At 44.0% G+C, this 288,358-nt stretch overlaps 5 protein-coding genes and 3 pseudogenes across 6 annotated transcripts; 5 read left to right on the top strand and 3 right to left on the bottom strand.

Annotated features, from left to right (window-relative positions):
- The first annotated feature begins 13,833 nt into the window (after nucleotides 1-13,833).
- Nucleotides 13,834-37,025, top strand: SIGLEC1 (sialic acid binding Ig like lectin 1). The gene is made up of 22 exons (XM_036245027.1): nucleotides 13,834-13,938; nucleotides 20,531-20,677; nucleotides 20,976-21,335; nucleotides 21,625-21,921; nucleotides 23,619-23,885; nucleotides 24,209-24,463; nucleotides 25,819-26,118; nucleotides 26,767-27,024; nucleotides 28,096-28,431; nucleotides 28,685-28,942; nucleotides 29,159-29,461; nucleotides 30,759-31,019; nucleotides 31,167-31,478; nucleotides 31,936-32,187; nucleotides 32,486-32,755; nucleotides 32,845-33,096; nucleotides 33,410-33,712; nucleotides 34,345-34,605; nucleotides 35,372-35,674; nucleotides 35,930-36,032; nucleotides 36,394-36,466; nucleotides 36,966-37,025. The coding sequence occupies exons 2-22, from the start codon at nucleotides 20,629-20,631 to the stop codon at nucleotides 37,023-37,025; spliced, it is 5,133 nt and encodes a 1,710-aa protein (XP_036100920.1). The 5' UTR covers nucleotides 13,834-13,938; nucleotides 20,531-20,628.
- Nucleotides 37,026-39,913: 2,888 nt separating this feature from the next.
- LOC118618963 lies at nucleotides 39,914-40,295 on the bottom strand (annotated as a pseudogene).
- A 5,971-nt stretch (nucleotides 40,296-46,266) lies between these two features.
- On the top strand, nucleotides 46,267-60,195 carry ADAM33 (ADAM metallopeptidase domain 33). Its single transcript, XM_036245190.1, has 22 exons — nucleotides 46,267-46,384; nucleotides 48,511-48,590; nucleotides 51,934-52,010; nucleotides 53,616-53,694; nucleotides 53,889-53,965; nucleotides 54,057-54,246; nucleotides 54,483-54,548; nucleotides 54,629-54,700; nucleotides 54,880-55,046; nucleotides 55,131-55,215; nucleotides 55,298-55,440; nucleotides 55,912-56,089; nucleotides 56,199-56,288; nucleotides 56,516-56,711; nucleotides 56,844-56,952; nucleotides 57,047-57,245; nucleotides 57,340-57,417; nucleotides 57,499-57,607; nucleotides 57,686-57,827; nucleotides 59,287-59,360; nucleotides 59,522-59,595; nucleotides 59,881-60,195. Exons 1-21 carry the CDS (start codon nucleotides 46,267-46,269, stop codon nucleotides 59,557-59,559), a joined length of 2,367 nt encoding a protein of 788 aa, XP_036101083.1. The 3' UTR covers nucleotides 59,560-59,595; nucleotides 59,881-60,195.
- Nucleotides 60,196-63,452: 3,257 nt separating this feature from the next.
- Nucleotides 63,453-67,347, top strand: GFRA4 (GDNF family receptor alpha 4). Its single transcript, XM_036244774.1, has 6 exons — nucleotides 63,453-63,507; nucleotides 65,575-65,920; nucleotides 66,002-66,111; nucleotides 66,203-66,337; nucleotides 67,035-67,117; nucleotides 67,267-67,347. Exons 1-6 carry the CDS (start codon nucleotides 63,453-63,455, stop codon nucleotides 67,345-67,347), a joined length of 810 nt encoding a protein of 269 aa, XP_036100667.1.
- An 8,339-nt stretch (nucleotides 67,348-75,686) lies between these two features.
- Nucleotides 75,687-260,694, bottom strand: ATRN (attractin). Of its 2 annotated transcripts, none has more exons than XM_036244251.1 (29): nucleotides 260,244-260,694; nucleotides 213,606-213,689; nucleotides 209,068-209,181; nucleotides 202,479-202,607; nucleotides 197,871-198,076; nucleotides 196,181-196,349; nucleotides 183,057-183,147; nucleotides 180,874-181,117; nucleotides 179,996-180,179; nucleotides 178,121-178,275; nucleotides 174,667-174,751; nucleotides 159,868-160,088; nucleotides 157,330-157,451; nucleotides 156,348-156,486; nucleotides 154,508-154,698; nucleotides 151,098-151,317; nucleotides 149,718-149,903; nucleotides 148,691-148,924; nucleotides 139,742-139,879; nucleotides 136,740-136,833; nucleotides 134,641-134,693; nucleotides 131,197-131,291; nucleotides 128,067-128,145; nucleotides 126,182-126,339; nucleotides 110,900-110,961; nucleotides 93,147-93,225; nucleotides 87,278-87,385; nucleotides 82,805-82,919; nucleotides 75,687-80,109 (listed from the first exon to the last, which is right to left on the bottom strand). In XM_036244251.1, the coding sequence occupies exons 1-29, from the start codon at nucleotides 260,612-260,614 to the stop codon at nucleotides 79,985-79,987; spliced, it is 4,251 nt and encodes a 1,416-aa protein (XP_036100144.1). In that variant the 5' UTR covers nucleotides 260,615-260,694; the 3' UTR covers nucleotides 75,687-79,984. The 2 variants fall into 2 exon arrangements, with proteins under 2 accessions (XP_036100144.1, XP_036100145.1); XM_036244252.1 differs by having other exon boundaries at nucleotides 79,956-80,109; nucleotides 82,801-82,919.
- Nucleotides 166,888-167,265, top strand: LOC118618195 (annotated as a pseudogene).
- LOC118618198 (DNA-directed RNA polymerases I, II, and III subunit RPABC4) lies at nucleotides 226,103-226,324 on the top strand. The gene has a single exon (XM_036244253.1). The coding sequence runs from the start codon at nucleotides 226,144-226,146 to the stop codon at nucleotides 226,318-226,320; it is 177 nt and encodes a 58-aa protein (XP_036100146.1). The 5' UTR covers nucleotides 226,103-226,143; the 3' UTR covers nucleotides 226,321-226,324.
- On the bottom strand, nucleotides 255,025-255,639 carry LOC118618197 (annotated as a pseudogene).
- Nucleotides 260,695-288,358: the final 27,664 nt, after the last annotated feature.

The raw sequence follows: 288,358 nt of genomic DNA, 5'->3' as shown, positions 1-288,358 counted from the left end.
GCTTGTTTTGCTTAGCATAATACTTTCCAGGTCCCTCCATGTCATCTCAAAGGGTAAGAGATCTTTCTTTCTTATAGCTGCATAGTACTCCATTGTGTATATGTACCACTGTTTTTTTATCCACTCACCTACTGATGGACACTTGGGCTGTTTCCAGATCTTAGCTATTGTAAATAGTGCTGCTATGAACATGGGGGTACATATATGCTTTCTGATTGGTGTTTCAGGTTTCTTAGGGTATATTCCTAGAAGTAGGATCACTGGGTCAAATGGCAGTTCAATTTTTAACTTTTTTTTTTTTGGTATGTGCCCCTAGTGGGAACTGAACCTGGGACTCTCTGGTCTGCAGGCCGACGCTCCAATCACTGAGCCAAACCAGCCAGGGCCAATTTTTAACATTTTGAGGTAACATCATAGTGTTTTCCACAGTGGCTCTACCAGTCTGCATTCCCACCAGCAGTGTATTAGAGTCCCCTTTTCTCCACACCCTCGCCAACACTTGTTGATTGATGATTTGTTGATGGCGGCCATTCTGACAGGTGTGAGGTGATACTTCATAGTTGTTTAATTAATTCATTTATTTATTAAAATATTTTTTCTTTACTGATTTATTTATTTATTTTTATTTTTTATTTTTTTTAGAGAGAGAGAGGAAAGGAGAGGGAGAGAGAAACAACGATGAGAGAGAACATCAATTGGCTGCCTCCTGTATGCTCCCCACTGGGGATTGGGCCCACAACCTGGTATATACCCAGACTGGGAACCAAACTGACGATCTCTTGGTGCATGGGTTGATGCTCAACCACTGAGCCACACCAGCTAGGGCTAGATTTTATTTTTAAAACAGTCTTAGATTTACAGAAATTTTGAGTAGATAGTACAGAGTGTTCCCATCTATCTTTTCCTTCACACATGGTTCCCCTATTATTGACATCTTGGGTTAGTGTGGTGTATTTGTTACCATTAAAGAACCAATACATAGCCCTGGCCAGTTTGGCTCAGTGGTTAGAGCGTCAGCCTGCGGTCCGCAGAGACCCGGGTTCGGTTCCCGCTAAGGGCGCGTACTTCGGTTGCAGTTTGTCCCCGGCCCTGGTTGGTCGTGCGGGTGGCAGCCACTCGATGTGTCCCTTCACATCGATGTTTCTCTCTCTCTCTCCCTTCCTCTCTCTCCCTCCCGCTCTATCTGTACAAAAAATGGAAAAATGTCCTCGGGTGAGGATAAAAAAAAAAAAAAAAAAAAAAGAACCAATACATTATTAGCTAAAGTTCACAGTTTACATTAAGGTTCACTCTTGGTGTTCCACGTCTATGGGTTTTGACAAGTGCGTATCATGTATTCATCACTACAGTATCATACAAAGTATTTTCACTGCCCTAAAAATCCTCTGTGCTCTGCCTCTCCTCAACAATTTCTGACAACCACTGATCTTTTTACTGTCTCTAAAGTTTTGCTTTTTCCAGAATATCATATAGTAGAAATCATACAGTATGTAGCCTTTTCAGTTTGGCTTCTTTCACTTAGTAATCTGCATTTAAGTTTCTTCCATGTCTCTAAAAAAAAACCGTTTTGCCCTAGCCGGTTTGGCTCAGCGGTTAGAGCGTTGGTCTGCGGTCCAGAGAGACCGGGGTTCGGTTCCCGCTAAGGGCATGTACTTCGGTTGCAGTTTGTCCCCGGTCCTGGTTGGGTCCTGCGGGAGACAGCCACTCGATGTGTCCCTTTCATGTCGATGTTTTTCTGTCTCTCTCTCCCTCCCACTCTATCTGAACAAAAAATGGAAAGATGTCCTCGGGTGAGGATAAAAAAAAACAAAACAAAAAAAACCATTTCATTGATTTTTTAGAGAGAGAGGGAGGGAGATAGAAACATTGATGTGAGAGAGAAACATTGATCAGCTGCTTCCTGTACGCCCCCTACTGGGGATTGAGCCCACAACCTGGGCATATGCCCTGACTAGGAATGGAACTGGGTTCTCTCAGTCTGTGGGACAACACTTAATCCACTGAGCCACACCAGCCAGGCCCTCCATGTCTTTTCATGGTTTGATAGCTTATTTCTTTTTTATTGCTGAATAACATTCCACTGTATGTTTGTAACACAATTTATTTATCCATTCACCTTCTGAAGGACATCTTGGTTGCTTCCAGTTTGGGGCAATTATATATAAAGCTGCTATAAATATCCGTATAAAGGGTTTTGTGTAGACATCCGTCTTGAACTCAACTGGGTAAATATCTAGAAGCGTGATTGCTGGATTGTATGGTAAGACTATGTTCAGCTTTGTTAGAAACTACCAAACTATCTTCCAAAGTGATTGTACCATTTTGCATTCCCAGCAGCAAAGAATGAGAGTCCACATCCTCACCAACATTTGCTATTGTCAGTGTTTGGATTTTGACCATTCTAATAGGTGTACAGTGATATCTCAGCGTTATGTTCATTTGCAGTTCCCTAATGATATATGATGTGAAGCGTCTTTTTATATGCTTATTGGCCCATATGTATTCTTTGGCGAGGTATCTGTTCAGATCTTTTGCCCACTTTTTACTGGGTTGTTTAATTTCTTATTGTTGAGTTTTTAATAGTTCTTTGTATATTTTGGATACAAGTCCTTTATCAGATATATGTTTTGCAAATTTTTTTTTATCCTCACCCTAGGACATTTTTCCATTTTTTGTTCAGATAGAGCGGGAGGAAGAGAGGAAAAGAGAGAGAGAGAGAGAGAGAGAGAATTTTTTGTTCAGATAGAGCGGGAGGGAGAGAGGAAAAGAGAGAGAGAGAAACATCAACGTGAAAAGGACACATTGAGTGGCTGCCACCTGCACGACACAACCAGGGCCAGGGACAAACTGCAACCCAGGTACATGCCCTTAACAGGAACTGAAACTGGGTCTCTGTGGACCGCAGGCCGATGCTCTAACTGCTGAGCCAAACCGGCCAGGGCCGTTTTGCAAATATTTTTTCCCCAGTCTATGGTGTTTTTCATTCTCTTAGAAGCTTGCCTTTATTTATTTATTCATTCATTCATTCATTCATTCATTCATTAATTCATTCATTCATTCATTCTCTATGCATGTAATCAATCCCACAGCTCCTGGATTTACTTGCCTTTTATTCCATCTACAAGCAGATGCCAAACAATGTCTCTCAGTTCCAGTTCCAGATTTTTGGGAGAGATTATTATTTGACCAGCGTGCTGAAGTGGGAAATTAGTTATATCTGCATGGGGTGGTGGCACGAAGGTAGCTGGAGGGAGGCTGGGAAATGTAAATTTTGTTTTCCAGCCTCTGCAGCACAAACAGGAAGACAAACTAGAAACAGGCGGGAAGGGAGTGTCAACTTTCCATCTGCACATAGGAGGCAGAGCCCGGTGGGTGGGTGGGTGGGGCACTTCTGACATGGTATAATATGTGTCGGTAAAGAAATTCAATCAGGCCTGGCGGTGTGGCTCACTGGTTGAGCATCAACCCATGCACCAAGAGGTCGCGGTTCAATTCCTGGTTCGGGTACATGCCCAGGTTGTGGGCCTGATACCCAGTGGGGGGCATGCAGGAGGTGACCAATCAATGTTCTCTCTCTCTAAAATCAATAAAGAAAAAATATTTTTTTAAAAAGAGAGAAATTTGCCCTGGCCGGTTTGGCTCAGCAGTCAGAGCATCAGCCCACAGACCAGAGAGTCCTGGGTTCGGTTCCTGCTAAGGGCAGGTACCTTGGTGGCAGTTTGTCCTCAGCCCTGGTTGGGGTCGTGTGGGTGGCAACCACTCGATGCGTCTCTCTCACATCGATGTTTCTCTCTCTCTCTTCCTCTCTCTATCCCTCCCACACTCTCTGAAGATAAATGTAAAAATGTCCTCTGGTGGGGATAAAAAAAAAGAGAGAGAAATTTGATCAGTACAGAATGGGACAAAACAAAAAAATAAAATTCCCTATGCCCAGTTCTATTCTTCAGAACTTTCTCCATTTTTAGCTATTCCAGAGTTTTAACAGCATAGCATTAAATAATATGCTTTATCTCATTTCTCAATTTAGTAATTCAAGAGAGCATCTAATGATAATTTATCATTAAAGCAAGAATTAACCTTGGCTGGTTTGGCTCAGCGATAGAGCATTGGCCCAAGGACCAATAAGTCCTGGATTTGATTCCAGCCAAGGGCACGTACCTCAGTCACAGTTCGTCCCTGGCCCTGGTCAGGGTCATGCGGTACACAACCAGTCGATGTGTCCCTCTCATGTTGATGTTTCTCTTTCTCTCCCTCTCTCTTTACTTGAAGATAAATAGAAAAATATCCTCGGGTGAGGATTAAAACAACAACCAAGAATTTAAACCACACTCTCTCTCAGCTCTCCCCATGCCTACTTGCATTTAAAACTCAGTCTCTTCCATCAACTTCAGACAGTATTTTTTGAGCCCACCACGATATAAAAGGCCAATTAGCCCCTCCGGCACCATCCTTCCCCACCTCCTGCTAATGTCTGTTGGTTTTACCTTTTTTTTTGCATTTATCTTCAGGTAGAGTGGGACGGAGAGAGGGGTGAAGAAAGAGAGAGAAACATCGATGTGAGAGAGACACATCGACTGGCTGCCACCCACATGACCCCAACCGCCACCGGGGACAAACTGCAACCGAGGTACGTGCCCTTAGTGGGAACCGAACTCAGGTCTCTCTGATCTGTGGGCTGATGCTCTAACCGCTGAGCCAAACCAGCCAGGGCTCTTGGTCTTATCTTTACATTCCCATGGTCAATGTTGATAACACTTACATTGTGTTCTGTAATTACAATTAAATTTTCCATTCTTTAGCTTTAGTTTGATACTGAAAAGTAACTAATCATGGTTATATAAACATTACCTACTGCAGAACCAAGTCATGCGGTAGTTCTATTATGAAGGAAGCATAATGTCATCTTCTCCACCCTCTGCTCCTTGAAGGGGAATATTTGTTGTCTGAAACATTAAGGTCAAGTACAGTCTCTTTCTTTCTTTCTGACAGTCTCTTTTCTTACATTCTACTAATTGCTCAAAATCATGCCTCACATGTGTTTGCTTCATATTTGGCCCCTGGAATAGATTTTGTTGTTTCTGGTTTTCTAATTGTCTTTCTTTTTCCTTTCTGAGAGAAGAAGCAGATGTCATTCCCATTATGAGACAAAGTCTACTTGCTATGTGCACTTCCCATGCCTGGGTCCTTTATATGTGTAGTGTTGTGTTTACCCAGCATTCTTTGGTGAATTGCTTCTCCCTTAGTCCAATTGTGTGACTTGGGGTTTTGTTTATCAGTTGCAATGCCATTGGGGTGGGTTTGTACCCAAGGTCTGGCAGTTTATCTTGATGGTGACTCATCTGAAGTATGGACACACAACTGAGGCATGGATTAATGGAGTCCTTCTATGGTATTTAATCAATGGATATTGAGAGAGAGAAGCATTCAACCCTTTAGCTTTAGGTTAGGGTTGGTCCAGGGACTCCAACGATGTCATCAAGCACCCAGGATCACTATATATCTTTCCTCTGCCCTCAGTGTTGTCTTTATCCCTCGGGTATTCATGGTGGCCTTCCGGCAGCAACAAATTCCTCATATGTAGCAAATAGGGGTGGTGGTGGTGCTTGTTAATCCCACCCAACCCAAAGGGTTTGAGAATACAACAGGGTATTCAGGGTTGTTGTTTTTTTAACCAAAAGAAGAGTAAATTCATTTTGAACACCCAACTCACAAATGTCCACACTCCTTTCTATTGACATTTTAAAGCATTTTAGTGATTCTATTTGAAATTTTCAAGGATTACTACTTGCTTAATTTTCATAGCTGCCTCTTTTTGTTTTATGAATGTAATAGTATTAAACTTTCTTTTGAATAGTTCTCTTCTATTCTTTCCATTTTCTGTTTCCTCTGGGATCAGTTTGTTCACCTTTTGTTTAACTTATTAAAAGGCAGTATAGCTTAGTTCAGTGTAATGCGGGACACAAACGGCCTGAGTTCAGATTCCATTGCTCTGCCCCTCACTAGCTTGCAGACCTCAGCCAAGTATGTTACCTTTCTGTGACACGGTTTCCTGAAGAGTGGAGATACCAATAGCACCCAGCTCAGAGGGTCATTACATGAGTTAAACACTGCCAGGCCCACAGTAAGAATTCAATAGCTATTTGTTACTCTGTCTCGATCTTTCTTATCTTTTCTTTTTTCTACCAGCTGTCTGGTAAGACCTGGTGACCAACTCATCTTTATGAATGAAGAGCAAAGCTGGTTGCTATTGGCACTGATGTAAGTATTTCCCATGCCCTGGATCATTAGCAGTGTGGGCGGAGAGGTCCGCATGCCTACTGCCGTCCCTGTGAGGTGTGTTGACCCCTTGGGGAGCTCACTCCTTTCTCCATACCTGCTCTGGCCTCTGGGTCAGCTATCTCTCAGGCGTGCTTTGGCTGTGGTTCCTCTGTCCCCATTTGTCCCTCATTGTAATCAGCCCATTTTCTGTTTTCTAGAAGTCAGTCAAATCCTTGGGCAGTTGATGTCCCCCACCCCCAGCCATCCTGTTCTCAGCCCTCCTCTGGGTTTATTTCCTTTTCCTTTCTGTACTTTGGTGGCATTTGAGGGGCTAGGAGTGGTAGAGCCATGTTCTCAGCCCACCATGTAGAACTGGAAGTCGGTGTGGTGGTTCAAATGTGTCTCCCTCCTCCCAGTTCTGCACAGATGAGGCCCCTCGAGGCTGCAAATGTTCACACTGGACACCCAGACCCCACACAGGAAGGAGAAAGGGAGGACCCATAACTTCTGCTTTTTTATTTTCTTGTGAGGCCTCTGTGGGCCTCAAAGCCAGACCCTCAGTAGGTTATCCCACAGACCTGGGGGTGGTTTGGGAAGGGTGGCCCCTCCATCTCCCTAAGAACCCCAGACCCTCAAACTCAGGGAGCAGGAGTGAGCGAGCACAGGAGCCCGAGCAGGGAGGAGAGCCAGAGAAAGGCCACAGGCTGTGTGGTGACTGAATGAGTGAAAACACGCGTAGCTTTGGGTTAGAGGGTACTTTGGGTGGGAGAGGGGGACACAGCCTCAGTCATTCTCACTGTGTACTCACGGAGCTCATCTTATATTCCAGCCCTGTGGGGAACACTTCACTCAAGCTATCTGGAAGACTGCAGGTTCAGAGTGGTTGAGTGACTTCACCATGATCACACAGGGGTAAATGTCTGCATTTGAACTCAGCTCTACGCAGGGTCCAGGTGCTAAACCACTGCGCTACAGAACTCCCACCCGCAGGGTCCAGAAGCTCTCCCTTAGGCTACTATGGACTGAGCTGTCCACTCCTCAGAAGTTGCAATTGGGTTTGAAGACAAAGGTGAGGAAACTGGGGACTCTGGTGCCCTCTGGGGGACACAGAAGGTTCTGCAGAGATGCTGTCAAGGAGGAGGGAAAAGGCCTGGGGCTGGGATCCCAGTAGGTCCCAAAAATGAATGATGGAATTATGGTCCTGATTGCACTATATAAGGAGAGGACTTTATCTCCCCCATCCCCACTCCTTAGTAATGAACCCCCAATATTTACCTGGGCACATCATCTATTGGAATAAGGACATGAGGCCATGTGACTAACATCTGGCTAGTGTGATACCAGCAAAAATAAAATGTATAAGTTCAGGAATTACCCTTAAAAGATAGGGGTTTGTTCTTTCCTCCATTCTGCTTTCTGGAATGCAGATATAATGGCTGGAAATCAAGCAACCACCATGGACCATAAGTGGAAGTAGCTCTTTGAAGATGGCAGAGCAAAATATTAAGAAGGGTTCTAGTTTCATGATTGAGCCATTGCCATATTAGAGACGCCAACACTTGAGGGAGAGAGAGGTACATTTCTATTTATTTTTATTTTTATTTTTAAAAATTTTTTATTGTTGAATGTAGAATGTATTACAGATGTTCCTCGTTTTTCCCCATTGACCCCCTCCGCCCCACTCCCGCCCCCACTCCCGCTTTTTCCCACACTATTGTCTGTGTCCATTGGTTATGCATATAAGTTCTTTGGTTTATTTCTTCCCACCCCCCAACCCCTTTCCCTTTGAGGTTTGTCAGTCTAGCAATGAATTTGTACTTCTTAATCCCTTCACCTTTTTCACCTATTCCCCCAACCCCCCTCCCATCTGGCAACCAACAAAATGTTCTCTGTATCTATGAGAACGTTTCTGTTCTGCCTGTTCATTTTGTTTGTAGATTCCATTGTTGATAGATATGTATTCATTGCCATTTTGTTTGTTCATATATTTTATCTTTTTCTTCAAAAAGACCCTTCATCATTTCATACAATAATGGTTTGGTGGTGATGAACTCCTTTAACTTTTTCTTGTCTGGGAAACTCTTTATATGGCCATCGATTCTTTTTTTTTTTTTATCCTCACCCGAGGATATTTTTTCATTTTTTGTACAGATAGAGTGGGAGGGAGAGAGAGGAAGGGAGAGGGATAGAGAGAGAGAAACATCGATGTGAAGGGATACATCGAGTGGCTGCCACCCGCACGACCAACCAGGGCCGGGGACAAACTGCAACCGAAGTACGTGCCCTTAGCGGGAACCGAACCCGGGTCTCTCCGGACCGCAGGCCGACGCTCTAACCGCTGAGCCAAACTGGCCAGGGCTGGCCATCGATTCTAAATGACAGCTTTGCAGGATAGAGTAATCTTGGTTGTAGGTTCTTGCTTTTCATCACTCTGAATATTTCTTGCCACTCCCTTCTGGCCTGCAAAGTTTCTTTTGAGAAATCAGCTGACAGCCTAATGGGAACTCCCTTATAGGTAACTAGCTGCCTTTCTCTTGCTGCTTTTAAGATTCTTTCTTTGTCTTGAACCTTTTGCATTTTGATGATGATGTGTCTTGGTGTGGGCCTCTTGGGGTTCATCTTGTTTGGGACTCTCTGTGCTTCCTGGACTTGTATGTCTGTTTCCTTCACCAAGTTAGGGAAGTTTTCTGCCATTATTGTTTCAAACAGGTTTTCAATTTCTTGTTCTTGCTCTTCTCCTTCTGGCACCCCCAGGATGCGAATGTTGGCACGTTAGAAGTTGTCCCAGAGGCTCCTTACACTATCCTCATTTTTTTTGGATTCTTTTTTCTTTTTGCTGTTCTGATTGGGTGTTTTTTGCTTCCTTATATTCCAAATCAATGGTTTGCTTCTTGGATTTACGTACTCTACTATTGAATCTGTGTAAATTATTCTTTATTTCAGTTAATGCCTCCTTCATTTCTGACTGTGCATCCATCATTTTTGACTGGTCCTTTTTTATGCTCTTGAGGCCCTCCCTAAGTTCACTGAGGTTCTCACTAAGTTCATTGAGCATCCTTATAAGCAGTATTTTGAACTCAGCATCTGTTAGGTTGCTTATCTCCATTTCGCTTAGTTCTTTTCCTGGGGCTTTGTTCTGTTCTTTCATTTGGAACCTGTTTCTTTGTCTCCTCATTTTGGCTGCCTCCCTGTGTTTGTTTCTGTGTATTACTTAACAAGAGGTATGGGGCTAGCTGAGACCAGATGCTGCTTGTTTGAAAGAATTTAGGAAAACCTGAAGCAGGATCCAAGACAGGCCAATCCTATGGTTAAGCAAGTGGCAACAGCTTGGGTGGGCCTGAAAGTTGGGTGGGGTGGGGCGGGGCCTCAGGGAATCACCAGGGCGGGGCAACCAGTGTGAGCCAGGTTGCTGGAGTCCCAGATATGGTGGCTGTCTGCCGCCCCAGGGAGGGGCTCACCAAAGGAACAAAGGCCTCTGACAGTTTGTCCCGGAGAAAGCCCCCTCTCCAGCCCTCGCTCCAGTGCCCAACAGCGCAGTTCTTTCCTGTATGTCTCTGGTGCCCCTCGAGCTGCCTCCCCTCCAAGCTTAGAGGGAGAGAGTCGATAAGTCCGTGCGCGGGCCCTTTAAGGAGCTGCCTGGGGCTCCAGCCTCCTCAGCCTCCCTGAGCCTCAGTTCCTGCTGGTTTTTCCAACCAGAAGTTATGGGGACTCTCTTCCTGGCACTGGAACCCTGAGCGGCGCACCTGGTGTGGGACGGGGACCCCTCAGTCTTCAGGGAGGACCTTCCCAGCCAAGGTGTCCTCCTGATATTTATCCGCCACACGTGGGGGTGGGACCAGCCCGCCGCCGCCTCTCCTACCTGACTGGATGTGGCTGCTGCTTTAATTCCGTAGTTGTAGGACTTCCATTCAGCTTGATTTTAGGCGGTTTTGAATGATGGTTGTTCTGTAGTTTAGTTGTAACTTTGATGTGGTTGTGGGAGGACGCGATACCGCGTTTACCTACGCCGCCATCTTGACCGGAAGTCCCATTTCTATTTAAATCACTGTTATTTTGAGTTTCCGGTACGTTAGCCAAACTTTTTTTTTTTCCCACTTGAAAAAATTATGCTGCTTTATTCCAGAACAAAAGTAAAAAATATTATCAAAATTTCACTCAAAGTGACACCATTAAGCCATAAAATAAATTCATTTGTTAGTCAGATTTAACTTCATACTCAAGATTTCACATGTCAAGCATTGCCACTAAAAAAAAACATTGTTTGAAATCTTTGCTCACACTCTTTCCCAATTCTGAAAAGTTCTATTGTTTTAGGATCTGCCATTCTTAGGACAGATTGTGATCTGACACTTTTAATTACAATGAGATGAAATTTCGGGATACAGAAGTCCAAGATTTGTTAAAGATCTTTCTCCCTGACCTTTATTCCTTCTATCTCACAACCTTCAAATAACATGGACATGAATGTAGTTGCGCACTCCACTTTGAGCCACCTGCCTCAAGGTGGAAAACGTCAGTTGTCTAGAGTCAAGGGCATTCATTTCATGTAATGGAAGATGTCAAAGTTGAGTGCCTACCATTTATGGCCAAAATTTTTGGGAGAGCAGAGTGAGTGGAACGACCTCTGTTTGTTTCTTTCTAAAGTTTTAAGTTCACAGCAAAATAAGGGGAAGTTACAGAGATTTCCCATACGCCCTCTGTCCCCACACGTGAGTAATCTCCCCCCTTATTGACATCTCCCACCAATTTGTTACAATTGCTGAACCTACACTTACACATCACAATCACCCAAAGTCCATGGCTTATGTTACAGTTTACTCAGTTCTGCACATTCTGTGGATTTGGACAAATGTATAATGATATGTATCCATCATTATAATATCATACAGAGTATTTTCACTGCCTTAAACTATCTTCTGTGCTTGACCTATTCATCCCTCTCTCCCTAACCCCTGGCAACCACTGATATTTTTACTGTCTCCATAGTTTCACCTTTTCTAGAATGTCATATGTTTGGAATCATACAGTCTGCAACACCTGTTCAGATTGCCTTTTTCACTCAGTCATATGCAGTTTAAGTTCCTCCGTGTCTTTTTATGGCTTGATATATAGCTCATTTCTTTGAATAACATTCCATTGTCAGGCATATAGTACAGTTTATTTATCCATTCATCTACTGAAGGACATCTTTGTTGCTTCTACGTTTTGGCAATTATGAATAAAACTACTATAAACACCTGTGTGCAGGTTTTGTGTGAACATAAGGTTCCAACTCGACTGAATAAATGCCAGGCAACATGATGGTTAGAGTGCATGGTAAGAGTGTGATTTATTTTGTAAGTAACTGCCAAACCGTCTTCCGAAGTGGCTGTACCATTTTACTTTCTCACCAGCAGTGAACGAGGGTTCCTGTTGCCCCACACCCTCGCTAGCGTTTGTTGTTGTCAGTCTCTTGGATGTTGGCCATTCAAATGGGTATGCAGTGGTATGTTATTGTTTTATTATAAAAATTTTTTTCCTTAATTGATTTTAGAGAGAGAAGAAGTGAGAGGGAGAGAGAGATAAAACATTGATGAGAAAGAACATCAATTGGCCGCCTCCTGCATGCCCCCCACTGGGGATCAGGCCTACAACCTGGGCATGTGTCCTGACCAGAAATCAAACCAGCGACCTCTTGGTGCATGGGTCGATGCCCAACCACTGAGCAACACCGGCAGACTGTTTTTGTTTTAATTTATGTTTCTCTGATGATAGATGATGTGGAGCATCTTTTTGTATGTTTATTTGCCATCTGTATATCTCTTTGGTGAGGTCTTATTTATTTGCTCTGTAGCCAGAAACATTTGCCTTGAGTAAACCTCCTGATGTCCCCAAGCCTTGACTCTCACATCTGGAATGAGAATAACAGTGTCCACCTCACGGAGTGTTTGTGAAAGTTGAAAGTATGTGCAGCAGCGCGACCGACTGAGAAAGAGCCTAGACATTTTTATTTTTTTTTATTTACTTTGGCAGCTGTAGACTCAAAGGAACAGCAAAAGGTAATGTTCCCTGGCTAGGCAAAGCAGACAAGCCTTTGCTCTCCTTACCCCAAGAAAAATGAAGCAGGTTCTGCACGTGCTGTTCTGGAACACAGGCCTTGTACCCATTTACTGCTGCAGCTAACAAGCAATCATAGACAATTCAGTGGCATCTGATAGTAAACGCATATCTGTAGGTGAACACAGGTCTGGCTGACTTTGGTTGGACTCAGCTGGGTTTCGTTCCCGGCTGTGGGGTTGGTCCCACACATCTGTCCTCTTTGGACCAGCGGGGCAGCTGGAGTATGTCTTTTGCGTGGCAATGGCAGAAATGCAAGAGAGCAAGGCCAGCTATGCATGTACATTTCAAGACTTTGTTTATATCCTGTCCACTCACATCCATTGGCCACAGAAGTTTTGGCTAAGACCACATCAATGGGTTAAGGCATATGCTACGCCTACTATGCAGCCATGTGGTGGGATGGATGAAGACTACAGCAGACTGAAGGATTGGGGCCAAAAGGTTGCATAGACCTAGAGCTGGGGGGTCTCTGGACCAGCAAGCCTTGTGTTAGCGTTGGAGGAGGAAGCCATGGGATGAACCCATTGTGTTTGGTTAAAAGAAGAAATGCCCCGAGGTTAGGAGTGACACGGGCTGCAAAGAGGACAGAGGGATAGAGACCTCAGTTCTCTGGGGCCAGGATTTCAGGATAGAATACCAGGAGACATTTGCTTTGGGCCACTGAGGCCTGGGAATCTGTCCGATTCAGGGTTTCACGTCCTTTTTAACCAGCGCATGTGGTTTGCCCACAGGATAGAGAGGTTGATTTGCCATGGCTGGGCTCCCCACCACTACAGATAGGCAGGGGCTGAGCTGAAGTATATTTGTGTTACAAAACAAAGAAATGTGCTGTCATTTGTATCCAGGATTGTTTGGAGCAATTAATATCTGTCCCATGTGTCAAGTGCTTGGCACATAGTAGGCCCTCAATAAAATGGGCTCCAGTATTATAACAGTACCTCGGCCATGCTGCAGTCTTTCCTTTTCTGCTTCTGAGGGTGTCCCAGATGTTAGGGCCCTGTGTTCCCTACAACTAAGGCCTGTTTCTGATGGGGGTTCATCTCAAAGTATCCAGGTGGCATTGGGGTACTGAGAAACTCCCAAAGGGCTTGGAGAATCAAAACCTTGGTCTGGGTGCCCTGGAAAGCTCCCCTACCTAGGCCGGGTTTGCCTCCTTCCCAGCTGTCAGGAGGAGCAGTGTGCAGAAAGCTCCCTTCCACTCTCAGGCTCCCTAAAAGGGTCAAGCAGCCCCAAAGAGAGGGGTGAACAGAACGCTCCACTTCCCACTTTGCCTGAGAGAAGGTTCTGGTGTGGCCCCAGATTCCACTTTCGCTTGCTCATGTCCCTCGGTGCCCAGCTTCCCCAGGAACCGTGCCTCGCCAAAGAGGTCTTTCCTGCGCTGGTGTTGCATAAGGCCCGCAGCTGCCTCCCTGAGCACCCTCCAGGCCAGGCAGTAGGGCTGAGGCTTCGGGAAAAGAGGAAGCTGCCCCGAGGCTGGATCTCCTCTTGGGCCGCAGAGCCCCGGGGAGTCGGCAGCACTTGAGCTCCTGGCCTTCCTTCCTGTTCTGCTTGTGCTTCACCAGCCCCTTTCCCGCGCAGCAGGTGCGTCCACCCCTGGGGGCGGGGGGCACAGCGGGGGGGGGGGTGTATTGGGAATGGGGCCCGGCTGAGGTTGGTTGGTGGTCATCTGGGTGTGGAACCTGGATGCCAAATCAATCCAAGTCCAAGACACTAATCAAAGCTGCACTCATGCCCTGGCCGGTTTGGCTCAGGGGTTAGATCATGGGCCCGTGGACCAAAGTGTCTTGGGTTTGATTCTGGTCAAGGGCACGTACCTCGGTTGCAGTTAGTCCCCAGCCCTTTTCAGGGTCGTGCAGGAAGCAACCAGTTGATGTGTCCCTCTCACCTCAATGTTTTTTCTCTCTCCCTGTCTCCCCCTTCCTCCCACTCTATTTGAAGATAAATAGATCTGGGGGTGAGGATTAAAAAAAGAAAAAGCTGGGCTACTAACCTAGACCCCTTCACAGTTCCAAATCTCCCCTAACCCACATCCCAATCCCAATCCCAATCCCCACCACCATCCTGCCCAGCCTGGTCCCTGCCCCAGCCTTACCTCGCCCTCAGTTGCATCCCAACCCAACCATTTACTAATCGTGCTCTCCCTCCAGCCACAACCTCAGCCCTTACCCGCACCCAACCCCATCACTCTCAGCTCCATGTCAATCCCAATCCCATTCCAAATCGCAGCCCAGCAGCACCTTCACCCCAGCCCAACTGCAGCTCTCCCCCCGTCTCCCCTCACTCTGAGCCCAGTCCCACTCCACGTCATTCATTCGTCTGAGTGCAGGGCCCCGGCACCCATGAGCAAAGCTGGGGTAATGGATGCTCAGGCTGTGGGCACATCTAGCCAGATTAAACTGTGAAATTTCTACTGCCCATTTCGAAGCCAGTAGGCCTCACTTATGGATTAGATGGCTTCCAGAGCCAAATGTTTGGGGCTTTCCACTATTATAAATTGTACTCTTAGAATTGCCCAGCTGTACCCTGACCTCCCATGAGTGGGCAGAGCACTCCAGCTGGCGGTGTCATCCCATTTCCCTCCTTCTCCAGCCTGATAGGGAAGTTGGGGGGAAGCCCTGGTGTTGGGAAACAGAAACTGAATCCTGAAAGCTGCCCACAGTGGAACTGCTCTGACCTTTCCTCCCCAGGCTGAACCTGGCTTCTGGGATCAGAGGTCAGGGACTCAGGCCCCAGGCCGCCCCCCCCAAGCTGTGCCGGGGCACGTGATCTCACACTGCCTGACCTACTCGCCAGCTCTCGCGCAGGCAGCGACATGGGTGCCCACCACGGGCCAGGCCACCCATCCCAAGCCTGATGCAACCTGCACCATTTCTGGGTAGGAATGAGGATTTAAAACTATCTCCAGAGCACCCGAGATTTGGGGATACAAGGATGAACCTCAGGAACTTCCTGAGATCTGGGGAGCAATGCTCTTTCTGGGGTCCTCCTTGCCCTTCCTTTTTCTAGGAAAGTTCTCTGGGCTGAAGCTGTTTTTTTTGTTTGTTTGTTTTTTTATCCTCATCCGAGGACATTTTTCCATTTTTTGTACAGACAGAGTGGGAGGGAGAGAGAGGGAAACATCGATATGAAAGGGACACATCGAGTGGCTGCCACCCGCACGACCAACCAGGGCCGGGGACAAACTGCAACGGGGGTACATGCCCTTAGCGGGAACCGAACCTGGGTCTCTCAGGACCATAGGCGGACGCTCTAACCGCTGAGCCAAACCGGCCAGGGCTGAAGCTGTTTTTTATTTCTCTTTATTGATGTTAGAGAGAGAGAGGGAGGGAGACGGAGAGAGAGAGAGAAACATCGATGAAAGAGAACATCAATCCGCCTCCTTCTGCACGCCCCCCACTGGGGATCAGGCCCACAACCCAGGCATTTGTCCTGACCGGGAATCGAACCAGCAACCTCTTGGCGTATGGGTCGATACTCAACCACTGAGCCACACCGGCTGGGCGTGAGGCTGGTTTTTAGACTGAGTGGTTAAGTTAGACTCCGGTGGGACCAACCCCTTGGGTACTGTGGCTAGGCTAATTGTAGGTGACATCTACGTGATATAATTTTGTAAGTTCTAAAAAGAATCCTCTCAAATGTTCTGAGAGTCCCTGTTCCATTCTGGGATCAGTATGTCTAAAATCCCACCATTCCTCCGCCATTAGGTTCAGCATTGCCCTTTCCAGGGCCCCAAATGGGAATAGCAGGGGGAGCTGGGGATATCAGCAAGACAACACACATGTTGTCTTGCTGATGTCCTAGCTCTAGAGGATCTGACCCTGATACCCAGTGTGGCTGTGGGCTCCAGGGCCATACCTGCCCCCAACCACGCACAGTGGGCTACCTTTTAGCCCAGCATCCAGGTCACGGGGCCAATCCGAACCAGCATGAACCTTTCCTATGGCCAAAGACCAGGTGTGGAGAGTGTGGGTATACTCTCCTGGAACAGGGGCCAGCCTAGGATTGTCCAAAGAACTGGCGATGAGCCTTTGGGTCTCAGAAAATGACCAGAACTGTCTGCTGGAGCAGCCCAAGCCAGGGTCTGGGTTTTCCGAAGAGTAGTGCTCTTCTGGGCCTTCCCTGCCTTTGCTTTGATGTGCTCCCTGCAAGGACATCCCTCCTCCTCTCACACTTGGCTAAGTTCTGTTTTGTCATCCTGACCGGCAGTTCCAGCTTCACCCAGGCCCTGGGTGTCAGCTCAGTCCTCCCCAGGTGTGCCCCCTGGTAGCCACCAGAATCAGCTGGGCTGAGCTCTGGAGGCTGGGAGTTGTCATGAGTTTCCTGTCCCTACTTCCAGCCTCCCCAGGCCTTTGCCCTCACTCTGCAGAGTCAGCATGCAGAACCAGAGAGGACTGCAGAGTTGGCAACATGAGCTTTTGTATGTGTGTGTGGTAAAATGTGCATAACATAAAATTTACTATTTTAACCATTTTAAGTATAAATTCAGTGGCATTCGTTTATTTACAGTATTGCTTAACCATCACCACTATCTATTTCCAGAAATTTTTCATCATCCAAAACATAAACTCTGTACCCACGACACATTAACTCCCCTCTCTCTCCTCCTTCTAGCCCCTGAAAGCCTCTATTCGACCTTCTGTCTCTATGACTTTGCCTATTTTAGGGTATCCCTTTCAGTGGAACCTTACAACATTTGCCATTTTGGTCTGGCTGACTTCACTTAGCACAATTCAGTAAAACCTCAATATAATGGACTAATCCAGGTAAGGGGGATCCGATAAAGCCGAAAATCCATAATATAATAAAGTAGACTTTCCGGATGCGTATGTTAAAAAATTGACAAATTAGTTTACCTGTGTAGACACATTTGTGTAATTAAAATTAAGTATGTATGAAAAGTTTAATTTCACAGAAAAGTTTTTCTAATATATATATTTTTATGGATTTTTTAGAGAGAGAGGAAGGGAATGAGAGACAAACATTGATCTGAGAGCGATACATCGATTGGCTGCCTCCTGCAAGCCCCCTACCAGGGATCCAGCCGTAAACCCAGGCATGTGCCCTGATCAGGAATCGAACTGGGACCTCTCAGTCCATAGGACGATGCTCAACCCACTGAGTCACACCAGCGTAGCCAGAGACATTTTCTATATGAATTACCGTAATATTAAATTTATACTGAATAAGTTTAGTAAATGCACGCATTCACCAGTCACGGAAGTAAACAAATGCACACGGCTGGGGCGTGACTTAGTACTCATGGGAAGATCGACCACAAGCATTCAAACTGCTGCAGAAAGTCGCGCCAAGTGACAACAGAACCAATTACTGAGAGCTCTGCTGTGTGATCACTTGCTAATCATTCGCGGAACATTGTTTCCCAGCTATGTGGACTATAGTTGTAGATATGTAATATGTATGTCAGCAAAATTACTACAGTGTTTTTTCCAACATATGACCCATTCGCTAAAATTTGTTAAAAATAACAGTGAGTTAATAACAAAAAATAACCTGTTAATTTCATTATAAGCAAATCGTGATTAAAAGCATTTTAAAATTAACAGGGTGTTCATTTGCACGTATGACATACAGACCAGAAATTTTGTCTATTAAATCCGAAGTCCGTAAATTGAGGTCCACAACATCCAGGGATTACTGTGTGTTCAAGGTTTGCCCTTGTAACATGTCAGAATTCCATTCTCTCTTACGGCTGAATAATGTTCTATTGTATGGCTATGCCTTTTAAAAAATCTACTTATCTGTTGATGGATACTTGGGTTGTTTTCGCTTTTTGGCTACTGTGAATAACACTGCTAGGAACCTGGGTGTACAAAGTGAGTTCTTGTTTTTATTCCACCCAGGAGTGGAGTTGCTGGATCATATGGTAATTCACGTCTGACTTTTTGAGGACCCAGCCAACAGTTTTCCACAGGGGCTGCACTATTTTACATTCCCACCAGCGTGCACTAAGCTTCTAATTTCTCCATATCCTCTCCAAGATTTGTTACTTTCTGACTTTGTTTGTTTGTTAATAGCCATTGTGATGGGTGTGAAGTGGTAGCTTATTGTCATTTTTAAAAAATCCTCACCTGAGGATATGTTCTTTTTATTTTATTTATTTATTTTTTAGAGAGAGAGCAGAAGGGAAAGAAAAAGAGAGAAAGAAACATTCACATGAGAGAGAAACATCGATCGGTTGCCTCTTTATGTGTTCTTACCAAGGCTTGAACCGGAAACTTAGGTGTGTGCTCTGACTGGGAATCAAACCCACAACCTTTTGGTGTATGGGACGAAACTCCAACCAACTGAGCCACCTGGCCAGGGTCATTGTGGTTTTGATCGGCATTTCCCTTATGGCTAATATAGTTGAGCATCTTCTCATGGGCTTATTGGCCATTTTACATCATCTTTGATGTAAAGACTATTCAAGTCTTTAGCTCATTTTTTGAATTTGGGTTGTTTGGAGTTTATTGTTGAGTTGTAGGATTTCTTCCATTTTTTAAAAATCCTCACCCGAGGATATTTTTTTTTATATTAATCTTCAGATAGAGCTGGAGGGAGAGAGGGAGGAAAATGGAAAAGAGAGAGAGAGAGAGAGAGAGAGAGAGAGAGAGAGAAACTCGATGTGAGAGACACATCGATTGATTGCCACCCGCACAACCCCAACCAGGGCAGAGGACAAACCACAACCAAGGTACACACCCTTGGCTGGAATCGAACCCCAACCAGGGCAGGGGACAAACCACAACCAAGGTACACACCCTTGGCTGAATCGAACCCAGAACTTTTGGTCCGTGGGCAATGCTCTTACCGCTGAGCCATACTGGCCAGGGATAGGATTTCTTTATATATGCCAGATATTAATCCCTTATGTATGATACCAATCCCATGATTTGTAAATATTTTCTCACATTCTGTGGGGTTTTTTACTCTCTTAATAGTGTCTTTTGATTCACGAAAGTTATTTTGATCAAGTTCAATTTATCTGTTTTTTCTTCTGTTGCTTGTACTTTTGGTGTCATATTTAACAAATCACTGTGTGATCCTAGGTCATGAATGGTTTCATCCATGTTTTCTTCTAACAGTTTTATACTTGTAGTTATATGTGTTTCTGCCCTCTTTCCCCTTCTGACTTATATCTGTGACACCTCTTAGATCCCCCATCCTCACCAGGGGCACCCCATGGCAGAGGGTCCATCCACTTTCTTACACATGATATACTGTAGGCCTCCGTGAACTCATGTTTGTGGGGTGTGTGTTGTGCGGGGCCCTCGTGCCCCCTGTTGCACCTAAACTTGCCCTGTTACCAACTCTAAATCTCCAAGGACTACATCTCTCTCTGCCTACCGCTGCCAAGTTGGGGGCCTCTGCAGTGCTGCAGGGCCCAGGTCCCCAGTGCCAGGCGCTCACAAGATGCCAAGGACAAGGCCAGCACAGAGATGGCTCTAGGTGGCTCCAGGAACCCTAAAGGGGAAGTTTCAGCTAAAAGCTGCCTTCAAGCTACACCTCGAAGACTGAATAAAGTTTCAACAAGCAAAGATCATTTGTGGTGGGGACACAGGGAGTCAGCTGGAGAGCCCGTGGGCAGATGGAATGGCTCTAGGGTGGGTATGTGGAGAGCAGGGGATGAGGCAGAGCTGGGAGTAAGAAATGAGGACCTTTTAGGGATGTGCTGGGCCTACATCTCACAGGCAATGGGGAGCCACCGAAGGTGTTTGAGCAAGGGAGTGGCCCCTAAAGATAGCACTTTGGTAAGTGCTCAGTCAAGGTCCATATGGCTTATAGCTTGTAAGACTAGAGGTAGGGAGCTGAGTCTTAAATAAGAAACCATTATTCTTGCTGAGTGCCTTGGAGCAGGTCACCGGGCCTCTCTGGGTTCCAGTTCCTGTTGGTTTGGGTGGAAGGGAGAGGCAGGGAGGGGTAGGAAAGTGGAGGGAAAGGGAGAAACAGCTGTTCATCTGCTCTGGGGTAGTGTCTTTGAGGGGCTGGGAAAGCAGAACTTGGGGTATTCTAGTGCATTCCACCAAGTGAGGGCATTCCTGGGTAAAGCTGAAGCCGTGAACGTGGGCTCCTGGTTCCTAGCTGGGGCTGCCCCAGAGGTCCTTGGCAGCTCCGCCTTCTCACTGGGCTGGCCAGCATGGCATGTGGGGACACAGGGCTGAACTCTCGGCAGGCTCTGAGCTGAGGTGCCCTGAGGTTCCTTAGGAGGCTCCTGCGTGCCCAATCAACACAGCCCGAGCCACTCTCTTCTGCACCGGAACTGGCACCGCTATGGGCTACCTGCTTCCGCTTCTCCACCTGGCCGCGTCCATCTCAACAGGTGAGTTTCGCTGGCTGTGCTCATCTCACAGGGCCTGGCCTCCGTGAGCCCAGCCCTGGCCGGCCTGGCAGACCGGACTGTGCCTGGTCACAAGTCTGGCTGCTGAGGTTGAAGGACAGGCACAGGGAGGCAGTGGCAGGGAACAATGACCTTCCCTGGGGCATGCTGAGGGGCTGTATTGCTGGGGGTAGGGCAGGGTTTGGGGGTCCATCTGGGGTACCTTTGATAGGGCAGGTGGCAGGGCTCTGTGGTAACCCTAGACCTGCAACGCTCTCCTGTCTGTCTGCCCCTCCCTCAGTCCTTGCCTCATGGGGTATCTCCAGTCCTGAGACTGTGCAGGGCGTGAAGGGGTCCTGCCTCATCATCCCCTGCATCTTCAGTTTCCCTGACAACGTGAAGGTGCCCCAAGGCATTACCACCATCTGGTACTATGTCTACTCGGGAAATCAGCAGGTGGTTCACCACTCGTCCGAGCCCCAGCTGGTGGACGCGCGCTTCCAAGGCCGTACCCAGCTGCTGGGGAACACTGAGCACAGGGTGTGCAACCTGATGCTGAAGGACCTGCGCCCCCAGGACTCGGGCAATTACAGATTTCGCTTCGAGATCAGTGATAGCAACCGCTGGGGGGATGTCAGAGGCACAACGGTCACTGTGACAGGTGAGGAGTGGAGTGGCCTGGCTACTGCCTGGAAGGGACTCCCAAGCTGCTTCTGGCCTCATGACTCACAGCCCCAACCCTTGCCCTAAACCCAACCCCAGCCCCAGCGCAGTCCCAGCTCTGTGTCCTCCATGCATTCACCCCAAGTGAGAGTGGGGTAGAAAGTAATCTCTCCTTCCCCTTGAAGTCCCCTGCCCTGCCCAGGGCTTGCCCCTCAGCTGGAGTTTGCAAGGCGGGGGGTCTCAAGTGTGGTGAAGAGGAGTCCTGAGCCTCCTGTCTTTGTCCCCAGAGAAGCCCAATGTGCCCACCATCGCCTCACCATTGGAGCTTCGCGAGGGCATGGAGGCGGACTTCAACTGCTCCACTCCCTACGCGTGCCTGCAGGAGCCCGTCCACCTGCAGTGGCAAGGCCAGGACCCCGCTCGCTCAGTCACCTCCCACCACGAGAAGCTCGATCTCACAGGCATCAGCAACCAGGAGACCCTCCATATGGCCCTGTCCTGGCAGGACCACGGTCGGACCCTGAGCTGCGAGCTCTCGGTGGCCAAACACAAGACAAAGGGCGAGATTTTCCTCCAAGTGCAGTGTGAGTGCCCGGGGGTGCACCTTCCTTACCGAGCACACATCTGTGGCTCCCAGTGGAAACCGGTTCCTTTCTTAGCCCATAGAAACAGGGCCCTCGCCCCTGAGGCAAAGCTGGGTGCACTCCGACCTCCTGGGAGAGGACTAAGCACTATGAGCCACACTGAATGGCTCCCTTTCACCTCTTGTCCCTGAGGCCAGGCTGGGCACAGAAGGGGGGACAAAGAGCCAGAGCCTTGGGGTTCAAGCTGCAAGGACCCTGAGATCTAGCCCAGCTCTGGAGGATGCTGGGGGTGGGCGTCAACCCTTTACTGCCTAAGCTGCTCACATTCGTGGTGATCAGGGTGTCCCCCGGACATGACAAAGAAGCTGTGGGAGAAAGCTGGAGTTTCCACTCGACTGAGCATCTTCTCATCACAGTAAAACAGGGCAGCCCCTTCTAGAACCTCTGCTGCTCACAGACATCAGATGCTGACGTCACCATCCACTAACCGAGCAGGCTTTGGGCAAGTTACTTGCCTCTCACTGCCTCTGTTTTCCATCTGTGTCGGGGAGGTAACAAGGTTCCTGTTTCAGAATTGTTATGAAACCCTGGCTGGTTTGGCTCAGTGGTTAGAGCATCAGCTCACAGACCGAAGGGTCATGGGTTCGATTCTAGTTCAGGGCATGTACCTAAATTGCAGGTTTGATCCCCGGCCCTGGTCAAGGTCGTGCGGTAGGCAACCAATTCATGTGTCTCTCTCACATTGATGTTTTTCTCTCTGTCTCTTTTTCTCTTGCTCTCTCTCTCCCTCCCGCCTTTCTACTCTGTCTAAAAAGTGAATAGAAAAATGTCCTCGGGCTAGGAATAACAAAAAAAAAAAAAAAAAGAATTGTTATGAAAATTAGAGCACATGCTAACCAGTCATAAATATTACCTTCTACTATTTTCATATCTCTGTAGATTAAGTACTTGAAAATGTGAGCTTTTATTTATTTATTTAAAAAAAATTTTTTTCTTTATTGATTTTTTTAGAGAGAGAAGAAATGAGAGGGAGAGAGAGATAGAAACATCAATGAGAGAGAACGTCGATTGGCCGCCTCCTGCATACCCCACACTGGGGATTTGGCTCACAGCCTGGGCACGTGCCCTGACCGTGAATCGAACCGGCGACCTCTTGGTGCATGGGTCAATGCTCAACCACTGAGCCACACCAATAGGAAGAAAATGTGAGTTTTTATTAGCACATTTACATAGCAAGAGCTTTGGAATAAGATTTAAAGAAATGCAGTTTCTTTGTATTGTTGATATCCTCCTTACAAATGGGTTAACCATTCTCAGAGCTAATTTAACTCTGCCTTTGGCCTCCCCGTCAGCAGCTTGGTCCCTTACCAACAGCTATCACAGGCCACCAAAGCAGTGTGGCACCCATGACCCCCACAGAGAACAGAGGACAAGGACAGTGTCATGAGGCAGAAGGCCCCCGGAGGCAGTGTGGGCTGCACGCTGGGCCGAGCACTCCAAGCACTGCACTGGCAGACTCCGGGTGGAGAGCAGGGGGCCGGGAGCCAGGTGGGGCGGTGCAGCCCTGGACAGGAGAACCAAGGGGACTGACGATTCATCTTGGTGGGCTTCCTTAGGGCAGTGTTGAGAGAGGAGACAAGTGTGCCACCCCTGCCCACCAAAAGCACCTTGCCTGACACCCTCATCGGGCCTTGCAGATGCCCCCAAAGGTGTGGAGATCCTCCTCAGCCCTTCGGAGGGGAACATCCGTCCAGGAGATCTGGTCACCCTCACCTGCCAGGTGAACAGCAGCTACCCCAAGGTCAGTTCTGTGCAGTGGGTCAAGGACGGGACGCCCCTCAAAGCCCAGAGCCGCATGCTGCAGTTGTCCCACGTAGCCTGGGACGATGCCGGAGTCTACACCTGCCGAGCTGAGAACAACGTGGGCTCCGTGGGCTCACCCCCCTTCAGCCTCCACGTCTTCAGTGAGTCCTGGGTGAACCCGGGTCTTGATCAGAGGGTGGGGAAGGGGTCTAGGCCACAGGGCTGAGGGGAGCCAGGTCAAGGTGCCTCCTGGGACAGGGGTGTGGAGTCCCAGCCCTGTCTCAGACAGATGACAAACCCCCCGGGCAGGGTGGGGTGTGGAGGAACCGGTGAACAACACAGAGGTGCAGCAGACTCCCCTGCAGAAGGGGTGTGATGTAGACTGTGCACAGATTAGGCTGAGTGGCTGCAACCCCAAGACTCTGAGGAGTTGGGCCTGCAAGTCGGCTGGGTACCTCCAGTGAGCCCGATGCTGCCCCCACAGTGGCTGAGGTGCAGGTGAGCCCAGCAGGCCCCATCCAGGAAAACCAGACAGTGACGCTGGCCTGCAACGTGCCTAAAGAAGCACCCAGCGAGCTGCAGTACAGCTGGTACAAGAACCATGCCCTGCTGGAGGATGCCCACAGCCGTACCCTCCAGCTGCACTCGGCTACCAGGGCCGACACTGGCTTCTACTTCTGTGAGGTGCAGAACGCCCAGGGCAAGGAGCGCTCTGGGCCTGTCAGCGTGGTGGTCATCCGTAAGTGACCAGTGTGGGATGGGCACTGCTGGAGTGGGGCCAGAGGGTGGAGCCCCTGCAAGAGGGTTAGGGTCCTGGGCCTGGGTGACCTTGAACTCTGCACACCCGGGCACGGCATTGACTTCCCCAGGCCTCAGTGTCCTCCAATTTTAAAAACTTTATTTTGGCCCAGCTGGAGTGGCTCACTAGTTGAGCGTCGACCCATGCACTAAGAGGTCACTGGATCGGTCAGGGCACATGCCCAGGTTGTGGGCCCAATCCCCAGTGGGAGCATGCAGGAGGTGGCCAGTCGATCTTCTCTCTCATTGATGTTTCTATCTCTACCCCCTCCTTCCTCTCTCTCTAAAATCAATAAAGAAAAAAGCTATTTTAAAAAACCTTTTTTGTTTTTTTATCCTCACCTGAGGACATTTTTGCATTTATCTTCAGATAGAGCAGGAGGGAGAGAGGGAGGAAGAGAGAGAAAGAGAGAGAGAAAAACATCGACGTGAGAGAGACACATCGAGTGGTTGCCACGCACATGACCCACCCAGGGCCGGGGACAAACTGCAACCGAGGTACATGCCCTTAGCGGGAACCAAACCCAGGTCTCTCTGGACCGCAGGCTGACGCTCTAACTGCTGAGCCAAACTAGCCAGGGCTTTATTTTTATTTTTATTTTTTTTATTTATTTTTTTTATCCTCACCCCAGGACACTTTTTCATTCTTTGTTCAGATAGAGCAGGAGGGAGAGAGAGAGAGAAACATCGATGTGAAAGGGACACATCGAGTGGCTGCCACCCGCACGACCAACCAGGGCCGGGGACAAACTGCAACCGAGGTACATGCCCTTAGCGGGAACCGAACCCGGGTCTCTCCGGACCGCAGGCCAACGCTCTAACCGCTGAGCCAAACCGGCCAGGGCGATTTTTAAAGTGTTTTTTCTTTATGCATTTTAGAGAGAGAGCAAGGGAGAGGGAGAGAGAGATAGAAACATCAATGAGACAGAAGATCGATTGGCCGCCTCCTGCAGGCCCCTCACTGGGGATGTGGCCCATAGCTTGGGCATGGAATTGAACTGGCGACCTCTTGGTGCATGGGTCAACGCTCAGCCACTGAGCCACACTGGAGCCGGGCCAGTTTCCTCATCTTTAAAGTAGGGTCCCTGATCCCACTCTCAGGGGTGCCCCCAGGATTGACTGAAGTTATTTGCCCAACCCAGGGACAAAGGTGTATTCAGCAGGCATTCAGGAACTGCTGGGGTCACCCTCCATCTCCCAGGGCATTATGGGACAAAGGGGGTGCAGGGGTCATCGACTACAAAGGGGCATCCAGGGAGTGCCCCGTCTGAGGGTGACAGGCCCTTCTCCACACAGACCCGCCCCTCGCCCCCGACCTAACTGCCTTCCTGGAGATGCAGGCAGGGCTGGTGGGCATCCTCTACTGCTCCGTGGTCAGCGAGCCCATGGCCACCCTGGTGCTGTCACATGGGGGACTTGTCTTGGCCTCCACCTCCGGCAAGGATCACCACAGCCCACGCTTCAGTGTCTCCTCTGCCCCCAACTTTCTGAGCCTGGTGATCCGAGACTTGGAGCTGGCGGACAGTGGGGAATACATATGCACAGCCACCAACTCCTACGGGAATGCGTCCTCCTCCCTGGACTTCCAAGCCAATGGTAAGATGGCCACGGGGGCTGGTGGAGGGAGACCAGGAGGAGGCCTGCTCTGGCCTCTTCCCCCTAGGAGTCCGGAGGGCTCAACCGAGGGGCTGAACTAGCTGGCTGGTAAAAATCATACCAAGACCCTGGGCTATACAGTCATATCCCAACGTGGGAGGTTCATGGAAGTCAAGGCAGAAAGGGGAACACGACAGGTTGTATAATTCCTTTAGTATACGTTCTGACTCGGAACTTGTAAGGTCCTGCATATGCATTCATTTGTCTCTTATTTATCAGACGTTTGGGGCAGCTTCGGTGCTAGGAAGGAGTCGGATGCAGTAGGCACTGCAGAGCAGGGTCTCCCAGCTCTTGGTATATGGCCTCATTCTGAGGCCATGACAACGCGGCTAATTGATCAAGCCAGGTTTTGACATCAGCCTGGGTTCCAGCTCAGAATCCTCAACCATGCTGCAGCCAGTTACTATCAGTAGATCAGAATGGGCCTTCAAGGCCAAACTCCTGATCGTCAAGAGATTCATAGAGCAGATGGCACGAAGTCCAGACCTACCTACAATTGTGTGTGGGATCCTGGAGGGCTTCCTGCGGTGGGTGGCACGGAGCCACAGATGTGCCAGGGCGCTGACCCTCCCTGTCTCCTTCTGCCAGCCGCCCGCCTCCTCATCAGCCCAGCAGCAGAGGTGGTGGAAGGGCAGGCGGTGACCCTGAGCTGCAGGAGCGGCCTGAGCCCAACGCCTGACCTGCGTTTCTCCTGGTACCTGAACGGAGCCCTGCTCCTCGAGGGGCCCAGCAGCAGCCTCCAGCTCCCTGCAGCCTCCAGCACCGACGCTGGCTCATACCACTGTCAGGTCCAGGACGGTCACAGCGCCAGCGGGCCCTCCTCGCCTGCCGTCCTCACGGTGCTCTGTGAGCAGCCTCCCCACTCACCCCTGCCTGTCTTGGGGAGGCTTGATCAATCCACTGGGGTCCAGCAGCCATCCCTACCTCCTCTGGGCCCTCCTGACCCTGTCCTGCCCAGGATCTAGATCAGGAGGGCAGCCTCGCCTGGACACCATGGACCTCTCCACTCAGGGCTGAAATTTGGTGAACAAGGCTGAGGATTTTTCTACCTCCCCAGGTCCCACCCTCCAATCCCACATATTTTAGGGCCCTCTGCCCCTAGCCTCACACCCACCATGGGCACCATGTCCAAGCTTCATCCTCCTGAGCTGGGCCCTGGGACACCATACTCCTACATATGTGCACACGCCCCATAGCTTGTGCCCTCACAGGCTCCCAGAGGCATGAAGGCAGAACCTCCCAGCCCAGGAAATGCGTCTTGTCAGCAGTGGATGCTCCATATTAGCCTGAGGGGCTGGCCAGTGTTCAGGGCACACTTAGCTTCCAGAAAACCTCCCTTGACACTAGCAGGAGCGATGTCCTGGGGCTTCCCAAAGAGCAGCCCCCTCTCAGGGGTTTTCCAGTGCCGGTGAGATTACAAGGAGGCCTTGACCGATGGCTGCCCTGGCCATTCATCTCCAGAAGCCCCTGGAAAGAGGGCATTTTAGGCCTTATCTGTGACCCTAAATAGAGCTGGCTTGACGATCAGAGATAAGTGGCAGGGAGGATCTTGGGGGAAGGGATGTGGTGCAGAGAGAGAGCAGAGAGCAAGACTCACAGGGATTGCTATGAGGTGCCCTGCTCAGGAGCACACGGCAGTGACTGCTAGCCCACACGGTGCATCTGTCTGGGCTCAAAATGGTGCTTCTTCTGGGAAGACTCAGTAAGTACTGGGGCGTGGCTCAGCGCGAGGCGCATGGGCTGAACTCCTCCTGCCCTGGTCTGGTTGTCCTAGCGCAGTGCACAGCTCTGTGTGACAGCTCTGGGCTCATGCCTCGTCCAGAGTCTTCTGGGATCCTAGCCAGCCTTGAGTAGACCTATGAGGCCCTGGCAGAGGCTTTGGTCCTCCATGGATGCCCATGTTCTACCTCCCTACAGACGCCCCACGCCAGCCCCGGCTCACTGCCCGGCTGGACTCCGACGCTGCAGGGCTTGGGGTTGGCCGTCGAGGTTTCCTGGAGTGCCGTGTGGACAGTGACCCCCCAGCCCAGCTGCGGCTGCTCCACAGGGACCGTGTAGTAGCCTCTTCCCCGCCATCAGGGGGCGGCTGCAGCTCCTGTGGGGGCTGTTCCCAGCGCACAAAGGTCAACAGAGCCCCTAACCTGCTGCGTGTGGAGATTCGTGACCCGGTGCTGGAGGACGAGGGTGTGTACCTGTGCGAGGCCAGCAACGCTCTGGGCAACGCCTCCTCCTCCGTGACCTTCGATGCCCAGGGTGAGTTGGGGCAGGGAATGGTGGCACAGGGTCAGGGGCCAGTGCTCGGGACCCTATTCCTTTGCAACCCCTGACTCCGAGGAGGGTCTATCCAGGGAAACCACCTCAGTCAGCAGTGGAAGTGTGCTTTCCTCCCCTGGGCGCTCCAGAGGGTCTTCCTGCCTGCTCCGGGATGGGAGGCTGTACCACCGGCCCTGGGCTGGAGGAAGCAGTGAGGCCTATCCCAAGTGGGCCTGTGTTTCCCGCTCTCCAGCCACTGTCCTGGTCATCGCACCATCACACACACTGCCAGAGGGCACCGAAGCCAACCTGACTTGCAATGTTAGCCGGGAAGCCAGTGGTGGCCCTGCCAACTACTCTTGGTTCCGGAATGGGGCACTGTGGGCCCAGGGCCCCCTGGAGACCATGACGCTGCTGCCTGTGGCCAGAACGGATGCTGCCCTCTATGCCTGCCGCATCGTCACCGAGGGTGGTGCCCAGCTCTCCACCCCCGTGGTCCTGAGTGTGCTCTGTGGGTGATGGGCAAGGGCAGCACTGGGCGCTGGAGGGTTGAGGGGGTGGTCTTGGAGGAACCAGGTGGGGGTTAGGGTTGGGGAGACAGGAATGTGGCTTGGCCATGGGAATGGGCGGGCCTGGACCGTGTGGAGGGGGGAGTGGGACACAGTGTGGTGACTGGAATATGGTGAGCTGGGCTGGGGGTGGCCTGAGCTTCTCTCTGTCCCTGCAGATCCTCCAGACCCTCCAAAACTGTCAGCCCTCCTGGATGTGGGCAAGGGCCACATGGCTGTGTTTGTCTGCACTGTGGACAGTAGCCCGATGGCCCAGCTGACCCTGTTCCACGAGGAACGCCTCTTGGCCACCACCCTGGGGCCCCAGCTCCCATCCCATGGCCGCTTCCATGCTAAGGCCACGGCCAACTCCCTGCGGCTAGAGGTCCGAGACCTGGGCCTTGGAGACTCTGGCAGTTACCTCTGTGAGGCCACAAATGACCTTGGATCAGCCAATACCTCCCTCTTCTTCCAGGTCCGAGGTGAGTGTCAGTCGTCTGAAGGTGTGGTAGAACCACATGCCCTGGGGGCCACTCTGGCTAGGCAGAAACGTGAGCTCTTTTCCAGCCACGGGGTCTGGACAGTATCCACCAGCCAAGAGGAGGCTTCCCTTGGCATCTGGCCAGATGTTTTCACCTGTAATAACTGTGGCAGCCACTAGGAGGCAGGGGCAACTGCACAAGGAAGCTTGCTTGGTGGGAGCAATTTCTTACAGATTACTTCTGAAATAATATAATTTTGTTAGATAATAAGTATCTCAAACAAAATCTAATATATATGTATATTATGCATATACATGTGTAATATATGTATACCAATGTGTGGGTATACACACATATACATCTATACACATATACATAAGAATATATTCACATATTCTTCCATAAAAATCCTCCCTATGCGAATGAACCAGGAAACAGGAAAGTTAATGCCCATAATGTTGCAAAGGCCAAAGAAAAACACACAATTTTTCTCCCACGATGACAAACATCAATTTTGAACATTTTCCTTCGGCCTTGGTTCCGTACATCTTTTCTCATGTGTTATACTCAGTTCACAGGGAGAGAAGGTGAGGGCCAGACCTTTAGGGGCTTTCCCAGATCACACGACAAGCACACTAGCTTGGGACTCATTTGGTTCTGTTTCCAGGCACAGCCTACATTCTCATTCACCACGCCAGGTGTCCCTCCATCCCACTCCCCAACCTTGGTCTCATCCTGCCTTAGACCAGGGGGCACTAGGGACTGCCCTTGCTCAGTCTCCAGTTCCTGGGTTCTCATGACCTCGAGCCTGGGTGCAGAGTTGAGCTGGAAAGAAGAGATCATGCAGCTGCTCACTTCTCCTGAGCCCTCAGTCTCCCATGCCGAGTTCAGCTCACGATCAGGACAATGGCCCTTGGCATTCCTCCTGTTTCATTGCTTTATGGGGTCAAACCAACACTGTCAAGAGCTAACATGCGCAGGCACTGTGCCCGGCACTGGGTTGCAGATCGTGCCAGTGGGTCAGGCCCTCGAGAAGCTCACCCTCTGGTAGGCAAGATGTGATTGACAGAGCAAAGCCGAACGTACCTCACGGTGGTGGGTGGTAAATGCCAGGACAGACCCATGCTGGTAGTCGGGGCAACTAAACATGGGGTTGAAGTCGGCAGTGGTCTGGTGGGGGAGCTGGGCTCAGGGACACAGGGTTGGGTCGGGCAGCCTTGACGTGGATGAACACCCCGTCCCAGACTGTGGGAGGATATGGCGGAAGGTCCTCACTTGCTTTGATTTCTTCTGGCAGGAGCCTGGATCCAGGTCTCACCCTCGCCCGAGCTCCAGGAGGGCCAGGCTGTGGTCCTGAGCTGCAAGGTACCCACAGAGGCCCTGGAAGGGACCTCGTACCGCTGGTATCGGGACGGCCAGCCCCTCCAGGAGTTGACCTCGGCCACACTCCACTTTGCAGCCATAACTTTGAGCCAAGCCGGGGCCTATCACTGCCAAGCCCAGGCCCCGGGCTCAGCCTCTGCTAGCCTGGCCGCTCCCGTCAGCCTCCACGTGTCCTGTAAGTGCTTTCGTCCCACATATGATTCCTGGGGTGCGAAGGACCCAAGGGTGTGGCTGGGGGAGGAGATGCTGATCCCCTGGTCTTGGGCTCTGCCTCCACGAGGGACCACCTGGCCAGACCCTGACCACTCCCCACTTTGTGTAGATGCCCCACGCCAGGCCACACTCACCACCCTGATGGACACTGGCCCTGGGCGACTGGGCCTTCTTCTGTGCCGGGTGAACAGCGACCCTTTGGCCCAGCTACGACTGCTCCATGGGGACCGCCTCGTGGCCTCCACCCTACAAGGTGTAGGGGAACTGGCAGGCGGCTCCCCCCGGCTAAAGGTGGCGGTGGCCCCCAACACACTGCGCCTGGAGGTCCACAATGCAGTGCTGGAGGACGAGGGCGTCTACACCTGCGAGGCCACCAATGCCCTGGGCCGGACCTCGGCCTCAGCCCGTTTCGATGCCCAGGGTCAGTGTGGGGGGGTGCGTATGTGCCTGGGCGGCTCCATGAAGAGGCGAGGAGCTTGGAGAAGGCTCTGGAAGCCTGGGCACAGGCAAGAGGGCTGAACAGAAGTACGGTCTCCATTCCCACCCTTCTAAGGGCAGTAGTCTCCAAACTTGGGTTTCATGGAAGAGCCTTTTTAAAAAACAGATATTTACATAGATGCCCAGTGGGTAAAACTAATCAGAAAGGGGGTGCTCAAGGAGAAACCACAGTAGGGCTGGGGTTAGGGAGGGCTCTGCAGACTGCTTGGGATCACCTGACAGCTGATGAGCTGCTCACCACACTCCACCTCTGAGCCCATTTACAGGTGGGCCACCTGTGCCTCCCAGAGGCTGAGGGGCTTCCCTCCCTCCTGGAGACAGGTGGCTTGTTTACACAGCCTCCTGCCCTCACTGGTGTCCCCACGCTCTCCTCTCCCCAGCTGTGAGTGTGCAGGTGTGGCCAAAGGCCACCGTGCAGGAGGGGCAGCCAGTGAACCTGACCTGCCTTGTGTGGACCACCCACCTGGCCCAGCTCACCTACACATGGTACCAGGACGGGCAGCAGCGCCCAGGTGCCCAATCCATCTATCTGCCCAATGTCACGGTCGCGGATGCTGCCTCCTACCACTGCGGTGTGGTGACCCCTGGCCAGGCACCCCGCTTCTCCAGACCTGTCATCCTTGATGTCCTCTGTGAGTGGTTGGCGGCAGGGAGGAATGACAGCAGCCTCCAGGGATCAGGGCATGGCCAGAGCCCCACAGGTGTCCATCCTGGGAACTCAGTACCAGAACTCAGCTGGCCGATGGAGCACTTCACAAGGAGCATTAGAGTGGGGGGCTGTGGAGATAGAACAGCAGTGCCCTAGACTGGGCAAGTGGAAGCCCTTGGGGTGGGGAGCCAGGGCCCCTCCTGCTTTGAATGGCACCTGCAAACTGGCGTCCTCATGGCTGCGGTCTCTGAGTTCCGTCTGTGCCTTTCGTGCTCCTGTAGACCCGCCCCGCAGCCTGCGCCTGACCTCCCTCCTGGAGAACCGTGGTGGGCGGCTGGCCCTGCTCCTGTGCACTGTGGACAGCCACCCACCCGCCCAGCTGGCCCTCAGCCATGCTGGTCGCCTCCTGGCCTCCTTGACCGAAGCCTCTGTGCCCAACACCCTGCGCCTGGAGCTGCGGGAGCCCCGGCCCAGAGATGAGGGTCTCTACAGCTGCTTGGCCCGCAGTCCTCTGGGCCAGGTCAACACGTCTCTGGAATTGCGACTAGAGGGTGAGGCAAGGCCCATGTCGAGGCCACCAAGGGTGGGATCAGCTGTGGTGTCTGGCTGGGCCCAGCTGACCCTGGCCTCCTTGGGACAGGCGTGCAGGTGACTCTGGCTCCGTCGGCCGCTGTCCCAGAGGGCGCCTCCGTCACAGTGACCTGTGAGGACCCTGCTGCCAGCCCACCCACCCTCTATACCTGGTATCACAACAGCCGTTGGCTGCAGGACGGGCCAGCCGCCTCCCTCTCATTCCCGATCGCTACGCGGGCTCACGCGGGTGCCTACTCCTGCCAAGTCCAGGATGCCCAGGGCACACGGAGTTCCCGGCCTGCAGCCCTGCAAGTCCTCTGTGAGCAGGGGTCCTCGGATGGGGCACCCAAGGTGGTGGAGGGCACTTTTGGGCCCCGGTGGGGTGGGCACAGGATTGCAGTGGGCTGGGAATGGGCACTTGGGGAAAGAAAGACATAGATGATGAGGAGAGAGGGCTAGGTCCCTGTGAACCCTGCCTGAAGAAATCCTCCCACAGGACTCCTGAGAAGGTGGTACTTTTAGGAAGTGACTATTTGTCCAGAGGCTTCAGCCTCTCCAGTGCTGGGAGGGTGGACAATGGACAGTATAGGATTTCTAAGCATGACCCCAACTGTGCCCTGCTCCACCCGCAGATGCCCCTCGGGATGCCATTCTGTCCTCCTTCCGGGACTCGAGGACCAGCCCCATGACCGTGGTGCAGTGCACTGTGGACAGCGAGCCACCTGCTGAGCTGGCCCTGTCCCATGATGGCAAGGTACTGGCCACCAGCCAAAGTGTCCATGGCTTGGTATCGGGGACAGGCCCTGTCCAGGTGGCTCGCAATGCCCTGAGGCTACAGGTACAAGGTATGCCCTCAGGTGATGAGAACACCTACATCTGCACGGCCCACAACCTGCTGGGCTCAGTCAGCACCACGGGGCAGCTACAAGCAGAAGGTGAGTGGGCAGTGGGGGAGGAGATGGGGCCCATGTGCTGTGGGGTGGGAGTCCATGTGGAGGGGGCTGGCTGGCCTGAAAGGGTAGACATAACTCTGCCTGATAGAAAAAGAATAGCTCCTACTGGAGGGGTTTGCCCAGCATGAGGTGGAGAAATAATCTCACCCTTGGAGAGCTCCCTATAAGGGCAGAAGTGTAGCAATGCCCAAGAGGAACTTGGGTGCAGGGGAGACATAACCCTACAGAGCCAAGTCCAGGGGTGGTGCACAGGGAAAGCTGGGGTGGGAAGAGGGACAGAGCCCTACCCTCAGAGAGCCCAGTCTGAGAGAAGAGGTACAGCCTCACACCTGGGGAGTCCAATCTGAGGATAGGGAACAGCCTTATCCGTCAGAACATCTGGTTTGATGAGAAAGGTAGGCACAGCCCTGCCCTGGAGGTGCCCAGTGAAAGGAGGAGAGACAGCCCTGTTCTCAGAGATCTCAGTCTGATGGGGGAAGACACAGTCTCACCTTTGGGGCCCAGATCCCAAGTCAGATCAGAACTACCCATAATGCACAGAGGCCTCTCAGATCCCCCTCAGATCCTATCCAGGCCTACAGATCCCCAACCACCTCTTGGTCGTTGGCCTGCAGGTGTGCGTGTGGTGGCTGAGCCAGGCCTGGATGTGCCTGAGGGTGCAGCGCTGAATCTGAGTTGTCACCTTCCTGGTGGCCCCAGTTCCCTGGTCAACTCCACTTTCACTTGGTTCTGGAATGGCCGGCAACTATACGCGGAGCCTGTGCCCATCCTTTCCTTCTCCCACGTGGCCCGTGCCCAAGCTGGAGTGTACCACTGCCGGGCTGAGCTCCCCACTGGGACCACTACCTCTGCTTCAGTCATGCTCCGTGTGCTCTGTGAGTGTGACACAAACGCCCTGCCTCAGTCTCCCCACACCTCACATGCCCACCTCAGGTCTTCTTCCTCTTCTGCCTGCAAAATCAAGGACGTCACAGGTATGGAGTCCTGGCTTGAAGGACTCCCATTGACTTGTTCTGTGATCTTGTGCCTTGGTTTCCTCATCTGTGAACATCAGTGATATCACCTTGTGAGGCGTATAGGAGATAAAGTATGCAGAGTGCCTGGCACACAATAAGCCCGCATCAGCCGTGGTCCTCTACTCCATTTTCCACCAGGGCCTCATGTTGTTTCAGTCAGTTATTGCTGCATAACAAGCCACCCCAAAACCTAGTCCTTAAAACAACAGCCATTTTATTTATTCACAATTCTGTGGGACAGAAATTTGGGCTGGGCTCAGCTGGGCAGTTCTTCTGCTGGTCTCATCGAATGTGGCTGCAGTTGTCTAGTGGCTGGACTGTGGCTACATGGTCTAGGATGGCTTCACCCTCGTGGCTGGTGGTTGGGGCTGGCTCTTGGCTGGGCCACATGTGTCCAACAGGCTGGCCTGGGCTTCCCACATGCTTGTGTTCCAAGGAGAGCAGAAGCTGTGAGGACTTTTAGATCTAGCCTTGAAGTCACAAAATGTCACTTCTGCTTTCTAGCAGTCAAAATGAGTCACAGAATCAAAGAGTGGGGAGCAGCAAAGTCACCTTGCAAGGGTACAGGGAGGGGAGGAAGTTGTGGTTGTTTCCTACAATTACCATACTCCCTGTCTTCCCACAGACCCTCCCAAGATACCCACCATGACAGCCTTTGTGGACCCTGAGGGTGGCATCCAGGGCATTCTGGACTGTCGAGTGGATAGCGAGCCCCTAGCCAGCCTGACCCTCCACCTTGGCAGTCGGTTGGTGGCCTCCAGCCAGCCTCTGGGTGCTCCAATGGAGCCGCACATCCGTGTCTCAGCTACACCCAATGCCTTGAGGATGGACATTGAGGAGCTGAGGCCCAGTGACCAGGGGGAATATGTGTGCTTTGCCTCCAATGCCCTGGGCTCTGCCTCCGCCTCCACCTACTTTGGAACCAGAGGTGAGGGAGGGCTCCATGTCCCGGGCCACTCTGCACCAGGCCTGGCTCTCAGGTCCAAAGGCTTCTTTCTGAGGTCTTCTCTGAATCGCTTCAGCTTGTCTGTCTAGTCTAGACTGGTTGCTTGAAGTTCTTTTGAATGGGGAAGCTCCTAAGATAAAGTGAAAGTCAGAAAAGGTTTCATTGTGGGGAGTCACTTGGGAAGGAGCAGCGGAGGCCTGGAGCCATAGCTGCCCCTGAACTGTCCCTGTGTTCCAGCCCTGCAGCGCCTGCATCTGTTCCAGCAGCTGCTCTGGGTCCTGGGGCTGCTGGCTGCCTTCCTCTTCCTCCTGTTGGGCCTGGGGGCCTGCTACGCCTGGAGGTGGGTCCAGAGCTGGAGGGTGGATGGGGCCAGCCCATCCTGCTCTGTTTTCTCCTAACATCCCCCAGTGTCCCTCCTACCAAATTCACAGACTCCTTATTTCCTAGCCTGTCCTCCTCCCTGCTCACATTCCAAATTTGGGAATCCTTTCTAGAATTATCTCTGAATCCACCTTGCTGTAGTTTTCTTCTTTCCTTATCTCTCTTGTCTGTGCTGAAGAAAGGGCTGGAGAGGAAGGAAGATAAGGTACCTCACTCCCCACTGCTCAGTGCAGTGAGCTGTTTGACAGGCCTGTGGGCGGGGGAGGGGATGGGGGCCGGCAGGGGGAGGAGAGGCTCTGAGTCCACTCTTGCCCTTGCAGAAGGAGATGTTTCCATAAGCTGAGAGTGGGTGAGAAATCCATGGAGATGGCTTATCAGAAGGACAGCATACAGGTATCTATGTACCATGTGGGCGCACACAGTGCTTCGCTACCCCATAGTGCCCCTAGAGACCTTGATAGGCTGGTGCCTGTGGCCAGGGGGAAATGGGGGAGAGAATAGAGAGAGAATATCAGGGCCCCTTGAATAGATAGGAGGAACCATATTCTGACTGGGGCAGAGGGAAGCCATGTGCAGCTGTCTGGATGACTGAGGCAGACATTCTGAACTTAGCAGCAACTTCTCCACTTCCAAGACATATAACCCCACCTGTGTTTTGGGGTCTCTCTGCCTATCACCTGGGTAAGTGTGAAAAACTTGTTGTTCTCCCCCTTGATGTGTCCCCTTCTGCAGATAATCCATTTGGGGCCAGGGCTCCTAGCTATGCAGTCTCACCAATCCCCTTGAGACCCCTACCCAAGGCTTGAGGGCCTGGGGGACTGCCCTCCAGAGTTAGAGATCAGGTGATGACATCTCCCAGAGTCCTCCTGTGACCAGGCTTCTCTATGGGAAGCTCATGGATCCTGATGCAGCTACATTTGGGGCTTCATCCTGTGCTCTGTCCCTGAGCTGACCCATGGCATTGCCTGTCCCCAGGATGAGGAGGAGGTCACTGGAATCTGTGATAACTTGGGCTTCGTAAACAAGGCTGCATTGGATCCTGACTGCCTTTGTGAAAACAACACTGTGACATCTGACTCTCTGTGACCTGCTTCCAAACCTCTTGCCCCCAAGAAAAATAGTGGTGAGAGGAGGGGATGAACCCCAATCTACCCAGGAGGGTGTTGACCTTGGGGGATGCTGAAGAAAAATGAGTTGATCATGTTGTCCACTTCTCCTCTTTTCTCTGGATCTCATCTCTCCATTTACTTTCCAATGCACTGCCTATTCACACCTTTCTCCTCCAAGCCCATCCTGGACTCTTTGGATGGATTTGAAGAGGAGCTTTCTACACCCTTACAGGCTGGCCAAGGCATTCTCTACTAGCTAGAATGTAAGTTAGGCTGCTCTAACAAGAGACCAAATACAGAACTTCAACATGAGATAATTTTATTTTTCTCTCCCATACTATTCTGGGTATGTTATGGTGGTTTAATTTTTTTTCAAAAAAATTCCATTTATTAATTTTAGAGAGAGAGGAAGGGAGAATGAGAAACATCATCTTGTTGTTCCGCCCATCCATGCATTCATTGGTTCATTCTTGTATGTGCTCTGACCGGGGATCAAACTCACAATCTTGGCATATTGGGGAGATGCTCCAACCAACTGAACTACCCGGCCAGGACCCTTCTATTTTATCTTGATTGTGAGGTTCACAATGACCCCACCGCATTCACATTCCCTGCTGCAAGAAGAGTGGAAGTTGAAGGTACAACCACTCCCATTGTGGACACAACTGAAACTTGCAAGTCATATCCACTCACTTCCCACTGGCCAGAGTTTAGTCACATGGCCACTCCAAGCTGAAAGGGATTCTGGGAAGTGCCGTTTTTATTATATTTCTAAAGGACTCCCAACTATGAACTCACCCCCGAAACTTTTGACATTGATGAGAATGCTGCCAGCAGGGCACATTCTGTCTCAGTGTCAATCTGCTGAAGGGCGTGCCCTGGTCATGGGCTTCCTGGAGGAGGTGGTCCCTCTCAAACATTAAGACTGAGGAAATCAAGAAGGTTTGGTGGTCCCTACAGAGAGAGTATGCTAAGCAGTGGGGTTGCCTGAGCAGATATATTGTGCCAGGTCTGGCCCCTGGAAGAAGAGGTGTCCCCATTCCCTCCTCCGCCCCCCAGGGAGCATGGGGAGCAGACACAGTGTCATCAGCATCATTCTTTCTGCTCCAGGTGCATTCCTCTCCATGATTCAGTTAGTTCACGTCCTCTTCCTGGAGGCTCGTGCCCAGGAGCTGTTAAAATGAATGAAGGTCACCAAGAAGAAATAATATGCTCCCAGGCAGTCAGTTCTTGGGTAGGCTAGTGATTCTAAGGGGAGCTAGTTCTTGGGTAGGCTAGTGATTCTCCTGGTAGCCTGGTGACAGATGGTGGGAGGAGCAAAGAGCGTGCTGCTCTGGGATTTGGGAAACATGGGGAGTAATGGGGCATTAGCATGGAGCTAACAGGTTGGGAATAAATTTGAGGCCTTCTGAGCTCCATGTAGCAGTGGTCGGGACCCTTCCTGGTCCAAGGTCCTATTCCTTTTAGTGCCTGATGGCCAGAACCTTCCTGGGAGCCTGTTTGGCATTTCATCCCAATAAATGTCCATCCTATGACATAACTGGAGTGAGTCTTTTTCTTGTAACCCAAACTGCTGGACTGGAACACAGAGGATTCAAATGTGAGTGGGGTTTATTCTGGAAGACTACCTGCCAAGGTATCCAGTGGGTGCAAATTACATGCATTTACTGCAAACAACCTTATGCTCAAGTGACTTGTGCCCCTTGCTGTTTCTTGAGGATGGGGGCTGCTCACCTGCGCTGCCTACATGACCAGCACCATGCTTGGCACACAGTGGATGAGTACTTAGAAAGTAAGTCCTGGTTTTTCTACATTGTTGTCAGGTGGCAGGATAGAAGACATGAGCTAAATCCAGAGGTGGGACTAGGAGAGAGCAAGCCAAGTACAGCCAATGTTTTTGGACTGTCTGGGGATAAGAGCCTGAGGGGAGGACCATGGGTGGCCACAGAAGAGGTGGCTACTGGGAGATCTGGGAACATTTTTTTGTTTTGTTTTGTTTAGGTAGAGTGGGAGGGAGAGAGGGGAACAGAGAGAGAGAGAGAGAGAGAGAGAGAAACATCGATGTGAAAGGGACACATCGAGTGGCTGCCACCCGCACAACCAACCAGGGCCGGGGACAAACTGCAACCGAGGTACGCGCCCTTAGCGGGAACTGAACCCGGGTCTCTCAGGACCACAGGCCGATGCTCTAACCGCTGAGCCAAACCGGCCAGGGCAGAAACTTTCTTTCTTTCTTTTTTTTTTTTATCCTCACCCGAGGACATTTTTCCAATTTTTGTACAGATAGAGTGGGAGGGAGAGAGAGGGAGAGAGAGAGAGAGAGAGAGAAACATCAACGTGAAAGGGACACATCGAGTGGCTGCCACCCGCACGACCAACCAGGGCCGGGGACAAACTGCAACCGAAGTACGTGCCCCTAGCCGGAACCGAACCCGGGTCTCTCCGGACCGCAGGCGGACGCTCTAACCGCTGAGCCAAACCTGCCAGGGCAGATCTGGGAACATTTGACTTGAGAGTCTTTATCTGCTTCTGTGTATCTCCATGGTCTACCTTGGATAGGAGAGTGCTCAGAGGGGTTCAATATGTCCACCCTCAGTGGTCTGAGGCTCCTCAAGACTTTTATTTTTTTCACAAAAAGTCTTTAGTTTATTAATCATCGTGTGAAAAATCTGCACAATCACCATATGTAGTCACAAAGAATCTGTACTTCTTTGGTTGGCCAATCTCCAGCTTATTTTTCGCCAGCACCAACACTGGCCTTTGCAGTCCCCTTGACCTTCTTCATTCTGTTCTTGCGTCCCTTCCTCTGTTTTCTTGAGGTCTTCTCATACAGGTCGTGTCTTACGAGTCTGTACTTGGGTTCATTTTCTTTCATAATGCAAGGAATCAAATTGTGCCAAAACCAGTAGTCTTGCCACCACCAGGATGGGTTCTGAATCCAAACGTAAAGATGGCATCTGGTGTGGTCTTGTACATTTTGGCTAGTTTTTCCCAAATTCTTTCTTGGGTACTGCTGCCTTCCCAGGGTGAAGGACGTCAACGACTATTTGTTTCTGCTTAAGTAGTCTGTTGGTCATGAACTTCCTGGGCTGGACAGTTACTGTGCTGTTCATGATGGTGGCCGATCTTCAAACAGTGAGGAAAAGAGCAAGACTTTTAAAATCAAGTTTGATTCAAGTGTAACACACATACAGAAAAGTGCACACGTTACAAGTGTACAGTTCAATGACTTTAAAAAGTCAGCACATCCATGTAACCAGTGCCCTCTGATCAAGAAACAGACCATTCATTATCGACACCCCAGAGCCTCCCTTGTGACCCCTCCAAGTCACAGTCTCCACAAAGGCAACCACTCTCTTGACTCCTCACACCACAGATTTGATTTGCCTGTTTTTGAACTTATACAAATGGAATTATAGAGAATGAATGACAACTTTGGAAAACTGTTTAACATTATCTAGTAAAGCTAAAATACTCCTGCCCTGAAATCCCCCCCTGGTTATTTACTCAAAAAGATTAGGGTTTATGCCCACCATGAGTGTGTACTAGAATGTTTAAGTCATGCTCTTTATAACAGTGCCAAACTGGAAACAACAAACGCATGTTGTCAATTGAATGGATGAATGAATTGTGTTATGTTCACACAATGGAATATTACACAGCAGTGAGGATCTACAACTACACATGGTGTGGACAATGCTCCCAAACATAATGTTGAGTGAAATGAGTCAGACACTAAACAGCATAGACTGCATGATTCTATTCTCCTGAAGTTCAAAGCTAACCAAGGTGATGAACGTCAAATAGTGGTTCTTTATGCGGGAAGGTCATGATTGGGAGGGACCAAAAAGGGACTCTCGGGGGGCGGACAGTATGCTGTTTCTTCATCTGGGTGCAGGTTTTATGGATGTGTTCACTTTGTGAAAAGTCATTGAGCTTGGCACATAGGACACACACACACTTTTCTGAAAATATACCGAACAGTATTTTCAATAAGATGGTTTTGAAAAACCTTCCACCTTTTTTGTTGGCTATCCAGGGAAGTCTACCTAAATTCTGGCTGAGTACATCTTCACTTTGCCAAGGGACATCATGTTGCCCAGCACCCAAGCATTGGCATGGCATCTGCATGGGCTGCAGCTGGCAGTGCCTTCGTTGGACACCTTGTAATGGGTTACTCTTCGGGATGAGTCCCGTTTATAGGTTGTGGGAATTGCTCATTATATGAGCACTTTAAAGATTTAACTCTCACTGGTCTGCCTTTTATCCAGGACACTTCCCAGTGCCCTAGACAGTGACACCAACGAGGCATCTGATAAACTGTCTCCCACGGTGTTATCAGGCATGAACACTGAGCTGATCAGTGGCACCTCTAGGATCCATCTTCCTCAACTTTGGTCCAGTGGCCCCATCCCCTCCTCTGCTACCCTCAAATGTAAAGAAACTGTTGCTCTGAGATTTCAGCAGAAAATTCCTCTGATGTGCTTGGATACAGCTCATCTGGGTTGGTGCATCCATCTGGCAAGGACGACGTCAATCCTCACACTGCTCTTAGGCTCCATGCTGCCCCGTTTTACCAGCACGGACTGCGCCAGGCCCTGTGTGAGGCAGTGAACAACAGAAAGCCCCGGATCTCATGGAGCTCAGGGTCTGGAGGAAAGAGACAGGAAACAGGCAACTATAACGCTGTGTAAAATGCGGTGCAGTGAGAAGTGTCGTGCAGGGGGTGGTAACCGGGCTCTGGGTCAGGGAGTCTCCAAAGCTGCAGCCTGCAGTGTGAGCAGATCACCGGTTGGCTGTATTCTTGCCAGAGGAGAGAGAGCCCTGCCTTCTTCTCTCCCTGATGCCCATGCTGAGGCCTCCCCATCCACGACTCTGGGGTTGCTCTGCTTTCCTGGTCCCCAGCTCATTTGGTGCTCAAGCCACCTCCAGTCCCCTGCCAGGCTCTGCCAGGGTACACATTTGGTATTGTCTTGTCCGTGTGATTTCTGGGGCTTTCGTAGCTGCCTCTCTCTTCTTCCTCCACAGGACTGTTTTCTTTACCATGGTTAGGACTTACAGTTCATAACTTCTCCTTTCTCAGGATCCACACTCTCTTCTGGATTCTCTAGTTGTACTCTTGGTTCAAGAAGGAAGCCCGGCCCTGGCCGGTTTGGCTCAGGGGTTAGAGCATCCACCTGCGGTCCGGAGAGACCCGGGTTCGGTTCCCGCTAAGGGCATGTACCTCGGTTGCAGTTTGTCCCTGGCCCTGGTTGGTCGTGCGGGTGGCAGCCACTTGATGTGTCCCTTTCACATCGATGTTTCCCTCTCTCTCTCTCTCTTCCTCTCTCTCCCTCCCACTCTATCTGTACAAAAAATGGAAAAATGTCCTCGGATGAGGATTAAAAAAAAAAAAAAAGAAGGAAGCCCGGATCTCTCTGTTCACTACTGTTCTACCCCAACAAGAGAAGATAGCAAAATGGACCTGGGTATGACAGAATGCCTTGCTCTGGAGGGGTGCCCTCTCTTGCTGTCAGGACCCATGGTGACCCCGTTTAGTCATCCAGAGGGGGAGGGGTTGATGGCCCTTGAGCCTGTCTACACTAGAGCTCCCAGATGACCAAAGCCATCTATGTCTGTATTAAGTCTGGTTCCCAAGATGAGATTTTATGTGCAGGTGATTTATTAGGGACATGCACCCAGGGGAGACCAGTACAAGGGTGAGGGGAGCAGGACAGGCAAAGGGAGGAAGCTAAGGACATATGCACTTGAATGTTCATAGCAGCAATTTTTGTAACAACTCAAAAGTAGGGAGCCACTCATATGTCCAGCAACAGTAGAATCGATGGGGGTGGGGGGCAGAAGGACAGATGGGAATGTGGTTATATTTACACAGTCGAATGCTACCCAGCAAAGAATATAAATGAGCTAAAGTCTGGATACATTTCATAAACTGGGGGAAATATTTGCAACTCATATTCTAGACAAAGGGTTAATCACCCTTTATATAAAGATCTCCTTCAAGTTAAGAGAGATCAACAATTTTTTGTGAGTGTGGTATGTGCCCCTAGTGGGAACCGAACCCGGGACTCTGGTCCGCAGGTCAACGCTCAACTGCTGAGCCAAACTGGCCAGGGCGAGAGATCAACAATTTAATGGAAAAATGGGCTGTGAGCCCTGGCCTGTGTGGCTTAGTTGGTTGGGTGTCATCCCATGCACCAAAGGGTTGTCGGTTTGATTCCAGGTCAGGGCACATGCCCGGGGTTGCAGAGTTACAGTCTCCATCACCGGTGAAGGGCTGAGGGATGCAGCCAATAAGAAAAAGAAAAGAGAAATGGGCTGTGATGTGAACAGGCAATTTGGGAAAAAGTAAATACAAATGGCTTTTAAATGTTTGAACACATATTAATCTTAATAATAAGAAAAATGCAAGTTAACACTGCAGTTTTGCCCTTTGATTAGCAAATACTATGAGAGTTTGGTAACTGTGTTGGTGAGGCTGTGGGGAAACAAGCACTCTAAATATTATAAGTTGGCACAGTTGGGAGGGCAACTTAACTGTATCTACACAAATCACAAACACACATATCCTTAGATCTAGTCATCCTGCTTGTAGAAAATCATCTCACAGATAAGCTTGTGCCTAGAATTATCCATCACAGCATTGTTTGTAATAACAGAGAATGTATTGGAAACCATTTATATGCCCAAGAGGGGACTACAAATAAATACATGGTAGCATTCATGTATAAAAAATGATGAGGATGTTATCCATGCCACTATACAACCCACTAGAATGGCTAAAATTAAAAGGCTGACAATACTTAATGTTGCTGAGGATGCAGAGAAACTGGAACTCTCGTACATTGCTGGTGGGAATGTAAAATGGTACGGCTGTTTTCGAAAAACAGTTTCTTAAAAAAATTAAATTATGCCCTTACTATATAACCCCACAATTCTACTTCTAGGCATTTACAGAAAAGATATAAAAACATATGTTTTTGCAAAGATTTACACAGCAATTTTGTAACAGCTGTATTTAAAAGAGCCCCAAAGTAGAAGAACCCAAATGCCTAACTGGAGAAGAACACACTTCCCTCTACCATAGAACTACTCAGCTCCACAAAAGAACAAATTACTGATACATGAAACAATGTAAATGAATCTCAAAAACATGAAGAAAGAAGGCAGTGGGACAGGTGAGTACATGCTTTATGCTTCCATTTCTATGAGGTTCTAAAATATGCAAAACTTAGCTGTAGACAGAGAGATCAGTGGTTGCTTGGAGTTGGGAGTGGGAGAGACTGGGAAGAGGGGCAAGAGAACATAAATTTATCAAAAAGCATCTAATTGTACAGTCATATAAGGTGCAGTTTATTGTATGTAAATTATACCTTAATAATTATGAGAAGAGTGATAATGAGACCACTCTAAATTCACTGATATGAAGACTATCCAAGGGGTATTAAGTGAACAAAAAAATTAAGGTGAAGAAAAATGTTATTTAGAGAAAAAGATATGTCTGTATTATCTTAGGAACGCATAAAATTATCTCAAAGCCTATACTAGTAATGAGTGGCTTTCTATTGGGGGATACTTTTTTGTTCGTTTGTTTTTTAATCCTCACCCAAGGATATTTCTCCATTGATTTTTTTTTTTTTTTTATCCTCACCGGAGGACATTTTTCCATTTTTTGTTCAGATAGAGTGGGAGGGAGAGAAAGAGAGAAACATCGACGTGAAAGGGACACATAGAGTGGCTGCCACCGGCACGACTCTACCAGGGCCAGGACAAACTGCAACCGAGGTACCTGCCCTTAGGGGGAACCGAAACTGCAGCCACGCTCTAACCGCTGAGTACACCGGCCAGGGCTCCATTGATTTTTTTTTTTTTTTTTTTTTAATGAGGGCGGGGGGTGGGTAATGTGAGAGAGGCACATGGATTGGTTGTCTCCCCCGGGACTCTGACCAGGGCCAGGGATCCAACCGGCCACCGAGGTACATGCCTCTGACTGAGAACCCACAACTCTTTATTCTGCGGGGCCACGTTGTCTCCGCTGAGTCAAACCAGCCAGGGCATCTTATACTTTTTGATGTTTTAATCAGGCAAACATAGATTTCCCTTGCTGCTAGAACTCTTACTAACTAAACTGCAACACTTTGATTTCTCAAAATCAAATAGTTTTGCCTAAAAGTTAATATCCCTCGCTATGGGAATACTTACTACTCGCTATTCGAATTTACTACTGAGTACACAAACAGACCTTTAAAACCAGAAGCAGATGTTACCGAGGCTGAAAAAATCCCTGATGTCCGGGAGTCTACGGTTTTGTACAATTTTCCCAGTGGCCACGGCCAGAGACAAAGGGCTGCCCCCGCCCCCTCCCGCGCGCCCGTCCGGTCGCCTCGCCTTCGCGCGGCGCGGAGCGGGCAGGACCGCGGCCTCCGCCCGCTCGCGTCCACCCGCGCGCCGCGGTGCAGGGGCTGGCGCCACCGGGGCGCAGAGACTAGCTCGGCACCTGTCGGGGTCTCCCCGGGCTCTTCTTTTAGGGGCACTTCTACTGGGTTCTCTCCAGGTCGCCTCTGGGCAGAACTGGTGACCAGCCGGGGACAGAGGTTCACCCCAGGAGATCACGGGGGTGGGGCGAGGGGGGAGGCGGGAGGCTCTTCGGGTAGCTCCGAGCAGCAACAGGTGGCCTCTGTCCCCTCCGCTATAGTCCTCAAAAACATTTCCCAAGGGTCCGCAACCCATTGCCACCCTCCACCCCCACAAGTAGGGGGCTCCCTGAGACCTTTGGCGGGATAGCGTGGGCCGGTGCCCAGAGGGGCCGCCCGGCCCACGCAGGTTCTACCCCTGGAGGGCCGCTCCGGCCGGGAGGGTCGTCCGGTCTCCCCAGCGTCGGCAGGAATCGGCTGAGTCACCGCGCGGGCGGTCGGGGCTGCTTGCGGGGTCGCGGGGGGAGGGGTGCGGGCGAAGACCCGGGAGCGGGAGGGTCCGGAGGCGGTGGGCCGGCCGCACTGGGCGTGGGGCGGTGGCGATCCAGCCGGGGCGGGGCAGGGAGCTGGGAGCCAGAGCCGCCCCTTAGAGGTCGAGGCGCTCATCGCTATGGGCCGGGGTTCTCGGAGAGCTGCAGGGTCGCCGGTCTTGCTGCTGCTGCTGCTGCTGCTGCTGCTGCTGCCGCTGCCGCCGCCGTGGCCGGTGTGGGGGGCCGAGGCCTTTGGCGGTGAGTGGGAGTGCGCCCGGAGGGGCAGGCTTGGTCACTGTTGGCGGACGGAGGTTTTGAACCGGGCCTCCCACGCCCGCCAGGGAACAGGGAGGGTTTGGGAAGGTGTCCCTGGGACCTGCCCAGAAATTCTCACCTGTACTTGGGCTGAGGGGTCAGGTTTGCACATTTGCCCAACTGCTAGGGTGCCCACAACAAAACAAAGTGGCAGCCGCCCAGCCCCTCAAACCCCTCTGCTTGGATTCTCAGCTGGAACTTGCACCCCCATGCCCCAGGCTCCATCCTCCAGTGGGAACATTCCTGCACCACCAACCCTTGGGGCTCAAAGGTCTTCCTCTGGAAAGTCTTCAGCCCACTGCCCCCTGGAGTCCCTGCTGTGATCTCAGACTCGGGGACTGACTGAGACTTCCACACACACACATCATCCAAGCTCATCCCCCACCTCTGCCCCGCCCCCCCATCCTAGGGCCTTGGGACAGCGTGTATCTTGTTTATATTGTTGCCTTGTTCGGTTAGATAGAGAAGGAGGGCTTCTCACAGAAGGTGCCCGTTAGCTCGGCAGGGGGCAGGGGACTGAGCTCAGTCTCCTCCCAGTGTAACCCCTCCAAACCCTCTGTGAGGTGGGGCTGGTAACAGCAGCTTCCCAGAATGGATGGGAGGACTGGTGGAGTCCTGTACATCCAGTGCCTGGGAGGGGTCAGGGAGGAGGCAGGACAGGCTGTGCTGGGAAGCCTGGGGCAGAGCAGGGAGGTTGTAGAGCCGCTGGAGGGGGTACCCAACAGGGACAGGGTCCTGATCTGTTCTGGACCCTCAGGAGGAGGGATGACAGCTCTCTTTCTCTTGGTGATGGTCCCCAGACATTCCACTGATTCCTCCTCCTCAGTCCGGAGCCAGGGGAGGATGACGCAACCCCTGCGAGGAGTGGAGAGGGGCTCTATGCTCCCCAACACCACACTGGCTCCCCTAGTTTCCGCCCCCATTCATTTAGTCACCACAGCTCCATCGCTGCCTCCCTCTCCCTCATCAAGGTGCCAGTGGCCTGGAAGTGTTCCAAAGGCCATGAGAAGAACCCCTAATCCATACCCTCCCCTCTCCACCCTGGGAGACCCCCAGTTAAGTCCTCTCTGCGCTACGAGAACCTCCCCTCTCCCCAGAAGCACTCAGACTCCTCCCCACGCTGCCCTCTCAGTCTAAAGGTAACTGCTTGATGGCAACTCACTCACCCAATCAGGGAGGGCTTCTTGGGAGAGGGGAACTCCTGGAGCCAGCTGCTATTCAGGTCTTTGATGAGGGGGTGAGGGAGGAGACAGAGGAGGAGAAAGAAGTTGGGGTGGCAGTTGCTCAGCCTCTTCCACAGGCAGCCATCTCAGCATAGGCAGTGCTAGTGAGGCTGGGGAGTTATCAGTTCTGGGAGCTGGGTTTCCCCAGGACTAATGCCAGAGGAGCTGGAGGGCTGCCTGGGGCCTGGCTCCTGCAGGGCATGTGTAATGAGTTGCTGAGGGCCTTGGGGTGGGGGGGCACTGGGAGCATTCCAGGGGAGCATTCCAGTCTCCTCTGAGTAATGCTTGGCTCTGGTATTCCTCCTGGAGCCCCCTAAGCACATCCCACCTGGGAGCACTCGGGCTCTGTGCCCTGCCTCCCCCACTGAAGACCCGAGGAGGGGCCTCGGGGCCAGGGTCCCTGGAAGCTCCAGTTCCAGCATGAAATCCCCAAGGGCAGCCCTGAGCAAGGTGGGCCTCCCAAGAAAACATCTAGCTCTTGTTTTGCTCAGTGTGGTGGAGACACAGGCATCCTCTTCACAAATCTCTCACCCTAAGCATCTGCTGCTCAGTCTAAAAATATCCAAGGCTGCCTCCTCCTCCTCTCCCCCCTGCACTGGTGGCCGTGGTCTCTTCCTTGTGACCTTTGACCCCAAGCCCTCCCCTGAGGTCAGTGGGGTTCGGGCATCCCCAGCTGAACTATCCTTTCTAGCCTCTTCTGCCACCTCCCTGGATGCTTCTCAGTTCCAAGGACACCCCAGGGATTGTTGAAGATGGATGTTCCTCCCTGCTGCTGTCCCTAACCCTGTTCCTCTGCTGTCCCCGCTCCCCTCCATTCCCCTCACCCTGTGCTCTGTCTTACACCAGGAAACACCCCTGGAGAGCCAGTCACCCCTCACTGGGTCCTGGATGGGCGACCCTGGCGCATGATCACCCTGGAGGAGCCGGTCAGTGCTGCATCACCCCTTCCTCTGCAGGTCTCCCAGCCCCTTGCCCCTCCCCAAACTTCAGTGTGACAGTTTTACTGGGTTCCTTAGATTCCCTCTCCCAGTCCTTCAGGCTCCTCCCTGAACGGTTAGCGGGCAGGGGTGGGGAGACATCTAGATTGCGTGAGCCTGCACACATGGAAGTCATTTTCAGCCCCCCCACACTACCTCCTTTCTTTCTCCCCCTTCCCAGAACTAGCCAGTCCACCCCCATCCCATCCGGCAGAGTTTGTGAGGCGTGAAATTTCAGGGACCTCTTTAAGAAAACACCAAGATATTTTCCTTTTGCAAAGTTTACCAGAACATGTGACCCTGTGGACACATTGCTGTCGCCTCCAGGACCCTGCCATTGAGGGGCCTGAACCTTTAGTCTCACTGGCTCATGCAGAATCCACTTCTGTCCGGGAGGCAGTGGTCACTCTCTTGGTGGCCCTCGGATGCAAGCCCACCCCGTTTTGCTTTTCCAGGATGCTCTGCCCCAGCCTCCTCCCAACATCCACCCCTCACACACGTCCAGAAGAGCCACAGCCCCGTCGCATGTGTCCCACAGCTGTGGTGCAAAGCGCGGGGCCCGTAGCCTCGGTGTGCCCATCTCACAGAGGGGCAAACTGAAACCCAGAGAGGTTAGAGAAGTTGCCCAAGTTCACACAGCTCTTTAGCCCAGAAGTCTGAGTCCCACATGGTCGGAAAGACTTTAAACCATTGGCCAATGTCCTCCAAACCCTCTTCACCCTGAATTTTTGGGTGAGAAAGAACAACCCACTGTCCACGCCAGCAAGGAGCACTGCCGTGGAGGCGGGGGCTCCCACAGGCCCACAGCTCCCAACCCTAGAGCCCTCACTGCGTCCCCAGACCCTCAGGGTCCCCATTCAAGTGGTCAAGCATGGCGCTGGTCCAAGCTTTGAGATTATTTTCCTGGACATCACCGGCAGAGGGAAGGGCTGGGCACACGCTCGGGTCACCCTGACTGAGCAGGAGGGGAATCCCAAAGGGGCCTTGCTTTTCTCGCTTGCAGGCCCTCGTCCCCAGGAAGCCTGTCACGTGAGGGCATGTTGAGGCAGGGCGTCCTATCCCAGAGGAAGGAAACACTCATGCCAGGTCAGGAACGGGGTGCATAGTGAGGGTTAAGTCACTAGGAGGGCCAGAAGTGAGGACAGCAGCAGGACAGAGATGGGATTCTGGGGTGCGGGGTGGCAGGAGGAGACTTTTCATTTGGGCAGCCGCCTTTCGTCAGTACAAACCTTTCTCTAACAAAGCAAGAGGCATTCCGGACCCATGAGCTCATGCTTGGGGCCTTACTGGGCTCTTGGCTGGGGCATAGAGCTGTCTGCTCCCCATCTGCAGAGGAAGAGCCCCCACTCCAAGACTGTGAGCCCCTTGGCCTCTGGCCCAGCCCAGTGCATTGTGGACTAAAAAGGAAGGGCCCGCGAGGACTGGGGCCAGCATTCCAAAGACACAGCCTCTCTCCAGGAGGCTCCTGGACCGGCTCTGACTCTGGGCCCCCAGCCAGGCTGAGTGGACAAGGGAGGCAGGTGGGGTCTTCCCACAGCATGGAAGCAGCAGAGCTGTAGGGAAAGAGAGGCTGGTCGGGGGCCCCCTCCTGACATCTGTCCAAGAAAGCCAGTGTTTTTCTCTTGGCCCTGGGTAGGGGTCTGCATTTATTTCATAGGACCAGTGAAACAGGTACGGGAGAGCCTACTGGAGACCAAGGAAAATTTCAGGGCCTGGCAGTTTGTCAGAACTGGAGGTGGAGGAGTAAAGTCTGAGTTCTACAGAGAATGGGGAGAAGCAAAACTCTGAAACAAGAGATTGTGAGGAGGCCCCAGCCACAGCTACCTGGTGTGCACCCATCCCTTGCCCTGTCTTCAGGACCCCACTGTCCTCCTGCCTAGAGGAAGCCTGGGCATGAAAGAGGGAGGGCCCGAGGAAAGGCCCAGTAGCCTTGAGCAAGACAGGGCATCTTTCTGGGACCCCTCATCTCTCTAGGGAGTAAGTGGTGTGTACCTAGCAGGCTATGTCAAATGGCTATTGTCAGAACAGCAAACATACTGAGTTTGGGATCATCTTTATTTGCATGTTCTCACCCCCACGCCCATCCACGCGCATCAGCGTGTTCTCACCCCCACGCCCGTCCACGCGCACCAGCGTGTTCTCAACCCCACGCCCGTCCACGCGCATCAGCGTGTTCTCAACCCCACGCCCGTCCACGCGCACCAGCGTGTTCTCACCCCCACGCCCGTCCACGCGCATCAGCGTGTTCTCAACCCCCACGCCCGTCCACGCGCACCAGCGGTGTTCTCACCACCCACGCCCGTCCACGCCCATCAGCGTGTTCTCACCCCCCACGCCCGTCCCCCCACGCCCATCAGCGTGTTCTCACCCCCACGCCCGTCCACGCGCTCAGCGTGTTCTCACACCCCACGCCCGCCCACGCGCATCAGCGTGTTCTCAACCCCACGCCCGTCCACGCGCACCAGCGTGTTCTCAACCCCACGCCCGTCCACGCGCACCAGCGTGTTCTCACCCCCACGCCCGTCCACGCGCATCAGCGTGTTCTCACCCCCACGCCCGTCCACGCGCATCAGCGTGTTCTCAACCCCACGCCCGTCCACGCGCATCAGCGTGTTCTCAACCCCACGCCCGTCCACGCGCACCAGCGTGTTCTCACCCCCACGCCCGTGTCCAGCGCCCACCAGCGGTGTTCTCACCCCCACGCGCCCGTCCACGCCCAGGTGTTCTCACCCCCCACGCCCGTCCACGCCCATCAGCGTGTTCTCACCCCCAGCCCGTCCACGCCCACCAGCGTGTTCTCACCCCCACGCCCGTCCACGCCCAACAGCGTGTTCTCACCCCCACGCCCATCCACGCTCACCAGCGTGTTCTCACCCCCACGCCCGTCCACGCCCATCAGCGTGTTCTCACCCCCACGCCCGTCCACGCGCACCAGCGTGTTCTCACCCCCACGCCCGTCCACGCGCACCAGCGTGTTCTCACCCCCACGCCCGTCCACGCGCACCAGCGTGTTCTCACCCCCACGCCCGTCCACGCCCATCAGCGTGTTCTCACCCCCACGCCCGTCCACACCCATCAGCGTGTTCTCACCCCCACGCCCGTCCATACCCATCAGCGTGTTCTCACCCCCACGCCCATCCATGTCCACCAGGGCAAGTGGGGACCCTTCTGTACCCCACTCCATGTTCTCCCCATGACCTCCCTTGCCAGCTGGCTCCACATCCCTCCTGCTCCCTGGCAGACAGGAGGCCAGGCTGCCTGCCTTCTCAGCCCTGCACTCCTTCTTGCCCAGGTCTTGAAGCTGGACACAGGACTGGTAGCCTTGGAGGCTGAAGGCCAGGAGCTCCTGCTGGAGCTGGAGAAGAACCAGTGAGTACAGGCCAGTGAGGGGGCAGGGAGCCAAGACAGCCCCTTTCTCCGGGGGTAAGGAGAACAATGCTGAGGGCAGGGACTGGCAGAAACCCAGGAGGGAGGCTGGAAGGGGTGAGGGCTCCCTTGAGGCTGAAGTGAACTGTTAGGCTGGGTCAGCCCTGCTCTGGGCCACATCCTTCATCCAGGCCCCAGGAGCATCTTGTCAGCTGCCAGAAATGAGTAAGCATCACCTAATGAGTTCTCAAAAGGAACCCCGAGTCAAAAGAGAATCCAAGATAGGTTCTAATGATGGGCAGGCACTCCAGGTTAATGAAGTGACAAGAACAAAGGTGCAGTGGTACAAAGATCAAGACACATTCAGGGTGTATCAATTTGTCTGGCTTGCCCAGAGGGTCTCCATCTTTAGGGAAGGGAGCAATGGGCAACATATTTGGGGAGTCCCAGTGGGGCTGGGTCACAGGGGCCATTTTTAGTGCTGAGTATCCTGGATGGTGCAGAGCCAAAGATTTTGAGTTGGTGAATGAGCAGGCAGAGCAGGGATGGATGGGGTGGATGTCCATGGGATCTTAAAACCATCCAGACTATATTATCAACAGCTATTTATTTCCAAGTGCGTGTTTCATTGCAGGCACTGCTCTGAGCACTCCATGCATTTAATTCTCCCAGTGGAATCAGATGGACTAGGAACAAACTAGTTCCACCATGCCCAGCCAGTTTCTCTGGGGCTTGGTGTCCCTCGCATTAAATGGGCTGATCATATCACCTACCTCCCAGGGTTGTGTGTGTGTGTGGAGGGGGGAGCAAAGCTTCAGAAGGTAAAGGAGAGCCTGGGAGGTGGGGACGCAGGCATCACCGGTCTTTGGGCAGTCTGGCAGTGCAGAGGTCAAGGCGAGGCGGGGGTCAAGGATTTTCTTTAAAGAGGAGAGACTGACTTAAGGTTGATCCATCTTAGTAGGAAGGGTCCTGGTGAGACAGAGCACACAGCTGGAATCATGAAGGGGACGAGCATCACTGAAGGACAGTTGGGAAGATATGTGGGGTCTGTGGGCCAGAGGAGAAGATTTGAAGGATCCTTGAGGCAGGGAGGTGGACTGGAGAGAAGGATGACTAGATGCCCAACAAGAGTAGGCAGCAGGAAGGGCCTCCTAGGGAGTTCAGCCACACTTTCTTGGCTCCAAGTCCCACCTCCTCAGCAGTGTCTCCTGAGTCCTCCCCTCCTGCCCAGCCTAAGACCTGGGCATCCAGCTGCCTGCCACAGGCTCCACAGGGACCACAAACTCTGCCCCTATTGCTGCTTCTCCCTAATGCTTCCCACACTCCCACTTCACATATCTACGCCATCACCAAGGCCCCTTCCTGCCCTTCCCTTTTCTCCCTCTAGCTCCAGGTTTTTCTGAGCTAAGCAACACAGTCATTCCTGTCCCTTTCCTAAGACACACTTTGGGTACTTCTTAAATGCTAAGCCCTGTGGCTAATAGAGCCATTCCTAATGATCAATAAGTCCTGTGCTTAATGATCAATTGGCATTCAGGGAGGAAGGCTGGAGGGCATCCTGGAGGAGGCAGAACTGAATTAAGTGATTCCTACAACACCCTCTCCCAGCAGGCTGCTGGCCCCAGGACACACAGAAACCCACTACAGCCCAGATGGGCAGCCAGTGCTGCTGGTCCCCAACCACACGGTGAGACACTTCCATGGGCACTGAGGACAGGGTGAGGGGTGCTGGGGGATGCGTTCCCTGAGGGCCTCCCCACCATTCCTTCCCCATTCTCCTGTTCCTGAGGAGAGGCTGGAGCCAGCCCCCACCATGCCTGCTCCCTTGCCCCTCCCACTCAGTCCTGGCTGAGAGTGGAGGCTGGATCCCTTGCTCTCCAGGATCATTGTTATTACCATGGGCGAGTGAGGGGCTTCCGGGACTCCTGGGTAGTCCTTAGCACCTGCTCTGGGATGAGGTGAGGAGATCTGGGGGAGGGGGCTGGGCCTGGGGCTGTGGCTGGGGCAAGAATTCTCTCACACCACTTTCTGCACCCCTCTGCATCCTAGGGGTCTGATCACGCTCAGCAGCAATGCCAGCTATTATGTGCATCCCTGGCCAGCTGGGGATGCCCAGGACATCTCAAGCCACAGGATCTTCCGGACAGAGCAGCTACTTAGCTGGAAAGGGGCCTGTGGCCACCGGGATCCTGGAGACAAAGGGAGCAAGACCAGCCTTTCTTGTGCCACCCAGATCAGGGTTAGAGGCACAGGCAGGGGTAGGAGTGGGAATGCAGTATACATAGCCCACCAAATCAGAAAGACAGGAATGTGTGGCCCCTTGCAGGGTCTCCTGTCCTATTTTTATTTGGAAGCTGAAGAAACAAGTTCTGGCAAATTTTTTAAGTTAATTTTGTGCTTTCTGGGGAATGGGGTTGGTGGTCAGGGTTCAAGCCCAGCAGTGGGCCATTCAGGTTCACTGTTGCCTCTCCCCAGGACCGGCGGGAGGCCCGCAGAAGCCCAAGGTACCTGGAGCTGTACATAGTGGCTGACCACACCCTGGTGAGAGGAGACTCAGGGGTTTGTTGGGGCTGAGTGGGACCAGCTCAGCCTGTCACATGGCTATATTGCTGCCTTTTCAGTTCTTGACCCAGAACCAGAACTTGAACCACACCAAACAGCGTCTTCTGGAGATCGCCAATTACGTGGACCAGGTTGGGGGCGGTGGGTGGGAAGATAGGCCTGATGGGAGTCACCACCACAGTGGTGGGCAGGTCCTAGCTGGACGTGGCAGTCTTGGGGATGAGGAGAGAGAATGTAGGGGGAAGAGCGGGACCACCAGGGTGGTGGTGCGCTTTGTCCCTGCTTCAGGCCCGTCCTGCCCTGACCACAGATTCTCAGGACTCTGGACATTCAGGTGGCACTGACCGGCCTGGAAGTATGGACTGAGCAGGACCAGAGCCTTGTCCTGCCTGATGCGAACGCCACGCTCTGGGCTTTCCTGCAGTGGCGACGGGGCCTGTGGGCGCGGCAGCCACACGACTCAACGCAGCTGCTCACGTGGGTGCCTCCCAACCCCACGCGGGTCCCCCGCTGAGCGGTCCCCCTCCCCGCATCTCGAGTCACGCCGCACTCCGCCCTCAGGGGCCGCTCTTTCAGGGACAACACCGTGGGCCTGGCACCGGTGGAAGGCATGTGCCTTGTAGAGAGCTCTGGAGGCGTGAGCACGGTGAGCTCCGCCCGGGACTGGACGAGAGGAGAGGTGCGGGCCGTGTCCTCAACCCGCAGTGACCATCCCCACGCCCTCCCAGGATCACTCGGAGCTCCCCATCGGCGCTGCAGCTACCATGGCCCATGAGATAGGCCACAGCCTCGGCCTCAGTCACGACCCAGACGGCTGTTGCGTAGGGGCTGCAGCTGAGCCGGGAGGCTGCGTCATGGCAGCAGCTACTGGGTAGGGGCGACCTGGTGGGGGAGGGGCCCTGGGGAGGCTCCACTAGACCCGGGACCTTCCTCCGCTGCATTCCTTTGGGTGAATGCTCACCTCTCAGTTTCCTCTTCTGTAAAATGGGGATATGATCATAGTACCCGTCCTGAGTTGTTTATGAGGCTTTAAATGGAGGAAACACAAGGAAAGTGGATTCTCAAGAATATGGATTCTTTTCGGGAACACCTGGCGAGGTTACTCCTACAGGACTGGCCGCGATGGGTTGGGATTTGACTTTAAGTCCTGGCGTCACACCCTTCCGCCTCGGTCTAGCTGTGTGACTTTGCTCGGGTTACTCACCCACTCTGGGCTCAGCCTCTAGAGGATTCGAGCCGCCCATCCGCGGCTGTGTGGCCAAGCACGGGTGGTCGTGGTGGGAGGAGAGCAGGACGTTCAGGGGGTGGTCCCCGCACCTCCGACGCCCTTCCCCGCCCGTAGGCACCCGTTCCCCCGCGTGTTCAGCGCTTGCAGCCGCCGCCAGCTGCGCGCCTTCTTCCGCAAGGGGGGCGGCGCGTGCCTCTCCAATGCGCCCGGCCCCGGGCTCCCGGTGCGGCGGGCGCGCTGCGGCAACGGCTTCGTGGAGGACGGCGAGGAGTGCGACTGCGGCGCCGCCCAGGTTAGGTCCGCGCGGCCCCTGCGGGCCAAGGCTGCCCCCACCCGCCCCTCCCCGGGGTCCGGGGCGCTGCTGCTCGCCACCTGGTCCCTTCTCGCCTTTTCGGCTCCAGGAGTGCCCCGACCCCTGCTGCTTCGCCCACAACTGCTCGCTGCGTGAGGGGGCCCAGTGTTCCCACGGAGACTGCTGCTCGAGCTGCCAGGTGAGGGCGCGGGAGGCGCGGAGCGGCGCTGTGGAGCTGCCCGTTTGTCCTGGCTGATTGGCGTCCCCCGGTCTCCTGCGGGTGCTGACTCTGCTCGGCGCTTGGGTGCACCTCGTCCTCCCGCCGGGCTGTCCTGCCGCTGCGCCTCGCTGTCGGCGCTGATCTCTCACTGTCCACTGTCTTCCCGTGTTTCGGCCACTCTCCCGCCACGCGGGTCACCTGTATAGCTGAAGCCGGCGGGCGCGCCGTGCCGTCAGGCTGCAGGCGACTGTGACCTCCCTGAGTTCTGCACGGGCGCCTCTCCCTACTGTCCCCCAGACGTTTACCTACTCGATGGCTCTCCCTGCGCCAGCGGCCGCGGCTACTGCCGGGACGGCGCGTGCCCCACGCTCCAGCAGCAGTGCCAGCAGCTCTGGGGACCTGGTGAGAGAACGCGCGTGGCCTTGCATCTCGTCCCTCTCCTTGGGTCCGAGGACATTTCTACTCTAGGAAAGATGGGCAGGGGGAACGAGGGCGGGGGAAGCATGGTCCCCAGCTCCGCCCATGCTTCCCCAGGCTCCCGCCCAGCCCCAGAGGCCTGTTTCCACTTGGTGAACTCTGCAGGAGACGCCCCTGGCAACTGCGACCAGGCCGAAGAGGGCAGCTACCAGCCGTGTGCGCAGAGGTGGGGAGAGGAGCAGAGGGAGTGGAAGCTGGGGAGTGGGTTGGGGGCAGGGGGACACTCCGTGCTGTTTGACCACCCTCCACTTGGTCCCTAGGGATGCGCAGTGTGGGAAGCTGCAGTGCCAGGGTGGGGAGCAGAGCCCACTGGCACCACACACGATGGCGGTGCACTCTACCCTCCGCCTAGGCAGCCTAGAAGTGACCTGCAAGGGAGCCTTTCTGCTACCTGGTGCCCAGCTGGACCTGCCTAACTTGGGCCTGGTAGAGCCAGGCACCCAGTGTGGACCTACAATGGTGAGTCCTGCCCACCTGACCCCTCCCTGCCACTCGGGTCCCTAGGGCCAAAGCGTCACTCCCCCCAGTGCTTAGTGCACATCACTGCCCATAGGTGTGCCAGGACAGGCGCTGTCAGAACACCACCTTTCAGGAGTTGGAGCACTGCCTGACCGCCTGCCATGGCCATGGGGTGAGTAGTCTTGAGTGTGTGTGGGGGGGTGACCTTGAGGTCCCTCATCCCATGGGACCCTCCTTTTCCCTTCCTCTGCAGGTTTGCAATAGTAACCATAACTGCCACTGCGATCCCGGCTGGGCTCCACCCTCCTGCGACAAGCCAGGGTTGGGTGGTAGCGTGGACAGCGGCCCTGTGCAGTCTGAAAGTGCGCACATGGGGGACGAGTGGGGGCAGCCCTTGTGGTGCACCTACTTCGGACTCAGCCCCGCCCTGTCCCTTGCAGACCACTATGCCTTCCTGCTGGCAGTGATCTTTAGCTTCCTGCTGCCTCTGCTTCCGGGGGCCGGCCTGGCCTGGTGCTGCTACCGGCTGCAGTGGAGATACCAGCTTCAGCAGTGCCTGTGTGGCTCACGGAGGGGCAGTGGGTAAGCTCCGAGGGCTTAGTTCCCTGCTCCGTGAGCCTACTCCTGTGGTTCTGGCTCCTCAGAGTTCTGCTGGGTCTGGGGAAGCTGGGGTGGGGTATTCAGGCTTTGTCTCCAGGTGCAGAGGGTCAACTGAGGTAGTGGAAAGAAGCCTTGAGCAGGAGGCACCAGGGGCCAATGGTGCGGATCCATGCAGGACCCTCTACCCCTCCCTATTGCTGTGGTTTACAGTCGGCCCTCATTTATCGTGGTTAATGAGTTCCAGACTCTACTGCGATAAATGAATTTCCGCAAAGTAGGATTCTTGCCCTGGCCGGTTTGGCTCAGCGGTTAGAGTGTCAACCTGTGGACCAGAGGATTCTTTATTCATACACAGTCGTCCCTCGCCACTTCGCGCTTCAACTTTTGCGGCTTCACCGTGGCGAGGGACGACTGTAGTCCCTTTTTGTCCACTCTCCTGTTTCTCCCACCAGAGGGCTGCCTCACCTTTGACTTCGCCCTATTTTCCACCAGCTCATAATGCAGTTCCTGCTCCACTGTGCCCTTCAAGGTCCCTCCAGGCTCCTTCTCAGGAGCTTTCGGCCCTGTCATTTCCTCTGCCTAAATCTCTGCCGTTACCTCTTTCGAGATCCCCAGTGCTGGGCCGACACATCTTTTCATTCCACACCACTGGTCAACTATAGCACCAGCTGCCTTTGTGGCAACGGTTTGCCCTCCATGTCTTGGGAGGAGGGTCCCATAATACCAAGCAGGGTTGACCTAGGGCTGCCCCTTCACTGGCTGCTGGGCAAGTAGGCACCTTATGGCCACATCTGACACAGCCTGGCCTAGCACAGCTGAGGGAAAGGGTAGGGTTTGGGCTGGAGATAGGGACAGAGGACATCCCTGACGGGTGGGTACCAGCCAGGTTCCTGGTGCCAGGTGAGAGGGTCTTGACACAATAAGCGGTGGTTGCAGGTGGGCAGAGGTGCAAGGTGCTCAGAGCTGGGTGTGTCAGCATCAGGGGCCCTTCAGGGGGGCGGTGACTGCATGTCATTGCCAGGGCAGAGTCTTGAGGGCAGTAGAGACTGTTTTGAAGAGACTGGAAGGAAGTGGCAGGCCCTGGGAGATGGGGCACGAGCAGCCACGCAGGGTTTGGAGTCATCAAGGACAGCAGGGCCACCCAATGGCAAGTGGTGCAGGCAGAGCTACCACTAGGGAGTAAGTCCACCCTCTTTGATACCTGAGTGATGCCAACATCTAGAAGATGCCAGGGCTGGAGGGAGAAAGTGCCTGTACCCCTCTTCGGAGGGAGCAGGAAGTGAGCTAGAGAGAGTGACCTGGAGCAGAAGGGTGGAGACTCAATGCAGAAGGCAGAACACAATGAAACACTTGGGCCGGCACATGCTGCCCAGGGAGGGGGAGGGGCCGTCCTGCTCAGCATCACTGTTCCAACCTCCTGGCCTCTTATCTCACTGTTCAGGCCCAGAGATGGCCCACTCAGGGACCACCCCCTGGAGTTGGGCCCGATGACCACTGGGGAGCCCGGACCCCTGGGTGAGTGAGGTGCAGGGGGAGATGGGGAAATGAAGGGATGGACTCTTGGGCCCCCTCCACCCCACGTAGCACTCAGCCACCTTGAGTCCTCAGTGCCCTACCCGCCCTAGGGACCATTGCCAGCGTGTTCACAGCACCCATTCTCTGCCCACTGCCTCCAGACGTGGAGATCTCTGCCAGGGCCCAACGGCCACCTTGAGAAACCTGTGCTTCGTGGGCCTACCTACACCCCAAGGTAGGGGGGACCCTGATGTGGGGACCTCTACTTCCTATTGCCCCTCAGCTTTCCCTCAGCTCACTGTTCCCTACTCTGGGGTTTCTGAGCTTGAGTTCTGAGGTATGGCTACATGGAGAAGCTGTGGTTATGCAGGTCAGATGCCGGAGGCCTCTGGATCAGGGGAGGAAGTTTTGGTTCTTCTTGGGTCATCTGGACTCACTGAGGGAGGACAGGGGCTCCCTGTCCCACGACTTGCAGGCCGAGGTCCTAGTTCTCAGGGGATGACCCTTCCTCCTTTTTCAGCAGATCAAGTCCCGAAGCCAAGATCCTGTCTCTGGTGAGAGGGGGATCCTGAGATGAGGTCACTTAAAGACAGGTGGCTACTGACAGCCACTCCAAGCACTTGGACCGCCAGGGACAGAGCCAGCAAGACAGCTGACCTTCTGCACCTTGCCTGAGTTACCTCCGCCCTACCTACTCCAGGACCCCAGAGCCTCATCCGAATTTGCCCAATGTTATCCGCGTTCATTAGGTCTGGGATTCATGCCAGCCCAAGAAGCCATTTGTTATGTAAAACTTCCCAGGTCTGAGAGATCAAAGACAGGCTGACAACTCCATTACCAGAGTTTATTAAAAGAACTTATATACAAGGCATATCTTGGGCAGCGGCAAGACCAAATGGATATCCACCACACCATGTGGCGGGCACTAAGGGGTTATATAGGATGGGCAGGGTGGATAGGGCACTGGGGTGTGACCCACCCCAGATAAATGCCTGCCCAGGGAAGGGCAAGGGTCTGTTCCAGGAACCAGCATGCCTGGACGTAGGGGAGGGGTGAGCAGACCTCTGAGGGGATTTATGGGAAGTAGTCTCTGTTCTGACCCAGAGGATCTGGCAGCGGTTATGTCATGGAACAGTCTTGACTTCACACCATCAGTCCAAGGAGCAAAGGTCACATAGTCACTGACCTCCTGTCACTGGAGGAGGCTGGGTCACACTGGGCGCCGGGAGAGGCCTCTGTCGGGGAGGGTGTGGTCACACACTTCACCCGACTCAGCTCCGCAGAGGCATGACTGCTAGGTCAGAGCCTGGACTCGGGGACCCTACATTTCAGACTGAGCCCACTTCCTTGGAGCCCGGCCTCTGCAAAGCAGACAGAATCCTTGGGACTTTCCTTCCTCCCCCTTCCTGCCCTGTCTTGTCCCCCAGATGCTTTCTCAGCCTCTTCCCATACCTAGTCCTGCACCTGAGATTCTGGAGGCGTGTCCTCACTTTGGACTTTACTGAGCCTCCATTCCCTGGGAGGGGATTGAGAAAGGGCAGCAGAGAGCCCCTATTAGTCTCTTCTGTCTATAAATTCAACCCTGTGGGGTTCCCTGAGGGGTGATGGCTGGTGGGTGGAGTCTTAGATGGTAACCAGAGCCCCAGATGGACCTGAGCATAGGATGGTGTTGCCTTGGTTGAATCTCTTTGCCCCACTTGGACATTAGAAGCCACGTATCCTCTCCCCTTGCTTCATGCAAGAGTTGCGCAGTGACCTTCTGTGTCAGCTTGCTGTTGCTGCGTAACAACACTCCCCAAAAATGGAGTAGCTTAAACAACGACCAATTCTGTGATTGGCAAATTAGGTTGAAGTGACCTAGTGGTTTAATTGGTCTCAGCTGAACTCACTTATATGTTTGCTGTCAACTGCTGGTCAGCTAGGCAGTTCTGGGTTTGGCTGGCTTTGGCTGGGATGATGGGGCTCGATGGGCTGTGTCCCATTTTCCAGCAGGCTAGCCCAGGCTTGTTCACATGACAGCTGGGGAGGGAGCTAAGAGAGCAGGACCAGGGTTAGGATGAGGTAAGTGTGCCCACTTACTTTGGTTACAAAAAATAATAATCAAGATAAGTAATATTTTTAAAAAAATCAAAATTAGTGCTAAAAATCTATGATGAACAAAATATCAAAATTTTAAGTAAAGAGAGGATCCGTAACAGTGTCACACCAAGCCATGTGGGAGCCAGAGGCAAAAGGAAACATCAGTCATTGTGATCCAGAGGCAAGTTCCTCCCTCACCTCATCCTGCAAGAGATTAATTGGAAGCTTGCAAGGCCTCTTGAGATTCCATGACTGGCACATGTTAATCACCATACACTCTACTGGCCCAAGCAAGTTACAGAGCCAGCCCAGGTCTCAGGGGTTGGCAAGGTGTTGGCTAGGGTGGGGAGGAGATGACAGGTTTGCAACAGTGACTTTTCTTCCCCAACCTCTTCCTGACATGACCCACCCCCCTGGACTCCTGATGAAGGCCTGCTCACTACTTGAGAGCCCGAAAGTGGGACCATCTTTGCCATTTCTTCTCTACCCTCGTTTAGAGGGTGTCCTTCTCTGGACTTCCAGAGCACCTGGCTTCGCCTTGGTTATAACAGCTGTCATTGGATTCTCCTCCGAAGGCCAGGTGCTAAACCTGGCTCTTAAAAACTACCCCCTCTTGCCCTGGCCGGTTTGGCTCAGTGGTTGGAGCATTGACCTGCAGTCCGGAGAGACCCGGGTTCGGTTCCTGCTAAGGGCATGTAGCTCGGTTGCAGTTTGTCCCCCGGCCCTGGTTGGTCGTGCGGGTGGCAGTCACTCAATGTGTCCCTTTCATGTTGATGTTTCTCTCTCTCTCTCTCTAAAACAAAACAAACCCCCTCTTCTATCCCCCGTTTTATAGGCTCAGTAAGGTGAAGTGACAGGTCTGCCAGCGTGACTCCCGAGGGCCTCGGCCGGGCTCTGAGCCTGGGCTGGCCTTTCCCTAATGAACTTCAGTTGAAGGTGACCCGTTGGAAAGGAGAATGGAACCTCTAGTCCCTAAAGCAGAGGTGGGGGCGGGGAGTGAGGAGCCAAGCAGCACTCTAAGAATACTTGGATTCACTCATGGACTCTTCATACAAGCCCTGTGTTGTTGTTATTCCCCATGTTACAAATGGGGAAACAGGCACAGGAGTGAAAAACCATTGCAGAGGGTGTGAAGAGCGGGGGAATTTTTGCAAGTACGGAGGAGGAAGTCGCCAGCGCGGGCTTGCTGTCATTCTCGCAGCCAAGAGGCTGAATTAGACTGTTTCCTGAAGCCCTGTCCTGTGTTCTTTGTATCTGTGAGATTTTGAGTTTTAGAGATGACTGCATGGAGAGGTTAATGCCACTGAAGTAAGTTTTTATCCCTTACAGTTCCCAAGGAAAGGGGGCAAGCAGGGCCACATGGGGAGTCACCAGGCTTGGGAGGAAAGACGGGGGAGCTACCAGATTGGAGGGAATTAAGGCAATATGACCACTGAGTGCCATGAGGTGTCCTGGATTAAATCTTGGGACAGAAAAAGGACATTAGTGGAAAAGCTGGTCTGTAGTTTATTGTATTGTATTGTACCAATGTCAAGTTCCTAATTTTAACAACTATACTATGATTATGTAAGATGTTAACACGAGGGGAAGCTGTGGAAAAGATATAAAGGAAACACATTTTTGCAACTTTTGTTCAAGTCTAAAATTAGTTAAGAAGAAAAAGTTAAAAATAAAATTATAAAAGAAGGAAAAAAACAATGTTGTTTCATAAAGTCAACAGTTCAGCCCGGGAGAGACAAGGTCTGCTGGGGCGGTGCAGGTGTTGCTGTGGGGAGGAGGGGGCGGTGGGGTCCATCTAGACACACTCAGGCTCTAGATTCAGTGGCTCCTGGATTTACCTGAAGGTGCAGCTTAGGGAGGGGCCTCAGTGGGGGCGGGAGTCATGCAAAGGCTCCTCCCAGCAGCCGGAGGGCTTCTGTCAGCACTCTGCTTCATCCGCTTGGTGGAGCTGGGAAGAAGGCACCTGTCCCATTGGGGTTCAGCCTGGCCCGGTCCTCTCCTCTACAGGCCGCCATGGCCCACTGCTTGCAGCCCTTGCTGCTGCTGCTGCTGCTACAGCTGCTTCTGAGTAAGTGGCTGCCTCTTCCCCAGGACCCCTGAATCCTGGTCTCTCTGTCCCAGATCCTCAGGGACAGGGCAGCAGGTAAGAGGGTAATTCCAGAAAAAGCTGGAAGGCAGGCGGTGGCGCCAGCGAGAGATCTGTGCCTGTGGTACAGGGCACCCAGCAGTCGGCTCTGCAGCGCTCTGCTTGTTCATCCTGCCTCCTGTCTTCGGAGCCATCCCCCTTCCCAAGTACCACCTTGGTACCCCTGCCCCTGGAACTCTGTTTTTCCTCTGTCTCCCCTCTCTCACCTCGCTTACCCTTCCTCCAGCTCTAGCCCTCCACCTTCAGTCTTGGACTGGTTTCTTGCCCTGCATCTTCAGTGTCTCCGTGCCACTCACCTGTTGTTCCATCTGCTCAAACTGTCCCTTCCCCACCTGAAGTATCGTGGAGGGAAGAGTCATTTTACTGGGTGGGATGGGGAGAAAGAAATCAGACAAAGGTTTAAGGCAGAGGAGATTTTGGAGCTGAGACGTACTTTGTTGTTGTTTGTTAATCCTCACCTGAGGATATTTTTCCCATTGATTTTTAGAGAGAGTGGAAGAGAAGGGGAGAGAAAGAGAAAAAGAATCATTGATTGGTTGCCTCCTGCACACACCCTGACGGGCTGGAGATGGAATCTGCAACCCAGGCACGCACCCTTAATTGGGAATCAAACCTGAGACCCTTCGGTGCTTGGGCCAATGTTCTAACCACTGCGCAACACCAGCCAGGGAGAGATGTACTGTTTTGAGGGTGATGATGAGGTAAGGGATGAGGTAAGGGTGCTCCTGGCAGAAGGAGACAGGTATGCAAATGCGCAAAGGTGGAACCAAGACCTTCGGAGACAGACACTATGTGCTGTTGTGTGTGGCTGAGGCCTGGAAACGAGGGGATTTACTGGGAGAGAAGGGCAAAGTTTGGCTGCTGCTCTGTGTCCTGGAGGAGAAGGGGAGGAGAGGAGAGAGGGAGGGCTCACCCCTCTCCTGTAGACCCTCTCCACATACATACCCATTCCAAGTCCTTTGTTTCTGTCCATCCTTCCTGCAGCACGAGGGCACCGAAGCCACTGCAAGAATCACCATGGTCGCCAAAAGAGGTGGCCAGTGCCAGACAGGGGCCCTGCTACAGGCCCCTCCACACATACACAGTAAGATGGGTACAGGGCCAGGCTAGGAACTGTCCTGCCAGAAGTGAGATGCTCCCAGGAGCTCTGAGGACATGGAGGGCAGGGGTAGCCATGTTGACCTAGGTCCTAGGAAGAGAGGCTGCCAAGTCTTAACCTCTGGAGACCCTGCCTTGGTTGGATTTAGATGTGGCCTCCAGAACATCTGCACAGAGTTCACTCTCTGCCCAACCAACCCCTGAAGTGTGACTCTGTTGTGCCAGGTGCACTCTGCCCCCAGCTCTGACCTGTGGCACAGGATAGAGCCCTGTGGCCTGCCATGAGGGACTTCTTTCGGATCCATACCCTAGCAGCCAGGCCCTCCAGTGCCGAGCACTTCTGAGACCCTTCCCCCCCTTTGCCTGGCTGGTGGAGGGTGGAGGAACCAGGAGGAAACGAGTCTGGATGAGACAGCATGGGTTAGACCGGCCAGAAGGGAGCACCAGAAGGGAATGGAGGGGGTAGAATCCAGTGGCAAGGGCAGGGGGAGGCGCAGGTCAGGAAGGTGGGAGAAGCGGAAACCTATGGACCCATTCAAAGGGTCTCCAAGAGGGAGGGGGAGGAGAAGAAAGGAAGAAAGCTCCGCGTGCCAAAGAGAGAGGGCACCCGCAGACCCCTCTTTGAATGGGTGTGGCAGTTCTGGGAGAGGGGTGGTGCCTGGGGAGATGGGTCTGAGCCTCTAGGGGAGCCTCGGTGAGCCCCCTTCATCCCTGATGTGTTGCAGGAATCACCAGGGTCCGCCGCCGCGGACGGAAGGCAGTTCACACCTTCAGGCCACACTCTGCCCGCCTCGGCTTTTGAGCATGCCCCGTCTTAGGGGTAAGAGTCGGGGGTGAAGTGTGCCTGTGGACCCACAGAGACTGACTGCAGTCTGCCCGCCCCTCCACCAGGGTCTCCGAGCTCCGCCGCACGGAACCGATGCGTGGACGCCGCCGAGGCGTGTACGGCGGACGCGCAGTGTCAGCGGCTACGCACAGAGTACGTGGGGCACTGCCTGGGCCGAACCGCGTCCGGGGATTGCCCCCGCGCCCGCTGCCGCCGCGCCCTGCGCCGCTTCTTCGCCCGCGGATCGCCCGCGCTCACCCACGCGTTGCTATTCTGCTCGTGCGTCGACCCCGTGTGCGCCGAGCGCCGGCGCCAGACCTTCGTGCCCGCCTGCGCCTTCTCCGGGCCCGGCCCGGCTCCGCCCTCCTGCCTCGGGCCCTTAGACGCCTGCGAGCACAGCGGGGTCTGCAGGTGCGGGCGGGGCGGGGCAAGGCGGGGCGGGGCGGGGCGAGGCCTCCGATTCGCCATGTGCTTTCCCACCGCCCCGCGCAGGCCCCGCCTTCTGGCCTTCCAGGCCTCCTGCGCGCCCGCCCCCAGCGCCCCCGACGGCTGCCCGCCCGACCAGGCCTCCCGCTGCCTGCGCGCCTACGCGGGCCTCGTGGGTACGCGATGCCGGGGTCCGGGCCGGGCTGGGCTCTGCCGGGCTTCCTCCACCTGGGTGGGTCGATGACTCCGCTCTCGGGGTCCCCGCAGGCACCACACTCACCCCCAACTACGTGGACAACGCGAGCGCGCGCGTGGCGCCCTGGTGCGACTGCGGAGCCAGCGGGAATCGACGGGAGGAGTGCGAAGCTTTCCGGGAGCTGTTTACGGGGAACCGCTGCTTGGGTGAGGGGCCGAGGCAGGGCGGCGGGACTACAGCTGGCCCGTACTGTCCCCTACCGAGCCGCCTGAGGCGCGGGAGCCTATTTAGAGTTGAGGAAACAGGCTTTTTGTGGCAGTCAAGTAGGCCCAGTTCTCCCTCTCCTGTCGTCCTGCCCCTTAGGGAATCTGCGCTCAGCTGTGTCTGGAGACCAGGTGACCGACCAGGTAGATTCCTAGGGGTGTGTGGGCTGGCGCCCCTGCGGGCGGCAGAGGACCTGGAATGGAACCAGCCGAAATTCAGCCACTTCCGAGGCAGTTCTGCCTTCGAGGCGCTGCCAACTCCTCCCAGCGACAGTCTGGCCTTCTGGGTCTGAATAGCTTGGTGGTTCCCTGCCCAACCTGAGAGTTAGGGGCCTGAGTTTGAAGCCCTCCTCTAAGCTATTTTGTGTCCATCTGTAAAATGAGGGTGATACTTGTCACTCTCCCCAGTGAGGATGGAAGACCCCAAGGTTTGTAAGGCACTCCTACCACAGTTGTCCTTTGTTATTCCTCACCCTGTACCTTCCATCCCGGAAGCCAGTCCTTGCAGACATTCTGTGTTCCCATCCTTTCCTAGACGAGGCCACGAAGGATGCCAGAGGTCTCTCAATTTGTCCCAGAGGAGCTGGCCCCTGTGCTAGGGTTTCCCAGCCAAGCTCACCCTGGATCCCTCCTTCTATAGATGGTGCCATACAGGCCTTTGACAGCGGGCAGTCCCCAGTTCTGCAGGACCATCCAGACTCCCATCAGCACAGCCTCCTGCAGGTAGGTACAGGTATGGGATGGTGAGCTGGCACCCCCTGAACTGCTTCTTCCATCCTTCCATGCCAGTTGGGCCTAGATGGATGGGGGTGGACGCACAGAGCAGAGCCAGGCTTCTGCCTCAATCTCACACTCTGCTCCCTCCCCGTAAGGTGTCCTCTGCAGATGGGCCCCTGAAGGGGTGCTCCCTGCTCTCCATGCTCCCTGTCCTGGCTCTCCAGCCTCTACTCTGACTAGGACAGCAGATCTTGAACAGCACAGCCAACTAGCCCACCCTGCCTGAGGTACACAGCTACCCCTGTGGCCTACTGCCCCACTGGAAAGGAACTGATGTACCTCCTATGCTGGCCCCAGTGCTCTTGCTCTGCTTCCCTTTGCGGGTCTGGACATTCTGTATGCCTGTCCCCTGGAGTGAGGCATAGAGGCTGCAGGCCTGATCGCAAAGCCCATGGTTTCCTTTTCAGTAGGTTTCTTGGTTGTAGGTCTCTTTCTCCACAGACCTTGGCACAGTTGGGGTTTCCCACATGGTAGGCATGGGAGGGGGTCACCTGTGCAGCTGAGGCCTTACCAGGGCCCCAGATAACCTAGAGAAGGTCAGAGACCATCTAAACTCCCAGAATTATAGATTTTATCAGCCCCATCCCCAAAGCAGATCATGCCTTAAGGAGTACATCTGAACATACTTGTTACACTGCAACTTTTCAAGGCACCCTCCCAGTTAGGCACCACCCATGATCATAATCACCTGTGCCCCCATGACAAACGCTGGCAGTGCTTCCTGTCCATGATCTGTTGCTTTGTGGGTACCAACTGGAGTAGGTGAGAATCCAGTCCCCTGCATTGCACTGGCCATAAGTCTACCTTCCCCATGGTTTAACCCAGCACTGGGAATAGCATCCGCAGCTCAATAAATCCATGTGCACTGAGACTGGCCTTGCTTTCATGTGATCTGTGTTCTGGGACCCATGGTTAGCTACGGGGTGTGTTTCTGTTGGCCTGTGTGACCTCGATGGTCTCAGAACCCCCTGAGCTCTGTCTCCTCACCTATAGATGCTGAACCGAATCAAATATCAGATCCTAGTGGCAGGGATTTGGGTTGCTTTCATCTATTTTTTTCCTTCTCTGCTAGTACTCAGATAAAGTAACTGCATCTCCCAGCCTCCCTTGCAGCTAGGGGTGGTCATGCGACATAGCTCTGACCAATGAGTGGAATTCACAGATGAGGCTTCCAGGAGAGCTCTAAACAGGAATAGACTTGCTGACTGGCCCCTTGAGACTCTGGCCTCACTCTCCCCTCTTCTTTTTTTTAATTATAAAAACATTTTTTTTCTTTATGGATTTTAGAGAGAGAGAGAGGAAGTGAGAGGGAGAGAGAGATAGAAACATCGATGAGAGAGAATATCGACTAGCCGCCTCCTGCATGCCCCCTCTGGGGATCAGGCCCACAACCTGGGCATGTGTCCTGACTGGGAATCGAACTGGCGACCTCTTGGTACATGGGTCGACACTCAACCACTGAGCCACACTGGCCGGACTCCCCTCTTCTTGCTTAGAGCACAGTGGCAATGCCTGGGGAACTGGGCACCATCTTGAAAATTGAGCCACTGCTCCAGTTCCAGTTCCAGTCCGCTTCCCTCTGGGCTCGTTAGTGCCTGAGAAAAATGACACCTCTAATTTGTTTAAGGCAGCAGGCATCTGTTATTTGCAGTCAAACACAGGTCTTGATTGATACATTCCCACCTCTGAGGTGCCTGGGAGCCCGGGATCACCTACCGTCCTCACTCAGGGGAGCTCCGCCTCAGTGCTCACAGAGTCAGCCCTGACAGACACTTGAAAGAAGGGTTGATGGGGGTTTCGTTTTTCATTCCTGCATATTCTACCTGCTTCTGTCCATGTGGAGAGTCAGATTCTTTCCTGGAGCTGAGGAAAATTTATCATAAAGGTTTTTGTGAACACTCATGTGTGTGGCCACTGTGCACCCAGCAAATGCTAAGGGTGTTGTGTTAAATTTCATTTCTGCAAAGGAGTTTGGGGAGGAGAGGGAAGAACAACAGGGACCAGGTACTAAGCCTCCTGCCCTCTTCCTTTGTCCTCAAAATCTCGGAGACTCCTGATCAGCCAAGGGATCCCTGGTCTCCAGGCTGCCCTTCTCACCCCTGGTTGAGGTTTGTCAGGGCCGTGAAGCCAGTGGAAGTGGAGGCTGTGGTCCTTGCTCAGAGACCACTCTCCCCAGTGCTACCCATCCCCACGCTGCTGGAAATGTTGGCTGTGAACGTAGCTCACAGCTGCCCCGTTCTCTAGAAGAAATGCCTGTAAAGTTATACTCTGCTGCCTGGCACTGACTGCAGCCAATGACTGGCTGAAGTTGGGGGGCACAGAGGCCTAGCCTGCCTGCCTCAGGGGGTACAGTTCTGTGTGCCAATCGTGCTCCAGAGCTTCATGCTTGATCCCAGCTGAGGCCACATCTTAGTTTAGCTCTATCCTCTGCCCACTCCTGCCTCCTTCCCTTAGGAGGTTCCCCTGAGGGTAATCCCTTCAATAAATCCGGGCCTGAGAATTCCTATCTTGGGCCCAGTTTCTGGAGAACATGACCTAAGATACAGGTTAGGTACAGACCACACCAAAGCCCAAGCTTGGCGCTGTCCTGACCAGAAAAAAAGCCACCAGGTCTGAGACTGTACATAGCAACTCATACTAAACCCACAGACACCCTGTGAGGCAGCTGTCAGCCAGCCTCCCAGCTTCAACCAGTATTCTTCTGATTGAAACCAATCACAAATCCAACTGGCCTGGGCATGCGACCCAGCTGTCCGAGCTTCGGGCTCAGCTGTCTCCAGGGGTGCAAATGATGCTGTCCCTGCTGGGCTGTGCGTGGCTTCCACCGCAGGGCAGGTAAGAATGCCATCAGCAGCCCCTAATCTCCCATCTCTCCTTGTAGCATTCTCAGCAGAGAAAGGCCCCTCTCTCTCCCAGCATCTGTGGGACCCTGGTGGTCCCAGCATGGGTTCTAAGCCCCTTCCAGGGGCCTGGGGAGTGACTCAGCACACTGAGATCCCATGGAATGGGAAGGCAGTTTTCCAGTGGATAAAAGGAGGGGTACTGGGCAAAGTGAGAGTCCAACCTTTCCTCACTTGATGAAGATGAAGGACTGTTCTCTGCCACCTACATCTGCATGGGAGGGGACACCTGTGAGTGGGCGGGGAGATGCGGTAGGCACGTGTGTGTGGAGCTGTTGGGAGCAGGGTGGGGCAGTGAGAGCATCACCAAGCTCTGCTCACCGTGATTGCATGGTGGCCCAAACACAGAATTAAATACCTGCTAAATGCCCTGGCCGGTTTGGCTCAGCGGTTGGAACATTGGCCTGCGGACCAGGTTCGGTTCCCGCTAGGGGCACGTACCAAAAAATAAATAAAAATAAACAAAATAAATATCTGCTAAAAAACTTGCCTTATATGAGAATGTGGTAAACTCTCTTTCTCCATGTTTCACTCAGATAATTGGAGTAAAACATAGGCATATACCTTTCAAAGGTTGGAAGAGAAAAGTGAGCAGAACCTAGCTGAAAACTACACAGGTGTCCCATGGTGGCAGGCTGTCTTCCTTCAGTACTTCTCTCCAAGCAAACTCAGGTTTAACCAAACGGCGCCTCTTGAACATCAATGTGCAACGGAAAAGGGCCTTCCTTACTGGGTGCAAGGGGAAAATGAAAGGTCCCAGGGCCCTGGCTCTGTTTTCCCCACAGTGAACATTTAGTGTGGGCGGACTGAGGCTGTCTGGGGCACGGAGGGCTGAGGTGTTTCAGTCTGCAGAAGCCACCGTCTTGCCTCTCCTGAGCCAGTCGACTTTCTGAGGGTTTTGTTGATGTAATGAGCTGAACGGTGGCTACAAAGATATGTCCACATCCTCAGCTGTGGAATGTGAATGTTACCTTGTATGTTGGCAAAAGAGTGAATGTTACCTTATATGGCAAAAGATTTGATTAAATCACGGACCTTGAGAGGAGGCACTTATCCTGGATTACCCGCCTAGGCCCTACGTGAGTCACAGGCATCCTTCCGAGAGGCAGAGGGAGCTGAGACAGGCAGAGATGGGGGTGATGCCGCCACAAGCCATGGAATGTTGGCAGCCACCAGAAGCTAGAAGAGGCCAGGATGAACCCTCCCCTAGAGCCTGTGGAGGGAGCACCGCCCTGCCACACCATGATCCCAGACTTCTGGGACTGTGAGAATGTCTGTCTGTTGTTTCAAGTCAGCAAGTTTGGGTATTTCATCATCGCAGCCCCAGAAAATTAATAGAGTTGTCTAAGGTTGTGAGAGTCTGGTTTCTGTCCCTTCTACCTTAAAAGGTCCTGGCTCATACATGGTGTTAAGTCTGGCCAAACACCTCAAGGCTGAGTCCAGCTGTGGCCCCCACAATCGGGAAGGGGTCCTGCCAAGCTTGTCTACATCTGGGTGTCAGCCTCTGTGTCCTATTGCAGTCACTCTGGTGCACGCTGGGAGACTGTGGTCCTGGCCCTGGCCTCATCCTGTGACTGGGTCTCTGTTAGCTGTTGTCAACATTGAGCCTCTGGCAGGCAGGTGGCTGGGGGCAGGGAGTGAGGCAGCAAGGCAGGTGCTGGAAGCTTCTGTTGATTTATTGGTGGAAACTTCATGGCTCATGAATGCCCATTCTGGCTTGGAGCCTGATGTCTAAGGCACAAGGTTGATGTGGAAACTGCTCACTGCCCACCACCCTACCCTTCCCCTCCCCACCTGAGAGAGGCTAGGCCAATCTCACAGAACCAGCTCATTTTTACAGAAGTGTGGACATTGGCAGTGAAATTTCCAGAGGAGGAGGAGGACAGGGGCTCTGCAGGGCTTCAGGAGACATCCCCCACCCAGACAGAAAGTCTGGCACGCTGTGAGAGGAGGCAGAGACATGGCCTACCCGGTGGGCTGCAGGTCCGGAAAGGCCCAAGCTGAAGGATGTCTTGGGAAACTCTTCGGCCAAGGACATGTCACCCCACAGTCCAAGATAGAAGATGCTGAGAGGAAAATTAAGATGAGTACACGCACAGCAGAACAAAATACACAAATACAAACTTACAAACTGAGTCCTCAAGGGACTGGGGTTGAGCAAATGAGGGAAGGCCCACAGGGTGTGAAGGGGCCTGGCTGCAGGGCCAGCCCTGCTCCTTGTGCAACATGCTTCATACACTGGGATCATCTGCCCCGAGTTGGGAACACAAGATGGAAGAGAATTCTTTCCAGGCATGTTATACAGCCAGTAATGCAGGCTGCAAGGTGTGTCTGCTCAGATGCAGCCCACACAGGAATGTGGGCTGGGGACTCAGTTACCAGGAATGACATTGCTGTTGGTGACAGAATTTTCCAAAAGGATGACCAGATCTCGGTAAAGTTATAAAGAAAATGAAATTTGTCTTCCCTTGATTTACATAATGGTTGCAGTCCTGGAAAACTGTCTGTGTATTAAACCAGCTCTCAAATACTCTGTGTTTATAAAAGGGTTGAATTATACACAGAAATAATTAGGAACCAGTTTTCTCACATATACAAATATCCAGCAAGATGTTTGAAAATCAAGTGGAATGTGCCCTGGCCGGTTTGGCTCAGCAGTTAGAGTGTCGGCCTGCGGTCCGGAGAGACCCGGGTTTGGTTCCTGCTAAGGGCATGTACCTCGGTTGCAGTTTGTCCCCGGCCCTGGTTGGTCGTGCGGGTGGCAGCCACTCGATGTGTCCCTTCACGTCAATGTTTCTCTCTCTCTCTCTCTCTCTCTCTCTCTCCCTCCCTCCCACTCTATCTGTACAAAAAATGGAAAAATATCCTCGAGTGAGGATAAAAAAAAAAAAAAAAATCAAGTGGAATGTGGGTCAACTCCTGGTTGGGGAGACAGTCATGCATGCGACAGGATGACCACCTTCTGGCCCATTCACTAAATCGCAGCAATAATGCAAATCACCTCCACCTGCACTGGTGGAGTCTCGTGCTGGTTGAAAACTACTGCCCCACAGGACCTGCCGACCCCAACTCCTACCTCTGCTGCTGCAGCCCTCTTCGCTTTTGCCCACCACTTTGTTTCTGCTGCCACCTCCTGGCCTCCGTGCCAGCCCCCTCCTCCCTTCAGTTCTCTGCTTAGCTGTCACATCAGAACAGCCCCCCTCAGCACCATGTAAGATAGCAGTACCCCCAGCACTTTCAACCAACCCTATCTTTACTTTTCTTCACAGAACTTACCACCTGACAGTGTACTCCACGAGGAAAGAGACTGGTGTGTGTTTTGTTCCCCGTGGAATCCCTGATCCCTACATAATGCTGTGCCAGGCAGGACACCCTCTGACCCACCTGTACAGAAAGGACGAGCATGGCAGACACACAGCAATCACTGGCCTGTGGGGATTTTTAAACTCTGCTAGGCCCTGCCGTGGGGTGGGGGGCCCCATCGGAGGTGGCCCAGGGTGCGCGCTCCTCAGACACAGCTTTCACTGCCGTCTCCTGCCTGCAACTGGTTCTAATTGTTTCCTCAATAGTCCCAGGGTTGTTTTCATTTCTAAAGGTTAGGCTAATGGTTTCTCTGGCAACACAATTCCCTCAAAAACATACACTTTTTATTTTCAGTGCAGGTCCAGTGTCAGTGATGACACCCCTGGTTCTCTCCTGGACACAGTTCTGGAGTTGACTTTATTGCTTTGCTTCCTTATCCACATGCCTCTCTGAGATGACGACCTTGGCCTTGAAGCTGTGAGGCTCCAGGGGGAGACCACATCCATCCTTGATTCTCACCTGGAAGCAGAGTCACTAAATGTCACCAGGTCTTTGTTGCTCACAGGTACCTCTTACTGTTTGGAGACTAGAAGCAAGACTAGTTGGCTTTTCCAATACTCCAAGACTCTGGATGATTTCAGGATTCTTCACCCCTTTCCCTTCTGCTTTGTAACTAATTCTGGAACTCAACTCTTTCTTGTGATGCCGAAAGCAGCCAGTAACAACCAACATATACTGTATTCTGTTTTTCCACCTTCGTCCCTTGAGCTAAAAATTCAAGATCACAAGTCCTTTGCTTTCCAAGTGATCAAACGTGACAGCCTTACCAGGTGGTTTGCCACTGTCTGGTGGTCCCCAGCCGTTCTGCCTGCTGCATCTGTGTGCCTGCCACCTGGCCTCTAAGCCAATGCCACGTTTTAAGTTTTGATTACAGCTGCCTTCCACTTTAGGGGACCAATTTCTGTATCAGTGACAGAAAAACTACCTGTTGCAATAAAGCCTCAAATCAGTGGGTCAGGGGAGTGAAAGTTTGCTTTTCAATGATGCAAAGACCAGCACACAGCTTGCCACCCAGGTGGCCTGCCCCTAAAGGGTGACTCAGTGACCCACTTCCCCCAACATCTTCAACACCTGACCCCTCACTTCTTCCAACACTTCTTTCAATTTATGGCACCAACCTAACTGCTAAGGAGTTGGGAGATGATGCTGTTGACCTGGGCATCCAAAGGCAAAATGTAACAGGTTTGAACACACAGCAGTCTGCCACAATACTACGCAAGCACAGGTTTTTATCCTGTCAGGAACACTTGACGGCTCCCAGAGCCCTCCCCAGAGAGTTTCAAGGTCTTCCCCAACCTTGTAGCAGCCACCAGTCCAATGGTTTTCCTCCCTGGCCCAGGCCCAAGTTTGGTTGGGCACCTCTAGCTCCCTTCCCCACAGCCGGCTTGGGCCTTGTGTCTTGCCAACCCTCCCCTGTATGAACCATCTTTCCTTGCGCTTCCTCCAATGTTCTCAACTGTCATGGTGCTCAATCTCATCCTTCTGGGCTTTTGCGCTCTGCACCATGGCACTGACATGCAGTCCTGACCTCATTCTGAGCACAGGAGCTGCATACAGTGTGGTGGGCATGCAGAAAGCCTGCAGACAAGTCTCTGTGAATGGACATATAAGTTCATCAAAAATTCAAGACCAGCCCTGCCGGTTTGGCTCAGCGGTTAGAGCGTCAGCCTGTGGTCCAGAGAAACCTGGGTTCAGTTCCCGCTAGGGGCATGTACCTTGGTTGCAGTTGTGTGGGTGGCAACCACTAGATGTGTCCCTTTCACATCAATGTTTCTCTCTCTTTCCCCCTTCCCCTCTATCTGAACAAAAAATGTCCTCGGGTAAGGATAAAAAAAAAAAATTCAAGACTAGTGACCATGCTGGGCCATGGGCACGAGCCCTATCAGCACACCTGAGAGTCAGGAAGTCCGGAAAACTTAGACATTCAGGAGCCCAGGAGAAGAAGTGCTGGGAGCCCAGGGGACTGGCAGGCACAGCGTCTGAGCGGACGGCTCCGCACACGTCTCGTCGCTTCAAGCACACGGTATAGTGGGGACATTAGGCAGTTTCCCCAGAGGTGTCTGAGGTGCCCACCCTGCTGGCTTTACACCTTTACCTTCGACTGCCAAGTGCCTCCTCTGAGGCAGTCTGGAATTTGGGAATCATTTTACATTTTTTCCCTTAAGGCTCTAATGACCAAATTGTTAAAATAAGTGAAAAAAACAAAATCAAAATTAAAGACTCAGAACAAAACCCCACATTTTTACCAGAGCTACTTTTATTTCAGAAGAAAGTTTGTAGTACAGTATTTACTTTTGTTTATATACAAGTTCTTCACATTTGTGTTTAAAATGCACAGACCTCCCTTAATTCTCTTGTTCCTGCTTAAATTAGCTGTTATTTTACAATACAAAAAATACCAAAAAATTGCAGTCCTAAATGTATGTATAATACCCACAATCCCCAGCAATGAAATAGTTTACAATACTTACTCCATATTTACATGAGTGCAATAGATGCTAAATTATACATATTAACAAACTAAGCTTGAATCCAAACAAACAAAACGTAAATAACTATAGAACAAAACATTTCCAGAGCCAGAATTAGTTCAATGAAACAGGCTTCACTAGTGTTTAGAATGTTTTGTGCACAAATTCAGTTACTGGAAATCGCTTCCATTATTGTCTTTAAAAGAGAAGGCCTTGGTTTCCGCCTCCTCTCCAGATCATTTCCCTGCAGGCAAGGGTGTTTATTAGTTTGAACCACTCAAGGGAAATGTCTCCTGGCAGGCCTATCTACAAACCATCACCATGATTTCTGAAGTGGAGTTTGGTAAGCTGGGTAAACATTTCAGACTGGGAGCTGGTACACAGCCAAAGGCAGACCCGGGGTCTGTTCTCAGGATGGCCAATTCTCACAGAAGCCACAAGGAAAGATCTCCTGGGACAATGTGTTTGGGAGCTGGATTCTGTTGTAATTCTGGAGCTGCTTTTTTTCATCTCGGTCACTGCCCTAGTGTTAGCTTAGGTTGTTTGTAAGTGTGTAGTGATTATTTGTGGAATGAATGAAACTGAAGGATTAAAGGTGTTCAGGACGAGGGCACCATCACTCAAGGAAGTGAATCACTCCCATCCCACCCAAATACATTCCATTAAGTTGAAGGAGTAAGATTTGCACTGAAGGTAAAATGTCCTTTTCTGACAGTGCCCTGGTCCTTCTGTTTGCCCCAGATCTTCCGGTGTGTCTCCACTCCCGCACCCCTGGCCTCACCCAGGTATTCCCAGGTTTCCCTTTTGCTGCCAGTCTTCTGTCCAGAGCTGCTTTTCTTCTGGGATAGCTCAGGGGAGTGAGTTGCCTTCTCTCCACACCTCCTCCCACCTTTTGGAGGTGATCCCCAGAGGGAAGCACAGACTTCTCCCTAAACTGTGCGCAGAGAGGTGGGTAGGAGAGGGCGGGAGGCCAGGGGGTGTGCAGTTCTCCATGGGAAACAGGAGCTATGAATCAACAAACTAGCCACCCCACCCCACATCCAGTTTCCAGTATAGTAAACTATGATCCTGGGAAATGATCATTAAAAATTTAGACAAAACTAGAACAAAATGCAGCCTGGAAACACCCTTTTTGGAAAATCTGATTTCTACAGGTATAATCTTTGAACTTAAAGACTTCGAGAAACATGTCTTAGGATGAGACTGGCTGTCCCTGGCCACCCACAACACCAAGAGGACGGCAGACAGGTTCACGATGCACTTGCAGAGCCCACACTAGCAACAGAAAGATCCCTGCTCCCTTCAAGCCTCCTGCTGTTTAAGTGAACGCGCTGCCAGTTTTCTCTTGTGTGCTGACAGATAATTCAGGTGTTAAGGGTTATCCAGTTGGTACCAGATGCATTTGAACACATTGGCATGATGGGGGGCCCTCCCTGGCTTTTGTTATCGATGCTTCAGGGCCTAACAAGAGGAATTCTCTGAACTTGGATATCCAGTATATGGCACAAAAACATATTAGGTGAAACTGAGATGCCGTTACATTTAATAAAAATACATTTAAATATTTTTCTGTTTTATGTACACTCCGAATGTCTGAACATTCCGGACACTACTGTATAGTTATGTACAAGTGCAATATCAATGTTGTCATGACTACTTTAGTTTATTTACAGGCTCTCACGTGACATGCAGGCATCTCTGAGGTTCCAGGTGACACCCTCTCGGTAACCGGCTCTAAGTCAAGTGCCCTCTCTCCTGCCATTCCCCTCTCCTGGCCCGAGCCTGGAGGAAGCCATCTGCTATGGGCTGCAAAGGAGAAGCAGGTGGATTCAGCTGTTTCTCCACTGTTGGAGCAGAATTAAACTTCATTTGCTCCTTTCTTCCTTTCTAAAACTAAATATTATCCTTTAGGAAAATAAAAAATAACCAGGTGGCTGTGGGACACGGTGCATGTTATTTCAAGGCATGGTCTACAGTGAGGAAGAGACTTCTTTGGCCAAGGGAAAATGAGTTCCTTAGAACAAACAAGGATTTCCTTTGTGGCAGGATCCTCTCCAGGGCCTCCCTCTTGGCCATGAGGCCTGTGGTAATCACAGAGGTGAAGGGCCAGTCTATGGCAAGCTCACTGGAGGTGTCGTGACCTGGAACAGGGATGTGGGGAGCTTGTGGAGATCTTTTCTAGAACCATCTGTTCTTTTACAGTGATGTGAAAACACAGCTTTTTGAGAGGTGAGTCTCAAAGTAGAGGTGTTTTGTGCACCAAACAGTATTTTATGGTTCAATTTCTCTGAAAACATCTTTCCAGACAATTCTTCATGGAAGTGGGGTCGGTCAGTACTGGGGAAAAGATAATACTCCTTCTCTAGGCACTGCATTTAAAGGTGAAATGCCGCAGTTTTTGCTTTTTCTGAGTATTTATTTCTCCAAATTCACAAACTTGAGCATTGTTGTCTAGAGGTCCATCCCCAGGTTTTGAAGCAAAAGAGAGGTCTTGGGAGGCTGCTGCATAATGCCAGAGTACAGAGCACCATAGACGGACAACACGATGTCCAGGCAGTGCCCTGGGAGGAAAGCTGGACTGCCCACCCCACTTGAATTTGGTCACTTCCCATTTGGCACAGTTTTCTCTTCTTGTCCATTTTTTTCCATGTGCTTTTCATCCTTTTAGTGTTGACTGCCCTCCCCACAGCCACTATCTGGGTCTGAGGAGGAGGAGTTCTAAGAGCCCAGCCCTCCTCCAGGCTTTGGGCAGGTTCTGCTCACAGTGGGAGACTGTCCCTGTCCTGTCCTGTGTGTGATTCCACCGCAGCCTGCGATGGCCCACAGCTTGGAGCAGGCGAAGGAACAGAGTCGCTCTTTGATCCAGGTGCTGTCATGCTCTTCTGCTCAAAGGAGACATGTAACAGGAGTGAGTCCTTTCTTCTGTGTCGCCCTGGCAGCAGGAGGCCAGAAAAGCTGAAGCAAACATCAGGCTTAGAGTGACTTGGAGGCAGGGTGACACATGGGGATCACACTTAGTGTCCTTTTTGACAACAATACAAGCAGGAGCTTTTACAGTTAGGTGATTTCCGCTTCCTTCTCAGTCCTTGCTGCTGGGATAAAGGTTGCTTGGGGTGAGAATTCTTTCCTGGCTGCAAAGTACATTTTAGAAAAAAAGCAGATTGCCAATGGTAGCTATTTAAATTTTATAAGAATGTAGGAATGCAATTATGTAAAAACTTAGGCTTACTAACTTTCCAATTGCTAGATCTATTTAAAGTCTAGGCACTTAGTGTGTGTGTGTGTGTGTGTGTGTGTGTGTGTGTGAGAGAGAGAGAGAGAGAGAGAGAGAGAGAGAGGGAGAGAGGAAGAGAGAGAGAGAGGAATTTCAAATGGATTAAGACTAAAGTAATCAAGTAGCTATAGAAAACTAATTATAATACTAGTTTACATTCTAAGTAACACTGCCGACCTTGACATTTAAAATAGCTCCTTTCTATTTCAGTTTAATATGATTCAAAAGAGATGGACCATTATTAGTTCTCAACTAGAAAAAAAGCTTCTCCCTGGAAGAGAGGTATCTGCCTAAAACGTGCAAAGATTAATTGCACATCTTTTTAAAAAGATAGCAGGCTTCAGATGAAAAGAAGTCCATTCACCTGACCAGTTTTGAAAAGACCTTGTTCCAGAACGACTGATGACACATGTTTACTTGTAAACACTACATCTTTGTTTTTTGCACAGTTGAGACAGTCCCAAGACCAGTTTTCCACAAGTAAACCTGAGTATCATTCCTAGGTCTCTCACTGGCTCCACATCAGCCTCCTCCAGCAACATGTGGATCACCCCAGGACCTGTAAGTAAATCAATTATTTCCTATGCAAAAATAAAAAGTTAGATGCTGGAGCACAGATGGGAGAAACTGTCAAAGAAAGCTTGTGAACATGCAGATGAGTCGATGTTTCCAGGTGGAGGGTTCCAGTTTTCTGCCCTGCTCCGCTCCGCACAGTGTCTCCTGCCTGCTCCCTCCCTGCAGACAGCTCTAGCACACCACACCTCGCCACACTTCGCTCACTCACGGAGAGTCCCTGGCCCCAGCATCAAATGCAGGTCCCAGGCTGCGCAGGGGGCTGCTGCTTCCGGTTTCTCACGACTCCTGACTTCTCTTTGTACACTATTGGCATCTGCTGAGAGATGTCCACCAGGGCGCTGGCTACTGCGAGACCTTGGGAGAACCCACAGAGGGAACACATGTTAATGAGCAGCTTGCTTTTATATTTTAAAATAATTTTAAAATTTCTGTTTACATTCCCATGGTGCAATAAATAAAGCACTCTGACCCTCCCTCCACCTCTCCCCTCTCCAGCTGAGACACTGCTTTCATTAGTTTGCATATATTGTTTCAGGGTTTAGTTGTGCAAATACAAATACATATTCTTTGCCCCTCCCAATTTACACAAAAGGTATAGCTTGCTTTTCAGATCAATACAGCCAAGTGTTCTGCCTGGTGGTGGGAGCATTTTTTTTTTTATCCTCATCCGAGGACATTTTTCCATTTTTTGTTCAGATAGAGTGGGAGGGAAAGAGAGGAAGAGAGAGAGAGAGAGAAACAACGTCATGAAAGGGACACATCGAGCAGCTGCCTCCCACACGACCCAACCAGGGCCGGGGGACAAACTGCAATCGAGGTACGTGCCCTTAGAGGGAACCGAACCCGGGTCTCTCTGGACCGCAGGCCAACACTCTAACTGCTGAGCTAAACCAGCCAGAGTGGGAGCATTTAAGTAGGATTGCAGGCATACTTGAAGCACTAAATTTCTGCTGCCTGCCTCCAAAGGGACACCAGGAAAAAGCAGCACTCTTCACAATGTAATTCAGATTCATTCCACATTGCCCAGCCAGCACTAGTGATTTTTTATATCTATACCATGATACGGGTTAGGACAGACTCTGGAATAAACAAGGTTCTTTAACCTCCCTGTGCCTCCGTTTCCCCATTTGTAACATGGGGAATAACAACAACACAGGGCTTGTATGAAGAGTCCATGAGTGAATCCAAGTATTCTTAGAGTGCTGCTTGGCTCCTCACTCCCCGCCCCCACCTCTGCTTTAGGGACTAGAGGTTCCATTCTCCTTTCCAACTGGTCACCTTCAACTGAAGTTCATTAGGGAAAGGCCAGCCCAGGCTCAGAGCCCGGCCGAGGCCCTCGGGAGTCACGCTGGCAGACCTGTCACTTCACCTTACTGAGCCTATAAAACGGGGGATAGAGGAGGGGTTAGTTTTTAAGAGCCAGGTTTAGCACCTGGCCTTCGGAGGAGAATCCAATGACAGCTGTTATAACCAAGGCGAAGCCAGGTGCTCTGGAAGTCCAGAGAAGGACACCCTCTAAACGAGGGTAGAGAAGAAATGGCAAAGATGGTCCCACTTTCGGGCTCTCAAGTAGTGAGCAGGCCTTCATCAGGAGTCCAGGGGGGTGGGTCATGTCAGGAAGAGGTTGGGGAAGAAAAGGTCACTGTTGCAAGCCTGTCATCTCCTCCCCACCCTAGCCAACACCTTGCCATCAGGGAGAACCGGCTAACGTGGTGGCAGAAGACTGCCCCAGAGTCTGCAGGTCAATAGGTCATCCTGCACTCAACACAGACAAGGGATGAAACTTACAGGAATCCCTAGGGGAGGGTGAATCAAGCTGTTTCCCTACAGAGTGAAGGCAGTGCATCCTGGCCGGCTGTACCCAAAAGCCTCCCCTTGTAAGACACCTTAGACACAGACCCCCTGAAAGCTGAGCTGGAGGCTCTTCGGGTCACCCTCGGGGCCATGGGGCTCAGAGCCTGGGCGAGGATTCTGGGTCACACTTTCCTCACAGACACAAGGCTTTTTTTTTGGAGAGGCAACCCTGATCCCAAGAATCGTCTCAATTGAAAGTTGTATTTATATTTTCAGAGGCATCTCTCCAAAGTAGTCGATGATTTATCAAGATATTTCAAAATTGTACTCCATCTTTCCTTCATGTTCAACAATAAGACAATGTTTATCTAAATTATGATTCATGTATCTGATGGAACAGTGTAAAAGAGATTGGTAAATTATTACGTAGTAAGCTGTAAAACTGTTTATGAAAAGTTATATAAAAAATAATAAAAATAAGAGTGATACAAACATTTCAACTAAATTATTGGCAAAGGTTGGAAAGGAAACAGAATAGTGAAAATTAATGGGTGTTAGATAGCAGAACTGAGTAAATTTTCAAAAATTTCCTTTAAGTTGTTATAATTGCTCTTTGTGCCTTACATTTTAAACAGAGTGAAAAAAAACCCTGGCCGGGCAGCTCAGGTGGTTACAACATCATCAGATATGCAAAGTTTGTGGGTTCAATCCCTGGTCAGGGCACACATAAGAAGCAACCAATGTGCATAAAAATAAGTAGAACAAATGGATGTTTCTCTCTCTAAAATCAGTCAATAAAAAATGTTTAAACACAGTGAAAAAGCAAGTGAAATACCAGCTTGAGACCCACCAGCTTGGAGGAGCTGGCTGGAAGCCACGCGAGCAGGTAGGGTGGCAGGAACTAGTGACGTGAGGAGGCAGAACGCCTACATTTAGGGGCAGCGCAAGGAGAGAGAGGAAGGAGCAGCAGAGCCAGAGAAGGCCAGACACCCTGCAGGCAGAGGAAGGTGTGCTGCGAAGCATCGATATCACGGGGAAGCTGAGGAAGCTGGTGCAGTGAGGGGAGCTCTGGACTTTCCCCAGGGAAGGAACGGTGCCCTCAGGAAAGACAGTGAAGGAAATCCAGTGACAATGGAGTTGCCACTGAATCCTCACAACGACATGAGGCAGGAACTATTAAATGTCACTTTTATACCCAAGGATCCTTCCCAGGTCTAAAATGTAAACTGTGTCACTGACCCTTTCCTTTACTCACCCGACTGCCCGGGAGGAGGGATTCCACCAAGGCCTCGAGGGAGCCTCACAAACACAGAGAGGACAGCAGCTTTGTTGCCAAAACATGGCTCCAGGGCAATGGGTTTAGGAACAGTCTGGTGGAAGAAAACAAATAATTAGCTAAAGTGGTGTTTCTCAGGCTTTAACCGTGTGGCCTTCAGAGGCAATTTTGTAAAGATGCCCTCTGTACTAGTTTCTATTGCTGTGTAACAAATTACACATTTATTTGCTTAAAACAACACATCTATCATTTCAGTCTTATAGTCAGAAGTCCAGATGAGCTCTGTAGGATTCTATGCTTAGGGATAGAGGACTATTCATGTTTTCCATCATTTTGAAAAATTCTTAGCTCTTCTCTCACAAGTCTCAGCTCTTATCTTCACAAGGGGCAAGTCAAGTATCCCAAGGCTCTGGGGAAGAATCTGCTTCAAAACTCATTCAGGCTGTTGGGAGAACCCACTTCCTTGCAGCTGTAGGCCTGAGGTCCTCACTTCCTTGCTAGAGGTCAGCCAGGGGCCACTCTCTTCTCTTAAGAGTCCACCTGCATCCCTGCTCATATGGTATCTTCAGCTTCAACCAGCGATGCCACATCAAGTCCCTACCACGCTTCCTCTTGTGCCACCAGCCAGAGAAAACTCTCCCCATATCTTAAGGTCAATCATCTTGGGGCTTTTATTACTTCTGCAAAATTCCTTCATAGCAATACTTAGAGTTTGACTAACCATGAGACAGGAATCTTGGGGGCCATCTTTAGAATCCTGTCCACCATACTCCCAAATATGTCAGCAATCTCTTCGGTTTGGTTTAAGAAAATAATTTCCAGAACCACCCTGGCTGTGGCACCGGGAAATAACTGAATGGGTGAATTGGCAGAAGTAATGAAACCAGTTATGAGCAACTACAATAATACAGGTGAGAGATGACAGTGGCCTAGACCAAGGTGGTATAACAGTGGTGGAAGGGTGCACAGAGGTCAGGAAATATTTTTGAAGATAAACCCAGAAAGATTTGCTGACAGACTGACTATCCAATAAGAATGAGAGTAAGAATGAGTCAAGGATGATTCCACAATTCTGGCCTGAGCAACGAGGAGATGGAGGTGATATATACTAAGTGCAGGAAGGTATGCCAGAGGAGCAGGTGTGGGAAACACTATACACAGCTCAGTTTCAGATGTGTTCAATCTGAGATACCTGTTAAGACATCCGAGTGTGAATACCGAGTGAGCAATCTGATATACGAGTTGGAGGTTCATGGGAGAGACGTGAGGGGAAAGCACCCGGTGTTTATCCACGATGGGTAAGATCACCGCTATGATCTGATGTCTGTGTACTCCCAACGTTCATATGTTAAATTGTAATGCCCAATGTGATGGTGTTTGGAGGTGGGGACTTGAGACCATAAGGGCAGAGCTATCATTAATAAAATTAGTACCCTTAGCAAGAGCTCCCGCATCCCTTCCACCATGTAAAGGTTTCAGCTAGAAGGCGCCATCTAGGACCCAGAAAACGGGCTCTCAGAAGTCAGTGAACCTTCCAACACCTTGATCTTGGACTTCCAGCCTCCAGAACTGTGAGAAATAAATTTCTGTTTTTTGTAACACCCAGTTTCTGGCATTTGGTAATAGCAGCCGAAACAGACTAAGACAATTACCAAAGGAATAGGTGTAAAAGATGCAAGAGGAGGCCCGGAGCCTGAGCCTGATGTGCACCGCTGTTAGAAGGTGCTGGGGAGATGAAGAGGTTGAGCAAAGAACACTGAGCAAGAATAGCCACAGGGCGAGTGTGTGGCGTCCTGAAAGGAAAGAGTGTTCTAAGGATTAACCACTAGGTTATATGCTGCTAACACATGACATGAGGTCTTGTTCAGTATTTTAGGTTTCATCTTGTAAAACTGAAACTCTGTACCCATTGAAAAATAATTCCCCATTTCCTTCTCCCACCCCAGCCCTGGACAACTACCATTCTACTTTCTGTCTCTATGAATTTGACTCCTTGAGGTACTTCATACAAATGAAATCATACAGTATTTGTCTTTATGTGATTGGCTTATTTCAATTAGCATAATGTCCTCAAGGTTCACCTATGCTGCAGCCTGTGTCAGAATTTCTTTTATTTTTAAGGCTGAGTAATACTCCACTGCATGTCTATAACCTGCTCTACTTATGTATTAATCTGTCAAAGGACATTTGGGTTACTTTTTTTTTTTATCCTCACCCAAGGACATTTTTGCATTTATCTTCAGACAGAGTGGGAAGGAGAGAGGGAGAAAGAGAGAGAAAAACATCGATGTGAGAGAGAGACATCGACTGGCTGCCATCCACACAACCCCATGGGGCCGGGGACAAACTGCAACTGAGGTATGTGTTCTTAGCGAGAACCGAACCCTGGACTCTCTGGTCCGTGGGCCGACACTCTAACCGCTGAGCCAAACCAGCCAGGGCTACTTTTATCTTTTAACTAACTGTGAATAATGCTTCTATGAACAGGGGTATGCAAATATCTCTCTGAGACCCTGCTTTCTATTCTTCTGGGTATATACTGAGAAGTAGAATTGCTGGATCATATGACAATTCTTTTTTTTTTTTTTTTTTTTTTATAAAAAGACCCAATACTGTTTTTGTTTTTCTTTTATACTCACCCAAAGATATATTTAAAAAAATTTTTTTTTTCTTTATTGATTTTTAGAGAGAGGAAGGGAGAGGGAGAGAAAGATAGAAATATCCATGAGAGAGAACATCCACTGGCCGCCTCTCACATGCCCTCCACTGTGGATCGGGCCCACAACCTGGGCATGTGCCCTGATTGGGAATCGAACCAGTGACCTCCTAGTGCATGGGTTGACATTCAACCACTGAGCCACACTGGCCGGGCCGGAGGATATTTTCCTATTTATCTTCAGAGAGAGAGAGAGGGAGGGAGGAGGAGAGAGAACCATCAACATGAGTGGGACAAATCGACTGGTTGCCTCCTGCACAACCCCAACCAGGGCCAGGGACAAACCACAACCAAGGTACATGCCCTTGACAGGAATCGAACCTGCGACTTCTGTTCATCTGCGGGCTGACACTCCAACTGCTGCGCCAAACCAGCCAGGGCGACCCAATATTGTTTTTACAGTGGTGGCATCATTTTTGCATTCCCTCTAACGGTGCACAAGGGTTCCCATTTCTCCACACTATAGTCATCTTTTTTTGCTCTGGCTGATTTTAAGATGTTCATCTTTGGAGTTCTACAGTTCCACTGATAAATCCAACTGTCTTTTTCTTTCTCTCCTGCCTCCCCTTTGTTTTCTTTCCTTAATCCTGCCTGTGATATGTTTTGCTTCTGAAATCAGTACATTCATGACTTCTATCAGTTCTGGAAAATGCTGTCATTATCTCTTTGAATACTGTCTCTCCTCCATTCATTTGTTCTGGGACTCTGATAACATACATGTTAGATCTCATTCTATCCTCCACATTCTTATTATCTGTCATATTTTCCACCTCGTCTCTATTCTGCATTCTGTATAATTTCTTCAGATTCATCTTCCAGTGGAAAAGCTTTCTCACTTGTGTTTGATATGCTGTTTAGCACGTAAACTGAATTATTTAAAAAATATCTACTACTACATTTTCCATGTCTAACAGTTCCCTTCGGTTGTTTTTCAGATCTGCTTGGCCATTCTTGACTCTCATGGCTTCTTTATCTTTATGATTCCATCTTTTATTTCTTTAAACATTTCATACTTAGCTATATTATATTCTTTAGATATCAAGTCTAACATCTGAAGTCCTGTCTAAATCCACCATCTGTTGTTTCTGCTGACTTGTATGCATGAAGGTGTGTCTCTCTTGTCTTTGTGAATCACTTTAGGTTCTGGTTTTGGTTTATGGCTTGTTCTTTCTTAGAGAAGGAGAAGGAGAGTGGTCCCTGAAAATATTACCTACTTCCTTTGAGATCAGTAAAGTTTTAATAAATATTTTCTATTCAGGATATATAGCTGTTTCCCCAAAGTATCTGAAATATCTCATCATTTTGTTAAAACAGAAAGTCTCATTACATTCCTCATCATTTGTGTGTGTGTGTGTGTGGGGGGGGGTTCCAGAAATATTTACTTTCCACAGAATTCATAGTGAATTATGATTCTGTCCCTTTAAAAAATATCACTAAATACTTATAAAGAACGATGGTTCAATTGAGCTTTTTTCAAGTTTTAAAGTATTATGCCATAGAATATCAAGCAAATCATTTATATTTTAGAATTCCCTGAACATGAGACTGCTTAGTGACGACTCAGACTGGAAAATGAAAGCAAACATGACAACTTTGGTCTGCTGGCTTATTGTGAAAAAGAAAGAGGAAAACATAAGAGGCAACAGAGTAAGTTTCTTTTTCTCTTAGGTTTCTCCGACTCAGAAGCATGAGTTTTAACAAATTAAGATATAGGCACTTTGTAGCCACATTCTCACCTTTATTGTTCCCCCAATAAGATCAGGAGGCTCTTCATCTGTTTCCAAGGCAACATTTACAGAGGCAAAGGGACGACTGGCCATCTGCTGCATCTCTCGAAGAAGTTGCTGATGAGTAAGTAATACAGCAAGCATTAATGCAACAAGTACTGAGGGGATTTTATAGAGAATACTACATTATTAAAAACATCTCACCCTTCCTGATTCAAACAAATCAAATCCAAAATATTTTAAAAACAGTTTGGGAAAGTTGGACAGGGACCAAGTACTAGATAACATTAGGAATTATTAAATCTTGTTGGATGTGGTAACAGTATCGTTATTATATAAAAGAAAAAATCCTTATCTGTTAGAGATATATACTTTAGTAAGGCTATAATGCCATGATGCTGGCTTGTTAAATACATAAAATTAATGATCTAGCCCTATGTCCTCATATTTTTATTACTAGATTAAAGCCAGGCTTTCTTTTTCCAGCTGAAACTTGAACCAAGTATTTACACAGCAACAAAAACCTGTCCCTCGTTGCATAGTAGATAGGAACTGAAAAAATTCTTTATTCAGAGAGGTGGTGTAAGCTAAAAACATAAACAAGCGTGAAGTTTTGCAGAATTAGAGCGGCAAGCAGGCACTCTGGATTTAGGGAGGCTTGGAGGTGAATCCCTGCTCCATTGCTCTCCAGTTATGTGACCCTAAAAAAGGTGTTTCAAGTCTCTGGGCTTCAGTTCCTTCCTCTCTGAAATGTGTTTTTAATCTCGTAAGTGTGCCATTTGCATCAAATGAGATACTTTACCTAGCACAGTGTCTAGCACATGGTGTATTATTAAGGATATTAGCAATCTGGCCATGTTGTTGAAGCTTTGAGGTCATGTCATGGAAGATAACCAGGCCTTACTTCAAACCAGCCATTGGAACTATTGTATGAGATTGAGAATCTTGGGCTGGATAGACTGAGATAGAATGGATAGGTTGAGATTCATGGCTTTGTTTGTTTGTTTGTTTATTTATTTTTATTCTCACCCGAGGACATTTTTCCATTTTTTGTTCAGGTAGAGTGGGAGGGAGAGAGAGGAAGAGAGATAGAGAGAAACATCAACGTGAAAAGGACACATCGAGGGGCTGCCACCCGCACGACCAACCTGGGCCAGGGACAAACTGCAACTGAGGTAGGTGCCCTTAGCGGGAACTGAACCCCGGTCTGGACCACAGGCCAATGCTCTAACCGCTGAGCCAAACCGGCCAGGGCTCATGGCTCTGTTTTAGAAGGGCATTTTTATGTTATTTTATTTAAAATATTAATAAGAACGTTCTTACATCTCATAAAGGTGCTAGTCTATTTAGTCAACTAATATATGTAGTAACCTACTCTGGGTCCTGTGCTAGTCTTAGTGCTAGAGTCACAGTAAGAGGCAGTGCCCACCCTCGACCAGTCCCCATTCTAGTTTCTTTATCAAGAGTGCAGGAGATAATGTGTGTAAAGCACTTAAAATGACCTGGTACGTAGCAAGGATTTATGCAGTGTTAGCTGCTATTGTTTTTATTGTTATAAATAACATCAAATCATTTCTTCTGCTGTTCTGCGAGGGATAATGACTGACAGTTTAGAAATGATGAAATATATTCTGAATGGTCAGATTCACAGTAATATAAACTTTAAATCACAAGGATAAAAACTTAGTTTATTGGTTGGTCAACTGCATAATAAGCACACTTTATTTATCCCTACCTGGGGACATCCTTCCATTTATCTTCAGATAGAGTGGGAGGGAGGGAGGGAGGGAGGGAGGGGGAGAGAGGGAGAGAGAGGGGGAGACAGACAGACAGACACATCGATTGGCTGCCTCCCACACAACCGCAACCGAGGCCGGGGACTGAAAGGCAACCCAGGTACATGCCCTCGACCAGAATCAAACCCGCAACACTTCTGTCCTTCGGGCTGACACTCTAACTGCTGAGCCAAACTGGCCAGAGCCATAACAAGCACACTTTAAAAAATATTTTTTTTCTACAAGGTGTTCATCTTTTCCTTATTTCCTTTCCTGTATGTTGTAATTATTTTCTAAGTAGTTGTCTTCTGTGTTATTTATTTGTTTGTTTTGTATATACTTAAGTATTATTATTATTCTTAACAGAAGTGGAAGTCCACCTTTCTTTTTTTAAGTTTTTTTTCTTTACTGATTTTAGAGAGAGAAGGAGGGAGAGGGAGAGAGAGATAGAAACAATGATGAGAGAACATGGATCGACCCTCTCCTGCACGTCCCCCACTGGGGATCAGGCCCACAACCTGGCCATGTGCCCTGATCGGGAATTGAACTGGCGACCTCTTGGTGCATGGGTCAATGCTCAACCGCTGATCCATAACGGCTGGGCTTAAGTATTATTTTTTTATGTAGGCAAATCTCTACTATACTGTATTGTATTTCAATAATCTCATCTGAAAATAATTCTGTCCCTTTCCAACGGTAACAGAACTTATTTCTCTTTCTCTCAGTGCAGTCTAGAATACCCAGAACAAAATTAAGTGACTACGAGGACTACTGATGATTAGACAGCCTGTGAAGACAGAAGTCCCAAGTTTAAAGCCCAGTTCAGCCTCTAGGTAACTCTATGATGATGCATAAGTTATGCCTCTCTGAGCCTTAGTTCCTTTATCTGTGAAATAGGGCTAGTGGAAGTAACTATTTCATAGGGTTAAATTAGTTAATGAGCATTAAATTAGTTAATCTATATAAAACTGCTTAGAATAGTGCCTGGAATTTAAAAATGCTCAAATGTCACCCTGGCCGGTTTGGCTCAGCGGTTAGAGCGCCCGCCTGCGGTCCGGAGAGACCCGGGTTCGGTTCCCGCTAAGGGCATGTACCTTGGTTGCAGTTTGTCCCCGGCCCTGGTTGGTCGTATGGGTGGCAGCCACTCGATGTGTCCCTTTCACATCGATGTTTCTCACTCTCTCTCTTCCTCTCTCTCCCTCCCACTCTGTCTGTACAAAAAATGGAAAAATGTCCTAGGGTGAGGATAAAAAAAAAAAAATTAAAAAAAAAGATGCTCAAATGTCAGCTTTTATTATGACTAATTTATCTGAATTTTATTGGTACAACCTTTAGTATTTTTTCATCATGAAGATGTTGGTTATCTTCAAAGTATAAAGGAGGTATTATTTTTGAGTTTACTAAGAATTCTACTTCATTTTATTATTTTTTTATCCTCACCCAAGGACATTTTTGCATTTATCTTCAGATAGAGCGGGAGGGAGAAAGGGAGGAAGAGAGAGAGAGAAACATCGATGTGAGAGAGATACATTGAGTGGTTGCCACCCAGATGATTCCAACCGGGGCCGGGGACAAACTGAAACCAAGCCATATGCCCTTAGTGGGAACCAAACTTAGGATTCTCTGGTCTGCGGGCCAACGCTCTAACCACTGAGCAAAAGCCAGAGCAAGAATTTTATTTTTAAAGTAGAAACTGGTGTTGAATTTCAAAATGACTAAATGATTACTTGGCCACTACTAAAAATTTATAGGTTTTATCTTTTAACTGACCTTTATTTATTTTTTTTGGTACTGGCTTTCTCAGGTTTTAGTTTCAAGGTTTTTTTATGTACAACATTATTTAGGACTCTTTAAACATTTAAAAAAATTTATTTTAGAGAGGAAGAGGGATGAAAGGAGGGAGGAAGGGGGAAGGGGGAGAGAGAGAAAAAGAAAAAGAGAGAGATAGAAACACCGATTTGTTGTTCCTCTTTATGCATTCATTGGTTGCTTCTTGTATGTGCCACCTTGGCGTATCAGGATGATGCTCTAACCAACTGAGCAACCTGGCCAGGGATGATGTAAGACTCTTTTCTTTCTTTTTTTTTAATTCTCACCTGAGGACATTTTTGCATTTATCTTCAGATAGAGCGGGAGAAAGAGAGAGAGAAAAACATCGATGTGAGAGACTCACATTGAGTGGCTGCCACCCACACGACCCCAACCAGGGCCGGGGATGAACCGCAACTGAGGTACGTGCTCTTAGCGGGAACTGAACCTGGGACTCTCTGGTCCACAGGCCGATGCTCAAACCGCTGAGCCAAACCAGCCAGGGTGATTTAGGACTCTTAAACTTCCAATCTTATCCTTTGCTCTGGAACAGTTTATATGTTTTGAAAATAATTCTCATAAGCACCCAAAGAGGAATAAACTATTATTATCTCCATGAGCTCATCTCAAATGGAAACTCCCTGGGTCTAATACCCTTTGTGGAGAGAGTAATATTTTGACAAGTTTTCAATTCCTTCTTCCCTGGTCACTAGTTTACTGTGACTCCCACTTTTTTCTTACTCCATTTGGATAACTTGTATTTTTTTTAATCTCACCCAAGGACATTTTTCCATCTATCTTCAGAGAGAGTGACAGGGAGGGAGGGAGAGAGAAACACAGATGCAAGAGAGACACAATGATTGGTTTGTTGCCTCCCACATGACCTTGACCAGGGCCAGGGGCAAACCACAACCAAGGTATGTGCCCCTTGACTGGAATAGAACCCTCAACTCACTGGTCTGCAGGCTAATGCTCTAACCAGCAAGCCAAACCAGCCAGGACAATAACTTGTATTTTTTGAAGACAATGAAAATATCTTAGTAACAGAGCTAGAAAGAAACCTCTGAATATGTTATCCACTGAATTCTTAAAATGGTAATAAAGAGGATGCAACATTAACTCTATGATAACATCACCTTTACATGGGTCAGAAATGGTGTCATGCCCCTATGAACAGGCCCATATCCTGAAACCTCTCCTAATTCCACTGCAGACATTAATGTTCTATGAATAGTGCTGAGTGCTGAGTGCTTGTGAGTTTTGATTTTAGGTATTCTCATTCTCTTTCAAATCTTGCCTACCGATTAATTTTTATATAGAAAAAGACATAAGTAGATACAGAAAACAAAGGAGCACATGCAAGTCTAGATCTCAGTGCATTTCCATTAGCAACAATGCAATAGACCTGATGACTAGAGGGCAGAGTATTAACAAGTGAAAGTTGCAATAAAGTTCTTATATTGTCATTTTTACCCAAATGTATTTATTTGATTTGTCTATTATAAATATTTGTTTGACTTCTTACTTTCGTAATGGAGCTCTGGAAATAAATCAAGACTCATTAAAAAATAAAACTCGTCCTGGCCAGTTTGGCTCAGCAGTTAGAGTGTCGGCCCGCGGACCAGAGAGTCCTGGGTTCAGTTCCCGCTAAGGGCACGTACCTCGGTTGCAGTTTGTCCCTGGCCCTGGTTGGGGTCATGTGGGTGGTGACCACTCGATGTGTCTCTCTCACGTCGATGTTTCTCTCTCCCCCATCCCCGCCTCCCTCCCGCTCTATCTGAAGATAAATGCAAAAATGTCCTCAGGTGAGGATAAAAAATAAATAAAATAAAACTCAAGCAAAAATTTAATTAGATACACATTTATCTTTTCTTGAAATACGAGACATTTTAGAGATGCTTAAATGGCTGATTCTACTCTCATTCTTATTAAAGGCTCTTGAGAAGTCTGTGCTACTGAGCCCTCAGATCTCCAGCCTAAGTCAAGGACCAGGGTTCTGGCAGGACGGGTAAAACTGGCACTTGTAAGTCAACACTAGAGTTTATTTTTATTTAAAAAAATTTTTTTTATTAGGGTTTCTTTTTAGAGCGTTGAGACCATGTAGGGTGGAATTAGTAACACTTTATATAGCACTAACTGAAGTCTTCTGACCATCGTTGAACGGGTTGCATCATTCTCACTGTAGACATGTCCATCAATGATCACTAAATAGCCAATGCTGACTTGTTTAAGAGAGATATGTAGAAAGGAAAAGCTCTCACAGGATTCATTTATCTTTATCCACTGAGGCTTACCTCTCTGCGCCTGGAGGCCCAACAACTTTGTTTGATCTTCCAAACCACAGCAGCCACCAGGAGCAAAGAGAGGAAACAACTGTGAGAAAGGAAAGTACCAAATTATTATCCCAGCCCCCAGAATCAGCACCACTGTCATCCACATTTCAGTCCAGGCAGGAAAACAATCCCCTAAATAGCACCCCAGCTCCTCTCTGATGAGTAATCACAGCCATGTCCAGTTCACAAGAAGCAAAGAGTGAGGAGTTGCATAAAGCTGAGCTTCCCAACCCAAACTTGTAGATCATATTGTCCCCACGAGGCACTTGTAAAGAGCCCTGACCTCCCATGGGACCCTCAATGGAAAAGCCCATCGTGGATCATCCCAAATAAGTAAAATAATTCTAACATAATTATGATAATAAACATTCTATTTAATCAAAATTAGCAAATGTTCACTGGTAAGATCTAAAACTATGAGAAAAGTTAATTTTTAAAGTAACTTTATAAGACAGAGGTAAATGTAGAAGAAAAAAACTTATGTGTCATAACATATTCAATTATATTTTTACAAAATACATATTTTTTTTATAAAGTAAAATGATCAATCTGAAGCCGACAACTTTCTTAAAAGTATCTCCCAGTGGTCACGTAACTGCAAGTAATTTCAATGCTCTCCCAAATGTAAACCAGGCACTTGATGGTCTGAAAAGCTACTGTGACAGCAGAGAAAAACTGACTTCTGGTTAAAAGGATTAATGGGCTGAACAAATACACTTCTTAGATAACTAACTGCTAAAGTAATTAAAAAACTGGCATTTTCACTCAATGACTTGTAAAAGGGGCTAGCTACTGAGTATTATTCCAGAGTGTTATACACAGACATGATGCCCTTGGCCCGTGCCAGCAGGTACCCTCTTGTTGAGCTCTGCATTTACAGGATGGGGCCGGCTTTGTGAAAGGCAGCCTCAGTGCACCCAAGCGCTGACCCCAAGGCAGGTCCCAGGCTGGCTGGAGAAAGGCACTCGAAGATGCTGAGATGACTGAACTTTGGCCCTTTCACAAATAGAAACTTCAAGGCTCTGACAACTCACCACTTCCCCAAGACGCACAAGCATGCAGACTCCTCCTGGGTACCCTGACAAAAGGTAAGGGGCCCCAGAGTCATCACTTAGCAGAGAGCCTTCAGTTCCTGTCTGCTGGTCCTCTCGGCTGTCCTGACACTGTCGGTCCTTCCTCCTTCCTGACAGTCTCTGTTTTCCTTTTTATCAATACTTTATTGAGCCAGGTCCTGTTGTAGGCTAATGGAATACATTGATGAATAGAACAAAAGCCCACCACCTTCCAGTAGGTGGAGACAAATAGTAAATAATATAAAAAACAAAATAAAAAAAAAAACACCCCAACATAAAAGAGCATGCCAGAAGGTAGTAAATGCTACAGAAAGAAAAGATGATAAAGGTAAGGGGTTCAGAGTGCCAGTGGAATTCTAAAGCAGAATGGTCACATTGGCCTTACTTCTTGAGAATGTGGATATGTGAGCAAAGACTTAGAGGAGGTGTGGGAGGGGGAGTCATCAGCATGTATATGGTATTTGAAGTAATCAATTTGGATGAGGTCACCAAGGGATTGAATACAAATACGTAAGAATGTCCTATGGGACACTACGACATTGGAAATTTGGGGAGAACAGAAAAAATAATAAAGGAACTTGAGAATAACCTCGGTTTTTTCTGGTTTCCATGCATAATTCCACTTTTTATTGTTTTTATTCTAACAGATAAACACAGGGAGGCAGTAAAGCCACATGGAAGACACAAAGCAAATGAGAACAGCTTCTAAATTGGTCAAGACACTGTTGATGCAGCTGACCACAGGGCTGGCCTCAGAGGCTTCTCTTGGGACTACCCTCTCAATGGCTGGGACTACCCCCTCAATACAGAGCCTCTGAGAGGGTAGGGTAGTCCCACTGAGGGTCAGGAGGCCCCTTTTTCCCCAAGACCTGGGTGGGGCTTCTGTCTTCCACGTGGACCAGTTCAAAACATCAACAACCCAGTTCCTTCCACCTGTTCCAGCTTTTAGAAGTGACACAAACAGCATACCAACATACAATGACTGTCCTTCAAAGCTGATACATGTATGATTTCTTAGGGTAATGCAACAATGAAAAATTTACTCATTATTTCAATAAAGGTGGTGCTTGCCAATACTCCTTCCCTCTTTTTTTCCTACCACAAACTTGGCTACAGGTGGGGCTATGACTCAGTGTTCATCCTACTATAGTCCCTCTTACCAATTGTTTTCTATATTTTAAAATACAAATGTAATTTAAAGAAATGCATCACAAAAAAATTCAAACATACACAGAAAGAGAACAATCTAGTGACCACCTATATGCCCATTACTTAACCTTGACAATGTTTTTTAAAGATATTTTTTATTTTTTTACATTTATCCTCAGATCGAGGAGGAGGGAGAGAGGGAGTAAGAGAGAGAGAGAAACGTTGACATGAGAGAGACACATCGACTGGTTGCCACCCATATGACCCCAACCAGGGCCAGGGACAAACTGCAACCGAGGTACATGTCCTTAGCAGAAACCAAACCCAGGTCTCTCTGGTCTGTGGGCCGATGCTCCAACCACTGATATATTTTTAGCCCTGGCCAGTTTGGCTCAGCAGTTAAGAGTGTCAGCCTGCAGACCAATGAGTCGCAGGTTTGATTCTAGTCAAGGGCACATACCTCGGTTGCAGTTCAACCCTGGGCCTGGTCGTTGTGCAGTAGGCAACCAGTCAATGTGTCTCTCTCACATCCATGTTTCTCTCTCTACCTCTCTCTCCCTTCCACTCTATCTGAATAAAAATGGAAAAATATCCTCAGGTGAGGATTAAAAATACATATATACATATGTGTGTGTGTGTGTGTGTGTGTGTGTGTGTGTGTATATATATATATATTTTTTTTTTATTGATTTTTTAAAGAGAGAGATAGAAACATTGATGTGAGAGAGAAACGACTGTCCCCTACTGAGGATCAAGCCTGTAACCTGGGCATGTGTCCTGACTGGGAATTCAACCAGGGCATCTCAATCCATGGGACACTCGATCCACTGAGCCACATCGGTTGAGCGTCAACCCATGCGCCAAGAGGTCGCCGGTTCGATTCCCGGTCAGGGCACATGCCCAGGGTTGTAGGCCCGATCTCCAGTGTGGGGCGTGCAGGAGGGGCCAATTGATGTTTCTTCTATCTCTCTCTCCCTCTCCCTTCCTTCTCTCTCTCCCTCTCCCTTCCTCTCTCTAAAAAACCAATAAAGAAAATAAAAATAAAATAATAATAAAGTTTTACTTTTATTTTTTAAATCCTCACTGGAGGATGCCCAAGTGGGAGGGAGGGGGGGAGAGAGAGAAAAACATCAATGTCAAAGAGACACACCAACTGGTTGCCTCCTGCACAACCCTGACCAGGGCCCAGGACTGAACCACAACTGAGGTACGTGCCCTTGACTGGAATCGAACCCAAGACTCCCTGGTCATCGAGCTGATGCTCTACCTGCTGAGCCAAACTGGCCAGGGCCAAAGATCAGTCTTAAAGGTGAAGTGTATTTCTTTCAATACTAGGACACTGACCTAGGCTAAGGGTCCCTTACTTCCTGACAGCTCTGTACCTAAGGAGAAACCAAGAGTTCTTCAGCCTTTTGTTCTGAACCTGTCCCTGCCTATCAGAGGCTTATACATTTCTGAGACTTCTCAAAAATCCATGTCTTGATTCTAGATCTTTCTTTCGATTTTTTTGTATGTGCCTTTTGAAAACTCAAACAATTTGTCTAAAAGCTCAGAGAAATAACATCTATTTCTCTTTTTTTCATCTGGCCGCCTCCTGCATGCCCTCCACCGGGAATTTGGCCCACAACCTGGGCACGTTCCCCAGAATGGGAATCAAACTGGTGACTTTTTGTTGCATAGGTTGATGCTCAACCACTGAGCCACACTGGCTAGCCATATCTGTCTATTTCTTACCAGCATAAGAATACTGTTTTTTGAGAGTCCTGAACTTTCCTTACAGATTAAAGAATGGTCTTAAAACATAGGCAGTACACTCTCTGACACATCTCTTAGCAATACTTTTTCTGATATACCTCCTTGGGCAAGAGAAACAAAAGAAAAAATAAACAAATGGGACCACATCAAACTGAAAAGTTTTTGCACAGCAAAGGTAAACATCAATAAAACGAAAAGACAACCTACTGAATGGGGGAAGAGATTCGCCAATGATACATCCAGTAAGGGGTTAATATCCAAAATTTATAAAGAATTTATACAGCTCAACACCAAAAATAACAAATAATCCAAATAAAAATGGGCAGAGGACCTAAATAGATAATTTTCCAAAGAGGACATACACATGGCCAATATAGATACATTAGAAGATGCTCAACGTCACTAATCATCAGAGAAATGCTAATTAAACCACAATACGACATCACCCCACACCTGTCAGAATGGCTATCATCTATAAATCAACAAATAACAAGTGTTGGTGAGGGTGTGGAGAAAAGGGAACCCTCGTGCACTGTTTGTGGGATTGGAAATTGGTGCAGCCAGTACGAAAAACAGCATGGAGGGACCTCAAAAAATAAAAAATGGATCTCCCTTATGACCCAGTGATTCTACTTTGGGTATATAGCTAAAGAAACCCAAAACAGTAATTCAAAAAGATATATGCACCCTACTGTTCATTGCAGTGTTATTTATAATAGCCAAGCTAATCCAAGTGTCATCAGTAGATAAATGGATAAAAACGTTGTAGTACACATATACAATGGAATATTACTTAGCCATAAAAAAGAATGAAGTCTTACCATTTGTGACAAGAGGGATGGACCCTGAAGATATTATGCTAAGTGAAATAAGTCAGACAGAGAAAGACAAATATCATGTGATTTCACTTACATGTGCAATCTAAAGAACAAAATAAACAAGATAGGCTCATAGATGCAGTGAACAAACTGATTGTTGCCCAGAGGGGAGAGGGGTTGGGGGGCTGGGTGAAAAGGGTAAATGGATTAAGGACAAATTAGTTACAAAATAGTCACAGGGATGTGAAGTATAGCATAGGGAATATAGTCAATAATACTGTAATAACCATGTATGGTGCCAAATGGGGCCTTGAATTACCAGGGGGATCACTTTGTAAATTATATAATTGTCTAACCACTATGCTATACACCTGAAACTAATATAAAATAATACTGAATGTCAACTGTAACTGGAAAAAAACACCACCTCCCAGCAAGCCTGAACAAGGAGACATTGCTGCTTCTTCCCAAGTTCCTGTCATTCACACTTCACCATTCTGGTCAGAATTAGGTCCAGAGCAGCAGGACCCCATATCACTCCTAACTTCCAGAAAATGAAATGGTCAACATGAATTTGTCAAACGTCTGTTGTCAATCTGGCAAGAGTCTCAGCTGAAATTCAGACAATTAAGTTTTAAGAAAACATATCTTATCTACATTAGGGATTACCATTACATTCTCTCCTTTTGGCTGGGTGGCATCACCTGTTTTTCCTTTTTATTCTACTCAAAAACTGCCCTCTAAGGCACCTCTAACCCCAGCCACACAGATTTTCAGAGTGTTTGTCTCTCCTCTTACTAACAGTCATCATCCTAACCACACTAGCACATCACTCTCAGATACAAAGCCTTTTCATATACATTGCTCATTTGATTCTCAGAGCAAGTGAGTGGGTCTTATTATTTCCTTCTTTATACACAAAGTTCCTAGTAGAGTCTGGAGAAGCATTCATTAAGATACAAACAGAGCTTAACAAATTTGTTAGGATCTAGACTTTACTCCACTGTGCTTGAATCTGGAAGTCCTTTTTCCAACTCCCCTCACACGGATTTTCTCATTTGAATCCCTGAGCCACTTCCTGCCCCATGCTCCAACTCTGTTCTTAAGAGTGCTGAGGATTATCTGGATTCCTTTCCTCCTCCCCTTACGTTTCATTTAAATCCTTTTGGACCTGGTTAACTTGCTCTGGGAAAATATTTTCTTCGTCATGCTCATTAAAAGGACTCTCTTTTTAGCAAAAAGCTCACCATTCTTAGTTCTCTCCCCTCCTCCCACTGATTTTTAGATAGAGTGGAAGGGAGGGAGGGAGAAAGAAAGAGAGAAACATCAGCCCTGACCAGTTTGGCTCAGCAGTTGAGCGTCAGCCTGAGAACCAGAGAGTCCCGGGTTTGGTTCCCACTAGAGGCACATACCACAAAAAATAAATAAATAAATAAAATATATTCTAACTTATTAAAAAAAAAAGAGAGAGAGAAACATCAATGTGAGAGAGACACATAGACTGGTTACCTCCCATGACTAGGGCTGGGGATCTAAACTATAACCCAGGTACATGCCCTTGACTGGGAATCAAATCTGCAACCCTTTGGTCTGCAGGCTGATGCTCTAACTGCTCAGCAAAACCAGCCAGGGCATCATCCCTAGTTCTTAAACAAAATCCAGAAAAAAACAAAGTCCTGGATTCTTTCCCAAAGGTTCCATCTTCAAAAGGGAGAAGTGATTAAAACACCATCTGTGGTCTCTAAAGAGGCTCCCTGATCAATGCTGATGGTGTCTTTCAGTCTTCCACTGACCAACAGAAGTGACTAATCCTCACTGGGTTGGTACTTGGCACCAGGGTCATCTCTATAGGGGAAGGACACATAGTAGGAATCGGACGACAGTTGTTTAATGATTATTCACCTAACTATAAAGAAGAAGTTTTCTTATAGACCCTGGGAAACTAGAAGATGTGTTGCAAGAAGTAAAACAGGGCTATAAAAAGATATGCCCTGGCTGGTTTGGCTCAGCAGTTACAGCGTCGGCCCCCAGACCTAAGAGTTGTGAGTTGAATTCCGGCCAAGGGCATTTACCTCGGTTGCGGTTCATTCCTGGCCCGGTCAGGGTCATGCAGGAGGCAGCCAGTCGATGTGTCTCTCTCACGTTGATGTTTCTCTCTCTCTCCCTTTCTCTCCCTCTCTCTCCCTCTCACTCTATCTGAAGATAGGTAGAAAAATATCCTCAGGTGAGGATTTAAAAAAAAAGATGGGGATGGCAGAGTTCAGAGAACACAGAGTGGGAAGATGGCCAGGATCAGGCTCTGGAAGAATATCAATAGTGAGAGGTTGAACAGAAAAGGCTGTTCAGAAGAGAGGCCAAGAAGGAGTGGCATCAGGCAGTATGGGATTCCAGAGGGCACGAAGTGTCAGAGATGGGTGGTCAATTGGATACCTTTAAATTTGCAAGAGAGATGTGCTAGTTGCCCTCAACAACAACAGCAATTTAGTTGGGATATGGAGATAGAGGGTAGATTGGAAAGAGCCAAAAAGTAAAAAAAAGGGCTCCAAGCCCAGAGCCAATGGGTATGGGAAGGCAGGGGGCTCTGAGAAGTATCAGAGTGTTGGGGGAGTAGCATTCAGAGAGGCCACATGAGAGAAATGGCTTCTTCCCCACTTGTTTACTGTGCTGATGAATGGAAGACAGCAGCTATGGTCCTAGGCTGGAGAGGCCACTCCGAAGACAAACTAACAGTATATCCCACCCAGCAGCACATTCTGTCCCTACTCCACACTCACTGGAGGCTATGAGAGACAGAAACAGTATTCACACACAGGCAAATGTAGAATCTTCAACACAACCAAAAATCAGACATTTGCAGGAAAACCAACTGTGTGAAAGAACAGTACCAAACAAGTAGAAGAAAAAAACCCCAAATCTGATGAGACAATTATTAATAGCACAAAGTAAGACTTCAAAATAAAATATTATTAATCTCACAAGTGTATCTGAAAGGAAACTGCGTTTACAAAATTAAAACAGGCTATAAGAAAAATGTATTAGAAATGAATGCACTGAAAACATTAAAAATGTATTGGAAGTAAAATGCACTAAAGACATTAAAAAAACTCATGAGCCCTCAGCGGTTAGAGTGTCAGCCCGCGGACCAGAGAGTCCTGGGTCTGGTTTCCGCTAAGGGCACGTACCTTGGTTGCAGTTTGGCCTGGGCCCGGGCCCCGTCCCCGGCCCCGGCCCCGGCCCCAGTTGGGGCTGTGTGGGTGGCAACCAGTTGATGTGTCTCTCTCTCATCAATGTTTCTTTCTCTCTCCCCCCTCTCTCCCTCGTGCTCTGTCAGAAGATAAAATGTCCTGGGGTGAGGACAAAAAAAAAAGTAAAAAAAAAAACAAAACTCATGAGATGGAGTCAACAAAAGAAATAAATTCAATTTTGGATTAAATTAACAAGCTGGAAAATATTGCTGAGGAGCTTACCTAGAATGCAGGGCAAAAGGAAAATGATAAAGAAAATCAGAGTTCAGTTAAGAAACACAGAGCACAAATCCAGAATCTCCCTATTCCTCTATAGAGAATTCCAGAATCCAAGCAAATAGAATTAGAGAGGAAATAATCAGATAAACAGAAGACAATGTTGCAAAACTCAACACTCTTCAGACTAAAAGGGTTCCCAACAAGTATCCAATTTTTTTCTCAGATCTTTTCTGAGAGAATTACTCTAGGATATAGTTTGGCATAACAACAACAAGATCCAGCAAAGAGGATAAGGGATACATAAAATGGTGTAAGAAAAAATGGCAAAAATGATAAAAACTGTTCTTATACAATGTAAAGTAATTACAATCTGTAATTTAAATCCCAGATAACAGCTCCCTAGGTTGTTCACTGGATGGCTGTGGGGAATAATTCTGGGTCTCTCTCAGAGACCGAAAGCAGCCAGCTCTTGTAGGAACTGGAATCATGAAGCTGCCAGGAGTTGAAACCATGGTCACAGCCCCTCAGGAGTTACCTAATCATTTTTCCCATCTGACCTCCTATGCTTAGTTGCATATGGATGAATGAACTACTGCCCATTCCCTGAATTTATACGACTTTCAGCTAATTCAGGGTTTCTTAATGTCACCTGAACATAAGAATCACTAGAGAGCCTTTAAATATCACAATGATCAGGTCCCATGCCAGACCAATTAAATTAACACCTCTGGGTAAGGGGCCCAGGCTGCTGCTGCTTTTTTCTCTTTTTTCTTTTTAAAGCTTCCCAGGTGGTTCTAAGGTATAGCCAGGGCTGAGATTCATGAGATAAGTGTTTCACACTCTCAGAATCCGCTTTAAAACTTGTAGGAGAGGCCTCTAACTGGCCATGTTCATCTCTGCATGTCAAATTGTAGGTTTGCCTGTTTATGGCCTGCCCTTAAGCTCTAGACTGTTAAATACCTGCATGAAGGGTGATGAAGTGCTACAACGAAAACATGAGTAGGTCACAGTCCAAGAAAGGCTGGCCTCTGGGGTGAATGTGCCTGGAGTAGACAATTAGGTTGTGTTTTGGAGTAAGAATATGACAGGTCAGTGTGCAATTAGGTACCTTTGAGACAAATGCAGAAAACTAGATTAAGTACACCACCCCTCCAGGCCCCGCTGCTCATATGCCAAAAAGGGAAGGACAGGAAAACAACCTTAGAGAAACTCATAATTTGGTGGAAGTAATAGGACAAAAATTCATGAAATACAGAATTTGCAAGAATACAGAATGATTCTTTGGCCCTGCTTTGGAGGAACTGTGGAAGATGGCTGGTGTCAGTGAGTCTTGGCTGTCTGGCACTAAGCAGAATTTAAAAAATGGTTGGAGGGCTATGAAGAGATGTTGGTATCTTATGTGCTAACACTAGAGATAGCAGTAGCCTTCTGTGGGAGGAAGAGACTTCCCTGTAAATGGGAGTACGTTTCATCAAATTTCCAGCATTCCATATTGCTGGCATTGCATCATTTGGGACAGAGGTCCTGGGGCTCCGCTCAGCTCCAATGAGCTAAGCTGGGCATATGCTGAAAAAGGAAATAAAATAAAGAGTGAATTCCCAGGCTAGTGTGTGGTATGGCCTTGGAGTTGAGGTAATTAATATCCTGCCTTGATTCACTGACAAGTTTCTGAAGTCTATCCACTTGGAAAAAAAGTAAAGCTATATCCAAATAGATTCCAGATGGATAAAGGAAGACCTAAATATAAAAAAAAAAACAAGCGATAAAATACTCATGAAGAAAATATAGGAAAAGACAGACAGATCTGCTTGGCAAAAAATACCAGAAAACACAAACAAGTAAAGACATACTCATGTTAACAATCACAAAATATAATGAGACCCCAAATTTCAGTAAGAAAAAGGCAAATATATCAATAGAAATGGGCGCAAAGGGTATGAACAGATAATTAAAAATAAGAGCTTATAAGAGATCAGTAAATATCACTCATAATTAAAGAAATCCAAATGAGCCTTGGCCTGCATAGCTCAGTGGTTAGAGCGTCAGCCCTAACACCAAAGGGTCACGGGTTTGATTCCCAGTCAAGGGCACATACCTGGGTTGCAGGTTCAATCCCCAGACCTGGTCGAGGCATGTGCAAGAGGCAACCAATCAATATGTGTCTCTCACATCAATCTCTCCCTCTCTCTCTTCCCCTTCCTCAACCCTTCCATACTCTCTAAAAATCAATGGAAAAAATATCCTTAGGTTAGGATTTTTAAAAAATAACAACAAAAAAAGAAATCCAAATTAAACAAGATACCAATGATATCTCCCAGATAAGGAAAATTAAAAATATGACCATTTCCAGGGTTGCTAAGAGTAGTAGTAACAAGAGAGAGGCAGAAATAGTAAGAGACATTACATTCCTGCTGTAGGAATGTAAATATGAGCAACTGTTCTGAGGGGCCATCTGGCAATGTTTTTGGATAGCAATTATAGAACAAAAAACTATTCCAGAGAGAACATCCACAGAAAAATGCAGACATATGCAACAAAAATTGAGGACAACCTAAGAATCAGTCAAAAGAGGAATGTCTAAATAAAATATGGTACTCAAATGATAGGAAAAGTTGTTTGAAAAATGAGGTCAATTTCCACCTGGGAAAAGTTAAGCACAATACAGTGAATAAAACAGAACAATATGTAAGGAGGCAGCCCATTTTATAAACCGAAGAATCAGAAAAATCACTATTTATGTACAGTGTATACATACAGAGAAAAATTTTGGAAACATAAACACCAAAATACTAACAATGGTAATTTCTAAATTTTTTTTAAAAAATTGATTTTAGAGCCTTGCTGATTTTGCTCAGTGGTTAGAGCATCAGTCTGCGGACCAATGAGTCAGGGGTTCGATTCTGGTCAAGGGCATGTACCTCGGTTGCAGTTTGTCCCTGGCCCTGGTTGGAGTTGTGGGAGGCAACCAATCAATGTGCCTCTCACATTGATGTTTCTGTCTCTCTCTCTCCCCTTCCCCCTCTCCCTCCCTCCCACTCCATCTGAAGATAAATGGAAAAATATCCTCAGGTGAGGATTAAAAAAATTTTTTTTTTTAAATTTGATTTTAGAGAGAAGAAGGGAGAGGAAGGGAGGGAGGGAGGGAGAGAGAGGGAGAAAGAGAGAAACACTGATCAGCTGCCTCCCACATGTGCCCCAACCAAGGATCAAACTTGCAACCTGGGTATGTGCCCTGACCAGGAATCAAACCCACCACCTTTTGGTGTAGGGGACAATGTTCCAACCAAGTCACCTGGCGAGGGCAACAGTGGTAACTTGTAAAGAGTAGAATCAGGGTAAGTTTGAATTTTACTTTATTTTTTATGTTGTTTGAAGTTTTATGATGAACATACGTTACTTTGGGTATTTTATAAGAATTTGTGTCCTTTCACTGACTATTCAAAAAACAAACAAACAGCCTGGCCAGTGTGGCTCAGTGGATTGAGCACTGTCCCACGGACTCAGAGGTCCCAGTTCAATTTCCAGTTAGGGCACACGCCCGGTTTCGGGTCGATCCCCAGTAGGGGGCAAGCAAGAAGCAGCCGACTGGTTTCTCCCTCACATTGATGTTTCTCTCTCTCTCCCCTTTCTTCTCTCGCTAAAAAATCAATAAAAACAGCCCAGCTGGTGTTGCTCAGTGGTTGAGCGTTGACCCATGCATCAAGAGGTTGCCAGTTCAATTCCTGGTCAGGGCACATGCCTAGTCGTGGGGTATGAAGGAGGTGGCCAATCAATGTCCTCCGTCATCGATATTTCTTTCTCTCTCTCCCTCTCCCTTTCTCTCAAAAATCAATGAAGAAAAAAAAGTAATAAATCAATAAAAATATTTAAAACAAACAAAAAAATTCTTGTCTTCCACTTAAAAGTCTGAATAAAGATTTAATATTTTTACTTTAAAATACTTGGATTAGTTTAGCATTATTTCATCATATCTTTTTATGTTGTCCCTATAAACTTTTTCCCTTTGTATTATATTATCTCTATCATTGTTTAATAAAAATTTAATATGAGCCATATATGTAATTTTATATGTTCTAGTAGTGACATTAAAAAAATGAGAAGAAACAGGTAATCTTAATAACATTTTTTTTTTTTTTTTTTTTTTTTATCCTCACCCGAGGACACTTTTTTTTCATTCTTTGTTCAGATAGAGCAGGAGGGAGAGAGAGAGAGAGAGAAACATCGATGTGAAAGGGACACATCGAGTGGCTGCCACCCGCACGACCAACCAGGGCCGGGGACAAACTGCAACCGAGGTACATGCCCTTAGCGGGAACCAAACCCAGGTCTCTCTGGACCACAGGCCGACGCTCTAACCACTGAGCCAAACCGGCCAGGGCTTAATAACATATTTTTATTCAACCCAAAATATCTAAAACATCATTTAAATATGTGACCAATATAAAAATCGAGATATTTTACATTCTTATTTTCTACTAAGCTGTTAGAATCCAGTGTATATTTTATACTTAAAAACATCTCAATTTGAAAAAAAAATTTTTTTAGGAAATATTTGCTCTGTACTTGAATTTCATAAAATTTACATCTGAAAAAGTAGATTTACATATGCAGGTTTTTCTAAACATACTTAAAAGTTTTATGATAACTGGTCAAGTTATCAGTTTAAAAATTATATTTAGTTAAAATTAAATAAAATGAACAATTCAGTTTCTCAGTTGTACTAGTTAAGTCTATACTGATCTTCCAGTTTCTTGTTTGTTACTATTTACTTTTTGTTTTTATTTACTTTTTCATCACTTAAAAGAAATCTGAACCTTTATAACTTTATCTGTTTCTCTGGTTATTATGTTCCACTGGTCAATCTGATTTTGTGCCAGTGCCACACTGATCACTGTAGCCCAGCAAAATGCTCATTACCTGGGAGGGCTAGTGGACTGTCTCCCTACCCACCCATATTTTTGTCTTGATCATTCTTTCTTGATCTAGCTATGTTGCAATTTTGAACAATTTTATTTATCAAAGTCGCACAAACATGTAAATTTCATTTTTTTGTTGGTGAAATATAGGAATATAATTGATTCCCCCCGCCCCGAGATATACTAAATGTATTCTTTTTTTTTTTTTTTAATCCTCACCTGAGGACATTTTTGTATTTATCTTCAGATAGAGCAGGAGGGAGAGAGAGAGGAAGAGAGAGAGAGAAACATCAATGTGAAAGAGACACGTCGACTGGTTGCCACCCACACAAACCGAAACCGAGGTACGTGCCCTTAGCGGGAACAACCTGGGACTCTGGTCCACGGGCCAACACTCTAACCGCTGAGCCAAACCGGCCAGGGCAAGGGTACCTGATGGCTTTCTATGGGAAATACAATTGTATGGTTTTCATGTGAACATCTGCCCTTCTGATTAGAACTGCAAAAGATGTACACCTCAGAACAACATAGAACTGATTTTTTTTTTAAAATCCTCACCCGAGGATACTTTTCCATTTATCTTCAGATAGAGGGGGAGGGAGAGAAAAAGAGAAACATCAACTGGTTGCGGCCCTCACAATCCCAACCAGGGCCAGGACTGAACTGCAACTGAGGTACACGCCCTTGGCCAGAATCGAATCAGCAACTCTGGTCTGTGGGCCAACGCTCTAACTGTTGAGCCAAACCAGCAAGGGCTAGAACTGATTTTTAAATACTGCCCTGTGGCCCTGGCCAGTTTGGCTCAGCGGTTAGAGCGTCGACCTGCGGTCCCCAGAGGCCCGGGTTCGGTTCCCACTAAGGGCGCGTACCTCGGTTGCAGTTTGTCCCCGGCCCTGGTTGGTCGTGCGGGTGGCAGCCACTCGATGTGTCCCTTTCACATCGATGTTTCTCTCTCTCTCTCTCTCTCTCTCTGTTCCTGTCTCTTCCTCCCACTCTACCAGAACAAAAAAGGAAAAATGTCCTCGGGTGAGGATAAAAAAAATAAAATAAAAAATAAATAAATAAATAAATACTGCCCTGTGTCTAGCAACTTTGGTGAATTCACTTATTAATTCTAATACTTCTCATGTCTAGATGCTTTGAAATTTCTATGAATACAATCATGTTGTGAGCAATGATATTTTTCTTTTCCAAATCTTATGTATTTTATTTTTCTTATCTACAGTATTAGCTAGAACCCCTACCACAATGTTGAATGAACTGATAGTGGCATCTCTGTCATGTTCACAAACTCAAACAGAAAGCTTCAAACATTTTACCATAAATAATGTGGTTTGCTGTTGGCTTTATATATTATCAGACAGATTTAAAGAAGTTTCCTTCTATTCTTAGTTTCCTAAGATTTTTAAATGAATGATATTAAATCTTGTCAACCTCGTAATTCCTGGAATAAACCCAACTGGGTCATTGTACAGTAGTAGTCTTTTTTTTTACCCTCACCCGAGGACATTTTTCCATTTTTTGTTCAGATAGCGTGGAAGGGAGGGAGTGAGGGGAGAGAGGGAGTGAGGGGAGAGAGGGGGTGAGGGGAGAGAGGGTGTGAGGGGGGAGAGAGAGAGAGAGAGAGAGAGAGAGAGAGAGAGAAACATTGATGTGAAAGGGACATATCAAGTGGCTGCCACCCACACAACCCAACCAGGGGGCCGGGGACAAACTGCAACCAAGGTACATGCCCTTAGCGGAACCGAACCCGGGTCTCCCTGGACCGCAGGCCAGTGCTCTAACCGCTAAGCCAAACCAACTAGGACAGTAGTAGTCTTTTAATATTATTGGTAGAATGTTGCTTCCTTCTTCATGAGACTGGCTTGTAAGTCTGTTTCTCATAATATTCTTGTCAGGTTCTGTTAACTTCAAAAATGAATTGGGGAGTATTCCCTCTTTTTCTGTTCTCTAGATTTGGTTGATATTGATATTATTTCTTCCTTAAAAGGGTATAAGTTACCAATGAAACTACCTGGACCTAGTTATCTTTGTGGGAAAATTTTAAATTATGTATTGTTTCTTAAAATACATATAGGACTATTCAGATTTCCTATTTCTTCAGTGTCAGTTTTGGTAAGTTGTATATAGTTTTTTGTTTTTTTTTAATTGTTCCATTCTATCTGTTCCATCTTCAAATTTATTCCCATAAAGTTGTTTATAAAGTACTCTTGTGGAGGAGAAAAAAGTCTGCAGGATTTGAAGTAATGTGCTCTTTTTTATTTCTGACACTGATTATTTATACCTTCTTTTTCTTGGTCAAGCTTGCCAGGGGTTTATCAACATTATTCTTATTCTTTTCAAAGATCCATCTTGTAGTTCTTTCAATTCTCTCTATTGTACTTCTTCTCCTATATCATTAATTTTGTTCTATTTATATTCCTTTCTTTAGGCTTAATTAGCAGTTCTTTTTCTGATTGATTGAAAGGGGTGTAATATTAAATATTTTGTCCTGGGTAGTAGTTATATAAGTATGTTAAATTTGTGATCATTCACTGAGTTAGATACTTACGATTTGTGTTTCTGTAATTTTGTGTTATACCACAATATAATTTTTTTTTTTTATCCTCACCCGAGGATATTTTTCCATTTTTTTGTACAGATAGAGTGGGAGGGAGAGAGAGGAAGGGAGAGAGAGAGAGAAACATCGACGTGAAGGGACACATCGAGTGGCTGCCACCCGCACAACCAACCAGGGCCGGGGACAAACTGCAACCGAAGTACATGCCCTTAGCGGGAACCGAACCCGGGTCTCTCCGGACCGCAGGCCGACACTCTAACCGCTGAGCCAAACTAGCCAGGGCCCACAATATAATTTTTTTTTTTTAAATATGTTTTTATTGAAATTTTAGAGAGGGGAAGGAAGAGAGAGAGAAACATCTATGAGAAAGAGAAACTCTATGTGAGAGAGAAACATTGATCGGCTGTCTCCTGCAGGACCCCTACTGGGGATTGAGCCCACAACCCAGGCATGTGCCCTGACCCAGAATTGAACTGGGACCTCTCAGTCCATGGGACAATGCTCAATCCAGTGGGCCACACCGGCTGGAACACAATATAATTTTTTAAAGAGAGAAAATAGATTCCATACAAGGAGAGGAAATTTTAATGGCTTTAGCCTTTTTAATAGTAATACTAGAAGACAGAAAACACAGCATAATGCCTTCCAAATTCTAATGGAAAATGGTTTCCAACCTAGAATTCTATATTTAATCTTTCAATCAACTGCGAGGGTAAAATTAAGACTTTTTCAGACAGGGCAGTCACGGAAAAGTTACCTCCCTGTACCTTTGCTCAGAAACCTCCTGGAGAATGTGCCCAGTAAAAGGAGGGAATAAACAGGGAAATGAAGACATAAGATCTGGGACATAAGAAATAAGAGTTCAATGTAAGAGGAAGGCAAAAGAAACTCCCAAGATGACAGTGCGTGGCAGGCCTCAAGGAGTAGTGTACTTAGGAGCAGCAGGCTGAAGGGCTCTTGGGCAGACATCTCCAACAGAAGCAAATCAAGAGAGTACCTGCTTGTGTTTGACCAAACAGAGATTTTTCAGTTCTGGACCTGGTACTCATGTGATGAATCAGAGGTTCATAGAAATCCAAACAATTGAAAAGACCAAAATATGGCAAATACTACATTTAGCATAAGCAAAGAGTGATCGCCCACCCCCCAAAATGGGAAGTCTAATTAGAACTCAATTCAGCTGTGAATAGGAGTTTTATGGTTATAACAACATGAACAGGGATGACTGACTTAGCCAAGCATTGTGATGTACTACATTAAATGAATGGGAGGAGGGGGAATTTTATATGTTTTTGTGGTGTGGGAAAGTTGTTGGGTGAGGTAACATAAGATAGTAAATCCTCATCGACAGTAGGACATCAAAGGATAACTGAACTGAAAAATCAAGAAACAGTGTAAGCCTGGATGAGTGAAAAAGAGCTAAAACCATTCAAATTGGGGAGAAGGGAAGAGTGGGAAGGTGGTAGGCAGGATGCTGCTGCTTTCTCTTATAAGTACTATCTCATGTTTCTTTTCCAATTATGTGTATTCAGTATTTTCGTAAGAATAAAATAAAAAACTACAATAAAAAAATTCTAAGGGCTTAACAAATCATTTTAGCTTTAAAATTAATTCAGGTAATTATCATTTCTTGAACAAGAGGAAGCATATATGTACCGCACACCAGTAATCATTATTACTTAAGTGTTGTTTCAACCTCAAATTCTCTCCATTTGAAGAACCAAATTATCTACATTTTAGTATAGGGTACATGAAAAGCTGCCACGGAAATCCAGAAGATACAAAGCAAATGCTTTCATTTTATCAGATGAGACTGAATTTACACTATTGTTACTGACATGTAACTTTTCAGGAACATAAATCAATTAGTTGATCTGTCGTGCAAACTCAGGATTATCCATTTATTCTTATGAGCTGATAACTAATGCAACTAAGTGCCCAGCCGAAAGAACAGATAGAGTCTGTCTGAGTGAGATTACCTGAAGAAAGTCACGAAGAACTGCACCAGGTCCATGAAATTGCTGTGCTGGGAGAAGGCAATCTGTGACAGGAGAACAGGCAGTGTGATTAGGATGGTTACCAAACAGCATCATTAACTCAGTCTTCTTGGTTCAACAGTTATGCTGAAAGTATACTTTCAATTGTAAAGAAGAGATTAATGTAATTTTTATTTTTCACTTGAGGAAAAGTGACTCATCCCTTTAGTTTCTTTTCTTTAAATGCCAATCCAAAAGTAATATAGCAGGTCCTCCAATAACATTTCCTTATAACAATGAGGTGCCTAGGAACTTAACTCTTGTTTATATCAATTAGCCTATGGTAAAATCTGTTTTGTTGTATGTTGTTTTGCTTAAAGGTACAGAATCCATCAATGATATGAGAATTTACCGTATTCTGAGGCTTCAACAACCTCCTCCAGCAGCCCTCTGCTCATGACAACATATCTAAGTTTTTTGTTTTTTTTTAATCCTCATCCGAGGACACTTTTGCATTCATCTTCAGATAGAGCAGGAGGGAGAGAAGGAGAAGAGAGAGGGAGGGAAACATCGATATCAGAGAGACACATCAAGTGGCTGCCACCCACATGACCCCAACCAGGGCCGGGGACAAACTGCAACCGAGGTACGTGCTCTTAGCGGGAATCAAACCCGGGACTCTCAGGTCCGAGGGCCGACGCTCTAACTGCTGAGCCAAATCGGCCAGGGCCATATCTAAGTTCTTACAGGCTGACCCTGAAGACCTCTCGTACTAATGACAGGCAAGTCAGTTTGCCTGTTACCTCTTTGTGCCTTCATCCAGACAAAATACTCTCTTGGTCTGCTTCAAATTCTAATTCCTGATCTACAGCAAGGTGGGCAGCCTCATCTCATGCCCTTCATTACTTCAACATTTATGTGCTTACTTCAGGATAATGTCTTTTTAAACCACATCTCAAATTTTACTATATTGAATATCACCTGACAATCAACATAATGCCATTTGGAACTTAAATAATTTCATTATACAGTTAATAGTCTTTTTTTTTAATCCTCACTGAGGACATTTTTCCATTTTTTGTTCAGATAGAGTGGAAGGGAGAGAGAGAAACATCAACGCGAAAGGGACACACTGAGTGGCTGCCACCTGCACGACCCAACCAGGGCCGGGGACAAACTGTAACCGAGGTACATGCCCTTAGCGGGAACTGAACCCAGGTCTCTCTGGACTGCAAGCCGACACTAACCACTGAGCCAAACCGACCAGGGCCAGTTAATAGTCTTTATACCAAAATTCCTAGTGTAGTTAACTCAAAACCACTGACTGAAAGAGGCATTATTTTGTGTACTATTAAGAAACACTGTCAAACTATGAAAAAATGCTTTTAAAATCATTGACCGTAAGATTCACCTTAATTTCAGAGGTATTAGAATATGAAAATATGTGCATCTCAGAATTTATTACTAAGGACAACTGTGTCCTTATATTACCTAAGATACATGCATAGATTTCATATCCTAGATAAAAAGGAACCCACATTATTTGCTTTTCCTTCATTTATTACAGTAACACATCCCAAATAAGAAGTCTCATTAAGAATATGGTTATAGTCCTCATATAAAAGCATTTTAACAAGATTAGAGAGGGACAATTACATAAACAAAGTCATTCAATCTTGAGGAGTGAAGATTTCAGGTTATATACATAAAGGAGAAGGAAACAGATTCTAGTTCATTCAATCCTGTTTATAGAGTTTTATTTCTTAAAACATTAGTAAGTCTTCAGTGTTTACACTTAAAAGAAACCCATGAGATGCTTTAATTATTGTGGGATGCCAGTGGTACCTTCTGAGGATCTATCAGTATCCATGTGCCTACTCCTCAGGGCAGCTCCCCCGGTGCTTGGTAAAGCAGGGTCACAACATGTTCATGACCAATTTTAAAATCATAAACCTATATAAGCTGGCTGCCAGTGTGTCTGGTACCAGACTCATATTATTCTAAAAGGGGTTCTATTTTGTTAAATATTTATCATCTAAGTCTCCACAGTCACAGGGTTTTCTAGGAAAGCAAAGTCATAATATAAAAATATTTATGAGTGGGTCGGCTACTTAGAAACGTCTAGCTCTGCTTAACACCCCACCCACTGTGTTAGTCTTTACTGGTTAATGTTTAATTGAAAGGATGATGAGTTTATTGTCCAAACTAAGAATTACTGTGAGTGAAGGGGAGTGCTAATAAAAATTACACTAGGCCCTGGCCGATTTGACTCAGCAGTTAGAGTGTCGGCCTGCAGACCAGAGAGTCCCTGGTTCGGTTCCGCTCAGGGCACATAACTTGGTTGTGGATTGTCCCAAGCCCTGGTTGGGGTCGTGTGGGTGGCAACCAGTTGATGTGCTCCTCTCACATCGATGTTTCTCTCTCTCTCTCTTCCTCCCTCCCTCCCTCCCGCTCTATCTGAAGATAAATGCAAAAAAAAAAAAAAAAAGTGCTCAGGTGAGGATAAAAAAAATTACACTGGGCCAACAAGCATGAATTGGGTAGTCCCTACTCAGAGATTGTCAGACATGCAAATCAACTGCAAAATCAGTTTTGCAAAAGATGAGGTTTTAGTGAAAGTGCTGTTGGAGAACTGATCACATAAAACCAATGACAAAGAAGATTTGGCAGAATTACCAGCTGAAGAGGGATGAAGAATAAAGATGTAAGTCCTTCAAAATACTCTGAATAGGATTAAGAGAGGGTCTTGGAAAAACCATGAGGCCCTTGACTCTTGTTTTTAAATCATGCTATGAAGTCAAATGTGAAGAGAAAGACTGATCATGCACCACTGCACAACTGAAGCCACAACTCTATCTCCTTATCTTGCTCGATTTTTCCTCCGCCTTTATATGCACATTTATTTATGGTCTTTTTCTTTCACTAGAGAATAAGATCCATGAGAACAGGAACTTTGCTGCTGATTACTATATCTTAGTGCCTAAAGTGGTGACTGGCATGTAAGAGGTGCTTAATAAATATTTGGTGAGTAAATGAATTTGATACTCGAAAAAATAATGACTTCACTTCCCCCATAACTCAGTAAGACATGATTGAGTTTTCTTTCTTCTAAGAAATGGCTTATAGTTGCAACCATAATTTAAATTTTGTTAACTGTAAAACTAAACACTTTTTATACTTTTGGGTTTCATTTCTCAAGTTAATATCCCAATCAGACCTTTCTTTCATAATTATGAAAAAGTTGCAATGTGTTTGTGGACTTTTCTGATACCAAAGACAATAAGGATTTCTATAATAAAATCTATTTAATACAAAGTAAATCTCATTACAATTTATAAATTAAACTCCCAATGTCAGTCTTCTCCCTTTCCAAAGAGTAGGTATCACTCTCCACACTCTAGGACATTTTGAATTTATGTCCCTGTACATTTACACAATCTGCTGCCGACTCATTTTTCAGTGATATGTTTAATTAATGTGTGCTTGCCTGGGGGTGGGAGGGCTCGATGTAAGTTAAATAAATTCTAAAAAACAAAACTCAGCAGCCCAGCTAGCCCCAGGACTTGGGGTAGGATATGGTGGGTCTGCCTAAGCACTAATTTTGTGTCAGCCAAACAAGTGTTTTCAGGTAGCTATATCACTGCACTTAATCTTTCTGTCACCAGAGTGTCCTCCCTTCCTCATTCAGCCATCCCATCATCCACTGGGAAATGGCTCTCTTCTCTGCCATCTCTCAACATTTGATCCACTTCCTTTTCAGGGAAGGGGATGACCATATTCTACCTGTGTAGAGATAACCTGGAATACAAGGTTCCTGTATTCTCTGTCTACAAAGATATCAATGTATGACTTTTTCACTGTTGTAGAAGAAAGCAAAAAGAGGTAATTCCCCACCTCTCACACAAGAGCTGATGCACCTTGCATGCCAAGAACTAGACCAGGGTTCTTAAACTCTGAAGAGTTGCAACCAAGTCTGAACTCTGGGCCCTATTCCTACTTCTGTAGTTTTAAGCTCCCCAGGTGATTCTGATGCTGGTGTCCAGAAGCCACACTTTAGGAAACTCTGAAATAAGAAATTATTCTAAAAAATCTCTTCCCTCGCTCATTCCCTTGAACAATTTCATTATTTTCATGAATTGCACTGAAATAAAAAATTGACATTGTTACTTGAAAGGTTTGGTCCCAAAAGAAATGAACTTGGATCTTCCCCAGGGTGGGAGTCAGGGGAAGGATGAGGGCAGAGGAAGAGAGGGTAGTGCTTTGAAACAAAAAGAGAGACAAGGCCCAAACCTTGAGACTGGGAAATGGAGGGAACACAGAGGATGTTTTAGAGTTTTGAAAGTGCCGAGGAATATGGGGTGACTGCATGGTAGGCCTGGGGGGCTCTGGAGCCTCAGTGATTATTCTGTGTCCAAGCCTATCACACATGGGAATGAGGACAGCTGCCTTCAAACAAACCTAATGGCCACCAGCCAGAGCACAGGGAGCAGTCAGTGAATGCACATCAGAGGTGTTTCCCCAGATCTCGTCTGTTAAACCCTGAGGTTTCTGCACGTCCCTGAGATGGGAATGGAGCTCTGTGAAAACAAGCTGAAAATGAATTTCTTATCCACTAAGGTGGGTAGAAGCTGAGCCCAAGCATATTTAAAAAATAAAAAAAATAAGACATTTCTTATACTCTAATACCATGGAATAAATAATTCTTCTTCTTATTTTTTTTTTTTATCCTCACCTGAGGACATTTTTTCTATTTTTTGTTCAGGTAGAGTGGGAGGGAGAGAGAGGAACAGAGAGAGAGAGAGAAACATCGATATGAAAGGAACACATCGAGTGGCTGCCACCCACACGACCGACCAGGGCCGGGGACAAACTGCAACCGAGGTACATGCCCTTAGCGGGAACCGAACCCAGGTCTCTCCGGACTGCAGGCCGACGCTCTAACCGCTGAGCCAAACCGGCCAGGGCCTTCTTCTTATTTTTTTAAAAACATTTTGCATCTACTATGTGCAATTTACAAAGGAGGTACTCATAAACTTAAGTGAATGAATGACTACTGAGTAACTAGGAAAGACAACTTTTTTCCTCCCTTCATTGATTTTTAGAGAGAGAGAGAAAGGGAGAGGGAGAGAGGCAGAGACATCAATGAGAGAGAACATCAACTGGCCACCTCCTGCATGCCCCCCACTGGGGATCGGGCCCACAACCTGGGCATGTGCCCTGACCAGGAATGGAACCAGTGACCTCTTGGTGCATGGGTCGACACTCAACCACTGAGCCACACCTGCCTGGGTGGGAACAACCACCTTTCAATATAGAAGGTTTGAAAAGAGAGAGAGAGTAGGACCTCTAATCTTTTATCTTCACCAAGAACAATCGTCATGCAAGACAGAGAGAGACAGGGAGAGGATGGGAAAGGACAGCTGGTTGCCCTGTAGGGTGAAGCATTCTTTACTTTGAGGCAGCACCCATCAGGATCTGAGACAACCCAAGGTCAGTGTGTACCCAGAAGAATCTCTGTGGGCTGCTCCCATGGCCCCCTGAGGCCAGCAGCTCCATCTGGGCTCAGCTCCACCTGGTCTGGAAGCCCATCAAGACTACATTCCCTCTACTCCTCAAATCTTCCCGAGAGGCCAAGCAGCTCTGTAGACACTGAAAATCTCACATCAGGACTAAAAAGGGCTGAGTGGACATGTCTGCCATCTGGGCTCCTGGCCTCACCATGCCAGTCTTGCCATAGTTCTGGACACTGCAAGGCTGAAAGCCAGGAGAGGACTGATTCTTCCCATAGAACTTTGGCCTGTCTATCAACAGCTTTCCACTCAAGCCTCAGCTGTGCTGATGGAAGATTCTGTGACCACTGGCTGGGCATATTCTAACCTGAGTCTAGTGCTGCCACCTCCTTCAATTTTGCTGTGACACAAAATAACTTTCTTTAAAAAACAAACAAACAAACAAACAAACAAAACCCAAAGTTCTAATATGAAACTCTGTGTTGAGACCACAGGCCCTGGACTGGATCCCAGTGCCCATTACCTGGCCTCACACACCACCCACCTAATGCTGGTTTGTGCTGGCACAAAAATTGTATACCCAAGCTCTGGTCAGAGCCTCAAGGCTGGTGAATACCACCGGGCCACTCATTCCTGACATGCAAGCTAACACTCACCATCTGTCCACTCCCAACCTCCCACCTCAATACAGCTTTGTGCTTTCTTTCCCAAATTTCCTTCCAACCATTCCTTTTCACCACTCTCCAGAATTCCTGTTCTATTTTATCATGCTCATTAATAATTTAAAAAACATTAAGAACAACACACACTTGGTGGAAATATCAACAAGTACCAAAAGGCTAATCATGCAAAGCAATGGTTCCTGCTTTCCCCTCCTCTTCTTAACGTTTCTCTCCAGAGGCCCCCACATTTAATTAGGACTCCTTTCAGTTCCTCTGAGGGTTACCTTTTAATCACTAATACATTTTTTAATTCGTTCTTTCTTGATTTAGCCATGTTAGACATCCCTTAATGACGTCCTGCTGTAACAGAAGGTGATTCAGGCCGTCATCCTTCTCCCCTCTTCTAGTATAGTTATATCACTGTTTTCAGTGCCTCAGTTTAGTGTCCTCAGGGTGATGGTGACAGAAAGATGCCAACAGAGACAGGAAATAGATAGAACACCCTTGGATACAGGATACAGGGAGAGGATGGCCTGTCACCCACAACTGCAGGAGCAAGAGAAAATGCAGCCATGGCCCACTGGACAGTAGCTTCCCAGGTTTCACAGCCCATGAAGAGAAGCCCCCAGGCCTATGATGCACCCCTGCTTGGGGGTGAAGTCAGTAGCTCTTGGGGAAGCTCCCTTTGCCATTTTCACCAGGGTGAGGTATTCTGGGCTAAGGGAGAGGAGTTTTGCTCCTGATACCTGACTGTTCTAGAGACTACCCAACAGTGGTCGTTAACTGGCAAAACCCTCCTAGTATAATGCTGTGTGCTTCCTATAAAGTAGAACAGGAGGTGAGTTCCAAAATCTAGCCCATATTGCCAAGGCTGCAGGCCTAGCTGAGGCACATTCCTGAAGCTACCTTTAGGAGGATAAACAATACACTTGGACCTTTATTTCTTGTTCTAGCACCTGTATTATCTTTTTCATTTTTTCAATATGGAAAGTTTTCTTGTTTTGTTTTTAATCCCTACCCAAGCATATTTTCATACTGATTTTCGGATAGAGTGGGAGGAAGAAAGGGAGAGAGAGAAACATCAATGTGAGAGAGACACACCGATTGGTTGCTTCCCGTACAACCACAACCAGGGATGGGAATCAAACTGCAACAGAGGTATGTGCCCTTGACTGGAATCGAACCCACAACCCTTTGGTCCACGGGCCATAGCTCTAACCGCTGAGCTGAACTGGCCAGGGCTAGCTATTATGGAAAGTTTTTAATTTTATAAAAAAGTAGAGAGAATATTGTTATGAACCCAATGTGTTCATAACCCAGCTTTAATAATGACCAGCTCATGGCCAATCATGTTTCATCTATACTCTATCCACTTTCCCTGTGATCATATTATTTTGAAGCTAATCCCAGACTTCCTATCATTTTATTCTTAAATATTTCAATACAGATAGCATTACCTAGGCATCCTCTCTGAAAAGTCAGTAATGTTTGTGTTCTCATCCCTTCCTTTTCTTCTACTTCTCAACTCTTTCAACAAAATTCCAACCTAAAACAATTCAGTCATCTAACACCACACTGTGGAGACTGGGATGACAAATTCTTGGTCTCCAAACCAGCTGGCTCCTTAGCACAGGTCAGCAATTACTCTGACAATATCAGAAAAAGCTGTCAGCACCTTTAAAGAAGTTACAAAAGTTGCAAAAAAGAAAAAGTTCTGATACCAAACCTAAAGCTCTTGTAACCTACAACTATGCCTCCACCTAGCAAAATCAAGGGAGTGTCTACAACTTATTAACACTATGCTGGAACAACTGAGGTTAAAGAAACATAAAACATCATCCTTGCCCTCAAGGAAATTTTTGTGTAGTGAAAACCAGTTAAGTGTATGGCTGTGGAGGCACAGATGAGGAAAGGAAGCTGCCATGGGATATGCCTAAGGGTCATCAGAGAAATCTTCCCCTGGGTTTTTGTTGTTGTTGTTTTATAAATCCTCACCCCAGGATATTTTTCCATTTATCTTCAGGGAGAGAGGGAGGGAGGGAGAGTGGGGGGGGGGGGGGGACTTCACTGTGAGACACGTTGATTGGTTGCTTCCTGTACTACCCTGACCAGGGCTGGGGACCAAACCACAAACCAGGTATGCAACCTTGACCGGAATTGAACCCATGACTCTTTGGTCCATGGGCCGATGCTCTAACCGCTGAGCCAAACCGGCCAGGGCTCCTCTGGGTGTTTAAACAAGAATTCTACCTGCACACCTCAACTCAGACCTCTCCTTCCAATCTATTCTCCCAACTGCTGCCACAGGGACCTTTCAAAAACACTGATCTTTGATCACTCCTTGGCCTAAAAGCATTTTAATGACTCCCAGCAGTTTTCAGGCTATGTTGAAACCCCTCAGCCAAAATCTTGTCTCTTCATGACAACTCTCCAGCATCTTGGTTATAGGACTGTCACTCCTGGTAGCTCTTGAAAGTGATTTGACATGCCCTTTCCCAACCCCAAATACCCTCACTCTCTGACCTCTTCCTTAGGACTCAGCTCTGTGTTGACCCTCCTGACTCAGACTCGGGTGACACGACACCCACTCCCTTTTCCTCCCAGGGCTCCCAGGAGCACAGCATCTGACATAGCCCCTGCTATCACGGCTGCTGCTCTGGGTCAGAAAGTCTGCCGTGTGAATAGATGTTAAAGGAAGCCTAGTGGGTACTGGCTATGGAGAATACAGGAAAGAGATCTGCTAGAGAGATTTACCCATTCTAGCCATCGGTGGTATTCATAGATGGTGTGGGTGAAACTGTCCAGGGAGAAAGGGTCCAGAGGAAACCCAAAGGAACAGTGTCATTAAAGTGCTCAGAAGAAACATCCAGATACAACTGAGAAGCAGGAGAGATTTTCAAGAAAAAGAAATAATAAATGATGATCATGATGAAAACCACAAGGTAGTACTGTACAAGAACCTCGAATGCCACTTGAAACATGGAAAAACTTATACTTTATGTAGTTTAGTTTTAAATGTATTTCATGGCTTTATAATTCTTAAAACCCTTAAGGTACAGATATCTAACACCAGAAGGTTTGTATATACACAATCATCATTATTATACAATAGCTACAAACATTAAAAGTATATTTGACACTATTCATAAAAATCAAAGGGTAGAAACAACCCAAGTATCCATTAACAGAAGAATGGATAAACAAAATGTGGTATATCTATACAATGGAACATTATTCAATCTTAAAAAGGAATGAAGTGTTGAAACATACTAAATTTGGATGAACCTTGAAAACACTGTGCTAAGTGAAGAAGCCAGTCACAAAGGACCACATATTATGTGATTCAATTTATATGAAATGTCCAGAATAGGCAAATCCATAGCGACAAAAAGTAGACTGGTGGTTTCCAGAGGCTGGGGGGAGGGAGGAATGGGAAATGATTGCTAATGGGTACGGGATTTATTTTTTCAGGTGATGAAAATATTCTAAAATTGATGTGGTCATGGTTGCACAACTCTGTGAATATATTAAAAACCACTAAATTGTGCACTTTAAATGGGCGAATTGTATGATGTGTGAATTATATCTCAATAAAGCTTTTACTAAAAAAAGTATATCCGAGTCAACAGAAGTTTCATACATCCTTTGCTCAGTATAGCAATCCTGTTAGCACCCATAAACATAACTCTAAAATCTAAATGAATGCCTGGTTCTCAATACAAATTCTGTGTTGCCTTCACTTGTGAACACTAGCCTCTTACATACAGAGGCAGATGAAACACCCAGCACGGAGAGGGCTTTAATATTAGTTCCACATTACAATAACAACCTCTGTTGCAGAGCCAGCAACAAGTCAGAATCCCTGCTTCACTACCCGCCTTCCCCCTTCACACATCTGCCTGCCCATTCTCTATCTTGAATATCTACCCTCCCAAGCTATGGTCCTGGCTAAGCCAGCTGAGTCCCTGTTCACAGGGGAGAACACCTAGGGTCACTTTCACAAAACAGGGTTGAGGAGCAAATGACCAGAAAACAGGCGCAACTAGCCCCAACATACCCACCACCCTACTACACACAGGCTCTTTCAGTCTGGGTAGGTGCTTTTTTAAAAACTCATCTACAAAGACTTTTATAGTTAGTTTCAAATTCCCTCAGTTAGCAGTTACAGGTTTTGATCTGTTCCTAATTATGGAAAAGAATCCTGGGATCAGTTCAGAGTGAAGGAACTTGAGTTTAGCATTACCATTTTTAAAGCACCAATGTTTACACGAATTTCCGAGTAAAGAATTAGATTTCCTCAGTTATTTTGCTTTAAAAAATGAGACAGAAAAGTTATTTCGCCTGCACTGAAAGCCATACTGAAATTTAACTGAATGGCCTACACTGTGCCATTTAGACATTCCCTATTCTCTACATTTTTACAGAATTTGTACAGTCTCTAAGTGTGCATGTATGTGTTTAAGAGCTAACTACATGCATAAAAGCGATGGCTCTGAGGAAAACTGAGCAATAAAGAGACATACATATAGCTCCCTTTGTTGGGAACATGACTGCATTTGCCTAGGAAGAAGCAAGCTCAGCCCTCCGCCCAGCGCACATCCAGATACAGTCCCAAGTGCAGAAAACCAGCGTCATGTGGAGACAGAACACGCGATGCTATAGGTCTTGTCAAAGTGTCTGCAAATACCAAAGAGCAAAAAGACACATTTTCAATAGAACTTACCTGCTTTTTCAAGGAAAGCTTGGCAAACTAAATAGTGAGCATGCCATCGTTTATTTTCAGAAGTGTTCCTGAATGCAGCTTTCATAAGGGGATCTCATTCAAGTGAGTGATCCAGCCCAGGTAAAGAGCACCAAAAAATCAGGCAGAAAATAGACATCTCTTTGATTCTTCAACTTAAAATTAGTACTTTTCAAAAGTAAGTGTGAGGAAGAGGTCCCTCTAGAAGGAAATGCTCTAAACCATTTCAGTGACTTTCAGAGGGTGGAGCAACAGGGCACAGTGAAGAAAAAAACTAGAACTCCACATTGGCAACAGCACGGCTATCTCCAGCACAAAAGCCTGTTTATGTGCACAGAGCCCTCTTTCCAAATGGGAAAAATGTCAGCAGCATTAAGCCAACATTTTCACTAAGATTTTTAAAAATATTAATTATTTTCTCAGCTATAAGCAACAAAGTCTGAAGTTCAGTTAGATTCAGAGTATCACGAGGTATGCCATTATGAAAACGATTTCAACTTAAAACAAGTCAACAAATAATATTTACTAGAGCTCAAAATCAAGTATTTTACAAATATATATGATCTATAATTTGATACTGTTAGATGATGTTACAAATTGAAATTGCACTGACAGGGGCCTAGAGCTCAACCTCTCTGGAGTCAGACAAGTAACCTAAACCCCTGGTTGGACACCAAGATTCCCACTATGTTGGTATGTACACCCTCCCCTAGAGTGTGGGAGGGTCTGACCTGATCAGATGACCTCTTTTAAAATAGGGTCTAGGGTCAGAAGTCAGAGACTGGTGAAGCTTCAGTAGATCATACCTATTTTTGGTAGAAAATTTTTATTTTCAAATGTTATAGAAATAGAATCACACGGAATGCCAATTCCTAATTTTCCCCCCTCAGCAAAATTTCCTTGGGGTTTATCCAACTTGTATCAACAGGTTTTTTTTGGGTTAATCCTCACCCAAGGATATTTTTCCATTGATTTTTAGATAGAAATGGAAGGAATGGAGCTAGGGAGAGAGGGAGGAAAAGAAGGGAGGAGGGAAGGAGAAACATTGATGTGAGAGAGATGCATTGATTGATGGCCTCCTGCACGTCCCTGACCAGGTCCAGGGATCAAACCTGCAACCCAGGTACGTGTCCTTGACTGGGAATCGAACCCATGACTCTTTGGTCTGTGGGCCGACACTCTAACCGCTGAGCTAAACCAGTCAGAGCCACAGTTTGTTTCTTTTTTTGCTGAGTATTATTCCATGATATATACAAAGCATAATTTATTTAACCATTCACCTGATGAATAAAACTTAGCTTGTTTCCAGTTGGGGCTATTATAAATGAAGCTGCTAAATACTGCTGTACAGGCACTATAAACATTTGTTTTCATGTGTCTGTGAACATCAATTTTCATTTCTCTGGGATAAATGCTAGAAATATAATTGTTGGGTTGTACAATAAGAGCAAGTTTAGTTTATAAGAAAACACCAAACTGTTTTCTAGAGTGGCTGTACCACCTCACTTTCCCACCAGCAATGTAAACATAATCCAATTTCTCTGCAACCTCTCTAGCATTTGGTGTTATTACTATTTTTCATTTTAGCCATTTTGATAGGTGCATAGTGATAGCTCATTGTGATATTATTTTGCATTTATTTAATAGCTTTTGATGTTAAACATCTTTTCATATGGTTATTTAACATATAAATACTCTCTTTGGTAAAATGATTCTTCACGTCTTTTCTCCACTTTCTAAATGAATTGTTTGTTTTTTAATGCTGAATTTTGAGAATTCTTCTTTTAAAAAATCCTCACTGAACATATGCTCACTGATTTTACGTGCCCTTTCCAGGGGTTCAACCTGCAACCTAAGTGTGTGCCTTGACTGGGAATCAGACCTGCAACCTTCCAGTGTATGGCACAATGTTCCAACCACCTGAGCCATACTGGCCAGGGTGAGAATTATTCTTATATTCCAGATGCAGGTGTTCTGTTGGAATTATGGTTTGCAAATATTTTCTCCCAGTATGTAGTTTGTCTATTCATCCCCTTAACAGGGTCTTTCACAAAAGAAAAGCTTTTTGTTTTGATGTAGTCCAATCTATCAATTTTTCTTTTTATGGGTCATGTTTTTGTTATCAAGGCTAAAAACCTTTTGCCTAGCCTTAAGATGTGAAGATTTTCTCCTATTTTTTCCCTAAAAGTTTTATAGCTTTGTTTTACATTTAAATTTGTGATCCATGGTAAGTTAATTTTTATGTAAGATGTAAAGTTTAGGTCAAAGTTCATTTTTTTGGCCTATGGGTGTCTAATTGTTCCAGCACTACTTGTTGAAAAGGCTATCCTATCCTTCCTCCACTGAATGTCTTTGCACCTTTGTCAAAAATCAGTTGGACATATTTTTGTGGATCAATTTCAGGCTTCTTAATTCTGTTTCATGTCTATTCTATTGTATGGTCTGTGTCTATCCTCCAGCAATAACCACAATGTTTTGATTTCTCTAGCTAAACAGTAAGCTTTAACACTGTACATAGTGATTCTTCCCACTTTACTCCTCTTTTTCAAAACTGTTATAGCTATATTAGAATCTTTGTCTTTTCATATAAATTTTAGAATAAACATGGCTATATTTACAAAAAAAATCTTGTTGCGATTTTCAAAACTATTTTTTTGTTGGGGTAAAATATATGTAAGACAAAATTTACCATTTAACCATTTTTTTTTAAAGAGTATTATACAGTACACTTAAGCACAGATGCTGCAAAGGTTAGATAAGAAGACAGTGTAAATAACTTTGTGTTAATACATTTGAAAAATATAAGAAATAAAAAATTATCTTCAGTGACTCAAACAGAAAGAGAAAATCCAAAATATCCTATAACTATTAAAGTTAAATCAGCAGTTAAAAAAAACTCCACATATAAAACACCAGAATCAAATAATTTTATAGGAGGTCTATCAAGTACTCAAGGTTCATGTAATTCTTTTATTTATTTATATATTTTTATTTTTTTCTTTATTGATTTTAGAGAGGGAGGAAGGGAGAGATAGAAGAAACATCGATGAGAGAGAACATTGATTGGTCATCTCCTGCATGCTCCCCAATGGGGATCAGGCCCACAATCTGGGCATTTGCCCTGACCAGAAATCGAACTGGCGACCTCTTGGTGCATGGGTCAATGCTCAACCACTGAACCATACCTGCCAAGAAGAAAAGACTGTTCTTTAGTCACAGCCCTGAGATATGAACACACGATCACCAGAACTAGATTGCAAACCATCCCAATTGATCTATGACAACTTGCTTCAGTTGACCATGCTTCTTAAAGTTGGCAAACAGCCACAGCCCTAGTCCAGTATCCATGCCTCCATGGCTAAAGGTGAACCAGTCCCTGAAAGTCCACCCATCCCTACATTCCACATTTACCAAAATGAAGGGGGCAAAAGCCAAAAGTATTAAGGCCTCAAGGACACAATTGTAGATTATTATAAAAAGCACAACTTAGACTATGGATCTTGGATTAAGATCCCACTGGGAACAGGGAAAATGAGCAGAGGAGTGGCTGTAGAAGGTGACATGAATCCTTCGACTTATCCTTTCAGGTACAAGTATAAAAAATCTGAGATGTGGAGAGGCTACCTAAATTGTGCAGGAGCAAACCAGGACTCAAACCCATGTCTGTTTGACTTTAAAGACCAGGTTCTTTAATGTGACCTTATACTGCCTCCCATTACACACCAGCTCATCTTCCTTTAAACTCTGATAGCATTTTTGGGGTCTTTTCATGTGGCACTTTCCACATTCTGGCTTTCACTGGTTGTATGTGTGTTTGTTTCCTTTATACCCACCTTATTAACTCCAGAATTGAAGTTCATTTTGTAGCTCTACAAACTTTTTTTTTCTTTATTAATTTGAGAGAGAGAGGAGGGAAGAGGGAGAGAGAGATAGAAATATAGATGAGAGAGAACATCGACTGGCTGCCTCTTACATGTTCCCCACTGGGGATTTGGCCCACAACCTGGGCATGTGCCCTGACTGGAAATCGAACCTGTGATCCCTTGGGATCAACCACTCAGCCACACCGGCCAGGCAACTCTACAAACTTTTACATGGCAAGTGCTCAACGAAGAAATTACAGTTACAATTATCAAGTCTGTTACATGCCAACTTGCTTTTAAAAGCGCTAACTTTCCTTTATAAGTGATTTACACCATTCCCACTACAATATTCTATGGTAGTCATATGCTCAGCACTCCTTTGCCATAGATATTATAGAGGCAAAGCAATACCGTACATCTCATTTACCACAAGTTCCAAATTAGCAAATTTAGTCTCCACTAAAGAGAGTTCACCATGTCTGCAGATGAGACCAAAAAGCACATCTTACCTGAATTTTGATGGGCCAGGTAAAATTACTGACATAAACGAAAAAAGTGATATTTGGGTGGTTGCGAAAATCAAACTTCTCATTAGAGAAGCTATCTTTGTACTCCTTAATGTTGGTTTTCGAAACAACAGGCATCTCTTCTCCAGACTGGGTTCCAGCTATTAGAAAGAAAATAATAAAACAGAAGAGCCTTTTTTTGAGTGGGGTACAGAATCTATCCTCATTAATAATATGGATAATAGTTAGCATTTATTAGACACTTACTATGTCCCAGGAACAGACTTAAAGAGCTCAATCTCATTTAATTCTCACAGTAACTCTTTTATCCTCCTTTACAGATCAGGAAACTAAGGGGTTCAGAGAAACTAAGAAACTTGGTTCAGGTCACACAGCCAGCAAGAAAGCTGATACACAAGCCCGTGCCCTTGACTAGAATGATTTTACCAGGAATCCCTGCAACTCCCCTCCACTGAAATGGGCTCCATGTGGCTGTGAAAATACAGACACCACTAGAATCCTATTAACAAACAAAGGCATCCACTCTGTCCACAATACTTCGATTGCTCTGCATCTCCCCTGTGCTCCTGTTTGGTAGTGCTCCACATCTTCCCTACTGGGGACACTGCTTCACCCCTCATTTCCTAACTGTGACCTCAAGTCTCAATAGTAGCAGGGAGGACAGAGCTCTAAGGGTCACTCAGTCCCTTCTCCTACCAGCTACAACTGTATTTAGTTCCCCTAATCTGGTACAAATGCATCTTATTCCCAAAAGCCCTTCAACATTCGATATTCTCCCTCTGCTGGGAATTCTAGTGTCTATCAAGACTCATGAACTAGATTTTTCCCATGTCTGAATTAAATTCTGTGACTGGAGCCCAGACTGTTAGGTCCTCATTGAGTCACTCATTGCAAATCATCACTCATATACTCAGAGATGTTGCCTTTCTCAAGACAAATGCTCTAATAATTCAGAGCTTTTCTTAAAAGTCTCTCCTCCCTGCAATTTCTGAACCTTTTCTGAATTCTATACAATCTTACAAGACATGATAAAGATAAAGTGATCTGCAAAGGTAATGATTTTATTTTGCTTCAGTCTAATCACGTTTTGACTAGAACACAAAACCAATATTGTATAGTAACAATACTGATGAAACATGTAGTGAGAATTTATCATGTTTCAAGCACTACATAGAGGAGTTTGTTTATTATCTCATTTGATTCTCATAACACTCTATTTTTTACACGAGGAAACTGGGTCAGAAAGCTTAAGTAATTTTCCCAATAGCACAGTAAATAACAGGCAGAATTCAAACCCTGTCAAGCTATGTTCTTAACCACTATGTAAGGCCCACTGTTTACTTTTTTAGTAGATTTTCTGCCCCAGCACCTCTTCTTTAGTGACTCATAGTAAGATAAACAAGATAGTAAAAGCTGTGCTCTTAGAGTTTGATTTAATTCCCAAAGTACATTTCCCTGTACCTACTAAAATCTCATATTTTAAATGTTTCAATTTCTTGAAACTATGAGTCACTTGCATTTTTTCACTTCTGAAGCTTGGGTGGGATGATGATGGCAGTCCCAGAACAGCAGCTGCAGCAATGCTATTAGTGGTGGTAGTGGGGTGGGGGTAGTGAGCCTGTGCTGAGCATTATACCATGATAGGCACTGGCATGCAGAACCTAATTGAGTCTACGCAACAATTCTCTTTACGACAAATAACCCTAAAATCTAGAGAAGGATTTAGACATTTGCTCAAGGTCTTCCAGCTAATAAGCGGGGTTTCAAATCCATCTGTCTCTCTCCAGAACCCCCTTTCTCAATTCCTACATCATACTTCTTAATTTAGTATCTCCACTCAAAAGGTCTTCTCTAGATGTGCTTTTACCTGAGAAGCTGGCAGCCCAGGTGATGTTGAGGTTGAAGTTTTTAGAGGCATTGATGAACATGTCCAAATCCCTGTTTTGCTGATGAGAGGTACAGATAAATTAGAAAATTAATTAGAACAGTTTCCAGATTTTAAAATGCAGTAATGAAATTTTACTATTCTTACCTTTCTGAATTACAAAGTCGATATTTTACAATGTCTTAAGAGAGACTGACATTTATAAAAGAATTAGCAAGATGTCTAACCAATATATGCAATACACCCCAAATAAATTTGATTTCTCTACCAGAAATATATATAATTTAATGGTTTATCAAATGCCTAACTCTATGAAAAATATATCTTTTTAAAAAACAGCCTCACCAGAGCACAATGACTTATATCCTGTGACCTATGTTAGGGAAATCAGCCTCCTAAGGAATCTCTGGGCAGCTCTTTCCAAATGCCTGGACAGTAAAACACTTGATCAAGGGCCCCAATGCAAAGTTTATATACAGTGTAAAGTTCTCCAAAATGGAAATGGTTTTTTAAAAAAGTATATAAAGCTGAAATAAACTAAATGAAAAAATACTTGATTTTATTCATGATTTGAATAACATTTTTTCTCACTAAAATATTTAAAAGAAAGATGACTAAATGTATTTTATTAGCTTTGAAAACCTTGTTTATCACTTAGAGATGCAGCAATTTGAAAAGCTAGTTTAATTTATTTTGATTCTTGGTTTTAATGACTGAAAATATCTCTCAGAGAATTGTGTTGCATCAACTAGAAGAAGGTGGCCATGCTGGGTAAATTTTAATATTCATTTTTACTTTTTACTAACATTTGGCAAATCAGTCTTTCTTGGTGTCAAATACATATTTTTGCAAATAAATCAGATGTTGTATTTTTATATTTTACAAACAGATCCAATCCTGCTGAAATTCTTCATAAGATCATAAAACACATTAGAAAATTATTATTATTATTTTTTTATCCTCACCGGAGAACATTTTTTGATATTTTGTTCAGATAGAGTGGAGGGCGAGAGAGAGAGAGAAACACTGACGTAAAAGGGACACATTAAGTGGTTGCCACCCGCATGACCCAACCAGGGCTGGGGACAAACTGCAACCGAGGTACATGCCCTTAGCAGGAACCGAACCCAGGTCTCTCTGGACCACAGGCCGACGCTCTAACCACTGAGCAAAACTGGCCAGGGTAGAAAATTAAGATTTCTAAGGGTGTTGTTTTGATAGTTTTTTACAGAACAAGACAACAATGGAAATGTTTTAAAAATGGAATCTCTCTGCCCTGGCCGGTTTGGCTCAGCAGTTAGAGCATCAGCCTGCGGTCCCGAGAGACCCAGGTTCGGTTCCCGCTAAGGGCATGTACCTTGGTTGCAGTTTGTCCCCGGCCCTGGTCGGTCATGCGGGTGGCAGCCACTCGATGTGTCCCTTTCACATCGATGTTTCTTTCTCTCTCTCTCTCTTCCTCTCTCTCCCTCCCACTCTACCTGAACAAAAAATGTCCTCGGGTGAGGATAAAAAAAATAATAATAAAATAAAAAAATAAAAATAAATAAAAATGGAATCTCCAAACGAGAAGTTCCTCTCACAAAGCAGTTACCTTCTCATTTATTGATATAACCTCACTTTCCTCTTGAAAAGACAGCTCAAGTGTTTAATTTTAATATTTCTTGGCAGCACACTACTAACAATTACTTCCTCCACAGAAAGAATCAATAAATTTGGAATCCTAGTGCTTTTTTAAAAGACAGAATATACACAATAGATACCTCTATTAAATATTCTGTTATAAGATAAACAAAGAACTCCAGAGAGGTCCAAAGATTTTCATAGTTACTCCCCACCTCACTAAGAAGCATTATCTATAGTCTACTATGTTTATTTAAAATAAAATTAACAACATCAATTACATCCTGAAAGACTGAGCACTTCAATCACTTGCTTATAAGTAGTAAATAAATTTCATGTTTGGTCCTTTTGCTATAACCTTATGCTAAAATCTCTTTTCAAAATTCCACTTAACACAGCCTCTGAAATGATATGCCTACACAGTTTTTCCACAAAATATTTTCATTTAAAGTACACTGATGAGAAATAAGAAACTTCTAAGGAGGCTCCTGAATAATTTATCATCAAGTTTAGAACAATTTCATTACGTATTGGAGTGGGTAATGACTTCATTCTTCATTGAAGAACTTTTGTAGGTGGGTCTTCATATTCTAGATGCTTCACTGTTATTTTTATTATTTTTTATTTTTAAATAATTTTTCTTTATTGATTTTTAGAGAGAGAGGAAGGGAGAGGGGGAGAGACAGAGACATCAGTGAGAAAGAACATCGACTGGCCACCTCCTGTATGCCCCTCATTGGGGATCAGGCCCACAACCTGGGCATATGCCCTGGCCAGTAATCAAACTAGCAACATCATGATGCATGGGTGGATGGTCAACCAGTGAGCCACACCAGTGGGGCTAGATGCCTCACTTTTAAATGTCATGCTGTGTTGGCTCCCTTCTACCACTGGGAAATATCTTATGACAGGATGGGGTTCATCGTTAATGACAGAAGATATAAACCCATGTTTCAAATAGTTGTCTTAGTAATTTCAATTATTTCTGGCTGACTTCTTATAGGACCCAACTAAACCTTTTCTGTTTTTACCTCCTAATGAGGTTAACAACTTATGCTGCCTCCCTTGTATAATTGGCACTGATTTCAATCCACAGTTTCTTTATGAGTACTTTTTAAGCTTTTGGTCTACTTTGAGAGAGTAAATCTGGGCTCTACCATCTGCCCCTCTGATGAGGAGTTTCCCTCATAGTCTCTTCTCCTTTTCTGTACCAGGATGCAATGGGCTGATGGGCAAACCAAGTATGTGTAGAGTCAATGTCAGTCTTATCAGATAATGGTAAATGTTAAAACCATCTTGCTTTTTAGGTGAGAAGGAGATAAAATGTAGAGCACACAGGATTATGTTTAGAGGTACATGAAAGAAATGTTATCTAAACATAATCCTGTGTGCTGTACTCTGGAGACCACTGCTAAGGCAGTGCTTCTAGCCATAATGACCAAAAAAACCTCACACAAATTCAAAACAAAGTAAGGAGACTTTAAAATCTTACTTCATCAGGTGTAGCCACAAAATTGATGGCTGTGTAATAGCGGTCATCCTCCTGGGACAGGCTAAAGGTGAACTGATAGTCAATAAGAAGAGTATCTATGATAGGAAAGAAATGCATGTTTAAAAACTGAAATCAATCAAGTCTCTACAAATACACCTTGATTATCTCATAAATATTCAATAGCCAGGAAAGCACTTTTGGCACACTTATATCTGGGGACTGGGGTTTTTCAAAGGAAATCATGTCTGTGGGCAGTATCATTTTGTTTGGGTTAACCCACCAAACCTTCCTTATATCATAACCCTGGTTGAAAATTTAAAACTCCAACCTAACTTACCTACAAATATTAATTGAACATCTACAACATGCTAGGTTGTGCTTAAGGATGTAATGCTATAAATGGGGAGTTGTTGGTAATTTTATTTTATATTTTTAAAATTGATTTTTAGAAAGAAAGGGAGGGAGAGGGAGAGAGAAACATCAATGTGAAAGCGAAACACTGATCAGCATTTTCCTGCATGCCCCCTACCAGCAATCAAGCCCACAACTTGGGTATATACCCTGGTTGGGAGTTGAATGGGCAACCTTTTGGTGCATGGGATGATACCCAACCAATTAATCCACACTGGACAGGGCAGTAATTTTACTTTTAACTGTTTAAAAAACTGCCATATGGTTTAACAAAGTGGCTCTACCATTTCACATTCCCACAAAGAATGTATGAAGTTTCTCCACATCACTGTTAAAACTTGGTATTGACTTTTATTTTTCAAGCTAGTAAACAGATTTAAATGTACCAGATTACAAAAAATTTACTGATGTGGTTTCAGGTTCCACATGGTAACTATGGTAACCTTTAAAAAATGGCCAATTGTCTGTTTTTGGTATGATATCAAATTATCTGAAAAGGTAATTAAAATACTCCCTTTTCCAACTATATGTCTGGTGAAGCCAGGTTTTTCCCATGTACTTTTACCAGAGATACACTGCAACAGAACGTAGAAGCAGATGTGAGACTCCAGCTGTCTCTTAAGCCACAGTACTGGCTTTTGATGCTTTTGATTCTAGTCATTCTAGGAGTATATCTCACTGGTTTTAATACATATATCCCAAATATCCAGCATTACTCATTTTTCATATGCTTACTGGCCATTCATATATATTCTTTGATAAAACGTTTACTCAAATCCTTTGCCTGTTTTTAACTGGAATTGTCTCCTTATACAGTTGTAAGAGTTCCTCATATATTCTGGAGATAAGTGCTTTATCAAAAATATATGCTTTGTAAACATTTTCTGGTCTGTGGCTTGTTTCTTTATTATTTTACTTTATTTTTTTAAAAGAAATAATTGAGCCCTGGCCAGTTTGGCTCAGCAGTTAGAGCATCGGCCCATGGACCAGAAGAGTCTCAGGTCTGGTTCCTGCTAAGGGCATGTACCTCGGTTGCGGTTTGTCCCTGTCCAGTTGGGGTCATTTGGGTGGCAGCCACTCGATGTGTCTCTCTCACATCGATGTTTCTCTCTCTTCCCCCCCTCTTTCCTTCCCACTCTATCTGAAGATAAATGTAAAAGTGTCCTCGGGTGAGGATGAAAAAAAAAAATTGAAAAGCTTTTTTCCCCCCTCACCCAAGGATCCGTTTTTTATTGATTTTAGGGAGAGGCAGGGAGAGGGAGAGGGAGAAACATCCATGTGAGAGAGAAACATTGACTGGCTGCTTCCCTTACAGGCCAAGACCGGGGATCAAAACCAAAATCCAGATAATGTGCCCTGACTAGAAATTGAACCCACTCCCTTTTCAGTATACAGAACAATGCCCCAACCAACTGAGCTACACAGGCCAGAGCTTGTTTTTTATTATTTAATGGTGTTTTTTTACAATACGAATTATTTTTTTATTTTTAAAATTTTTATCTTTAGCTCTGGCCAGTTTGGCTCAGTGGTTAGAGTGTTGGCCCGAGGACCAATGAGTCACAGGTTCAATTCTGGTCAAGGTCATGTGCCTTGGTTGCGGTTCATCCCCAGCCCTGGTCGGGGTCCTGCAGGAGGCAACCAGTCAACGTGCCTCTTTCATGTTGATGTCTCTCTCTCTCTCCCTCCCTCCTGTTCCCTCCCTCCCACTCTATCTGAAGATAAATAAAAAAATATACTCAAGTGAGGATTCAAAAAACAAATTATCTTTATTGTCCCTCTTTCCCACCCTCATTGACCCTCTCCTCCCTGCTCCTGTCGCCCCCCCCCACCTTTGACGAACTGTCTGTGCCCAATGGCTATGTATATATTTGATAAGTCCTAATAAACAAAGTTCTTTTATGAATTGTGCTTTTGAAATCATATCAAAGAACTATTTCCCCTACACACATCATAAAGTTTTTCTCTTTTCTCCTAGGTGGGGAAAAGAAACAAACAAACAAACATATATATATATATATACACACATATATGTGTGTGTATATATATATAAACACACACACACATATATATATAGGTTTTTAATAGGTTCGAGGTAGACATGAATTTTGAGGGGCCACTATTTAACCCAGGAAAGCAGGTATATAATTACAGTGGATATGCCAAATATTAACTCCTTTTTTTCTGGTTCTAATATCTGGCCTACTATGTAGATTCTCCTACTGGAAGAAATGCATTTACCCATAAGCACCTGGTCACTTTGCCAGATTTACCTTTCACTATAAGTTAATCATTGGAGATTTTATTTGTATTTTTTGTTAATCCTCACCCGAGTATATTTTTTCCACTGATTTTCTAGAGAGAGTGGACGGGAGGGCGGGGAGAGGGATAGGAGAGAGAGAGAGAGAGAATATCCATGTGAAAGAGACACATTGATTGGTTGCCTCCCACATGCACCCCCACAAGGGACAAGGGACAAGGGCCGGGGATAGAACCTGCAACCCAGGTACGTGCCCTTGACCAGGAATCGAACCCACAATCCTTTAGTGCACAGGCCAACGCTCTAACCACTAAACCACACCAGCCAGGGCAAGATTTTATTTTATATATTAGTTCCTAAGGAAGTGGTTAACCCAAATCTGTTTCATAGAGAATGATGACTTCAACTATATTTTAAGAATTATTTTTTTATCTATATCTTAAAATAAGGAATATGGTGACCCCAACCAGATAATGGAAAATGAAATACGGTTTCAAGAGAAATAAGCAAGAAAGCCAGAGATGTTTATCTCTGTGCTCTTCCCTTATATTTGCTACAGATATACTAACATAAACCACAACTATAATTAAAGCAGTTTAAAATTGTGTCTATATATGTCTTAAACTTATAAAATGTAAACACATCAAATAAGGGGACACTTCATGGGTTGTTGCTATATTCCTACAGCACTTCCCATTCTCAAACAATATTAAAGACAATAAAGTTTTACTGAACTACTTTGCTTCTAGATAGATAAGAATTACAAAAACACTTACAGTAACATGTTCCTTTGAGAGGGTTTCCCTGGTATCGATTTTCTACCTCACATCTGGGGAGGACAAAAAGAAGATTATTTTCTATTACTATTTAAAAGAGAATCTACATTCATTTAAAAATCAAGTAGCTCCTTTAATATAAACTACCAATTTTGTGGCAGTATAATTACATTCTTCACTGTTATTCAAATTAGATGAATAAGAATCTGCATTCATATTCAATGCTGACTGCCCAGCAGTTCACACCACCAACTGATGAACATTTGCCAAAGCACATGAGATAAATCCAAATATAATAAATCTAGAGCCTACTTGTAATCATAAAAAACACATTTTCACTTTTGTGTAAACTAAACATTCTTCTAAAAGTTCAGTTAAAACATTTTTTATATATTTACTTTTCACTTCTTTCCTATTCTCCCTGGATAAACTGATCGATCCTGTTCTCCAAATACAAGTGAAAGAAGGCCAAACACAAAGAATCTTTTTTTTTTTTAAACCTTGAACATGATTCACCAGTCTGGAGAAAAAAACATCAGTTCTAGTCAAAAAGAATTATTAATTTCCCCATAGTTAAAACATCAGCCAAACCATGTAGGCAGGTACAACAGCTATCAACTATGAAAAAAGGGGAAAGCTTGGGCCAAGCACTTTTCCCAGATAAATACAGGGATATGTGTCTTTTTTTTTATCCTCACCGGAGGACATTTTTCCATGTTTTTGTTCAGCTAGAGTGGGAGGGAGAGAGAGGAAGAGAGAGAGATAGAAAAACATCGATGTGAAAGGGACAGATCGAGTGGCCACCACCCGCATGACCCAACCAGGGCCGGGGACAAACTGCAACCAAGGTACGTGCCCTTGGAAGGAATCAAACCCGGGTCTCTTGGGCCCCCAGGCCGACGCTCTAACCACTGAGAAAACCGGCCAGGGCAGGATATGTGTCTTTTTATGTAGGTGATTAATAGCACTTTCTTCTACCTAAATCTCTTAAAAAGAAAGTATTTCATTGGACCTATTCCTCATTTCTTTGCTGTATACCAAAAATGAGGACAAAAGTGATAATTTTGCTCTATTACATTTTTCTATTTAAAGAAACCTAGATTCAAAAATTAAATTTGATCTTTGATTAGACTTTTCTTCACACATTGGCTTTAGGGCAGCATAAAATCAGTAAACGTATACACTGGTATAAACTATAAAATGTAGACAGAGCATTTTCCTCCTGAACACCACTATTGAGGCCTCAATTACTGGTGACATTACTAGTGTTCTTTATGCAAAACAAAGTTTACCAATGACACATCTGCTCATATCAGCCCAATATTTTGATACTACTAAACATTTCTAAGTCTCTTCTTGAGAGAATGAGTGAACCTGGAGCATGTGTTTTATGAGGTTTTTTGGTAAGGCAGACAGGAATATATTACTTGGAGAAGAATCTCTCTTCTTTCAACATTCCAGGACATTAAAAACAATTATTGCTAGTCCCACTCTTGATAGATGTGGAAACTTAGGTTCAGCACAGTTGAAGTGATTCACCTCAAGAAGACCCTGCTCAGTGGAGGTACAGTCAGGGCTGAAACCCCACATCTGCCTGCATCCTCGTGGATGGGGACTCTGGACGATGTCTCATATACTTCATCAAGGAAAATGCTAGAACAGTGAGGGGTATGTTAAAGGCCAGAGAGGATCATCTCCATTATCAGATAACCACAATGCCAAATAAAATACTGTCCTGAAATACCAGCTCTTCCAACCCTACCATTCAGAAAAGGTTGCAATCTCCTGACATGACAAAAATTGAGTAGTGGCTGAAGTTAAACAACTAATCCAAGTCAGCAACCCAGGGAATGTCAGTGTCACTCAAACATAAAAATGTGAAATGAAGAGTCACTAAGGAGCTGCTAAATTGATGACCCACTCAGTACGGAAGCTGACCAAGCTAGACCTGTCTGAAATAGAACAGGCAAAATTCCAAATCAATCAACTCGGGGATCCCTTAGAGCCCATGGCAACAAGGTACAGACCCAGCTGACCTGGCTGTTAGTCACTAAACCCAGGCGTGACCTGCGGCAGGGGTCCCGGAAGGTGGTACTCACAGCTGGCACTCGTCCCCCTTGACGCCCTTGGTGGTGCAGAAGCACTTGCCCGTGTTGGTATTGCACAGAGATGCGTGCCCATTGCACTTACATGCTGGAAGGAGGAATAGGAAGGTTGGTCACACTGGCTTAAAAGATTTCTACTATCAGAAACTTTTTCTAAAACAAGTAATATTATCTGAATTGGATTTGACATGAAAGATTAAAATAAAAGCATTTAATGGGTAATACTCTTATTTTCAGCTAATGACCTATCTCAAATAATGTAAAGGCAACATTGAACAAACCAAGTTAAAGGACAGGGGAAAAAATGTCATTTCTACTCCATCTGAAGCAATCACAATTTTATCTTTTCAATAGACTCTATTTTTCACTATTATGATTCTTTCAGTCATTCAATAAACATTTATAAAGTATCTCCAGTGTGCCACTCACTGGGTGTGAGGACAGACACAGTCCCTGCCCCCATGGAGATGTGCTGAGCAATGAATGCGCAATGGCAGGGTTGGTGAGGGTGCACTCTGTCTCAGCTGAGGTGCCTTCTACACAAAGGTCACGCTTCAAATCACACTAGGGCTCAGAACTGAGGTGGGATTCCAATGGCAAATTAGTGTTTCAGAGGCCGTTCAGGACTCACCACCCTTTCTTGCCTTCATCTTAGCCTCCACAGAAAACAGCTTCTGTCATCTCCCTCCTCTAGCCATCGACACCTCTACCTTTTTTTATCCAGCACGTAAGTATGAGTCATAATCAATTTTATGCTCTAGTTGAAATACGTGAATCTTTTTGCTCAATTACTTTTTACTTTATACCCTGTTTTCCTGTGAATAAATTAAAGGCATTAGACCGGAAAGATAGGTATACTTTTAAAATATATCTTGCCGAGAAAAAAAATCACCCAAAGAAATCTGTGAAACAGAATAGTAAAACAGTTATGAGGATGGATAAATGTTCATTCAGAAACATGAGTGTTCAACTCTTGGCTCAGTTGAGTATGGAGGGGGTGGTAAAATCCTAAAGTCAATTTGCCTGGGTTTGAATTCAGTCCCCCCCACTTAACTCCTTTGTAACTTTGGGCATGCTATTAAACTCCTCTAAGTCTCTGTTTCCTCATCCACATGATGGGGATAACAACAATACCTATCTCATAGGGTTGTTGTGAGAAATAAACGAGACAATACATGGGTGAAACACAGTAAGCATTCAATAAATCATGGCTATTATCCTTAGCTTAAAGACTATTCAATTCTAAGAGGAAAACATTAAAGACTTGGTGTCACTCACAGTATTTTAAAAACCATGCTTTCTATTGTAGATTGAAATTCTAAAAAATAAAGTTAGTTCTAAGTTCTGGACGATAGTACTCAGGCCCCACAAATGCTACAGGGCAGGATGTAATTTTTCTAGATGGTAGATGCAGATATCACGATAATGACAAGGCACAGATCCCAGCTGACCTGGCTGTCAGTACAGGCACTTGGAGGCACAAGGAGGCCCAACAGTTAAATCCACACATCCTAGATGTGGTTCCCAGCATAGCCACATCTTGCAGTGAGAAGCTGGGCAGGTTCCTTGATCATGGGGATAATAAAAGCCCCTATGTCTCAGGTGGCTGCCAGCACAATGCCTTGTACACAATTATCAAGAAGATTAGGTACTCTGATTACTGTCTAATGGATGAAGTCTATTCACAGGAGTGGGAAAATATTTTTACTGAATATCTTTTAATCTGAGTAAGAGATTTTATTTAAAAGTGGTAGGAAATGACATAGAAGAGTAATAATAATTGCTCACATCTACTGAGTGATGACTGCATGTCATGTACTCCTCTGACTGCTTTCATTTCAACAACCACCCTAATTTCCCCACTTTGCAGACGAGGAAACCAAACCCCAGAGAGGTTTAGGGATACTGCTAGAATACAGCTCTCTCCTGGTTGCTCTGTGATCAGACTGTTTTCAAGGGCCAGGCTAAGGGGTTTAGAGGCAGAATTTGGGGAGTAGCCAGAGATTTTCTTCTGTTATTTATTTTCCTGCTTAGAATTTGAAAAGTCTGTCCACTGGAAACTAGCACAAACCAAAAATCGGTTTATTGGTATCACTGATCATTTATGAAAACATAATTTATGTTCTAACAATAGAATATCCTATTGCTTATAGGAACCTCTTTGACATGTATAGGGAAACAAGGAACTATTTAAATATTTAAAATATAACAGAAGTACTGAGGAGTCCAGCTCCTGGTTAAAAACCTACATGTGATTTTTTCCAACCATAGGCTTTCCCTGGCAGGCCTTACAGAGAAAGCTGCCCTCCCCATACCACCTTGGGTGGAAGTCTCTGAAAGGAGCTGCAGCCAAGGTCTCAGGAACCCCTGGTTGGCCACCTGTTTTCACACATCTGCATCCCTACTTCAGCCACCTTCATTCCTAGGTCTCTGTCTGAGGCCTGGGCAGAGGTCATCTTCAGGCCTCTGCTGAGCCTCCTTGTGGGGAGGAGGAGGGAGCCTTGAAGACACTTTCCCCACTCTCAGTCACCAGTGCTTTTCTTCTTCTGGCTTTTCCCCTTCACCCTCCCCTCCCACCTCAGGGTCCATAAGAGGCTTTTGCTGAGCCTTTTGTCTGGGCTCCCTCAACAGTGAGAAGAACCCCCACCTGTGTGCTCATCCAACTGCCACTCAGCCAGCGCACCATCCCAGGAGGGATCATGGAACAAGGGGAGTCAGTTCTTTCTCCACTTTAAGACTCTTTCTTATACCACCGCAGCAAGTGATTAAAAGCTTAATTCTTTCATTTTTGGTTTGTTGCTTTAACTGGCTACTCGGACACTTGACAGCTCAACTCACTTTCTCCCAGACTCAGCTGAACTGCTGACAAGTATGACTTAAGAAACACAGTATCCAAAACCAAGTGGCTTCTCTCCTCTTACATATTCAAGTCAAACAGAAGTACTGTGTTTTGCCTAGGTTGCCGTCAGTAACCCTGATGGATGGATTTGACTTACGCTGACATTTCCCCCCATTGGTGGGATCACCATAGAAGCCAGATATGCAGGTCTCACAGTGCTTGCCCGTGGTCAGGTTCTCACACTTCTCACAGATACTCTGATTAATGCATTTGCTGTGGCCATTGCACTGGCAAGCTGAAAGAAAAATAATTTTCTTTTTGTCCCATTATACAACTGGGTGGAGTAAGTTCCACAAGATTTATTTGCAGTTATCTAGGCTCCTTAACTGCCTCTAAAGACAAAATCATCAAAATTGGCTAACTAAAAACTAGTTTGAGAAATAAGATTAAAATATCAAACAAGAGCCAGTGCGTGAAAATCAGAAGTATAAGACTGCAAGAAGAAATTCCATAGCCATCAAAACAGTAATTTTTGTTGCTATTCATTGTAAAAATAATATATGCTTATGGTAGTTGAATTTGAAAAATACAAGGAAGGCAGGAAAATCATATACAATTCTACCACCCAGAGATCACTGTTCACATTTGGAATTTTTCCTTTCAGTATTTTTAAAATAAAGTTTTACACAGTTGTTGTTCATCGTAATATTAAATTCTGACTTTTAAACTTAGATCACAATTATTTTACCACATTATTTCATCTATCATAAACAAAACTTTTAGTGGCATAATGATTTCTATGAAGCATAAGTTATTTAACCATTCCCTTAAATTCCGATAGTTTGCTTTCAATTTTTCATTTTTAGAAAAATAACCATCTTTATATATAAACATTTCCATAAGTGGAACAAGTAAGATCCTTGATGCATAAGAACTTTATAACTAGGAGGGCACAGAAGCCTGGACCACTCAGGACTGCTCAGTACAGCTGTGCAGCTATGCACTGCAGACTCCAGAGGGGCCATTACATAGCACACAACCTGTACCACAGTAAACAGTTTTATTGAGATATAATTGGCATATAACATTGGGTAAACTTAAGGTGTACAATATGTTGATTTGATACACTTATAGATTGCCAAATGATTATCACCATAGCATTAGCTATAACCTAGATCACATCACATATTTTTTTGTGTGTATGAGAACATTTAAGATTTACTCTTCTAGCTGCTTTTGCAGATCTTTCTTGCTTGATTAGCATGATACAGTTTTTTTACTATATCAGAAACTTTCCATAACCCTGTATCTGTTCTACTTACCAACTATTCTCTACCTCATCCCTGTAGGTATTCGAGTTGTTCTATAAACACTGCAGCTGAAAAACTCAAAATGACTGTATCAGTTATGTTTACACCAAAATCACTTTATTTGTATTTATTTTGTTAATCCTCACCCAAGGATATTTTTTTCCATTTATTTTTTATTTTTTAGAGAGAGTAGAAGAGAGGGAGGAAGGGGGGAGAGAGAGAAACATCGATGCGAGAGAGACACATCAATTGATTGCCTCCCACATGCGCCCAAAGGGCTGGCAATCGAACCTGCAAACCAGGGATGTGTCCTTGATCAGGAATAGAACCCATGACACTTCAGTGTGCAGGCTGACACTCTAACCACTGAGCAACACTGGCCAGGGCTGCACCAAAATTACTTTAGCTGTATGGGATATACATGTTATTCCTGTGAAGATGAATAACCCTCTATACAGTCATCCCTTCGTATCTACTGATGCTCAAGTCCCTTAGTCAGCCTTCCACTCTGTGGATGCAAAACCCATGGATATGGAGGACCAACTATACAGCAAAACAGCAAAACACAACACACATAAAATATAATACCTAAAATCATCTACAAAAAATCTATATTCTGGTTCCTCTTCAAAATCTCACTGAAATTACAGAAGAAATATAAAAACAATTATTAAATCAATAGGAGTATGGGATGAGAGAAAAATGTGCTATCAGAAGTATTAGAGATACTTCTGAAATACTGAGGAATTTCTAGAAATTGTAAAGCAGATATAGTCAATCTGACAGAAAAATGAGAGTTGAGACACCTGTATCCTCATGTAGCAAAAGGAAGGGACTGACAAAGTGACTACATGCACTTTACCACTTGACACCTGAACAATCCAACAAAGGCTGAGAGCCAGAGCAGGCCTCAGGAGAGTGATGGATAGTAGGAAGTACCTCATGACCTGCTCAACAGCTAGCTGAGGCATCTGTCCGGGACTACAGTAGGAATGGACAGTTCTGTGGGGTGGGAAGGAGAGGGGAAGTTGGGGGTCAGTAAAAAAAATCAGGGCAATGTTCCAGCTATCTTCAGGTTGCTATAACATCCCAGTGCGGGGAGGCAGTTGGCACAATCATGAAAATGACAAATGCATCCAGGCATGTGGTCCATTGCTCCCTTCTTCTTCCATTGAGGGAGGAATGCAGACCACTCTACAACAGTCAGAGCAGACCAGAATTGGAGAGTCCTGTGGCTGGCTAGCTAGCTTCTTCCTTAGGACACCATACAACACCTTCACAACAGCTCAGTGTACCTAATAGTGATAAATCTAGAAAATCCTAAAAACAAATAAAAATCAACCTTGAAAAGTAACCAGTATAAGAAAATCATTAGTGTAAAGGCACCACCTTGATAAACATGAAGAGCAACTAACCCTGAAGGGGGAAGAGGGTTGATGTAAGAAACTTAAGAGAATGAAAAATACTAATTTTAGTATTGAAAGAGACTTGAGAGATTATTGTATCAGTTAAATAAGAAAGTAAGCTATGACCCTGGCTGGTTTGGCTCAGCAGTAAGAGTGTCAGCCCGTGGACCAGAGGTTCATGAGTTAAATTCCTGGTCAAGGGCACGTACCTGGGTTGCAGGTTCAATCACTGGCCCTGGTCAGGGTTGTGTTGGAGGCAAACAATCAATGTCTCTCTCTCACATTCATGTTTCTCTCTTTCTCTCCCCCTTTCTCCCTCCCTCCCTTTTACTCTGTCTAAATATCAATGGAAAATATCCTCAGACAAGGTTTAACAAAAAAAATTTAAAAATAACAAGAACACAAGCTCTGAAAAAAAAAATAAACACCTCATAATATTTATAGAATTTGCAAAATAAAAATGGATAAAACAAAATTAGACACAAAACAAAAAACCCTCAATAGGTTAAACAGGAGAACACACATGGCTAAAAAGATGTCTTTAAGAAAATATTATGAACTGTGTGCCAACAAATTTGATTACTTAGATGAAATAGACAAATTCTAGAAAAACACAGATTATCAAAACTGACTCAAGCAGAAATAGAAAATCTGAATAAACCTATATACATGAACAGATTAAATTAATAATCAAAGATCTTCCTACAAAGAAAAGTCCAAGCCCAGATGGCTTCACTGATAAATTCTATCAACATTTAAATAATTGATGCCCTAGCCAGTTTGGCTCAGCAGTTAAAGCATCGGCCTGAGTTCAGTTCCCGAGAAGGGCATGTACTTCGGTTGCAGTTTGTCCCTGCCTCGGTTGGGGTCGTGTAGGTGGCAGCCGGTCAATGTGTCTCTCTAACATCAATGCCCCCCCACACACACACTCCTGCTCTATCTGAAGATAAATGCAAAAATGTCCTCCAGTGAGGATAAAATAAAAAAAAAAGTGGATCATGGCTCTGGCTGGTGTGGTTCAGTGGTTAGGGTATCAGCTTGTTGACCAAAGGATCACAAGTTCAATTCCCAGTCAAGGGCACGTACCTGGGTTGCAGGTCTGATCCCTGGCACTAAATGGGGTGCATGCGAGAGGCAACCAATCGACATCTTTCATTCTTTCTCTCTCTCCCCCTCCCTCCTTCCTTCCTTCTCTCCCTTTCACTATCTCTAAAAATGAATGGGAAAAATATCCTCAGATGAGGAGTAACCAAAAAAAAAAAAGTGGATCATGTCCCAGCAGGTGTGGCTCAGTGGATTGAGCATCATCCCATTAACAAAGAGGTCCTGGTTCAATTCCCTGTCAGGGTACATGCCTGGGTTGTGGGCTCAATCCCTAGTCGGGGGGCATGCAGGAGGCAGTCGATCAGTGTTTCTCTCTCACATCGATGTTTCTATCTCTCTCTCCTAAAAAAATAAATAAAAACATATTTAAAAATAATAAAAGATATCTGACTTAAAACATTTTTAAAAAAGTGGATCACGGACCTAAAAATAAGAGATAAAGGAATGCAACTTTAAAAAAAACACAGGCCCTGGCCAGTATGGCTCAGCGGTTGGAGCATCAGCCTGCGGACCAGAGAGTCCTGGGTTCAGTTCCCGCTAGGGGCACGTACCAAAAAAAAAAAAAAGAAAACACAGGAGTAAATCTCTGTGATCTTGGGTTAGTTAAGGCACTGATTTCTTAGCTGCAATACCAAAAGCACATGGGATTAAAAAAAAACACACTGGAATTACAAAATTTAAAACTTTTGTATTTCAAAAGATACTATTAAGAAAGAAAAAACTGCCCTGGCCGGTTTGGCTCAGAGGTTAGAGCGTCGGCCTGCGGTCCTGAGAGACCTAGGTTCGGTTCCCGCTAAGGGCGCGTACCTCGGTTGCAGTTTGTCCCCGGCCCTGGTTGGTTGTGCAGGTGGCAGCCACTCGATGTGCTCCTTTCACATCGATGTTTCTCTCTCTCTCTCTCTCTCCCTCCCACTCTACCTGAACAAAAAATGGAAAAATGTCCTCGGGTGAGGATAAAAAAAAAAGAAAGAAAAAATTAAGATACCTAGGAATAAACTTAACCAAAGAAGTAAAGGACCTCATCACAGAAAACTACAGGTCATTGAAAAAAGAAATAGAGGAAGATATAAAAAAGTGGAAGTACATACCTTGTTCATGGATTGGAAGAATTAACATCATTAAAATGTCCATACTACCCAAAACTATATATAGATTCAATGCAATCCCCATCAAAATACCAATGACATACTTCACAGAACTAGAACAAATACTTCAAAAGTTCATATGAAACCAAAAAAGATCCTAAATAGCCATAGCAATCTTGAAAAAAAAAAGGACAAAGTGGGCGGGATCACAATACCGGATATCAGGTTATACTACAAAGCTACTGTAAAACAGCCTGGTACTGGCACAAGAACAAGCACATAGATCAATGGAATAGAACAGAGAACCCAGAAATAGACCCAAAACATTATGCTCAATTAATATTTGACAAAGGTGGCAAGAGCATACAATGGAGTAAAGACAGCCTCTTTAATAAAGGGTGTTGGGAAAATTGGACAGCTACATGTAAAAAAATAAAACTAGACCATCAACTTACACCATACACAAGAATAAACTCAAAATGGATAAAAGACTTAAATGTGACTCATGAATCCATACAAATCCTAGAAGAAAATATAGGCAACAAAATTTCAGACATCAATGCAGCAGAATTTTTACTGACACATCACCTAAGGCAACAGAAACAAAAGAGAAAAATGAACACATGCAACTACATCAAACTCAAAAGCTTCTGCACAGCAAAAGAAACCACCACCAGAATGGAACGGCAACCACTGTATGGGAGAGCATAACTGCCAATGATATATCAGATAAGGAGTTAATTTTTAAAATATACAGAGTGCTCATACAGCTCAACAAAAAAAGGTCAAAGAACCCAATTAAAAAAATGGGTAAAGGGCTCTGGCCGGTTTGGCTCAGCGGTTAGAGCGTCCGCCTGTGGTCCCGAGAGACCTGGGTTTGGTTCCCGCTAAGGGCACGTACCTCGGTTGCAGTTTGTCCCCGGCCCTGGTTGGTCGTGCGGGTGGCAGCCACTCGATGTGTCCCTTTCACATCGATGTTTCCCTCTCTCTCTCTCTCTCCCTCTCTCTCCCTCCCACTCTGTCTGTACAAAAAATGGAAAAATGTCCTCGGATGAGGATAAAAAAAAAAAAAAAATGGGTAAAGGAACTAAATAGACACCTCTCCAAACAGAACATACAAATGGCTAAGAGACCTATGAAGAAATGCTCAACATCACTAATCATCAGAGAGATGCAAGTTAAAACAACAATGAAGTATCATCGCACATCTATCAAAATGGCCATCATCAACAAATCATCAAACAACAAGTGTTGACGAGGGTGTGGAGAAAAGGGGATTCTAGTACACTGCTGGTGGGAATGCAGACTGGTGCAGCCACTATGGAAAACACTATGGTGTTACCTCAAAAAATTAAAAATTGAATTGCCGTTTGACCCAGTGATCCCACTTCTAAAAATATATCCTAAGAAGCCTGAAACACTAATCAGAAAGAATATCTGTACCCCCATGTTCATAGCAGCACTATTACAACAGCTAAGATCTGGAAACAGCCCAAGTGTCCATCAGTAGACGAATGGATAAAAAAGCTGTGGTACATTTCACAATAGAGTACTATGCAGCTGTAAGAAAGAAAGATCTCTTATCCTTTGAGACAACATGGAGGGACCTGGAAAGTATTATCTTAAGCAAAACAAGCCAAGCAGAGAAAGACAAGTATCATATGATCTCACTTATTTGTGGACTATAATGAACATAACAGTCTGAAGAACAGGGTAGTCCTGGAGACGTGAAAGTAGGGTACAGACTGACAATCCCCAGAAAAGGGGGTAGGGGTGGGGGAGAGATAAACCACAGAACTTATATGCATGTTCACATAACCAATGAACATGGACAACAAAGCTGGGGCCAGGGCGGGGAAGGAGGGAGAGGAGGGTGTCAATGGGGGTAAAAGGAGAAACATCTGTAACAAAAATAAATAAATAAAATAAAATTTAAAAAGACTAATTAAAAAAGAAAGAAAAAATAATGAAAGAAAATATTGCAACCAGGGACATATTTAGGATTCGTATAGAACTCTTATAGGTCAATAATATAAAGATAAATAATGCACTTTAAAAATGGGCAAAGACTTTGAATAGACGTTTTTCTAAAGATGACATACAAATGGTCAATAAGATGCTCAACTTCATTAGTCACTAGGGAAATGCAAATCAAAACCACAGTAAGATACCACTTCTCATACAGAGAACAGCTGCAATTTAAAAAGGTGAACACAGTGTTGCCCTGGCCAGTGTCGCCCAGTGGTTAGAGTGTCGCCCACACATGGAAAGGTACAAGTTCAATTTCTGATCAAAGGCATGTGCCTGGGTTTTGTGGGTTTGATTCCTGGCCCCAGTCGGGGTACATGTGGGAAGCAACCAATCAATGTGTCTCTCTCTCATATCGATGTTTTTTTTTCCCCCCTCTCTCCCTCCCTTCCTTTCTAAAAACCAGTGGAAAAATATCCTTGGGTGAGGATTTAAAAAAAGAAAAAGAAAAAGATGAACACAGTATTGATGAGGATGTGAAGAAATCTGCGCCTTCTACATTGTTAGTGAGAATGCAAAATGGTGCAGCTACTTCTTTACATCATTTGCCTACTTTTTCTGTTGGGTTGACATTTAGTTACTTTTTTCCTGGAGGGAGGAGGTTTACATACTCTGGAATCATTGGATATATACTCTGCAGATATTTTTTCCCAGTCTGTCTCTTACCTTTTCTTTTTGTTTACGATGGTCTTTCCCTTACATAACTCACAGAGAGCGCTGTGGTCAGTGGCACTGTCTGACAGGCTCTTAGAGAAGTTCTCACAGACTAACCTCCTGGGAGACTTTGTACCTGCCTAGACTCTCCCAACTGTACTGGAGGTCCATCAGCACATTCCTGAGTATTTACTGAAAATCTGAATCAAAGGCCAATTTTTCAAGGTTAGTTTCTTAGGGTAGCCTCCCCAGCAGGCTTTTAGGCCAACTCATGGTCTATTCCTTCTTGCATCAACCACTGGAAAGCCCAGAGAGGAGGGAAAGAGGGAGAGAAGGAAAGAAAAGGATAGGAGGGAAAGGGAAGGAAGGAGGGGAAAAGGAGAGGGAGGATAGATAGAAGGAGAGAGAGAGAAAGGGAGGGAGGGAGCAAGGGAGACAAACAGGCAAATTGGATTTTTCCTTTTGCCAAAATGGAAAGAGATCTTTTCCCCTTCTCCCTTTTCTTAGAACATTTCATTAAGAAAACCTGTATTTATATATCATTTCTGTTTCTTTCATATTATATAAATCTTTTTTCAACCTAAATAAGCCTCTTGTCAGCACTACAATCCAATAATGTTTTTCTTAAGGGCCTGGGAGCCATCTCTTTGAAATGAAAATATCAAGGAAATAGCACCCCATCTCCTAGGCATTTCAGGAATTTAGCCTAGGTGCACTGTACCAAGCTGCAACCACATGCTTATCATAAAGTTACAACACGGTCTATTTTTTCTTAAAGGTAATTACTTAACACAGGTGGTCACCCCAATTACCATGTAAATTCAGGATGAACTATGAAAAAATGTACAGCAACCGATGCCATCAAATCCTCTCACATAAGGACAAAGGATCATTCATCTTGAGAATATGTATATAATGGATTGTATCTACTTGGTTATTTATTTAAAAGGGTGAGATTTTGCTTTGCCGTTGCAATCTCATTACTGGATTGCCTGTGACACCCATCACAGTCTGCTTAAAGCAAACTGTTTTCTTTCTTTTCTACATTTGAGGAGAGGAATTTCTGGGTTGGCAAGAGACCTTACTTTTAATTTCCCACCAACAACTGCCAAGACGTATTTTTAAGTAAAAAACAAACTACAGAACTATATCATATGCGTACTATTTTTTTTTGTTTTAAAAATATATGTTGGTATGTCTAGAGAGAGCTGTATCAAACTGTTAAAAAGTTTTTACCTCTCTGATGAACTGGAGACAAGGAGTTTTTATTTTATCTATATCTGTAATATTTCGTTTTTTATTATGAACTTATTTCATTACTTTTACAAAACAGCTCACTTAAAATTCTTATTTTCATTAATTGATAATAAAAATACTTTTTCATGTAAAACTTTTTCTCCAAAACAGATGTAATTTTTTTTTCTGAAAGAAAATCCATATAAGTAACGTAGCTTTCAAGGTTTTATTATTTGCAAATAGGTGGTGAAATACTTGATTTTGGGTACACAAGACATCTTACCTGGACAATGAATGAAAGACCAGTTGTATCTGCTGTCCTCCAAACACATGCTGGAATTGAGAAGGGGCTGTGGGTAGAAATTTCCTATAGGGGCCTGAGAAGGCATCTTCACTGGTCCTTTATAGGAGCCCTCTATGCATTTCCCTTTGCCAGTATTGCTGGGATCAGTACACCAGCCGCAGCCTGGTTGCTCCAAGCAATGACTACAGGTACAGTAGCCTGAACAATTTTCAGCTGTTAAAAACACAAGTTGCAATTCATGATCACCAGTAGATTTGAATTCATTGTATTTAAATTACCTTTATCTTTAACAGACTATTCAATTTCTGTGAGTCAAAATTCCTATTCTATTGTGACTTTAAATGACATAATAAATTTGAAGAACCCAATTTCTTGCTGCTCTACATGTAATGGGGACTCCTCCCCTCTTTCTCAATCCTAGGATATTGGAGGCAGAATGAACCTTAACTATCACTTACTAGAAAGCACTTGCTTTATGAGTTATATGAATAAGATGTGGAGACCAGCCTAGGCCAGTTTGGCTCAGCAGGAGAGCGTCGGCCCGCAGACCAATGAGTCTCGGGTTCGATTCCAGCCAAGGTCATATATCTTGGTTGTGGTTAGTCCCTGGACCTGGCTGGGGTCAAGTGGGAGGCAATCAGTCAATGTGTCCCTCTCACATCAATGTTTCTCTCTCTCCCTTTCTCTTCCTCCCACTCTATCTGAAGATAAATAGAAAAATATTCTCGAGTGAGAATTTAAAAAAAAGATGTGGAGACCATACATGGATTGAGCAATATGACAGTGAAGTTGAGCAGTTATGTCTACATTCTATGATCTAACCTATATTTATTTACTTAGTCATTGTGCTTCATTCTCTATGAAGGTTCTCATCAGACAGTATGGACAGACCTGAGCTGAAGGTCGAGTCCAGTCTTGTCCCTAAAATGTTCAGAGGCTGACAGCACTGCCTTACGCAGGAGTTGTCTAGGCCCTCATTTGTGCCTAGAGCTCACTTTTCACTTACGGGGACAGCTGCTCATGGTATACCACTCCATGCACTGGCCATAAGGGAAGGAAGCCACGTAGGCATTGGAATCCACACACTGCTTCATGTTGCTGCACCACATGCACTCGGAGCTGCCGCTGGTGCACTCTCCACACGCTGTCCTCAAGGCACATGGCGTCCGGCACTGCTTGGTGCTGTGGTTTGCTGGGAAGTAAAGCCAAGAGAGACACTTAGAGCTCCCACCGTGTCAACTAAGGTCAAAGGCTTTTCAGTAGGTTGTATGTCATGAAATCAATTCAGTGGACTGACTATACTAAATGAAGGAGAAAACAGAAAGCATTACAGTCACCATGTACTATTTAGTCAAGTATATTTACACACTTGGGGGGATAAGATGATTTTCTTTTTCTAAGAGCATTAAGGACAGACATGTGAGAACAAGCTAATTTTTCCATTCAAGTAAGGGTTTTAAAGCTCCTTACAATATAGGGGACCCAGGATGAACTTCAGGGCTTTTATAACCCACCTGAATATGCAACAAAGTATTTGTATATTTTGGAGAAGACAGACTACAAAGCACCCAGAATCCAAAATGGCTAAAAAGCTCCCCTTCAGGAAGTTTAGAAATAATATTTAAAGGTGACTCCTACAGTGCTATAAATTCTCTTCTTCACCTCTGTGTTCCTCAAATTATGGTACCTTCCTAAAATGAGACATAATGTCAATGAAGTTCAGCCTACCAAAAGTGCCCAGAAAATTCCACCTATTACTTGTGAGACCCTCTGCAGGACGCTTGTCTGCATGCTGCAGGTGCTGCCCCTGTGTCTGCCTTTAAGAAGCCTCAATGTAGTCCAGAGGAGATTCAAACTCATGCAGCTACTCAAAGTGTTTGTGCCTTCAGTACTGAAGCACAGCTTTAGTGCATCAGGTTTGCTTCTGTTTTCGGTCACAGAACTGCACTCATCTTTGTTCTCCCCACTCACACAATCTTTCTGTCCACTGTCCCTTTTGCCCCCCACTGTCAGTTCTGATCTTTCCTTTGCTTTTATTTGCATTTTTGGTTCTTTCTTCCACAGCATTTCTCTGTCAACGCTAAGAAATTTACCTTTTAGAGCAAGTCTCAATACTTTTTGTGATCAACAAACCAATCAATCTCATTGTTAATTAGAATATTAGGTTCTTTGAGTAGTATTAGTTATTTTTGTTTAGGCTTATGGACCATACTATTCAGAGCAATATAGTAATTCCTTCTGCTTTTAAAATTCCAGGTTATACTTTGCTTCATATGCTTGAAATCAATACTGTTTTTCATGAATATTTCACATATCTCAATACTATGCCTCCTATGGTTTCTCCTTCAAAGAACTACCAATAATGCATAGTTCCCCATATACTTACCCTGCCTTTCACAGACACTACCATTGAGTGGGTTTATGCAGGTTGCTGCCTTCAGACCCCGAGTACTGGGTTCTGACAAGATTCCACAGAATCCAGCATCACTGGGCTCAGATGGCATCCACTGTAGCGAACTATTTGTGAATGGGGACATATCTTCCCAGCACCAGTAGGACACATTGATCTTCCGAAGCCCAACCCATGGGGTCAAGGTCAGCTTGGTCTATAGGCAAAACAGACACAGCTATGAACATAATCAATATCTTGACCAAAACAGGCTTCTAGATAAAAACCATGAGGTTATATATTCCCCAAAGATACAGGAAAACCTCCCTATACACTGACTCAACCATTGCAGATAAGGATAGACCATCATTTTATCTTGTATATCATGTCTGGCACTTCAACATGTCCATTTTACAAAGGACAAAAATATAGCTCAGAGAATATAATGTATCAAAAACTTCACAGAGATTAATGGCAAAACAATAATCAAGGTCCAAAATTTCCACATCCTATGACATGCTATGAAGAGACAGCCATCCCCAAACTTGTCTTAAATGTCTATTCATACATGAAACCATCTTGCCAATATTTATTTATGAAATATTGGTTATACTATGTCTATCCTCAGAATTACTAACTAAGCCTGTTTGGGGGCATTGGCCAGTTCAGATAATTGTAAATTCCCACCTTCAGCTGAGGGGTAATGGCTGACACTGAATTTTACAGGGAAAATGGCACAGTAAACCCCTGGGAGAGTTTCTGTCTCCTGCTCTACTGAAATTTCCTTCCCACTGCATTAAAAAATCCTTTTATTTATTTTTATCCTCACCTGAGGACATTTCTCCATTTTTTGTTCAGACAGAGTGGGAGGGAGAGAGAGGAACAGAGAAAGAGAGAGAGAGAAACATCGACGTGAAAGGGACACATTGAGTGGCTGCCTCCCGCACGACCCTGACCAGGGCCAGGGACAAATCGCAACCGAGGTATGTGCCCTTGACTGGAATTAAACCCACGACTCATTGGTCCACAGGCCGATGCTCTAACTGCTAAGCCAAAGCGGTCAGGGCTAAAAAATCCTTTTAAAGTAAAAGTATAAAGTTTAGCCCAGAAATGAAAGATAGTCCTTACCAGTTATAAAATAAAATGTACGATGTATTTCCATTTTTGAGAGGAAAAATATTATGCATGTCTATTAAAAGACCTAAAAGAAATAAACACACCCAAACATAGTTATTTTTAGTTGTAATGAGTAGTATTTATTTTATTTTTAATGTTACTATTTTCTAAATTTCTTTTGAAATATGTATTATTTTTTAAGGAAAGAAAATAATTGAAATGAATGCGTTTTAAAAGTTCTTCAAGCCCTGGCCGGTTTGGCTCAGTGGTTAGAGCGTTGGCCCACAGACCAGAGAGTTCCGGGTTCAGTTCCCGCTAAGGGCACATACGTCAGTTGCGGTTTGTCCCTGGCCTCAGGTTGGGGTTGTGTGTGTGGCAACCACTTGGTGTGTCTCTCTCACATCAATGTTTCTCTGTCTCTCTTTCTCCCTTTCTCCCTCCCACTCTATCTGAAGATAAATGTAAAAATGTCCTCAGGTGAGGATAAAAAAATAAATAAATGAAAAAATAAAAATTCTTCAATAGCCCTATCCGGTTTGCCTCAGCGGTTGGAGCGTCGGCTCGGCCTAGGGTCCAGAGAGACCCGAGTTCGGTTCCCGCTAAGGGCACGTACCTCAGTTGCAGTTTGTCCCCGGCCCTGGTTGGGTCTTGTGGGTGGTAACCACTCGATGTATCCCTTTCGTGATGTTTCTCTCTCTCTCTCTCCTTCCCCCTCTATCTGAACAAAAAATAGAAAAACGTCCTCGGGTGAGATAAAAAAAAAGTTCTTCAATACTTCCCTTTCCTTTCATGATAAAACTCAAAGCAATCAGCATTGCAGACAAGGCCTCTCAGGATTTGGCCTTGATTCCTCATAAGACCCAACTACAGCAGTTTCTTTCCACGCAGCCTGAGCTCACCCCTCAATCTCCGTGTCTTGCATGTGTGAGTAGCAAAGGACAGAGATCCTTTCCCTATTCACCTTCCCAGTTCACTCCTTCTCATCTTCAGGGGTTACCTCTTTCTAGTTATCTATCAGCCAGCCTCTGTCCTAAAGGTTAGGTTGGGTACTCTTGCTTGTTTTTCCATACAAGCTTGGGCTCTCAGTCTAGACTTACAGTTTCACTTACAGCTTAACACAAGACTGTGAATTCCTGTTGTATAAATGTAGTCCCAGCTAATTTGACTCCCCAGAACCTTCAAGAGCTAGAAAACCTGAGGAAGAAAGAAGAGGGGCCAGAAGATAGAATATCTGTGGCCAGCTAGGAGAGCCAAATCCTTCTAACCTGCTATTCTTTGAGACACGTGGAATTGGGAGTCATTGGTAATGAGCAAAACTATAAGCCATCAATTTTCTAAGGAGTGACTATAGGTAAGATCAGCTGACAGCCAAGGACAGAACACTGTAGAGACCCATATTTGGGGGTGAGATAAAAAGAAACAAACAATATGAGCAGTCTCTAATGGAAATTATAAGTTTGAAAAAACTTTTAAGATATAAAAGATCAAATGTGGCCATAATGTCCCCTGAGGTAACCACATTTATAATGTATTACCAATGTCTGAGTATCCAGAACATATCAAAGTTGCACTGAAAAAAAAAAAAAAAAGACTAATTAGAGCCTTGGTTCAGCAGTTAGAGTGTCAGCCTGCGGACCAGAGGGTCCCAGGTTTGGTTCCCACTAAGGGCATGTGCCTCGGTTGCAGCTGGTCCCTGGCCCCAGTTGTGGTCACGTGTGTGGCAGCCAGTCGATGTGTCTCTCTCACGGCAATGTTTCTCTCTCTCTCTCTCTCTCTCTCTCTCTTTCTCTCTTCCTCCCTCTCTCCCTTCTGCTCTACCTGAAAATAAATGCAAAAAAATGTCCTTGGGTGAGGATAAAAAAAAAGTGTTAAAAATTTTAAGATAAGAAAGAAGGCAGCCCTAGACAGTGTACACAGTGGTTAGAGTGTTGGCCTATGGACCAAAGGGTTGTGGGTTGGATTCCTGGTCCAGGACACATACCTGGGTTGCATGTTCGATCCCTAGCCCCGGCTGGGGTCATACAGGAGGTAACCAGTTGATGTCTGTCTGTCTCTGTCTCTGTCTCTCTCTCCCTTCCACTCTGTCTAAAAATCAATGAAAAAATATCCTCAGGTGAGGATTAACAAGAAAGAAAGAGAGAAAGAAGGCATGAAAGCAAGAAAATTTGACAGTGCAGTTCCACAGTCTGCTACACAGCACTCCTCCTGCCAAGCACGTTACAGGTAAGCTGTGTTCATGCCCTCAGTAGACTGTGGATCTAGAAACTTATGTTCTGAGGATTTTAACTCACCATGCTCTGCGATGACTGCATTATTCGCAGCTGCTTAAGGACAAAGTCTATCTTCTTCTGGGTTGTAAGAGAAGCCAAAACGGCATTGTGGTTCCTACAGTACAATTTAGCATTGTCATAATTCTCCTTGGCAGTAGTAATTTTCAAACACATGTTTACAACCAAATGCCAGCCAACGCCACAGATATTTTCTTTTGTAAAGGAGGAAGAGAAAGAAAAAACAGTTTTAGAAATCACACAATACCATTACAATTACCAGTTTGAATTACCAAACACTTAAATGGTTTTAGTGATTTGAATTCCAGGAACTTCCTAGGATGTTGTGAGAGTATCAGATACATTACTAAGGACCAAATACAGAATATGAGAATTTTTAAAATGCTTATCAGTCATATTTCTTGGATCTCAAAAAACATTCTGAGGTCAACCCTCCTGTGCCTTAGAAGAGAACGTTTGCTTGTTTGGTGCCAGGGTTGGATTTTATAAATCTCCTTTTGAAGAACAATTAAAAACAAGACTAAAATTCAAGTAAAGAGCAGAAAAATGAATACAAATATTGGATATTGGAAAGATGGGGTTAAAAACTGCAAGAAGAGAAATGATTTGGTGAATGAATAAATCTACAGTCTTCAAAAGCGGCACTGTTTTCACATCAAGTGGAAGGTAAAATCAAGTGCAAAATTATCCCAAACATGAAGTGAAAAGATCCTTTTGAAGAGGGGAAAAAACACCACCAAAGTAATACAACTGTAGCACACAAGGCAAGCCTATAATATGCTACTGTGATTTCCCTGAAACTACCCAAAGAAGTAGTGAATACTTCCCGGAAGACAGCAAGCAAAGCAACTTCACCAGAGAACCAAAGTCACCAGAGCCAAAGTACCCTGGAGACACCATCAACAACGTTCATTAACAGTCAGTGAGATAAATGAAAGGTACCATGGGTCAGGGATTATTTAAAAGCAGATAAACACTTGCTTCTCAAAGTGTGGAATCAGTGTCACTGTTTGTTCAAATGTACATTCTGGGCCCCACCCTAGATTTTTACCCGAATCTGACTTATAGCAAGAACCCCAGGTACTCTGTGCATTCAAGTTTGAGGTGCAATGAGACAAAGAACAAGACCACTCATGCAAGCTGAATCAAGTACTTCCAAAGGACATTTACAAGGGGACTGCTAAAGCCCAACTGCCCTGCACATGCCTCAGATGTTGCACAGAGCCACAGAAGTCCCCCTTCGTGAGTATCTTGGTTGAGCAAATATATCATACAGTTTTAGTCATGGCTGGCTGGCCTCAGGCCCCTTAATTCATCATCCCAAACCTCAGAAATGCCATAAATTAAGGTAGTTGGGGCTGCAGATCTCCCAAAGAGGTGTTGAGGACATAGGCATCTCTCCCCGCCTTCTTGTCAGAAGGTGCTGAGAATCTAATCCCAGTGGTCAATAAGAAGTACTCTTCATCAGGTGCCCAGCAGACTGACTGCTGAGACTACTGCATTGTATTCCCAGGCTGCACAGGGGAGTGGGGTGAAAACAAAGAGTGGGCTCAATAATACAGAGTCAAGCTGTCATTTGACTCTCTAGAACAACAGATGATGTCTCACTTCATTTCAAAAGAAGGTAGGAGCATACTTAAGAACTGTATTTTTGTTTTAAAAAATAACCACAATAGTGGTATGAGGGATGAATGGATGAAAGAAGCTTGTGCCCCGCCCGCCGCACTCTGGGTTCTATCAAAACTGCACAGTATTGGAGGCATGTGTATGAAGTCTTTGAATCCCCCCGCACCACCCCCCCCCCACACACACACACACACCAAGATGCCCCTGTAAAGCCTACCAGGCAGGGCAATGCACTCCTGATTCCGGGGCTCCCACTGGCAGTTCTGGTCCAGGGCACAGCTCCTACAGCTGGTCTTCTTGTTACAGTAGTACATGGGGTTATCCTTAGGGCAGTTCTCATACCTAGAAATGGAGATCTAGAACACAGTGGACAAAAGCTTTCCTCTTATTTATCAACAGAGAGAATTCATGATAAGGACAAATAGGATACTAAAAATCGAATTAAAGAAGCAAACTGCAAATGAAGCTGCGTTGCAGTAAAAACATTAGTGAAAGGTTCTGCTCAGGACATGCCTTTACCCGGCAAGGAAGCAATGCACTCTTAAATACCATGCTTCAACCTATTCATCTATAAAATGGGGATGTTGAATGTAATGCTTTTCAAATGCCTCCCAAACAGGCTAAAAGTTTTGTATTTTATGAATTATACAGACTAAGAATGTCTTATAAACCGTCAAAAAACCATAAAAGCTGAGTCATCGTTTTTGTTGCCTTATAACCTAAATAAAAAATTATAAATGGTAAGCATTAATTATGCTAAGCCAAGATATAACACAAAGCAAGGCAATTTTACAAAGTCTATTACTTCCACAATTCAGTGTGGCTACTACACACCTGACTCACTTTTAGTCTCAAGTCTTAACTTGTTTCCAAAACCCTGTACAGGTAGAGCTCACCAAGTCTCACACCAAGGCTCTAGTACTTAGCCACAGCCATACTAGGGACTGAGGAGTACTCAAAACACCAGTCCTTCCTTACTTCTAAAACACATGTCAATCCTGTAACAAGGACCTTTGAACTTAGAATGTACAGAGCATCCCTTCCTAAAAAAAAACCTGAGCAACAATAAAATCCAAGTCTACACTGAAGGTTTAAAAAATAACTCTGGACCAGTATTTATACCATATACACTATAATCTACATATAATCCCACTCCGGATTTTTCCATCCTCTGAAATCCTTGAGAAACAGCCCCTGACCTGGCTTTCCGTGCAGCTGTGGTTCCTAGGGACACAATAGTCGTTGCACCAGTGGCAGTCATTGGTGTTGGCCGTGCAGCTGTAACAATCCGTGTGTTGGTCACATCTGTCATGGTCAAGAGCTATGAAGAGAAGAAAAACTCATCAACTGTGACAGCTTCTCCTCAGAAAAGTCACAGGCCATTACAGCTGCTGTTGAGCACAATCTGAGACTGAGGTAAAAAAAAAAAAAAGAAATGTAACAAGTGTTGGGAAGTAAAATAAGGAGTGTAACTGGCAGGAAAATATACTAGTGACTTTAGGTTAAAACAGATTCAGAAATAAGTAAACAATCTGGAAAAAAAACCCACTATTTTGTACTCACTCCCCCAACAAAAGTACACAGAAAGGAAAAACAAGGAGAGGCTAATTTAATTCTACAACAGCAAGATAAAATGGAAGTAGCTTTGGTTCTTTAAATATTTTTCTCCCCAAGAAAAAAATCAACTAACAATAGTATGAACACCAAGAGCTTCCCTGGAGCCAAACAAAGGTAGGATATCAAGCCATTCCTCCTAGCTGTAAACACAAGCCTAATTGGGCACAGGAAGTAGGCAGCACCACAGAACCCCAAAGGAGGCACTAGGCTAAGCTGCATTTTGTAGACAGATATATAAATCTAAGAGTGTAAGTTTGAGAACTTCTGGGCTACTATAGACCTACCTGCTGCATCTCCTATTGACCCTAGAGAGGTCAAGGTCAACAACAAAGGAGATGCTGCATAACTGTATTGCTCATCTGTTGGATCACTCATGGACACAGCACATGGTAGAATCCACGAATAAGAAAGGGCAGGGCCTACCTCACAAAGACTTCAGCATCCTGCTCCTTAGGTTTTTTTCCCCTGCCCTGGTCATCACCCCAAGGACTGAGCCCAAACAGAAAGAAGAGTGAACCAAAGAGGTGACATCTGAGATGAGTTAACATAAAATGGGGTCACACTGAAACACCTAAGGTAAATAAATATTATTTCCTATAAAATTTGACATTTAATTAGAACTTATTTTTCCCCCTTTATTGATTTTTAAAGAGAGAGGAAGTGAAAGGGAGAGAGAGACAGAAATATCGATGAGAGAGAACACTGATTGGCCACCTCCCACATGGCCCCCACTGGGGGGTCGGGCCCAAAATCCGTGCATGTGTCCTGGCCGGGAATCGAACCAGCGACCTCTTGATGCATGGGTCAATGCTCAACCACTGAGCCACACTGGCCGGACTAATTATAACTTTTAAATTTGGGTTAAAAATAACTATGTCATGATTTTATTCCTTTTAGGAGACAGGGACTAACCCTACCAGGTTCTGGTCATCTCAGTTCTCTAGCACTCACCAGCCCATCAGTGAACCTGGAAGGTGCCTGGGTATTTTTACTGAAGACTTATGTCCAGCTTAAGAGTGAAAGCATCCTCTACCCACCATAACTCTCATGGTAACTGTTATACCAACCCTAATACTTAAGAAATTCAGTCAACATACTTTTTTTTTTTTAAATCCTCACCTGAGGACATTTTTGCTGTTATCTTCAGATAGAGCAGGAGGGAGGGAGGGAGGAAGAGAGAGAAACATTGATGTGAGAGAGACACCCACACAACCCCAACTGGGGCTGGGGATGAACCACAACTGAGGTACATGCCCTTGACAAGAATCGAACCTGCAACTCTTTGGTCCTCAGGCCGATGCTCTACCACTGAGCCAAACCAGCCAGGGCTATTTTTCTTACTCTTAATGGACTTTCTCAATATTCCTTTGCATTGTGCTAAATGTCAAAGCAAAAGGGTAATAAGCTAAGTAGGCAAGATGAAGAAGGCTTGGAAAATATAACAGGTAATTCTAGAAACAGAGATCACTTCTTATCATCAGCAACTGTCTGTCTTGCTATCATGCTGTGCCCAACTAGAGAAGGTAGAAAAGAATAGTACTTTGCAAAGATAGCAACTTTACTTCTATCCACAAGATCAACTCCAACACAGCTTTTTTGTGTTGGCCCTCTTCATCTCATCCTTAACATTATAACAGCATAATGCAATATTGTAGCCACTAGCCACATGTATTTTTAATTTAATTAAAATAAAAATTTCAGTTCTTCGGTCACACCAGTCTCATTTCAGAGTGCCTTATAGCCATGTGTGGCTAGTAGTTACCATACTAGGACAGTGCAGCTACAGAACATTTTTATTAACATACATAAAAAATCATTGGATTGCACCTCCTCAAACCAGTGGCAGCCAGGTTCTGGAGTTAGTATACAACGTCTATGCAATGCGAAGGAGGTTTCTGTCTCCCTGATTCACAGAAAGCTTACAGAAACCACATGGCATGTTCCCACCCATTGTAAAGGTTCTTACAAACCAATTTTCCATAAAGCCTTTGCATAAGTTATTACTGAGTATTTTTGGATAATAACATGAACCTAAAAAGTGTACATATGCTAAGTGCCTTAATGATTCAGATAAAATGAGACTTAAATTAACTAAATTTTAAGAAGAGAAAAAAACATACTTCTTTTGGAAAAACATTCTGATTTTAATTTTTCTTGTTGTGTTTCTGTTGTCAACTCCCAGGAGATACACTGAGATGACTCTGTGTCCCACACACACTGGATGCCAGGTCCTGCTGCTACACAAGCAGCTTCACTCCGGTGTGCTTCACATTGTTCCGAGGTAAATACCAGGATGTCACTGAGGAGGAGACTATTGAAACCACCAAATACATACATGGTGCTAAAAGAAAAAACAAAAAAGGAATAGTTTACTGAAACCTTATGTAAACAAAGGCATGACACAGTCATCCCTTGCCACTTCGCACTTCGACTTTCAACTTTCGAAGCTTCACTCTACCGCAGTTTTTCATTTATCGCGGTAGAGTCTGGACCTGCTTAACCGCGATAAATGAGGGCCGACTGTACACTATTTATAATCTTTAGACAAAGCTTATATATCACAAGTCATGTAAGAAATTATTTTTCAAGATCTCACAAATATTTTTTACCCTTCCCTCCAAAATTCTAACATTTCTGCCCTGGCCAGTTTGGCTCAGCGGTTCGAGCGTCGGCCTGCGGTCCAGAGAGACCCGAGTTCGGTTCCCGCTAAGGGCACGTACTTCGGTTGCAGTTTGTCCCCGGCCCTGGTTGGTCGTGCGGGTGGCAGCCACTCGATGTGTCCCTTCACGTAGATGTTTCTCACTCTCTCTCCCTTCCTCTCTCTCCCTCCCATTCTATCTGTACAAAAAATGGAAAAATATCCTCGGGTGAGGATAAAAAAAACAAACAAACAAAATTCTAACATTTCATCCTGGCCTGTCCTACCCAGAATAATTCCAATAACCCCCCTATTCTTTATAGAACTATATTATGAAGTTCTTATGATAACATGGTGACTTTTAACCATAACTTCCTAGAATATTTTAGTGTCAGGGTAACCAAACATCTTTTAAAATTAAACACATAATTTTACATCTACATGTTCTTAAATATTAAAAATATGTATAATTTAAAAAGCATAAAGTCTCCCTAATTAAAACTGTTTAATGATTCATAAACCAATAAGAAAAAGATAAAAGTGGACGTGAAGATGTAGTACACAGGAGACTTCCGGTCAAGATGGCGGCGTAGGTAACTGCAGTATCGCGTCCTCCCACAACCACATCAAAGTTACAACTAAACTACAGAATAACCATCATGCAAAACTGACTGAAGTCCTACAACTACGGAATTAAAGCAGCAGCCACATCCAGACTGGTAGGAGGGGCAGAGGCGCGAGGGGCTGGTCCCACACCCACGTGCAGCAGATAAAAATCAGGATACTTCGGCTGGGAAGGTCCTCCCTGAGGACTGAAGGGTCCCCGTCCCACACCAGGTGCCCCGCTCAGGGTTCCAGTGCCAGGAAGAGAATCCCCATAACTTCTGGCTGGAAAAACCAGCGGGAACTGAGGCCCAGGGAAGCTGACGCGCTGGAGCCCCAGGCAGCTCCTTAAAGTGCCCGCGCATGGACTTATCGGACTCTCTCCCTCTAAGCTTGGAGGGGAGGCATCTCGAGAGGCACCAGAGACACACAGGGAAGAACTGAGCTGTTTGGCACTGGGACGAGGGCTGGAAACGTGCTGTCAGAGGCCTTTGTTCCTTTGGTGAGCCCTTCCCTGGGGCGGCAGACAGAAGCCATATCTGGGACTCCAGCAACCTGACTCACTCTGGTAACCCCACCCTGGTGATTCCCTGAGGCCCCGCTCCACCCAACTTTCAGGTCCACCCAAGCTGTTGCCAGTTGCTTAACCATAGGATTGGCCTGTCTTGGATCCTGCTTCAGGTGTTCCTAAATTCTTTCAAACAGTATGGTCTCAGATAGCCCCATACTGCTCGTTAAGTAATACACAGAAACAAACACAGGGAGGCAGCCAAAATGAGGAGACAAAGAAACAGGTCCCAAATGAAAGAACAGAACAAAACCTCAGGAGGGGAACTAAGCGAAATGGCGATAAGCAACCTAACAGATGCTGAGTTCAAAATACTGCTTATAAGGATGCTCAATGAACTTAGTGAGAACCTCAGTGAGGGCCTCAAGAGCATAAAAAAGGACCAGTCAGAAATGATGGTTGCACAGTCAGAAATGAAGGAGGCATTAACTGAAATAAAGAATAATTTACACAGATTCAATAGTAGAGTACGTAAATCCAAGAAACAAACCATCGATTTGGAATATAAGGAAGCAAAAAATGCCCAATCAGAACAGCAAAAAGAAAAAATAATCCAAAAAAATGAGGACAGTGTAAGGAGCCTCTGAGACAACTTCAAGCGTGCCAACATTTGCATCTTGGGGGTGCCAGAAGGAGAAGAGCGAGAACAAAAAATGGAAAACCTGTTTGAAACAATAATGGCAGAAAACTTTCCTAACTTGGTGAAGGAAACAGACATACAAGTCCAGGAAGCACAGAAAGTCCCAAACAAGATGAACCCCAAGAGACCCACACCAAGACACATCATCATCAAAATGCAAAAGGTTCAAGACAAAGAGAGAATCTTAAAAGCAGCAAGGGAAAGGCAGCTAGTTACCTACAAGGGAGTTCCCATAAGGCTGTCAGCTGATTTCTCAAAAGAAACTTTGCAGCCAGAAGGTAGTGGCAAGAAATATTCAGAGTGATGAAAAGCAAGAACCTACAACCAAAGCTGTCATTTAGAATCGATGGACATATAAAAACTTTCCCAGACAAGAAAAAGTTAAAGGAGTTCATCACCACCAAACCGTTATTGTATGAAATGATGAAGGGTCTTTTTGAAGAAAAAGATAAAATATATGAACAAACAAAATGGCAATGAATACATATCTATCGACAATGGAATCTACAAACAAAATGAACAGGCAGAACAGAAACATTCTCATAGATAGAGAGAATATTTTGTTGGTTGCCAGATGGGAAGGGGGTTGGGGGAATGGGTGAAAAAGGTGAAGGGATTAGGAAGCACAAATTCATTGCTAGACTGACAAACTTCAAAGGGAAAGGGGTTAGGGGTGGGAAGAGATAAACCAAAGAACTTATATGCATAACCAATGGACACAGACAATAGTGTGGGGAAAGGCGGGAGGGAGGCGGAAGTGGGGAGGAGGGGGTCAATGGGGGAAAAATGAGGAACATCTATAATACATTCAACAATAAAGATTTTAAAAAAAAGATGTAGTACACAGTAAAAGTAGCATCTTAAATTAGTATGGAAGAAACTTTCTAGTATATGGTATGGAGATAACTAAATAAACATGGAAAAAGATAAAATTGAGTCCGTTTCTCTACACCAGAATAAATTCCAAATGAATCAGAAATCTCTTGGAGGAAAAAAAATGAACCCACTCATGAACTAGAAGAAAACATGGGTGAGCTATTCTATATCCTGAGACTAGGAAAAAAAGAAAATCTCCATGACTTAAAATCCAGAAGGTAATAAAAATACTGAAACATTTGATTATGTAAATTAAAAAGATTTTTACACTGAAAATAAAGCTATAAGCAAAGTAAAAGACCAATGATACACTGTGAAAGAATTATTTACAAGGTATGTTATAGAAAAAATATATCCCTAATATACAGACAGTTTCAGCCAGTTAGCAAAGGAAAAAGGCAAACGACCTCAAGCCTATGAAAAGATGATTAACTTCAGTTATAAGAGAAATGCAAATTAAAATTACAAGACAGTATCTGTCATCTAAAAACACAAAAGTCTGACAATAACTAGTGAGGTAGTAGGGAAACTAGCACTCTCATACACAGTTGTTAGGCATACAAATAGGACAAGCCTATAAAGGGGAATTTGGTAATATCTAAATAAACTCTGCATTTATCTTTTGAACCTGAAATCACATTTCCAGAAGTCTATCACAAATATATAATAGCAAAAGTTCAAACAGAAGTATACATGAGGCTATTTACTGAAGCATTAATGATAATAGCAAACACACAACAACCCCAAATATCCATCAACTGGGGATGTGACATGTTAAACTATGGTACATCTACACAATGAAACAGTAAGTAGCTGTAAAAAGGAATGAGGAGAATTTCTACATACTGCTATAGAGTGATCTCCAGGATATACTGTTATGTGAATTTAAAAAAAGGAAATGCAGAGAAAAGTATATAGAGTGTGCAACCACATATCTACTGAGGGAAGAAGGAGCTCAAACACACACACACATTCATTTTTCTCTTCGAAACAATAACAAAGTTACTCTTTACCTTATCTTCTTAGAAGGCCTAGAAATAATGATCAACCCATTAGCAAAGGATATGAGTATTACTTAGATTATGATATTTAAAAACCATTATTTCCCCCACCCATCAACAAAAGCTACAACTCTTCAGAAAAAAAAGGTCTAATTTCGTATCTGGGACAAAAAAAGGTTCATGATGAGCCTAAAAGATCTTTGCATGCCAGGAAAAAAAGGAAGACTATAATTATACCAAAAAGACTCAAGAGCTAACATGAAGAGATACTTGCTGGCCAAAATTGGGAAATGCTTGAAATTTAATAAGAATAAAAACTATAATGGATTGAAACATATCAAATATATTCAAATTCATGAGTTCTTAATGATATGTACCCCCTTATCCTCCCCAAAACTCATTTGTCAACTTTGTAGAATGCTAAGAAATCAGTTCATCATTTTGAAAATTGGTAAATTAAGGGAAAGAATCAACCCTATGAAGCAATCTTGCCAAAATATTGAAGTGAATCTGTTCAAGCTAATTTGCAGGAGTTTCAAGAGAGAGAGTCCAACACATTAGTTGAAAGCATGGGGATACAATAATAAAAATTTAGACTATAGGAAACTTACAAGACAACCCAGTTTATTTTTAACAAATAACTGGGAAAATGATGGATGGGGAACCTATATATCAACAGAAACTTAAAATACATTTCAACCAACTGTAATATATGAATCTTATTTGGATCCTAATTTTAACAAATTAAATTTTTAAAAAGTATGAGGCAAGAACTTCCAGTCAAGATGACAGTACAGTATACGTAAATGCAGTACTCAAATCCTCCCACAACCACATCAAAATTACAACTGAACTACAGAACAACCATCATTCTGAGCCACCTGAAGTCTAGCTGAATGGAAGTCCAACAAATAAGGATTTAAAGAAGACACACTGAGACTGGTAGGAGGGGGGGAGTCACAGAACAGGCGGGTCCCACACCTACTGTGTGGCAGTTTAAAATTGGGAGGGATGGCCCTGGCTGGTTTGGCTCAGCGGTTAGAGCGTTGGCCTATGGATTGATGAGTCAGGGGTTCGATTCCGGTCAAGGTCACGTCTTGGTTGCAGTTCGTTGTCAGCCCTGGTCGAGGTCATGTGGCAGGCAGCCAGTCGATGTATCTCTCACATCGATGTTTCTCTCTCTCTCTCTCTCTCTCTCTCTCTCTCTCTCTCTCTCTCTCTTTCTCCCACTCTATCTGAAGATAAATGGAATAATATCTTCCGGTAAGGATTAACAAAAAAGGGGGGGTATCTTAACTGTGGAGATACTCCCTAAGGAGTGAAGAGTCCCAGCCCCACACCAGGCCTCCCAGACCAGAGCTCCAGAGCCAGGAAGAGTAGTCCCCATAATTTCTAGCTGTAAAAACCAGCAGGAATTGTGGCTGAGTGATATACAGAGGGCTGCAGGAGTCCCAGGCAGTTCCTCTTAATCAGCCTGTGCACAGACTTACTCAGACTCACTACCTCTAATCTACAGCACTGGGGCAGCAGCATGAAAGGAACCAGGGACATATGGGGAAGAACTGAAGTATCTACCATCAGGGCAAGAGCTGGGTGGGGGATCAGTTTTCTGCCAGACAAAAGAGCCGGAGAGGCCATTGTTCCTTTCCTGAGTCAGACCCGCAACACACACACATTCCCCCCCCCCCCTCTGTTTGCCCTGCCTTGGTGATTCCCTGAGACCCTGTCCTACCCAACTTGTGGGCCCACCCAAGCTATTCCCAGTAGCTTTTCCATACAAATGGCCTTTCTTGTCTCATGCTTTGGACTTTCCTCAACTCTCTCAAGCAAGCAGCATCTGGCTTCTGTATACCCCACACCTCTTGCTAAGTGGCATTTGCAGCAGCAGGCCTTGGTTCACAGCTTGGCCTCTCTGGGGCACCTCCAAGTCCAGCACAAGTAGTAGCCATCTGCAGATTGCTCTGTAGCTCGTGCCAGGTGGCCCCATGCAAGCAGTGGCTGACCTGACTCCTTCTGGGAGGCCCCAGAGCCAGTGTACCCAGTGGACAGCTTCAGACCACACTAGATTACAACCCTACCACCTCCATGAGCAACACATTCAAGGAGTGGACTTAGTGAGCACCAAAGCCCCACAGAAGCAAGTCCTGTTCTGTAGGGTTAACTCCTGCATAACAGCTCCTCCACTGTAGTCCTCGTAGCCAAATGGCCTGCAGGTACATCACTCCCAGTAATGCCAACAGCAATCAAGGCTCCACTACAAAAGGACAGTGCACACAGCCCACCTAGGGCTGCACCTGGAAAGCCCAGCTTGGGTGACTGAGGAGGCTGTACCATTGGGTCCTACAGGACACCTACTACCAAGTTCGGGAGACCTAGCAGCTCTACCTAATACATAGAAACAAACATAGAGAAACAGGTAAGATGAGAAAACAAACATGTCCTAAATGAAAGAATAGGAGAAATTTCCAGAAAAATAACTAAATGAAATGAAGGCAAGCAAACAACCAGATACAGAGATCAAAGCAAAGGTTATAAGGATGCTCAAGGAACTTAATGAGAACTTCAACAGCATAAAAAAAGGATAGAGAACCCATAAAAAAGAACCAGTCAGAAATGAAGGATGCACTAATGCAGAAATGAAGAATAATTTATAAGGAATGAACAGTAGAGTAGATAAACCTGAGAATCAAGTCAGTGATTTGGGATATAAAGAAGCAAAAAACGGAAGGGAAGTCACTATGGCCACTGTTGGACCTCCGCCACCTAAAGTACCGGGACTCTCTACCTCGCTGCTTGCTCCCAGCCTTGCACAACATGCCATGGGAGAAGACCTTCAAGCAGTGCCGTGCTTTCGAACAAAGAGTAGAAGATGTCCGACTTACCCAAAAGCAGCATCCAACCAAAATCCCGGTAATAACAGAATAATACAAGGGTGAGAAGCACCTTCCTGTCCTGGATAAAACCAAGTTTCTTGTACCTGATCATGTCAACATGAGTGAACGCATCAAGATATGTAGAAGGCGCTTACAGCTCAACGCTAATCAAGCCTTCTTCCTGTTAGTGAATGGGCACAGCATGGTGAGCGTGTCCATACAGATTTTGAAAGTGTATGAAAGTGAGAAGGATGAAGATGGATTCCTGTATATGGTATATGGCTCTCAGGAGACATTTGGAATGAAATTGTCATTGTAAGACTAGAATGTATCTGTTCTAGAATTTTCTAAACTCTTACAAATGGGGAAAAAAAGGGATGTTACCAACTTAGATTGATCAGTTCATCTAATCACAGATCATCAAAACAGTAGTCATTCTGCCTAGAAATTTTAGAAAATTGTTTTTGTACTTTAAGCAGAAAAACTGAGCTCCAAGTGAGCACATTCATCTTTGGAAAACTGTATTATTTACCTAGTCTGTCTAGTTTTCAAATTTAGAAATTTAAAAATAAAAGACACTGCATTCTAAAATAAAAGGTGCAAAAAAACAGCTTGAGGCCTGAGGACAGTACCTTCGAAGAGAGGGTGGTGCTAAAGATGCTCATCGTTGGAACTCAACCAGCATTTTGTTAGGAAGCCCAAGACACATGAAGAGGCCACATATATGTGTTCTGGCTGACAGCCCTAGCTCACAAAAACATATTTATTAAAATTGGTGGCACTAAGGACTTCCGGTCAAGATGGCAGCATAGGAACATGCAGTGCTCACCTCTTCCCACAACCACATCAAAACTAAACTACAAAACAATCATCATTCACAACTGCATGAAATCAAGCTGAATGAAAGTACTACAACGATGAAATTAAAGAAGCAGCCACACTAAGACTGTAGGAGGGGTGGAGGTGTGGATAGGCTGGTCCCACACCCACGTGTGGAGGATTTAAAATCAGGAGGATACCTCAGCTGTGAAGGTACTCTCTGAGGAGTGAGAGGTCCCTGTCCCACACCAGGCTGCCCAGCTCAGGGTTCCAGTGCCAGGAAGAGAAGTTCTTATAACTTCTGGCTCTAAAAACCAGTGGGAACTGAGGCTGAGGGAGGCTGAGGCTGCTGAAGCCCCAGGTAGTTCCTTTGATGAGCCTTTCCCTGGGGTAGCAGATGGCCACCATATATGGGACTCCAGCAACCTGGCTCACACTGTTTTCCCCACCCTGGTGATTCCCTGAGACCCTGCCCCAAACAACTTTCAGGCCCACCCAAGCTGTTTCCAGTGGCTTTACCATAGAATTGACCTGTCTTGGATCCTGCTTCAGATTTTCCTAAAATCTCTCAAACAAGCAGCATCTGGTCTCAGTAAACCCCATAACTCTCATTAAGTGGCCCCAGGCCTGGCACTAGAAGCAGCCAGCCTTAGTTTACAACTTGGCTTTTCCTAGGCACCTCCAAGCCCAGCACAAGTAGCAGCCATCTGCAGATCACTTTGTAGTTTATGCTGGGTGGCCCCAGATAGAACACAGACAGAGGCTGATCTTGCTCCAGAGCCAGTACACCCAGTGGACAGCTTCAGACCACATCGAAGCACCACCACCCAACCACCTCCACAAGTGACACACTCAATGAGTGGACTCAGTGGGTACCAGAGCCCTGATGAAGTAAGTCTTGCTCTGTGTGGTGGGGCCCCACACTGCTGATCCTCCAAGGGAATCAGAGGCCTGTGGTCAGTGGGCACAGCCAGTCCTTGCAGCTGATCAGCCTGAGTAAATCCCTCCCATTGATGGGCCAACAGCAACCAAGACTCAATTACAACAGAAAGGTGTACAGTCCACACTAGGGGTGCACCTCGAGGGCCCAGCTGGGGTGATCAGGGAGGTTGTGCCACTGGACCCTACAGGACGCCTACAACAATAGGCCACCCTACGATGCCTAGGAAACGTAGCAACCCTACCTAATACATAGAAACAATTACAGGGAAGCCACAAAAATGAGGAGACAAAGAAACATGTCCCAAGTGAAAGAACAGAACAAAATTCCAGGAAAAGAAGTAAACAAAACGGAGATAAGCAATCAATCAGATGCAGAGTTCAAAACACTGGTTATAAGGATGCTCAAGGAACTTAGTGAGACCTTCAAGGAACTTAAGGAGACCTCCAAAGAACTTAGTGAGAACATCAACAACATAAAAAAGGACCAGTCAGAAATGAAGAAATGAAGGGTGCACTAACTGAAATAAAGAATAATTTACAAGGAATCAATAGTAGAGTAGGTGAAACCAAGAAGCAAACAATCGAATTGGAATATAAGGAAGCAAAAAAAAATCCAATCAGACAGCAAAAAGAAAAAAGAATCCAAAAAAATGAAGATATTGTAAGGAGCTTCTGGGACAACTTCAAGTATACCAACATTTGCATCATGGGGGTGCCAGAAGGAGAAGCGAGAAAGCAAGAAATTGAAAAATTAAAAAAATAATGACAGAAAACTTCCCTAACCTGGTGAAGGAAATAGACATACAAGTCCAGGAACCACAGAGTCCTAAACAAGATAAACTTAAAGGCCTGCACCAAGACACATCATAATTAAAGTGCAAAAGGTTAAAGACAAAGAAAGAATCTTTTTTCTTTTTAAATTTTTTTTTAATCCTCACCTGAGGACATTTTTTTTGCATTTACAATATCTTCAGATAAAGCAGGAGAAAGAGATGGGGGAAGACAGAGAGAGAAGCATCAATGTGAAAGAGACACAGCTGAGTGGTCGCTACCCACACAACCCCAACTGGGGCCGGGGACAAACTGCAACTGAAGTACGTGCCCTTAGCGGGAACCGAACATGGGACTCTGATCTGTGAACTGATGCTCTAACTGCTGAGCCAAACTGATCAGGGTACACCAAGATTATTCTACCCAGCAAAGCTATCAATTAGAATCAAAGGACAGAAAATGAGCTTCCCAAGCAAGAAAAAGCTAAAGGAGTTCATTACCACCAAACCCGTATTATATAAAATGTTAAAGTGAAGGAGAAGGAGAAAGAGAAGAAGGAGAAGGGGAAAGAGGAAATGGGGGGGGGGGGGGAGGATAAACAATATGAACAATAAAATAGCAATAAATGCATATCTATCAACAACCAAATCTAAAAAACAAAATAAACAAGCCAGTCTGGCTGACATTTCCAGGTGAGGTCAAACAAGTTGATGCTCTGCCTTCCCATTTTAGTTCTTATACTATAAACAAGTGTTCTTTTGATAATTTATTCAGCGCCATGATTCTGTACATTTGTGTTTTATGTTGGTGATTCTGCGGTTTTAAATGGCCCAAAATATAGTGTTGAAGCGCTGTCCAGTGACGTGGCTTATAGAGAAAATACGTTTGTTAGATGAGCTTCATTCAAGCATGAGTTACAGTGCTGTTGAGTTTGAGCTCAATGTTAATGAGTAAACAATATATATTAAATAAGGTGTGTCTTTAAACAGAAACACACGCCCTGGCCGATTTGGCTCAGTGGTTGGAGCGTTGGCCTGTGGACCAGAGAGTCCTAGGTTCGCTTCCCACTAGGGGCATGTATCAAAAAAATAAAAAACAGAAATACACATAAAACAAGATATAAATTGACTAGTTGCTGAAAATGTTGTGACCAGACACTTGCAGGAACCTAACCCTGCATTTCCCTCAGAGTAAAAATTCAATATTCTCTAATTCATTGTTTGTGGTGACTTTATAGAATATTCTGATGAAATTATATGCTAGGGAGCCGCTTCAAAATAATCTGGAGTGGGTTAGGGTTTCAAATTTCCATAACAAAATGTTTTAACACTTTTTTGGGGGGTTAAAAAACACAGTAAATGATTTATCTGAATTTCTCTTTTCTATTTCAAAGACTATGTTAAATTCCTAGCACTAATATTAAAATTGAGTGTATTATCTCTTGCATGTTAACACGTAATAACGAGTTTAATTTTTTTTAGTCTAGGGTAAAAAGAAAAATCTAATAGGATCATTTAGTCTCTGTCTCTAAAAAAAAAAAAAAAAAACCCAAACCATCCCATCATTTACACATTCTTTCAGAAATATCTATTTGACATGTACGTACAAAGAAATCTCTGCTTTTGTCCCTTCAGCCTGGAGAGTCAGTAGAAAGCTCAGCTGCTTCAACTGGATGAGGAAACTCCCACAGACTGAAGCAGCTCGATTTATCTCTTTGAACTCTATTCGTTTATTTTCTGTTCAATATTTCTTCATTATCTTGTTAGCTCCTTACTGTATACTTTTTAGTTGTCTTTCAATGGGAGACTTTATTGGCTGATGCCAGAAGTGAGGGTCTTCCTTGGGTCCAATGTCAAGATTTTCAGCCTTCACCTGAGGACATTTTTTCACTTTTTGTTCAAATAGAGTGGGAGGGAGAGAGAGAGAGAAACATCGATGTGAAAGGTACACATCGAGTGGCTGCCACTCGCACGACCCAACCAGGGCCAGGGACAAACTGCAACCGAGATACATGCCCTTAGTGGGAACCGAACCCAGGTCTCTCTGGACCGCAGGCCAACCGACACTCTAACTGCTGAGCCAAATCGGCCAGGGCAAGATTTTCAGCCTTTTAAGTCAAGCCCAATTCCCCTTCAGAGACATGGTGATCAAAGTGTGTACCTTAAGGATTTCACATACCTCTGGTGGTTTGGAATGCTGTGTTTGAACAAGGCTCAAGCAACTCAGAAGATAATGGAGAAGACCCTAGCTATCTACTTGTTCTTAGCTGAACATGAGGCCTTGAAAACAGAAAACAAAAGCCAGGACAGATTTATAAACTTCCTGGAATTTGCATACATTCCCCAAATCACAAACAGATCCATCAGCAAAGAGTGGAAAGCTTACTAGCTTAAATTGTTTAAACAAAACAACTGACCAATCACTGGCTAATTACTAAGCAACACTGATCTAGAGTCAATCCCTAGGATCAAGTTGAAAAATAAAAACAAGAAAAAAACAACTAGGTAGAAAAATGAGCAGTGGCTCACTGGGGGAGATAGACTACACAGAATTAGTCTAGGCAAAACACTAAACAAACAAACAGCAAATCAGAATCCAGATGTGTTACAATATAATATCACCTAAAATGTTTAGTTTTCAACAAAATATTACAAGATGTGCAAAGAAACAAAAAAAATGTGACCCATACAGGAAGGGGGGGTTGGAAGAATAGGCAAAAAAAGGTGAAGGGATTAATAAGTACAAATTGGTTGTTAGACTGAAGAACCTCAAAGGGAAGGGGGGTGGGGGAATAGGAAGAGATAAACCAAAGAACTTATATGCATATATGCATAACCAATGGACATAGATAATACTGTGGGGAAGGCAGGAGGGGGGCAGGAGTGGGGAGGAGGGGGTCAATGGAGGAAAAAAGAGTGGACATCTGTAATACATTCAACAAAAGTAAGTTTTTTAAAAATGTGATCCATACAGAGGAAACAAAACAATCAATCAAAAATGTCTCTAAGATTAACCAAAGAATTTATATATATATATATATGCACAGCCCATGGACACAGACAATAATAGTATGGTGAAGGCCTGGGGTGGGGCAGGGACTGGGTGAAGGGGGGAAAATGGGGGACATCTATAATACTATCAACAATTAAAAATATATATATATATGGCTATAAAAAGACAAAAAACTGTCCCTGATGGGGCCCACACATTGGGCTCAGGAGACAAAAGCTTCAAAGTAGTTATTATACTCAACTAAAAACAAACAAACAAACAAAAAATATATAAAAAATTCGTCCAGCCTGTGGCTCAGTGGATTGAGTGTTATCACATAGACTGAGAGGCCCTGATTTGATTCTCAATCAGGGCACATGCCCAGGTTTTGGGCTTGATCCCCAGCAGGGGGTGTGCAGGAGGCAGCCAACTGTTTCTCCCTCACTTAGATGTTTCTATCTCTCCCCCACTTCCTCTCTCTCTCTAAAAAAAAAAAAAAAAGCCAATAAAAATATATTTTAAAAATTAAATGAAAATATGACACCAATGACTCAACAGAGAGCGAATATCAAAAGGAGATATAAATTATAAAGAATAACTGAATGGAAATTCTGGAGTTGAAAAGTACCATAAATGAAATAAAAAATTCATTAGACCTGTGGGACAACATAAAACATTCAATATGCATATAATGAGAATCCCAGAAGGAGACTGAGAAATGACAGATCACACATTTAAAGAAATAATGACTGAGCTCAGCTGGTGTGGCTCAGTGGTTGAGCACTAACCCATGCACCAAGAGGTCGCCCGTTTGATTCCTGGTCAGGGCATATGCCCAGGTTGTGGGCTTGATCCCCAGTGGGGGGCATGCAGGAGGCGGCCAATCAATGTTCTCTCACATTGATGTTTCTCTCTCTCTCTCTCTCTCTCTCTCTCCTTCTCCCTTTCTCTCTCTAAAATCAAATCAATTTTTTTAATAAAAAAAAAAAAAAATGGCTGAAAATGTCCCCAAATTAGATAAAAATGATTAATCTATATACCCTTAAAACTCAACAAACTCCAAGATTAACACAAAAAGCAATGCACACTTAAACACATTATAATCAAACTGCCAAAAGGGTTTTTGTTTTTTTGAGAGAGAAACATCAATTGGTTGCCTCCTGCATGCACCCCAACCAGGCCTGGGGATTGAATCTGTAACCTAGGTATTTGTCTTGACTGGGAATTAAACCTGCCACCTTTTGGTGTACAGGATGATGCTCAAACCAACTGAGCCACACCAGCCACGGCATGACCTAAAATTTTAAAAGGTAAAGTAGACAACAGTAGTAACAGCAGAAATGAAATGAGAAAAATTAATAACATAACTCGGCTGTTTAACAAAACAAAAATCTTTTTTAAAAATTGATTTTCTAGACAGAGAGGAAGGGGATGAAAGAGAGAAACATCGATATGAGAGAGAAACATGGATCAGCTGCCTCCTGCATGCTCCCTACTGGGGATCGAGTCTGCAACCTGGGCAGGTGCCCTGACCGGAAATCGAACTGAGACCTCTCAGTCCATGGGGCAACTCTCCATACACTCAGCCACACCGGCCAGGCAAAAATCAAACATCTTTAAAGAACACCATAAGGAACAGGTAGAAAGGCTACTCTGGATTGCCCTTATATGACAGAGCCTTCAGGCAGATTGATGAAGAACTCTGTTAGTTTGGGCCAGGCATTTTCGAGCAATGCAATGCAGACTTCGATTATCAAAGACTATAAACTTGTTCGATATGAAGCTTCACAATCTCCCCATCTCTGTTCCCCTACATTATCCTCCATTTGACGTGCCCTCTCTTTTTTCAAATCTCCTTACCACTCAGACCTAAGTTCCACAAACAACAGCAAATGACAGAGCATAAGACAGTGACTGCACATAACTTTTCTGGTCCCATGCATTCAGACAGCATCAAATACAGCATAATCTTTTATGCCAACAAAACATTTCAACAAACATGGCATTGGAAGTAATTCAAATGCACATCAAATATTTTAAATATATATCAGGAAATTCATACCTACATAATTCTGTGAAAAACTAACAGGATGAGAAAATCCTGAGAATAATGCGTAATTCCAATTCCACTTCATATTTTACTTCATTTTCATTTTAAACCCAAGAGAAAAGGAGTAAGCACTTCTTTTCTAATTACCTGTTATGTAAGACTGCTGAGTGGCCAAATCTGTTGACATCGTGGTGCAGATCAGGTCTGGGAAGCACTGACCAGCGGTCACAAGCTAGGAGCAAGAAAAACACATTTCAGATGAGACTGCCATTCATCATCAATAGGAACTGGCATTTTCTTTGGGAGAAGACTGTAACAAACACAAATGTGTCTCTTGCTTTTTCTTAGTCACACCTTCATTTCTTAGGTAAAATGCAGCAGCAGCAGCAGCAGCAGCAGAATAGCAGAGTATGGAGGAAAGGCAGGACCATACGGCAATTCTAATTAGTGAATGCATCCAACATCCACGACACCCACACCATTCACTTTGTTGCCTATCAATTTCATCCACTAGAATGTTTTTTAACTTAAGCAAATTTTACATTTTTCAGAATTTATGGAAGTAAAACATATGGGTCCCGTAATTATTTTCCACTCTACATTGACTTGACCAAACGGTAGCTAAAATAGGAAAATAAAGGTGGAAAATTAAAACTAATTCAAACTTTATCTAATTTTTTGAAAGGTCTTTCCTTGAACCCTGTCCAGTGTGGCTCAGTTGGTTGGAGTGTCTTCCTGTACACCAAAAGGTGGTTCAATTTCCAGTGAGAATACATACCTGGATTTTGGGTTCTATCCCCAAGTCAGGGTGGGTATGGGAGGTAACCAATCAATGTTTCTCTCTCACATTGATGTTTCCCTCTCTGTCCTCCTCCCCTTCTTCCTCTATTTAAAAAAACTTTTTTTTCTTTACTGATTTTAGAGAGAGATAGAAACATCAATGAGCAAGAACATCAATTGGCTGCCTCCTGCATGCCCCCTACTGGGGATCAGGCCCACAACCTGGGCATGTGCCTTGACTGGAAATCAAACAGGCGACCTCTTGGTGCATGGGTCAATACCCAACCATTAAGCCACACCAGGCGGGCTCCCTTTCTCTGTCTAAAATCAACAAAAAGTATACCTCGGGTGAGGAAAAAAGAAGTCCTTTCCTAGATCTGGTAGATCTACTAATTTTCCTTTGTTCTGAACCATGCTATCAACTTCTCTTGCTTGTAAACCACACCAAACTCAACTCCCTTTCTCCTTCTGAGAAAACATTCACACTCACTAAACAAAGGTTTTTCCACTCAATCCAGACCCTTATTCAACCTTGGCAACAGCAGCCTTCTTTCCTTCTCCTACCAGCCCAGACTCTGTGGTCTTCCTCACATGGAGAACAGAGACTTTCTGCCCACCCACCTTGCTTCCTTCCCTAAAACCACAGTGTGGCAAAGACCCTTTCCTCTTTCACCACAGCATTTAAATATGCCCAAGAAGGTACTCAACTCACCCCTTCTTCCCCTCACAGATAAATATTTTAAATTAAAATAGTCAATATTCACCATGCACATCTCACCTTACATTATTTTTTAGCTTCCTGCAATCTGGATTACTCCTCCATAGCTACAGGATAATTAATAACCTGTTGCTAAATCTGAAAGATTCTCCAGGCCTCACATATATGTAAATTTTTTTTAATTGATTTTTAGAGAGAGAGGAAGGGAAGGGGAAAGAGAGAGGGAAATATCAACGTGAGAAAGAAACATTGATCAGCTGCCTTCCACACGCACCCTGACTGGAGATCAAACCCAAAACCTGGTCATGTGCCCTCAATGGGAATTGAATGGGCCACCATTTGGTGGGCGGCACTCAATCACTGAGCCACACCAGCCAGGGCTCCAGGCCTTATTTTAATCCCTCTGCAGCCATTGTGAACAGCTCCCTCGCAGGACACCAATCTTGCCTCACTTTCCTCCTACTCTTCTGACATGCTTTCACAGGCTGCATCCTCTTTCTGACTTCTTTATCCAACTATCCTCTGGCTCTTTGTTCATCCCTGATGATACATGTTCTCTACAGAATTTCACCTACTCCTAGAGCTTCCCACTGATCTCTGCATTGCTCCTTCCCACAGACATCTCCAGCTGAACATTCTCCCAAACTCACCTTCCTCACCTCCTCCCAGACCCTGTCTCTGTACTTCTATTTCCAACTTTGGTAAAAAGCACCATCTACCCTGGCCCAGACTAGATACTTGAGAATCGAGATGCTTTCATCTCTCTCAAAATACACCCCAGACGATCCTCAAGTTCCTGGGAGTTCTCAAACCCATCTATCTCTTTATCCTCATTGCCACTTTCACAGCCTTGGTTCAAACCCTCCTCAGGAATCAAGCCAACAGCCTTTTAACTCCCATCTTAGCCTTTCCCAACTACTCACCATATGCCACAAAGAGATCTTCCTAAAACACAAATATGATTCCGTCACCTCCTTTGTAAGATTCTTCAAAATACCCAAAATTCTCAATATGACGTAACAGGTCTCTCAGGATCTGACCAGTCTGAGAGCTGCTTGGGTCTCTAGTTTCAGTTAAAGCCACTCCTCCTGTATGTGCAACTAAGATATAGCCAAAACCAACTATTCACAGGCCCCAGGAATGTGGCATGGCCCCTTTTTGCTGCCTGAGAAGTCCACCTAACTTCACCTAGTGTTCCTCAGGCCCCGCCTAAATGGCCCCTTCTCAAGAAGGCTTCCCCTAACCATAACCCTTACCCCCATGTGTTAATGAATGTTCATAGGTACTCTCATGCATTCATCTTAGAGCAAGTAACACCCTGAATTGCAATTATATTGTAAGCTCGGTTCTCTGCCTCCCCTACTATAAGGCCAAGGGCAATGTACAAGCTCAATTGCTGGCACAAATATGAACATCTCATGGTATTTCTACAAGAGAATGGCTAGTATTTATTTTGCATGAGCAACTACTGCCCTCTTCTGGTCAAATGTATTACCACAGCAAATTTTTTAAAATGTGAAATGGATATCTAGGGAACCAACTTAACATAATGCTGACAGTCAATAGTTACATGACACTGCTATGAAAGACATCTGTAGCACAGGAGAGTGAGCCCAGTTATCCCAACCCATCCTCAAAAATTAACATTCAACTAAATAAAAGAGGGTCTTCAAAAATAATTTAATATAGCCCTGGCCGGTTTGGCTCAGCGGTTAGAGCATCCGCCTGCGGTCCAGAGAGACCTGGGTTCGGTTCCCGCTAAGGGCATGTACCTCGGTTGCAGTTTGTCCCCGGCCCTGGTTGGTCGTGCGGGTGGCAGCCACTCAGTGTGTTCCTTTCACATCGATGTTTCCCTCTCTCTCTCCCTCCCACTCTGTCTGTACAAAAAATGGAAAAAAATAAAATAAAATAAAATAAAATAATTTAATATAGAAGTAATGTCTTTTAATAGATGTAACATTAGCTAAATTAACATAAAAATACTATGCAGGCCTCTTTCAAATGGCCTGACCATTTTTAAATAGCAATATTTTCCATTTCCTTTAAAATGTTATTTATAGACAAAAAAGACTCTTGAAAATAAAGCGGGTTTGGGAAACTTACCAATGTCATAAGCCATGAAGTCTGAAGAAAAGCATTTGGCGCCATAGCTCATGGATGTGTCATTGTGTGTGTTTCCTCCAAACACCAGCATGGTTCCACTTACTATCACAGCTGTGTGCAAGTAACGAAAAAATCGGCTCTCCTTAAGAATGGTCCTTTTGAGATTTAAAAATAATAAATACAAGGTTAGTTTTTTTACAATACTTACCACCTATTCGCTAATGCAAACATAACCATTTTCCTTTTAAAAAACAAATACGTTTGCCCTGGCCAGTTTGGCTCAGCAGTTAAGAGTATCAGCCTGCAGACCAGAGAGTCCCGGGTTTGGTTCCCGCTAAGTTCATGTACCTTGATTGCAGTTCATTCCCAGCCCTGGATGGGGTCATGTGGGTGGCAGCCAGTCGATGTGTCCCTCTCACATCGCTGTTTCTCTCTCTCTTCCTCCCTTTCTCCCACCCACTCTATCTGAAGATAAATGCAAAAATGTCCTTGAGTGAGGATAAAAAATAAAAATAAATATGTCTTCATTGATTTTTTTTAGAGAGATAGAAACATCGATGTAAGGGAGAACCATTGATTGGCTGCCTTCTGCATACTCTCCATTGAGGATTGAGCCCGCAACCCAGGCATGTGCCCTGACTGGGAATCAAACCAGGACCTCTCAGTCTATGGGACAATGCTCAATCCACTGAGCCAACCAGCCAGGCTATAACCATGTTCTTAAGTTAACATCCAAATATGTAAATACTTCTGGATTTTTCCCTATATATAACTTTCTCAATAATAAGTAAACATGAAAAATCTTAAAGACCTATGAGAACTGTGACAAAATATATTGAGAGCCTTAAAAATTGATGACCCTATAATTGCAGTTTCCACACAGAAATCATGAAATACAGGCAGAAGTTTATGCACAATGCTTTATCAGTAAGACAAAAACTAGAAACCAAAATTCCCATCTGTGCAGGCTCAGTATACCTACACAGTGGAGTATTAACACAGCCACTGAAAATAATGGTATCCATGGTCTCAAGTATGGAGGGAAGTACAAAAAGCAAGAAGAGAAACTATTGCTTTATAATTACATTATTTCATAACTCAAATTTGCTTTATATTTATTAAAATTATTGTACTTTTGCCCTGGCCATCTTGGCTCAATGGTGAGAGCATTGGCCCTCAGACTGAAGAGTCTTGGGTTCAATTGCTGGTCAAGAGCATGTATCTGGGTTGCAAGTTAGATCCCTGGCCTTGGTCAGGGTTGTGCAGGAGACAACCAATCAATGTTTCTCTCTCACTCTACCTCTCCCCTTCCACTCTATCTAAAAATCAATGGAGAAATATCCTCGGGTGAGGATTAACAAAAAACAAAACAAATAAACAAAAAATTAGCATACTTTACATAGACCAATATATAGTTAATAGTGAGGACAGCTCTAATCTTTTAGATACTGAGACTATCTCTATGTGATGATTTCATGGAATGATGCCAATAACTGACACCAATGATGACACCTTAGTCATCAAGAAAAGGTAAAATGGATATATTCTACTTAATTACAACAGTGTGCAAAAACTCAGAATAATTTATTCCTTAGGACTCTGAAGAGCTAAAATTTCACAGTGGTACTGAGTGTATGAAAATTGAAAACCATTCAAAAAACTACTGAGCATTTTTTAATCAATCTACCACAAAATTACAGAATAATATAACAAAATAAATACTAGCTACTTTATTACCTTCCGCTTATTTCCCAATTTCTTTTGTCACCCTGAAGAGAATTATCTGCTAGGCCTAAAGACAAAAATATAGCACATTTCCCCAGAAACTGCCAGAATTCACACCTTAAAATGAAAGCTCAAAGAAAAACTACCCACCACATCTGGGTGTCCACATCATATCTGTAGAGATCATCCGCGAGCCGGTATTTATTGGCGCTGAAAGCCTTGTAGCCTCCATGAACATAGATTGCCCTCGTCCTGTGGTCATAGACACTGCTATGGCCATAGCCCCCTTGGACAAGGGCACCCTGGGTATGTAGTATACTCCACATGTTCTTTTCTGAAAATGAAAAACAGTTAAAGGCAAATACTGCAGGATCCTCCTCTCTAATACTTAAACTTACCAAATAGCTTAGGACAAGAGAAGAGATTTTATCATTTTATTTTTAAAGGCCACCTAAAACAAATAAAGTCAAACTTACATTTGTTAAATGGTCTGATGTTTAATATGCCATATAGGAAAAGAATTACATTAAATTTAAAAGATTCAGATTCTCCTCAACTGAACACTTAATTCCCCATGACCTTTACTGATCAATACAGAGATGTATTTTATGGGTCTACTTTTTCAAAATACAAATTAGAGGTGGTACTCCTACTCCATAACACTGGATAAAATAAAATTTAACCAAAGGAAATATTTCATAATAATGGGAAATCACATACCCTCAAACCAATCTTTAAAGAGCTAACTAAATACGTTTTTTCTTCAGAATATGTTGTTTTGAATCATTATTTATTATTTCCAGCACCTAATGCATTTAGTGCTCCGTGACAAATTGACAGTAACAAATATATACTACATAAGCAGCATCAACAATTTGAATTTCACTAGTAACACATCGATACTAACTGCATTTCAAGATAAAATACTGAGTCAAAGTTAGGTTGAATCTTGTTAAATACCCATAATAATAAAGGTAAAGGTTTTAAATATGACATTCAAAAAAATTCACTGGAAAAAATATACCTACCCAAGTCATATTCCTGTACATTGCTTATATAACCATAAAGAGGGCAGTGACCAAAGATGACCAGCATGACTACTCGGCCAGTTTTCAAGGTGACAGTGTGTGCTGAGTGCCCAACGACTGCATACTGCTCCTTTGCTTTCGGAGTCAACAATACCCATGATTCATTATGAATATGAAACACTCTCAACTCATTGGTCACATTCCCAGTTGAATCAATTTTTCCTCCATACATGTAAATTTTATCCTAGAGAAAAAATGTGAAGAACGTAATTCTAAAAACATCGAAAGGATTAAATCTGGGAACAGAAAAGAAGAAGTTCAAAACCTCAGTATTAGTCTTAGCTTAAAAAGTGTTACTCAAATGTACTTTTCAGTAAATTACTAGGGAAAAGATGGCAAAAGAAAGAAAATAAAAGACATAGTATTCTATATCTCTAACAATCTTTTCTTGTACTTCCTCATGCAAGATCTTTTATGATAATAAAATGACTTGGAAAAATAAAGTTGAAAAGTTCCCTAATCCTGCCATAAACCACAAAGACAAGGAAATGAAAATGATTATTCAATTATATTGCAATGTAGCTATTCTCAGCTAACCTCGCTAATGAACATAAGCACTAATCTACACTATATTAATTTTTAACCATTCAGTAGCACAATCATATTATCCTAGTTCAATATGAATACATTAAAATTTCTTGTTAAATTTGTTTCAACTTTAACTTCCACTTATACATTAGCTAATTATATAGCCCACCAAACAGAAAGTTTTCCCCCAATTAAAAACCAACACTGGGCCCTGGCCAGTTTGGCTCAGTGGTTAGAGCATTGGCCTGGGGACCAATGAGTTGCAGGTTCAATTCCAGCCAAGGGCATGTACCTTGATTGTGTTCATCCCAGGCCCTGGTTGGGTCGTGTGGGAGGCAGCCGGTCACTGTGGCTATATCATGTGGATGTTTCTCTCTATATCTCTCTCTCCTTCTTTCCCACTCTATCTGATAATAGGCAGAAAAATATCCTCAGGTGAAGAATAAAAAAAGCAAAAATAAAAAATAAAACCCAACACTGACCCTGGCTAGTTTGGCTCAGTGCTTAGAGTATCTGCCAGTGGATTGAAGGGTCACAGGTTCAATTCCCAGTCAAGGGCACATGCCTGAGTTTTGGGCTTGATCCCCGGCCATGGGTGGGTTGTGCAGGAAGCAACCAATCGATGTCTCTCTCTCTCACATCAATGTTTTTCTCTCTCGCTCTCTCCCTTCCTCCTATCCATTCTATCTAAAAAACAATAGAAAAAAATATCCTGCCCTGGCCGGTTTGGCTCAGCGGTTAGAGCGTCAGCCTGCAGTCCACAGAGACCCAGGTTCGGTTCCCGCTAAGGGCACGTACCTTGGCTGCAGTTTGTCCCCGGCCCTGGTTGGGTCGTGTGGGTGGCAACCACTCGATGTGTCCCTTTCACATCGATGTTTCTCTCTCTTCCTCTCTCTCCTTCCTGCTCTATCTGAGTAAAAAATGGAAAAATGTCCTCGGGTGAGGATAAAAAATATATATATATATCCTCAGTGACGATTAAAAAAATAAATAAATAAATAAAACCAGCACTGAAGTCAAAATCATAGAGACAGAAAGTAGAATGGTGCTTATCAGGGGCTGGGGGAGGAAGAAATAAGGATTTAGTGCTTAATGGGCATCGAGTTACAGTTTTATAAGACGAAGAGTTACAGAGATGGATGGTGGTGATGGTTGTACAACATTATGAATGTATTTAATAATACTGAAATTTACACATTAAAATGGCTAAGAAAGCCTGGCCAATGTGGCTCAGTGGTTGAGCGTTGACCCATGCATCAAGAGGTCACTGGTTTGATTCCCGATCAGGGCACATGCCCAGGTTGTGGGCCAAATCCCCAGCGGGGGGCATGCAGAAGGCAGTCAATCGATGTTCTCTCTCATCGATGACTGTATCTCTCTCTCCCTGTCCCTTCCTCTATAAAATCAATAAAGAAAACTTTTTAAAATTAATTAAATGACTAAGATGGTAAATTTTATGTGATGTATATTTTACCACAATCAAAGAGATTAGGGGGGAAAACAACAATATTAAATAGCTTTTTAACCACATAATATGATAAAGTCACTATGGAAGAGTTGAGTTTCTAGCTCAGTAAAGAGTGGAGACATTTTACCTTGTATAATGCTAAAGAATGGCCATATCTAACAACCACATTGTTCACAGAACGATTCAGTGCAAGCCACTCCCTAGAAGCAAGGTCATACCTACAAAACAAACAGATCATATTTTCACCCAAATGACAAAACAGAGTATCTCATACTTTTTTATTTGTGATCAATCCAATTTGGAGATGCTCATTACATCTGACATGCATATGGGAAGGCACTTGGGCAAATAAACCTAACATCTGGGCCTACTATGCATATGATAACTCAGGAAGAGGAGCTGGGCTGAACAGCCCTGGGACAAGAAAGAAAAAAAAAAACTGGAAGTTTCTAATGCTTCCTGAAAACCTCTTCTACACAAAGTCTAAACAATTTGCAGGTTGCATTATACTCAAGGAACTTAAATTTTTATTACCGTAACTTGTCTTCTATTTAATCATGTGAAATTAAATATAGGTACGTAAAGGGGAATGATAATTAAATAAAAGAAAATTCCTAACTCTCCTTTTTACCTAATTGATTTTTTAAAATTTGTATTTTTAAGAAAGCCAGAATATCATTACAGCATTTCAATTATACTATGAATACATTTTATACCAAAAAAATGCCAAAAAGAAAATTATCTATACTCTTCCTTTGTAGCTTAATCACATCCATATCTCAGAATATTCACATTTAGTTTGTCTTTAAGAAAAATACCTCTCTATTGTTTTTATTAAAAATCATAACATTGATTATAAAGAATGGAACCAATGACCCTGCCTGGGTAGCTAAGTTGGTTATAGCATTGTCCCAATATGCCAAGGTTGAGGATTCGATCCCTGGTCAGGGGCACATGCCTAGGTTGTGGGCCAAATCACTGGTAGGGTACATGCAGGAGGCAGCCAATCAATGTTCTCTCTCATTGATATTTCTATCTCTCCCTCCCTCTCTCTTCCTCACTCCCTAAAATCAATAAAGAAAAAAAAAAAAAAGAAGCAACCAATGAATGCATACGTAAGTGGAACAACAAATATCAATGTTTCTCTTTCTCTCCCCCTTCCTCTATCTCTAAAATCAATAAATAAAAAGAGAATGTAACCAATGCAAAAATATAGAGCTAAAATCTTAAAACTGATCCCACATTTCAACACTTAAAAATGAGTATCATTAACATTAAGAAAACATCATTCCAGACATTTTTCTATGCATATATAGATAGATAGAAGAACAGAGTGACAATGTATATTTATATAAAGGGGATTATGCTATAGATACGTTTAATAAACAGTGTTAATTTTAATTTTTATATAATTTAATAGAAAAAAACAAAGGGAAACAAATGCCATTGTTACACTTTTAAAGTTTATTTACTTCCTATGTTTCTCTGAATAATCTAAGTTTTTTAAATTATACAAACCATTACTATATGTAAACAAGATGTAAGAAAGTTTTATCACAACATAATAGCAAATAGGCAACAAATGTCCATCAACAGAAAATGGATTAATAAATTATACAATCTATCTATATAATAGAATAGTTACAGAGTAAAAAAATATACTCAAGCAACATATTATCAACATAATTCTCAAAACAATGTAAAGCTAAAAAAACAAATTACAGAATACTATTTTTATAAAGACTAAATACAAACTTTATTAATTCTAATATATGTTTATGTATGTTTAAAGTGTAAAAATAGCCCTGGCCAGTTTGGCTCAGCGGTTAGAGCATCGGCCTGCGGTCTGGAGAGACCCGGGTTCGGTTCCCGCTAAGGGCACGTACTTCGGTTGCAGTTTGTCCCCGGCCCTGGTTGGTCGTGCGGGTGGCAGCCACTCGATGCGTCCCTTCACGTCGATGTTTCTCTCTCTCTCTCCTTCCTCTCTCTCCCTCTCACTCTATCTGTACAAAAAATGGAAAAATATCCTCGGGTGAGGATAAAAAAAATAAATAAATAAATAAAATAAAATAAAGTGTAAAAATATGTATATGAACAAATGACAGCACAAAATCAGGATTTAATTATCTTTGGGATTTTGGAGGGGTCTTTAACTATGCTAGCAATGTTTTACTTCCTAACCTGGGTGGTAAATGTATTAGTATTCACTAATTTTTCTCTAAATCCTTCCTTTGTCTTAAGTATTATATACATAATCTGAAACAAATTTAACAAAATGGTGACATTTATTACATATGAATAGTACATAAATAAGACCACATATGATTTTATGTATTGTTTGAATATTCTGTTTTTTAAGTAAATAAAAAATTCAGAGGTTGAATTCACTTTAGTTTTTAAGTTACAGGAGGATTCCAAAACGACGGCGGAATGAATGGAAGCTACACAGACCATCTCCCAGGACCAAACTGGAATTACAACTAAAATAAAGACAAATCGTCGGGAAAAAGCAACTTGTGAAGACCATATAACCAGGGACACTGACTCGATCCTGGTAGGATTGCGGAGGCGCGAGACGGGGCTGGGAGCCCAAGGACAGCAGCAGTCTTAGCTGTGAGCAGTGCCCTCGGGTTAAACTCCCAAGTGGCTCCACAGCGCAGAACTGGGACAGAGCGCTAGAATAGCCACACCCACTCACCTTGGGCTCCGGCAGAGGGAGGGCGAACTGGACTGGAACTGTGTGGGGACACTCGGTATTTGGAGGATGCTCAGAGCTTTTGCTGAGTTGTTGCCACACAAGACAGTGGCCATCTCACTCCTTCCCAGGGCTCTGGGAAAGGTGGCGGACCCTCCCTCAGAGATGCAACCCTACAGGTGGGCCACTGAAATGCAAACTGAGGCTCATTAACAACCAGCATCTGCCCCACCCTCGGGAAATCCCCTTATGCTGAATACCAAGGGAGTTTTTCATTCAACTGAGAACCCAAGGCTCTTCAGTAACCACGACTAATAATAGCCTCCAGGCAAAAAGCGAGAGAATAACTGAACCATTCCTGGGCTTGCAACTCTGCCCAGGAAAGTAAAACGTGACAGTGGTGTTTAACATGGGTCTTCCCACGCTCATCCAAACCCAGTAGAGGGAGCCACAAACAGCAGAACACCAACACCCACAGGGAAAATTTGAAAGGCTCCAAAGCCCACAGAGATAGCCAAAGTGCTGAAACAAAGAAACAAATGCCAAATGAAAGAACAAGAGACCTCTGCCGAAGATGAGATAAATGAGGTGCAGTTAAGCGAGTTATCAGAGGTAGAATTCAGAGCCAGGATCTTGAAGAAGCTCAACAGCATGAGTAAAGACATCAACACCATGAGTAAAGACATAGAAATGTTGAAAATCAATCAACTGGAAATTAAAAACAACCAAGAAGAAATGAAGAATGACATATCAGAAATAAAGAACACAATGGAAGGTCTAAACAGCAGAGTAGAGGAAGCTGAGGACAGGATCAGTAAATCAGAAAACAGAGTAGAAAAAAAATCAACCAATCAAAAACCCAAAAGGAAAAAACAATGAAAAAACAGGAAGACAGCTTAAGAGAACTGTGGGACAATTGGAAATTTAATAACATTCACATCATAGGAGTCCCCAAAGAAGAAAATGAGCAAGAGTTGGAGAATATATTTGAAGAAATAGTGACAGAAAACTTCCCTAATTTGGTGAAGGAAGAAGGCATTCAAGTTCAAGAAGCACAGAGGGCCCCAAGTAAGAAGAACCCAAACAGGCCCACACCAAGACACACAGTAATTAAAATGCCAAAAATTAAAGACAAAGAAAGAATCCTAAAAGCAGCAAGAGATAAGCAACAGGTTAACTACAAAGGAACCCCCATAAGGCTATCAGCTGACTTCTCAACAGAAACACTACAGGCCAGAAGGGAATGGCACAAAGTAATCAAGGTCATGAAAAACAAGTATCTGAATCCAAGCAAGGCTATCATTCAAAATAGGTCAAATAAAGAGCTTCCCAGACAAAAAGTGGCTAAGGGAATACATTAGCACCAAACCAGCACTGCAAGAAATGTTAAAAGGACTTCTGTAATTAGTAGAAGAAATAGGAAAAAAAATATATAACCACCCTAAATTAAAATGGCAATAAATAAGTACATATCAATAATCACCTTAAATGTAAATGCATTAAATGCTCCCATAAAAAGACACAGAGTAACTGATTAAATAAGAGGGCATGACTCATATATATGTTGTTTACAAGAGACCCATCTCACAATATAAGACTCAAATAAATTGTAAGTGAAGGGATGGAAAAAAATCTTTCAAGCAAACGGAAAGGAAAAAAAAGCTGGGGTAGCAATACTAATATCTGATAAAATAGATTTCAAAATAAAGGCCAGGAAGATATAACCTTGATAAACATATATGCACCCAATATAGGGGCAACAAAATATATTAAAAATCTTCTGGAGGACTTCCAAGGAGAAATCGACAGTAATACAATCATAGCAGGGGACTTCTACACCCCACTGACATCACTGGATAGATCCTCTAGACAAAAAATTAACAAGGAAACAGAGACTCTAAATGAAGCACTAGACCAAATGGATTTAATAGATATCTACAGAGAATTACACCTCAAAACTATAGAATTCACATTCTTCTCAAGTGCACATGGGACATTCTCAAAGATAGACCACATGTTAGGGAAAAAACTAAGTCTCTACAAGTTCAAGAAGACTGAAATCATATCAAGCATCTTCTCAGATCACAATGGCATGAAACTAGGATCAATTGCAACAAGAACATGCAAAGACATTGGAACACATGGAGGCTAAATAGCATGTTATTAAACAATGAATGGGTTACCGAGGAGATCAAAGAAGAAATAAAAAACTTCCTGGAAACCAATGAAAATGAACACACAACATCACAAAATCTATGGGATGCAGCGAAAGCAATTCTGAGAGGGAAGTTCATAGCACTACAAGCCTACCTCAAGAAACAAAAAAAATTTCTAATAGACTATCCAACCTCACAACTTAAAGAACTAGAAAGCAAACAAAAAGAAAACCCCAGGGCAAGTAGAAGGAAGGAAACAGTGAAGATCAGAGCAAAAATAAATGACATCGAGACCAAAAAATCAATTCAAAGGATCAATGAAACAAAAAGCTGGTTCTTTGAAAAGATAAACAAGATACATGGACCCTTAGCTAGACTCACCAAGAAACAGAGAGAGAACTCAAATACACAAAATCAGAAATGAAAGAGGAGAAATAATAACTGACACCACAGAAATACAAAGGATTGTTAACAAATATTATGAACAATTATACGGCAACAAATTCGACAATCTAAGCAAAATGGACAAATTTTTAGAAACACATAGTCTCCCAAAACTGAACTGGGAAGAGATAGAAAACTTGAACAGACCAATAACAACAAAGGAAATTGAAGAGGTAATCAAGACTCTCCCAGCAAACAAAAGCCCAGGCCCTGATGGCTTCATGGGGGAATTTTACTGAACATTCAAAGAACTAATACCCATTCTTCTCACACTATTTCAAAACATTCAAGAAGAAGGAAGACTTCCAAACACATTTTATGAGGTCAGCATAATTCTAATTCCAAAACCAGAAAAAGATACTACAAAGAAAGCAACTACAGGCCAACATCCCTGATGAACAGAGATGCCAAAATCCTGAACAAAATACTAGCAAATCAGATCCAGCAATACATCAAAGAAATTATTCACCATGACCAAGTGGGATTCATCCCAGGGATGCAAGGCTGGTACAATATTTGCGAATCGATAAATGTGATACACCACATAAACAAAATGAAAGATAAAAATCACATGATCATATTAGACACTGAATAAGCATTCAACAAAATCCAGCACCCATATCTGATAAGAACGCTCAGCAATGTGGGAATGGAGGGATCATATCTCGACATAATAAAGGCCATATATGAAAGACCTATGGCCAACATCATACTCAATGGGCAAAAATAAAAGCATTTCCGTTAAGAACAGGAACAAGACAAGAATGCCCACTTTCACCACTCTTATTTAACATAGTACTGGAAGTCTTAGTCACAGCAATCAGACAGGAAGAAAAAATAAAAGGGATCCAAATAGGAAAGGAGGAAGTGAAACTGTCATTATTCACAGATGATATAATACTGTACGTAGAAAACCACAAAGACTCCATCAAAAATCTACTAGACTTAATAAATGAATTAGGCAAAGTAGCAGGATACAAAATTAACATCAAGAAATCGATGGCATTCTTATACACCAATAATGAACTCAGAGAGAAAAAAACTAAAAAAAAATCCCATTTACCATCGTGGCAAAAACATTAAGATACCTAGAAATAAACTTAACCAAAGAAATAAAGGACCTATTCGCAGAAAACTACAGGTCACTGAACAAAGAAATAGAGGAAGATATAAAAAAGTGGAAGCACATACCTTGTTCATGGATTGGAAGAATTAACATCATTATAATGTCCATATTACCCAAAGCAATCTATAGATTCAATGCAATCCCCATCAAAATACCAACGACATACTTCTCAGACCTGAAACAAATACTTCAAAAGTTCATATGGAACCAAAAAAGACTTCGAATAGCCACAGCAATCTTGAAAAAGAAGAACAAAGTTGGAGGGATCACATTATCAGATTTCAGGTTATACGACAAAGCCACTGTAATCAAAACAGTCTAGTACTGGCACAAGAACAGGCAGATAGACCAGTGGAACAGAACAGAGAACTCGGAAATGGACCCAAGGCAATATGCTCAATTAATATCTGACAAAGGTGGCAAGAGCATATAGTGGAGTAAAGACAGTCTCTTTACTAAATGGTGTTGGGAAAATTGGACAGCTACATGCAAAAAAATAAAACTAGACCATCAACTTACACCATACACAAGAATAAACTCAAAATGGATAAAAGACTTAAATGTGACTCATGAATCCATAAAAATCCTAGAAGAAAATGTAGGCAACACAATTTCAGACATCATACGCAACAGAATTTTCACTGATACATCACCTAAGGCAACAGAAACAAAGGAGAAAATGTACACATGGGACTACATCAAACTCAAAAGCTTCTGCACAGCAAAAGATACAATCATCAAAATGGAAAGGCAACCCACTGTATGGGACAGCATAATTGCCAATGATATATCAGATAAGGGGTTAATTTCCAATATATATAGAGTGCTCATACAGCTCAACAAAAGGAAGACAAAGAACCCAATTACAAAATGGGCAGAGGAACTAGATACCTCTCCAAACAGGACATAAAATGGCTAAGAGACATATGAAGAAATGCTCAACATCACTAATCATCAGAGAGATGCAAATTAAAACAACTATGAGGCCCTGGCCAATTTGGCTCAGCGGTTAGAGCCTTGGCCTGCAGTCCACAGAGACCCGGGTTTGGTTCCTGCTAGGGACATATACCTCGGTTGCAGTTTGTCCCTGGCCCTGGTTGGGTTGTGTGGGTGGCAGCCACTCAATGTGTCCCTTTCACGTCAATGTTTCTCTCTCTCTCTCTCCCTCCCACTGTATCTGAGTAAAAGGTGTCCTCGCATGAGGATTAAAAATAATAATAATTAAAAAATAAAACAACTATGAGGTATTAGCTCACACCTGTCAGAATGGCCACCATCAACAAATCATCAAACAAGTGTTGGCGAGGGTGTGGAGAAAAGGGGACTCTAGTACACTGCTGGTGGGAATGCAGACTGGTGCAGCCACTGTGGAAAACACTACGGTGTTACCTCAAAAAATTAAAAATTGAATTGCCGTTTGACCCAGTGACCACCGCCCTCATTATTGTCCAAGGGTCAACTGTAATTCATTTACCTTCCTATTCATTTGATAAATACTTATTTGAGTATGTTCTATGAGCCAAGCCCTTACTTGAGTAAACAAGGTCTCTAATCTTGGAGAACTTGTAGTGGAAAAGGCAGAATATGAGCAAAAACAATAGGCACGAATAAAATGAAAAATTATGAACATAGCTCTAAAGAAACGAGAACTGCCCTGGCCAGTTTTGCTCAGTGGTTAGAGCGTAGGCCTGAAGACCAAAGAATTACGGGTTCGATTCCCAGTCTAGGGCATGTATCTGGGTTGCAGGTTCGATCCCTGGCCCGTCAGGGTTGTGCGGGAGGCAACCAATGGAAATATCACATTGATGTTTCTCTTTCTCTTCCTCCCTCCCTTCCATTCTCTCTAAAAATCAATGGGAAAATATCCTCAAGTGAGGATTAACAAAAAAATAAAAAATTAAATAAAAGTAGAATAAACAAGATTGTGGCAAAAAGACACTAGGGTGGTCCTCATGATCATTCATACCCATGCCTCCTGATGTTCACACCCATGTATAATACCCTCCCCTCAAGTGTGCACTTCTAAACAACATAACATGGCAAAGACAATGAGATTTCATTCTGTGATAACCATTCTGCTAGCAGATAGTCTAGAGACTCTCCTTGTGCCTGATAAAGTCAGCAGCCATTTTGGGGAAGCTCAAGTGATAAGGAATTATGACTGGCTTCTAAGCTTTAAGGGTGTTCTCCAGTCAACAGCTAGCAAGAAGCTGTGCCATCAGTCTTACAACCATAAGAAAATGGATTCTGTCAACAACCTGAGTGAAACTGGACATGAATTTTTACCAGTTGAGCATCTGGATGAGAACACAGGCCAGGTGACACATTGACTGCACAGGACCCAGTTGAGCTCTGCCTAGACTCTTTTTTTTGTAAGATATCTTTTTTGTTTTAATATACTTCTTATTGATTTTTTTTTTTTATATATAGAGACAGAAACATCATGATTGGCTGCCTCATGCACACCCCCTACTGGGGATCGAGCCCACAACTTGGGCATGTGCCCTGACTGGGAATCCAACCAGGACCTCTCAGTCCATGGGACAACGCTCAATCCACTGAGCCACACCGGCCAGGCTAGGATTTTTTTATTGATTTTATTTAGAGAGAGGAAGGGAGAAAGAGAGAGAGAAACATCAGTTGGTTGCCTCCCATACATGCCCCAACCAGGAATCAAACCTGCAACCTTTTGTTGTCTGGGATGATGCACCAACGAACAGAGCCACCTGGCCAGGGCTGCCCAGACTCTTGACAAGCAGAAACTATGAGGTGATAAATGTATGTTGTTTTAAGCTGCTAAGTTTGTGGTAATTTTTATGAAGCAAGAGATAACTAATGCACATAACAATACAGGGTGTGAAAAAAAGAAGAAGTGATGGATGACTCCAAAATGTTTGGCCTAACCAAACAGAAGGATGAAGTGGTCATTAACTGAGGGACATCTGGGGAAAGAACAAGCTGGAGGAAAGAACAGTTCTGGACACACTGAGTTTAAGATGTCTATTAGTTGCCCGGCCAATGTGGCTCAGTGGCTGGGCATCGACCCATGCACCAAGAGGTCGCCAGTTCGATTCCCAGTCAGGGCACATGCCCAGGTTGTGGGCCCAATCCCCAGTGGGGGGTATGCAGGAGGTGGCCAGTCGATGTTCTCTCTTATCAATGTTTCTCTCTCTCTCCCCCTTCTTCTCTCTCTAAATCAATGAGAAAAAAAAATTTTTTTAAAGATGTCTATTAGTCAACCAAAAGATGGAGATGTCAAATAAAGAGGTGAAAATATGGGTGCTAGTGAAAAGTCCTGGCTGCAGATATACATTTGAGAGTCATAGCCTAAAGGCCAAGATATCACATGAGATCACAACAAGAGTGAATAAACACTCTCACAAAAGAAGACCAAAGGCTGAGCCCAGGGGCACATCATTCAGAAGTCAGTCAGTTAAAAAGGGACCAGCTAAGGAGGCTGAGAAGGAATAAGTAATTAGAAAAAAATCAAGAGATTGTGGTGTCCTGGAAGCCAAGTGAAGAAAAGTATTTAAAAGAGGGGGAAGGGACCAGCTATATCAAATGTTGGTGAAAGATCAAGTATGATGAGGACTAAGAATTGAAAATTTTAAATTCAGCTCCTCAGTCACACTAGCCACATTTCACATGCTCAATAACCACATGTGGCTAGTGATATGACAGTGTAAATACTGAACATTTCCATTATGACTGAAATAGAAACTGTCTACTGGACAGCTCAGATGTACAGAAACAGAAGACAGAATAAATGAGCATAGATGTAGGTAATGGCTAAATGTGGTGGTGGAAGTTTACACAAATCCTTTATCTTTCAAAATAGAAACAGGAAGCAAGGGCATCAGCTGAGAATGAAAATAGGAGAAAATGTGGAGATTTAAAAAATGAAAAATGACAGCTGAGCAGGAGAATGAAAGAGAGAATGAGAAAGAACCAATGAATTGTAAACCCCTATGCAACCAGGTTGTTAGAGTTTGCCCAGCTTCTTAAATCCATACATGCATGTCTTTTGCCAAATTTGGGCAATTTTCAGCCATTATTTCTTCAAATACTTTTTCAGAAACACCCTCTTTCTCTTCTCCTTCCAGGACTACTCTGCTGACAGAAATGTTAACGTCTTTATTAGAGTCCACAGGTCTCTGAGATTCTGTTCATTTTTTTAGTACTCTATTTTCTCTCTCTTGTTCAGACTGAGGAATCCCTATTGTTCTATCTTCAAGTTCACTGATTCTTTCCTCTGTCCTCTCCATTATGCTGTTGAGCCTATCCAATGAGATTCTTGTTTTGGTTATTTTTTACTTCTAAAATTTACATTTGATTTTTCTTTATATCTTCTGTTTCTTTTATGAGACTTTCTCTTTTTCATTTGTTTCAAGTTTCCTATAATCACTGATTAAAGCATAATTCTAATAACTGTGTCATCTTGGAGTGTCTCTTGATTGCCTTTTCTCATTCAAATTTAGATTTTTTTTTTTTTTCTGGCTATTAACACAACAAATGATTTTCAGTTGAAATCTGAACATTTTCGGTATCATAACATGAGACACGAGACCTTATTTGAATCTTAGAGCAGGCCTCCTCTGACACTGCTCAAATGCAGAGGAGGGAGAAAGCCAAATTACTACTGCCCTGATTGCAAGATGAGGGTAAAAATTCAGGCTCCCCAGAAGGTCTCCATTGACATTGCAAGGGGTAGGAGGCCTCACCTAGTGAAGAAGAAAGTCTCAGTTATTTAATTGGCCTTTTCTAACACTACCCTGCCAGGGTGGTTAGGGCACCTCACCTAGATCCTGGCAAAGGTGAAAATCTAGACTCTCCATTCAGACTTTGCTGTCAGGGGCTGGGGTGGGGCCACACTTCTGTGGTGTTTGGCTAGAGTAGAGGAATTACTTTCTAAAAGTTTTCTGTCTTACTAAGCTGGCCCCTTCCTTGTCCTTGGGCTAGACAGAACAAGTTTTTCCTGGGGCTTCTTCAGAATACACCTATTGGCATTTCCAGAGTGCTAATTTTTCCAACATTAAGTTTTGGATATAGGAGACAAAAAGAAAACCCTGGAAACCTACTAGTATGTCATTCCTTGGGTCTGGAGGCTCCTAGCCAAACTGCCTTCTTCTTTTTACCTTTCAGAGTTTTCTCATATTTGTTTTATAAATAATGTCCAGCATTCTTAACTATACTTATCACAAAGAACAGGGAAAAGTGACCTAAACTTCTTTATGAGTTTTTAAAATTTCCTTTTCCATATTCTATTTTTAAAGGAGCATCTGTTGTGTTCACTTACTCTGTGCTTCTTTTAGGTTTATCTTCAATTCTGAAATTATTTTATGATTCTTTCCAAGAGTCTATCATCTATGAATTTTTTTTTTTTGGTTCTGATTATATTATTCTTTCATGTTGTATCATTTTCCTATTGTATTTTAGTGTGTTTTGAAATATTGTTATACTTTTCATCAGTTTTGTGAGCATCTTTTTCTTCTGTCTTTCAGGTATGAAAAGGTGTTATTCTACTCTTTATTCTCTTTCTTCTTGTAATACCTTTCTATGAGATTTGACCATGATATTTTTCTGTTGATGAATTTTAAGTAAAATTACTTTTTCCTAAATTTCTACAGGAGAAGCTTTGTTTACATAGTTTTTCTACTTTTTCAGCTCTCTAGCTCACCCTTCTGCTATAGTATAGTGTTCAAATATATGGCAGTTTACTTGAGATCTCCTAGCTCTGTTCCCCTCCCTATTATCTAGAACTTTGCCTCTATTGCCCTTATCCTGTTCAATTTGAATTCTCTCCCCAGCAGTTTCTTCTCAGTGTGGAACTTTTTCCTACAAAGAGACTTTGGCTGGATCATTATGAGAGTTAATAAGGCATAAATTGCTTCAGCCCCTTCAGATTCTATTATAGATCCCTTGAATTCACCCAATTATTAGAATATGCAAAAATCTCTCCAATTCTAGCTGCTGTTCTCAGACGTTTGACTAAGCTTCCAAGCGAGTCTCTTCCAGGTGTACTGAATCCTGTCAGTGGGTCATTGCTCCCCTTTGCTTACTCCTGCATAGATGCTGATATACAGATCTTGGAGCTGTCAGTGGTTTAGCCCTACCCATCTGTGTAGGTACCTCTAACCAGTTTTGTTATAGATGTGACCCATGTGTTTTTGTGTTTCTTAGTTGTTCTATGTGTTTTAATGACTATATTTGGGGGGATTCAGAACTATGCCACTACTGCCATATTTCCAGAATCCCTTAAAGAACAGATGCTAGTTTTTTACACCCTTCATTAATAGAAAATGCCTAATAAACACTGGCAGGGCACAAAATCAGCATGAGTAAGTGTTGACAAATTTCTCAAGAGTCAATCTCCATAGCTAATTCCACTATGACAGCATATATTCTCCTTTCAAGGTGAGTGGCATGAGACAAACAAATAGAACTTGAACTCTGGGAAGCACTAGACAATGGCATAATTTCCACTAATAAATTATAAATTCCAACCATCTGTCCTATAGCTATATTAATTAAATGAAGAGATAAAGTAATCTCCTATTTATATAGAACGTACTATATGCACCTAAAGCAAAACATGAGAGACAGTATCTGGAAAAAAATGAGTTATTGCTTATTGTAATGAATTCTTAGTGGCTCCCAATTTCAAAAACTAAGGATATGTCAAAAAAGTTTGGAATGCTACTACAAAAATATCAACAGAGATTTTCTACCAGGTAATGAAATTATTGATTTATTTTCCTTTTGCTTATCTCTGCTTTATAAATTTTCAAAATGAAAAGCAAAACTTCTTACAAGTGTTTGAAACCACTTACGCTAGAACCATGCTGTAATCTGAGTGGTTGAACATATATCCTCCAACAATCCACATTATATTTCCATTGACCACAGCTTTGTGAGAGGCTCTGGGGAGCTTTGGGTTAGAATATTCCTCTTGAGTCCAAAATGACTGGTTAGCTGGTACAGGAATTGAACATCCAGGACCTAATAAAACATAATAGATTAGCTTCATAATATGAAACTTTAAAATTACTGCATTTCCAGTTTTAATCTTCTAAATTAACAACTATCTTAAGAATATTCAGTCTTGCCCTGGCCGGTTTGGCCCAGAGGTTAGAGCATCGGCCTGCGGTCCAGAGAGACCCGGGTTCGGTTCCTGCTAAGGGCGCGTACCTTGGTTGCAGTTTGTCCCCGGCCCTGGTTGGGTTGTGTGGGTGGCAGCCACTCGATGTGTCCCTTTCACGTCAGTGTTTCTCTCTGTCTCTCTCTTCCTCTCTTCCCTCCCACTCTATCTGAACAAATAATGGAAAAAAGTCCTCGGGTGAGGATTAAAAAAAAAAGAATATTCAGTCTTGCCCTGGCCAGTTTGGTTCAGTGGTTAGATTGTTGGCCTGCGGTCTGGAGAGTCCCAGGTTCAGTTGCCACTAAGGGCATGTTACCTCGGTTGCAATTTGTCCCCGGCCCTGGTTGGGTCGTGTGGGTGGCAACCACTCGATGTGTCCCTTTCACGTCTATGTTTCTCTCTCTCTCTCCCCCTCCCACTCTATCTAAACAAAATATCAAAAAATGTATATTCAGTCTTTTTCTCTTTAGTGTCTAGATAGCCGACAAATCCCTTTAATTTGTGCTTTTAATTTACTCAAAGCTAGAGACCAGTAGTAATCTCTCATAAAATTCAAAACCACACACTTTTTAATGATGACCTGACCTATTCAGGTTAGGATTTTTCAGTAACGAAATACTTGCTTCAACAGTCCTCAGAGGAAAGAGGACAATGGGAATATTAATACAAATGAAAAAAACTTTAGGGCTAAAATATAAAGATTAGTCCCAGGAATAATACAAACTTCCCATTTCCTGGAAAAATCAAGAAACTCCGTTCTTGGGAGGTTTGGCTTCTGCTGCAATATTTGCACAGTGGCAGGTACTAAAATATTTCAATTATTTACCTCCTTGATTTCAGCCAAACAGAGCAAATAAAGCATGTAAGCAAGCACATTTCCTTTCACAATAAAAGTGGTCTGAGAAAGGGATAAATATATAGAGAAAATCAATAAATCCATATCAGTTGTTATCACCCATCCCTTAAAGAATTTGCTCAAGCTTCTTTAATATTTTTTTATCTATAGATAAATCAATTAACTGACTACTTTAAAATTTTACTATATATTGAAAGTTTCTGAGGAGACATTACTATTGTCAGCTCTTGTTCCACCTCCCAGCTTGGTTCTCTGTTATATCTTCTTATGGCTGAGACCAAGTTCTCCAACTTTCATGAATGAATTGCAAAGAATGTCAAATCCCTCCCTAATTTTAAAAAGACTATAACCACACATCTATAAATTTCAAAGATATGTAAGAAGCTCAATAAGGAGATGTGAAAACCTAAATACCACCTGATATCTGAGTAACATAACAGGTATGGATGCTAGAAATAATGTCAATTATAAGTTATTAAATTAGAAATATACTGTAAAGTTGAAGAAAAATGAAAGAAGCTCCTACCCTGCCACTCTGAGAAGCAGGAACATCCTCTGACATCACTGGAATTGCAGATGCCTCGATGAGGAAAACCACAGTTATTTACACAGTGAGGAATGTCACATGCTTCACCTTTCCAGTTTTCAGAACATTCACACTGAACAGTGTTGCTGCTATTACTGATCTTACATTCTCCTCGGCCTGAGCAATTATTCGGACACATGTCAAAACTATAAAAACAATGGGAGAAAATTAAATCAAAACAAAGCAACACTTGAAATAAATTAGCAGAACTTCTTCCTACGCAAGGTCTAAGAAAGTCACCGTCTCTCCAGTTCATTCACAAGCATAACTGCAATACTTACCATTCAGCCTAAACAGGATCACCCTGCATAGCCAGGGCAAGTAATGAAATCAAATTGCCCTTGCTAGATTCTCTTAAGAAGAGATAAGTTAAAGAACTTAAAAAGAGAGAAGTGATTCTTGCAAAATGTCCAGATTTAGCTTCTCAAGGGTGGCATGACTATCCTATCCTTGGTGGGCTACTAACAATGAGCATTACAAAACTGTGAAATGCATGCTTGCAAGTTTGGAGAGGAAAAAGATAAAACAAACTGCCAACAATACACCATCATTCTTATGGTTATATATATATATATATCCCTCTGGACAGTCTCTGAAAGTTTACAGAATTTGTTAAAGATTATTGCCCAGATTGGTGTATTAAAAATTCCTCAGTAAGTGTATCTGCTCACTTCAGATGGAGGAAAAGGGAAGGCCAGTTTAACTTAATACAGGAGTTTAACTGTAATGCGTTTCATAATAACATGACTTAAGATAATTGTATTGACAGCACTTTGAAAAGATATAATTCAGATTTTAAAGAGGGGGAAGATAACTGAACTGTCAAGATCCTTTAAAAGTGTAGATTTGGCCCGGCCAGCATGGCTCAGTGGTTGAGCATCGACCCATGCGTCAAGAGGTCGCCAGTTCCATTCCTGCTCAGGGCACATGCCCAGGTTGTGGGCCAAATCCCTAGTGGGGGGCATGCAGGAGGCGGCCAATCGATGTTCTTTCTCACTGATGTTTCTCTCTCTCTCTCTCTCCCTTCCTCTCTCTAAAATCAATAAAGAAAAAAAAAGAGTGTAGATTTGTTCTAAGATCTGTAAAGAAAATCAAAAACAAATTTGGTAGCAAAACATGTCAGAATATAGTTATAAAAACAAGCTAATTAATGTTCATGCCTACACCCAAATAACAGTTTATGATATATTTATAATATTCATGCCTACACCCAAATATCAGTTTATGATATATATTAAATTTTATAAATATTTGTATACAGTATTTTAATAATCTATACATTATTATTATAATATGTTCAATGCATATGCCTACTTTTCAAGCCCTAGTAAGCAGAATATCTAAAGTACTTGGTAAAAAAGGCAGAATGACATTCCTGTAGACCCTCTAGAAAGTGGTGCCTACTATCTCTATGTAATAATACTTACACATAAGTAAAGCTTTAATAAAGGTCCATTTCATCTTTATTAGAAACAGTCCTCTCAAGAAGTTTCCAAAAATAAAGTCTAAATTTCAGACTGGACTTGTTATGCTGAAATAGCCACAACAATCACATTTCATTTTTATAAAAGGCCTAAAAAAAAATTGAGGTAAGGCATTTCCATTATATGCTAATTTATGCCTTATACCAATCATCAGTCAAATAATTTCCTACAGACACATTTATTAACCACACATGAGAGAATAGCACATAACCAACACTTAATGTTATTGAAAAACAAAAGGAGGAGGTAACTCATAGAACCTTTTAAACTAAAAAAGGGAAAATATAATTTCAACTTCCCCTTAAACTTCAATCTCTCCACTCAAATGCCGTTAGGCATAGGTTTACTTCAAGTGCCAAAATTAATACTAAGCATTCTTTAAAACAGTGAGTTACATAACATCTCAAAACACAAAAATTATTTTTGTATCTCTAAAATATGAAAATGGCAGGTAATACATCAAAATATCTGCTTGTATATCTGTCAAAATTAAAGTAATAAGAATAGCAGTCTAATTTTCTGTGCTTAAAATATGACTCAGAATGAGAAATAAGGTAGAGTGCCAATTTGTGAAAATAAAATATAACTAATTGTTTTTCTTCTTCTAAAAGAAAATTAAGGAACAGCTGAGTAGTTATGGGTACAAGCTTCAAGGGTCCTCCAGCTAAGGTTGGCACAAAGCTAGGATTCAGTACAACCTGAGGATATCAGGAAAATGAATGACTGTTTTACATATGTGCTTCTGGGTACTTTTCTCAGATAAAAACCAGTTTTATTTGGCTTTTCATAGGGTCTCAGACTGCTAAAGAATTCCTTTTTAAAGAATAGAAACTTAGTCTGGCCGGTGTAGCTCAGTGGTTGAACATCGACCCATGCACCAGGAGGTCACAGGTTCAATTCCCAGTCAGGGCACATGCCCAGGTTGTGGACCCGACCCCCAGTGGGGGACATGCAGGAGGCGGCCAATCGATGTTCTCTCTCATCGATGTTTCTATCTCTATCTCCCTCTCACTTCCTCTCCTTCTAAAATCAATAAAGGAAAAATTAAATAAATAAGTAGAATAGAAATTTGGAACCATGAAGCTAATAAAATTTACGATAACCTCATCATTCCTTCATTTAACAAATACTAGTTCTGGTCTCTAGGAAAAATCAAGGCTTCACCCTACACCAATCAGGGTAAGAAAAAAACGCATTCCTGAGGAACATACTGGCTATACAGCTAGAAGAGCACTCCAGTGATGATGGACAAAGGGATTCCAATATCAAGGAGTGCTTGAATTGCCTTCTCTCCTGGGGTGCTCACCTGCTTAAGTTTCTCTTCTCCCCCAAAGCTGCTATAGCGATGGGCCATTCAACAGGGAAGTCTGTGCCCTGTAGCCCCTGACCTAGGAACCTACAGGGAACCCCGAATGGGGCCTAAATAAATGACTAGCGCAATGCTACTCAGAATGTGGACCAGAGGTAGGCAGGCGGAAGCAGCATCACCCAGGAGCTACTCAGAAATACAGATTCTCAGGCCTGGGCTCTGCTGAACTACAATCTCTGGGTAGGACTCAGGAATTTGTGCCTTAACAAGCCCTCCAGAAGATCCCTGTGCATGTGAAGTTTGAGAAGCCCTAGCATAAAGCCACATCTCCCCTCTCTCCCTTCCCCTTCCAGAGAAGAAATTCACCAGTTTCCTACTCTCAATGCCATGACTTTCTAATCTTCTATTCCTATCAGCCCCCTGACTCCACCCTTCCCAGTTACAGCAACGTAGGGCCTCCTCTACTTATGTAACCTCATAGCCGTCAGCTTCCTCATTCTTGAGACTTTCTTCTCTGGGGTTCTGTGACAACAAAGCCCAATGGCATTCCTCTGCCCCTTAACTGCCTCTACTATCCCTCTCCTCACTGTGCACATGCCCCATAGGCCAGTCAGTCACTGCCTATGTGCACCAGTGATTACCAGATGACATCCCAGCCCTGACAGCAATTCTGAGTCTTAGATCCAAATATCAATGTCCTGTTTAGACATCCCATATACCCATGTACCCAACCAAACTTATCAGCCTTTATGCCTGCCTGTGTCATTAAAAATCACCTTGCTAGAAGAACTGTGATAAGCTACCCAGGCTGCCAAGTCACAAACCCTGGATACCTGAAAGACTGAATCACCATACTAATCAAGACAGATACTGCTTTAAATCAGCCTGAATAAACACTAAGATCATGAGAAAATGGGCAGAAAAAGAACCCAACATAAAGGTTACATGTGGCAGTCACTGCCTGTGGCAAGAGCTGGCAAATTTATTTTGTAAGAGGCCAAATAGTTTTTTAGGCTTTGAGGGCCACAGAAGCTCTTTTATCACAAGCCACTTATTTACGGCATTTTATGAATTTAACTACTTATGAAAAGAAACATTTTTTTTTTAGAGTTTGATGTGAAAGTGACTTTATTAATGAAGCAGTGAGACAGAAAATAAGCAACTCCACAGAGCAGCCCCCTTTAGCAAAATCTGCCTCCTTTATTGAGGTTCATTTAATTAGGGGAGGGTGGATTTCTTAAGAGGAAAAAAAGAAAAGACAAAAGTTAGCCTATCTCCTATCACAACAAATTCTAAATTCTAAAAGCTGCTGAAGTTTGTCTGTCTACACTTCCTTTGTAACCTCAACTAAGTTGTCATCAAAGGTCTAACCACTCAGTACATGAAAACTACTACCATTTATTAAATCATACTTAGCAAAAACCACCAATGTTTTAATCCATTAGTGGGAAAATGCTCCTCTCTTCCTGGAAAAGCTCAACAGGAGCAAGATCTGGGCTGAAACTATGGTCCCAGCACTTTGACAATTTACTTTACTGTTTCCCTGTAGTTTCCTCAATTATAAAATGAGTAGAAAGACAGTGCCCATATTTCACTGAATGTTTAAAAAACCTTAAATGAGAAAATCCATTCAAACTGCTCAGTGCAATGCACATCACACTGTAAGCCCTCAATATATGTTAGTCATTATTATTGTTAAAACAAAGTAGATAGTCTTTTGAATAAAATCACAAATGTTAGACTTAAATATCTTACTTGTAAGTGATATTAAATCCAGTCAAATTATAAGCAGCATCACTAAAAAAATGCAGCAGGGCATAACCTGATGTGGCAACAACCTCAGGGACAGTCTCATTGCCATCTCTCTCGGGAACGATGAGGCCGCTGAAATGAAAACACATTTCTTAAAAAGGGAAACACAATCACAGACATGTCACATGGTAGCAAACACAAATTCAGAGCCGGAATTCATATGTTAAAAAAAAACACTTCCAGGAAGAGGGACAACTTCCTGTGATAAATGCATGATACTATCCTACTAGTTCTGGTTCCTGAGGAATATATCTGAATCTTTTGCTAGGCTTTCCTTTATTCTGGATTATATTTCTATTAAGATTTTAATCAATGGCCCTATTCTCTTTTTTAAATAAAAATTTTAATAATGCTTCTTTGAAAAACTTAGTAAACCTCCAATAATCACAGAAAGTAACATATTTCATGAGTTGATGAATGTCAAATATATACTAGCAAAAGACATGAAAAGTAAAAATATAAATAGGTAAGCTTGATAAACAAACACCCATAATCCCAACATTATTAGCATTCTGATGTATTTTCTTTGCCTAATTAATACCACATTATATCTTATATTCTATTTTACCAGTAATACACCATAAGCATTTCCTATGTCACTACAAATTCCTTCAGAACTTTCAGTATCTCAGTCAGACTCTGGCACACAAGAATATTTGTTGGGTACCTGAAGAGGAAAAGAATTACTGAGTCAAAGGGTTTAAATGACAGCTTTAAGGCTCTTGACCCAAAATACCAACCTGCTTTCCAGAAGAGACATGCTGATTTGAAATCTCATCAAGAAAGAATAAGAATTCTCACCCTGCCAACCAGTAAGATTACCAGTCCTATTATAGCTTCGCTAATTTAATAAGGAAAAAAGTGATTTTTAAATTTTGATTCTGAGTTTTTTTTTAATACTCCTGATGTTAACCATTTTTCCTATGTTTACTTGCCTACTGCATATTTTTATATGCTCACATCTTTTGCCCAATTATTGAGGTACTGTGACTACCACCAATACCACCACCTCATTCTGTAATAGCGTAAATCCTTACCAGGCCCTATGCAGTCTGCTCCACACACACAGTGAACAAACATCTATCTCATCAATTATTCTCTTCCCTTCACTCACTCAACCCCAGCCGCACAGCCTCTTTGCTTTACCAGAGCACACACCAAGTAAACTCCCACCTCAGGGCCTATAACAATCTTAAATGCTCATTCGCTATGATGTAGCAATCCTATTTGTACTAAAAACACTTGCTTGTATACACAAAGACAAATATGTAAGAATCCTCACTACAGCACTATTCAGAATGTCAAAAGGTTGAAAACCACCTATATGCTCATCCACAGCAAGTTGGATGAATGCATCATTACATTTCTGTAGGTCTGCAGAACTAACAAGAAACCTCACCAAAGCATTCTGGGGGGGGGGGGGGGGACAAGCTGCAAAACAATGGGCCTAATATATATACGTACATATACACATTTACATGTATTTATATAAGTTCATATGAAAACTGGAAGAACACATAAGCAGGGTATGGGAGGGAGACGGGGACAAGATTTTTATTCAATGAGAGATTTTGATTTTAATGTGAAGACAGAACACTAGGAACCCTAGGACTCTGAAGGTGTTCTAGAGGTTACAAAACAGTGAAGTTTCTACTATTCAATTAACAAATGTTTCCTAAGCACTTACATGTGAGGCACTATTTTAGGTATCAAGAATACAACAGCGAAGAAGTTCCTGCCCTCATGGAGTTCACCTTAGAAAAACAACAAATAAGCCTAGATAGAGCTCCTCCCCTCCCCTGCCTGGTATGCATCTCTAGGGTGTCCCGAAAACTGTATATACAACTTTGAATAATTATAAAGCCAGTGTTTATTAAAATATATTTCATTTTCACAATATAAGAGAATCTACAGACATCCTGTATGATGCCAGGCAGAGAGAAATGCTCTGAAGGGAAACAGAACAAAGTGAAAAAACACAAGATGCTACTTTAGACAGAGCCGTTAGGGAAGGCCTCTTGGAAGAGGTGACATTTGTCCAGAAACCAAAATAAAGGTTTTAACCATCATCATGCTTTCATAAGTTTTCTACATCAGACCCCTTGAAATGCTAAAAGGGTAAGTACTGGTCACCTAGATACAGGTTTGTCAAAAGCAATTTTCTCATAAGAAATACCGGCACAGAAAATGACTGGGGGCTCTGTCACATGTGGGAGACCCTGCACTCTCTGTTATCCTAGCATGAGCTTCAGAGATGTGAGCTCTGACCTTTGCACCACATTCCTGGGCATGTCACCGACATCTCTGAGCCTCAGTTTCCTCAAATGCACAATGAGAATCAAACTGCTAAAGTATGTGCTTTAGTATGTACCACACTAGAAAGTGCTCAGTAAGTGATTGGTAATGCTATTTATTATTTACAATACGGTGGGGACACTTCAGTGTGTAGGATAAATGGTAGACTGGGTAGAGTGAGAAAGGATGGAGAGTTAACTACACACGGGGTAGGAGGGCCATCTGTACTAGATTACCACAATACTGGAGAAGGGGTCAGCTTCCCACTGTCAGAGGAACTTAGGCATTTGCTTCTTTCACTTTAAAACAACTGGTTTATGACAAAAATAAACTTTCACAGAGTAAATGAACACATACACAGCCTCAACCCAGTGTGTAAGGCACTAGAAAGTGTGTGGGTGAGAAAGTGATGCTGCTGGTGTGCCATTTAACTGCCACCCTGAGCTGCCTCGCACCTCCCTATCTCCTGCCACTAAGTAGACAGATTGATGCAGGCACAGCTTAGGCTTCAGCCAGTTGTTCAACTTGAGCAAATAGGAACTGCCCTGCCCTGAGGTTCTTCATAATCTTATATTTTAAAGAGTTTTTAACTGTTTAGAACCACTTTTAAAAATCAATAAACTAAAATATTTTCTTAAATAGTCTCCATAATTCTCCCAGACAGACAGGGGCTCTCTGAATACACATAGGGCACAACCTGACTACCAACTGCACTATGTAAGTGCACTAGCACTCCTTGGTTTGACACACCTGTCTTCTTGTAAGACTATACGCTCCTAAAGGCAGGGAGATGTGGAAGAAAGGAAAGACAAATTTGGGGAGTCAGGGGTAGGAGCCCAGTGAAGGAGCCAGGCAGGACCTATATTTCTAATTGGCAAAAGAGGGTCCCAGAACATGAGACACACGCCTGCCTTTGCCTATCTTCTCTATCTGTGCCATGGTCTAACCACAGTTTCAGTAGGGGTGCTGGACAGACTGACTGTCACTTTACAAGGCTTCCTTTAACAGTTCTTCATCGCAGCCTAAATAACTGCCTAGTCTCACAGAGTAAATAAACACATACTTTGACTTTCTTTAAAAAAACAAAACACCACAACTCTTAAAAGCAGTAATGTTCTTTTGAAGAACGTTTTCAAGGAGGAAAACTGCCCCATCACTACTGCCACCTACCTACCTTTGCATCTCCCTACCAAAAGATCCTAGCAGAACAGCTGCTCTCCAAAGGTGCTACATTTACACACTTGTTAAAATGAATGCACCACAAAATCATAATGTTGTAGAACTAGAAGAGACTCGCTCCAGTGGTTCTCAAATATGTCTAGTAATTGAATTGTGTTTATTAAACAAATTTTATTCAGAACTTCAATATATAAAAGGTAAATAGGATCAACCAGTTTGAAGTCAAATTAAACTCCACAGTTTGCAATACACCCAGAAAAACATCATACAACACCTTCATTTTAGGTTTTAAAAGCTGAAGACTAGAGTGCTTAAATGACCAGTTCAAGTTCCCACAGAGACTCGAGCAGAACTCATATTAAAAGTCCACATCATCTGAACCCTGTGTGGTTCTTCTTTTCTTTACTGGCTAAATGACCTGCGACCAGGCTCTCTCCACTCTAGGTCTCCAGCACATCACCACTGAGTGGACTCCTCTATCCAAGTCCTCCTGACCCAACAGCACTCCTCAGCTCCCCATCTTGTGACAGGGCCTTTTGGTCTAAACAGTAGTTTCTAAATCGTTCTGCATATCAAGGCTTCAGAGGTTGTGTTTCAGATAAATTTCAATTTTAAAACACATATTTAGAAAATATCAAATACTATGCTATGAGTTAAATTTTAACACAATCAATGGATTAATTTATACTATCAGTTAACCAACTTTTAAAAATAAAAACCTAAATTTTCTCCTGTTTTCTATACATATTACTTTGGCTTCTCTCAAAAGTCATTAATTAGAACAATTACAGCCTTCTGCTTATTTTTGTGTTGCTGCTGACTCACATGTCTGCTCATCAAATAACCAGTCCAGGTGAACCACAGGATTAATCACGCACAACCACTTGGCTCACGGTCTCACAGGGCTAATGGCAAGCTGATTAAAAATGCACAGCACATAATAGGGATTCCACATATTTGGATTAAGAACTCAGCATCAGCCCTGGCCGGTTTGGCTCAGCGGTTAGAGCGTCGGCCTGCGGTCCGGAGAGGCCCAGGTTCAGTTCCCACTAAGGGCACGTACTTCGGTTGCAGTTTGTCCCCGGCCCTGGTTGGTCGTCGTGTGGGTGGCAGCCACTCGATGTGTCCCTTCACATCGATGTCTCTCTCTCTCTCTCTCTCTCTCTCTCTATCTCTATATCTCTCTCTCTCTACCTCTCTCTCCCTCCCACTCTATCTGTACAAAAAATGGAAAAATATCCTCAGGTGAGGATAAAAAAAAAAAAAAAAAGAACTCAGCATCAAGTGAACTCCAACAAGTACTATCATGATAACATCATACTATAGGTAGTTTTGTGCTTATGTTAAAATTTTGGGAGCTTCATACTATAATGCAAGGTATGCTTCAAATTCTGGCATAAAGATATACATGCTCAACACTCAGCAAATGACATTTTAATGCTCAGCATGGCCTATCCATCCTGCTCTTTGGCCTCATAAGTAAATCTCTGCAACTGGTTCTTAGTTCAAAGATATGTTAAAGAGATTTCTAAGCCAAAGGGAGGGGAGAAATACAAGGGCGCATTAGCCTCCTGGTCTCCTGTGTCCTTTGGCAACTTGTGTACTGTTTACTCTGTTACTTCCTCACCCACACGAGACTAGTCCCATGTGAGAAATACAAAAATGCTGAGTTGTTGAATTGATTTCTATTTAAAGTCAAGGAAATAAAATATTTGAGGGGAAAAATCCATAAAGTGAGTTGCAGATGAAAAACTGACAACTAATGTCCCTCTAAGGAGATGTGTATTTTAGAAAAATATTGTTTTATAAATTTTCTATCAAATAAAAGGAGCCCTGGCCTGTTTGCTCAGCGGTTAGAGCATCGGCCTGCGGTCAGGAGACCTGGGTTTGGTTCCCGCTAAGGGCACGTACCTCGGTTGCAGTTTGTCCCCGACCCTGGCTGGGTCATGCGGGTGGCAACCATTCGATGTGTCCCTTTCACGTTCGATGTTTCTCTCTCTCTCTCTCTCTCTCCCTCCCAATCTATCTGAACAAAACATGGAAAAATGTCCTCGGGTGAGAGAGATAGATAGATAAATAGATAGACAGACAGACAGACAGACAGATAGATGATAAATAGATAGATAAATGGAATAAAAGTAGGATGGTTTTGAATTCCCATGTAGTCAAAAAGATAACAACACAGCCCTGGCCAGTTTGGCTCAGCGGTTAGAGCATCGGCCCGTGATCCAGAGAGACCTGGGTTCGTTTCCCGCTAAGGGCATGTACTTCGGTTGCAGTTTGTCCCCAACCGTTTCGGTCGTGCAGGTGGCAGCCACTCGATGTGTACCTTTCACGTCGATGTTTCTCTCTCTCTCTCTCTCTCTCTCTCTCTCTCCTTCCTGCTCTATCTGAACAAAAAAATGAAAAAATGTCCTCGGGTGAAGATTAAAAAAAAAAAGATAACACAGCCACTTACCGTTAATAAAAACTAAAATGCCAAAAACAATTCAGAGCACCCCATAGCTTTGGTGTTAAGCTATTTTGTTTAGCAACTAATACAGAATATACTTATTGGGAAAAAATAACAATACATAATTAGTATATTCCTCATTCTTCCAAAAAGTTTCTCTCACCAATAAATACACACACACACACACGCACACACACACCTATATTTGAATTCAACAAATACCTCCTGAAGGCCTGTGTAATGAGGAACACAAGGATATTAAAATGAACATGATCACTGATTTAATATTTTTATAGAAATATTATTATATGTATTACTCACAAAACATTTTTTTAATTTAAATTTCACCACTACCATGAGAAGCAGATGAACAATATACTACTATCACAACTGCACAGAGCAGAAAACTAAAAAGAAAGATCCAGTACTCTGCCCAGAAACTTACCTAGTAGCTACAGGAAACCAAGTCAGGCCTCCAGAAATAGTACTCTTTCCATAAAATAGTGTGTGAAGGGATAATAAAAGTAAGTCCAGTATGAATGAAATCTAGGAGATATGTTTGAATTCAGAAATCACATAATTAACTACTTATATGAGTGAACTTACCTAAAGGCAGCAATTAGTGGTGCATAAATTGAGTCCCCATCATAAACATATAAGTGGTCCCAACTACACTCTGTAGCAAAATGACTGAAACGAAGTCTCATTATTCTATTTGGCCTGAAAAAAAAAAAGTAATTTATAAAAATCATAACTATCAAACATTTGAAAAAATATATAGCTAGCTTTTTTTTAATTTACAGAAAGAAGAAATTAATAGTAAAGAGCATTTCTTTATTTGTCAAAGATTTACTTTGTGCAAGAGATCACTAAACACACAATGATAAACAAAAAGACATGGTCTGTGCCTCTTTGGGTCTTGTAGTCCATACAGTAGCCACTCAATAACAGCCTCTGAACCAACCCATTAGCCCTTCCATTTCTGCACTTCCTTACTCAACTTAAGATTCCAAGATACATCATTTCATAAACACACCTGCCAATTTTCTAAACTTACCTGCCCCCCTGACTTATCATGGAACTACCTAGCAAAAGCCCTGGTCTATAGGAAAACAGTTACCTGCTTTGACTTAGACTGAATCCAAAGAAAACTAAGCTATGCCTAGAAAGCCACACCACTGAGTAGGCTGGTTCCAGTACTAGTCACTGCTCACCAAGTTCTAATGGCACTTCAATTCTGCCAGCAATCCTACTACTCTCTCTCTCCCTCTCCACAATTGTTCATCTCAATTACTATCTCAAACCATTCAATCCCACCTCTCTGCTTATGCTCAAAAATCCCTCAAATCCCCATTTTCCAAAACAGATACACACCTACCTACTTCTCCTTCCATTTCTCAAATATTTAACATCTCCCTCTTATCTGGAACTTCCACATCCACACTTTTTAATCACATTTACAAAAACAACAAAACATAAAAAGCTTCAAATCCCAACTCTTCTTCTAGCTATTGCCCCACCCATCCCTTTCTCCTCTTAATAGGGTAAAACTCTACAGAAGACTGCTTTCTCTATTTCCTCATATCCCACTCACCCCTTCACTCTCTAACCTGGCTTCAGCTAAAACACTCCGCTCAAAAAACTCTTGGTATTAGCAACACCATTTAGCTCCTGCTGATGCCTAATTATATGTCTCCAGTCTAGACTTTTCCTCTACCTCATGCTTATTTGTCTAACTAACATTTCTAAGCAAACAACTAAATAAATACATAAACATGTTAACTCAGATGGTGATGAGTACTGTGAAGAAATTAAAGGAAATGTGATATGGTAGTACAAGTGGTGAGGAAATACCCCAGTCCGGCCATTGTGGCTCAGTGGCTGAGCATCGACCCATGCATCAAGAGGTCACCGGTTCGATTCCCGGCCAGGACACATGCCCAGATTGTGGGCTGACCCCCCAGTGGGGGGCATGTGGGAGGCAGTCAATCGATGTTCTCTCTCATCGATGTTCTCTCTCATCGATGTTTCTATCTCTCTCTCTCTCCCTTTCACTTCCTCTCTCTCTAAAAATCAATAAAGGAAAAAAAAAAAGTTTTCAAAAAGAAAAGAAATACCCCAGAAAGCTTTGAAGGAGATTATAATGACAAGAGATAAACCATGTGAAAGCTTGGGAACAATGTTTCAGGCAGAGGAAACAGCACCATCTTAAAGTCTCAGGAAGAAAGAAAATATGCTGGAGCAATATGAAGAAAATCAGCACGTCTGAAACAGCAAATCAAGGGAATGACATGAGATTAAGAAGAGGTAGGCAAGAGGCAAAAGCAAAAATCAAAAGGCCAATTTCAAGGCTGTTATATAGGGCCCCAAGAAAGTAAGGGTAATGGTTCTTACAATAATTGCAGAGATGAATATGACAAAAAGAATGTAGAAGGATTTGGGAGATAGTCTAGAGGGAAAATGGACAGGCTGAATGTGTAGATAAGAGAAAAGAGAAATTATTTTTTGCTTAGGCTGAGGAAGAGCAACCACTGAGATCACATGCAGAACAATGGTGGAGGACCCTAGATGGGAATGAACTGACAGAAAGGACAAAGGCGGACAATGGAGCACAAGTTCTCAAAGTGTGATCCACAGAAGTGCCAGGGGCCCTGGGACCCTTTTAGGAGGCCTAAGAAGTCAAGACTATGTTCATAATAATTAATACTAAGCTATCATGTGCCTCATTGCCATATTGGCATTTACTAATGGTGCAAGAGCAATAGTGGGTGAAACTGCTGACATTATGGAATGAAGCAAGACAGTAGCACCAAACTGTACTAATAATCACTGTTTTTCTTCGCCACCACTCTCACAGGAAAAAAAAAAAAGAATGATAGTTTCATTTAAGCATCGATTTATTACATGGTAAAAATATAGTATACATCTTTTTAATATTCTGCATGTCAACATGGGAAGCATGCATAAAGCATTTCTGCTACCTAACAAAGTACAATGATCTTAAGGAAAATCACTTTTGCAATTGTTTGAGTTATGAGCTGCACTAGTCGCTTTTCTCTTAGAACACGATTTACCATTTCTACTTGAAAGAACAAGTGACAAACTATGGTTTTTCAGAATTGGATATATGGCAGATATTTTCTTGAAAATGAGCAAGACTGTCACGCCAAAGAAAAAAAAATCACAGTATTTGTTGCCAAAGATAAAATACAAGCTTTCAAGCAATAATTAGAGCTTTAAAAAATAGATATCTGCCACCTAGATACAACGTCCTAATATTTAAAACTTTCTGATGAGATTAATGTTATTAACCAATGAGACTAGTGATTTTTAAAGATAATTTAGAGAGAGTGTGAGAGAGAGGAGGGAAGGAGAGAGAGAAAAACATCAATTTTTGTTGTTCCACTTATTTATACATTCATAGGCTATTATATGTGCCCTGAGGAGGGACTGAACCCACAATTTTGGCATATGGGATGATGCTCTAACCAACTGCGCTACATGGCCAGGGCCTAATGTGATTTATGTATATATATATTATTTAAGTATTATATATATATATATTATATAATGAAATATATCAGCATTTGGGAAATCTGCATAATTCAGTGAGCCAATGTTTTCCAAATTACCTACATATCATGTTACAAAACCAATCACAGGTTAAAGATCCATTCAAAGTACAAAAAAAACCCAATTAATTTTAATTTAAAAAATTCTAAAAGTTCATTCAAATTGTTTCAGATTCCACATTGCAATTTACTTTTAAGAAATTACCATTTGTCAAAGACCACCTACAGTTATTTTAAAGGGCTATGAAAATCCCCTTATTCCCACTGCTTATTCAAGTGAAGCCTAATTATTTTCACATACTTCAATCACAATTAACATATTGTAACAAAGTGAATGTAGAAGAAAATATGATAATCCAGCTGTCTTCCATTAATCCAGAGAAGAGATATACAAAAATGTAAAGCAATGCTATTCATTTCATTAACTTAATTTTTTTAATACAGGGTTTCTTTTTCATAAAAATATGTAATTTGTGCCCTAGTGGCACTGCTCAGTGGTTGGAGTGTCATGAATTAAAGGATTGTGGGTTCGATTCCCAATCAAAGGCACGTACCTGGGTTGCAGGTTCGATCCTGACCCCAATTAGGATGTGTGCAGGAAACAACTAGTCGAAGTGTCTCTCTCACATGCCTGTCTGTCTGTCTCTCCCTCTCTCTCTCTCTCCCTATCCCAACACTGTCTCTAAAAAAATCATCAGTGGAAAAAATGTCCTTGAGTGAGGATTAATACACACACACACACACACACACACACACACAATCACACTCACTCACATATGTCATTTGTGCTAACATATAGTGGGTCTAGTATTGTTTTTAAACTGAATTAAATAATATTTCTTAGTTTTAATTTTTAATATAGTAAACACAGATATAACCCATAAAAACAAAAGTTATTTAGAATTCTATAAATTTAAGAGTGTAATGAGGTCCTAAAACCAAATAGTTTGAGAAACACTACTTTAAAGGTTTGCTGAAGGTAAAAAAAAAAAAAAGGCAACAGCTGAAGGGGTATGGGAGCCCAGAGAAGTTGTCTGGGCAATAACATTTGCCCTAGCCGGGTCGGCCCATGGACCAGAGAGACCTGGGTTTGGTTCCTGCTAAGGGCACGTATCTCGGTTGTGGTTTGTCCCCAGCCCCAGTTGCACTAGTGTAGGAGGCAGCCACTCAATGTGTCTCTTTCACGTCGATATTTCTCTCTCTCCCTCTCTTTCTCTCTCTCCCTCCCACTCTATCTGAACAAAAATGGAAAAATGTCCTCAGGTGAGGATGAAAAAACATAAAAATAAATAAATAAATAACTCAACAGTTTAACTAATACAACTGAAAATATACATATTTCTGGTATGTAAATTCATCTGGAGCATTAAATCAACACAAAATGTTTTGTTTTTTTTTAAGTAACAGCGAAGATTAAGAAAAACAAAATCAAATTTACTTGTAAAATCAGTTATCAAATAAAAAATATATTAAGTACTTTATGCAACGGATTGTTAATTTTACTTATATGAACAGTAATGCCACTCCAAGCTCTATCGTGAAAAAAAATTTTAATTAGCCATTACTACTTACTGTCCTTCAATGAGCCATGTACACTTCGTTTTATATTTATAATTTCCAGGTCCATCCGTTACAAACCCAGAAGATCCAGTTAGTCTGTAATTTAAAAAAAAATCCATCAATTTTATATATTAGCAATATCTTTCTTTATTCTCAGTATAAATAGTGAGTACATTAATGCACACTATATAACCAGAAGAAAATAACTGGATAGTTATATTCAGATTACACATATACAGATTAAACAAATGCATACTTAAGTAAAGGAGATAACAGCCCTGGCCAGTTTTGCTCAGTGGTTAGAGGGCTGGCCTGCAGACCAAAGGGTCATGGGTTCGATTCATGGTCAAGGGCACATACCTGGGTTGCAGGTTCACTCCCTGGCCCCAGTCTGGGTCATGGGAGAGGCAACCAATTGATGTATCTCTCTCACATCCATGTTTCTCTTTTTCTCTCTCTCTCTCTCCCAACCCCTATCACTTCCATTCTTATCTAAAAATCAATGGAAAAATATCCCCAGGTGAGGATTAACCCCCCAAAAAAGGAGATACAAACATACTAAAACCAACACAAATGAAAAAAAAAAAAAAATACCTAGCCCTGGCCAGTTTGCTCAGCAGTTAAGAGTGTTGGCCTGCGGTCTGGAAACACCCAGGTTCAGTTCCCGCTAAGGGCATGTACCTCGGTTGCAGTTTGTCCCCGGCCCTGGTTGGGTCGTGCGGGTGGCAGCTACTCGATGTGTTCCTTTCACGTCGATGTTTCTCTCTCTCTCTCCCTCCCACTCTATCTGAACAAAATATCGAAAAATGTCCTTGGGTGAGGATAAAAACAAACAAAACAAAAACCTAAATCTTTCCAGATAAGATGGGGAAAATCATACTTTGTACCTAAAAAAGGCCACAAGAATGTATTTATAAATGAGTTGGTTTTGTTATATACAATCACACAGTAACAGTTTAAGTATTTAATACAGTAACATTATAGACAGCATAATAGTGATGGGCAAGCCCGTCAAGCCACAATACACAATAGACCCATCACAGCCATTTAAGCTGCTGCTGCTGAAGTGGCAATCTATAACCCTCCATGAGCAGTTGAATTTATCTTCTCACACTCATACCAAACCTGAAGTTTGGCAATATTTTGAGGTCTTGCCAATATGATAGGCATATTCTAGCATTTAACTAATGTTTTGACTGGTACTAACCTTGATGTTTGAATCTTCTCAAAAGTTTTGTAATTTGCATTTCCTCCTACATGAATTTAGATTCCGATTCCACATTCTTTGCCCACTTTGAGACCAAGTTGTCTTTCTCAATTTAATGTTTAGGAGCTATTTTTAATATTAAAAAGTTCCTACGTGTATGTTAAATGTACTATATTTTCTCAGTTTACTTTTTCTTTCTACTTGTATCCAGTATATTGTTATATAGAAATTTGCATTATTTAAGAAGGATGCTATTTCCTTCCTCATTGCTGTTTCCAGGTCATTTTTCCTCCCACTTCCATCAACAATGTCAGCCTCTCTGAAACAGATGCTTTTCTGGATCAGCCTCCCTCACTTTTCTAGATATCTACTGAGATCCCAGTTACTTCTCCTCACCCACTGAAGACATTAGCCTCTAGTTCACTGCCTTCCACTCAACTACATCAACATCCAAGATGTTCCATCCAAAACCCAGACTCTCCACTTCTTAATTTCCTCATTAACAATCTTTCTTCCATCCCACTTTAGTTACTCATTCCTCTAGGTCTTGTCATTACCAGTAACAGCACTACTACCAAAATCTTCATTTTAGGTGTCCTATACTCCTATACTACCATCTCTTCTCTCCCCAATTCATTTAGCCTTCTTCCCCTTCCCCGTGAGTCACCAGCCCCACGGGGACCTCCAATACACTAAGCTTAACACTTCTCTATGTTCATCCCCCACTACCCACACATTTCACTTTCCCACTTCCCTAGTTAAGATTCCATGGTCTATCATAATTATCATGCCCTGAAAATCCCTTGACTTCTTTGTCCTTCTCTCCTTCTGCTATACTTAAGTGATACAAATGTCTCTGTGTCTGACTCCCCAACATCTATTCACCCCAAAATGTTAGTCTGAGCCAATCACTTTCCTGGGCCTTGTGCCAATAATTGGTTAGAAATGTATATCAGTTAAGATTAAGTTCTAATGCAACTGACAAAAAAAACCTAAACAGTAATGGCTTAACTTATAAAGTCCAAAGGTAAGCAATCCAGAGCATATAAGGCATTTCCATGATCATCAAGAACCTAATAATGTTCCTCTATCTTGCTCTATCATCCTTAACATGCGGCTTCCACCTCATAATCCTAGATGCTGCTCATACTATTATTATTATTGATAGTTATTATTCCCAGCTATTATTCCCACATTCCACCCAGCAGGAAGGAGGGATAAAAAACAAGGCACATATCCTTTCTAAGTCAAACATAACAATTCAACTTAATCATCAGCCAAAAGTTAGACAAATCCAAACACAGAGGCTGAAAAATGTAGCCATTACCCCAGATGACCATGTATCCAGTAAAAATCAGGACTTTCTTTACTAGAGAAGTGGAGAAAGACGATGAAGGGTCATCATTAGTCTTTGTCACAACACGTAATCTAATACTTAGATGTGAGGGGAAGTCTGATGAAGGACTTTTAGGAAATATATAATGATTCTTAAAGACAATGTGGTAGATAGAGAGATATGTCACCTAGATACCCCCTTCAAGAAAGGACTTGCTGCCAGCTGCAGCAGGGAGTGTGGTCATCAGACAGCCTCCAGAGCTCTCAGTTCCTTCAGGAGCTGCCTTCCCAGCTCAGCCCACAATGCCAAGGGTATAAAGGCTGGGCATTTCAAGCCAACATGAAACAACTCTCGCAAGCAATCCTTGCTCCGGAGCTCCCATTGGTCAAGCCTGCACTAAAACTCTTCTTCTTCTCTTTTTTGGTTAATCCTCACCTGAGGATATTTTTCCATTGATTTTTAGAGAGAGTGGAAGGGAGGGAGGGAGAGAGAGAGAGAGGAATATCAAAGTGAGAGAGCCTCATTGATTGGTTGCCTCCTGCACAACCCCAACCAGGGCCAGGAATCGAATCAGAGACCTTTTGGTCCAAGGGCTGATGCTCTAACTGCTGAAACAAACTGGCCAGGGCAAAGCTCTTCTTTTGCCCAGTTCTGCTTCCAGCTCCTTCCTCTCACAGTTGTTATAACCAACTTGTACCCCAAATTCCATCTCAACAAATACTCCCAAGAAACCCTACAACAGACATCCAAAGAGACCAAACTTCTCCCTCTGGACTCTGCTACAGTGGATTTTTATAGCTAGAAGTACTGCAGAATGAACACAAAGCCAACACCCAGGGTGACAAATCAAAGGAAGGCAAAAGTCCCTGAAGAACAATACCAACCAACACAGAGACCACCCCAGTTTTATGGGTAATTAAATTTCCCACTGGTTATTGTTTGAGAGAGAGCGACAGAGAGACACAGAGACAGAGAAAGCAGACACAAAGAGAGCCCACATGTGCGCACTTAATTCTTTGTTTTAGGCTCTCCTACCTCAAAAAATTTGTCTTTCTATCATGATTATTTTGCTCCTAAGAGTTTCCATGGATTTCACATGGACATGCTCAGGTATTTGTAAATCAGAATCACTTTTAGGGGGGAAAAAAGGTCATTTTTATTTTAAATATTTACTTAGTATTTTTAAATATGCACATTTACATCATTTTACACTATAATGAACCAATATAATCACAGACTTTTTTGTCAACTAAAGAACAATTCTTCCCATTACCCCTACCTACCCCCCACCAAAATAAACATTTAACCACTAGCAAGCATTCTTAACTATTTTCCTTCACACTCATGAGTCCATGATATATGCATGGTTCTCTTACATAATTTTTTTTTATTACACAAATTAATTATTAAGCAAACTTTTGTGCATCTTCCTTCTCTCACTCAACAAAACGTTGTGGGACTCTCTCCAACTACCAAGTCTAATTCATTATTTTTCATGTAGTATATTATTCCAACCTATGGAGATATCTTTTTTTTTTTTTCTGCCTTTCTCCTACTAACATTCATTTTGTTTTCAGTTGGTTGACATTATGTACACTGTTGCAATAAATATCCCTATACATATGGTCTTATTGTGCTTTCATTTCTAAGAATAGAATCTTGGGAGGAGGTTTATTAGGCCAAAAGGAATATGAATTTTAATTGTTAACTAGGCTGCCAAATTATTTTCCAAAAGGCTATAGCAATTCACATTTGCACCTGCAATATGTGAAAATATTCTATTGTCCATATTCCCTCTGTATCAGGTGTTATTTCTTTTCAATGTTACCAGTTTTTAATTAGAAATTCCCTATGTTCTAGTGAGTGACCAACAAGTGGTTACTGAAAATTTAGACAGAGTTGAAAGGTAAAGGCCAGGAATATCAACCTAAAATTTCAGGTCAAGTTTTACAGTATAATAAGAGATCTGGGTATGGACACTGATACTACCTGTGCCCACTTCAGCAGTTGTCACACAAAGGTATCAAATTAAAACATAAAGACATTTTGACAATATAAAAACAGAAATATAAAGAACTAACTCCTTGCTACTACCAATTTCCCAATTTGTGAATATGCTGAGGGTAATTCTACAGTAAAAATGAATACAAGGAAAATAGGTAAATCCTCCACAGGAGGCCGGTTTCAAAGGAGTCATCTTATTAACTATTTCTTTCTAATTTTTTGTATTATTACCAGACAATATGGTCTGTAAAACCTCAACTTTTCTCATCTGTTCAGATTTTCTTTATGACTTTGGACACTGATAAACTTTGACCAAAGTTCCTTTGACATTTAAAAAAAACACAATGGGCTATTGTAGGACTGTGAAATACTATTTATATATATGCACATATAACTAGGTTTATTGAATACTCTATTCAATTTCTTTATATTCTTTTTTCTTTTTGCATTTATCTTCAGATAGAGTGGGAGGGAGAGTAGGGGAAGAGAGAGAGAAACATCAATGTAAGAGAGACACATCGACTGCCTGCCACCCACAGGACCCCAACAGAGGCCAGGGACAAACCGCAACCGAGGTATGTGTCCTTAGCAGGTACGAAACCCGGGGCTCTGGTCCATGGCCTGACGACGCTCTAACCGCTAAGCCAAACCGGCTACGGCAATTCCTTTATATTCTTAATTTTTATCTACATTTACTCTAACTCTGAGACATGTATGTTAAAATCTCATACCACAGCTCCTTCATCAATGACATTTCTCACATTATTTTTGCTTTATATATTTATCTATTAAGCCAAACAAGCTTATGACTGTAAGATCTTCATAAATTGTGCCTTTTATTATAACAATCCATTTACCTAGTTTGATGCTCTAATTCTACCTCATCTATTATTATAATTATTGGAATAAACACTATCCTTCTATGATTTTTCCTCTGTCTACAGAATCTATACTGATGCCCCCTTTGTCATTATTAATATCAGCAACTTTTTCTATTTATCAATCTCTCCATTAGCTTATCAATTCTATTAGTCTTTTCTAACTTTTGTCTTTGCTAATCCTCAGCTCACTGCTAAAATGCTGAACACTGTTCTCACTTTTCACGTTTTCTCAAAAAGCAAAAATTCTCTTTGGATTTTTTTTGGTTAGCAAAAACACATACAAATGTAAGTCTTTTTGTTAAAGTGAAAGGGTGAAACGTGAACTTTTGAAAAGTGGGGGATACTTGTATCACTGTTAAATTTACTAAAGGTGAAAGTTGTCCCATAAGACTTAAGTCTCTTAAAACTATCACTATTCATAGAAAATACATGCTAAAGTATTTTAAAGGGTCAAGAGTCATGATATATATAGCTTACTCTCAAATAGTTCAACTGAAAGAACTGGTATGGGAGTGGGAAGAGCATGCATATTATATATTTATTTTTTATCCTCACCTGAGGACATTTTTGCATCAATCTTGAGATACAGGTGGAGGGAGAGGGGGAGAAAGAGAGAGAGAGAGAAACATCGATGTGAGAGAGACACATCGAGTGGTCGCCACCCACACGACCCCAACCAGGGCCAGGGACAAACCACAACCTAGCCATGCAACCTTAGTGGGAACCAAACCCAGGCCTCTCTGGTCTGCAGGCCGACGCCCTAATTGCTGAGCCAAACCAGCCAGGACTCAAATGATTTCATCTCTTCCTCTCTGTGCATCTATCCAGGTATTTTTTCCAATATATCTTATAAGTCACTTACTCTCTCTTCATCTGTGTCTAAGGTTCTCAAAATCAGTTAACTGTTTTTTCAATTTTTATTAATTCTTTTTTATATTTTCTAATTCTCTGCTGAAATTGATCTTGTCATTTAAATTCTTTAAAATTTATTTCTGTCTGTTTCTAATCATTCTAATTGCTGACTCTCCTGTGTGAAAGTATCTCACCAATATCCTTTTTCTGTTCCAAGATCCAAACCAGAATCCCACACTGCACTGATTTGTCATGTCTTCTTAGTCTCCCTGACCCATTTTAATAATTTAAATTTTAGCAATAGATTCACATGCAGTTATATGAAATTATACAGAGTGATTCCTTGTACACTTTGACTAGTTTCCCCAAATGGTAACATGTTTCAAAATTATAATACATCACAACTAGAATACTAACACTGTTAAATCAATCTTATTCAGATTTCACCATTTTAATAATACTCATTTGTGTTTGTGTGTAAGTTTATACAATTTGGCCACTTGTGCAGGTTCATGTATCCACTACCATAGTAACACGTATACTGAACAGTTCCAACACTACAAGGATTCCTCATATTGCCCCTTTATAACCACTCATACCTCCCTACCACATCTTCCCTAAGCACTCCCCATATATAATCCCAGGCAATACATATTTTCTTAAATGACAAAGTCGATTTTTTTTTTTTAAATATGTTTTCATTGATTTTTTAGAGAAAGGAAAGGAACGAGAGATAGAAACATTGACGTGAGAGAGAAACATCAATCAATCGGCTGCTTCCTGCATGCCCATCACTGGGAATCAAGCCCACAACCTGGGCATATGCCCTGACCGGGAATCCAAACAGGACCTCTGTCCATGGAATGATGCTCAATCCACTGAGCCACCCTGGCCAGGAGACCCCTGGCAATATTTAACCTGTCAATTTCATCTTTAGCAATGTCCCTCTTTGTCACTGGTAATTTTCTTTGCTCTAAAGTCCAATTTATCAAATATTAATATAGCCGATGTCTGCTTTAAAAAAAAAAAAAAAAAGCCCTGGCCGGTTTGGCTCAGCGGTTAGAGCGTCGGCCTGCGGTCCACAGGGACCCGGGTTCGGTTCCCGCTAAGGGCATGTACCTCAGTTGCAGTTTGTCCCCGGCCCTGGTTGGGTCGTGCGGGTGGCAGCCACTCGATGTGTCCCTTTCACATCGATGTTTCTCGCTCTCTCTCTTCCTCTCTCCCTCCCACTCTATCTGAACAAAAAAATGGAAAAATATCCTCGGGTGAGGATAAAAAAAAAAAAAAAAGAATATTCACATGGAATAATTTTTCATTCTTTTACTTTCTACCTAACTACACTGGTGAATCTGAAACGACTTTCCTATAAGCAGCATTATAGTTGGGTCACATTTTTTTTTATCCATTCTGCATTTACATTTAAGGTTAATTATTATGCCTGGCCAGTGTAGCTCAGTGGATTGAGCGTTGTTCCATGGACTAAGAGGTTCTGGTTCAATTCCCAGTCAGGACACATGCCTGGGTTTTGAGCTCGATGCCCAGCAGGGGGCGTGCAGAAAGCAGCCCATTGATGTTTCTCTCACATCCATGTTTCTATCGCTCTCCTTTCCTCTTTCTCTGACAAATAAAATAAAAACATATTTTTTAAAAGGTTAATTATTATTACATTTATGGTAATTACTGATACATTAAGGCTGAAGTTTGCCACTCTATTAATTGTTTTTTATATTTCTCTGGTTCTCATTCTTCTGTATTTCTCTTTTTGCCTTCTTATGGGGGAGGAAGGGTCACTCAAACATGTTTTTTTTGAGATTCCACTTTGATTTATTTATATAGTTTTTATCTTTTGTATAGTTTTCTTAATGGTTACCCTAGGTATTGGAATACACATATGTGACTTAAAATAATCTATTGGTAATGACATTTTACCAGTTTGAGTGGAGTATGGAAAACCTCACTTCCATTTAGGTGCTCTACCTTCACTATTTAAAAAAAAAAATTTAACTTTATTGGTTTTTAAAGAGAAAGAGGAAAGGAGAAAGAGAAATATTAATTTTTGCTGTTCCACCCATTTATGCATTCATTGGCTGAGTCTTTTATGTGCCCTGACTGGGGATCAAACCCACAACCTTGGCATATTGGAATGACATTCTAGCCAACTGAGCTACCTGGCTATCTTCACTATTTTAAATATCATATTTAAAAGTTTTAAATTTTTTATTCAACCATCATAATCAATGATTGCTAAAACTCAAGAGGAGAAGGATTATTGTATGTATCCATATTTCTGTTCTCTCCATTATTCCTTCTTTTCTGGTTCTCCAAGATGCATTCCTTTATCATTTATTATCTGTTTAAACAACTTCCATTATCCATTCTTTAAGGGTAGGTCTGCTAGCAACACATTCCTTTAGTTTTCCATTATCTGAGAATGTCTTTATTTCCTTTTAATTCCTCCGGACCGCAGGCGGACGCTCTAACCGCTGAGCCAAACCGGCCAGGGCTCCTTTTAATTCCTGAATGACAGTTTTGCTAGATACAAAATTCACAATTAATAGTTCTTTTAATTTGAAAAATATTGTGCCACTTCCTCTGGCCCCATGGTTTCAGATAAGACATCGTTATTTGAATTGGGGTTCCATATAGGTAATACATCATTTCTCTCTGGCTGCTTTAAAGACTTTTTTTTTTTGCCTTTAGTTTCTGGGTTCTCTGTTTTATTCCACTGATCTATTGGTTTATTCTTTCACTGGTACCATATTGTCCTGATTAATGTAGCTTTACAGTAAGTTTTGAAATTGTGTCAGTCCTCTAGTTTTGTTCTTCACCTTCGATACTGTGTTGAAGATTTGGGGATTTTGCCTCTCCATATAATCTTTAGAATCAGTTTGTCAATATCCACAAAACAACTTGCTGGGATTTTTATTGGGATTGTGTTTAATTTATAGATCAAGTTGGAAAGAAATGACATCTTGACAATATTGAGTTTTCCTTATCCATGAACAGGGAATATCTCTCCATTTATTGTTTTTTTTGTATTTTGTTCATCAGTTTTTTAGTTTTCCGCATATAGACCTTGTTCAGATTTTGTTGGACCTATAACTAAATATTTCATTTTGGGGGTGCTAATAATGTAAATGATACTGTTCTTCATTTCAAATTCTACTTCTTCATTGCTTGTACATAGGAAAGTAACTGACATATATATCTACCTTGTATCTGTATCTATAGGTTTCTTTTGCCAAATTTTCAGCCATGATTTCTTTGAAATACTCTCTCAGTCCTACTCAATTTCTCCTTTCCTTCTGAGACTCCAATTATATAAATTTTAGATCCTATTGTTTTCTCTCTGTTACTTTTTTTTAATCCTCACCCAAGGACATTTTTGCATTTATCTTCAGATAGAGCGGGAGGGAGAGAGGAAGGAAGAGAGAAACATCGATTTGAGAGAGACACATTGAGTGGTTGCCACCTACATGACCCCAACCAGGGCCGGGGACAAACTGCAACCGAGGGAAATGCCCTTAGCAGGAACCAAACCCAGGACTCTCCAGTTCACAGGCCAAAACTCTAACCGCTGAGCCAAATCGGCCAGGGCTCTCTCTGTTATTTATATCAGGTAAATTCTATTGTTCTGTTCTTAAGTTTACTGATTCTATCCTCTGTTATAACTCTACTATTAAATCCATACAATGGGTTTGTTACTGTGTTTTTCAATTTTAAAATTTCCATTTGGGCCCAGTTAGGCTCAACAGTTAGAGCACTGGCCCATAGACCAAAGGGTCGTAAGTTCGATTCCCAGTCAACCGGCATGTATCTGGGTTGCCCTGGTTGGGGTGCGTGCAGGCGGCAACCAGTTGATGTATTTCTCTCACATCAATGTTTCTCTCTGTTTCTCTCTCTCTCTCCCCCCTCCTCCCCTCTCTGACACTGTCTCTAAAAATCAAAGAAATAAGTATCTTTGGGTGAGGATTTTTTAAAAATATTTTTTCTTTATTGATTTTAGAGAGAAAGAGAAAGTTAGAAACATCAATGAGAGAGAACATCGATAAGCCGCCTCCTGTAAGTCCCCCACTGGGGATCAGGCCCACAACCTGGGCATGTGTCCTGACCAGAAATCAAACCGGTGACCTCTTGGTGCATGGGTTGATGCTCAACAGTGAGCCACACTTGCCGGACTCCTAGGTTGAGGATTAAAAAAAAAAAAAATTCCATTTGATTCTTTCTAATTTCATTACTAATGTGGTTCTAAATAATTTTATTTCATTCTCTGCTGAAATTTGTATTTTTTTTTTTTTATTTTTTTATTTTTTTATCCTCACCCGAGGACATTTTTCCATTTTTTGTTCAGGTAGAGTGGGAGGGAGAGAGAGGAACAGAGAGAGAGAGAAACATCGATGTGAAAGGAACACATCGAGTGGCTGCCACCCGCACAACCGACCAGGGCCGGGGACAAACTGCAACCGAAGTACGTGCCCTTAGCGGGAACCGAACCCGGGTCTCTCAGGACCGCAGGCCGACGCTCCAACCGCTGAACCAAACCGGCCAGGGCTGAAATTTGTATTTTTATTTAAGATAATTTTTTGTTGTTCTTTTTTGCTATTTTGGGGGGGTTAGGGTGGAGAAGAAAGGGTACAAGGAGGGGGGAAGAGAGAGGGAGACAAAAAGGAAAAGGAAGAAGGGGAGAGGAAGAGGAATCTGTTTTAAGATAATTTTAAACAGATTTTGAAGCATTTTTATGACACCTGCTTTAAAATTCTTGTCATAAAATTCCAACGTCTAATTCATCTCGTGTTGGTGTCTGTTGATTGTTTTCTTCTGATTCAAGTTGCCATTTCCTTTGTTATTATGACGTGATTTTCTACATCTTAAACATTTTTCTACTATGTTAGAAGCCACTAATATAGGGTCTTATTTAGTTTTTTATTGTAACAGGCAGTCACCCTGTTTAGTTTCAGCATGTGGATCTTGGCCTATTTTTATGGTCTATTCATGGCAGATTAATTTTTCAGAGCCTTCGTGGTATTATTTGACCTGCTTTGTTTATCTGCTTACCACTGGGTTCCCACTGGTCCCTGCTGGTGCTGCTTGAGGGAGTGAAAGCAGTTTCCCCAAGGCAGGCTGCCAGGTGTCTCTTGGTGGGGAAGGGGTGTGATAGCCCTAAGTTGCCCCCAACCCTGGCTTTTCCAGTGTTTCTGAATGGAAAAGGCAAGTCTTGAGCCCACAGAGACAAAAATTCTTCCCAGAACATGTCACTTACTATAGCTGGGTCCCTTTTACCTGCCCCTGTGTCTCTGGGTAGCTTCTCTGAGAAGAAACTGAGGCCCACAATGCCAAAGACATTTTCCTGGACTAGGCCATTTGTAGCTGTGTCCTTTTTACAGGTAGTGCCCGCCCTGGTATCTTTGGGTAGGGAGGAGAGTTGCAATTCCTCAAGGACAAAAACACTTCTCAGACTGGAATGTTTGCTACAGCTCTCTTGCATCAATTCTGCCTGCCTGCCTTAATATCTCTCAGTGGAAAAGGGAAGTCTCAAGACAGGGGAAGGATAGTGCTTCTTCTCCACACATATTCAGTGGGATTCCCAGTTGATCATCCTTGTTGATGTTGACAGGCTTGCATTCCCATTTCAGAGGGACTCCATGCGATTCAGGGGAGGAATAAGCCCACCTGGATACTAGGTTAGAACGTCAGAAACAACTGGTCTATGTGACCTTCTTCTGTTCAGTGAGGGGTATGCAAGATGTCCTATGACTATGCTGTTCTTCCAGTCTTACAATCCCAAACCAGCATACCCTTTTATAACCTTCCACAGTTCTCCTTTGGTTGTCTTCTGCACCAATTCCAGGATTTATAATTAGACTTGGCAGGAAAATTGGGTGTATACCATCTCATCTGTCCTGGAAGTCTCCCTATAAGCCTATTTCAATGATCTGTTTTCTCTCTTAATTTTCAGTTAATTCTTTTATTTTTATATATCTGGTTATTTTATTAAATGCAGACTAAGCTTTATAAATATTATATGTTATAAACATATTATATACAGCATAATTACATACAAATAAATATGTATCATATATTATTACTGAAAATATAAAATTATACAGATAACTTGAATCAATGGTTGATGGTGCCTTCCTCCAGAGGCTTACATTTGCTTCTAGCATGCAATAAACCTCCTCAACCCAATCAAGGATAAAGGTTATTTTAAAGCTAGGTTTTACGTTTGGAATCGCAGAGCGAGGACTTTGTCGGTACTCCGGTCTAACAATGGACACCCAGGAGGACGTCCAACCCCCAGAGCAGCAGCCAATAATATATATCTGTGGAGAATGTCACACAGAAAGTGAAATAAAATCCAGGGATCCAATCAGATGCAGAGAATGTGGATACAGAATAATGTACAAGAAAAGGACTAAAAGATTGGTGGTTTTTGACGCTCGGTGAAACATGGAATTCAGAAGAATACCTTCGCATTTGAATTTGCTGTTAATGTTGTATAGCTTTTGATTAGTGTACTTACTTTTATGAATACAACTATATACACACAATTTCACTTTAAAAACAGTATTCTATTTCAGTATCTATTAATCATTTCCTAGGGTTCACTTCTTTTGTTTGTGTGATGGGCATGAAATTATAGCACCTATCTCAAAGGCTTGTTGCAAAATAAAATAATTCACAAAAACTCAAAAAAAATAAAGCTAGGTTTTAGCCTTTGTGAGAGCTGATCTATTCTGAGTTCACCCTGAAACACAGGGTGTAGCCTATCCTTCAGGGTTCCCAATGAAAGCCTGGGGTGTTTTCCAGTGCCCTTCTTTTCTTGGCAGGTCCTGAATTTCAATTTTGTCCCCCAACTCTAGATATTACCAAAAACTCTGCTCAGAAATCTCAGTTTCTCTGACACAATTTTCTGCTCAACCTCTTAGCTGCACATTTCAAACCAGCCAATCACTCCATGAGAAAAGCTGTTACAAAGTTGATCTTACCACTCTGAGCTTTCCTTCTCACCAAAATTTTGGTCTCCCAAGTCCTTGCTGTCTGTCTTGCTCACTCTTCAAAGCCTTCAAACAGATTTTTTTTTAAAAATTTCCCAGCTTTTCCAAGTGTTTTCAGCTGAAGTGTTGACTTAAAAAAGCTATTTTAGCCCAGCCAGTGTGGCTCCGTGGTTGAGCACTGACCCATGCACCAAGAGATCGCCGGTTGGATTCCCAGTCAAGGCATATGCCCGGGTTGTGGGCCTGATCCCTAGTGAGGGGCAGCATGCAGGAGGTGGCCTATCGATGTTCTCTCTCATTGATGTTTCTATCTCTCTCTCCCTCTCCCTTCCTCTTTCTCTACTATCAATAAACAAAAAAAATTTTTAAGCTATTTTACCATTGACAGAAACAGAAATTTCCCCAGTAGCTTATGATATAAAATATTAGTGAGAATTATTATTTAGAGAACACAGTCAGACACTAATAGTGCTCGATGCTACCTAGGTTGGTTTCTAGAATTTTTCAGTAGAGAGAACTAAGAAACACACTTTTTGTTTGTTTGTTTGTTTGTTTTTATCCTCACCTGAGGACATTTTTCCATTTTTTGTTCAGATAGAGCGAGGAGAGAGAGAAACATCGACATGAAAGGGACACACCAAGTGGCTGCCACCCGCATGACCCAATCAGGGCCGGGGACAAACTGCTACTGAGGTATATGCCCTTAGCGGGAACCGAACCCAGGTCTCTCTGGAACGCAGGCAGACGCTCTAACCACTGAGCCAAACCTGCCAGGGCAGAAACACACTTTTAAAAAACAAAATATGCCCTAGCCGGTTTGCTCAGTGGTTAGAGTGTTGGGCTGCAGACCAATGAGTTGCAGGTTCGATTCTAGTCAAGGCACATGCCTTGGTTGTGAGTCAACCACTGGATGTGTCCCTCTCACGTTCATGTTTCTCTCTCTCCCTCCCTTTCTTCCACTCTATCTGAAGATAAATGGAAAAATATCCTCGGGTGAGGATTAAAAAAAGAAATACAGCCCTGGCCAGTTTGGCTCAGCGGTTAGAGCGTCGGCCTGCAGTCCAGAGAGACCTGGGTTGGTTCCCGCTAGGAGCATGTACCTCAGTAGCAGTTTGTCCCCGGCCCTGGTTGGGTCGTGCGGGTGGCAGCCACTCAATGTGTCCCTTTCACATCGATGTTTCTCTCTCTCTCTCTCTTCCTCTCTCTCCCTCCTGCTCTATCTGAATAAAAAAATAGAAAAATGTCCTCGAGTGAGGATAAAAAAAAAAGAAAAAGAAATACAAGTGTATATATTTGCAGACACCCTTTCTTTGAAAAACGGCAGCATACAATACTACTGTTCTGCTTTTTTTTTTTTTTCATTTAACAATATAGTCTCAAGATGACCACACAACATATGTATACATAGTCCTCGTTCCTTTTTATAGCTACTGCATTTACAATACTCCCTTATGTGGACATACCATATTTTGTTCAATCAATTCTCTGATGCTCTGGGCCTAGACTAACCTGCTACTGAATTTTTTTATGTATAATTTAAATTCACACAAAATTTTAAATGGTCTCACTATGATGGCCAGAAAAATAAACTTGCTGGTATTCTGTCTGGCCTTTGCAGTCACAGCTTTAAGCAAAGAAGTTAACTATAGAAGCAAGAAATAAAATATACTAACAAAGCCCCTACACAAACTGCTGATACAAGGTTCTCAACTGGAGTACACATCAACATCATCCACAGAGCTTTAAAAAACACAAATGACAAATAATGGGGCCCACTCTCTGGTGGAACCCAGCACTGCACTGGTGTCTTTAAAAGCTCCACAAAATTATTCTAATACATACTCCAAATTAAGAACAAATCTTCCATGAATAATCTTTGAATTTCTAAGTATTAAATAAGTGGCTAAATTTTTGGCAAAAATACTAAAAATAATTCCATATTCCAAAGTTTCACCTTTAGTCAGAAAATTTTAATTATAATTCCTTAAAATCAAAATATAGTGAAAAAAAGTTCATGAAAATGTATCATGCTAATAAGTCCTAAAATGTAACAGACTAAACATCTGTCCTAATTATTTTTAAATAATAAATCTATAACTATTATAAATGATATAACATTACCAATGAGTGCTGTGCACTTTAATGTTTAGGATATCCTACTATACCTATCCATGATGATAATTAAAAATACAAAATAATACACTTCCTCATATTTAAAAAATATAGCAAATCATCTACCTTAAAAGACTCAATAAAAGGGACAATTCCTTTGCTCAAACTCTAGACTGTCCTTGGAGTTGTTCCAGATCCTTTTCTCCATGATCCCCCTATAAATAATCCTATCTGCATTAACAGCTTCCTCTACCGTCTGTATGCTGATAACTGCCCAAGCTATATTTCCAGCACAAAGCTAGACCCATGTTTCAGACCCATATTTCCTATGTCATAAATGTAAGACATTAAATCTCCTTCTTTTACCTGTTGTTTTTTCCCCACCATTTTGTCATCATCACCCTATCTTTCAAAACTTATCAACTCTTCCTCTACCTTACTCATTGGTTCAGCCTACAAAACCACTCATTTTCTCTCTTCTTCTATCCCCATTGCCAAAGCCCTAGTTAAAATTCTCCTCATCCCCTACAACCAAGATTATTCTATCCTGCAAAGCTATCATTTAGAATTAATGGCCATATAAAGAGTTTCCCAGACAGCCCTGGCCGGTTTGGTTCAGTGGTTAGAGCGTCGGCCTGCAGTCCGGAGAGACCCGGGTTCGGTTCCCGCTAAGGGCACGTACTTCGGTTGCAGTTTGTCCCCGACCCTGGTTGGTCGTGCGGTGGCAGCCACTCGATGTGTCCCTTTCACATCGATGTTTCTCTCTCTCTAACTCTTCCTCTCTCTCCCTCCCACTCTATCTGTATAAAAAATGGAAAAATGTCCTCGGGTGAGGATAAAAAAAAAAAAGAGTTTCCCAGACAAGAAAAAGCTAAAGGAGTTCATCACCACCAAACCAGTATATGAAATATTGACGGGTCTTCTTGAAGAAGATCAAAAAATATGAACAATAAAATGGCAATAAATACATGTCTATCAACAATTGAATCTACAAACAAAATGAGCAAGCAGAACACAGACTCATAGATACAGAGAACTTTTTATTGGTTGCCAGATAGGAGGGCATTGGGAGAAAAAGATGAAGGGATTAGGAAGTACAAATTGGTTGTTAGACTGATGAACCTCAAAGGGAAGGGGGAAGGTGGGGCTGAAAGAGAGAAACCAAAGAACTTATATGCATATATGCATAACCAATAGACACAGACAATAATGTGGAGAAAGCAGGAGGGGGGGGGGACTGAGGAAGAGGGGGTCAAGGGGGAAGAAAAGAGGGACATCTGTAATACATTCAACAATAAAGATAAGTTAGCCCTGGCCGGTTTGGCTCAGCAGTTGGAGCATCGGTCAGAGAGTCCAGGGTTCGGTTCCCGCTAGGGGCACGTACCAAAAAAAAAAAAAAAAAAGATTTGAGCAATAAAGATAAGTTAAAAAAAAGAAAAAATTTCTCCTCATCGAAGCTTGGTCTCCTGCAACAACTCAGCCCAGCTCCCTGATCTGGCCAGTTCTCTACAGAGACACCTGTTATCTTCTTCAAAGGCTAATCTGATCACATCAAAATCTGCATGGAAACCTTTTCTTACCTTAACACTACATGAAAGGTCCATTGCATCCAACCTCAGCTTACCTCCCCTGATCCATCTCTAGCCACTGCTCCCCAGAATAAGCAGGCCATATTTCAGCAACATCAAATGTTACCTCTCTTCCCTCAACTCACCTGCCTGTAAGTCCCCATGTATTAGTACATCCTGACTTCTCTTTCTAGACTTAACTTCCCTTCATCCTTCCTTCGTTTCCTCACCTAGTAAACTCCTAAACACCCTTTTGGATCTCAGTTCAAATGTCCTTTAGAATTCTGGGAACTGTGCCCAATGTTTTTTGTACTGAGCTGAGTGTTGCCTTCCGTGTTGACTTACATGTGGTCTGATTATCACTGACAGAGAGGAATATCTCTGCCCATTAGACTGTCATGACTTTCTCAAGGACATATCACATTTACTTCTTTTTCTCCACTGCCTAAAACATCATAGATATTCACATAACGTTTGCTGCCTAATGAAGTTCCAACAAAGTTTTCACAGCAACAAAAAAAATTTAAGCTCTTATTTCAAACAAAATTTACTACAAAGAAAGTCCAGACTAAATTCCTATTACATATCCATGACATTCTGGAGAAAAGAGTGTAAGGCCAGCAAACTCCAGGGAGTCACATGACCAGGAAGTCACATGACCTGGAAATGGATGGCCAGAGGAGAAATCGAAACCTAACTTGGGAGGCTCCACCTTACCAGGATGTGGCTGAGGTGACACTCCTGGTCAAGTCCCACCACCCTTCCCAGCCAATCAATATACGCCACGTTGGAATCTCCCCAGCAGCTAGCCAGTCACCTGACGCCACAACTAATCACCCCACCCAGGACCCTAATGTCCCTATAAATCTTCCCCAGGCGAAAGTAGCAGCGCCACTTCCCTGGCCCCCTCCACGTGGATCAGTCCGGAACGCTTCAATAAAACTTTTGCCCACCTTTGCGGCTACTTTGTGGCCCCGTTTCTCTTTCTTCCTTGGTGAGATACCTTACATCTGGTGCTGAAACCCAAGAGGAGCTTGAGCCCGCCTGGGCCGCTCCTCTCCCTCCATCCCGAGGAAGACCAGGAACCACCGACCTTCCAGTTCAGCGCACGGTGTGGTAAGTCCCCCTGCCTCTGGCCTCTCCTCAGTTCCCTCCACCTCCGGGGCTCCCTGTCCATAATCGCAGCTGCAGCAGGGACTTTCTATCCATTCCGAGTGCGTGGGGTTCCGTGGAGATGTCCCGGACATCCCCCCACTCTATCCGTCCGTCCAGTGACCAGAGATTGCGTTGTGGGACGCCAATTCTCATCTCTGATCACTCCGGGACTGGGGCCGACCATGGGCAATCAGGAATCTCGACTGGATCCAGAAACACCTCTCTAGGGTGTCTCATTTTAAATCTCTCAAAAATAGATCCCTCCCTTAATAAGAAGAAACTGTTCTTCTCCACTGTGGCCTGGCCATAATACCCACTGGACTACCAGTCCAGATGGCCTCCTGAAGGGACTTTTGATTTTACCATACTCACCGACTTAGGAAACTTTTGCCAAAGAAATGGGAAATGGTCGGAAATTATATATATTCAGGCTTTTTGGTATTTGCAATCCCATCCTAACCTCTGTTCCACGGCACAGGTCCTCCTAGCTAAAGACACCCCCTCCAGACCCTCTGCTCCTGACCTCTCCTCGTTTGCCGACACCCCAGAGGAACTGTCTTTACCTCCCATTTGACCTGATCCCTCTCTTAACTCTCCTCCACCTTATCCTGACCCATCGGCCTCTAACCCCCTCCACCCTCCATCTCGACTCCCACTCTCCCCTCCCGTTAGTGCCCACACGCGGTCACATCATGACCCATGGGAAAGGGCTGACCTCTGCCCTCTCTGTGAGGTAGCAGGAGCAGAGGGACTTGTGTGGGTCCATGTCCCCTTCTCTCCGATTTATTCACTATTGAAAAGCGTTTAGGATCTTATTCTACCAATCCCACAGCCTTTATCAAAGAGTTCAGACATCTCACTCAGACTTATGACCTTATCTGGCATGATCTCTATGTCATTATGTCCTCTACCCTCACCCCTGATGAACATGATCAAATCTGAACAGCGGCACAAGCCCATACTGACCAGGTGCATCTTATAGATGACCAGATGCCCATCGGGACTGAGGCAGTCCCCGAGGCAGAACCCAATTGGACTTATCAAGCAGGGCAGGACCATAGACGGAGGTGAGACCAGATGGTCCAATGCCTCTTGGCAGGCATGCAGAATGAGCCCAAAAGGTAGTTAACTACGACAGACTAAGAGAAGTCACTCAGGAACCTGATTAGAACCCAGCTCTATTTCTAAACCACCTGAGACTATGGTTCTCCACACCTGACTAGACCCTGCCTCAGTAGTGGGGGCCACAATCTTAGCTACTCATTTTATCTCCCAGTCAGCTTCAGATATTAGAAAGAAACTTAAAGAGGCAGAAGAGGACCCTCAGACCCCTATCCGAGACCTGTTGAACATGGCATTTAAAGTCTTTAATGCCCGGGAGGATAAGGCTGAGGCCACTCGTCAGGCCCGAATGCAGCAGAAGGTAAACCTTCAAACCCAGGCTCTAGTGGCAGACCTGAGGCCGGCAGCCCAGCATGGGCAGGGTACAGGGGGGGTGCCTGACCTAAGGGACTTAATGTCTCCGGGCCACCGAAGGGAACCCCACCAGGGGCCTGCTTCAAATGTGGTGACTAAGGCCACTGGGCCCATCAATGCCCATGTCCACGGGCACCTACAAAACCATGCTCAGACTGTAAACAGCCTGGTCACTGGCGGAGCGATTGCCCTTTCTGGGCAACAGGCTCATCCTCCATGCCTCCACGTGGAGGACAGGCCGGCCAAACGGGCCCATCGCTTGAGCTCCTCGGCCTCATGGATGACTGACGCGACCCGGACTCGAGGACCCCAATCACCCTTGCTGAGCCCAGGGTAAAGCTGCAGGTAGCGGGTAAGTCCATCTCATTCCTGGTGGACATGGGGGCTACCTTCTCTGCTCTGCCATCTCACTCCGGGCCTCTAGATCCTTCTCAGGTCTCAGTTATGGGAATTGATGGGACACCCTCCTTTCCCCTTCGCACACAGCCTCTGTCATGCAGTCTAGACGGATACCCCTTTTCACACTCCTTCCTAGTTATGCCCTCTTGCCCCATGCCCCTTGTGGGCCAAGACATATTACAGTCTTGGGGCTACTATCCAAATGACATGACTCCGAACAGTTTCCTCTCATCTTCTCTTACCCCTCCTCACCAAAGACTCTCCCACCACCACCGACCACCCTCCTTCTCTCGAACTCCCTATCTCCCCAGATGTTGTCAACCCTCGAGTCTGGGACACCTCTACCCCGAAGACAGCCACCCACCACACACCCATTCAAATTTGACTGAAGGGCCCTGGCCAGTTTGGCTCAGCGGTTAGAGCGTCGGCCTGCAGTCCTGAGAGACCTGGGTTCGGTTCCCGCTAAGGGCACGTACCTCGGTTGCAGTTTGTCCCTGGCCCTGGTTGGTCGTGAGGGTGGCAGCCACTAGATGTGTTCCTTTCACATCGATGTTTCTCTCTCTCGCTCTGTTCCTCTCTCTCCCTCCCACTCTACCTGAACAAAAAATGGAGGGATGTCCTCCGGTGAGGATAAAAAAAAAAAAAAAATTGACTGAAGGACCCTTCGCAATACCCATCGAGGCCCCAGTTCCCCATTTCGGTGACTCACCGCCGGGGTCTCAAACCTATAATTACCCGTCTCTTAAGTCAGGGTCTGCTGATCTCCACCAACTTGCCTTGCAACACCCCTATCCTTCCTGTTTGAAAACCCTCAGGGGCTTACCGCCTCGTCCAAGACCTACGTTTGATAAAGACCTACGTTTGATAAATGAGGCAATCGTCCCCCTCCATCCGGTAGTCCTCAACCCTTACACCTTACTTTCACACATCCCCCCTGGTACCACCCACTTTACTGTCCTCGACCTTAAAGATGCTTTCTTTACTGTTCCTCTTCACCCAGACTCCTACTTCCTATTTGCCTTTACCTGGATTGACCCGGACACCAACATAGCTCAGCAACTCACCTGGACTGTCTTGCCACAGGGGTTTCAAGATAGCCCACACCTATTTGGAAAGGCTCTGGCGCAGGATCTCGCTTCCTGTTCACTGGAGCCCAGTACCCTCCTTTAATACGCAGATGACCTTCTCCTTTGCAGCCCTTCGCTGTCCACCTCGAGACAGCATACTGCTACTCTCCTTAACTTCCTCGGCTCCAGGGAATACCGTGTCTCCTCTGCTAAAACCCAACTTCACACCAAGTCTGTCCTTTACCTAGGTGTTTCTCTAACCCCTACCACCAGAGGCCTTACTCTAGACCAGACCCAAGCCCTCCGCAACCTCCAGCCACCGAGACTGCAGAACAGATCTCCTCCTTCCTTGGCTTGATTGGTTTCTCTAGGCACTGGATACCTAATTTTGCCCTCCTAGCCAAGCTCCTCTACACAGCAGCTAGAGAGGCCCCTGCAGGACCTCTCACTGCACCCAGCACCGTGAAAAGGGCCTTCTCCACCCTCCGGGACACTTTAATCTCTTCCCCTCCTCTCGCTCTGCCTGATTCCAGACGCCCTTTTCACAGACGAGAAACATGGGAATGCGGTAGGAGTCCTGGCCCAACCGATAGGGCCTACCTACCGCCCAGTGACGTACCTCTCCAAACAGCTGGACACCACTGTCCGGGGATGGCAGCCCTGCCTTCGAGCGTCAGGTGCCACAGCTGAACTTGCAAAATAAGCAACTAAACTGACTCTATGCCAACCTACACCTGTTTTCTCGTCACATAGACTCACTGACCTTCTCTCACATAAATCTCTTTTCCTACTAGGTCCCTCCCGGATACAGGAATTTCATCTCCTATTCATAGAAAACCCTTCTATCACTCTTTCACCTTCCCCCCAGCTCAACCCAGCCACTTTACTTCAAATTCCAGCCATGCTACCAGAACCTTCTCACTCCTGTACGGAACTAATAGACTTTCTCAGCACGCCTCACGAGGGGCTGTCGGATTCCCCTCTAGGGGACCCAGACCTTGTCCTCTTTGTGGACGGGAGTTCAACACTGGGGCCAAATGGACTGCGGCAGGCGGCCTACGCGGTGGTCACCATCTCCTCCACCCCAGAGGCCCAGCACCTACCCGATGGCACCACTTCCCAAAAGGCAGAACTCATTGTCCTTACACGGGCACTCATTCTAGCCTAAGGGAAACGGGTAACCATTTACACTGACTCTAAATATTCCTTTCTTATCGCCCATAGCCACTCTGCACTCTGGAAAGAACGGGAATTCCTCATGACCAAGGGCTCCCCCATAATAAATGCTACCCTTATCTCTAAGCTCCTGGAGGCTCTCCTGTTACCCACTGAGGTGGCTGTGGTACATTGCAGGGGATATCAAACCTCATAAGACCCTGTTGCCCCTGGGAATGCTCATGCAGATGTGACAGCTCGGCGCCTCACTGCGGGCACTACCCCTGCCCCTACCATGTTTTTCTCCACCCCATCAAGCCCTCATACACTCCACAGGAAAAAGAAACCCTCCTTCAGAAAGGAGGAAACATATCCGATCAAGGATGGGTATTTCTTGGAGACAAAATTGCTCTGCCAGGAAAACAGGCTACGGCCCTCCTCTCTGACATCCACTGTTCCCTACATGTGGGGCCTAAAACCCTTTACCGGTTTGTGCAACTACACTTTTTCTTTCCAGGCCTCCAACAGACAATTGAAAAGATACACGCGGCCTGTGCCATCTGTTCCAAAACCTCCCCACAAAGGGGTCTCTGCCCCCATTTTCTCACCCACCAAATGAGAGGACATCAGCCAGGCCAAGATTGGCAGATTGACTTAAATCACATGCCTCCTCACAAGAAACTCCGCTACCTCCTAACCTTTGTTGATACCTTTTCAGGGTGGATTGAGGCCTTTCCTACCCCCTGGGAAACAGCCGACACCATTGCCTCTATCCTCATGGAACAGATCATCCCATGATTTAGGCTGCCTACCATGATTCAATCAGACAACAGGCCAGCCTTCACTGCCCAGGTGGTTCAGCAGGTAGCGAACTCCCTCAACATCACCTGGAAACTCCACATACCATACCGTCCCCAATCATCTGGTAAAGTTGAATGGGCCCATGGTATCCTAAAAAACCACTTAACCAAACTCTCTATGGAGGCCAGACTCTCCTGGCCGGTCCTTCTTCCTTTAGCCCTCACCAGGATTAGGGCTACCCCACGGGGCCCCACCAGACTCAGCCCCTTCAAACTGATGTACGGCAGACCATTTCTTATTAACCACAATTTATCTGTTAACCCCCCACCTCTTGCCATCTATCTCCCCTTCCTATCGTTGCTCCGACATCTCTTAAGGGAACACGCCGACCGGACCCTTCCGCTTATGGGGAGCCCCGACGACACTCAGCCCACAGTTCCCCTCCAACCAGGAGACACTGTCCTCCTACGAGAACTCCAGCCTGGCTCCTTACAACCCAGGTGGACAGGACCTCATACAGTAATATTAACCACCCCCACAGCAGCCAAGCTCCTGGGGCAGGCACCCTGGTGCCATGTTTCTCACCTCAAACTGGCTCCACACCAGGATCACTGGCGGTCTGAGCCCTTGGGCCCCACTTGCCTCTGGATTACCCAGGACCTGGGCCCTATGGCTCCTCCTCCTCCTGACCCTCCCTCAGGGAAACCTCACCACAACTAACTGGATCAATGCCTATGTCTGGCAGTTCTATATGCAAGAAAGCTGGACACAATATTGGGTCATTTCCACTCATATAGCCATGGGGGACTGCCAACCTGGTGGCTATCAGGCAGCAGTAAATATCACAGCCCTGACGTGGTTAGTTTCGCTGTCTGCTTCGTCTACGATCAGACTCGAGACTACTGCAGATGGCAGCCTGAGACATATGGAGGTTGTCCCTACTGCTCATGTAAAAGAAATTACTTTGGGCCAAGTGATTTTGAACTCATTATCAAGGACCCCTGGGATGAGAGATGGGTAAAGGGGGTAGAGAGAAAAGTCTATAAATGGCACTCAGATGCTTACCCATCAGGCACCCTGAAAATTTTTCGGGCCTATACCCACGTCATCTCAGAGGCCATGGAACAACTGGGCCAGGTGTCCAGCGTCATCCTCCACAATGAGGCTGCTCTGGACAGCCACCTACAGCCCCAGCAGGATGTGCACTCTAATCTGTTCTCCTGGTTGGCCCTGATACACCAAGGGACTGAAATCCTAAACCACACCGGACTGGATTTTTGCAGAACCACATCCATGAGGTTTCTCGAGTGGCTGTGAACCAGATATTGCTTTATCTCTACATGCGACTCCCAACTGAGTCACTGGCCACCAACCTCCCCAACCAATGATGCCCCTATCCAGCAGGAAGTAGCCAGACAGAAAGTGGCACCCCTATCTAACACAAAAGGTCAGATGTAAGGCTGGTGAACTCTAGGGAGTCACATGACCTGGAAATGGATGGCCAGAGGAGAAATCAAAACCTGACTTGGGGGGGCTCCACCTTACCAGGATGTGGCTGAGGCGACACTCCTGGTCAAGTCCCACCACCCTTCCCAGCCAATCAACATATGCCACGTTTGAATCTCCCCAGCAGCTAGCCAGTCACCTGATGCCACACCTAATTACCCCACCCAGGACCCTAATGTCCCTATAAGTCTTCCCCAGGCAAAAGCAGCAGCGCGACTTCCCTCCAGAACACTTCAATAAAACTTTTGCCCACCTTTGCGGCTCCGTTTCTTTCTTCCTCGGTGAGATACCTTACAAAGAGCATTTCAGAAGTAAAAGAACTGGAGATGGAGCCTTAGTTCAAAACATCTGACACTGACTCAACTCTATCACCTCAAGTGAAAAGGTGCCTTGTGAATGCCTATTTTGGTTCAAGAACCAGGAGAGTCCAATAGTTAACGTAAAGCTTTCCCTTAAGCAGCCTTATAATGATCATTGCATTATGTTTTTCTCAATAGCATGAAAACTCAGAGCATAAGAGGGCAGAACAACAACAAAAAATTGTGAGTTCCAGAACCAACAAAACTCAACCCTGCAAAAAAACCAGGAGTCAAAAAATATGGCTCTGACACAAGCTATATTTGGCTCTGCTCTGTGTGGTCCCTCATTTCTTCTAGGTTTCTAGACACATCCTTAACAAATAATTTGAGATATTAAATTAATCTCATGGGGGAATAGCTCTTCCCATCAACTACAGTCCACTTTAAATGATAAAACAGCCCCATTCTCCGAGGCTTAAAATGTTGGTGTAACCTTTGTTAGCTTTGTCCTCTATTTTATTTCCTTCATCAAATGTATGACCAATTTGATACAATTGTCATCAAAGGCTTCATTAGATTCATCCTTTCTTCTCCAGTCCCACTGCTACACTCTATCCCAAGGCTACAATTTATAGTAACCTTACTGCCAAAGACTTTGGCTACTATCACAGCTTCCATGAACTAACTGCCCACAAAGTCTACTAAGCACACCACAGCCAGAACAACATTCCTAAAGGACTGATGTCACCATGTTACTACCCTTATCAAGTGTTTACAATGACTCTGCACAGACAATGGAATGAAGTTCAAACTCCTGACCATGACATTGTTACTACTAAGAATGTCAATCCTCCCTCTCACCCTGATAAACCAGTTCCCATCACTGTCCCCAAAAAACTCTATCCCCATTCTTATCTCAATTGTGCTTTTACTCATACCATATTCCCCACCTGTTCCTGGAAAGCAAATCCAGCCACCCTCACACATTTTCCCCTACCTCGGATATGCTTTTGATCTTCCTTGTTTATCCAATAACCAGAATCTCTTCTAGGGCCCTGAATATTAGACCAAAAAAGCACAAAATACAATAACATTCAACCAAAGACCAAATCTACTGGCAATCAACTCCTTGTAACTAAACTCATTTCAAAGAGTCCATATAAATATACAGCAATGAAAGGAAAGAAAAAGCAATTAGCAAAGATAAAGAAACAAAAGAAGCTTAAGGAAACTGACATTTAACTCCAACTCCTGCTAGCCATCTGACACCTTTTATTTGTATACTACCTCTAATTTTTCAGAATTTTTTATGGTTATTTAAGAATAGAAAGACAGCCCTGGCTGGTTTGGCTCAGAGGTTGGGGCATTGGCCCGCAGACCGAAGAGTTGCGGGTTCGATTCCAGTTAAGGGTACGTACCTTGGTTGCGGTTCAGTCCCCAGCCCCAGTTGCAGGAGACAACCAGTTGATGGTCTCTCTCACACTGATGTTTCTCTTTCTTTCTCTTTCTCTCCCTCCCCCCCCCCCCATTCCCACTCTATCTGAAGATACATAGAAAAATATCCTCGGGTGCGGATTAAAAAAAAGAAGAATAGAAAGACACACACAATCTGGCTCCTACCTACAGATGAAAAAAAAAAAAAATACCAGCAGATGTCCTGGCCGGTTTGGCTCAGCGGTTAGAGCGTAGGCCCATGGATCAATGAGTCATGGGTTCGATTCCGGTCAAGGACACATACCTTGCTTGCGGTTCGTCCCCAGCCCTGGTCAGGTCATGCAGGTTGCAATGTGGCTCTATCACATTGATGTTTCTCTCTTTCTCTCTCTCTCCCCCACCCTCCCACTCTATCTGATGATAAACAGAAAATTATCCCGAGGAATTAAAAAAAAAAAAATACCAGCAGATTTTTAGGTAAATTTTAGTGGTTAAAATTTATCGGGATTTGATGATGGTTTGGAGGTAAGGAAAAAAGAATATATAAGGAAAACACCCTGGTTTTTGGCCTGTGCTGAGAAAAATAAGAATTGAACAGGTTTGGAGTATAAATCAAGAGTTCTATCTCACAGTGTTTAAAGTCCTGGTACTAAGAAGAACTTCTGAATATGAGGTGTAGATACAGAAGAGAACTGGGTGCAGATACACAGAAAGTGCCCTGAGGTACTCTAATTTTTATTTTTATTTATTTGTTTTATAATAAATTCTTTTTTTTCTTTATTGATTTTTAGAGAGGGAAGAAGGGAGAGAGAGATGGAAACATCAATGAGAGAGAACATCGACTGGCTGCCTCCTGCATGTCCCCCACTGAGGATTTGGCCCACACTCTGGGCATGTGCCCTGACCAGGAATCAAATCAGTAACCTCTTGGTGCATGGATCGACGCTCAACCACTGAGCTACACCGGCCGGGTGAGGTACTCTAATTTTTAGAGTTCAGAAGAAGAAAAAGTTTGCAAGTGAGCAAATAATCAAGTATGGGGGGAAAGTAGGCAAGAAAAAGGAGCACAGAGTATACAGATCAGAAATAAAGAAACTGTCAAAATTTATTGGCAGCATGATTATCAACATAGAAAATAGGACAATCCACAGTCATGCTATCAATACTACAAAAATTTAGGACGGTTTCCTAGACAAATCCAATATATTAGAAAATCAATTCTGTTTTTACACCTCTGCCATCACCATAATTTTAAGACTCAGCTAGTCTCTGTTATAAGGTGTGATACCCCATCCCCACCAAGTGAGTCCAGCCAAGCTCCAGCCTAGACCCAGACAGGTAAGTTCAGCAGAGATCAACCAAGTTATCCAGACAACCAGAGACTCATGAGTTAAATATTACTTAATTTATAATAACAATAAAAAAATCCCATTCCTATGCACTATAGTAATCAATTAGATTACAGTCATAGGAACAAAATTATGTGCCCGGGGTAAATCTAATAAAAGTATATGAGACAGGGGGTGGTAAGTGGAGGTGGAAGAAAGCATAGAGTGACTAAATGATGATGGAAAAAATTAAATTAAATTAACATTTTTAAAAGTATATCATGCCTGGCCAGTGTGGCTCTGTGGATTGCGTGTAGTCCCATGGACTGAGAGGTCTGGTTCAATTCCAGGTCAGAGCATATGCCTGGGTTGCTCGATTCCCAGTAGGGGGTGTGCAAGAGGCAGCCAATCGATGTTTCTCATATCAATGTTTCTCTCTCTCCCTTCTTCTCACTCTAAAACAATCAATAAAAACATATTTTTTTAAAAAGTATATCAGACCATTTTGAAAAAAAATTATAAGAATTTACTCACAGACATAAAAGAAACCTAAATAAATGAAAATATAAAGCATGTCTGGATGGGAAGACTCTATATCACAAATATGACTAATTTCCCCAGGCTAATCTCAGTATCAGGCAAAATTCCAAACAAAATCTCAACAAGGACTTTTATTGAATTAGAAAAGCAAAGGGCTAAAAACAACTAAGATGTCCGGCCAGTGTGGCTCAGTGGTTGAGCGTTGACCCATGCTCCAGGAGGTCACCGGTTTGATTCCCCATCAGGACACATGCCTGGGTTGTGGGCCTGATCACCAGTGGGGGGCATGCCAGAGGCTGCCAGTCAATGTTCTCTCTCACTGATGTTTCTATCTCTCTCTCCCTCTCCCTTCCTCTCTCTCTAAAATCAATAAAGGAAAAAAAAAATTGTTTTAATTAAGATAACTTTGGTATTTTATATGACTAAGGTATATTTCAAATCTACAGGGGGGGAACCTATTACTCTGATTTATTCTCTCTCTTTTTTTAATCCTCACCTAAGGACATGCTTTTATTGATTTTAGAGAGAGAAACATGAATGTGAGAGTGAAACATTGATCAGTTGCCTCCTGTACACACCCCAATCATGGATTGAACCTGCAATCTGGGTATGTGCCCTGACCAGGAATCAAACCTGTGACCTTGCAGTGTACAGGACAATGCTCCAACCAATGAAATAAGCCACACCAGCCATGGCAAAAAACATATTATTCTATAATGAGACTGGGACAACTGCTTACCAAATTAAATAATTAAATTAGGTCATTAGAACTATACATAAAAATAAATTACAGGTAGATAAAAGATCAGAATGTGAAGAACAAATTTCAAACACTGAAAACTGAAGAGTATCTTTACAACATCAGTATAGGAAGAAAAATTTTAAATATAACACAAAAAGCATAAGCCATAAAGAAAAAGTGAAAAAATTGACTGTTAAAATTTGAAATTTGTTAAAAAGACACAATAGCCCAGCTGGTGTGGCTCAATGGTTGAGCAGTTGACCCATGTACCAAGAGGTCATCGGTTCAATTCTCAGTCAGGACACATGCCCAGGTTGTAGGCCAAATCCCCAGTGGGGGCATGCAGGAGGCAGCCAATTGATGTTCTCTCTCATCAATGTTTCTGTCTCTCTCCCTCTCCCTTCCTCTCTCTCTAAAATCAATTTTTTAAAAAAATTTTTTAATAAAAAAAAAAAAAAAAAGACACTATAAGCCCTGGCCAGTTTTCTCAGTGGTTAGAGCGTTGGCCTGCAGACCAGTCTCGGGTTCAATTCCAGTCAAGGACATGTACCTTGGTTGCAGTTCATCCCCGGGCCTGGTCTGAGTCCCGCGGGAGGCAAACAGGCAATGTGTCCCTCTCACATTGATGTTTCTTTCTTTCTCTCTCTCCCTCTTCTCCCTTCCACTCTATTTGAAGATAAATGGAAAAATATCCTCAGGTGAGGATTAAAAAATTGTTTTAATTAATAAATAAAAAGACACCATCAAGAAAGTTGAAGACAAAGCATAACTTACCGCTGCTGGTGATACAAATTGGGTACATCTTTATGAAAAGTTACTTGGCAATACCTAACAAAATTTATTATTTTTTAAAATGTATTTTATTTATTTGTCTTTATTGATGTTAGAGAGAGAGGAAGAGAGAGGTAGAGAGAGATGGAAACATTGATGAGAGAGAACACTGACTGGCCGCCTCCTGCATTCCCCCCCCCCCCTAGGGATCAGGCCCACAACCTGGGCATGTGCCCTGACCAGGAATTGAACCGGCAACCTCTTGGTACATGGGTTAATGCTCAACCACTGAGCCACACTGGCCAGGCCCTCACATTTAAAATGCACATATCCTGCCCTGGCCAGTTTGGCTCAGCAGTTAGAGTGTCGGCCCGAGGACCAGAGAGTCCTGGGTTTGGTTCCCGCTAAGGGCACGTACCTTGGTTGCGGTTTGTCCCCAGCCCCAGTTGGGGTCATGTGGGTGGCAACCACTTGATGTGTCTCTCTCACATCGATGTTTCTCTCTCTCTCTCTTCCTCTCTCTCTCCCTCCCGCTCCATCTGAAAATAAATGCAATAATGTCCTCAGGTGAGGATAAAAAAAATTAAAAAATAAAATAAAATAAAATGCACACATTCCTCTTATAAATCAATTTTACTTCTAAGAATTAATCCTAAAGGCAGACCAGCAAATGTGTGAAATGACGTGTATACAAGATCATTCAACACTTCTATCTAAATTAAGGCACATCCGGCACTGGTTGGTTTGGCTCAGCGGTTAGAGCGTCGGCCCACAAACCAGAGAGTCCTGGGTTCGGTTCCCGTTAACGGCATGTACCTCAGTTGCAGTTTGTCCCCGGCACTGATTGGGGTTGTGTGGGTGGCAACCACTCAATGTGTTTCTCTCATGTCTATGTTTTTCTCTCTCTTTTCCTTCCTCTCTCCCTCCTCCTCTGTCTGAAGATAAATGCAAAAATGTCCTCAGGTGAGGATAAAATTAATTAATTAATTAATTAATTAAGGCACATCCATACAATGGAATACCAAACAATGTTTTTTTTAAAAAGAAAAAGAATGCACTGGTATGAAATTATCTCCAACATAACACTATTCAGTGAGGGTGAGAGGGAAAAGCAAAGTACAGGTAGTAATCAGAGTATGCCATTTATGTTTTTTTAAAAAATGGAGGGAGAAGATACAACAAATATAACTGCTTATATGCAACTAACACTTCTGGAAGGCTATACAAGAACCTTTTTTTTTTTTCTTGGTATATGCCCCTAGCGGGGACCAAACCCAGGACTCTCTGGTCCACAGGCCAATGTTCCAACTGCTGAGCCAAACCGGCCAGGGCTATATAAGAACCTTTTAACAAATGACTACTCCCAGAGGGGGGAAGGAAAATTTTCCACCACAAACCCTTTTGTAGCTTTTGAATGTATTATCTATTTGTTGTTGTTGTTAATCCCCATCTAGGATATTTTTTTCCATTGAATTTTAGAGAGACTGGAAGGGAGGGAGGGAAAGAGACAGACAGAGAGACACATCAATGTGAGAGAGACACATCGACTGGTTGTCTCCTGCACATGCCCCGACCAGGGCCAAGGATTGAACCTGCAGCCCAGGTACATGCCCTTGACCAGGAATTGAACCCGTGATCCTTCGGTACATGGGCCGATGCTCTATCCACTGTGCCACACTGGCCTAGGCTGTAATACCTTTTTTTTTATTAAGACTATATTTCATCTATTCCAAGATATGCTATTTTTCTCATTTAATATTTCTGAAACCAAGGTGCTTCTTAAAACTAATGCACTACCTTAATTTTACTAAAAAAACTTTTTCTTCTTTAGCAGTATCTACAATTATGGTATATCTTATCATCTATGGCATCTTAGATTCAACAAAATTAAGTTAAAAATTCTTAATAAACTTTTTATTTTGAAATATAATTTTAGATTTACAGAAAAGTTGAAGAAATGTCACAGTGAATTCCCAGACATCTCTTACCCAGTTTCACCTAATGTTATTGTATTAGATTACCATGGTACATTTGTCAAACTAAGAAACCAATATTGGTATACTTCTATTGCCTTAACTCCAGACTTTATTCAAAGTTCTCCAGTTTTTACACTAATGTACTAATTTCTGTTCCACAATCCAATCCAGGATGCCACAATGCCACACTAGATTTATTCATCATGTCTCCTTTGTCTCCTCTGGTCTGTGACAGTTTCTTATTGTTTCCTTGTTTTTTTTCTTTATGACTTTGACAATATTGAGAAATACTATCCAGCACTTTATAGAATGTCCCTCAATTTCTCTGATGTTTTTTCACATGATTAAATTAAAGTTATAGGGTTTTGGGGAAATAACACAGAGACAATATTCCCTCCTAATCACATATCTGGTAGCATATGAGATCAACATGCCTTATTGCAATCTTAACCCTGATCATTCGGTTAAGGTAAGTATTTGCCAGGTTTCTCCCTTGCATAATCACTATTTTCCCCCTTTCCATATTCTATTATTTGGATAAGAGTCACTAATCCAGGTTATTCTCAAGGAGAACAATGAAGAGAAATTAAGGTCCACATCCTGGAAGAGGGAGTATCTACTTGTAGTATTTGTCCCTTCTCATCACTTATTTAGTTATCCAATCATGTATAATTAAAAGTTTTAAATTGTTAAATAGAATTTAAAAAGCCATTCACTAGATCACTGCTGTATATATAATCCCAGGATTAATATCCAGAACATATGAAGAACTCCTATAAATCAATAAAAGGGACAACCTAATAGACAAATGAGGAAGGGCAAGAAAAAGCAATTCATTCAAAACAGCCTGGTACTGGCACAAGAACAGGCAGATAGACCAGTGGAACAGAACAGAGAACCCAGAAAATGGACCCAAGGCAATATGCTCAATTAATATTTGACAAAGGTGGCAAGAGCATAAAGTGGAGGAAAGACAGCCTCTTTAATAAATGGTGTTGGGGAAACTGGACAGCTACATTCAAAAAAATAAAACTAGACCATCAACTTACACCATACACAAGAATAAAATCAAAATGGATAAAAGACTTAAATGTGACTCATGAATCCACAAAAATCCTAGAAGAAAATGTAGGCAACACAATTTCACATTATACGTAGCAGAATTTTCACTGATACATCACCTAAGGCAACAGAAACAAAGGAGAAAATGAACACATGTGACTACATCAAACTCAAAAGCTTCTGCACAGGAAAAGATACAATCATCAAAACGGAAAGGCAACCCACTGTATGAGAGAGCATAAGTGCCAATGATATATCAGATAAGGGGTTAATTTCCAATATATATAGAGTGCTCATACAACTCAACAAAAGGAAAACAAATAACCCAATTAAAAAATGGGCAGAGGAACTAAATAGATACCTCTCCAAACAGGACATAAAATGGCTAAGAGACATATGAAGAAATGTTCAACATCACTAATCATCAGAGAGATGCAAATTAAAACAACGATGAGGTATCACCTCACACCTGTCAGAATGGCCACCATCAACAAATCATCAAACTAGTGATGGCGAGGGTGTGGAGAAAAGGGGACTCTAGTACACTGCTGGTGGGAATGCAGACTGGTGCAGCCACTGTGGAAAACACTATGGTGTTGCCTCAAAAAATTAAAAATTCAACTTCCATTTAACCCAGTGATCCCACTTCTAAGAATATTCCCTAAGAAGCCTGAAACACCAATCAGAAAGACTATATGTACCCCCAAGTTCGTAGCAGCACTATTTGCAATAGCTAAGATCTGGAAACAGCCCAAATGTCCATCAGTAGACGAATGGATAAAAAAGCTGTGGTACATATGCACAATGGAGTACTATGCAGCTGTAAGAAAGAAAGATCTCTTATCCTTTGAGACGACATCGAGGGACCTGGAAAGTATTATCCTAAGCAAAACAAACCAAACAGAGAAAGACAAATACCATATGATCTCACTTATTTGTGTAATATAATGAACATAACAGTCTGAGGAGTGGGTTAGTCCCAGAGACGTGGAAGTGGGGTACAGATGACAATCCCCTGAAGAGGGGGTGGGGGAGAGAGATAAACCACAGAACTTACATGCATGTATGTATGAACAGTGGACATGGACAACAAAGGTGGGGACAGGGTGGAGAGGGAAGGGGAAGGGGGAATCAGTGGGTGAAAAAGGGGAAACATCTGTAACAAGAATAAATAAATTACTAAAAAAAAAGAAAAAGCAATTCAAATAAACGCAACATCCAGATCATTGGACAGAATTCATAATCCGGAAAAAAATTATATGGGTGAATTAGACTAAAAATAAGAATGTAAGCCAAAAAAGGGAACAACACAAAGAAGTACATGTCTTTTTTAAATGAATGAGAATGGTTACCAAACTACTATGGAATTTGAATTCCACTCAATAAAATGTTTAAAGTAATTTAATGGGTCTTTTTCAATAACCCTATACTACACCAGAAATTACATTCTTTACAACTATAAAAATCCATTTTTAGTGACATAAATATCTGCATGTCAACCTAAAAGTATGTAAGGAAGTAAGTAAAATATTAAAATTATTTTGGAGGCGCTAAAAAAATTTAAAAATCACTATTCTAAAGAAAAATCATACATGCACGCACCAAGAGATATGTAAAGTGTTAATCTGTAGCAGCAATGTTGAAAAAAATCTAAACGCCCATGAGCAGGACAATAAATGAATACATTGGAATTCTGTAATGAATACAACTAGAATCAACCAGAACTACAATTATAAACACAAATAAATCTCAAAAGTATTAAAAATGTGTTTTGAGGCAAGAAAAATATGTTTACTTTTTAAAAGTTTGAAAAGCATGACCTTGTTTTTGGAAACGTGTGTGTGTGTCTGCAGTAAAAGTAGAAACATGCATGCAAGGAAAATAGTACACATCAGCTTCATCATACTATTTACTTCCGGAGAGAGAGTAAGGTAAACAGGATTAGGGAGTACGGGTAACACAGGGACTTGGGTTGGTATCCATGATATTTTACATTACATAATTTATATTTATGTAATTATGGAGTAATGATAATATTACTATGAAGGAAATTCAGTAAAGCTAGGTTGTAGCTAAAAAGGTATTCATTTTATTATTCTTTGTATCTCTTCCATAGAACTGAAATATTGCATATTAAAAGGGAAGTTAAAGTCAGTACAGAGAGACTGAACCAGCACCAAACATGATTGCTTTAAAGCAACCAGTTACTTGGTCAGGGTTGCTCAATGTTGCTCAACCAGTAGTCCAAATGATGTTACAATTAAAAGACAGTAATGGCATCTATTAAAAGAGGAGCGTAAGACATGATATTTAAATACGAGTTATGGAAGGGTACAAAATTAATCCGTATCTACAAATTTCCCTCAAGATCAACTTGCCAACCCTAATCAAAATCCTTGAATAGCTTTGCAAGACATCTTTTGCACTTCAAAAAACCATTGTTAAAAAGGGAAAATTAACTGACAGTTATAGCCAGTTTGGCCTTTTTACTCAATTTTGGGGGGGGAAAAAAAATCCACACAGGAAACATGCTCTTTACAAAGAAATGCCTACAAATAGCTGAAAAACACTATTATCACTTAGAAACCAACTACAAAAAAATTTCTACACAATACTTTTACCTTTATTTTTTAATATTTATTAATATTTTTATTACAGCTGTTACAAAATAATTTTTTTTAATCTTCACCCGAAGATATTTTTCCATTTATCTTCAGATAGAGGGGGAGGGAGAGAGATGTGAAAGAGACACATTGACCGGTTGCCTCCCACAGGACCCCAATCAGGGCCGGGGACCAAACCGCAACCAAGGTACATGCCCTTGATGGGAATCAAACCCAAGACTCATTGGTCCACAGGCTGATACTCTAACAGTTAAGCCAAACCAGCCAGGGTATGAGATAATTTTTAACGCACAAATGCATGAATTAGGAGAGGAAAGTTGCCTATTTCTTTTTTTTTTTTATCCTCACCCTTGGACATTTTTCCAATTTTTGTTCAGATAGGGTGGGAGGGAGAGAGAGACAGAAACATCGATGTGAAAGGGACACATCCAGTGGCTGCCACCCACACAACCAACCAGGGCTGGGGACAAACTGCACCCGAGGTACATGCCCTTAGCGGGAACCAAACCCGGGTCTCTCTGGACCGCAGGCCGACGCTCTAATCGCTGAGCCAAACCGGCCAGGGCAGGAGAGGGAAGTTGTCTATTTCTATAGCACAAAGCAGAGTCAAATTCAATCTCTATTTTAATATACATTTGATCCCAAAATTAAATGTCATTTTTTATTTGTGTATAAATTATGCTTTTCCTTACACATTAATTTAAAATACATTACATGTACCACATGCTAAACAGGGAAAAGGTCAAACTTTTTATATTGTTAATATAATTACAAATTATATTTAAATGTATGTTATAATCTTTAAGAAATTACTTTTTACTCTATTTAAAAGCATCTCATCAAAAACAGGATGTATTTTTTAGCCCTAGTCAGGTGGCTCAATTGGTTGGAGCATCGTCCTGTGCACCAAAAGGTGGCAGGTTCGATTCCTGGTGATGGCACATAGGTTATAGATTTGATCCCCAGTCAGGGTGGGTACCAGAGGCAACTGATCGATGTTCTCTCTCTCTCTAAAAATCAATAAAAACATATCCTCAGTAAAAATTTTTTAAAAAAGGATACTTTTTAAAGTATCTTTTAATTCTTGAGAGAGTCGATAAAAATATTTTTTTTTCTGAAAGGAATATGAATCATAAACATAAGAAACTGGTGAAATGACTTTTGTGTGTCTTAACAGCACCTGATAAATTTCATCCTCTAACGGTTATAGGTTTATTAGTAAACAAATTAGAATATCCTTAATTAGAATGTAAAAAGAACCAACAGGAATTAATTTAAAAATTCATTTGAGCCCTGGCCGGTTTGGTTCAGCGGTTAGAGCATCAGCCTGCAGTCGGGAGAGACCTGGGTTCAGTTCCCCCTAGGGGCACGTGCCTCGGTTACAGTTTGTCCCCGGCCCTGGTTGGGTCATGAGGGTGGCAGCCACTCGATGTGCCCCTTTCACGTCGATGTTTCTCTCTCTCTCTCCCTCCCACTCTATCTGAACAAAATATCAAAAAAAGAAAAAAATTCATTTGACTTAATGATTGTACAATGTTAATGTCAAATTCTAAAATAAATTCAGCCATGGCAAATTCAACCATGATTCTATAAGTGAAAGATAAAATTCTAGATGAGAAAACATGTAAATAAATAGCTAGAGTTAAAGTCCACTCAAAATATAACTTGAAAAAACAGAAAACGTGAATTAAAAAATTGAAAGGATAGCCCTGGCCGGTTTGGCTCAGCAGTTAGAGCGTTGGCCTGAGGACCAAAGGGTCACAGGATTGATTCCCAGTCAAGGGTACATACCTGGGTTGCAGTTTCAATCCCCAGCCCTGTTGGAGTCATGAGGAAAGCAACCAATCAATGTGTATCGATGTGTCTCTCTCACATGGGGGGAGGTGTGTGTGTGTGTGTGTGTGTGTCCCCACTCTATCTAAAAATCAATGGAAAAATATCCTTGGATGAGGATTAACCAAAAAAAAAAATTGAAAGGATAAAAATCAAAGCAGGGTCGCAAGTGCTAAAAGAAAAGCAGTTAAAGGGTCATGACATCAAGAAAAGAGAAAGAAAAAAGCAGAGAAAATATAAGAAAGCCACCCTAAAGACAAAAAATTAGAAAAAAAAAAAAAAGCTAATAATAAAGGGCTAGTTTGAAAGAACAGGGAAAAAAGGGAAAATGGAAGGAAGAAAGTAACAAAATGAAGAATTAGATTAGTATATAATATAGGAATGGGAATCACTTTTGCCACAATGCATTTGGAAAATCACAGAAGTGAGAAACAAGTTTCATAACAGGTTAGTGGCTGATAAATTTTCAGATACAATTATTCTGAAAAGTACAACTACAGTTTAATTTCAGTTTTAGAAACAAGATTGTGTGAGAGGGAAAAACCAGTATGATTTCATACTGTTCGGTCACATTTCCAGGTAAATACTTTTATATTTCTCAAGATAAAGATAATCTATAAATTTATTAAACCAGTTAATCACATTTAGGAAAAACTATTTAGATCATAAACATACTCTGCTTTTATCTTATACATTTCTCTGTCCTCTATACTATATTAAATTTTAAAAAATATTTTCTTATCTTGGGAACCTTTCCTGGAGGTAAAATTTAAATGTCTTACATCTGCTTTCAGACATATCATAGCTTTTGTAATTATAGTAAGACATTCATGCTCAACTTTTCTTTTTACTCAATAATCATATTTTTACCCTTTCAAATAAGTAAATTCTATCTTTTAGGAATCAACCAAAAACTTTAAATGTCTGTTATGTAAGTGTTTTATATAAAGTTAAGGTTGCTCCCAATATAGCATAATTTCACACAATAAGCACATATTTGTTTGCTTCCTCCCATAATCCTCTTTATTCCCCCATTACAAAATCAAGAAATGAATAACTGCCATTCAATGACTTGGCTCTACTACACTGAAATTCAACACAGGACAATTCTGAGTAACCTCAAAGAGCCACTATAAAGCATTCCACCTAGTGGGTCCCTCACAACTCCTAGTAATGATTGTGTGAATTCCTGATAAACTGGGGATCAGAATTTCATTACTTGATACAATATTTTCCAGACTATTTCCAATTTTCATTATCAACACTTAATATTCACCAAATGGCAGGTTCTAAGAACATTACATGTGTTTTCCTTTCTCCTTCCTTGTTCCCCCTTTCTCAGTTCATGCCATCTAATCAAGCTGGACTTCATCTCCCTCTCCAGAGCAGGTATTCAACTCAGGAGGATACTAAGCCAGTTTGATTTAGCTTCTGGAGTCACTACATAGAGAGAACCTTCCTGAGAGTGAGGCCAGTAAAGAGCAGAGCAAAGCAAAGAGATGGAGGGAGTGAGACTAACAGGTCCCCTGGATCCAGCCACTCACGAAGCCATCAATATCTCCTTGATTTTTCTGTCACGTAAACCAGTAAATCTCTCCAATCTTTTTCTCTTAAGCTTGTGTAAGTTGGGTGTCTGTCACTAAAAGAACTTTGATAGAAATAATATCCAATACAATTTACAGAGTGACAATGAGCCCTCAACTGTGAAACTGGCTCAATAGGGCTGAGATACAAGGCAGTGAGAACAGCCTCATCTCCAGCTGGTAGTTGGTAATCTCAGTTAGGAAGCATCAAAAAAAACAAGGTAAAACTACTGCATATGGTAACTTAGGGTTCAGATCATATGCCCATCAAAATTGGAACATTGGGAGACTTGGTAGAAAAATATCAGGAATTTAGACCATTTTATCAACGCCAAGAAGATAAGGCCCAAACACCTTGGTATGAAATATAAAGACTTTCATGATCTGGCCTTATGTCCCTCTGTATGTTAGAAATTATTCTATAGTGTAAGGTACAGCAAATCCAATACTAACTGGAGTAAGAAATGTAATACTTCACAAAACTGAAAAGTACAGCTTTAGGCAAGGCTTGATCCAGAGATTCAGAAAGTCATCAGGTCTCCAGCTCCACTTCTCTGCCATCCTCCCTCCTCTAGGAGATGCCCTGACCTCACATGAGCTCCTATCACAACAGCAATGCTACTAGCTATAATGGTTCTAGGTCCTATATGGTCACCACACAGAAGGCAGATAACAAAGCATCTGCTTCATAAACGCCCACAGAGAGGCCTTCAGCAAGTTCTGAGATTCACTCTGATGGAGTCAGCTTAGATTACATGCCTACCTCAAAACAATCTCTGCAGCCAGAGACTAGAAGGACCTGATGGCTTAGCCTAGGTCAAAGATGTACCCTAAAGCTGAAGGTTTTCGGAAAGGCAGAGGGAAAGCCATTATCACCTTCCAATGTATCCCTCACAGATTATACTCTAACAACTATGCATGTTGAATTCTCTTAGTATTGTGGTTTGACTTGTGTCTCCCCCCAAAAATATTTTTCAGTCCTAACCCCCAGTACCTTGTGAATGTGACCTTGTGTGGAAACAGAGTCTTCGCAGAGGTACTCAAGTTAAGATGTACTCAAGTTATACATCCTTGAGAAGAGGCACAGAGGAACAGTGTCAGGTGAGAGTGAAATGATGGAAGCAGAGACTAAAATGATACACCTAACAAGCCAAAGAATGCCCAGGACTGCTGGCAATTCCAGAAACTAAGAGAAAGGCAAGGAATAGATTCTCCTTTAAAGTCTTCAGAGAGAATATGGCACCGCCAACATCTTCATTTCTAACTTCAGAACTGTGAGATTATATCTCTGGGTTTTTTGGCTTGTTTTTTCTTTTTCTTTTTAACTTTAGAGAGAGAGAAAGGGAGAGGGAGAGAGAGATAGAAACATCAAAGAGAGAGAACATCAATTGGCTGCCTCTTGCATGCCCCCTCACCTGGGGATTTGGCCCACAACCTGGGCATGTGCCCTGACCAGGAATACCAGCGACTTCTTGAAACATTGGTCAATGCTCAACCACTGAGCCACAGCAGCTGGGCCAAATTTCTGTTGTTTTAAGCCATCCAGTTTATGGCACTTTATTACCAAAAAAAGTAGGAAACTAAGTGAGTATAATATTCCATGATTCTGTCTTTGCAGAAGTTTTTTGCTCCTTCTGAAATGCCCTTCTCCCCCACTATTCATGATTCACTATTCACGCTAAACTCAGATCTGCCCAAAATGTCCTCTTCTCTGTGATGCCGTCCACCAGAGCCCTCAAAAAGTTCATCTCTCTACCACATATTAATCCAGCACCACATACTGCCTGTATTTTTATTATTAAATTCTAACTGCCTGTGCACATAGCTGCCTTTTCAGAATTATGAGCTCCCGATGGGAAAGCAGGGCCTGATTCTTACCCACCTGCATATCCTCAAGGCATGCACAATATCTAATACATAATAACCATTCATTCAGAAGCTATCTATGAATTGAACAGGTTGATAACTCATCTCAAAATAAGGTAACAGGTATGATTTTGGAGAATTTCCTATTATAGATTATAGAGAACTGAAGATGGGCCTTTGGGGTATAATCTAGATAAATAGAGAAGAATGCAGGGGTAGGGAGGAGGAAGTATGCTGAATTTAACAAATATGCAGACAAACTATGAAGTGGAAGGATTTAGTTAGGAAAAAGAAAAATGTGTAAAACAGTGGGAGCCTTCTGCTGACAGTTATTTTACAGGCAGTAAGAGGAGTAAAAAAAAGAGGTTTCTAAGCAAGCTCATGACACATGTTTTCAGGGGATTATGTGACAAAGTATAGAATGGACTCAAGAGGAGCAAGAGAACAGTCAGGGTGCAACAGAGGCGGGTCAGCAATGGGGTAAAGGTTTAGGTACACTAGAATGGCAACAGGAGAAATGAAAAGGAACAAATTTCTAAGACTTTAGAAAAGAGAGAATAAAAAGAAAGGGCAATGGACTACTCCTAAATTTTGACCTTTGGTTATCTAAAGTTGGATTTGCTACTGAAATAAGAAAGTACAAAAGACTATTTTTTCAATGAAGATAAGAAGTTTGATCTTATACTTGGCACATTCTGAGATGACAGTAAACCCCCCCCCCCCCCCGAGATTTTGCCCAGCAAACAGAAATAAGTGAATGAAGTTTAGGAGAAATATAAGGACAAAAGATATACAGCAGTCATACAGGTACAAGTTACTTTGGGGGAGGCAGTCTTATAACTTCGACAATCAGCAGTTAGTTCTCATCCACATTAACTGTTTGTAGATTTCTTAAAGTGCTGACAGGTACATAGGTAACCAATGTATAAAGTTTGTTTGGTGAATCTTCATCTTCATTATGTTTTCTGGATAACCGCACCCAGATATGGTATAAGACCTTCCTTATTCCTGTGGCCCACACAGCTTAATTGAGCCTGGTGTTAACGGGTACATCTAGAGTTCCCGTCTCCTTCGTGGCAAATGTCCAGATCTCGTTAAGTCCCCGAAGGGCATGCTTCTTAAAACCCACTCCATGGATGCACTTGTGAATGTTGATCGTGTATTCTCTGGTCACTACCTCATTGATGGCAGAACAGTCCTTCTTTCCACCCTTCTTTGCGGGAGCCATTCTGCCGGGCCCAATTTGGAAAAGAAGCTCAAGGTGTTTCTCAAAGGATTTACATCCACCCTTCCAAAGATGTTCATAAAGGGTGACTGAACACAGAAAAAAAATGAGAGGCCAAATGGTACAATGAAAAGCATGGGTTTGGGAATTAGACAAGGCCTGAGTTCAAACCACAATTGTTTATAAGTTGTGTGACCTTGGACAATTCAATATCTCTCAGGTTCAATTTACCCATCTATGAAATGGGAATACCTTCAATCTAAGGATTAAAAGGGATAATTCCTAAAAGGCCCCTGACACAACACCTGGAAAAAATGGATGCTAGACAAACGGAGACAGATGTTGCCATAACCACGACTGCTGCTAGTACTCCATTTGCCAGGCACAAAATAGATGCTCAACAAATGCCTACTTCTTTTCTTTTTCTTCTATAGAAGGTAACTCAACATCGTGGGCAACTATAAGGTTCCAATTCACTAGGTTAGTCTACTCTATCCTCCCAAAAGTTTTGTATAACAAGAACTTAGAAAATTAAGTGCATATGAATTTCAGAAATGGACTTAATATCTTTATTCTCTAACTTGATATTTATCCTCCAAAGAAAAATTTCACTGGTGAGGTCACAAGTAGAAAAAAAAGATCACTGAATTATGAAGATTCACATAAAAATGAATAAAAGTGGTACTGCTTTAGAAATCATTCATCAAAGATTCCACAGTTATTTTTATTACAATGGCACCATTAACTTTATCCTCTCAATTAATCATTTTTGTAGTATCTTTCATTGGGAAAAAAATTAAGTGATTTTTCTAACTACAACCACACAAAAATCCCAATTTTATACAACACCATTCGAGTTGTCCTGAAGATTAAATGGCACAATGTATACGAAAATGCTTGACCAGATCCTTGGCATATAGTATGCACTCAGTGATAACTTCAATAGAACCTAATCTTATTATTATCCTACATTCCTTTCTATTAATGAAAGAGTTGCTGTAACAGCAATTATAACACAAGATTTAGGGAACTAAAAAACTTTAAAAAACACGGACTTCATGCCAATCCAAACCAGAAAGGTGTTCATTTTAATGTCTCTTAGCTTAATAACGAGGTTTGTAAGTTAAATCAAGATACACACCACTATAATCAAACCAGCATTTCACTCTTCCCCTAAAAAAAAATATCCTTCAACTAAAATTTTAATTAAAGTTTTTCTAAAGGTCAGAGACTTAAGTTCCTCTTACATTCATTTTTTAAAATGCAAATTCCAGAAGCCCACAAAATATAATGGAATTATCAGGACCAAAGTCAAAGGACACTGACACCAGCTCAAATGGAGTGTCCACAATAACCAGAGGAGCCTCTTCATTCAAGTGTGACACCATCCGAGACAACCAGTGTCAGGACTGCCTGTTCCCCATAACAAGTGATTCTTCTCCAATCCTCTGGATTGTCTAGTGAACACTCCTCAGACCTGCTCTCTATCCCTGGCAATCTCCTTTATATAGAGATAACACCAATGCTTACACCTGTCCTGCCAGATAGATACCCTGAAAGCATCTCAGTGTATGGAAAATTAAACATCTCAGATCCATTCTTCCTGTGTCCCTGTGTGTTTTAATGATATCACCATCTTCTCAATCGCCCAAGATAGAATCTAGTTTTTTTTCCCTCACCATCCCCCTCTCTCTTCCCAAAAGCAAACCAGTTTCAAAGAAAGATCTGTCACTTACCTCTACAAACCACTTAGGACCTATCTCAAGTTCTCATTACTGCTGTCCTGCCCCACACTAACTGTTCCAACCTAGTAGCCCACCATCGCTTATGCTTAAAGTGAGTCCACCTACTCTGAAAATTCCAGACAGATAGATCTTGCTATGCATCTCCTTCCCCACTATATGGTCCCCCACTGCCTACCATGGCATGCCAGATTTTCAGAACTTGAAGAACTTTCCTCTGACCCAACCATTCATTCACTTGATCTTGGAAGCTCCCCAAATTCAAAACATTCTGGCCTCACCTTCAAGGCCATTCCTGCTCTGGCTCCAATCTAAAGTCTGTAATGTTGTGAAAACAAGATGAGCTATATATACCATTCCACTACTTATAGGCTAAAAGTCAAAATTCTCAACCCAAGCAACAGGGATCCACATGGCCTGGCCCCTGCTTACCTTGCCGGTCTTGCCATGCTCTCTCTGCTCCCGCCACTTGGCCTTCTACCCAGCCTGCTACAATCCCTCTCATCCCCAGGCCTCTGTACATGCTGGCCCCTTAGCATCTCACCCCTCACGCAAGCAGTAGCATCTTACCCCTTAGATCTCAACTCAAAAGTCACTTATTCAGTCACTCAACCTACCTCCAAACTAAGTCAAGTTCTCTGATTGTCCCCTGCTCTCCACTTCCATGGCCTTCAGCAAAATCATACTAAATGTATTATTGGATGTCTTATTCCCAAGCTAGAATGTAAGCTTCACAAAAGCAGGACTGTGCCTGTCTTGTATCTCACAACCTAACCCAGAATAGCCCTCAAAAAATGTGTAGATTATGTTAATTCGTAAATCAGAACACCCTAAATTACAAGGCCAGCCCCATTACACACTGGTTGAGGAATCACTTGGTTTCTTTGTAACAATAAAGAGCTCATGTTCTTAAGGTTCTCTGAGTTCCTTGAAGATCTGACAGTTCATGAGTCTACAATTCTACTCTTCCAAACTTTTCCCTCATAACTCTCTTCTATATACCTTGGCACCAGCAATACTTTACTTTCTGGTCTCCACAATTCTGTTTGCATCCTTGCATCCATTTGGAATTTTTTTCCCAACTGCACACTTCCAAATCCTGATTAGCCTCAAAAGCTCAAATCCAATGTCACCTCCTCCTCAAAGTCTTCCCTGCATCCTCCAACTGATCACAACCTCTCCACCCCTAAATTCCCATTGGTTTTCCAATGTCTCATTCAGGTCTCAGATCAAATGTCACTTTAAATGAGAGGCTTTTCCTAAAGTTACCTACCATTATCATTCTGTATCAGACTAGCCTGTTTTATTTTCTTGAAAGCATTTACCATTACCTGAAGTTATCTTGTTCATTTCTGTCAGTTATACATTTACTTGTTAACTGCCTGTTTCCTGACTAGAATGTAAAATCCATGAAAGCAGGGACTCTATCTTGTTCTCCGTATTTTCTCACTCCTCCACACCTCAGATCAAAATTGTTCAGTAAAGGCCCTGGCCAGTTTGGCTCAGCGGGTACAGCATCAGTCCCTGGACCAGAAAGTCCTGGGGTTCGGTTCCGGATAAGGGCACGTACATTGGTTGCAGTTTGTCCCCAGCCCCAGGTGGGGTCGTGTGGGGGCAACTAGTCGATGCGTCTCTCTCACGTTGATGTTTCTCTCTCTTCCTCATTCTCTCCCTCCCACTCTATCTGAAGATAAATGCAAAAAAAAACGTCCTTAGGTGAGGATTAAAATAAAAAGCCCTGGCCGGTTTGGCTCAGCGGTTAGAGCGTCAGTCTGCAATCCAGAGAGACCCGGGTTCAGTTCCCGCTAAGGGCACATACCTCGGTTGCAGTTTGTCCCAGGCCCTGGTTGGGTCATGCAGGTGGTAACCACTCGATGTGTCCCTTTCACATTGATGTTTCTCTCTCTCTCCCTCCCACTCTATCTGAACAAAAAATGGAAAAAATGTCGAGTGAGGATTAAAAAAAAAAAACAGTGTTCAGTAAAGCCCTGGCCGGGTAGCTCCATTGGTTGAAGCGTCATCCCATACACCAAAAGGTTGCAGGTTTGATTCCCAGTCTGGGCACATACCTAGGTTGTTGGTTCAATCCCTGTCGAGGCACATAATCAGAGGCACTCAATGGATGTTTCTCTCACACTGATGCTTCTCTCCACCCCCCCCTTCTCTCTAAAATCAATAAAAACATATCCTGTCGTGAGAATTTTTTTAAGTGTTAGTAAATATCTGCCAAAGGCATGCATGACTAGCCCTATGACTGTAGCCCTATGACTAGGGTTATGTGCGTACATATCTTTCTCTTGCCATATTCCAAACTCTTTGTGGACTAGGCCAAAGTCTGGCTAATCTATTTGTGGGTTATTACCTGGAAATCCTTGTACAATTGAAGCAAATATAAATAACTACTAAATAATTAATGAGTGATCTCTCCAAGAGGTAGTGCCCTGAACCAGGCCAACTCAGAACTCTATTCCCCAGAAATCAGGGCAAACAGGAACCTTCTCCTATGCCCTCTCCATGACACTGTTCCAATCTGCAGCCTCCAGTGAACTTCAAAGGGCTAGTTCCTCACTTTCCTTTAGCCAACAACCATTGATTCTTCTATCTCGAATATCTCCCAATCGTACCCTTTCCTTTCTGTCTCCAGCCAACACTTGCAAGGCCCTCCTTTTTTTCAGAGTAACCCACATATCCAATCAGTTGGGGAACTCAGGCCCTAGGGGACAAGGGAATGTTAAAAGGAAGTGTGTAAGTAAGACTGGCTCTCTTTTTCACCTTTTCTTTCATACCTCGTTTATCCAAAAGAGGCCCAGTTTCAGAGACCAGCTTTGATACACTTTGGGACTCTAAGCTTTCTTCCCATGTAGCCCGCCGCACCCCTCTGGGGTAGCCCCACCTTTGCCTCGAACCTGTTCATCTCCCAGTACAGGAAGACCCCAGGCCACGGACGAAGGAAGATCTCCCCAGAAGCAAATGGTCCTCGAACACCGTATGGCGGCCCGACCTCCCCACTTGCTGTCTGGCATCGGCCTCCTGCCTGAAGCAGTCTCGAGCGCCCCTTGGCCTCAACCTCTGGCTGGGCCCGCCGGTCCACCACCCCCTTCCACTCACCTGAAGCGGCCCCCGCAGTGCTGGCACTGGTCGCCCACCCAGCCGGCGGGGCAGACGCACTGTCCGGTGCCAGGGTTGCAGCGGCCGCCGTTGACACAGGGCCGGTCACATTCCTTGGCCTCGGCGACGACTGAACCCGATACTACCGCCGCTGCCGCCGCGGCCTCGGCAGCCCAGGGAAGCAGCAGCAGAGGCGGGAGCAGCAGCAGCAGCAGCAGCTGCGGAAGGCGCAGCCCGGCCCCCAGCCCCGGCCTCCCAGCCCCGGTGGCGTCCCAGTGCCGGAGCCGCCCGCCGTCCCCGCCGGCGGGCGCTGTCGTCGCTGCCGTCCTCTTCCTCAGCCTCGCCTCAGTCGCCGCCGCCGCAGCCACCATCTTCCCGGGGCTGAGACGGCGCCCCGCGAACACATACACACCGGACGGCCGGCTGCTCGTCGCCTGGCCGTGCGGGGCGGGGCCGTGCGGACGGTGGCTCAGGCGGTCAATCCTGAGGCTGGAGCCCGAGCTGCGCGGCAGGCGGGGCCGACGCGTGCCTGCGTGCGTGAGCGGGGCGCGCAGGCCACCGGCGTCCCGAAGACCGGCCTCTGACCCGGAGTCCGGGCTTCCCTGAGACCCCACCCCCACCCCGGGTTCCGGCGCCGAGGCGCCCTGGCGGGCCAGTGTTCGCGCTTCCCCCGGCGAGGCGGCGACGGGGTAGGAGTCCTGAAGCGCTCTCCTCCCGCTGGCTGCCGGGGAGCCGTGCGATCGGCTCGCCAAGCCGGCCGAGTTGAGCGCTGCCCTCCCAGGGAGCCCGGCGCCCGTCATCGTTCCGCCCCAACTCTGGTTGCCGAGTAGAGAGGGCTTAGGAGGCTGCGGCGTGGTGTGGTGCTAGGTGCTGCATTCGAGCCTCTGCTTTCTCCTCTGCAAAACAGGGATCACGAAATAACACGTGTGAAGAACACGGCGCGTAGACTATGCTCGATACGTGCTTAATAGACTAAACGAATACACACAAAGCCCAGCCTCCCTAGATCCAGGCTGATCCAGTCAGTAGCAGATCAGACACCACCCCCCCACCCCCGCCCTTTAATTCTGTGAAGGAAGTTCGGGGTTATTCCCCACTGTTGGCCCTCCAGTAATCTCTGAAGAGGAGGCAGCATAAAATTAGGGATTGGTGTACCCTCAGGCCGCACAAGACAGCCTGTAGACTCCCCCCTCCTCCTTGTCAGATAGTTTATTATTTTGGGACCCCTCCTCCCCCCAGTGAAACGTGCTTCCTGGCAGTATAACCGTGTGTAGTCCTTGACCTGGCATCTAGATTGGGCCTATGTCTCGACTTAACCGATAGAAGAAGGTGGCAGACGTGACAACGTGCCAGTTCCAGGTCTGAGCTTTAAGAGCACCCTGCAATCTTGATTTTGAGCTCTTGATGATCCTGAGCTGCTCCCCCTCTTCTATCTTGCTGTAGAGAGATTACATTCAGAAACAACACTGAGGAAAAGTAGGGACCCGATTTTCACCCATAACTGAGGCCCCAGACACATGGACTTGGCTGGATCCATCCCAGCTGAGGGACCAGTCATGGAGAGAAGAGGCCCACTAGGTTGTTGCAGCCAGCTGGGCTGTTCTTCATAACCTAGAACAGAGACAAGTATTCCCTGCTGCGCCTTATTCCAAAATCCTGAGAAATTATAAAGTGGCTGCTGCTTTAAGCCTCTAAGTTTCAGCGAGGTTTGTTACTCAGCAATACATAACCAGAGCATTGTCTGACATAAGCCTTGTGCTGTGAGAAATATTGTTATGGCAGCTACCTCAGAGTCTGTGCATCTTGCAGTCCCTTGGGAACAAAGAAAGCCCCTCAAATACCTGTGGGACCTCTCAGCTTTACCTTAGAGCACAGAATTCTTTTTTTTTTTTATCCCCACCCGAGGACATTTTTCCATATTTTGTTCAGATAGAGCGGGAGGGAGAGAGAGAGAGAAACATCGACGTGAAAGGGACACATCGAGTGGTTGCCACCCACACGACCCAACCAGGGCTGGGGACAAACTGCAACCAAGCTCCGTGCCCTTAGCGGGAACCGAACCCGGGTCTCTCCGGACCGCAGGCCGACGCTCTAACCGCTGAGCCAAACCGGCCAGGGCAGAGCACAGAATTCTAAGATTCTAGGGTATACCCCTACACTCAAACCCAAGTTTGACCTGCCTCATTCTGCATCCCCTTCAAGCCTGTTGAAGCTGAACTGTACAACAGCCTCACCCTCAGCTCTCCACCCATACATTCCTACTATTCCTACCTGAAACCTATTGTTTGGCCTAGGCCCTACCACTGGCATTCTGGTTTGCAGGTTGTTTTTGCTGCAGTGTCCTACAAGGGGATGTATAGGACCAGGTAGGGAAGTAAAAGACATGGCCCTACCCTCTGGCTAGACCCCAGTCAGATGGGGGAGGCTAATATAAAACAATGCTCTACCCTGGCCAGTTTTGCTCAGCGGTTAGAGCCTCGGCCTGTGGTCCAGAGAGACCTGGGTTCGGTTCCCGCTAAGGGCGCATACCTCGGTTGCAGTTTGTCCCCAGCCCTGGTTGGTCATGTGGGTGGCAGCCACTCGATGTGTCCCTTTCACATCGATGTTTCTCTCTCTCTCTCTCTCTCTCTCTCTCTCTCTCTCCCCCCTTCTCTCCCTCCCACTCTATCTATACAAAAAATGGAAAAATATCCTCAGGTGAGGATTAAAAAAAAACAATGCTCTGGTTCAGAAAGCACTGCTACCCTTACTTCTGTAGTCTAGAAATAGAATCAGACTTTGTCTTCACTCCCCACAGCAAAACTGAACCCAGGCTGTGACATTTCACATTATTTTATCAAACACTCATGAATAGCAGGAAATGATTTGCGTACACAGAAGAGCAATACAGCTGCCCTTGAACCTTGATGCAGCAAACATTCTCATTATTTCCTTATTCTACTCCCTCCTCTTGTTCTTTTTCCTTAGTCTTCAAATATGCTCAAATTCTCTTTCCCTTAAAAAAACAAACAAAATCTTACCTTGACCTGTGAAGGGGAGTATTGCTATCTTCTTTCCCCTTTATTATTGTTGTCAAAGAGTTTCCTGCATTTTCTACTTCTGTGCGGTATATTAAAGATAGCTGCAAATTATTTTATACTCCTTCCATGGAGATATGGAGACTAATCCCACCCCCACCCCCTATTCCTTAAATCTGTACTGGCCTTAGTGTTTGCTTAACCAGTAGACTATGATGGAAACGATGTGCTGGGACTTCTAAGTCTAGGTCATATGAAGTTTTACAGCTTCCTCCTCAGTGTCTTGGAACACCTGCTCTAGGGAAATCCAGCTGCCCGGAAAGAAGTCCAGCTACTTGCTCTGAGTGCCATACTATGAGGAAGCCAACTCCCATCTGTTCTAGGCCCCCAAATGTTTGAGTCTTCCCAGTTGAGGCCCCAGACACTTGTGAAGCACAGGAGTGTCATCTCTGCTGAACCCACTCCAAATAAATAAGTGTAGTTGTTTTAGCCACAAAGCCTTGGGACAGTTTGAGACAGCAATAGATCATCAAAATACTCTGTAACTTGCTTCCTCCCAGGACAAAAATAAGTCTTGTGAGGTAAACTTACATAAAGAATGGCTGTATAATTATGTCTGTGTGTGTGTGTGTGTGTGTGTGTGTGTGTGTGTGTTTAATGTACAGCTAATCACCTATGTATAATACACAGTGGGTTCTGATCTTGTTGGCCAGTTGCTCCTCATGGAAGAAGTCACTGCAGCTCCAGAAGCATTTCTGTTGGACTCTTCATGCTTTATCACCAAGGTTTTATGGATGTTCTACCTGAAATTTCATGCCACCTTCTTCTCTACTCGTCCCTATCAAGGTGGCCCCATCCAGGTCCCAGAAACTAGAATGCCAATGGCAAAGAATTCCTAGCCTTCAATCTGGAACTGCTCTAAGTCCAGACTCTAAATAAGAGACCTCACCAACTGCGTGGCCAAGGAGGTTTGCATCCATTACGATAGTTTGAAAGTACCTCTTCCAGTTTGTGTGTATGTGTTTTAATCTTCATCTGAGGATATGTTTTTATTGATTTTAGAGAAAGAGGAAGAGAGAGCAAGAGAAACCTCAATCAGTTGCCTCCAGTAGACACCCCAACTGAGGATCGAACCCTCAACCTAGGTATATGCCCTGACTGGGAATCGAACCTGCAACCTTTTGGTGTATAGGACGACACTCCACCCATCTGAGCCACCCAGCCAGGGCTGTGTGTGTGTGTGTGTGTGTGTGTGTGTGTGTGTGTGTACTCAAAAAAAGCATTTCTCTGTTTGTGAGACACTTTTGCTCTCTCTGATTTCATGCCATCATTTTTTATATCTTTGCGTGCATTGTCTCCAGGTCATGGACATGGATGTATTTTATAATCCTTGGCTTTTACTCATGCAGTGTCTTGGGTTATTTTCCCTAGAAGCAGAGAGGATTTGAGTGCATAATTTATTGGGAGAGTACTCTCTGGAGACAGGCAATGAAGAAAGCAGGACAGAACAGAAAAGGAAGCTGAGCAAGGAGGTGACCTTATCTGGAGTCCAGCTTCAGCGTGATCCTATGGAGAGCCTTGAATCATGACTTGTACCATAGAATCAATCCCACCTTTAGGCAAGAGGGTCAGCATTTTGTATACATATCTCATTAGCAGCCTGCACTCACAGCAGTAAGAAGAATTCAGTAAAAGAAATCTGGGAGGGGAACCCCAGTAGTCTACTATACAACAGATATTTATGAGCAATCGATAGCAAAGATGAATGCTGCCCTGGTAAAAACCTATCTGATCAGCTGTCTGACCTTCCCTGAGCATCAACAGATCTTATACTTTTAGTCTATGTGGAATGAAGCAATTTCCTGATTATAGATGTCAGGATCTCACCTACCAAGTAAGGCACTATATTGCCTGTGAAAAATGCTGAAAATTTGAAACAAACACAGCTGGGAGGGTTCTAGATAGAAATGAAGTTCCGTTGGGTAGCAGCTCCCATGTGAGGGGTAAGTCAACTTACAAACATAAGATGCCAATTGTCCTTGACAGGCTCTACAGAAAAGTGTTTAGGGATCCTTGACCTGGGAGCACAGGGTTAGTGCCCTGAGTTGTTGGCAGAGCTCCTGGTGGCCTCCATAGACAAGCACCACAAAAACAGGAAGTAGCCTTTTTATCAGTTCAAGGAACAAGACCTTGGGAAGAGATCACCAATTTAAAGGCAGAGCACTTGAAACTTCTACAATAGAGAACTAAAAGGTTTTCCTATATATAGATAAGACATTATGAAAACAGTAGTAGCCTTGAAATCAACTGAATTTGCTAAAGACAGCCATGAAGGACTTTAAATTAGGGATTCCCAAACTGAAGCCATCCTTTTTGATAAATATTTCTCAGAAATGTAGGTAACAACCTGTATTCGTTTCCTGTGACTACTATAATAAATTACCACAAATTTGTTGGCATAAAATAATAGAAATTTATTCTCTCACAGTTCTGGAGACCAGAAGTCCCAAATCAGGATGTCAAAAGTGCCATGTTCTCTCTGGAGATTCTATGGAAGAATCCTTCTTTGCCTGTTCTAGCTTCTGGTGGCTGTTGGCATTTCTTGGCCTCCTAGACTTGTGGCCATATCATTCCAATCTCTGCCTTTGTTATCTCATTGCTTTCTGTTCTGCGTTGTCTGTTCCTGTTTGTGCCTCTGATAAGGACATTTTTCACTGGAGTTAGGACCCACATGCATAGTTCAGGATAATCTGCTCATCTCAACATCGTTAATTACATTTACAAACACCCTTTATCCAAATATGGTAATGTTCATAGGTTCTGGGATTTAGGACATGGGTATATCTTTTGGGAAACCACTATTCAACCCACTACACAACCCTACACAGGAAGTCTACTCGTTCAATTTATTAATTTATGCAACTAATATTTATTTATTCTTTTGTTTGTTTAACAACTAATATTTATTGAATGGCTACTGTATACCAGAGACCCATCTAGGCTCTAAGGAGACAGCAGTGAAAAAGAATATGAAAACCCCCACAGTTACATCTATTAGAAGGGCTATTATCAAAAACAAACCACAATAAAATAACAAATGGTGAAAATATGGAGAAATTGGAACCACTGTACACCACGAGTGGGAGTGTAAAATGGTGCAACCACTACGGAAAACAGTTTGGCAACTCCTCAAAACATTAAAAATAGAATTACCATATGATCCAGCACTATTATACATATATATATATATATATATATTCAAAATAATTGAGAGGATCTGAAAAAGATGTTTGTATATCCACATTCACTGCAAAATTATACACAATAGTGGAGTAACCCAGATGTCCATCGACAGATGCATGGATAAACGAAACGTAGTATATAAATACAATAAAATATTATTCAGACTTAAAAAGAAAAGGAATTCTGATACGTGCTACAACATAGATGAACCTTGAGGACATTATGTTAAGTGAAATGAGTCAGTCACAAAAAAGATAAATACTGTATGATTCTACTTATTAGAGATGCCTGGAGTAGTCATGTTCATAAAATCAGAAAGTAGAAAGGTAGTTGCCTGGGACTGGGAGAAGGAGAAAATGGGCAGCAGTTGTTTAATGGGAATAGAGGTTTAGTTTTGCGAGATGGAAAGTTTTGGAGATCAATTGTACAATAATGTGAACATACTTAACACTACTGAACTGTACACTTAAAAATGGTTAAGATGGCCCTGGCCAGTTTGGCTCAGCAGTTAAAGCATCAGCCAATAGACCAGTGAGTCACAGGTTTGATACCAGTCAGGGACACATACCTCGGCTGTGATTTGTCCCCAACCCTGGTCAGGGTCATGCAGAAGGCAACCAGTTGATATGTGTCTCTTGCGTAGATGTTTCTCTCTCCTTCCCACTCTATCTGAACAAAAATGGAATAGTGTCCTCATGTAAAGATTTTTTTAAAAAGTGGTTAAGATGGCCCTGGCCAGTGTGGCTTAGTTGGTTGAGCGTCATTCCATGCACCTAAGGGCCAGCATTTTGATTCCAGGTCACGGCACATGCCCAGGTTTTGGGTTCAATCCTCAGCCAGGGCATGTGCGAGAGGCAACTGATCAATGTTTCTCTCTCTCTCTTTCTCCCTCTCCCTTTCTCTCTCTCTCTAAAATCAATAAAAATATATTTTAAAAAATCGAAGTCTAGTTGTTTGGTTGAAGATACAAAAAATATCGCCCTGGCCGGTTTGGCTCAGCGGTTAGAGCGTCGGCCTGCGGTCCTGAGAGACCCGGGTTCGGTTCCCGCTAAGGGCGCGTACCTCGGTTGCAGTTTGTACCCAGCCCTGGTCGGTTGTGCGGGTGGCAGCCACTCGATGTGTTCCTTTCACATCGATGTTTCTCTCTCTCCCTCCCACTCTACCTGAACCAAAAAAAAAATGGAAAAATGTCCTCGGGTGAGGATAAAAAAAAAAAAATATGTATATATATATATATATATATATATATATATATATATCTCAGTAAGCTATAGTTTTGTTTTGTTTTTAATGGTTAAGATAGTAAATTTTATGTTATTTCTTTACATAATTAAACATTTTAAAATTTTGTTTTAAAAAATCCCAATCCTTGCCCTGGCCTGTTTGGTTCAGTGGTTAGAGCATCAGCCCACAGACCAGAGAGTCATGGGTTTGGTTCCCGCTAAGGGCACAAACTTCGCTTGCAGTTTGTCCCCAGTCCTGGTTGGGGTAATGTGAGTGGCAACCACTCGATGTGCCTCTCTCGCGTTGATGTTCCTCTCTCTCTCTTCCTCCCTCACTCCCTCCCGCTTTACCTGAAGATAAATGCAAAAATGTCCTCAGGTGAGGATAAAAAAAAATGTCCTCGGGTGAGGATAAAAAAAAAAGTAAATCCTTATCCTCACAGAACAATTAATTAGGTATACTTTTTTTCCCCCCTCACCCAAGGACATTTTTGCATTCATCTTAAGATGGAGCGGGAGGGAGAGAGAGAGGAAGAGAGAGAGAGAAACATCAACGTGAGAGAGACACATCGAGAAGCTGCCACCCACATGACCCCAACCTGGGCCGGGGTCAAACTGCAACTGAGGTATGTGCCCTTAGCGAGAACCGAACCTGGGACTCTGGTCTGCGGGCTGATGCTCTAACCGCTGAGCAAACCCAGCCAGGGCAGTATACTTTTTTTTTAACTCTCTGGTGAAGTATAACATAGATACAGAAAAGTGAAGAGATCATACATTTACAGCTCAATGAATTTTCAAAGTAAGCATAGTCATATCACCAGGGCAAGTACCAAGAAATAGAACATTACAGGGCCCCTCTCATCGCCTCCCAGTCACTGCCTCCACAAGGAACCACTCTCCTGACTTCTTACACTATAAATTCGTTTTCCTAGTGTTTTTCTTTATGTAAATGGAATAATATTATAGTAGGGACTCTTTTATCTGGTTTATTTCACTCAGCATTATGTTTGTGAGATGTATCTATGTTGCGTATTGTTGATCAATTATTTTCACTCCTATATTCCGTTGTATAAATGATCATATTATGATAATTTATCTATCCTACTACTGATGGACATTTGGACAGTTTCCAATTTGAGGCTACTATTAATAATGATGCTCTGAACAGTCTAAGAATCTAGCATAGATCTCTTGGTGAACATATGCACACATTTCTGTTGGGTATATACCAGAGGTATGCTGATAAATGTTTAACAACCAGCTCGTTGTGGGGGGAGGGGACCCTTGTGTATAGCATTTTTTATTTCTATGGTGTAAATACTCCCACCATGACCTATTTCAAGCTACCAACATGTCACTGAGTGCAGAATCGGGGGGAAATGCACAGAATCTGCTGTCATGAGCCAGTGGGAAGCAGCCCCAGCCCTGTGTGTGTCCAGGATGTCTACCGAGAAATAGATGCCAAAACAGAATTAGGCATGCAAGAGACTTATTAGGGGGAAATGTCAGTGAAGGATAAAGGGGAAGAAAGCAGAAAAATGCAGGGAGAGGATTCAGACTGGAATAAAAATTGACAGCTGTGAAAAAAAGGGAGCGGAAGGATTGGTTAAGAAGAATCTCAGGCCCTGGCCGGTTTGGCTCAGCAGTTGGAGTGTTGGCCCGCGGACCAAAGGGTCTAGGGTTTGATTCTCACTCAAAGGCATGTACCTGGGTTGCAGGTTTGATCCCCGGCCCCAGTGAGGGTCGTGTAGGAGGAAACCAATTAATGTGTCTCTCTCACATTGATGTTTCTGTCTCTCTCCCTTTCACTCTGTCTAAAAAGCAATAGAAAAATATCCTTGGGTGAGGATTTTTTTTTTTTTTTAAAAGAAGAGTCTCAGTCTACAGTTTAGCTCTAAGAAAGGCTTGTCCAGGCCAATGAGGAGGGCTGGAGCCAGAGTTGCCAGTTGGAGTAGCCCTTCATCTCAAAGGAATGAGCCTGCATTAGCACAGATGTGGTGGTAGAGCCACAGGGACAGCACATCATCTGCCTGTCGCTTTAACTCCCCACAGCAGGAGTCCAGAACAATGCATTTTCACGGCTGCTTTACCTGGCAATGTTCCTTTGCACCACCTCCCTGGAGATGAGTGGGATGGCTTCTCAGTCAGTTCCCTCTAGATGCCTTACCTTTCACAAGTTAGATGCTCAGCCCTGGCTTGGCTGACTTGTTTTCAAAGCTGGACTGGCAACTTTAGACCGAATAAGCCCCAGGTTTCTTGGGTAATTCACTGGAAAAGAAAGAGTAATTCAAGAGGAAAAACCATCCCTGGCTGGTTTGGCTCAACAGTTAGAGCCTTGGCCTTTGGACTAAAGAGATGCGGGTTCGATTCCGGTCAAGGGCACATACCTTGGTTGCAGTTAGGTCCCACCCCTGGTCAGGGTCATGTGGGAGGCAACTGACCAATGTGTCCCTCTCACATGGATGCCCCTCCCCCCCATCTGAAGATAAGTGGAAAAATATCTTCGGGTGAGGATTTTAAAAAGAAAAAAAAAAACAAACCACTGGATTTCCTTCTAATAAGGACAGATATTGTTGTAATTATTCATTAAAGAAATAGGAGTTGACCATACTATATTCCAACTGATGATTTTGTACATTACTGATTATATAAGAAAGTCTGAAATAGAAGCTGGAAAAGAACTTATGACCCAAGTTACAGTTAGTTATTGAACTAGAAGCAATGTGGTACTTTTTAAAAATGTCCACAAATTCCTTGCTATTGCCCTTTAAAAATTAGAGTTTAATCCCCCTTCCTAGAAGGCCAGACTTACTACTCACTTCTAACAAATAGAATGTGATAGAATTATGCTATGTGACATCTGTGGTTAGGTGGTACAAAGGATAATTTTCTCTCTCTCTCTCTCTCTCTCTCTCTCTCTCTCTCTCTCTCCCCCTCTCTCTCCCCCCCCCCCCCCCTCTCTCTCGCCTCCCTCCCTGTCTTTTGATTTGCTTTGGAGGAAGCCAGCCATCGTGTAATGAGGACATTTCAGCAGCCTGTAGAGAAACCTAAATGGGGAGGAACTGAGGCCTCTCCCTAAGAACCAGCACACACTTGCCAGCCATGTGTGTGCCGTTTCGGAAGTGGATCCTTTATCCTCAGTGAAGGCTTCAGATGATGGCAGCCCTGGTCAACATCTTGACTGTAACTTCTTAAAAGATCTTGAGCCAGAATTGCCTAGTGAAGCTGCCCTCGAATTTCTGACTCACAGAAACTGTGAGTAGAATACATTGTTGTTGTTGTTTTAAGTCACTAAGTTTGCGGGCAATTTGTCTCACAGCAATAGATAATTAACACAGGCAATGAGATTTTGGAAGTCCACCTACATGCACCCAACACCATGACAAAATATATTAATACTGAGACAATATAGCAAATCTAAAGACGATGTCCATTTCCTCCTTTCCTGCATTGGTTCATAGAGAAGCCATCTCTTCCTCAAGCTAATGTCCATCAAAAGCCCACTGTGCTGGTACCACCAGAATTACCATCTCTATTTCTAGTGCTTGCCCAAAGCCCTGATACAGACTACTACAAGTGTTGTGATCAAGGCTTCCGGTGCCTACACAGCAGTCCCCATCTCATGTAGCTGCCCTGGCACCAACTCCCATTATCTGAGACAACACTGGCAGCAACATTGCCTTCGTTATGGCAAAGTGGTTCTTGCATCCACTTGTGCTGTGACTGTGGCAGGAACCCCAAGGTGGGGGATGGTGGCAGGTAACCTTGTGTGCAAACCAGCTGACTAAAAGCCTGGGCTGTGACTAGAGGTGTGGCCCAGATTGCAGTGTTTACCAAGTTAAACAGGCTGAAGCCAGACCAGCATATCAAAAATGGCTCAAGGCACAAGGAGCATTTAGCTATGAACCCCAGCAAGTCAGGGCCAAGGGCATTAATTACAAACAAGGTTCATTAATTATGGACAGAAAGAAAGCAAACATTCAGGAAGTCCATGAGTCAGAGTCCTGGGCTTGGGACAGCTTTGAAGTCTGTGCCTATTGCCAATGGTCTGGCTACCACCCTCAAGACTGGCATGAAGCCATCAGGTCCCTTCTCTCATATGCATTTCAAGGGAGGCTATGCTGTTTTTTCATGTGGAAAGTTCCCACAGAGTTGCCAGAGCTCAGACTCTGTCTCATACTGGCAAGGTAGCTTCGACAATTTTATATCAGTTCAGATGCCCCCAGAAGAAAGCCCTGCAGCAAGGATTCAAGGTTAACATGGATTTTAACCCCAGGAAGCAGGTGGGGAGAGGGAACGTGAGACCTTAAAGGGAAGGCAAGTCAATATAGGGTACTTATCAAGCTAGTTACTAGTGTGAGCAATTGGAATTCCACAGGAAAAACTCTGGGAAATGGTGTAGGACACATGCCTTAGAAGCAAGGGGTAATTATACACCAAATCCAGCAAGTCATTGAAGGCTACTAGAGGAGCAAGTGTTAATTACTGTGGGGACAAACACAGACATGCAGATACTGGTTGATCAATCTTTTGATTATTGGTCATCTAGGTGTCCCCTTCTGTGAACTGTGCATTCATATCCTTTGACCATTTTTCTATTTTGTTGTCTATCTTTTTATTATTGATTTGTAGGAGTTACTTACATATTCAGATACTAATCTTTTTTCCATTATATGTGTGGCAAATATTTTCCTAATTATAATTAATCTTTATACTTCCTTTATGATATAATTCAATAAATTGTTCTTATTTTTAATGTAGGTGAATTAAACAATCTTTTCTTTATAGTCTGTGCCTTTTGTGTCTTATTTAAGAAATTCTTTCCTACTTTGAAGTAACAAAGATAATTTACTAGACATTTTTGCTTTTTTTACAGTCTTTAATCCACCTAGAAATCATTTATATGATGATACAATATAGGAATTCAGTATTTCATTTTTCTCATGGAAAACATTAAACATACACCAAATAGAATAGTACAATGAACCAAACACCCAGCTTCAACAATTATTAACTTATTTCAGTTGACTGTTGCTGTGTAACAAATTATCCCAATTAAAATTAAAACAGTAGTAAACATTTTGTTATCTCACACAGTTTCCATAGGTCAGGATTTCAGGAATGACTTACTGAGTGGTCTAGTTCAGACTCTGTCATGAGGCTGCAGTCACATTATCAACCTGGGCTGCAGTCATCTGAAGCCTTACTTATGCTGGGGCTAAAGGACTTGTTCCAGTGTGACTCTCACCTATGGCTGGTAAGATGCTGGCAGAAGGCATCTGTTTCTTGCCACATGGACCTTTCCATAGAGCTGCTGGAGTGTCCTCACAGCATGGTGGCTGGCTTCTCCTAAACAAATGATACAAAAAAGAATAAGGTGGAAGTTTCAATGACTTTTATAATGTAGCATTGGGAGACACACAAGATCACTTCCACCACACTGTAGTCATTAGAATATATCCCCCTCACAGTCAAGGGGAGGGAAATTAGACTCCACCTTTTGAAGAAAGGAATGTCAAAAGTTAGCGAACATTTTAAAAATCAGCACATTGCCCTGGTTAGAGTGTTGGCCCAGGCACCAAAGGTTACAAATTCAATTCCCTGTCAAGGGTATGTACCTGGGTTGCAGGATCGATTCCCAGCCCCGGTCAAGGTACGTGTGGGAGGCAACCAATCAATATATCGCTGGTTTGAGAAACAGCAATGTTTCTCTCTCTCTCTCTCAAAATCAATGGAAAAAATATCCTCAAAAAATCAGCACATGACTCGTGGGCATTCTCCTTCCAGCTATGCCTCCATTCACTCTTCCTTACCTTACCAACTGGATTATTTTTTAAACTTATCTTTATTGCTGAATGTATTACAGATGTTCTTTTCCCCCCTATTGACCCCCACCTCCCCGTTCCTGCCCCCCTCCTGTCTTTCCCCACACTGTTGTCTGTGTCCATTGGTTATCCATATATGCATATTAGTTCTTTCATTTATTTCTTCCCACCCACCCACCCCGCTTCCCTTTGAGGTTTGTCAGTCTAACAACCAATTTACACTTAATTCCTTCACCTTTTTCACTCATTTTGCCAACCCCCCTCGCATCTAGCAACCAACAAAATGTTCTCTGTATCTATGAATCTGTTTCTGTTCTGCTGTTCATTTTGTTTGTAGATTCAATTGTCGATAGATATGTATTTTTGTTTGTTCATATTTTTTATCGTCTTTTTCTTCCAGAAGACCCATCAACGTTTTATATAATACTGGTTTGGTGGTGATAAACTTTTCTAGATTTTTCTGGTCTGGGAAACTCTTTATATGGCCATCAATTCTAAATGATAGCTTTGCACGATAGAGTAATCTTGGTTGTAGGTTCTTCTTTTCATCACTCTGAATATTTCTTGCCACTCTCTTCTAGCCTTCTTTTAAGAAATCAGCTGACAGTCTTATGAGAGCTCCCTTGTAGGTAACTAACTGCTTTTCTCTTGCTGCTTTTAAGATTCTCTCTTTGTCTTTAACCTTTGGCATTTTTATGATGGTGTATCTTGGTATGGGTCTCTTGGGGTTCATCTTGTTTGGGACTCTCTGTGCTTCCTGGACTTGTATATCTGTTTCTTTCACCAAGTTAGGGAAGTTTTCTGCCATTATTGTTTCAAATAGGTTTTCAATTTCTTGTTCTCTTCTCCTCCTGGCACTCCCAAGATGCGAATGTTGGCACACTTGAAATTTGTCCCAGAGGCTCCTTACACTCTCCTCATTTTTTTTTATTCTTTTTAATTTTTTTTCTGTTCTGATTGGGTGTTTTTTGCTTCCTTATATTCCAAATCGATGGTTTGCTTCTTGGCTTTACCTACTCTACTATTGAATCTCTGTGAATTATTCTTTATTTTAGTTAGTGCGTCCTTCATTTCTGACTGATCCTTTTTTATGCTCTTGAGGCCCTCACTAATTTCATTGTAGTTCTCACTAAGTTCATTGAGCATCCTTATAAGCAGTGTTTTGAACTCTGCGTCTATTAGATTGCTTATCTCCATTTCATCTAGTTCTTTTCCTGGAGTTTTGTTCTTTTCTTTCATTTGGGACATGTTTCTTTGTCTCCTTATTTTGGCTGCTTCCCTGTGATTGTTTCTATGTATCAGGTAGAGTTGCTATGTCTCCTAGGCTTTGTAGGGTGGCCTATTGTTATAGGTGTCCTGTAGGATCCAGTGGAACAGCATCCATAATCACCCCAGCTGGGACCTCAAGGTGCACCCCTAGTGTGGACTATATACCCTTCTGTTGTAATTGAGTCTTAATTGCTGTTGGCACGTCAGTGAGAGGGTTTTACTCAGGCTGATCAGCTGCAAGGACTGGCTGTGCCCACTGACCACTGGCCTCTGACTACTTTGGACGATCAGCTGTGTAGGGGCCCACCACACAGCAAGACTCACTTCAGCAAGGCTCTGGTACCCATTGAGTCCACTCATTGAGTGTGTCACTGGTGGAGATGGTTGGGTGGTGGTGCTTTGATGTGGTCTGAAACTGTCCGCTGGGTGTGCTGGCTCTGGGGCAAGGTCAGCCACTGCCTGTGTTCTACCCGGGGCCACCTGGCATAAGCTACAAAGTGATCTGCCGATGGCTGCTTCTTGTGCTGGCTTAGAGGTGCCCAGGAAAAGCCAAGCTGTGAACCAAAGCTGGCTGCTTCTAGTGACAGGCCTGGGGCTACCTATCGAGAGTTATGGGGCTTGCTGAGACCATATGTTGCTTGTGTGGGAGAATTTAGAAAAATCATAATCAGGATCCAAGACAGGCCAATCCTATGGTAAAGCCACTGGGAAAAGCTTGGGTGGGCCTGAAAGTTGGGTGGGGCAGGGCCTCAGGGAATCACTAGGGCAGGGCAACCAGTGTGAGCCAGGTTGCTAGAGTCCCAGATGGCTGCCATCTGCAGGCCTTGTGGGGGAAGGGCTAACCAAAGGAACAAAAGCTTCCGACAGGATGTCTGTCCAGGGGAAAGCTTCCTCTCCAGTCCTCGCCCCAATGTCAAACCACTCAGTTTTTTCCCCATATGTCTCTGGTACCTTTTGAGCTGCCTCCTCCATGCTGGAGCTCAGAGGGAGCAAGTCCGAGTAAGTCCGTGTGGTAGCCCTTTACGTGGAGCTGCCTGGGGCTTCAGCAGCCTCAGCCTCCGTCAGACTCAGTTCCCACTGGTTTTTTTCAGCCAGAAGTGATGGAGACTTCTCTTCCTGGCACTGGAACCCTGAGCTGGTGGCCTGGTGTGAGGTGGGGACCCCTTACTCCCCAGGGAGGACTGTCACAGCCGAGGTATCCTCCTGATTTTTTTTTTATCCTCACCCGAGGACACTTTTCCACTTTTCCATCTTGTTCAGATAAAGTGGGAGGAAGAGAGAGAAACAGAGAGCGAAACATCAACGTGAAAGGGACACATTAAGGGGCTGCCTCCCGCATGACCCCAACCAGGGCCAGGGACAAATCTCAATTGAGGTACGTGCCTTTGACCAGAACCGAACCCGTGACTCATTGGTCCTCAGGCCAAGGCTCTAACCGCTGAGCCAAACCAGCCAGGGCATATCCTCTTGGTTTTTATCCTCCACATATGGGTGTGGGACCAGCCCGTCAAGCCTCCGCCCCTCATACCAATCTCGATGTGGCTTCTTTAATTTCGTAGTTGTAAGACTTCCATTCAGCTTGATTTCAGGTGGTTTTGAATGATAGTTTTTCTGTAATTTAGTTGTAATTTTGATGTGGTTGTGGGAAGAGGCGATACCGTGTTCACCTATGCTGCCATCTTGACCAGAGTCTTCCAACTGGATTATTTTGAAGGAAATTGCAGACATCGTATTATTTTATGTATAAGTACTTCAATGTGAATGTCTAAAAGATGTGACTGTCTAAAAGAAGAAATGTCATAACCACTATACCATTTTCACACAAAAAGTTAACAATAAAACAATAATTACATCCAGCTGGTGTGGCTCAGTGGTTTAACGTCAACCCATGCACCAAGAGGTCACCAGTTTGATTCCCAGTCAGGGCACATACCCAGGTTGTGGGCCTGATCTCCAGTGGGGGGCATGCAGGAAGCGGCCAATCGATGTTCTCTCTCACTGATATTTCTGTCTCTCTCTCCCTCTCACTTCCTCTCTCTCTAAAATCAATAAAGAAAAAAAACCCAATAATTTATTTTTTTTTTTTTTTTTTTTTTTTTTTTTAATCCTCACCCGAGGACATTTCTCCATTTTTTGTACAGATAGAGTGGGAGGGAGAGAGAGGAAGAGAGAGAGAGAGAGAGAAACATCGATGTGAAAGGGACACATCGAGTGGCTGCCACCCGCACAACCAACCAGGGCCGGGGACAAACTGCAACCGAAGTACGTGCCCTTAGCGGGAACCGAACCCGGGTCTCTCCGGACCGCAGGCCGACGCTCTAACCGCTGAGCCAAACCGGCCAGGGCCCAATAATTTCTTAATATCCTATTAGCATTCAAACTTCCCTGATTCTTTCTTTCTATCTATCTATCTATCTATCTATCTATCTATCTATCTATCTATCTCTTTTTCTCCCTGTATGAGACATCTCTGTGCATACCTCCAGATCCTCTCAGGTTCACCTGTTTCTTAATTCAGCCATTGCTGCCTAGCTCAGTTCTGCACAGGCTCCAGCCAGCTTCACACAGGTGTAGCCTGCCACCTTCTCAGGGATTCTGTTTAATGCTGCAGTGTGGGATACTGTGTATATCTGCTTGGCACCCAGGCATACACAACCCAGGAGTGCTAGGGACTTAACACTCTTTGAGGCAAACTTTGACCAATAGAGACAGAACCAACGGACAGCTGCTTTGGTTGTGGAGTCCAGGGGTTCGCTGCTTGGGGTGCTGTATTCAAGAACAAGATGTGGTTGTCAAGTAGTTTTATTTACTTGTAGCAAGTAAAGGAGACAGGGGATTCACATCCAAAGCTCTGTCTCCCCAAAGGGATTGCTTATATTCACTATATGGTTAATTGATTTCTTTGCAGTTGGCTACACTTATCATCGGTTGGGTTCCTGTCAAGCTCACCCTGTTTAAAGCTGTGTCTGCAAAATACTGTGCTACATTTTAACATCTAGCAAAAATAGCATTTAGTAAGAACCACCCAGACCTTGAAATCCTTGTCCTATCTAATACTTTCCCTTTCATCCCCAGATCAACAGTCCTAAGACACAGTACATGCAGCTTCTCAGATGGTCTACAGCACTAAGGAATAACCCTTAGTGGTAGTCAGCTTGATCATGCTTCCTTGTGTTGTCTTTCCCTGCTTCACTGTTTCACTTAGTGTCCCTCAGTCCTGCTCCCTGAGATTGCACTCATCAATAGTCTTGGAAGAGAGCTTTTTGTTTGTTTTAATCAGGTTATGCTTTCCAGGGGACCTAGGCTAAGACAAAGTTGGTTCCAAAAAAGTCTACACTTTGCATTTGACTGATTTGTCCTTTAGGGGTCTTTGATCTATAGGTTCCATGCCCTCCTGTTTCTTTTCCCTTGCAATTATTTGGTTATCATAATGAATCATGTTGTTTGTTCTGAGGAGTTTAGCACATCCTGATTTCCCTGATCTTTCTTACTATAGTGCTATTCACCATGCTGTCTGTTCCCTATGTTTCCTAAACTGGTAGTAAAATCTAGAATCTTGATCAAATCGAGCTTTGAATTTTTGGCAAGAATACTTCATGGGTGGTATTATATGCTTTCTAGTGCATCACATCAGGAAATGCAATGTCTGTTTGTCTTTTTTTGTGTGATTTTAAGATTGATCAGTAAGTTCAGGGGCAGTGATTCTAACCCGTCTTTATAAACTTCCACCAGTCTTTCACCTAATGATTTTAGCAGCCAAAGATAATCATGCCCTACACCTGTACTGTCTAGTACAATAACAATTAGCCATATTTAAATTTATTTATTTTTCTTTATTGATTTTTAGAGAGAGAGATAGAAACATCTATGAGAGAGAACATTGATTTGCTGTTTCCTGCATGCCCCCCACTGGGATCAGGCCCACATTCTGGGCATGTGCCCTGACCAGGAATCGAACTGGCGTCCTCTTGGTGCATGGGTCATTGCTCAACCACTGAGCCACACTGGCTGGGCATGGCTACTTAAATTGAATAAAAATTGGCCCTGGCCGGTTTGGCTCAGCGGTTAGAGCGTCAGCCTGCGGTCCAGAGAGACCCAGGTTCAGTTCCCGCTAAGGGCACGTACCTCGGTTGCCGTTTGTCCCCAGACCTGGTTGGGTCGTGCGGGTGGCAACCACTTGATATGTCCCTTTCACATTAATGTTTCTCTCTCTCTCTCCCTCTCACTTTATCTGAACAAAAAATGGAAAAATGCCCTCAAAAAAAATTTGAATAAAATTAAAAATTAAATTCCTTAGCTACACTAGCCACATTTGAAGTGCTCAATAGCTAGTGGCTTCTGTATTGAACAATGTAAATATAGAATATTTCCATCATTGCAGAAAGTTAGGTTAGAACTATCCTAAAACCATTATTTTACTTTTATTCTAATATTATAATTTCTAGCATTTCATCCTAAATCTATTATCCTTTATACATTTATTAGCTCTAGTTGTTCTACAAAGAATAATATTCCCTCATCAACTATTTAGTTACCCTGAGGTATAGTTCATACAATAAAAGCTGTAAAAGTGCTTATTTGCCTTTATTTACAAGTATTCAGAATAATGAGATGATTCCTTGGCATCCTCCAAAGTGAATCAAAATGTTTAGGTTTATTTTTTTTATTATTATTATTGTTTTGAATAGCATTATGAACGGATGAATAATGTATTTGATGTCTTCCAGTTCATTATAGTTACCATTCTTTTTGATGCTCAAATTTTCCCATATGATAGGTTTGTTCATACCATAATATTTTATAGGGTTTTGTTTTGTTTTTCATTTCTAATACAAGATGTATCAGGCTTTTCTTGTGCATTTTCTGCCCTAGACATGGAATCAGACATTTTCTTCAAATGGCCCTGGTTCCTTTTAGAGAAAAATGGATGTTCATTCCTAATGTGTTGGTTGTTTTATTTATTTATTTATTTATTTATTTATTTATTTATTTATTTAATTCTTTCTTTCTTTCTTTCTTTATTTTAAATGTATACAGAACTAGAAAATAATCTTTTTTTTTTTTTTAAGAAAACACATCATAGCTTCAAAATGATATTCCAAGTTCAAATTTAGAATTACAAAAGTTTGCTTAACTTTTTTGATTTTATGTTTGTATCTCTTCTCCTGGACTGAGATTCTTGGTTCCTAAGGTCATAAATACAAGTAGTCATTTTCTTTGTCTTATAATATCTGTAATAATTTCTCATTCAGCTGTGCGCATAATGTATTGATTTTTAAATATCTTGAATATAACCCCTTGCCCTATGACCTTCAAGTTCTGTGAAGTATTTTTCTCTGCCAGCATTTTCTCATTTAAAGGAATTGCTCTTCTCCTGCCACCCATGATTTAGTGAACCTGTCAGGCAAGGAACTTGGCCTCCCCTTCTATAGGAATGAAAAATATTCCCAGGCCATGAAAGAATTAACTCCCCATGGGTGAATTTTGGCCAGTGTAAGATAAGAGACAAAAAGGAAAAAACAAATAATCTTTTCCTTTCACCCCTCAGTGGATCATTCCAAGGCCTGGTGGATTTGCATTACTTTTTTTTTTTAAATCCTCACTGGAGGACATTTTTCCATTTTTTGTTCAGACAGAGTGGGAGCGAGAGAGAAACATCGACATGAAAGGGACACATCGAGTGGCTTCCACCTGCAACCAGGGCCGGGGACAAACTGCAACCGAGGTATGCGCCCCTAGCGGAAACCGAACCCAGGTCTCTCTGGACCGCAGGCCGCTGTGTTCTAACCGCTGAGCCAAACAGGCCAGGGCGGATTTGCATAACTTTTTAGGAAGACTCCTGTGTAACTAAGCAACCAGGCATGTTTTCTTAAAGCTGCAGCAAGCCCAGTAATACACCATCTTGCATTTGCTTTGTTTCCTTCCTCTGTCTCTAACTTTTGTTGCTCTGGATTATACCTCCAGTTAAGACCCTCTTGCTCTGTTCTCTAGGGAATGCAGGCAAAGACAATTTCCTGGGATCTTCTCCTTCAGAAGGATGAAGAGCAGTGCTGTAAATTTATGTATTTAATAAGATTCCAAGTGAGTCTTATGATCAGGCAAGTATGGCTGACACTACCTTAAAACATTCTCAGGTATCAGATCTCACATCAACAGGAAATAAACTACTAAAGCTTTACAGAATTCAGAAGGGAATCCATCCAGAAACCCTTTAGATGTAGCCATGGAGGACAATGAACAAGGGGGATTGGCATAGAGAGCAGCCCAGAGGCAGCCAGATGGACTGATCAAGCAACATTGCTGCCAAAGCAAAGAGCACTGGGTGCTCCTGTCTTATAGGAAGGTAATGTGTGGTGTGAACTGGTGATATTCTCTCTCTATCCTATTCTAAATATGAGGTTTTATTGCATGAAGTTTTCTATTCCCCTTCTAACAGTTGGGTGTTTGGGTTTGTTTGTTTTTTTCTTTATTGATTTTTACAGAGAGAGGAAGGGAGAGGGAGAGAGAGATAGAAACATTGATGAGAGAGAACACTGATTGGCTGCCTCCTGCATGCCCCCCACTGGAGATCGGGCCCACAACCTGGGCATGTGCCCTGACCGGGAATCAAACCGGCGACCTCTTGGTGCATGGGTCGACGCTCAACCACTAAGCCACACCGGCTAGGCAAGTTTTATTTGTTTTTTAAATATGTTTTGATTGATTTGAGAGAGAGAGGAAGGAAGAGAAAGAGAAACATCAATGTGAGAGAAAAACATCAATTGGTTGCCTCCCACATGCACCTGACAAGGGATCGAACCCACAATCTGGGTATGTGCCCTGACTGGGAATTGAACCCATTACTTTTTGGTGTATGGGATGACACTCCAACCAACTGAGCAACACTGACCAGGGCTGTTTTGTTTCTCTTGAAAGTGTTATTTTTGTTGGACCACAGGGACCCACATTTGGACCTAAATTAGAAGAATGAGGCTAGCTAGCTTAAAATTGAAGGAAATTACCCCCCACCCCTGAGATACACACACACACACACACACACACACACACACCTTCCTACAGCAATGTGACATACCTGAGCTATTTCTGATTGGGGAGGGGATGTTTCAGTTTGGGTGCTCCCATAAACATATCCTGAGACAAGGAATGGACTACATGTAATTTATTTGGGAGATAAAGGAAAATGCTGGTAGGAATGTGGGGAAGTGAGACAGGGAACATAAAGGCAACCAATATAGAGTTCATGATCAAGCCACTTACCATTGTGTACAATTTGAGCTTAATCCACTGGGAAACTCAGAAACAAAACATGCACCATAGTGTAATTCCACTATAAGGAATGAGGAAGCTAGAGTGTTCATACATCAACTCCTACCAGTCTTAGGATGAGAGCAGCTCTCAGGGAGGGAGAAACATCAATTCCTCTGCACTTCTGGCTTGCTGCATGAATAACAAAGTAGAGAACAATCAAAGAAAGCCCGTTTGCAAAGTGCACATGCTGACAGAGGAAGCCAGGCCAGTATGCACTAAAATGGTAAGGACAGGGATTTGGGGCAGGGCAATGACAGCATCCACTATGAGAAGTGAGAGTGTTTCTCTTCAACTGTGAGCTAGCTGCATAATCCCACATGGGCCTGCCTTCCTTCCTTCCTTCCTGCCTTCCTTCCTTCCTTCCTGCCTTCCTTCCTTCCTTCTCTTTCTTTTTTCCTCACCCGAGAATATTTTTACATTTATCTTCAGAGTGGGAGGGACAGAGAGAGAACATCAATGTTAAAAGACACATCGACTGGTTGCCACCAGCACAACCCCAACTGGGGCTGGGGATGAATCGCAACCGAGGTACGTGCCCTTGGCAGGAATCTAACCCAGGACTCTTTGGTCTGCAGGTTGACGCTCTAACCGCTGAGCCAAACCAGGCAGGCTCGAAAAAAAATATGTTTTATTGATTTTTTGGAGAGAGAGAAAGGGAGAGAGAAATAGAAACACTGATGTGAGAGAAAAACATCTATTAGCTGCCTCCTTCACGCCCCCTACTGGGGATTGAACCCACAACCTGGGCATGTACTCTGATCAGGAATCGAACCGGGACCTCTCAGTCCATGGGACCTCTGAGTCCTTGGGGTGATGTTTAATGCACTGAGCCACATGGGCTCAGATGGGGCTTTTTTTTTTTTTTTTATCCTTACTGGAGGACATTTTTCCATTTTTTGTTCAGATAGAGTGGGAGGGAGAGAGAGGAAGAGAGAGAGAGAGAAACATCAATGTGAAAGGGACACATTGAGTTGCCACCACCTGTACGACCCAACCAGGGCCGGGTTCAAACTGCAACCGGTACGCGCCCTTAGTGGGAACCGAACTCAGGTCTCTCTGGTCTGCAGGTTGATGCTCCAACCACTGAGCCAAACCAGCCCGTCATCTTTTTAAAAACAGTCCATATTCTTATACTTTATAGTTCCAATGGAAGAAAGACTCTCCTGATGATTGGGCACAAGAATCCAAGGAAAGCCTGATAGTTATTATGAGCAATCTAACAGGTATGCATTATATATCCACTTGTATGTCTGGTGGCTGTATTAGTCATTTCAAATTACTCAGAATGTGCTCCACACAGACTGGAAGAGTTTTGTTATGGAAAGATGGAAGAAGAGAAAACCTGGTAACCATTTAATAGCTACCATACTTATCTCTGTCTTTTATATTTAGTTTATGAAAACCTTTCTCTCCCCAAATTATAGTTGTATGTATATATATGTATATATTTATTTATATATGTATATATTTTAATACTGTCATATTTATTTCTTTTAAAATTTGTGCTTTCATTTTAGAGCTTTATTTAATCTAGAATATATTTTTTATTTATGGCATGAAATAGAAATCAAACTTAATATTTTTCCTATATGTAAAACCTATTGTCTTAAAAACATTGGTTGAATTATCTGTTTTTTCCTTACCAGTTGGAAATGCCATATTCATTACAAGCTAAATTCTACATTTATGGGGTTCTGTTTCTTGATTATGCATTGCTCCATTGATCTGGTCTTCTATCCCTGCAACAGTTCCATGTTGTTCAAATAACAGTTAACTTTACTGGGAAGCTCTACTTTTTTTTTTTTATCCTCACCCGAGGACATTTTTTGATATTTTGTTCAGATAGAGTGGGAGGGAGAGAGAGAGAGAAAAAGAGAGAGAGAGAGAAACATCGACGTGAAAGGGACACATCAAATGGCTGCCACCCACATGACCCAACCAGGGCCTGGGCAAACTGCAACTGAGGTACGTGCCCTTAGTGGGAACCGAACCCCGGTCTCTCGGGATCACAGGCTGACGCTCTAACTGCTGAGCCAAACCGGCCAGGGTGGAAGCTCTACTTTTTACTTGGTCCTAAACTTCTTCTAACAGGCATGTTTTGGGCTGTGGCTCTCTTTGATCCTATTCCATTAATCTGATTCTGTCCATTTAAAAAAATGTATTTAATAATTTAAATTTTTTTATTTTAAAATGTTAGTTTTTACCAAAGCCACAAATGAAAATGATTTAAAATCTTGTTTCATGAATGTGAATTTTCTCTAATCTCTTTGGGAATATTAATTATAGTAGATTTTTACAAGTTTCTGCTCCTTGTCACTGTCTTTGTTTCAAGTTCCTTCTCTTCTGTTTGTTCAGGTCTCTGATTTTCATGTTAGCAGCTTTCCAAATTAGGTGATTTATGACCCTCTGTTGATATGCATATGAACTGGAGCTTATGTTTGTAAGTGGAATGTATTGATTGGGGCCTCATAGCAACAGCATAGTATTTCCATAGTACTTGGAAGTTTCATTGGAGGACCCCTCCAAATGCTCATTTCTATAGGTATTTTTCTCTGGACTGGTCAATTTCTCAAGAGAATGCTCCTCCTATCATCTGCCTGGTGGGAGGAAGTGTATGTGTGAGTGGAAGGAAGAGAGTGGATAGTGGTGGTATCTGCCTGGCTCAGAGCACAGGATGGTGCCAGGGTCTCCATTCAGAATACAAACTTCATTCATTTTCCCAGTGTCCACCTCACTCTCAGCTGTGCCAGATCTTCCTAAGCTGAGAACTTTGGGTCTGACCATTCCCGATGACAAACTAGTTTTCTGTCCTGGTAGAGGAGGGCCAAGATTTTCAGCTATGTTCTCCATTTCTAGCACTAGCCCTCACCCCTGACATCAGATACTGTATGTGGTATTTTCAATCTCAGAGTCTTTCTGAGGTGCTGTAGCACAAATTGGTTTTCCTCTTATTGACTCATCCCCATCTACTCAGCAGAACTGAGGAAACTTAAGCAATGTTAGAGCAAAATTCTGAAACCAAAAGATTGTGAGAAGTTATCAAAATGTGACTTAACTTGTCAAGGAAGGAACCAGAAGGTAGACAAAAACAAAAAAACAAAACTGGTTTGCAAGTATACTTAAAAAACAGAAATGTGTGTGTGTGCATGTGGTGCGCGCGTGTGTGTGTGTGTGTGTGTGCAGAGTTAGAGCAAATGAAAGGAATTCCAAAGACGATTTGCTAGGTAAGATTGGAGACTGGTTAACTTTCTACAGGGCAATAATATCTTTGTGTTTAATCACACAACCAGGCTATAAAACCATAGAACCTATTGGTTTCTAAAGTTGAACTATAACTATATTGGACCATAAAACTGTCTGTGTTTCAATAGCTGTAATTCAATTAGATACACTATGGCAATGGAATTACATTCCCCGGGACACAGGGTTCTACTTTCATTCAAACAGGGTTTGAGAAAGTGTTTCCTTGAGATATCAGGAACTGGTCAGTCATAATTTTACCTTTGTTCCAAGTGTGGAATCACTTTCTCTTTTTTCCCTGTGCCAGGTACAACATCTAAAATATTATTGACATCACGAGCCCAGTCTTGCCTCAATGCCTGTTATTTTTTTCTCTGTGGGTTGTATACTTTTTTTCTAATTTACTATATTTTAGTAAGGTTTGGGGAACAATCCAGCATTGACACATTAGCTCAATTACCACCCCCGATCCCACCCAATCTCCTATTTTTTTTACCACACAATTCTTTCTGCTATCTTCCAGGACTTTCTTAAAATGTTTGTTAGTTTCCTGATGCTGCTATGGACCTATTAGTTTCTCTCTTTCATGTGTTTTCTGGATTTCATTGGGAGTTTTCAGTAGGAGTGACAGTGTGTGCTTTTCACTATCTTGATCCAGGCCTGTTCCTGATTATATTAATGTTCGATTCCAAATATCAGTTTCACCTTTGAGAATAGGAGCAAATGGCACCCATTATTCAGATAAGCATTGCTGTAACTTGGCAAGAATTAGTAGCTATCTTGTTTCCCAGCCTTTCTACTTATTACTAGTCCCTCTCCACCCCTAAAAGACAGAATACCCATCAGAAGGTCTTTTGAAAGGGCTTCGCCTCTGCTTTTCAAACTTTAATGGACATAAGTAGCACTAGAGGGAGCCAGTTAGAAATGTAGATCCCCAGACTCCACCCCCCGAAGATGGAGAAGGTGCCTTGGAATCTATATTTTAAAGAGGGCTCCATGTCAAATCTGGGGCAATGCCAGCCTCAGATGAATAATGCAGGGACATATTATAATACATTGAATAAAAAGAAATGTATCTATCTATGTTGATATTAACACAACTGCCTGGCCGGTGTGGCTCAGTGGTTGAGCTTCAACCCATGAACCAAGAGGTCACTGGTTCAATTCCTGGTCAGGGCACATGCCCAGGTTGTGGGATGCATGCAGGAGGCAGCCAATCGATGTTCTCTCTCATCGATGTTTCTATCTCTCTCTCCCTCTCCCTTCCTCTTTCTTTAAAATCAATAAAGAAAAAGAAATGTTTAAAGAAAAATGCCAACTAGTCAATGTAAAAGGATGATACAAATGCAATAATCATCATTTTACAAACATTCTAGTAATAATTGATTCAGACAAGACTCATCAATGGAAAATAAAACCATTGTAAAGAAAGGGGTTGGGGAAAAAGATATTCAGAAGGTCTGCAAGTATCACCATAAGAATATTTAGTAATTATGAAAAGGAAAGATACCTTTCCCATGGAGAGATCTGGTAGTTACCATCTTGACCAAGGGATCACACTTAACATAATTACTAATGTGACAAGCTGACTGATGTGACACATTGAAATGAGCACTCTATCACTTAATATTTCTACCAAAATTCTGAACAGAAATTTATTTTTTAGAAAATCATATGAAATCAAGGCTCTGTGCATTATGCGGTCACAGTTATCTTAAAAACAATAGCTTATTTAATGGATATGATCAATACTTTGAAACTTTCTGTTCCCTTCTACCAGGCTCCCTTATATTCTGGAAATGACTAGGGACCCTCTTGTGTAGTGCTCTTAGAATCCTCCATTCTGTCTCTGCAAATGTCACCAGACAGGCCTCTATTGTATGAAAAGAAATAGTGTTGTCTCTGCCTTTTTATTTCTTATATCTTTGTGAAGTGTATCTGATGCCAAAGTCACTCTGTGCTGAAACTGCTGAAATATACCTGGAGGCCACTTTCTTATATGATGGCCCTGAAGGGACAACTTTAGACTTCCAACATCTCACTATAAGATTTTATGTGACTACTGCCACTCAGTTTCCACTCTCAGCCCCTCTCCCCCTAGGACTAAGAAATGGGTCCATGGGGGCTTCCAGAGGACAGTGGCATAGTTAATACTGTCTTGTCAAATTCTCTATGAGTAGAAGCTTCTCATTCCAACCACTTACCGAGTCATCCAGCTTGCTCTGGAATTGTCATCAGCCCACTTGACTCCTTGGAGTATTATAACACAAGGAAGTGTTCCACAAGAGGACCCAAAGACTTGTGGATGAAATGGCTGCCAAAGCAGAAGAGGGGGAGGTAAGAGATTAAGGGGGTAGCAGCTTCCCTAATCCTCGCTTCTCTTTGTTCCTCCACCAGGAGCTTCCTGTTCCCCTGGGATCTTGAGAAACAGACCTTTCTGCAAAGCCCTGTTCCCTTTAGTTATCCAAACTGTACCCCTCCTTTTTTGTTTACACTAATGATAGCATAATAGGTACATTATTCTCCATCTTTATTTTTTCATATAATAATATATTTTGAAGATCCTTACTTATCAATACTGGTAGATATTTCTCATTCATCTTTCTGGCTGCATATTATTTTATTGCATGAGTGTAGCATCATTTATTTAGCCTGTCTCCTATTAATGGACATTTAGCTTGTTTTCAAATTTATTGGTAGTATTAACAATATGGCAATTGGTATTACCATGAAAATCTTTTGATTCAGTGAGGATTACATCTGGTGGGAGGCTAAAGAAATTTTTTTTTTATCCTCACCTGAGGACATTTTTTTTTAGGGTGTGTTTCTTTATTTTTATTCATTTTTTATCCTCACCTGAGGACATTTTTGCATTTATCTTTAGATAGAGTAGGAGGGAGAGAGTGAGGAAGAGAGAGAGAAACATCGACGTGAGAGAGAAACATCAAGTGGTTGCCACCCACACGACCCCAATTGGGGCCGGGGACAAA

Source organism: Molossus molossus, unplaced genomic scaffold (genome assembly GCF_014108415.1).
Source record: "Molossus molossus isolate mMolMol1 unplaced genomic scaffold, mMolMol1.p scaffold_m16_p_6, whole genome shotgun sequence".
Lineage (NCBI taxonomy): Eukaryota > Metazoa > Chordata > Mammalia > Chiroptera > Molossidae > Molossus > Molossus molossus.
Note: the sequence above shows the minus strand (reverse complement) of the source record. Positions and strands in the feature narration are given on the sequence as shown.

Excerpts from the sequence above, each read along its gene's own strand:
- ADAM33 (XM_036245190.1), top strand. The coding sequence starts at position 46,267 with ATGGGCCGGGGTTCTCGGAGAGCTGCAGGGTCGCCGGTCTTGCTGCTG. Across the intron at positions 57,246-57,339 it reads CCCAGTGTGGACCTACAATG|GTGTGCCAGGACAGGCGCTG; the intron begins GTGAGTCCTGCC and ends CACTGCCCATAG. Across the intron at positions 57,418-57,498 it reads CCGCCTGCCATGGCCATGGG|GTTTGCAATAGTAACCATAA; the intron begins GTGAGTAGTCTT and ends CTTCCTCTGCAG.
- GFRA4 (XM_036244774.1), top strand. The coding sequence starts at position 63,453 with ATGGCCCACTGCTTGCAGCCCTTGCTGCTGCTGCTGCTGCTACAGCTG. Across the intron at positions 63,508-65,574 it reads GCTGCTACAGCTGCTTCTGA|GGTCTCCGAGCTCCGCCGCA; the intron begins GTAAGTGGCTGC and ends CCCCTCCACCAG. Across the intron at positions 65,921-66,001 it reads GAGCACAGCGGGGTCTGCAG|GCCCCGCCTTCTGGCCTTCC; the intron begins GTGCGGGCGGGG and ends CGCCCCGCGCAG.
- ATRN (XM_036244252.1), bottom strand. The coding sequence starts at position 260,614 with ATGGTGGCTGCGGCGGCGGCGACTGAGGCGAGGCTGAGGAAGAGGACG. Across the intron at positions 209,182-213,605 it reads ACATGGCTCATTGAAGGACA|GCCAAATAGAATAATGAGAC; the intron begins GTAAGTAGTAAT and ends TTTTTTTTTCAG. Across the intron at positions 202,608-209,067 it reads CCACTAATTGCTGCCTTTAG|CGGCCTCATCGTTCCCGAGA; the intron begins GTAAGTTCACTC and ends TTTTCATTTCAG.
- LOC118618198 (XM_036244253.1), top strand. The coding sequence starts at position 226,144 with ATGGACACCCAGGAGGACGTCCAACCCCCAGAGCAGCAGCCAATAATA.
- SIGLEC1 (XM_036245027.1), top strand. The coding sequence starts at position 20,629 with ATGGGCTACCTGCTTCCGCTTCTCCACCTGGCCGCGTCCATCTCAACA. Across the intron at positions 29,462-30,758 it reads CCTCTTCTTCCAGGTCCGAG|GAGCCTGGATCCAGGTCTCA; the intron begins GTGAGTGTCAGT and ends TTCTTCTGGCAG. Across the intron at positions 32,188-32,485 it reads TGTCATCCTTGATGTCCTCT|ACCCGCCCCGCAGCCTGCGC; the intron begins GTGAGTGGTTGG and ends GTGCTCCTGTAG.